A 219,814-nucleotide genomic window follows, 5' to 3' on the forward strand; every position below is an offset into this window, starting at 1 on the left:
GTAGGGGTGAGGAATGAGGCCACTTGTTTCTCTCTCTTTTTCTGCCACCTCTTTTTCTCTTGGTATTCCCCCACCCCAATAAAGCCTGAGGCCACAGCCTTGCTAAAGCTTCTCTGGTCATTGCCTAGAAGAGTGACTGCCTGGGAACTACAGGTATGGTGCTTTGGGTTTCACAATGCAAGAAGTGTGGGTTGTAAATGCCTAAGGGCTCCCCAGAATCTAGAGCTGGCCCTGGTAACCTGTAGTTTAGCCCAGTGTTTTTCAACCACTGTTCCGCGGCACACTAGTGTGCCGCGAGATGTTGCCTGGTGTGCCGTGGAAAAAATTAAAAAGATTTTTTTTTTTTTGTAAAAGTCAAATTAGGTCCTAATCTATCCCTCGAGCGCCCCTTGTCCGTTATTGTGACGCATGAAGCGTGTTCCCGCCCACTCCCCTCCCTCCCTTGCTTCTCTCTCTCTCTCTCTGTGGCGCTCTCCGCCACTTCCTGCTGGGCATGCGCAGCTCACCTCGCGCTTCCGTTCCGGCCCCTCCTTCCCCCGACTACCCGGCCGCTCCGTTCCTTTCTCTTTCTCGCGTGTCAGAGAGCGGCGGCGTGAGCGCGGCGGTTCCCTCAGGGCTGACGGAGGGCTCAAGGAGGAGGAGGCAGGACGTGGAGGCGGAGAAAGCGGCGGCGGCCACCCCCCACCTCCGGCTCCAGGCCCGTGTAGAAAGCTGAGGGGGAGAGATAGATAGAGGTGGGCGGCGGCGGCAGCGACGACCACGACCAACCGCCACAGTAGTTGTAGCAGTGGCGGCGGCAAGCAGGGACTCCCGCTCTCTCTCCGTCGTGTCTCTCTCTCTCTCTCCCGGGCCCGTCCGTTGAGTCTCCCGCGTGCCTCGGCTACAAGATGAGCATCGAGATCCCGCCGGGTCTGACGGAGCTGCTGCAGGGCTACACGGTGGAGGTGCTGCGGCACCGGCCGCCGGACCTGCTGGCCTTCGCCGCCGAGTACTTCGCCAAGCCGCGCTCTCCTTCCTGCCTCGCTTTGCTGCCTCCTCCCCCCCCCCACCCCCAAAGCTTGGAGGTTCCCCAGCGCCGACCCGCAGGTTTGACCCCCTTCTCACACCTGTTTGCGCTCCTTGCACGGAATGGGGCGGATGGGGAGGAACGGGGCTCGCCGCTGCCTCCGCTCGCCCTCCCCCCCTCCGCCGGCGGTCCCGTGATTCTTGGCTTTTTGGCGGTTGGCACAGAAGGAAGGCAAGGGAGAGGGGGAAAATTGAAACTTACACTTTCGTGCGTCCCTTCCGGCATGGCGCTGCGCGCTGACGTCACGGGGCTGTAATGGTGGTGTGCCTCGAGATTTTTTTCATGAAACAAGTGTGCCTTTGCCCAAAAAAGGTTGGGAAACACTGGTTTAGCCAATGGCTGTTGCAGAGAGGATTTTCTCAGTGGTTGTTCTTCCATTGGCTGCCTAGTTCCCCTCCTCCACTGAATTGCTATCTTGCTAATTGCTTCATAGATTTAATCTGTTTAGTATCAAATGTAAGACACACTTTGTGCCTTTTGCTGCTGCCGATTGTTCATTTAGGCTGTTTCCTTATCTTACAGGTGGCTTATTCTAGCAATTTTTTATATATTGATTTGTTTAAGTTGTTCCACATTGATTGTAAGCTGCCTCGGGCACATTTTATGGAAAGGAAGAATATTAAAAAGAAAACCTTAAATAAATGAAATTATAGTTAATGGAAGGAATTTCACAAGCAGTCTCCTTATTTGTATTCCATGTGGTCACACATGCATTTGCAATTTGTTCATAATTTTATTTAGAAAGGGCATGGGTTTGCCAGAGCTTCTGTGAAAGCAGCTCTTAGTTAAATCTAGGAAAGTGTGAAAATCAGTCAGATCAGATGTACATGTCTACAGTCAATCTCTCACTTGCCTTTAAGTTCTTTTTTCCAGTTCGTGTGGGCGCTGGCAGCTAATGCAGGTTTCAATCAAACGTCAACAAGCAAAATTCCTCCTGCCCTACAGACAGCCACAAAAATGAATCAGCGATATATTCACACTACAAATTCATTTAGACCCCTGTCCAGACTCGGTGAGGCACAGCAAGTTGAGGGCATCACATTTCATGTTCGTGAGATTCTTTTGTTTTTGCCAAAAGGTATCTTCAAATGTGAAACAGCATGCTCTTAAAATTGGAAAACAACATCTAATGGGGGGGGGGGATTGAATTTCTGCCCAAAGATGGAAAAAGTGTCTAATTTAGACATTACTTCCCAATTTGGTAATGAATTGCATCTAATTGCCTCTTAGGGAGAGAAAGACATTATGGCAGTAGACCTGCGCCATGTCTGCTCTAAGATTTGCTATAAAGGGAGTGGTGTGATTTAGAGTATATCCAGTAGGAGGGGTGCATATCCTTCCCCCCCCCCCCCGCTTTTTCTACCTGAATTGTTTAAGGCAGCTATGTCAGCCCTTTTTGCAGCAGAATCAATGCTCTGGGGGTACCTTGTAGTCCAACCATGTTCTTGTTGCAGAATTTTGTTTTCATGGACTAGTGCTCTCTTTGTCAGATGTGTGAGAAGTGTTCTGCCCCCAGCCAGTAGAAAAATGGGGCATGGCCACAGATGGGAAAGGGTGTTACTTAATGGGTATGTTTAAGAAGCACAGAATAACAGTACCAATAGTAAGAAGGCATTATTTTCCTTTCTGCTCCGTATCCGTCGTATACAGCACTGTTTCTGTTCCACGGCAGTTTACCTCCTGCCAAAAATTAATCTATTCATCCCACCGCATGCTATGGCAAAATTATTTCGCTTACACAGTTAATTAAATAAATTACATTGTGTGCTACCGACCAACAATAACAGACAAGACAGTGTATTGGGATCAAATAAGGCCACAACTTTTTTGATTGACAGGTGTCAGAGGTTTGGCATAGGCATTGGGTCACACCATGAACTTCCAGGCCCACTGGCTGGAAGTAAAACCTAGGTCAACCCGACAGCAGGAGGGGGGACCTATGACCTCAAAATGGCGATCCCACAGTGGGTGCTTCTAGTTGATGTAACTAGAAGCACCCACTGTGGGATCGCCATTTTGAGGTGTGCTGTGGCTCCATCCGCTGCCTGGGCACCTGGACAGAAGCAACTTCCAGATTCCTTTAACTGGATACCCATGATTTGTAGGGGCAGGTAGAGGCTACAACCTCCCCTCCAACCAATACTAAGGCTTTCCCAATGTCAAAGTTGTGACGATTCCTATGAAGTAGGCGAACCCACAAGGCGTAAGCCAGTTTGCCTGTCCCTGATTGGATGAATTTGAGTAGGTCTGAATACAAGGCCTGACTGGCAAGACAAGGCTAGGCTGCCTTGCTGGCCAGGGAGCCACGCAAGAAACAGGGCTTCGTCTGGACTGCGATGCAGCACATTGGGACCCAGCCACAATTTTGCTGCACCAAAAGGTTTAGCGGACTTGTCATTATGTTATTTCCTCTCAGTTCAATGGAAGGAAATTCAATGTGAATGGGTGGGGGGGAGGCATTATCAATTACATGTCACTGCAGACTGAAAGCAGTAACAACAACAAATACCAGTTTTATTCACAGGTATTTGATTGATTTCTTTTCTGAACATGGAATGAAATAGCAAACGTCAGTAATTTCTACTTCCACTTGCATTTTTGTCGGGATTCTCTGACATCCCTCTACACCAGTACATACAACCTCCTTTTCCAGCTTAAGGAAACGGTCTAGTTTGCAGTTGGCAATTTGCATCTTTGTATGTCAAAAAAAAAAAAAAAGACACTGCAGCAATGGGTTGATAGCAGCATTGTTGTTTGCACTAGAAATGTATTGCTGGCGATGAATGCTTTAGTTAGGGCTTTCAGTACAAAAGAGGTGGAGGAGTAGCAAGGACAGCCCCAAATGCAGATTCAGCATGAGGCAGAAAACGCAGGGACCAAATAGGCTTTCAAAAGCAATTAATGAGGTCCATGGAACAGTCAGATCCTTTCTGCAGCCTCTGCTGACCCTTCCACGTCTTAGCATCATCTGCCCATTCAGAATGCTGCTCTGAGATTGCAGAGAGTGGTTCAAAAGAGTGTTTTGATCCATATTGCTCATTGTAAGTAAAAGACAACTTCACACAACCAGGAAAGGCTGGGGGGAATTTCCTGAGGTTTAATAAGCAGTAATAGTTTGCTGGCAACAGGCTCAGCCTGCCTCAGTGCTTGCCAACTCTCCATGGGGTTTCAAGTGGATTCTTTGCTTTCTCTATGGCATATCATATTGATGGAGCCTGGGAAAGGCCATCAAAGCCTGCCTTGTCTTTTGACTTCAAATAGGGATGACAACTAAATTCAATTCCGTTTGTATTTAAAAGGGAACTCAACCTAATCTGCACTGCCCAAAACAATGTTGTTGTTGTTATGTGCTGAAGTTCTCACCCTGGGCCAGCAGGGGGATACTGTAGATAGTTATGTAAATAAGGGATCGAAAGTGACGTTCAGTGATTGGATAGCTTTAGAAAATTGTTACAGTTATGTTGTACTGGAGCTCTATATAAGCAGGCTGACTGAACCCTTCAGTTCAGTTCTGTTCTGGCCTATGAATAAACAAGAGCTGTTTGAAGAATCGCTGTGTCGTCTGATATGTTCACCCACAACTTAACAGTTGTTGTTGTTGTTTAGCCGTTTAGTCGTGTCCAACTCTTTGTGAACCCATGGACCAGAGCACGCCAGGCACTCCTGTCTTCCACTGCCTCCCGCAGTTTGGTCAAACTCATGCTGGTAGCTTCTAGAACACTGTCCAACTATCTTGTCCTCTGTCGTCCCCTTCTCCTTGTGCCCTCCATCTTTCCCAACATCAGGAACTTTTCTAGGGAGTCTTCTCTTCTCATGATGTGGCCAAAATATTGAAGCCTTAGCTTCAGGATCTGTCCTTCCAGTGAGCACTCAGGGCTGATTTCCTTAAGAATGGATAGGTTTGAATCAAAACACAGCCATCCTTCAAAATTTTCTAAATTTTGCAACACAGTTCACCAGCCAAGTAATGTGTACAAAATGCATATACTAGGAGAAAGCAAGCACACACATCCATAAAACAAAACAAAAGTGCATTATATTAGGGGAAATTTATTTGCAAAGAAAATCTGTATGTTAGGCAAAATTGTATACACAAATGTGTTATAGTGGGAGGGGGGAATCACACCAAAATGCTGATAAATATTCACTAGCACTTTCTGGAGTGGGGCGGGATCACAAACTGATAGGGAATGTGGAGAACTGAATTTAAGATTAGATTAATGAGAAATGGAGAGAACCTGACTCATGGTGACAAGCAACCACAAACCTTTGTAAGATTTTATTTGCCCGCATTTAATTATTTATATAAAAATAAAGGACAACTTTTCAATTCTTTCAATGATAATGGAATAATAAACAAAAGCATTACAAGAAAAACAGATCAAAAAATAAATCAAACAAAACCATTACAAAGCAAAACGGCATTAAAACCCAAGGAGAAAGCGTAAGCACAGTAGAAATCTGTCTTAAAATACCTGGTTTGTGACTGGGTGAGGTTTTTGTAGTATCTGTCTAAGAACAAGAAGAGAAAGTACTTAAGTGGACCTAGCTAAGGAGGGAATTCCACAACTGCGGTGTCAACCACCTTGGACAACAAAGGTGTCTCTGTTCCTTGTACACATTACTTGGACTTGGACCTTAACTAATGAGAGACCAGAGCACTTAGCCTGTGATGCTTCTCTTAAAGCCACACAGGCTCATATGAGAACATGTCTAGTGTTAACCCTGCATTCCCTTCGCCTCTGGCTTCAAGATACCTCATACACTGAAGATGAGGATTCTGACTCCAGGATCATGACAGCTACCTGCTAGAAATAACAGAAATGAAGGGTGTTAAGCACCCAAATAGATGAAAGTTGATGTACAGAGCTTTGACCTTCATGCTTATGATAATTGTTTGTGTCTGTGCACAGCTGCAGTATCAAATGATGATGTTTACAGTTGGGATGGGGCAGGACTTGTAAGCTATCTTCTCCAATCCCTGGGTCCATGCAAGAAAGCCAGAGTTGAACCTCCCCAGCAGAAATCTGGAATCTCCAGATCTGCCTCAAATGCTGTAGGCAAATGTTTGGTTGTAACCAAAATTGCTTTGAATACTTCCGGCATTGGGGGACGGGGGGAGACAGCCTGCCTTTTCCAAACTCCACCAGAACTTAGCCAAGTCACTCATCAGAAAAAATTATTATATATTCAGTCAGCGTAATATTTTCCCTCTGATCCAGTTCCCACGATCGGTTCCACATCAATCATAATAACAGTTCAGATGGCTGAAAACCCACACAGCCTTCTGTGCTGTGGTTCCTGTTTCATTTTGAACAGAGGGGTTTTTTCTCCCCTACTTATCAGCCGAAACACTGGCATCTGTTGAATATCACATTTCGTTGCAGCAGGAGAGCTCTCTGTGTAAAGCGTTGCAAAAAGAAAAAGGTGCCCCTAACGAAGATCTTCAGTTCTTTCAGTGTCACTGCCACCACCATTTATCATATCAAAAACCAAGCTGTGAACTGGTGTTGGCTCAATGAATTGTTCCTCTAGCTTCCCACTCTTGCCCAATTCAATTGCAGGGTGATCAGCTTACAGTGCAATGCTCTGCATAGATACTCAGAAAGAAGTCCCATTGGGTTTAATGGGACCAACTTCCAAGCATGTACAGGATTTCAGCCTTATACTCTGATCCTAGCTTTATTATTGCTTCAATTGCTGAGCTACAAGTGTAGAAATCTGCTACTGTATATTTAAGGTGCATCCTATGCTAAGAAAATTACTTTCCCTGGAATAATTACAAGGTAGTTTACAAAAACATGAGCAACACATGAACAATCAGGGCCGTCTTACCCATAGGCACCAGGGGTGTAGGGCACCTGGGTGCCGGGCTCTCAGGGGCACCAGGCTGAGAGTCCGGTGCCCGAGAGTTGAGTTTGGGGAAGAGCCTGTCCATCGGTTAGAGTGCCACAGCAGGCTCTTCTGCTGCGGGCAGCTCTGCGCCGCAAGCTCGGGGTTGACCGAGCCAGCAAGACGCTGAGGCCTCCGCCCTCCTGCACTCCTGGGACTGGGCAACTGGGGGGGGGGGCACCAGGTGGATCTTTGCACCCTGGCACCACATATGCTTAAGGCAGCCCTGGGAGCAATACAGACATACAATAATGCAACAATATGTCCAGCTGCTATAAATTCAGATAAACAAAAAGCTGTCCAGAGGTTCGTTAAGAGCTGGAACTAAGAATTAATGAGCTGGAACAGCATGAGTAAATAGATGTATTTTGAACAAGCAGCAAAAGACCAATCCTATATTGTTGTCATACCTCACCCTTTAGTCAAAAAAAGGCAGTCAGTGGTAAGATGGCCCTTGCCCTCAGGCTCACAGTCTAAAAGGACATGGCACATGAGGAAAAAAGAGTGGGAGGGAAGAGAGAAAAGCAAGCTCCAGCACAAGGTCTTAAAGTTACAACCAATGTCATTGGTGGTTCTGCTACACCTCCAAAGGGAGATGATTCCATCAATAGCTCTACTCTGCTCACTATTTATACAGTGATCACATTTTTGCTTTCATCAGTTGCTAAGAGTAGAGCAGGCCGGCTTACTTTTGGCAGATGGAGCTAAGGAAAGGGATAGTGTTCAGGAGGAGAGTGGGTAGGGCTTGTAGCACCGCTGATCTTTTTAAAAAGAAAAATCAGTGAACCGTATTAAAAAAACCTGTTATGATTCATGCTCTGATACCATATTAAGGCCTTGTGTGCACTATACATTTAAAGCAGTGTCATACCACTTTAAACTGCCATGGGTTCTTCTTCCAAAGAATCCTGGGAACTGTAGCTAGTTAAGGATGCTGAGAATTCTTAGGCGACCCTTTCCCCCCCTCATAGAGTTACAATTCACAGACATTCTTGAGGAGAGGGATTGATTGTTAAAACCATTCTGGGAACTATAACTCTGAGAGGGGGAACAGGGGTCTTCTGACAGTTCACAGCACCCTTAACTACAATTCCCAGGATTCTTCAAGCTAAGCCATGGCTGTTTAATGTGAGATAGTTTATTCTGATATTGCTTTAGATGCATAGTGCAGATATGGACTAAGATGGCGGGTAGCAACCTTTACACATGTGCTTCTCTAAGTAGGTATGTCATGATTTGCTCCTGATAGACATTCTGTTGATATTCGTCATCTGGTATCAGACATTCCGTGAACAAAATATCCAAAGAAAACTACAATTCCTCAAAAATGCAATTGGTCTTGAGACTGCCAAAAGCATCTGAAAGGATTTTCTCAGACAGGGTTTAAAGATTCATTATTTGCTTTGTATTTATTTAGTTGTAAGTTTCGCACACAGAGGAGAAATTGGGAAAAACCCAAAGCTTTGCAGTGCCTAGAGCGAAGTCAAGATGTTTTTACTTTTTCCCATTGCACACTGAGTATTGCAATACTCTTCTGCAAATTAATTCATTGAATGCCAATAAGAATCCCTACCGGCAGCCTGGACGCCAGAGGAAATTCCTGTAAATACTGGTTTAGAGTCAAGATCTAGGATTGTGAAACTGACTATTTAAAAGCAAAGGCAAGCACTAAATATGTTCAGGTAACAGAAGCAATCAGGAAATTCATCTGTAGATCAGGCAGGAACCTGGACAATAGTCAAAGAAGAAAGAGTGAGGCAATTGGAGAGAGAGAGCCAAGGGAAGTCTGACGTAGCAGCAGTCAGAATTTCCAGGACTGTGCGCTAATTTTGCACGCACCAGGATTTTATATATAGCTTTCCCTATGGAGCCCTCTAGCCCATCAGAGGAGTAGGCTGAAAGTCAGCCAAGAGCTGAAAAATGTAAACATCCATCAATTATGCCACTTACATAGAATGAGAGAGTGTGCTGTGAACTTCATGGGTTGACTATAGATGGAAAACGTCCAAACACAATCCTGGAAAACTCAGGGCATAACCTGGCTCTTTCCACCCAAATAACAGGAGGGTGGGGATGCACTCTCTACATTAACTTACCATAACTGGGAATGAGAGACCATTTTGATTCAGTTGACATTTAAAGGAGAAGCTACCTAATGACCGCATTCTGAAACAAAACACAGCCATCTTTTGGAATTAGCACTTCTCTGAATTTTGCAATGCAGTTCTCCAGTCAAGTAGGGTAAAATGTAAAAAGTAGAGTAAATGCATACATTAGTGAAAATAACATCCAAAATATTTGAGGGACTGCCCCTCCCCCCAAAGTCGATGGGCATTGCCATTCACATGGTGTGTGCACCGCAGCATGTGTTCTGTTATGCAGAGAGGAGCTTACCTGCCCCCCTCCAATATTTTATTCAAGTTGGCACCCCTGATCTGTGGCCAGGTAAACTGCAATGCTCCTGGAACAGGACATAAACACCAAGCATGTGGCTGACATCATAGTGGTGGATCAGAGGATTTACCATTAACGCCTAGCAGAAATCCGCTACACTCTGTGTGCAGCTTATTCCCTCCTATCTGAGGTCTTGGCTAGGATGCAGATGGGCTGTGGGCAGCCAGCTATGCCACAATCTAGGGTTGGGAAAGCATCTGGATCATGAAGTGCTACCGGCAGAAGGACCCGCTCCGTCGACCAGGCATAGGGCCAGGCTCCTGAACCAATATAGTCAGCAGTTGCAAGAATGAGTTTTTCTATATGTATCAGAATCTGGAGGCCTCCCAAAGGAGTTGGTGCTTTTGTATGCACAGTCCATGACTTCTGCAATCCATCCATTCTGTTCTTGCAGCACTCTTGGTCTGAATAGCTTTAGCTGTTCTACAGGGGAGATGATTAAGAAGGAGGGTCTGGGAGGGGGGGATTCAGAAACTGGAAGGTAAATTCCAGCAATGCCAGGGAGTTTCAATAGTGTGTGTACTAGGACTCAATCTGAGGGCTCCCTTTACACACACTTTACTCGAAGCTTGCAAAGCAAATCCAAATGCAGCCCTTATTAGGAAGAATTGATTGCATTTTCATGAATGGAACAGTGCATATTATATGAAGAGATGTGTGTCTATCCAAGGGATGGAAAACCTGTGGCAACTCCAGATATTGCTAGACTACAACTCCCATCATCCCTGATCACTGGCCAAGCTGAATGGGACTGATGGGAGTTGGAGTCCGACAGCATCTGTTTCCACATACCTGGCCTACCCTCACCACAAATCACTGCTCTGCAAATCATCTAGAGTAACTTTAAATTGATTTGAGTATGGCTAGGGTCCCTAAATGCAGGTGCACAAAAATTATATTGTTACATCACAATGTGGGGCATGAGCCTGAAAATGCAAGCCTATGCACACTTAACCTGGAACCAAACCCCACTGAACACAGTGCAACCTTGTAAGTAAACATCCTTGGGATTTTGCATTCAGTGAAGTTTTCATGCTCAGATGGAACCCTCCCTGGGTCAGCTCCCAGTTTGAGGGGGCTTTGGTAAAAGTGTCCCGTGGGGGGTTCTTTCCTCTGTTGTGGGGTCCTGGTGGGCATTGCCTGATAGTTGTGGCAAGTAGCAGCACTGCTGTGAGCATTGGGCAATTGTGGGAACATAGGAAGCTCCCTTACACTGAATCAGACCGTTGGTCTGTCTTGTTCAGTATTACTGACACTGACTGGCAGCAGCTCTCTAGGTTTTGAGGCAGAAGTCTCTCCCAACCCTACCTTGAGATGTGTTGGATCAAAATTTGGACCTTCTGCATACAAAGCAGATCCTCTGCCACTGACCTACAGCCCTTCCCCTTGGAAGCAGGTGTGCTCTGAAAGGCAATTTTAAAATCTACTGTGTATCTTGGGAGACCGGGATCCATGGGAACCTCACCTCCCATGGTCCCTTCTGCACTGTGCAGCAGGCAGAATCTATTATTTTGATACCATAAATGGACTTTCCCAGTTGCCTCTGACCCACACGCTTATTCATCATTAATGAATAGATTGCTTTTGAACAGTCTGTAGTCCATTCCAAATGGATCCATATTGGGCAGATTTGCAAAATCTGGGTTAAAAATCCAGGTCTGGGGGTCTCTGATAATAAAGAGTATAATGTCACTATAATAGTCTTTTCTTTCTTTCTTTTTAAAGTGCTATAGCAGCTAAGGTAAAGGTAAAGGACCCCTCACAGTTAAGTCCAGTCATGAACGACTCTGGGGTTGTGGCACTCATCTCGCTTTACTGGCTGAGGGAGCCGACATTTGTCTGCAGACAGTTTTTCCGGGTCATGTGGCCAGCATGACTAAGCCACTTCTGGTGAAACCAAAGCAGCGCATGGAAATGCTGTTTACCTTCCCGCCAGTATTTATCTACTTGCACTTTGACGTGCTTTTGAACTGCTAGGTGGGCAGGAGCTGGGACCAAGCAACCGGAGCTCACCCTGTTGTGGGGATTCAAACCACCGACCTTCCGATCGGCAAGCCCTAGACTCAGTGGTTCAGACCACAGCACCACCCGCGTTTAACTAGTAGTAAATGAACCAGTTATACAAGGCCAGGAAATTAGCTGTTGCTAAAGCCATATTCCCCCCATTTCTTTTTTAAAAGAAAAGCCATCTTTTATTACATTTACTGTTGAGTTCCTTCAACGCTGAAAGGAATTTAACCAACAATACTGCAATTGCTCTTTGATTATGTGAGGTCAGGTTCCATCCACAGGCAATTAACATACAAATGTGAAAGAATGAGGTGGCTGACATTTTTGTAAAAAAAAAAAAAAGACATAACATTTAGAGTCAATGCGAGTATTTATTGTTTTTATGAATTATCTCACAGGCAATAAAAAAATATACTGAATGGCATTTCAGTTTTCATAAATCTCCCACACTCTTTTAAATGTGAGGCTTGCTATGGAGTTAGCCACAAATGCCACACTAAACTAATTCCCAGGTTCTGCTGTCAGAAAACTGGATTCTGCAAGAATTGACAACAACAATTTTAAACTCAAAAAATTAAAACCAACAACAAACTAATAAAACTCTTAGCAGCTGGCCACAGATGAAGCTAGTGGCTACTTTTCCAAGTTTTGCATCCAATGACTTTAACATTCAAAGTGGAGGCTTGACAGATGGCAACTGGTTTCCTCTGTTAATGCTGGGCTCTCCAGTGGTTCCAGTTGAGCTCCACTGGGCTCATGCCTGTTCTAGTGACTGCTTCCATTCCTTCTCAGCCTAAATAGGTTCTAAATTATCCTATTTCTCAAAGACTTCCACTCTTCCCAAAGGCAATCCTAGACATCAGAGTTGGAACAACACAACAGGAATTCTTTTTATATGCCAGCTCACACGTTCAAGTTTTCATCCACCCGGCATCGACTTCATATTACGCTTGCCATATATTTTTGCAATACTGGTTTGTGTTTGACTCTGACACAGAAGCTACATATTTTTCTTTTGCAGCAGAAGAGGTGAAGTACTTGGAGGCTGCGGTTGAGAGAGGTTACATTCCAGAATTCAGTAGCCAGTTTTCCAAATCAAGCCATATGTCATGGAAGGGAGGGGATGTCAGAAAACACACTCGGGCAGGTTTGTGTTTATAGAAGGCCTTCCAATCTCTGCAGGCATCATAATGGGTTCTTTGACTCTTATGGTCGTAATGAATATAGGAAACCAGGTTCTGCCCTCTCACTTACACTGATGGGGTCAACAGCTGCTGCCAAGAACTAATGGAAGGCTGGAAATCGATTCTGGAATGAGACATGACTTGTATTAAATGCTGGCTCAGGATGAATGTGATCTCTTAATCAGGGTTGCATATTTAGGGCTTGTCCACATGCTACGTAGTACAAGTGTACACGCTGGGTTGTGTCCTCCTCAGGAAAATTCATCAGCATTTTACCGAGAATTTAACCTAACACAAACATTTCTAGCAAAGCAATTTGTCAAACATAATGCATTTTTAATATGTCATTTTCACCAATAGATGTGTTTTTGTCCATACTTCACACTAGTTTTCCTGAGAGAATGCCTTACCCCATTTGCCCAGTCAACTGTTTTGCTCTGCGGAACTGACCCTGTTACAGGTGCTACATAACACTCATTTCCCATTTGTACAAAATGACAATTTTATGTGGCAGCATCCAAACGTCAGAACTCCCTACCTATGGACACCTGGCAGGGGCCTTCAATGTACTTCAGTGTGGTATAGTGGTTAAGAGCAGTGGACTCGTAATCTGGTGAACCGGGTTCACTTCCCCGCTCCTCCACATGCAGCTGCTGGGTGACCTTGGGCCAGTCACACTTATCTCAGCCTCACCTCACAGAGTGTTTGTGGGGGGGAGGAAGGGAAAGGAGATTGTTAGCTGCTTTGAGACTCCTTAGAGTAATGATAAAGTGGGATATCAAATCCAAACTCTTCTTCTTCTTCTTCTTCTTCTTCTTCTTCTTCTTCTTCTTCTTCTACTACTACTATCCTTTTCAGTGCCTGCTAAAAGCATTTCTGTATAGGAAAGTCTATCCAAACATGCAGGATGTCAACACATGTTTTAATCTGTTTTTCAGCTTACCAGTGGTGTTAATTATTAGTATTTGAATATTTTAAATAGTTGATTTTAACTGGTGTTGTGGTTTTTTTTTTTACAGATAATTTTATAAACTTGTGTTTTTTGTAAACCACTTTGAGGTTTCATTACGACCAAGCAATATATAAAGCTTGTGAAATAAATATATAATCCCCCCACAAGGGGCGGGGGTGGGGCAGGGAGGAGAGCCTTGGCACAGAATGGGAGTGAGATCAAACCCCTTAATGTTCCATTATCAAATTCACTGCCATTTGCAGATGCTCTTTCATAAGGAAACATACTTCCTCACCACACAGCCAGGAAATGAGAGCAGCGTCTGTCTGAGTGGAAGTTCATTTTGGTTTAAAAGCACAGTTGGCACAGAGAAACATGGGCTGAGCAATTGAATCAGCGACGTTAAAGGGACGAGCCTACACAAAGACCACTTACCGTCATTTGACAAAGGTTTTGGGGAGGTTTTTTTATTTTTATTATTGCTATTAAGGGAAAAGCTATGAGATGTCATCAAAGGCCAAAGGATTTGTTCCATCTCATTATCTCTTTGCACTCTGTCTATGGAACAAACAAGAATGGCTTAAATTAACAGAGACTTAGCCCTGTCCTGTTGCACGTTGCTTGGAGCTGTTGTGCTTCGTGGTGGGTGGGCTGTGGTGAGTCTGTACGAGGGATGGGCAAATGTGTCCAGCTAGGTTTCTCTCAGCTTCTCTTTTTTGCCAATCTTAAATTCAGTTCTCCACATTTTTGCAGCCATTCTCTATGGAACACATAGGAAAGCATTTGTGTTTCTGTATTAAAGGCAGCAGATACCGTGTACCAAGGGTTCAGAGCTAAACTGTACCTGATGCAAGAGATCTGAGATAGTTCAGTATAAATCTAACCTTTGCATCCAGACATTGTTAGGGTTCAGGGACACATCCCAGCCAAGCAAAAACATTTGGGGTGTGAAGCAGCGCCACTGAGGGGAGTGGTTTAGGGAGAGGGGTGTGGCCTAGGGAGAGGGGTGTGGCCTAGGGAGAGGGGTGTGGCCTAGGGAGAGGGGTGTGGCCTAGGAAGAATTCCGTGGGCCACCTAGAGAAGCCATGGGGGCAGAATTTGGTCCTGAGCTTTAGGTTCCCCACCTCACACCTATATACGATTCGACGAACAAGAAGTGAACTTGTTGCTGGGTTTTTCTTTTTAAATCAAAATTCAAAACTCACGTGAATTAGCAGTGGAAGGGGAGATTTTAAATGTTTCCTGGACACAGAGCCCTTGTAAGCGAGGGCACAAATGTCTGGTTGCTTAGATTCACACTGCAGGTCATCCAGGCAATCTAAATCAGCCACTAGCATCCTGGAGCAAATAGACAAATTGCATCAAAAGAAGCTTCTTATAGTTATTATTTATAGTTCTCCTTCACCCTCCCTGCTGAGTTCTACAAGGGCAACACAGAGTAAGGAGGGGAAGCTGACAAACGGTGCCACCAGTTGAAAGGGTTGCATGTAAGAAGACAGGCAGCTGAGAGTGACAGTTGTCTGAAGTTGGTCGGGCAGTACCCCATTTGCCCTAATGGACTAAGCTTCATGTGGGGTGAGGCAAACACAGCCCAAGGAGAAGTGAGCATGCTCCATGGGGACCCAGTGTTAGTTGGAACCTTGAACAGCAACATTCCACACTGCAGCACTTTGTAATAAATCTAAAACCTAAATTTACAGTGAGCAAATGCTTAAATGTAAGGCAGCTTCCTTGACTCCATCTGCACTATACATTTAAAGCAGTATCATACTACTTTAAACAGTCATGGCTTCCCCAGAGAATTCTGGGAAGTGTTGTTAAGGGTGTTCCGAGTTGCTAAACGACCCCCTACTCCCCTCGCAGAGCGACAATTCTACAATCCTTCCCAGGGAACTCTGGGAATGGAAGCTCTGTGAGGGGAATTAGGTCCACCTTAACAAACTACAGTTCCCAGGATTCTTTGCAGGAAGCCATGGTATGATGATGCTTTAAATGTATGGTGTGGGTGGAGCCCTGGTTCTCTTCCCATCTGTGGTACACTAATTTGCAGGTTGTTTGGATTATTAAACCACGGAGAAAAAAGATGCCTGACCATTATCATACTTTGAAAATCCCCTTAAGACAGATCGCTTCCCCTCATATCTCAGGGTCTCTGACCCAGCCTTTGTCTTGGAAAGTTGCCATCTGGCATTTCAGGGACTGGTGAGCAATAAATATGGATGTATGCAAATAGCTAATCAGGGTGATTTTCCTTTTAAAGGAACCTACACTAACCTTGGGCGATGATAGATTGCTCATGAAATAAGTACCAAATTGTGAGACTGTCTAAGGAGTAACTTTGCTAGTGACTTTTACTCCTCTCTAAATTCCAGCATTAATTCTTTCAATTTGTTGAATTTATTTGAGTGTATTTATTCTATCATCATCATACACAAATCATACATTATACCATAAAACAACCCAATCAGCAATAATTAGCAAGCCACATTTTAAAAAAACTTAAAATGTCATTTGCAATATTATCCTAAATCCTTATACATTGGTACCTTGGTTCCTGAACGGCTTGGCTCCCGAACGGCTTGGCTCCAGAATGCCGCAAAACCGGAAGTAAGTGTTCCAGTTTGCGAACTTTTTTTGGAAGCTGAACGTCCGTTTCGGCTGTTGGCATTGTTTCCGGGGCCAATCAGCCAATCAAAAGCCGCACCTTGTTTTGCGAACGTTTTGGAAGTCGAATGGACTTCCAGAATGGATTGAGTTTGAGAACCAAGGTACCGCTGTATTCCAGTATGGAAATCTGAGTTCCAACTAGACACAATTGGTTGCATCTACTACACTAACCATTGAATTAATCCATATAACTACCCTAGGTCTAAACCACTAAGATTTTACTATATTTTTATATGTTCCGGAAGCTGCCCAGAGTGGCTGGGAAAACTCAGCCAGATGGGTGAGGTATAAATAATAAAGTTGTTGTTGTTGTTGTTGTTGTTGTTGTTGTCATATAGCAGCAAATAAATAAATAAATAAATATATTTCAGTGGGTCTGCTGTGTAAATAGATATACAAAGATTCTCTCCTTTTTTTGGAATCATTCTTAATGTGTAAGTTTTGCTATGTACATCGGGAATAGGGAATATTTTTTGGCTTGAGTACCACATTCCTTCATGGGTAGTCATCCAAGGGCCATAGATCATGCTGAGCAGGGCCAGATGCAAAAGTGGGGTGAGCAATGGATGTGGATCTTAAGAGTACATTCCAGCCTTGCAAACATGAGAGGTTTCAATGCACATCCACCTTCCAGGCAAGCAAGAGGAATGATCACAATTCACAGACACATCCCACTCGGGCAAAAGCACTCAAGGAGGATCTTGGCTGGGAAGAGGTGTGTAGCCTGGGGAGAATATCAAGTGTTAAATCTTGGGGGCCCTAAGGTTCTCCAACTCTGATGTGCAATGAGCCCCAAACTTTGTTCAACCACTCTTTTGCCAGTGGGCCTTCTGCACAGGCAAGAGCCTTAACTGAATGATAGGACATCTCCTGCAGAATGCTCCAGCTTCAATCCCTGGCATCTTCAGGTAGAACCAGAAGAGACTCCTGCCTCAAACCCTAGAAGGCTGCTGATGGTCAGTGTGAACAATAGCAAATTAGGTGGACCCACAGTCCAATTCAGTATAAGGCGGCTTCCTATGTTCTCTTTCCATTAATAATTATCATTTCCATGATTATTTACTCCTATTTTTGTTTCCTCTTATAAAACAAGTCTTCATTACATCCAAATTATAGCCTTAATGATGTTAATGCTGGTTTGATGAACCTTTCAACCTCAATATATTGTTGGATTCCAACTCCCATCAGCCCCAGCCAGCATGTTCAGTGGCCAGGGATGATGGGAGTCTATCAACATTAGAAAGGCTACAGATTCCCTGTCCCTGTATTAACGGGTAACTCGCACACAGTAATTCTCTTGATAGCTTCAGTGGTTTCCTTGCAATACCTTCCCGTATTCATTTTTGACCCTTTGCTTCCAGGCAGCCTGTTTAAGCATGGCCCCTTTTACAGTGGTACATCGGGTTAAGAACTTAATTCGTTCCGGAGGTCCGTTCTTGACCTGAAACTGTTCTTATCCTGGGGTACCACTTTAGCTAATGGGGCCTCCCGCTGCTGTGGCACTGCCACGGTGCAATTTCTGTTCTCATCCTGAAGTAAAGTTCTTAACCCGAGGTACTATTTCTGGATTAGCGGAGTCTGTAACCTGAAGCGTCTGTAACCCGAGGTACCACTGCATTATTAACATGGGGACCACAATTCAAGAAGGACACTGACAAACTGGAACGTGTCCAGAAGAGGGCAACCAAAATGGTCAAAGGCCTGGAAACGATGCCTTATGAGGAACGGCTAAGGGAGCTGGGCATGTTTAGCCTGGAGAAGAGGAGGTTAAGGGGTGATATGATAGCCATGTTCAAATATATAAAAGGATGTCACATAGAGGAGGGAGAAAGGTTGTTTTCTACTGCTCCAGAGAAGCGGACACGGAGCAATGGATCCAAACTACAAGAAAGAAGATTCCACCTAAACATTAGGAAGAACTTCCTGACAGTAAGAGCTGTTCGACAGTGGAATTTGCTGCCAAGGAGTGTGGTGGAGTCTCCTACTTTGGAGGTCTTTAAGCAGAGGCTTGACAACCATATGTCAGGAGTGCTCTGATGGTGTTTCCTGCTTGGCAGGGGGTTGGACTCGATGGCCCTTGTGGTCTCTTCCAACTCTATGATTCTATGATTCTATGATTCTATGATTCTAACATGGATGTAACAATACTCTAATAGCTGCTTTTGTTACAGAAAAACTGCATTGGGAGAAAGCAGTTTTTATGTTTCCGTTCTGTTCTGAAGAAATTTCTGCAAGTTTTGATTAACACTAATGAGCCTGGACAATGTTTTATTCCAAAAGGAGTCAGGTTTTATGCATCCAGTTGCTTCAGGCGGCATAATATTAATATCTGCAATAATGAGTGCATTGGCTGCCACCTGCAATAATGACTTACTATTACTTTAGCAAAACACATCCATCTGTTCCAGCCAAGTTCTACAGTGGACCAACTTACTTTATACTTGGAGCCACCTGGTATGTTTAAATGCTTCCATAATGCTCCTGGTGTTATGAAACCACCCTGTGTGTGGGTGTGCATCTTTCCTGCATGTGGGAATATCATACACAGCAGGTACAGTTCATGGCACACTGGTTAGCAAAGTGATAAATTACAACTGTCAGTTGACAAAGAGTAACTTGTTGCCTGGGTTTTAAGGGGATGCTATTTTTACAGCAGTAATGATGTGGTGTTGATTGTTTGTTTCTCTTCACATTTGTTTTCGAGGTAAAGCTGGACAAAGGGTCCTTCCAGAGTTACTCACTTTTTCTGTCATACTTCTTCTGTTTGTTTGTTTTTTCCATTTGTTTTGAAATACACACTTACTCCGCTTTCGAGCCCATCGCTGTCACACTCCCTGTGTCATATGGGAATGTGACAGTGATGGGCTCATAAGTGTGCTCTTGAAATGAAAGAAAAAACCCGTTCAGCACACCAGGCTCTCAGCATGAGGGAACAAAAAGGAAAGGTGAGGTTAGGGGGCGAAAATTTACAGCGATGTTTCAGTCGCTTTGCCAATACCTGGAAAATAATTCAGTTGCTTTCAGCACTGAGCTGAACAAAAGATGAAGATTAAATTTTTGTATTAAAAAAAAAAAAACCCACAACGCGATTAGTTGCCTCAGGGATTTTAGATCAGGGACAGACAGAACACAGTGTAAACATTGTGAAGAACAGGAATTGCTATTAATGATGGGAAAGAGGGAGGGGAATCAGACAAATTTCTTGGTGATGGGAGAAAGCTTTGTGCTGCATTTATTTTACTTTACTTTACTTTTACTTCTTTATATATCCCACCTTTCGTCCAAGGAGCTCAAGGTGGTGTAAATAACTCTCTCCCTCTCCATATCCTCCTCATGACAACCCTGTTGAGGCAGGTTAAGCTGAGAGATGGTCACCCAGTGAGCTTCATTGGCTCAGTGCAGATTTTAACCCTGGTTTCTCAGATCCTAGTCTGGCACCCTAACCGCTATCATTATTATGCATGGTGGTGGTAAAAAGCTTTTCTCTGTTTCTCATGTCACTAGAACTTGTGGCAATCAAATGAAGCTGAATGTTGGCACATGACAAAAAGTACTTCTACACACACGACATAGTTAAACTGCAGAATTTGATCCCATAAGCAGTGGCGTAGCGTGGGTTCTCAGCACCCGGGGCAAGGCAAGTAATTTGCACCCCCTAACCCGTGGATTTTAGCACTCAAGTCTCTTCCGTGCCCCCCCCAGATGTTGCGCCAGGTGCACCCCCCACGCTACACCACTGCTCCCATCACAAGTCTTCAGGACAGCCATCCGAAGGCTGGCGTGGGGAGAAGGTCTCTCCGCCCCACCGCCAGGCTTCGGAAGAGCCTATCAAAGGCTGGCGGCGGGAGGAGGTCTCTCCTCCCCACCGCCAGGCTTCGGAGCAGCCTTCCAAAGGCTGGCGGCGGGAGGAGGTCTCTCCGCCCCACCGCCAGCCTTCGGAGGAGGTCCGAGGACAGTGGGGAAGACGCGCTGCGCTTCCCCGCTGTCCCGGAGATTTCCCTATGGACTTTCGTCTTGCGAAGGGCCAGCCAAACGCTGCCCCCCCCAATGTTGCGCCCGGTGCGGCCGGCACCCCTGGCACCCCCCACGCTACGCCACTGCCCATAAGTAGTTGTGATGGCCACCAACTTGGATGGCTTTTTTTTAAAAAAAGAGGATAAGGGTATCAGTGTCAGGAGTTCAGCCTACACTCGAGTAGAACCTTGACAGAGACACATGCCCGACTGGCATGTTCTCTCCCTCCTGGTTGATCGTTCGGGAGCTTCATAAGCTTTCTTCAGCCCGAACGAAACAGCGACTGATGCCACCGACATCGGCACACTTAGGGACCCACAGTTTGCACAACAGACCTCAGCAACTCATCATTTGGGCTAATCTACTTTATTTACATATAAACACACAGAGAGCACTGCAACATGGCTCCCTCTCTCTCTCTCTCTAGCATCAGACAGCAAAGAGAAAAAGAAGAAAGGACAGTAGTCCTACTTCACGGAACACAGTAACACGAACATCCTGTCTCCATCGCTTCCCACTCTGTGGAGTCAAAACATATACCGTCATGTGATAGACAACAATCCCATGACTGCAGTCATGGAGCAGGAATTCTAACAATCAGTGGCTACTAGCCACAATGGTTATGTTCTCCCTCCACACTTGGAGGCAATATGCCTCTGAATGCCTATTGCTAGGAATCACAAGTGGGGAGAATGCTGTTGTGCTTGGGACCTGATTTTTTGGCTTCCCACGGGTACCTAGTTGGCCACTCTGAGAAGAGGATGCTGGACTAAATGGGCCAAATGCATCTTCTTAAAGAGACAGTTACAGATAGGTAGCCGTGTTGGTCTGCCATAGTCAAAATAAAAAAATTCCTTCCAGTAGCACCTTAAAGACCAACTAAGTTAGTTCTTGGTATGAGCTTTCGTGTGCATGCACACGAAAGCTCATACCAAGAACTAACTTAGTTGGTCTTTAAGGTGCTACTGGAAGGAATTTTTTTCTTAAAGAGATTCATTTAAAACAGTTTGGCCCCTAGTTGCTCAGTTCTTCGGATTCCACCCACTGGCAGCAATCCCAATCAAACCATCTGCAAGCATCTCAAAACACATCCAAAATTGGACCCAGGCACTTCCACTCCCCATAGCATCACAATGACAACCTAAGGCTAACTATTCTGGGTAGACTGAAGAAGTAACTCCCCCTGTGATGAAGTATTCCTTTTAAAATCTTCTTGATTATGTTAAATCAGTATGGCTTGCAGGTGCCATACAATAATAGCACTGACTGTTCTTTGCTGCCACAATGGATAACTATATAATGTATTCCAATGCAAATGATGAAGACAGATTTTAAAGCAGCATTGAGTTCCTTTTAAATAAATTATTTTTCAGGACTGAGAATGCTGAAGAACTTTTCATCACAGGGCATTGCAAAGCGCTGTTCCTGGTTCTGTGACCTTGGGCCACATTTATAACTGATGTGCCTTTCTTTGAAATTTATGGCTGTCATTACGACGGCAGGTAGCGGAGGATATTCAAATGGCAGTGTGTAGAAATGCAGCTGTTATGAATTATTTTGAGGAAGGAAATCAATGCAGGATGCAATGGGGCTTATTCCCAGATGAGCATGTTTAGGGTTGCAGTTATGTCTGCTGGCCAAATACTAGAGATGGAGACATCCATTTCTCATTTTTCCAATTTTAAGCTCAGTTCTCCACTTTTTCACATCAGTTTGTGAATGGGGGTGGGGTGGGGGGTTAAGTCCTCATGAAAGTTCATCAGCATTTGCATGTGAATTTCTCTGAATGTAAAATTTTGGTATGTGCTTTTGCCTAATAAATGCATTTTTGCAAAGCGATTTTCCCTAACAGAATGCATTTTTGTATGTTGTTTGCAGCAACGCACCCATTTTTTGTCATATTTTACCCCACCATGTGCATTCTTGTGCACATGACTTGACTGGAGATTGGCCGCATTGCAAAATTCTAAGAATTGCAAATGGTCAGCAGTCATGGCACCCACCTCTCTCTAAATCCTGCTTCACAGTGGAAGGCAGTTCAGTATAAGAGGCTTGTAAGTATGTTGCAACTGTCTGGGTTTTTAAAAAATGATATGTTATCTTTCTTCTTTTAACCGTTTTTTTTTTTTTTTACTTTGTCTTTTATTCCTTTTTTGCATTTTGTTGAATTATTGCACGTTATTGCCATTAACTGCCTTGAGCATGATTTTGTGGGAAGGTAGGATATAAATTTAAACAGCAGCAGCAGCTCTTTTCAAGTTGGTAGTCATGACATCTTGTGGCACTGAATTCCATAAGTTAATTAGGCACTGTGAGAAGATGTGACATATAGTATCATAAGTCCATTCCAAACCTGTGATCCTGTATCTGTGATGTTAGAATCAAATCAGCCAAACTAATTCCTTTAGTAAAGGCCTAAACCAGCCACTTAAGTTCTCCCATTTACATGTTCAAATAGGTTGCTTTGTTGCCATAGAGACAAGTGGGTGGGCCTTTCCCCACCTTAGCTAGATGATTGCAAAGGGGGAGCTGTGCATGTGAGAGTTTGGCTGATACCAGAAACTGGAGACAGAGAGGCTTATCATGCTGTGCTGGACCCAAAGCTATGGCTTCGGGGCCTACCTGGAAACATCATGGGGAGACAAGATATGTTGGAATGTTAATGCTGTGAGACCCTCCATCCTATGCTCAGGTTGTATACATGTGTAAATAAAACTATATATCCTAAAGACCACGGCAGCACTGCCTGTCTTACCGCCTGAGGTGAAACAGGAATTGTCACCTCCTGGCCTGCTGTGCTGCACCCCACTTCTGCTGCCACCGCTGTGCCCTATTTCTGTGCCCAAATTTGGTGGGAGCCAGGGAGCTATTCAGATTGTTGTCACTCAGCTTCTCTGCCTGGGGTGGGGAAGACAAGTGGGGACACCACATGCTTGAATGCCTCCCAGCATTCCAGCAGTGGGCCAGGCACTTCTTCCACCTGAGGCCAGTGCTTTGCCCCGTGTGATGGATGGCTGACTCTGCTGAAGACATTGCAACCCCCATTGACCTCCATTCCAATGACACTGAACCCTGGATAACTATAGGAAGCTGCCTTATACAGGGTTAAACCTCTGGTCCATCTAGCTACAATCTGCGGCAGCAGGTGGAAGGTTAAATGTAACCCTCCATGCCTTCCTATCTCGCCCTTGGGGCTCTCTCAAGGTCATACCCTCTCCCCGTCCACATTGCTCACCGGCCGTGCTCCACGTCCATCACCAGCACTTTTGCTTGGCTGACTGTTCTGATACAGCTGTCCTAAGGTGATCACCACTAACTTGTCAGGCGCAATCTATCACTTGGGGTCATAACGATACTCCCAAGCAGTAAACATAGCAACCGTCTAGACAAGTGTGTCGTGTCATAGGCTAAATATTTTAAAAATATTTTCTCAGGGTCTCTAATCTCTGACGCAAACCAGTCATTCCCTGTTTTCTTGTTCAAAATGGTTAATGTTTAACACTGCCCTGTGTCTTTTGAGTTATACACATTTTAAAATGAATTGATAAGGTTTGATTGCTAAGTAGACAGGCAGCTTATTGAGAAAAGTGTCTTGGGTTGCCTCTGTGCCAGTTCTTTTCCTTCAAATTGCCACACTTTACTCCAGGTGTTGCTGAACTAAAACTCCCATAATCTCTTGTTATCTGGCTATCTAGCACTTTCCCTAGCTATCTAGCTCTTTCTCTAGCCCTCTGCAGAATTTGGGGGAGTACAAATTCCAAAGGATGACTATGTTTCGGTTCACAATCTGTTTCAGAAACTCTGGATTTTGTAGGCTTGTCTTTGAAGGTGAAATTAATTCTCTGCCATCTCTAGATGCAGCTTATAAAAGCTTGTTTTATAACAGATTCTGAGACGTTTGTGAATCTGCATCAGTGTACTACTAATGTAGAGCAGTTTGTTTTTGAACTAGAATGATAGGATGGTGGCTTTTGGAAGCCCTACTCCATCTTGTAGTCAATTGATGATTCTGATGAATCAAAATAGAATCTGACCAAAGGAAATACTAACCACAGTGGGGCAAACAAAGTGGGGGGGGGGAGTAATAACAACAGAGCCCCATCTACTTAAAATGCCAATGTTAATTTCATGAATAGATATTAAATTATAGATTTTTATTATCCTGCTCAAATTTATGCTCCCATAACCTCACACCCACACATGTGGTAGCATAGTAGCAACATAATTTTCTCTCTGCAGGGGATTTCATAACACTGCATTAAAAGAGTGATCATTCCACTCACACATTTTATAGAATTGTTTTCTCAACAGCCAAAAGCACGTTCCCTCCATTTCAATAAGACAGATATTTTGCGGCTGGGAGTGACAGTGAAAACCTAATGCATTTGCACCTCATTTTCAGTGCAACTGTTTGAATGGCTTAAGACACAGTCTGCTAGGAACTGCTGTTGCAAGGCTCCCACGATTTTCAATGGAGACTAAGTAGGCCAAGGGAACTTGTGCGGCGCAGGGTTGTCCCCTTTGATCAGAGCTCTCCAGAGCTGCTGGACTCCAGTTCTCCTCATTCCCTACCAACACGGCTAATTCACAGAGTGGTTTGACTATCAATCTCTCTTCCCAGAGAACTCTGGGAATTTTAGTTCTGCAAGGGGGAATAGGCATCTCCTAACATTTTGCAGCACCCCTGACCGGCACCCCAGGATTCTTTGGGGGAAGCCATGGCTGTTGAAAGTGGAATCTTAGCTCTGGTTGGAATGGAGCTGCTACGCTAGCTTCATGGAAGGTGTATTGCTGTTGCTTTCTGAAAGTGAGAGGGTTGAAGTGGCAGAGAGGTTGGCATGGTACAAATGCCCTGGCATAGCCAACCTGGCATTCCTGCAGGTATGTTTGCAATGCATTGACTTCCCTGCCAGTGGCTCACCTGCCAGGAAGCCAATGTAATGGCTCTACCCCACCCAGTGAACTACTTTTGGATCGGAACAGTGTCTTAGCTCTCAAATATCCCCACAAACATGGAGCTACAGAGGTGTCATGGCCCCTGTATCCTGCAGTGATCTGGACACAGAGTTGGAGACTGCAGGGGCGCCAGATGGGGAGCTGGGTCTGGGTCGGAGCTGGAAGATAGGGAGACCACTGCACCTGAAACATTTGGAGAAGACCTCCCAGAAGTTCCTCCCAGGTTTCCAGAGCCAAAAGGGCCAGAGCCCGGACCTTCACAGACACTTTCCCCTGAACCTGAAAAAACAGGCGACTCCTGCTGCATATCATCAGTCCAGCAGCATTGGGAGCATACTGGGAGGAAGGCTATGGAACAAAGGAGAAGTTCCTGTCTTCAGGCCAGAGAGCTGGCCCTTTAAGGGCCTGAAGTCCTTTCAAGTGGTTAGAGCAGGCACCCCCAAACCTGGACCTCCAGATGTTTTGGGACTACAATTCCCATCATCCTTGACCACTAGTCCTGTTAGCTAGGGATGATGGGAGTTGTAGTCCCAAAACATCTGGAGGTCCAAGTTTGGGGTTGCCTGGGGTAGAGCCTGGAGGAGGTAGTCTGGAGACAAGCATAAAATACCCCTCAGTCTGCTCCCAAGCCTTGTTGGAGTGAGTTGCTTGCTTGGAGCTCTCTGTGGCCCAGTAATCTTGGTCCAGCCCTGCCTCCAGTCTTGTTGCATTCCCCATGGGTTCAGACGGTGGTCCAGAAAAAGGCCAATTTGTCCCCCTTTTGGCTGAAGCAATCAAATGTCAATTGTTCCATTTCTTGAATAAGTATCTTTTCTACTACTGCGTTTCCAAGTTTCTGGGCAATATAAGCAGGACAGGACTATTTTGCTCACACCCTGCTTGCGAGCTTCTGAGAGGCATCTGGCTAGCCACTCTGGGAGCAGAGTACAGGATTTGATAGGCAAGGCTGGCACAAAATATTTGCTGCTGGAAGCCAAAATTGTGCGACCACTGCATACAGAAACTGACAGAGTGGTAGCAGAATGTTACTTCAACCCTCTCAATGAGTCAGGGCAGCAAGGAAACCTACAGGTTACAGAGCAGGCTGGAGGGCACACAATAGCTTTGTCCTCAACACTTCACTGCTGACTTTCATCCAACAACATCTGCCACCTGAGGCAACTGCTTCACTCTGCCTAAATGGTAGGGCCGGCCCAGTCTTTTGGTCCAGCAGGACGCTTCTTCTGAATCACAAAATGACTTTCTTCTTAGTTTCCTTCCGGACAAAACAATACCTTAGCTCTCAGCCAACTTGGAAGGGAACAATAAGGAATAAGAACAACTTTGCTGCTTATAACGTTCTGCATGTAGTGTCAAGAGTCTTCCATAAACACCAACTAATTATTCATGAAGGGCTTAATGAAGAGCATTATTCTTTAGCCTTTGACTCACACTGGTGTCTCGCATTGTGATAATTAAAAGGGCTTTTATTTGTACAAGATAAGCAGCCATCTGGATAGCAAGACCAACATAAACGTTGACTTACAAACACTGATCTCTAAGCCCATCTCAATGCACTTCCTTGCCGGACAGCTTAACAGGATGAATGAAACCAAAACGGGCTAAGTTCCAATGAGAGTATCGTAGTAAATAGTTTTAATTGTATTTGGTGAACTGTTGACGAAAAGCTTGTTTACTACATATTAGCAGCTGTTTGCAGAGACCATTGACCACATTGGTGGAAGGTTTTGACTTCAGCTGGAATAAACAGTGCCATCCTAGGCATGTTTATTCAGGAGTGAGCTCCATTAAGTTCAGTGAGGCTAACTCCAAGGTAAATGTGGGGAGGATTTCAGTCTAAGCTAGCCTGTTAATAGTGGTGGTTGACCCTTTAAGGCAGATGGGGCACTGCCCCTCTAACCCCAATCTGCCCTCAGCTTCCTGTCATTGATTTCAGAAGTTTCTAACTTTTTAGAAATTTTAATTGCATTGTTTTAGTAATGACATGCTTGCCACCCTGGACTCATTTGAAGGAAGGGTGGAATATAAATTTAATTAATGAAAATTTAAAAAAACCTGTCTCTCTCTGGTGATCTGATGTGAGGGTTGCACTTTCTCTGGAACTTCATGTTACTTGGGCAAGGGGAGAGAACATTTTGGAATTGATCTTTCAGGACAGAAGGCAAGGCAGCTTTCAGTGCACCCATAAGCACCTAAGGCTGTCTACAGATTAACAAATTTGTAATTGAAGAATGGCCTCCCTTTAATTGATTACAGTGCTTTTTTTCTTTAAAAAATGTTTAGGGGTACTCTCATTTTCCTACTCATATTGAAACACTGCCCCTCAATGAGGTCAAACTTAGATTCACAAAATGTTTAGGGGTATGCTTACCCCTGCGTCCCCTCAGGGAAGAAACACTGAATGATTACCTTTAAAGAAACGTCTGCATTGTCCCCAAACTCAGCTTAATTTCCTTTTTGCTGATATTTATCACGTGTGAGAACCTGAACACTTTTCCAAAGGAACAATAGCATTTGATTATAGAAGGAAAGGGTTTCCTAATACATTTTCTATTTTCACTTTTGTACAGTAAAAACATGAGGTAAAACAGTAAAAATTCCCTTCGAAAATAAAACAGGAGACCCTTAAATTGAAGCCCCACCCATTTGCGTGCACACACACAAATTAATTAACTAAAGCTTTAGTGGGTTAATCTGCTAATTAACCCAATTAAAGCTTACAGCTTTAACAAAAACAGGGACTTTCCACTGAAACAAACGCCCATAAAACCTGCTGGTAAGGTTCCAGAAGCCCAGGCAGATTTAGCCATTTCCAAATACCTTTAGGCTGAATGCATATTCTGGAGAAGAGGAGGCTGTCAAACACTGCTTAACAGAAAGCGATTGCTGGAAGCCGAAATCGCCGCCCGTCCTAACATTAATATTTTAATCCAGCATTAGTGAATCCATTTCCTTATTCACACCCACACTGCATTACTTTTAGACTTATTGTAATGCAGTATTCATTTGACTTTTGAGAATAATCTCCCTCCTGGACTGGCCTCCTGTTTCAGCCAAGGGAAGGGGCTCAGAAATATTTAATCTGATTTGTTAGACCAGTGGGAAGATGTTTACATAATACAGTATAAAGAACATGCTGTGGTATTATTTAAATCAGATACTGGAATTTAAATTAATTCTAACCAGATTTTCCCACTCCCTTCCTCTCCCATCTACCCCACCTCTCAATTTTATGAACACTCAGTTGTGGGTTTTTTGTATGAGGGGGGCAGGACTGGGAAATAGACTCTGCCTACACTATGCATTGCCCTGGGTACACAGTTTCAGCAGCAATAGATTCTGATTATATCAACTATGAGCAGTGGCAAAGGTTTTTCCCTACGAGTCAGTCACTTTCTAAACTGCTAAATAGCTCAGTCAGTAGAGCACAAGGCTCTTAATATCAGGGTTGTGGAGTCGAGTCCCACGTTGGGCAAAAGGTTCCTGCATTGCAGGGGGTTGGACTAGATGACTGTGGGTGTCCCTTCCAACTCTGCAATTCTATGATTCTATTATTCCATTGTCAGGGTATACTAGTGTGTCCCAAAGAAGTGGGGGGGGGGAATACTTGTGGAGGATACTTGTGGTTAGAGAGATTTCCACCTTCCTTTCTCATAATAGAAGAGCTGTCTCACTGAAATGAGCAGACATATCCTCCAAAATTTCTCTGATGGATCCTATTCCAGAATAATAAGTTTATTATTTACACCCTGTCCATCTCACTGAGTTGACCCAGTCACTCTGGGTGGCTTCCAACATATATAAAACATTAAACATTACAAACAAACAAACACCCTTCCCTACACAGCCTTCAGATGGCTCAGGGGTCAGATAACTCTATACCCTCGCAACATTTCTCCAGTGAAAATAGGAACATCCTACCATACCTTCCAACATTTCTCCAGCGAAAATAGGGATGTCCTAAGGAAAAGCGGGACATTCCAGGATGAAATCAGAAACCAGGACAGCTTCTATAAATCCAGGACTGTCCCTGGAAAATAGGGACACTCGGAGGGTCTGGGCAGACAGTAGGTTCGTGACAGGAAATGGTTGTGGCTCGTGGATAGAGTAGATGTTTTGCACGCAGGAGGTCCTGAGTTCAGTTCCTGCCATCTCTGGGCAGGGTTAGGGAATCTGAGACCCTGGAGAGCCACGGTTGGGCACTGCAGATCTGAGGTGGGGAGCCCTTTCTCAGCTCAAGGGCCACACTCCCATGCGACCACCCTTGGGAGGCGGGCACATGTCTGTGGTGGGTGGAGCCAAAGGCAAAAGTGGGCGGGGCAACGGATGTGACTCTTTCAGTAGACCACATTCCAGCAACACAAATACCAGAGGTTTCTTTCTGCACAGACACCTCTACCCTCCCAAGCAAGAGGCACTATTACAGCTCAAAGACCTCAGAGAGGATATTGTGGAGTTGAAAAGGGTTCAGAAAAGGCAATCAAGAGGTGATCATTGAGAAAGTGATTAGAGGAAAGTGGTTTTCTCCCTCTCTCAGAACACTAGGACTCATGGACATCCAAGGAGGCTGAATGTTGTAGTGATGGCCACCAACTTGGATGGCTTTAAAAGAGGATTAGACAAATTCATGGGAGATAAAGCTATCAATGGCTACTGTTGTTGTTGTTGTTTAGTTGTTTAGTCGTGTCCGACTCTTCATGACTCCATGGACCAGAGAATACCAGGCACTCCTGTCTTCCGCTGCCTCCCGCAGTTTGGTCAAACTCAAGTTCGTACCTTCGGGAACACTATCCAACCATCTCGTCCTCTGTCATCCCCTTCTCCTTGTGCCCTCAATCTTTCCCAACATCAGGGTCTTTTCCAGGGAGTCTTCTCTTCTCATGAGGTGGCCAAAGTATTGGAGTCTCAGCTTCAGGATCTGTCCTTCCAGGGAGCACTCAGGGCTGATTTCCTTAAGAATGGATAGGTTTGATCTTCTTGCAGTCCATGGGACTCTCAAGAGTCTCCTCCAGCACCATAACTCAAAAGCATCAATTCTTCAGTGATAAGCCTTCTTTATGGTCCAGCTCTCACTTCCATACATCACTACTGGGGAAACCATAGCTTTAACATCAATGGCTACTAGCCATAATGGTTATGCTCTACTTCCACGGTTAGAGGCAGTCACGCTGCAAACCATGAGCAGGAACAGCACTCTTGTGCTCAGATCCTGCTTCCGGGCTTACTGTAAGCATCTGGTTGGTCAATATGAGAACATGATGTTGGGCAAGATAGGCCATGGGCCTGATCCAGCAGCACTCTTCTTAAGTTCCCACCACTTCCAACATTTTTCCACTGCAAATTGCACACTCTCCCTTAAGCTGCTTTTATCCATCACTGCAGAGGCGGGGGATATAGCAACACAAGATCTAAAAATTATAAACCCTTTCCCCATATGGGGGGGAGCAGGTGGGGGGGACTTTGGGTGGAAAAACAGCACGTGGTTGAAAGGATTAAGAGGCCCCTCCCCAGCATTAACCGTCATCTTTTCAAAGCTGCAGCCTTGGCATCCACATTGTGTAAAAACACAAAAGTACTTAAGAAGTAAGAAGTACAGAACTATAAATACTCCGCTGTTCTGCCCTCAAGGTAATCCATTGTAACCCAGAAAAACAGGGTTTGTAAACTATATTTTAAAGAGCTGTCTGTAAGTGAATACAAATATTCTTCCTAACAACCCATGGGTGAGAGCCAGTGCTACTCAGAGCAGGGCAAATGAAATTAATGGGCACAAGGAACTTAGGTCCATTAATTCCAATGGGTGGGTTTACTCTGGGTAGGAGTTAGTTGGCTACAACTGTCTTCCTGTCAAGGACTGGCAGGACGCTGACAATTGTGCCCTGGTGGGAAGGGGGCTGAATTCTGACTTGGAATGGTGGGGTCAATGCTTTGTGGGGAACTGTACCAGCCAGGAGGCAAGTGGTAGAGGCAGAGGAAGCTTCAGAGCTTGAGGGTGGAGCACAGGATGGGTCAGAAGAAGAGGAGGAAGAGGCAGGCCAGGCAAGTGAAGGTCCTGGTGCTTCCCCACCCTCTCCTGCATCACTATCTCACAGAACCAGGAGGGGACTGAAAAGGGATGAGCACAGGGAATTGCCACGCAGGCACAGTCTCCGTCTGTGTGCACACAGCCCATCGGAGAAGCTACATAAACTGGTGGAGGGAGAGTTGGGCCCCTGTTGCTGCAACTGCTCCTTAGAGCATAGACCTAACAATAGCTGCCTAGAGGCTAGATTGGTGTGCATAGGTATCCAGAGCTGTAGAAGCGACTGTAAATGTTATCTTTGACAAAAAAGAGTTAGCTACCTGCCATGTGCATTCCTTTGGGCTGGGCAGCATCCTTGACACTTCCCCAATTGTGCCTATACCACGTAAAGCAGGGGTGCAGGCAAGGGGTGCAGAACCCTTCCATCTGCCTTTGTTCTCTTCTTCTGCTGGGTGTTTTTTAAGCAGAAACCAATATAAGGCAGGCTCACTTTCCATTATCAGAGTTGCAGTGACAAAGGCTTCTGGAGGCACACTACAGAGCTGTGACCCTTCATGTCGTGTTAGGGGACTTCAGCTTCCAGCCAGCACAGTCTTTGGGCACGAGTTCTTATTCTTATTCTTACATTTATTTATATCCCACATATCTCCCTGACAGGGACTCATGATGGGAGCTGCAATGTCTGGAGGGCCGCCGGTTCCCTCTCCTTGCTATAGGGGATCAGCAAAGCCAGGGCAGTCAAAGTGGTTGGCAATTACGCCTTGTTCCATTTTGGCAGGTTTGGGCTAAGTAGTGAGAAAGGAGCTTAATGAACTGAAAAGCCAAGCAGTCTTTTTTTAAAAAAATGCACCAAGGAAAATATACTCAGTCCTCCTTCATCACCACCACTGCAAAGGTTTGCATATAAAGCAGTGTTTATTGAAATTAGTTGGGTGTTTTCTTTCAAGGCAAAATTTAGCATTCATATTATGTAGGTTTGTTTGTACTGATTGGAACAAGCCGCAATTAAGAATATGCCTCCACTCGCCAATTTTTCACATGAGCTCTCTGTTGCCTGCTACTAATAGTTTTATTGGGGGGTCAGCTCTAGGGGGGAGGGGAAGATAGTGGGAGCCCCCTCCCCACAAAATAAAAAAAACACACCAAGGAGTTCAGGGGGAAATGGAAGAAATGCTCCTCAGGATGAAAACTCTTTCTAGCCAACAGGAGGCACTTGAAGTTTGCCTTACAGCAGATTCAGACAGCAGTTCAGATGACCACCACCACCCAAAATTGACATTATGTCTAAGGATGTCAGAGAAGTCCAATGAAGGCAGAAACGGGAGCAGAAATTGCCAATCTTCACTTTTTCTCCTTATGTCCCCAGGCTACAGGCTGGCCACTAAGGGAACAAGATGGTGGACTAGATGAGCCATTGGCTTGATAGGGCTCTTCCTATCATCATCTGTTCCTACAAGGAAAGGCCATAGCTCAGTGGGTGAACATCTGCTTTGCATGCAGACAATCCCAGGTTCAGTTCCCAACAATTCCCACGTAGGGCTGTGGGAGACCCCAGTGCTGACAATCCAGGTATAAGGAACCTTTGGCTCTGCCCAGGTGGGGGAACCACAACTCTCCATCATCCCTGGCCATTGTCCATGCTTGCCAGTGTGGTGTAGTGGTTAAGAGCAGTGGACTCGTAATCTGGGGAACCGGGTTCGCGTCTCCGCTCCTCCACATGCAGCTGCTGGGTGACCTTGGGCCAGTCATACTTCTTTGAAGTCTCTCAGCCCCACTCACCTCACAGAGTGTTTGTTGTGGGGGAGGAAGGGAAAGGAGAATGTTAGCCGCTTTGAGACTCCTTAAAGGGAGTGAAAGGCAGGATGTCAAATCCAAACTCTTCTTCTTCTTCTGCTGCTGCTAGGGCTGAGGAGAGTTCCCCATCAATACGGAGCTTGGTGGACCCATGGTCTGACTCAGCAATAGATGGCTTCCTATGTTCTTAAGTAAATCAGTTATAGTTCTAAGTCTGAAACCAGTCATAGTTCTGTGTCTGGAACTTTTCCCAAAAGGCAAAGGGAGTGCCATAGAAATGGGTTAACCTGCCTGTCCTGGAATAAACAATGAATGCTGTCATCAGAAGGAAATTCTTATTTGCAAATTTACTTGAAATAAAGCCAGCGCAGTTGCAAATGTATCAGGGACCTTCTGCATGCAAAGTGTGTGCCCTAGCATTATGCTATGGCCCTTCACCCAAGTAAAATGGTGTGTAAAAAAAGGGTAAAGGTAAAGGACCCCTGACAGTTAAGTGCAGCCACAAATGACTCTGGGGTTGCTGCACTCATCTTGCTTTACAGACCTAGGGAGCTGGCGTTTGTCTGCAGACAGTTTTTCCAGGTCATGTGGCCAACATGACTAAGCCGCTTTTGGCGAAACCAGAACAGCGCAAGAAGACACCGTTTACCTTCCCGCTGGAGCGCTACCTATTTATCTACTTGCACTTGACATGCTTTCGAACTGCTAGGTGGGCAGGAGCTGGGACTGAGCAAAGGGAGCTCACTCCATTGTGGGGATTTGAACCACCAACCTTCTTGATCAGCAAGCCCAAGGCTCAGTGGTTTAGACCACAGCACCACCCGCGTCCCTAAAATGGGGCGTAGTGCACACACGAAAAAGTCTGAGGAAAGAAAGCCATTAGGCAAAAGTCAGGCTGTATACACAACAACATTTTCTTCTATAATCAGTGGAGACTAAGCCCTTACTCCCCCCCCCCCCCGCATAGCCCACACAATCTAGATCTAATGCATTAAAAAGAAAAAGGCCCTGAAAAGTGCTTCTCGGGAAACTGGTTTCATTCCAGAAATAATAGCTCATTGCAGATTGATTCTGCATTAGTCTGTAGTGTGTCCATTTGAAAACCTGTGTAAAGAGATGTAGGTAGTCCTGGAATTGTAGGGGGAGTGAATGCATCCCCACTGGCCCAATGACATGGTGGGTAGGCATACACCAAGATCACAGTCATCACTTCCTTCTTCATTCACCTAGGGAATGTGCAGGGGCGAAAGGGCATGGATAGCCTACTTAAGGAGAGGATTTTCAAATGTGTATCCAATAACCACCCCTGCCCTTGTGGGTGCAAGATCAAAAGCAGCATGTTGAGGATGAGCATGGATGATTTTGGATTGGGAAAAGCAACATTTTTGTGCTACGAAAGGGACAGTGTGTACACAACCTCAGTATTTAAGGACCTGCAGATGTTGCAAGTTAACTGGGTCCCACTGTGGATATTGTTGTGAGTTTGGGGCGTTAGTCTGGATGATATCCTGGTACCCTCTAGGCCTGCTTAGAATCAAGGAAAAGAGGCTGTGTTACCAGTGGAACCAGTTCCTTTGTTACGATAATTGTTTTGGCTGGGTTATTAAGTAACATATCCAAAGAGGTTGCTCTGTTGCCATAGAGACAAATGGGTGGGCCTTTTCCCACCTCACCTGGCTGGATGCCACATCAGCCTATGAACAAGAACAGTAGGTCAAGGGGGGCTGTGCACAGAAAGTGTGTGTGAGAGAGTTTTGGCAGATGCTGGAAGCTGGATACACAGAGGCAGACCTTGCTCTGTGCTGAACCTAAGCTGTGACTTGGGGGCGGGGGGCAAGATCTGTTGAAGTATTGATTCTGAGAGCCACTCCATGCTATGCTCAGATTGCATAAATGTGTAAATAAAACCATATATCCTAAAGACATCACAGTCTCTGCTGAACTTCATTCTGAGGAAACTGAACCGTGGGTAAACACAGGCACCCCTGGAGCCACAAAGGCGAACAAATGGCAGTCAATGCAGATGGGTAAGGAAGAGAATGGGCTGATAGCTGAGGAGGGAGACATGATTGGTGCAACCCAAGATTCAGTGCCGAAAGGAAGCTTGCTGGCATTCCAGTTTGGTTTAGTGCATCCTGCAGCTAGCACATGATTAGAAAGCTTCTGCTTGTATCTGAAGGTTTAAAATGTAAATGCAACCTTTTTGTTATCTCTCTTCCAAGGCCAGTTGTCTCTCTATCTCTCTTCCAAGGACACTCATTTCTTGAGTCAACAGAAGCAGTGAGTTCTCAAAAGTCAGGGCAGGAGGGGAGGGAATATCCTGACAATGGCTGTTCCATTAATTCACCAAAGAGCAGAAACTCCATCTGCAGAGGGTGGGGCGGGGGGATACACTGAAGAGTTGTAGCTGTAATAAAAATGTTTTTGAAGCATATATACTTCAAATGCTTAGAATCTGAATCAGAGCCCTAGCCGGGAGAGTGCTTCCTTTTACCTTATCATTGATCAGGTTTGTAAGGATCTTCCCAGAATATAAAATATGCACACCACAAATACACACACACACACACACACACATCCCACACATGCCCCTCCCCAATACACACAAACAGTATTAACTCCAAATTTAGGAACATTGGATGCTGCTTTATACTGAGTCGGACCATCAGTCAATCTAGCTCAGTATTGTCTACACTGACTGGCAGCATCTCTCCAGGGTTACAGGCAGGGAGTCTCTCCCAGCCCTACCTGGAGATGCTGGGGATTGAACCTGGGACCTTCTGCATGCAAGGCAGGAACTCTGCTACTAAGCTGCAGCCATTCTCTAAAGAATGGCTTGCCCCAGACGCTCTGGGTGGTTTCCAACAGAATAAAAACACAGCAAAACATCACACGTTAAAAAATTCCCCAAAAAGGGCTGCCTTCAGATGTCATTGGGAAATTGTGTAGTTGTTTATCCGTTTGACATCTGACGGGAGGGCAGGCGCCACTACTGAGAAGGCCCTCTGCCTGGTTCCCTGCAGCTTCACAGTTCTCAACAAGGGAACTGCCAGAAGGCCCTTGGAGCTGGACCTCAGTGTCCAGGCTGAACGATGAGGGTGGAGACGCTCTTTCAGGTATACAGAGCTGAGACTGTTTAGAGCTTTAAAGGTCACCACCAACACTTTGAATTGTGCTTGGAAATGGGAGTTGGTGTATATACTTTAGGACCAGTGTTATATTTTCCTGGTGGCTGCTCCCAGCCACCCACCTGGCATCCGCATTCTGGATTAGTTATAGTTTCTGAGTCACGTTCAAAGGTAGTCCCACATAGAGCGCATTGCAGTAATCCAAGCAGGAGATAAACAGTGCATATACCATTCTGGCAAGACACTTGCTTGCATGTCAGGCAGAGCCAATGAGCAAGCAGCCAGAGGTTTCTCCTGTTCCTCCTCCTCACTGGGTGGGTCACGATTGTGGTCTGGACCAGAACAAGAGGCAAGTGAACAAGCAAGAAGGTGACCTATACCCTCCTGTACTGCTCCCTCTGTGACTTGAATAAAACCTTTACTGAACCCTTCTAATTAAATCTGCCAGGATGCTCAGATGTATTTTATATCCATCAACTCCTTTTGGATCAACCTACATCTGTCACTCTCAGTGTGGCCAAGCAGAGCCAGCATGATGTACAGTGGTACCTTGGTTTGCAACCGTTTTGGATTACAACCATGTCAAACCCAGAAGTGCATGTCCCTTTTTTGGATTTCAACCCATTTTTTTGGATTACAACCAATTTTTTTTGGGGGGGGGAGGCCCCATTGGCGAAAGTGCGCCTTGGGTTACAACCTGTTTTGGTTTACAACTGGAACTCCGGAACGGATTATGGTTGTAAACCAAGGTACCACTGTAGTGGTTAAAATGTTGGACTAAGAACTTGGAGTCTAGAGTTCAAATCCCCTCTTGGCTATGAAGTTCACTGGGTGACCTTGAGCCAGCCTTGAGCCAGTCCCTCCCTCCCTCTCTCTCTTTTCTCTTTCTCTCTCTCCCCTACCTCGCAAGGTTGTTGTGAAATATAAAATATGAGAACCACATCTGCCACCTTGAGCTCTGCAGAAGAAAGGAGTGATACAAATGAAATAAATAAATAAAAACATGCCCCCAGTAATGTGTCGATACACTCATATAATATTCAACTGACATTCTCACTGTTACCATCAGCGTGGGCCTATCTGACAATCAACTGAGTATAATGCTCCATGCATCTGATTGCTTTGGGGGATTTATGCCCCAGCACTGCCCTTGAAAATTCATTCCCAGGGTAGCTTATGCAACATGATAAAAAGCAGCAATACGCTAATAAATGCAGTGTAAAAACAGAATCTGAAACCTATGCAGTAATTAAATAACAGCTAAGGCAGCCAAAAAGTATCAGAAATAAAATACACATGATGTTTGTATTAGGCATGCTAACAGAACAAAACACAGGTTCAACTCTCCCTCCACACATGGAATATTATGGAAGGATGATTTAGACTAAACAGCATAATTTCAACAATGACGTCATGATCGACTTGGATTTAATGCTATGTTTTGGGTCTTTGCTTCTCATGGTGTTCTTGATTCAGGAAGGGGTTCACATCAGATTCCTTTCTAAAACATCGGGGAAAACCTTCATGTTAACAGTGCCTTGCAAGGCACTTTGAAGCCCTGACTTTGGGACTTCAAAGCACATTGCACCTAATGTCATTGTGATGTCAGGCAATGGGCAGTTGGGTGGCCCATTACCCATCAAATTTGGCCCACAAGGTCCATCCAGAAAAGGATCTGACCTGTGGAACCAAAGAGCCCACCCCTGCAATAAGCTATTGTTTGCCATACTTTAAGGTGTAAACTGGCCCAGTGTGTTGTATTTGTGGGTTCCCCCCCCCCAAAAAAAGGTAAAAATTAGAAGGTATCAGTCAGTGTCTTTTAGTTTTGCATTTTGTTTCAGGGCAGTAGGGAGACAGAATCTGCCAGAACGTCTTTTGAAAGTTGTCTGAAGCCATTTTATCCCCTTAAATTAAAACAGGTTGCCTTCCCCCCCCCCCTTTAAGTGAGTGTTAACGCTTTCTGCATCTCAAACCTCCTACATTCATCTGTTTCTCTTGATCGTTACATTTATGACAGAAGTTGTTTCACTCTCTAATTTGTGGGCTGCTGTTTATTAAGGCTGGTGAGTTCGTCAGATCCGTTTTTACTGTAAATCTCTCCCCATAAGGTGCTGCTCCTCTCTGTCATTTTATTGCCGCAGCTATTTCTAGCTGTGAACCCTGGGCTAGAACAATAATCTCATTTAATTGTTAAAATAAATCAATTAAAATCTATTAAAGCCGCAAATCTTCTGCAGACTTAACCCTGGACCTGAAAGACTGCCAAGAGAAACAGACTTCACGCTGCTTCCAAAAGATGCTCAAGGTTGGACTTGAACGTGTTTCCAAAGCGCTGCCCCATTGAATTACAGTCATAGGACACCCACCCCATAAGTAATTTTAAAATCAATTCTTCCCAGGAAACTCTGGGCGTTGTAGCTCTGTGTGGGGAATAGGAAGTCTCCTCTAACAACTCACAGCAGCCTTAACAAACTGCAGATCCCAAGAATCTTTGGGGGAAGCCACGACTGTTTAAAGTGGTATGATACTGCTTTAAGTGGAGAATGCAGACAGGGCCTTAAACACACTTGAATAGGAAGCAAGAATAATACAGCGGAAATATGTACAGGTTTGCATTTTTTCCATTCTATAATGGATATGTGCCAAATATATTTTGCCCCATACCAAAAAGTCTGCATTCCTATATGCTGTTATCAAAGAAAGATAAAAGAGTGTGGTGGAGTCTCCTTCTTTGGAGGTCTTTAAGCAGAGGTGATTCTATGATTCTATGAGTAATCTCTTCTTCAGTTTCATTCTACAGTGATCATCATATCTGTCAGACTTTGCAGTCTGGACGGAGGCAGTCATGGGCCAATCTGGGGAAACCACTTTTGCCACTCCGGCACGAGGTTGGATTAAAATTAAATCCATTCACTTATTCCTACCTGTTGCTAAATTTTCTGTTCTGGATGGTATTACAAAGCTCATGCATATCTTCCTCAACCAGTTTTTCAGCTTTCTGACTTTGTGCCTCATTCAAAAGACTCCACCCACGTCCCCCCTCCCTTTTTTTTTTGCACAGTCAGGGAATTTATAATCCTTTCCTGGAGCAATTGTTAGAGGGTGCGGAGATGCACTGAATGTGACCTACCACTTGCTACTGGTTCCACCCAAGCAACGAGTCAAAATGATGTTGAACGTGATGGTTATGTCGATTACAAGGCAGCATTTCTCAAAACTTTTTGAGAACAGATTTATTTGTTTCCCCTCCGTACATCAAATAACTGTTTGTGGGACAGAGGTACTGGGAATAGTGCAAAGGAAAGGTTGCTTTTACTGTCTACCACAGTACAGTGGTACCTCGGGTTAAGTACTTAATTTGTTCTGGAGGTCCGTTCTTAACCTGAAACTGTTCTTAACCTGAAGCACCACTGTAGCTAATGGGGCTTCCTGCTGCCGCTGCGCTGCTGCTGCACGATTTCTGTTCTCATCCTGAAGCAAAGCTCTTAACCCGAGGTAATATTTCTGTGTTAGCAGAGTCTGTAACCTGAAGCGTATGTAACCCGAGGTACCACTGTACAGTAGTTCAACCATATTTGCGTAATCTCCCTTTCTCTCTCTCTCTCTCACACACACATACACACCAAACAGAAAACTGCAACTGAACTTTTTAAAAGGACATGAATGGTGCCCTAAGAGCTAGGCCTTGGCAAGAAAGCTTCTTGTCTTCACATACATAGCAATCCCTATGAGTCTTATAGATCAGTGTTTCCCAACCGGTGTTCCGCGGCACACTAGTGTGCCGTGAGACACCGGCTGGTGTGCCGTGGGAGGGAGGCGGGCGAGTCGGGCGGCGAGAGGCGGCGGCGGCGAGGATCCGCGTCGAGCCGGGGGCGGCTCCGCGGTGGTGGTGCCAAGCGGCGGGGCAGCGCGCGCAAAAGGGAGGAGCGCGAGACAGCGGAGGAGGAGGAGGCCGTCATGTCCGGGCAGCAGCAGCAACAGCAGCAGCAGCAACTCCCGGCGACGGCTCCTCCTCCGCCCGCTATCGCCGCCACCACCACAACAGCCGCCGCCGCCTCAGCTGCCGCCGTCCCTCAGTCCCTCGCTCTGCTGCCTCCTCCCACCCCGGCAAGGGGAAGGGAAAAAACATTCACTTTTGTGCGTCCCTCCCGGCGTGACGCTGCGCGCTGACGTCACGGGGCGGGGCTTTAATGGTGGTGTGCCGCGAGATTTTTTTCCGGTAAACAGGTGTGCCGTTGCCCAAAAACGTTTGGGAAACACTGTTATAGATATCTCACACAACTAGGCTGCAATCCTGGACCTACTTACCAATAAGTGAGCCACATTGAACTCAGTGGGAGAGTTGTAGTCCAGCAGCATTGCACTGGGGTGGGGGCGGTATCACAGGTTCCCTAATCATGCTCTACTGGGACTGGAAGTTGGTTAGGGTGTGAAGTAGAGATGTTAAGAAGTCAGCAATTTCTGTTCTGATCAGCATTCACCACGATCAGTACTGTTTCCGTTCCTCTGCAGCTCAGTCTCCACCAAACAGAAGATTGTTCATCTCACTGTCTGCTATTTAAGTTACACAACTATTTATGCAACTTACTTTCATTTCATAACATTTGAAGACTTTATTTAAAAGAAAACACCAATGTGAATGGTGATCACATTCAATTCACTGATTTCCATTCCTTATCACAAACATGTAAAGGGTAAAGGAGACCCCTGACCACTAGGTCCAGTTGCAGACGACTCTGGGGTTGTGGCGCTCATCTCGCTTTATTGGCCAAGGGAGCCGGCAATCATGTAAGGTAAAGGTAAAGGGACCCCTGACCATTAGGTCCAGTCATGACGGACTCTGGGGTTGTGGCACTCATCTCGCTTTACTGGCCAAAGGAAGCCGGCGTACAGCTTCAGGGTCGTGTGGCCAGCATGACTAAGCCGCTTCTGGCAAATCAGAGCAGCGCCGTTTACCTTCCCATTTAGCTTCCTGCCTGAGTGGTACCTATTTATCTACTTGCATTTTTACGTACTTTAGAACTGCTAGGTTGGTAAGAGGAGGGACCGAGCAACAGGAGCTCACCCCGTCGCGGGGATTTGAACCACAGACCTTCCGATCAGCAAGTCCTAGGCTCTGTGGTTTAACCCACAGCGCCACCCATGTCATGTAAACTGCAGCAATTCCCTTTCCCTTTTTTTCATTTTCGTCAGAACTTTCTGACATCCCTAGGGGTAAGGATTCTTGGATTCTTGGCAAGCAGTTAGGAAGGAAGAGAAATTAGACTACCGGTGGTGGATCCTTGGTTTAGAGGAAGGTTTTCATCCACCTTTCCTCAGAACCAATCCCTCAAATGCTTTAGGTTCCAACTCCCATCAGTTCCAGCCAACATGACATGTGGTTAGACTTGATGGAAGTCTTGGTCCCAATCATCTGGAGGACATTTGGAGGATGAAGAAGGGCTGTTCTGAGTGTAATATCTGACTCCCCACAGAAATCTCATTTGCACGAGCTATTGCATAAGTTAAGGCCAGAATGTACCTCAGCCATTTAACTTTTTATTCATTTGCTCCAATACCTGCTGTTTTGCACTACCACTCTCTACAGCAAATCCCCCCTCCCTTCACTTTCCCCTTTTGGTACTCTACTGTCACACTTTAATTTGTCTTGGTCCTGCTGTCACTTTCCCTTGTCTTTCCCCTGCAGACCCATGTCATCCGCCGATAAATCAGGTCAGCAAGACAGGAAATGAATTTGCCATAGGCAACGATGGCGTGAATCTAAGTGCAGATGCCATCTTCCTACTCTGCTTATAAGCGGAAAATGTGTTTCTCCAGTGGCATTTGCGGGGGAACTGCTTGACAATAAGGCATCAGTGTTTGGACACTGGGCCCATTTCACTACTTCAAAAGCATAGGAAGGTAGAACAAAATGAACCCAAGGTGGCCAGAAACCAAATTGGGTAGCAAGAAACCAAGTTAGAGGCTATGACGTGAAGCCAGATGGAAGAAGATTTTCCTGCGCACTTTGTTGGTGATTTAAGAATGCATTTAACATAATGGATCTCTTGCTGTTCTCTGGCCCATTGACTCTATTTTTTCTGATTTTGTTACATTTGTGAAGCTATAGCTCTGCTGCAGTTACTTGCTCTCCACTACCCCGTGGTAGCTGGCAGTGGTGTAGTGTGTGGGGCTGGGGGGCCATTACCAGGCGCCCCAACTACAGTTCCCTCGTCGGGGGAAGTCACGGCTTTTGGGCTTGGGGGTTGGTGACAGTGGCTCCTTCTCCTTAAGACAGCCCCTGGGCTGACCAAGAGGGAGGGGGAGGGCACAACCGCCAGCCGGGCGCAGGCAGCCCAGTGTGTGGCAACATTTTAAGTCAACATGCAAGCTGCATGCATACAGACATGTATTTCACAGCATCGTAGAACTGTAGAGTTGGAAGGGGTCACAAGGGTCATCTAGTCCAACCCCCTGCAATCTAGGAATCTTTTGCCCAGCATGGGGCTCAAACCCATGGTGCTGAGATTAAGAGTCTCATGCTCTACCAACTGAGCTATCCCAACTATTTCATGCAGATGTTGCTAACAACAGTTGTTGCCATCCACATAAGCTAAGCTTGGCCACCCAAATATAAGGGAGGAGAATCTCAGGCATGGGGGGGTGAATGTGGCCCTCCAGACCTTTCTATCTGCCCCTTGACATTCTCCCCAGGCTACTCCCCATCTTTCCATGCCTCACTCTTCCCTGGCCCTGCTTCACGCCACAAGTGTTTTTGCCTGGCTGGAATGGCTCCTTGCTTGCTAGAGAGGGTGTGCATCAGGGACGCAGACTTATAAAAAATATTGGGGGGGCCCGGGAAAGCTCGTGAAATGTAAATAAGCTCATGATATGCAAATAAGCTCATGAATATGCAAATAAGCTCATGAATATGCAAATAAAGTGGCGCCGCCCCCTCGTGAGCGAATAGGGGAGAGCGTGCTGCGCCTATTAATCAGCTCCGGAACAGCTGATATGCGGGAAACGTGGGGCTAGCTGGAGAAGAGAGGGCGAGCCCCCTCCGCTCCGGCCCTAAACCGCTGAAACCGCCAGGAGGAAGGAAATTCCCCCCGGCAGTGCCTTGGCAGTGGCGGTGGTGCTGCGAAGCAGCGAGGCAGGAGCCCCTGCCCCCGGGGATTCCCTAATCTCGCGGGGGACGGCCGGGGCTCTCCGACTAGGGCGCGCGGCTGGCTGGCTGGCTGGCGAGGGAGCAGGTGGGAAGGAGGCGGGGGACGGCGGCGGCGCTCTGCTGGAAGGGCGCCCGAGATTATTGGGGGGGCTGAGCCCCCCAAAAAAATTTTTTGAGGGGGCTCGAGCCCCCTCAGGCCCCATGGAGTCGGCGCCTATGGTGTGCATAGAAACTAGCCTCCCATACAAAGGAAAATTTACATTCATTGCTCCTCCCACTTTTGCCTCTGGCCCCGCCCATCACTGGCATGCAGCCCTCAGAAGGTGACCCAGAAGAGACAGCGGCCCTCAGGCTTGGCAAGGTCCCCCTCCCCTGAAATAGCAAAAACTAGTGTTTTTAAAGAGACTCGGGGAAACGAAATGAATGAAATAACATGATAATGCCGACAGTGAGTTAGTGTAATCATGGCAGAGCTAAAAAGAAAACAAAAGCATTACTCCCTTCTAATGCACGCTGCCTCGCATGTGACAGTTATATAAACTCAATCTTGTAATGGCTGTGGTAGGCAATTCATCCTGACGGTATTTATATTTCAAATTAGGTGCATTTTATGGAATGTAAAAGTAGAGGCAAGGAGCAAGCTTTGAGCATTTACATTTCCCATCAACAGCCGTCAAGTGAATAAATGGCTGGCAAGGAACAACCTAGAGAAACCCAGGGCCCCTTCTCGCAACAGCAAACGAGAAATCAAAGGGAATGTGTGAGCAACTGCTTGCTATTTTTATTTATTTATTTTAATGAGCTGGCCCGGCTTCATTATTCATGCTTGCCCATGGTAGATGTTCAGGTTTATCAGCTCCTGCATGGGCAAATAAAATATTGAAGGGGAAGCGAGATAGAAAGAATGCTTACAGAGCTGCACAAACATAGAGCGATCCAGGAGCTCCTTATGCTATGATGCACAAACTGCTGCCAGGATCCCCACGAAGGACTGTGTGTGGTCAGCTCTCTGTTCCTTCTCTGGGCACAGAAGTGGGAAAGGGGTGTGCTACTGAGCCTAGGGCTTGCCAATCAGAAGGTCAGCGGTTCGAATCCCTGCGACGGGGTGAGCTCCCGTTGCTCGGTCCCTGCTCCTGCCAACCTAGCAGTTCGAAAGCACATCAAAGTGCAAGTAGATAAATAGGTACTGCTCCAGTGGGAAGGTAAACGGCATTTCCGTGTACTGCTCTGGTTTTGCCAGAAGCGGCTTGCTGGCCACATGACCCAGAAGCTGTCTGTGGACGAACGCCGGCTCCCTCGGCCTATAGAGCGAGATGAGCACGCAACCCCAGATTCGTCTGCAACTGGACCTAATGGTCAGGGGTACCTTTACCGTTATATCAACCCCAGCTGTGATTGACAGGCAGTGTGATGTTGCAAGTTGCCAGAAAAGGGCAACCAAAATGATCAAGGGGGTGGAGCAAATTCCCCTATGAGGAAAGGTTGCAGAGTTTGGGACTTTTTAGTTTAGCAGGGGAAAGGCAAGCAGCCTATTAATAAACAGAGAGCTGCTCAGCATGCAGGTAGGTGCATTGCTTTTTAAAAGATGCCTATTTTCACAGGCAAAACAACATCGGTTGGGTACAGAACCGAGTGTGTAATTTGCAGCGCTACTGTAGTAAATAAGCAGAAAGGGAGTTGTTATAATCTTCAAGAACATGATTACAATACAGTTCCCCTGTATAATAATTCAATCTAACAACCAATTCGGTTTCTGTGAGTACAACTGAATTACTTGTATGTCGCCATCGATTTATTTATTTTTTAAATGGAATTTGTTTGACACTGTCGGGGACTGGGTAGATGAGGAAGAATGGTGGAGACCGCCGCCCCAAGCATCACCTAGAGAGGAGGAAGGGGCAGATAGCATAGACCTCCAGAAGCGGTTTGGCACAGGGTATACCTCAGAGGGAGATGAGGGCAAAAGTTGGCAAATAATGGGAGAGGAGGGGGAGGAGGAGCAGGAGGGGAGGAGCAGAGAGAACCAGGCAGAGGGCCTTCTCAGTAGTGGTGCCTGCCCTATGGAACGCCCTCCCATCAGGCATCAAGGAAATAAAGAACTATCTGACTTTCAGAAGACATCTGAAGGCAGCCCTGTTTAGGAAAGCTTTTAATGTTTGATGTTTTATCGTGGATTTTAATATTCTGTTGGGAGCCACCCAAAGCGGCTGGGGAAACTCAGCCAAATGGGCGGGGTAGTAGTAGTAGTAGTAGTAGTAGTAGTAGTAGTATAGCAGTCAGCAGACAGAGCCTCAGCAGCGGCTGAATGAGATGTCGCCACTGGAGAGTAACCCAGAACCCATATCCTCCCCCCAAACCAGGTGTTCGCTCAGAATAGCAGAACAGAGAGCTCAGAGGCAACTGTCATGTACCAGCAACTGTTGGAGGCAGGAGGAAGAGTCAAGTGAATAGGAAAGTAATGGAGAAGGGGGGTGGAGCTTCACTCAAGGCAACGTTAGGCATTACGGTGCATCTTGAATTCATCTCTGTAAATTGTATTAATAAGCAGAACTGGAAAAGCTGGCTGTTTCTCTATCTCACTGCCTTCCTGGGAAGGTGCCGACAGCATCCTGACAGACACCTTTGGTGCCTTCCGTCTTCTGGGATGCTTTCCGGTATCCCAGCTGTCACATGGCGCTTGAATAGTTTCTGCGTCTGTGTGCCTTTATTACAGCAATACGTTAAGTGCCAGCTCCCACATTTATTTGGGCTAATTTAGAACATGCCAAAATGAAGCTGGCTTTGCTTGTGGCAAACTCAGTTGTGCAACTGTTTCCAAGTTGTGAGTCAGTACATCCGCCTGCATCTTCCAAAAGCCTTCTGTGTGATGGCCCACAAGCTTGCAAGTTAGCTGTGCTGAACAAATCCTATCACTAGTAAAGGGCTGTTTAGAACGACCATCTTCAAGGATTGACTGTGCCTGCTAGCCCTAGCCCAGATGTTTGTGCAGTCACTAGCCATGCTCCACTGGTGTCAGGTGGGTGTCAGGAGCAGGTAGCAATAAATCACACTGCATCAGTGAAGTTAACTCATTATTCAAGGAAAGCAGGTCGACACAGCAGGCTATGGCTAGTGAGCACAGCAACTCACCCTGGTAGATCTTGTCCCTATGGGGCACTTGTGGGGACTGAAGGTGCCCACCTTCCCACAGTTGCCTGAGTCTCCTTCTCCTCCAGCTCCTTCCCAAGCAATCTGAGACTCTGCCGCCATGCCTGTATTTGCTTCTCTTTCTTCATATCTCTTCTGGTTCTGGGAGACCTGGGAAGGGGAACTGGTCACAGCAGGAGGGGGAGGCACCCTGGCTTCTTCACCAGCCTGACTCATATCTGCTTCTTTGCCTCCCTCCTCTCCTGCTTCTGCTTCTGGACTTCTCTCTGCCACAGCCTCTCCCAGCTCACTAAACCCTGTTACCTCTTCAGCTTCAGGTACTTCCTCCTCCCAATCTTCTCCATCTTCTCCCTCTGACTGCTCATCATTGTCCCACCGCCCATCCCCAGGCTCTGTGCCTTCTTCCCTTGGGGGTTCCCCAGCTAGTTCCTCCCACTTCTTCCAGCCACTTATGACATCTGACAGCTGTGCATTTGGGATTCATCTGGAAGTGTGAGCCAGTGTGGAGCAGGGGTTAGGTCAGGAGTAGGGCAACTTTTTCAGCCCGAAGGCCACATTTCATGCTGGGTGACTTTCCAGGGGCCACATGCCGGTTGGGCCAGAGGCAAAAGTGCCCAGAGCGATGAATTTGGCTTTCTACTGTAGGCTGGTTCCTACACAAACTCACACAGCTCTTTCTAAGCTCCATCCATGGGAGCAAGAGGCATTATCAGAGTCCAAAAATGCACTCAAGCAAAAACACTACTGGGGTGGAGAATCTCCAGCCAAGGGGCCAAATGTAGCAATCCAAGCATCTGTATCTGGCCTTCAGGACTTTTCCCAGGTCACAGCCTCTCTCTCCAGGTTACATCCCTGCCTGTCCTTGTCTCACACTCAGCCATGAAGGGTCACTGGTTGAACCTGGGCCAGTCACTGTCTCACAGGGTTATTGTGCGGGTGAAATAAGAGAAGAACCATGTACACCATCTTGACCTTTCCCTGGAGGAAAGGTAGGCTACTCATATAGTAATTAACTAACTAATTAATTAATGGTGAATATGGTGTCGCCAGTCAGTCCATTGGCATTTAGGGGCACAGCCAGCAGGCAGCCATGATTCTGCTTATCCACACCCCGTGTGTGGGGAAACATCTGAACAGCTCCTATGTGCTAATGTCAACTTGAGTAAGTTTGGCATTTAAAAAAAAAAAATGTGCTAAAGCTAGCAACAGGAAACACCCACAGTCTGTAAGTCTCCATATCAGGATAATTGCTTGGGGCAACGAGTTCTGCTGACACAACAACCAATCTAGTAGATGATTCATGTGCAGCGCTGTGGATTTGCGGAGTTCCTGCTTCTGTCACTAGCAACATCCCCGGATTGCTGAAGATATTGCAAGCATCGAGATTTTTCACACATCCTCAGGCTGTGGTCTAAATCGGACCACCTGTTCACTTGCTTTTCCATTTCAAAGTGCTGGTGCTAACCTTTAAAGCCCTAAACGGCCTCGGTCCTGTATACCTGAAGGAGCGTCTCCACCCCCATTGTTCAGCCTGTACACTAAGGTCCAGCTCCAAGGGCCTTCTGGGGGTTCCCTCATTGCAAAAATTGAGGTGACATGGAACCAGGCAGAGGGCCTTCTCAGTAGTGGCACCCACCCTGTGGAACGCCTTCCCATCATATTTCAAGGAGATAAATAATTATATGACTTTCTGTAGACATCTGAAGGCAGCCCTGTACCAGGAAGCTTTTAATGTGCGATGTTCTGTGGGGTTTTTGTATATTCTGCTGGAAGCCGCCCAGAGCAGCTGCGGCAGTCCAGTCAGATGGGTGAGGTACAAAAATAAATTATTATTATTATTTTCAGGAATATGTTATGTGGTGGAACAAAGCACAGTCATAAGTTTCACTTCTATTCCTCATGCAGAATATCAGCAGTGACATAGTGGCATTTTCTTCCTCCAAATGATCATGAGGCTTAGACACAGGCAGGTTGTGGGCTGCCAATTTCACTTTCAATAAATTTAATCAGGACCAGCTGGCTGCGGAGCTGACATTTTATGGGCTCCCCTGCATAGCTCAGGCTATAATGAAACCCCTACTGGATCCCAAGTGGCCGAGGGAGCCCTTTGTGGGAGAAACTTTATGAGGGGGGGTGGATAAAAATGTGTCATCCAATCCTCTTTTCTTTCTCATCCAATTAAACTTCAAAAACAAATCTGAAGGTTGAAAGGGCATGAGTTTATTCTACCCTCGTTCCTTTTATTATCCTTATAGGAGCCTTCAGAGGCACCCTTAATGAGTTCCTCAAATCCTTTCTAAAGTGTATAGAAGTAAGAATTGTGAGGCTTCAGCTTTGAACATGGCTGTGACTATTATCCTTTTCCAACAATGACTATAAAGTTGCCTCCCCCCCCCCTTCAGTCTTCTCCCATTATTAACATTGCCAAATGGCAAACGCCGTGATTGCCAGCCCCGGGGGCTCTGCTCATATTTCTATAGACCATCTCACTCCAGCCCAACCCAGGCAAATGCCATATGATTATGTGGATTAGTGCCAGTTGAAATCAACATCTTAAGCACGCCAGCAGCTCTGTTTGATTCAGGCCTTAAATCTTTTGTGAATTGTGGATTTCTCACTCTTCCTCCCTCACTTACGGAATGAACCATATGCCTCTTCTCCAGATATTCGTTCTTTAATCTTCAGCCCAACCCTCCTAATATCTTTTCAGCACTTTACTGAGCGGGATCTAGATGCCATGTTCTTATAATCCCATGGGGGTGGGTGGTGAGATACACACAAACACACTTTCTCCCTCCTGAATAAATCTTCAAGCCCTGCTATTTAACATAATTTTTTGATAGGTTCACCTTGAGTAGACCTTTGACTTTTGCAAGTTCAACAACAAAGAGGGTTTTTTTGGCCTTATATAACTGCTGCCTTAAGCTTGGTACTTTAACCTGAACCTGAACATAGCTGTTCTTTGAGCAGGAGTGGGGAGCCATTTTTCCCATTGAGGGGTGCATTGGGAGGGGGGAAACTGTCAAGGGGTGTGTGCAAGCAGAGATCATGTCAAGAGCCAAAAGCTTCCTTTTCTCTGTGTGTTTCCTCTCCCTTTCTTTCTCCTCCTTCCACCTGTTCTCTCTCTCTCTCTCTCTCTCTCTCTCTCTCTCTCTCTCCTGCCACCTCTTTCCCCCCACCTCCCTCTCTTTGCCACCTGTTTTCTCTGTGTGCCTGACACCCCTTTCCCCCTGCTTTTTTTACCTCTTTTCCACCTGCCTGAAATTAGACCAAGATCTGCATGAAATTACCTATGAATCTGTCTCTTCCACCACTAAGGATGGGTGTTAATCTCAGTTTCCTTCAATTTCTCATTTTTCTAATCTCAAATTCAGTTTTCCAAATTTTCCACAACACTCCATATTTATCTATATATATATATAGAGAGAGAGAGTCCTCATGAAAATTCATCAGTGTATACACATTTTTGCAAGCAATTTCCCTAATGCCATGTGTACTGTCACTATATGTTTGCATATAGTTCTGGGAAGTGCAAATTAAGTTGGATCACCTTAAAATTTGAACCAAGCCAAATTTCTCTTCCCAGCATCAGTATCAGCCATCGCGCAGTTCACTGCTTGCAGGCCTGACCCTGAGCTTATTCTTATTAATAGTAACTCAGAGCAGGGCTTTTGGTGTGGTTGCCCCCATTCTGTGGAATGGTATTCCTGTTGAGATATGAGAGGCACCCACTAGCTGCACTTTCCAGAAACAACTTACACTTTCCCAGATGGAGAAATGGGACTTTGCCATTCAGGTCTGTTCTGTATGTTTTAATTTTGTTTTAAATGTATCTTCTGGGGGTTTGGGTTTTTTTAAACAAACAAACCTGTTTGTAGGTGTTTTGATTGTACATCATTTTGATATGGTGCTATCGAAGGGTATTTTTTTAGTGCTGGCAATGATGGAGGTGATGATGATGATGATAAATGTGCTGGTCCCGGGGGGTAAGGTACCGTGAGTGTAGCAGAGTCCACACGAAGAGGGGCGAGGAACGATGCAGAGAGCCGGGCGGGGAACAGGAACGCTGGAACAGAAGGCTGAGTAGGTAGCAGGAACACCGGATGGACGGGAACAGGAGGCCGAGCAGGGAACAGGAGTACTGGATCGTCAGGAACAGGAGGCCGAGCAGGGAACAGGAGTACTGGATCGTCAGGAACAGGAAGCTGAGCAGGGAACAGGAGTACTGGATAGTCAGGAACAGGAGGCCGAGCAGAGATCAAGAACACAGGAAGGTCCGTAGCCAACAACGACATTGCTCCCGCAACCTGGGGCCGGCCTGACTGGGCTTTTATCCTCTTCCAAGGTCAGAGGCGGTCCCGACCCCCAGGAGCCCCGCCTCCTCTGGCCTTAAGGCGAGCACTCCTCCTGGGGGCAACCAGTTCCCTTCGCCTCTCTGCCCTAAGCCTCTGCAGATCAGGAGAGGCCGAAGAGTTACTGGGCCCTGGAGGAGGCTCACCTGTGGCCACGGAGTCATCCAGCACCTCTGGGGCCAGAATGGTTTCACCTGGTGCCTGCTCTTGAGTTTCCTCAGCATCCAGGCCTTGCCCCAGTTCAGCCGGCCCTGGAGGCGGGGACTCCTGGGCCGGCTGGGATTCCTCCGGATCGCTCTCAGACTCGGAATCCCAGGCCATCACAATAAACCTGATTTAGACCAGGGATAAATCTTACCCCAAAGCTTACTGTGCAGTACATTAGGCAGATTTCAGCCTACTCTACCCTGCAGGTAGGATAAAGTTTTCTCCCCATGTTGATCATGTGATATCCCCCATCCCACGCTGCCCATTACAGTCTGAAGTGAGGATCGGGAACAAGTTTGCTGTGAGCTCTCAGTCTAAAACAGCCTCCTCCCAACTTGGGGCCTTCCAAATACAGTGGTGCCTCGCAAGACGAAAAGAATCCGTTCTGTGATTCTCTTCGTCTAGCGGTTTGTTCGTCTTGCGAAGCAAGCCCATTGACAGATTAGCGGATTAGCGCTATTAGCGGCTTTTAGCAGCTTTTAGCGGCTTATCTGCTGATCGGATCAGCTGATAAGCGGCTTAGCGGCTTAGAGAAAGGGGGGAGGGGGGAAAAAACCAGCAGGAACTCGCAAGACATTGTCGTCTTGCGAAGCAAGCCCATAAGAAATTCGTTTTGCGAAGCACCTCCAAAACGGAAAACTCTTTCGTCTAGCGAGTTTTCCATCTTGCGAGGCATTCGTCTTGCGGGGCACCTCTGTACTGTTCAGCTCCAACTGCCATCAGTGGAAAACATGGCGGGAGTCCAAAATATCTGTAGGACCTCAGCTTGGGGGAGGCTGGTCTAAAGAACCTACTTGCCTTGGGGGGATGCCACAGCCTCTGGGACCATCTTTACTCTTAGCTAGCAAGGTATGAAATTAGCCATCATTTCCTTCGGCACTTCCAAATATTCTACCTCTAGATAACAAGCTGTGCTGTCTTTATGAAAGCACATTAATGAGCCTTCTCATCAGCACTGCAGTTGCAAAGATTATTGGTAAACACTTCAGGTTGGAGGAGCCCCAAGGAGTGCTGCCGCCAGCGAAAATCAGCTATTCATTTGCAGAGCCGTTGAGACCATAAACAAATTACATCCAAGAGGTTGGATACAGTATCTCATCTAAAGGCTCTCGACGTTGGCAGAACTCAAGTATTGGCAAATCAGAGGAGAGTTCTGAGTCACATTGTGTGTGTGTGTGTGTGTGTGTGTGTGTGTGTGTGTGCGTGCGTGCAAGGCCGGCACAAACCATGTTGAAGGTGAGGTAACCGCCTCAGGCAGCAGGATCTGCAGGGGCAGCAGACCAGGCCTCCAAAGAATGCATTGCCCAATGCTGCCATGGTGGCAGCAACAGCTGCGGCATGCTCTGTGGGGGCTGGATCTGCTGCTTCCTCAGCAGCAGCGCCCCCACCCCATGCTGCCTCTACAGCAGCATCTCAGTGAATAGTCTCCTCCTACCCTGATTGGTTCAAAATTGGGAAAGCAGTACGACAAGGCTGTATATTGTCTCCCTGCTTATTTAACTTATATGCAGAATTCATCGTGCAAAAGGCTGGATTGGATGAATATAGCCCGAATTAAGATTGCCGGAATAAATATCAACAACCTCAGATATGCAGATGACACAACTTTGATGGCAGAAAGTGAGGAGGAATTAAAGCACCTTTTAATGAGGGTGAAAGAGGAGAGCGCAAAATATGGTCTGAAGCTCAACATCAAAAAAACGAAGATCATGGCCACTGGTCCCATCACCTCCTGGCAAACAGAAGGGGAAGAAATGGAGCCAGTGAGAGATTTTACTTTCTTGGGCTCCATGATCACTGCAGATGGTGACAGCAGTCACGAAATTAAAAGATGCCTGCTTCTTGGGAGAAAAGCAATGACAAACCTAGATAGCATCTTAAAAAGCTATTATTTTCCCACTAGTGATGTATGGAAGTGAGAGCTGGACCATAAAGAAGGCTGATCGCTGAAGAATTGATGCTTTTGAATTATGGTGTTGGAGGAGACTCCTGAGAGTCCCATGGACTGCAAGAAGATCAAACCTACCCATTCTGAAGGAAATCAGCCCTGAGTGCTCACTGGAAGGACAGATCGTGAAGCTGAGGCTCCAATACTTTGGCCACCTCATGAGAAGAGACGACTCCCTGGAAAAGACCCTGATGTTGGGAAAGATTGAGGGCACAAGGAGAAGGGGACAACAGAGGACAAGATGGTTGGACAGTGTTCTCGAAGCTACCAACATGAGTTTGACCCAACTGCGGGAGGCAGAGGAAGACAGGAGTACCTGGCGTGCTCTGGTCCATGGGGTCACGAAGAGTCGGACACAACTAAATCACTAAACAACAACACCCCTAGCAGTGGTCTCCCATCCCTAGAGAGGAAATGGTGAGGGCTGTCAACTAGGGTCGCCTGGGCTCTGCACCTTCCCAGCCTGATTCAGAGCAGGCCCCTCTGTAACAGCCTTTGATTCCCACTTCAGCTGTCAAGTATGGTTGATTAGATTTCCTCCACCCTGTTCGCAATGTAGATCTTCACTTTCTCCTTGTTCCTGATACAGGTCTTTATTCCTCCCTTGTTCCAGATGTAGATCTTCACTCACCCCTCCTTTCCAGCAGGTGGAGGCGCTGAGTGCCATTTTGTGGTTTTCCTCAGGTTCCCAAATGTATTTGGCCGACCATGTGTGTGTGTGTTTGGCTTGTTTCGGTGGCAAACAATTGACAACTTGGGGGGGGGGTGGAATGGAAAGCTGGAGCTCAAGATAACACAGAAATTAATCCACAGATGAAGGCATTAGTAATCACAGTACATCCTCTTTAACTATGAATTAAAATACTGAGCAATTCTGTTGCTAAGGAAGATTTTACATTCTATATGAACATGATAGCAAATTCTCTTGGGCTTAGCCTATAAGGCTGGTTCTTAGGATGTAAGTTTGGAATTGTATGCACATGGTATCTGACTCCAGAATAAGGTTGCCGTGTAGTGTGTGAGAGAGAAGGTGGGCAGATACTGGGGTTAGTCACATTTAAGATGGCTTATGTGTGAGATACTGTGGTTAGTCATGTTTAAAATGGCTTATGTGTGACTGGGATCTAGTCACCATTCAATCTTTTTGGAGGCCTTTCTCCAGGTCCCCCCTCTCCAGGAAGTTCAGAGGGTGGTGACAAGGGTGAAGGCCTCTTCAGTTGTGGCTCCCTGTCTGTGGGGTGTTCTCCCCAGTGGGGTCTGTCTGGCACCTTGACGGCCATCTTTTCAGTGTCATATCAATACTTGCCTTTCCCCCAAGGGCTTTGGATAGACTGAGATGATGCTGTTTTGTTACTAGTGTTCTGCCAAAGCTTCCTCTGGCTGTTGGGGAGCTGTTTTATTATTCTGTTATTATTTATTATTTTGGTCACAGACCAGTTCCAGCTCACATACAATATCAGGGAAGTCGTAAAACATGATAGGGATACATTTGAATTTGCAATTGGGTATAACAGGGACAATACAGATATAGCAGCAGTTAAAAATATATGTTAAATCTTAATCACTAAAATATAACCTAAAATTGAGCTGTTTTGTTTTTAATGGTATAATGTATTTATATTGTTTTTAAATTTGTTGTAAGTCACTTAGAGACCATCAGGTGAGAAGCAACTAATAAGTCTAATGAATAATATTATTACTAATAGTAATGATGATCTCAGGCCTTAGTTAGCAGCCATTCCTGCAAGATCAGCCTAAAGGATGATGGGCAGCCCTTTGAAGCACCAAATATGTCCTGTGTTAAAAGCTAACCACACACTCCCCTTGCCTCTGGGTTGGGCATTGAGGGGCAGAGGGTGTCTCCCAGGAAGTTGGATTTGAGCTGATTCATCATCTAAGGACTTGCCAGAACAGACTTCATTAAAATCAAAGAAATAAGGGGTAAAGAATGACTTTATTTTTTTAAGAAAGGGAAAGGTACAATCAGTGCAGTCAGTTCAATTATCTTCCAGTATTTCTGGTCTCACTACCACAAGGCTTTGCAATGGGATATAAATTTACTCTTATCAATTAGCAATTTACTCTTTGTCCTAAGCACAGGGATGGCCAATGTGGTGCTCGGTGTTGTTGGACTACATATCTCATCATCCTTGGCCATTAGAAATGCTTGCTGGGGCTGATGGGAACTGGAGTCCCACAATATCTGGAGGACAACACAGTGTCTATCCCTGTCTCTGCAAGTTAATATGACAGAAATCTCTAAACGAACCTAATTTGGGGGGGGGGGGTTCCTCCTAACCTGCGCCAAGTGCCCGCCATGTCTCCCAAAATTGGCTCTGGGGCAATCAGGAGATCCCCCAGAACAGCACATGGGGGGGGCATGAGGCTAACCTGGGATGCTTGTGCAGACAGAAGAATTGGAAGAGTTTGGTGTTCAATTCCACCCAAAGATCTGGGACACTTCCGGTTGCCATCTTGAAGATCTGTCTTTGATATCACTTCCGAATACCGTAACACCATTTAAGTTGCCTTTTGAATGTGTCAGAAAGGGTCGTGCGTTGTAGCTTTCCATACCACCAAAGGATTTCCCTTGTCTATAGAAAAGTGTATCCTTTTAATAGGCCTTTGCTATCTTATTTTAAAACCTTGCCGTGCTCGTTTGCTTCAATGGGATGGTTACATTCGCACCTCTCTCCGTTTTCAGAAATGCTAATTAACATCAGATTTCTCTAACCCAGAACCCACCGACTGTGTCAAGGTGAGAAATTTGGGGAACGGGGAATGGACAGAATGACGCAGGAGAGGCTTTAAAGATGAACAAAGCTTATTAGTTTCTCACACTTTGTCCTGATCTGCTAAATTGATTCTAGCTGTGAAACTGAAGGAGGGGAGGATCTGTTCAAAATCTCTATTAAACGGAGACGTGCTGCAGAGGGAAGTGTGAATCAACAGTCTGCTGAGACTTAAATCTATTTATCATTTCCTTTTGTGAACTAAGGCGTAAAAATCCAGCTTGTCTGAATGAACATACATAATATTTTATCTCTGTCACATTTGGGGGGGAGGGTCTGCTACAACCTAACCAGTGGTGGCGCATCCCATTTCGTCACTTCAGGCAAAACGGGACGGTGCTCCTGCCACCCACACCAAAGCCTTGCTTACTGGGGTCATGAAGTGGCAGCTTCCAGTAAGCTCTCATGAGATCTCATGAAGCTTTTGCAGGATCTCTCAAGAGTTCTGCGAGGTCTCTCAAGATCTTGCCAGAAGCTGCTGCTGCAGCAGCAGCTGCTCAACTCCAGCTGCAGGGGCAGACAGGACGCCAGTGGCCGGTCCTGTCCCATGGGATTCTGCTGCCTTAAGTGGCTGCTTCAGTCCGCCTCATGGGCGGATTGGCCCTGAGCCTATCACACAGTTCCCTATACTTAAGGGCCACCTCCCAGCCCGCCTATCACACCAAGTTCTGATCTGGTGCCAAACATTGACTTTGTGCTTGACTTTGGCTTGCTGAGACAGGCTGCACCTGGAACCCTGTTCTCTTGGGTAAGTGTTTCAGTAAAAAGCCTGTATTCTCCTTTGGCAGAGACCAAAGATGGGGGAATAATAATATTAATTTATATTAGTCAAATGTACCTAGAAACTCATCTATTAAGAGAAATTCACATATGAATTTTCATGAGGACTTAAAAAAAAGTCTAGCATAGAGAACTAAATTTAAAATTGGGGGGTGGGAAAGAAGCTGAGAGAAACTGGACTGGACAAGTCTGTCTATTTCTCCCCCAGAGATTCAGATCTATATCCTGTAACACCATTTTCAGCTCAAGGATGTGACTAAGCCAATTCTGCAGGACTGGGAGTTTTGGTCCCCAAAGCACTGAACTCACCAGGATGCTTCAGCCCAGTTTTGAATAGCTTTGCTAGGAGCAAACAGAAAGTAGATTGGGAAGCTACTGGCAATCTCTGCAAATCTGTCAACTTCAGTTTCTCATATTTCTAATCTTAAATTTTATTCTCCCCATTTTTGCAACAGTTTGCAAATTATTTAAGTCCTCCTGAAAATTCATCAGCATTTACAATGCAAATATACAGGTTTGTATGTAGTTGTGTCTAATCTAGGGTTACCAGACGTCCCCGGTTCCCGGGGACAGTCCCCGGATTTGCAAATCTGTTCCCGGACAAATTCCATCCCCGGAATGTCCCCAGATTTTCAAATCTGTCCCTGGGAAACGTGGCAGCGGCAGCCTCAGCATCCCGGAGCCAGACTTGTGTTGCGCACAAGACACATCATATGGGGACTTTCAGGAGGCAAAGTGGCAGGTGCCACGGCAGCGAGCAGCAAACAGCTCCTGAAGCCAGCCAGAGCCAACTGCCCTACCAGGCTGGCTCTGGGCTGCTGACTGCCGCTGCTGCTGCTGCTGCCGCTGCTGAAGGGGAACCGGGAACGTTTGGCGGTACAGATCTCCTGCCCCCTCCCCCCTTCGTTTTGACTAATCGGGGGAGGCTCAGGAGTTGTGGGCGGGCAACTGTTGCCCAGTTTTTTAAAAATTCTGCGTATTTATGTTTCACAGGGTGAAAAAGAAGGGCTTTGCACTTTTATACAATATGCATGTGTGCTTGGGCCCAGAATCTTTTGCCTCACCATCCCCACTACTGATTCCCTTTTGCTACTCAGCTTAAAAAAAAAAGTGTCTCTGAATTCATTGAAAAAAATCTGGTAACCATAGACTAATCTACACATTTTCAGAAAACAATTTCCCCTAATGCATTTTTGTATGTTGGGTTTACTAATATGTGTGTTTTTATGCACACATTACTGTGTGAGCACTTTTGTATGCGTTACTTGGCCAGGCAACTCAACTGCAAAATTCAGAGAAGTGCAAAATTTGAAAGATGGCTGTTTTGGTTCTCATATTGCTTTGGAAAGTGTGCATTTGGGTAGATTAGCCTTTAAATGTGAACTAAATTGGATTTCTCCTCCGTACCAATGTATGATAGATTGGCAAGAGTTTTTGTCTGCTGACCAAAGTTCTTCTACATTGGACTTTGGAAATAAAGAAAACTGGGAGAGGTAGGCCAGGAGTTGATTTTTTTTGGGGGGGAAGGACTATGAACTCAGTTCTTGTCCTGAAAACTAAATCCTAGGCTACGCATGTGCTTAGAGCAGGTCTGGAGAAACTTTGGCCTTGCAGATGTTGCTGAACAACTCCCTTCCCTGGCTATTGGCTGTGTTTGCTTAGGCTGCTGGGAGTTGTCGTTCAGCAATATCTGGAAGGCCAAAGTTTCCCTGCACTAGAGGAACCCCTTCCTCAAGTTTATGTTTTGCCCCCATAAATCACCATTTTGCACCTGGCTCTAGTCGGTAGCCCTTGGCCTATTGTTTAAAACAAGGCAGACCTGGTAAAAAGCACTCTGAAGTCTGCCCAGCCCCAATTACAATTTACGCTGCATGGCTAAACTCGCTTTCCCCCAATCTGAACCTAAATCACATAATGTGCTTTACAGGGAAAATATTCAAATACAGGACCAGATGGCTAGGCAGTATATTGTTGCTCTTTATATATTGCAATTGGTTGTAACTGTACTTTTAATAATTGCTGTTTTTATGATGTAATTCGTTATTTTTATTGTCTATGCCATCCAATTGGGTCATATTTATAGGAAAGGCTGCCTTTAAACAATGCAAGCTAGCAAGATGGAACTGGCTCCTTCGTCACTTGAACATCTCTTAGTCATTCTGATTATCTCGCGTTACCTAGTCTGGTTCCATTTTCCTTCAGGAATAGGCCATTTGCCCAAACTATAAATGGCAGGGATAACATCAACACTGTATCTAAATCATGGGCGGGGGCCCTAAATCTAAGGCTCAGTTTCATGCAGCCATTGATGTAATTGCATGTGCATGGCAAGAAGGAGGTAGCAGAAAGGGAGAGGGGGAAAGGGTGGCAGAAAGAGAAAAGGGGTGGCTTCCTCCACTTTTGTTTCTGAGACCTGCCAACTGTGACTCCTGCCCTGCCCATCATCAGTATGAAGGCCCTGGCAGATTAGCCCTCAGGGAATCAGACCCTTGATGGGAAGAAAGGTTGCCCATCCCTGCTCTAAACATTTTTGACAGTGGTGGAGAACTTCCAGTACTCTTTCCCCAAGTGGTGCCCACCTACCTGATGTCATATGAGATATCAGGTGCAGGACAGGTAAATACATTGCTGCAAAGAAACCATTAGGAACTCTGCAGTGCAGCTGATCACAGCCCAAAGTAGGCCCTGGTAAGCACTTAACAAGAAACTCCACTGTGATAATAATAATAATAATAATAATAATAATAATAATAATAATAATAATAATAATAGATTTATTATTTATACCCTACCCATCTGGCTGGGTTTCCCCAGCCACTTTGGGTGGCTCCCAACAGATTAAAGGTAAAGGGACCCCTGACCATTAGGTCCAGTCGTGACCGACTCTGGGGTTGCGGCGCTCATCTCACTTTATTGGCCGAGGGAGCCGGCATACAGCTTCTGGGTCATGTGGCCAGCATGACTAAGCCACTTCTGGCAAACCAGAACAGTGCATGGAAACGCCATTTACCTTCCTGCCGGAGCAGTACCTATTTATCTACTTGCACTTTTGACGTGCTTTCGAACTGCTAGGTTGGCAGGAGCAGGGACCGAGCAATGGGAGCTCACCCCATCACGGGGATTTGAACCGCCGACCTTCTGATCGGCAAGTCCTAGGCTCTGTGGTTTAACCCACAGCACCACCCGCGTCCCCCTCCCAAAAGATTAAAAACAGAATAAAGCATCAAACATTAAAAACTTCCCTAAACAGGGCTGCCTTCAGATGTCTTCTAAAAGTCAGATAGTTGTTTATTTTCTTGACATTTGATGGGAGGGCGTTCCACAGGGCAGGCGCCACTGCCAAGAAGGCCTTTTGCCTGATTCCCTGTAACCTCACATCTCGCAGTGAGGGAACCACCAGAAGGCCATTGGGAGCTGGACCTCAGTGTCCGGGCTGAACGATGGGGGTGGAGACGTTCCTTCAGGTCTCCACTTTGGAATGGGCCAGTGCAATCCCCACCATCTCTAGTAAGGGCTGGGAGAGACCTCTGTCTGGAATCCTGGTGAGCCATGCCAAAGTAGACAATCCTGGACTGGATGGAGCCAATGGTCTGACAATGTAAGGCAGCTTCTAAGTCCCTAACACTTGATTTCAAACCCCTCAGGCAAAGGAAGTGTAAAGGGGGAAAGCTCCATGGGTTATCAAAGATAATACAGGGTTGCTGGAGGGCTGGATGTGGCTGACCAGAGCCAGTTCCCCACCTTTGGTTTATAAAGTGAGGCTTCCTTTTCTTTCCTTTTGCAGTCATTCCTCAGGAAAGTATCCCAGAGCCATCCAGCTGTGAGCTCTAGAAGACCAGACTCTACTACAGTAACTGCACAGCTTTTTTAATATTTGATTTTTTATTATGTTTTCATATTTGTTGGAAGCTGCCCAGAGTGGCTAGGGCAACACAGCCAGATGGGCAGGGTATAAATATAAATATAAATATAAATAATATAAATAATTCACATGGCACTTTATTCCATTTTCATTGTGTTTTCCTTACTTTTATTTTTATTTTACTCAATGTAAAAACCACTTCCAGAATGATAAAATTATTGTTATTGTTACTGCTACTGTTAAATATAGTTCATGTTCAGCTCTCCTTTCCATATTATCTGGAAACCACTTTTTTCCCCTGGAAGCAAATAACATGGAAATGAGTACTAAATTTACACTGTATTTTGTTACAGTTCCAGACTTTTACATCATGGGAGAGCTCAGCTATAATGCAGAACTTAACCGTTGGGGGGAAAGCTGTGAATATAGAATAAACTGCCATGTGAATGCAGCCAGTGTTACTACATAGACAAGTGCTGCATCTCATCGCATGATATTAGTAACTTAAGGGAACCTACAGCTTCTCAAATCAAAGCATTAATATTAAACAGAGCCTCTTTGTGAGTTGGAATTCATGCTAATAATGAAATATCCTCAATCTGCATTGCATTGTTGGCTTCCTCTTCTTCTCCCTCTCTGTCACTCACATAGAATCATAGAATCACATGCTGATCTCAATTCCATTGCATCAAGTGGGACTTCTAAATCATTTTAAGACAAACATTCTTGCAGCTCATTTGATTATTTTCTCCAGAGAACAAGCAAGGCTAAGCCTCACACCTCTGCATGCAGAATTGTAAGAGCGAATGGCTGCCCTCGAAGGAGATGGCTCCGAAAGCAGTGCTCCAGATTTAATTATTGGTAGCAAAAGTAAGTTGGCGGGAAGAGCCTTTGGTGCCCCCCTCTCCTCCATTGTGTTTACCGTGGCCACAGATGACTCTGTGCCTCTTATGTTGTTAGCAGGACAAGTTGCAACTCGATTTTCACATGCCTCAAAGAAAAAGACTAGATAATGACAAGCTCTCATTTTAAAGTGGAATGAGTCTATTCTCACATTGCTGTTATTGTCCTCAACTGAGCCTGGACTTCCTGAGGCCCCATTACATTTCTACAAGATCGACGCAGTCCAAGTGGAAAGGTGAGGATGAATCACTCACCCAGGTGGCAATGGCACCTGCTAAAAACTTCACTGAGAATCTTTTTGGTGTAACCATATGAATGTGTCACTGCTTCTGCCCTCAGAACAATGTCCAGCCCCCTCAACCTTAGTATGACTATGGCCCCTATACATTTCAAGGAGTAGCATTCCATTTTAAATAGCTGTGGCTTTCCCCCAGGCCTGTGCAGAGCTTTGTCTGAGGTCTAGGGCAGGAGTCCCTGGTCAGCTGGGAGGCACAAGGCATTATTGACATGACAGTGTAAGTCTGGCAAGTCCCTGGCCAGCTTGAGCCCCAGGGCAAGTGCATGCCCACAAGTGTTCCGGAAGAAGAAGAGTTTGGATTTGATATCCTGTTTTATCACTACCCTAAGGAGTCTCAAAGCAGCTAACAATCTCCTTTCCCTTCCTCCCCCACAACAAACACTCTGTGAGGTGAGTGGGGCTGAGAGACTTCAGAGAAGTGTGATTGGTCACCCAGCAGCTGCATGTGGAGGAGCAGGGATGCGAACCCGGTTCATCAGCTTACGAGTCCACCGCTCTTAACCGCTACACCACGCTGGCTCATCTGGGACATCCCTTTTTTTCTCCTCTGAGAGCACAGCGGCCATTTGGGGTGTGTGAACTAACGCGATTTCACGCTGATATCTTGCCCCACACAACAGTGCTTTTTTCAGGGGCTGCAATCTCACGCAGTGCCCCAAAACACATGCATTTGGACACTGTGCTGTCGTGCGAGGGCACAGCCCTAAAAATCGCACATCTTTTGGGCTCTGCGATCTCACATGGTCCCGGTTTTGGGACTCTACAAGTTGGAAGGTATGCAATTGTGACCGGCTGCCTTCCCCTCTGCATGTTCCTGCTTCCCGCAAAGAATCCTGCAAATTTTTAAATTTGTTAAGAGTGCTGAGAGTTGTTTGGAGACACCAATTCCCCTCACAGGGCTACAGATCACAGAGTTTCCCGGGAAGAAGAGGGATTGACTGTTATACAGTGGTGCCTCGCAAGACAAAAAGAATCCGTTCCGCGAGTCTCTTCGTCTTGCCGTTTTTTCATCTTGCGAAGCAAGCCCATTAGCGGCTTAGCAGATTATTAGCGGCCCATCAGTTCCACCAGCCACCACTCACAGACAGTGGCATAACGTTTGGATAAAGTGGACCTGTTATAGGTCTGTACCTCTTCAAAATGCACATTGGGTATGATGATATCACTCCCTTGAAGAAGCATTCACAGAAAACTTCATCCAACACCTAACACATGACATTCGCTTCGCCAGTTTCCTTGCTGGAAACAAGATGGAAGGGGGTTCTAATTTCAGTAGTCTTGTTTTAGGGTGGGAGCCTATATATATATATATATATATATATATATATATATATGTGTGTGTGTGTGTGTGTGTGTGCGCGCGCGCGCGCGCGCGCGCACGTGCGTTGCAAGTTTACTACCACCCAGTCCTATACTAAACATGCTTCCCAGGAAAAAAACAAGGGTCTCAAGTTCTTCGTATCAGAGCTGCTTTGCAAATGGTAGCTTTCCAGATGGAGCGTTCCTCTAATCTATGGCCAGCTGCCCATCACCTTCATGGTTCATCTGCCGCATCTGGAATTGGCCAGAAAGCAAAGACTGCAGCTGAGCTGAGGCTCCGCCAAGGAACAGCCTGTATGTTAGAAGCTGTGGAACATGAAACTTGGGTTTGCATGAAGCTGGCAGTCGATCACAAGAAGGCCCTTAAAAAAGATTAATTCAGAATCAGGCACAGCAAGCTGATCTCCCAGTTGTTGTTGTTTTCATGTACTGCTGGAATAAGGGGTCAGAATTTGCCCCAAGGTAGGAAACTGAGCAAGCAAACAGAGTAATAGGCTGCTCAGAGCCTCTCTGCTGGCAAAGTCTAGTTAGCTAAAAGTTTTAGGGGGGAGTTAAGATGTTGGATTATTGCCAAAATATGAGAGAGTGTATTGGGAGGAGGATATTTCCTAAAGGCAAGGCCAGTAGTGGCCAATTTCAATTCTTGGCAAGCCATTCCTCAGTCGTTGCTCTCTTGGCAATAGCCAGGAGCCATTGATCTTGAGATAGAAAAAGGAAATGCTCTTGCTGTGCTCTCTCTTAACCTGCATTTATTGTTCTCTCTCTTCTCTTCATCTGCTACTCTTTGTACTTGAATTCCACATGACTGTAACTGTTGGGAACCCAAGGTGACATACTCACGTAGTGGAAATTGCCCACAGTTCCAGTCACCACACAGAGACCAAAACAGTGTCCAAAACAGTTTGCTGCTGCTGCTGCTGCAGAAGATAGGACTTCAGTAATAAAGTTCCAGGTGTTGATATATATGTACAGCTTGTAGGCTTTTCAGATACAGATATATACACATAGAAAGTATTTCTGTTGCTTCGGCAATTCAAGACATCATAAAGACTCCGACTTACTTTCCAAGACTGACCCTAACAGCACAAGATACTGAACTGATGAGCTGGCATGCCTTAATCACTTGTATAGTCAGCACTGGGCTGTTGCCATAGCAACTGGCTTGGCTGAACTTGCACCTGTTGCCTTATCCCAAACTATGGGGTAATTTGCATTTATGAAGGAAATTAACCCCTTCCTCCATGTCCAGTTCCACCAACAATAGCTGCTCCTTGTTCAACTGCCCACTTTCCTTTCTCCCTCCCACCTTTCATTGTCTCACTTATAAATCTAGGCTGCCTCCACACCATAAAGCACATGGCTTCCCCCAAAGAATCCTGGGAACTGTAGTTTACCCCCTCGTGGTGCTACAGTTCCCAGCAGCCTTAAATTACACTGGGCAGCAATTTTTTACTTTTTGAATGTTGTCTAGATTTCTACAACTGATTTAGGGTATTTTTGCACTGCTGAATCAGGAAATGGCATCCGTTTCTCTCCATCAGGTCAGGTTTTCTGTAAACTGAATGGTGGGCATTGATAAAGAGAAGTACACATAAATTGCATGTTGCTTCACCATTTTTTCAAACTTCAGGGCTTGAACTTCTGTTTCTTGGAACTCCTGGAATGCTCAGCGGCAGGGAGGTCTCTCTTCAGAGTCCAACAGTAGTCAGCCATCATGACTGCGTCCCAGCGACCCTGATACCTGGTCTCCATCTCTTTCATGTCCTGATGGAATCTCTCCCCCTGCTCGTCACTCATTGAACCCAGGTTCTCAGGAAACCGGTCCATATGTGAAAATAGGTAGTGCATCTTGACGCTCATGTTGCAGCCCAGGTTTCTGAAAGCAGTCAGCATGTTGTTGACAAGTTCTGTGTAGTTTCTGACCTTATTGTTGCCAAGAAAGTTCTTCACTACCAGAACAAATTCCTTCCACGCTTCCAGTTCCACTTCGTTCATTGAGTTTCCGAACTCTGGATCTCTGATGAGCTGACAGATCTGAAGACCGTCAAAGATGCCAGCTTTCAACTTCTCCATGGTCAATCCTGGAAAAGCCTGGCACAAGTAAATGAAGCAGTCACCATCCTTGTCCAGAGCCTTGGTGAACTGCTTGATTAAGCCGAGCTTGATGTGCAGCGGTGGGAAGAGTATTCTGTCTCTGTCCACCAGAGGGTCGTTGATGACGTTCCTTTCTTTGCAAGGCACCAATTCCTCCCGCACAGGCCAGTCCTTCTTCGTGTAATGCTGAGCATGGTCCCTACTATCCCACATGCACTGCAAACATGGGTACGTGGTGAAGCCAGAATGTTGTCCCAACAAAAAGTTCACCATCTTCAGGTCAACACAAATAAACCACTTATGTTGATCATAACCAATTTTCTCCAGCACATACTTCACCGCTTCATAGTTCTCCTTCAGTGTACTCAAGTGAGCCAGGGGTATAGAGGCAAACTGGTTGCGGTTGTGTAGCAGAACACATTTCAGTGATCGCTTGCTGCTGTCAATGAAGAGTCTCCAATCTTTGGGTTCATACTGTGGCACTCCAAGCTTGAGCAGAAGCTGCGCAATATCTGCACAGTACACCAAGTCCTTCTCTTCCGAGAAAAAACAGAGGTACTCTTGATGCCTGTTACGCAAGAAGCTGATGCGAGCACTGTCAGAGAGGAGGTTTTTTCCCTTCAATCTGGATGCCAACACTTCGGCAGAGTCCTTTGACAAGCTGAGGTCGTGAACTAGATCATTCAACTCCTTTTGGGAAAATGGATGTGGAGCATCATCTTCAAGAACCACTTCTTCATGTCCTTCAACACTGGAGGCATCTTCATCACTAATGTCAGGAAGTTCTCCAAAGATAGGCACTGGAATTTCATCACAACGAGCTACAGGACGACGTGCTGATTGAAGATCAGGATACTTCGTGGGGCAGCTGCCCCATTAACTTAGTTTTGATCCCCCAACTTTATGCTTTGCTGGACCAATTTATGGAAGATTTCGAGGTTTTATGACTTCAAACTGATCCCTTTTCGACATAATCACCCAGAACTATCGGACCTGAATACTTCTTGTCATTAAAATAATCATTTCCAATCAAAACAATTATTTGACAAGGCATTTTACCCCCACCAACTTCTTCTAAAATGCTCCACACAAGCGTACATGTGAACAAAAACGTAAAAAAAGACATGTGGCCATAGCTCAAAAACTTGACCTGATTGAGCAAAACCAATGTGATTTTGGGATTCAGCACATCAGATTCATCCTAAATCATCTGAAAAAACGCAGACAACAAATTTGTTGTTGACCAGTGTTATCAACCCCAGATTTATTTGGGGGAAGTCACATGCTTTAAATGTATGATGTGTTTACAGCTCGAATAGGAGACGAAACACATTTTGAGAATTAAGGAACATTAAATAGATTAAATGCACTCCCAAATTACGTTGTGCCCATCTGCTGCCATTACTGTAAAGTTTTCCAGGTGGTAAAGGGCCATATGTAAGGGGTGGAAGTCCTTAAACTGGAGATATGTGTGTCCTAAGCCAGTTCTCAGAGTTATGAGCTGCTGTATCGTGCCTAGCCCTGACCTTGTACCAGGCACAGAGTCCTCAGAGGACAAACCTGATACCCCACAGGTCAAGGACCTTAAGGAGCAGACAGAGTCTCTTGAAACCGGTGTTGAGAATCCTCTTCCAGATTGAGACCTACTGAAGAACCTCTGGAACTGTAAGGAGGAGGAGATGCCATCACCACCACCCAGTCACCAAGAACACTAGCACCAAAAGGTTCAGGCTACAGGGTGAGGACCAAAGATGGACAAGCTACCCCAGAAGGAGTACAACGTGTCCCCCATCAGAGGTACTACCCCTCCCCTAACACCCCACACACCCCTTTGAAAGACTTCTCCATGAATTCATTGTATCCCCCATTTAAATCAGTGGCCCTCTCAAGGACTGTGAGTTCCCTAAGTTAACTGTGGTGGACGTGCACATCTGTACCCGTCTCAATTTCTATGAAATAGGGTGATGAGAAATCAAACAATATTTTATTTATGTGCATGCATGTATGAGGCTGCCTATCCCAAATGCGCTTTTTTAAATTGTGTTTGCAAGTTATTTTATTGTGTTTGCAAGTATTCCTTTATAACATGAATCCTGCGCAGACACTCTCGAGTATTGTTATTTATTCCCTTTGTAAGAGCACATGAAAGTGGACCAAAATAAATATTGGATTCCAAGAGCCCTGAACTCTCTTTAAAAAAACAAAACAAAAACAACAAAAAAGTTCAGGTCCGGGTTGAAATTTACATTTCAGGGCCATCCATCTTTGTTTTGTGGAAATTAAAAATAAAACCCTTTTAGTTGCTAGGAAACATTATAACAGCAATGATGCAGGCAGAGAACAATTCCTGTTCCTCTACATGATCTAAGCTGGGTGGGGGGAAATATGTACCATGTTTTACACTAATGGGAAATGACTTTTTGAAGGCATTCCATCTAAAAAGGAATAATCAAGCTATTGCTGTTCAATAGCTGATGGAAGCACAGAGTGCCTGCCCACTACCTGCCTGTTGACATTTCAGAGAAGGAGGGGTGGGTGGGAAATACACAATTAATGTCCCCTGTACAGTTTTTCCATTAGTGTACCAGAGAGCTTTTTTTGAAGATGTTTCCTGTTAATGTAGCTGCCAAGGCAACTTTAAGGCAGGAGCACACTACAATAATCCGAAGGGCTCGTCCCCTAGTTCCATGCCTAGAAAACATGGGTTCAGATCAACCCATAAACCTTATTTAGAGGGGAATCAATAGGCATAGGTAGATTCACATAATTTTTAGTGGATGTAACAAGATGTAACAACCCATTTTTACTTACAATCTAATTTTTATCCCATCCTTCCTCCAAGGATTTCAGCGGAGTGTACATGATTCTTCCCTCCCCGTATTCACAACAGAAGCCTGGCATGTCCATACCACACATTTAAAGCACTGCAATGCCACGTAAAACAGCCATGGTTTGCTCCACAGAATCAAGGAAACACTGGTTTGTTAAGCATGCTGAGAGTTGTTAGGAAGCCCCTTGGGCCAGAGCTCCAGTTCCTAGAGTGGTTTGACAATCTATCCCTCTCCACAGGTACCGTAACTCTGCGAATTGGAGATCTGTGAGGAGGTTAGAGGTCTCCTAACAACTCTAAGCACCCTTAACAAACTACAGAACTCTTTGGGGAAGACATCTGTTTAAAGGAGTATCATGGTACTTTAAATGTATGGTGTGGATGTCGCTAATGTTACACTAAGAGACAATGCAAGCATACCCCGAAACAGTCCTGTTTAAGTGGGACATCACAGACGCCAATCCTGTTTTCTGCTTGGATCCTGAAAAGTTCCTTTCTTTGGTCCTCGGACCAGAGTGCCGGACCAAAAGACGCCCATTCTGGCTTGAGTCAGCTGACTTGCGCCAGAGCACCAGAATGATAGCCGCTCATTTTTTGGTCTTGCTATAACAAAAAATAGGATGTATTTTGGTATCCTCGGGACCCAAAATGGAGGTGTTGAAAATGTTGGAGGGTATGTGAAAGGCCCATGGTCATCCAATGAGCATTGTAGCTTAGTGAGGCTTTGAACCAGATCTCCCGTGCCCTAGTCAAATGCTCTTAAGCACTACGCTCATATACAAGGGTTCCGAATACAGTGGTATTCTGTGAGTCTCTTCGTCTAGCGGTTTTTTCGTCTTGCGAAGCAAGCCCATTGACGGATTAGCGGATTAGCGCTATTAGCGCTATTAGCGGCTTATCGGATAAGTGGCTTAGAAAAAGGGGGGAAAGGGGAAAAAACCCACAGGAACTCGCAAGACATTTTCGTCTTGCGAAGCAAGCCCATAGGAGATTCGTTTTGCGAAGCACCTCCAAAACAGAAAACTCTTTCGTCTAGCGAGTTTTCCGTCTTGCGAGGCATTTGTCTTGCGGGGCACCACTGTATGAAGAGAGAGCCTTCTATACATGAGTACATGGGAGCTTTTTCAGACCTTACAATGAATGTCCATGAGATGGAGCCTGCCCCACCCAGCATACTTTGCACATCTTCATGCACACATTGTGTGTGCTATCATGTCTAAGAAGGGATGTGGGATGAAGATGGAAGAGAGGCTTTTGTGAATTAGCCTTCTCACTAATATAGATCTTACATCTGCAATACAAACCTATTGATGCAAGAAATGATTGAAGCTCTTGAGTGTAACAATCCCCACCCCACCCCGCTTTCTGTAAACGATTCCCCTGATTATCGTTTTTTAAAAGGCAAGTGTCAAAATTTCACTTCCAGTGAACAGAGTTCTTACATGGGGATGCTAGTTTCCCACTTTTTACATACAAAAAGAGAAAAGATGTCTGTTTGTTAATACATTCGCTGATTAGCATAATGGCTGTTTTTAATTTTAAAAAAATAAATAAAACAAAATTCTTCCTTACTATAGCAAGACATTCTGTTCAGCCACTTCCGAAGGAGCCATCTGCTATTTAAAAGAGTTTGGTTTATACTGAAATATAGGTCTAAATCACATGCACGCACATATTCCATGGTGTGGGAGCTTTTTGTGGGGGAGGGCGTTCCCACATTGCCAATGAGTGTGTATGAATTAAATAACCTTATGGGCAGGACAACTGCAAAGATCTTTCTCACTGTGTTCCGTGTTTGTTCCACACACATTCCCACCAACATTCCCAGGTCAGCATTCTGAACTGTATGCAGGGCCAAACTAGACATGCTACCAGAGATGGGCAAATTGGTCCATTTTGGTTTCTCCTATTTCCCGATCAGATTCAGTTCTCCACATTTCCACCTCAGTTTGTGCTTTTGTTATCTTAAACTCATGAAAATTCATCAGCATTTTAGTGCAAATTTATCCCAGTATACACATATTTGTATGCTGTTGTATGTCTAACATACACAACTTTTCCACAGCCATTTTCCCTAACGCAATGCATTGGAAAGGGCAAGTTGCATTTACATGCAAATGGAAACGGAATTCTCCCCCAGGTGATAAGCTTTTGTTTTATTTACACCCATTCTCCAGCGGTGCTAACATTCCCAAGTTCCCTTTTAAAATTACAGTGGCACCTCCGGTTAAGTACTTAATTCGTTCTGGAGGTCCATTCTTAACCTGAAACTGTTCTTAACCTGAAGCACCACTTTAGCTAATGGGACCTCCTGCTGCTGCCGCGCCGCCGGAGCACAATTTCTGTTCTCATCCTGAAGCAAAGTTCTTAACCCGAGGTACTATTTCTGGGTTAGCGGGGTCTGTTACCTGAAGCGTCTGTAACCCGAGGTACCACTGTATAACTAAGACAGTGCTGAGGAATCCTCATAATCCTTTTACTTCCTGAAAAATCTCATATTTGGATGTAGTGGCAGAACTGGATCTCCTCATTATGTTTGACCCCAATTCCTAACAACTCCCCACCCCCTTAACAAACTACAGTTCCCAAGATTTGTTGGTGGTGACTCCCCACCCCCTTAACAAACTACAGTTCCAAAGATTTGTTGGTGGTGATGGGGAAACCATGACTGCTTAAAGTGGTAAAACAGGGCTCTGAATTATGATGTGGATATGAGATCATAGACTCATAGAAAGCATGCAGGTCTATTTCAGGATATTTATTGCAACACTTTCCATTCAGATGTGTAGAAAATGTAATGAGTTTTTTCTGCAGAAAAGTATTTATAATATAAAGGATTTATCAGGCCTTTGTCAACTCTGCCCACAGAAAATGTTAGAATGCCATCTAAGCTATAAATAATCCATACAGTTTTTAAAGCAATTAAAGATCAGCCAAGCTAGAATATAGGGTGATGAGTCCCTCTGGAGAAGAGCACTTTTTCATTATGTATGTGGACACAGCGCCTACCACAGTAGGGGATCTTCATAGCTGACGGGCACCTCTAAGTACTATCATGATACAAATAATTTATCATCATTATCCCTTGTAATGGGAGCAGCAGCATTTTTTATTCTAACCTCAATGAAGAAAGAATCGTTAAAGCAATGAAGTGTATGCTTTTTACACTGACCGTGCAAACCTTACATTCACCCTCAGTAACAGCCAGCAAGAGTTTCAGCTTCTGAAAATGAACATATTTAGACAGGTAAGCAAATAACTACGAGTTTAAAACTGCAATGTTTTATTAATTCTCACCTGCTTGATTAACAGATTTAAAACCTGCTATTTATTTGTACTCGTGTTATGCATTTATTGCAGGTATATCCCACCTTTCCTCCAAGGAGCTGGTGGGCAAGTTCCTTCTCCTCAATCAATCCCCAGAACAATCCTGCGAGGTGAGCTAGGTTGAGAGGCAGAGACTGGCCCGAGGTCACCCAGTGAGTTTCATGGCTGAGTGGGGATTGGGATCCTGATCTGTCAGGTCCTAGTCTAACACTCTAATCACTGCACCATACTGGCTTTCAAAGTTTAGCTAGCTTATCAAGAAGGAGAATCTATGTAAAAAGGTGTCCCTGCTTAATTGGGCTTTGATTTTGAGTAGAGATGGCAGAGAATTATGACCAAAACAGAAAAGCAAGCAGAAATTGCTGGTGTTCACTTTTTGTTCCATGCCCGGGAGGAATATCAGTCCAGCGAATATGATTGGTATCCCCTCTTGCAGTGATGTTCACTGCACAAATGAGAGGTAGCTGATTAGGCCCACCCATTTTCACTGTGTTTCCTTTGCACTGAAATGATTGGGGTGAAATAACATAATGGCAGTATAACTTATGTATGTAAGTTATGTAATTAATTACTGAAGTTACAGAATGTAGTTTGGGGTGGAAAATGAACTGCAGCAGAATGGAAACAGCGCTGTATGTGACGAATACAGGGTGGAACTTACATTCCTTATTTTTGAGCATACATGCGTAGGATGGTGCTGTTAGGTATTTCCCTTAACAGCTTTCTGAGAACATAGTTAAAACCTTTACAAACGCTTCTCTAAAAATTAATAAATTATGCCACAACTCCGTATCTGGATACCCTTTATTGGATGAAAAAGCAATCATGGATGCTGTTGCAGCAACATCCTTGAGCAGGTTGCCATGGGATGCAAATGTCCCTGCTCCCTTTGTTCCCGTTGCATCTTCCATGCATCCTCTTCTCCTACATGCCTACTTCACACTGTTCACATGACTAACAGCAGTCATGTGTTTTTTTATATTGTAATTTTATGTTGCGAATCACCCTGAGATCTACGAACGATGGGTGGTATACAAATTAAATTTAATAATAATAATATTTATACCCCACCCATCTGGCTGGGTTTCCCCAGCCACTCTGGGCGGCTTCCAACAAAATATTAAAATACAATAGTCCATCAAACATTAATAGCTTCCCTAAACATATAAAATGGAAGCTGTAATGTGCAAAATCAGGACCAATCCTCAGTGCTAACCTCTAACTACCCCCAATGCCACCCTTTAACGATACCCGGTGCATCTTGCTGCAAGCCAAAGGTATGCCATAAGTGACGTAGCATTAAGTTAATGGCCACTGCTTCTATGCTTGTACTATGTAAGCACTGCAAACAGATTTGAATAAGCCACCCTTTGCATCAAGGGTGTTCAAACCAATACCGATTGCTTCTCTTCTGCATAGCTTGCTTGCCATCTAGTGGTCCTTGCAGAGAACAGCGTTCTAGTCCAACGCTGTCTGCCAAAGCTCCTCTTAACAATCAAAGGGTTAGGCATGAGAAGAAATGACAAATGACAATTTCTGGTCTATATCAATTTCGCATTTGTTCATCCATAAGTCGGTTCTGTCCTGTTTCAGCATTTATCTGCAAAAAAAATATGCACAGAAAGTATATAAATGCATATTTTATTTTAAAGGCATACTTATTATTTAAATTACATATATATATATATATATATATATATATATATATATATATATATATGGTAGAGTGGTGGCAGTGGTAGTTGCTTCTTTTTACTTCTCCAGCGGCAGTGGCAGGGGTGGGCAGAGCACCTTCCCCTGGGATTCTGCCACCAGAGGTGGCTGCCTAGGCCATCCTAGTCTCAGAATGTTCTTCTGACTCAGCCATTTCACCAGAGGGTTTTTTTTTCTGAAGAGGAAGAGAATCCTAACCTGTTTCCCCACATACTCATTATTTTGGGTAGTAACCTCAGAAGAGCCAAGTCACTCTGCTTTTGCCAGTATATCATTAATCCACCTTCCACCCACCCAATGTAAACAGAGTCAAGCACTAGATTATCCAGGTCCTTTTAACCCTCTTCAACTCAGATTGACCCCTTGGGCCTGTTGAAAGCTAAAAGTTACTGCATGAGGATAATTGCATGCACGGGTTTTCGGAGTTGATAGTCTATTTTGCTGCAACTGCTGCCGGTTTGATGTGATCTGGAATAGTACATTTACATGAAAAGTTTGACATGTGTGTGTGCACGCGTGTGCATGTGCGCAATCTAATGATCACAATGCAGCTATTCATACTTTAAAGAGTTCAAGTGGAAGCTCAAGGACATTCACAAATGCTTACATTGATTTGTGAGTTTATGAGTTGTCTCAGGTGACGTACTGTATTTTTTGCACCATTACACTCACTTTTTTCCTCCTAGAAAGTAAGGGGAAATGTCTGTGCGTGTTATGGAGGAAATGCCTACGGGTGGCATGCCTACGGATTTTCCTCCTCTAAAAACTATGTGTGTGTTATGGTCGGGTGCGTGTTATAGAGCGAAAAATACGGTAATTTCGGGTTGTGAACGCGGCATGTACAAAAGTGCTCTATTGCGCCGTGCGCATGCGCAGAAGCAGCACCTCTGGATACGGACTTTTCGGGGTAAGTACGGACCCCCAGGATGAATTAAGTTCGTATCTGGTCCACTGTATTCAAATAAGCTGGAATGGGGGTGGGGAGGCTATAATACCAATTATACCACTCTATTCCCATGAACTCTCACAGCCTATGTAAAGGTAAAAGGTAAAGGACCCCTGGACGGTTAGGTCCAGTCAAAGGCGACTATGGAGTTGCAGCGCTCATCTCACTTTCAAGCCAAGGGAGCTGGTGTTTGTCCACAGACAGCTTTCCGGGTCATGTGGCCAGCATGACTAAACCGCTTCTGGAGCAACGGGACACCATGACTGAAACCAGAGTGCATGGAGACGCTTTTTACCTTCCCGCCACAGCGGTACCTATTTATCTACTTGAACTGGCATGCTTTCGAACTGCTACAGGAGCTCACCCCATTGCAGGGATTTGAACTGCCGACCTTCTGATTGGCAAGCCCAAGAGGCTCAGTGGTTTAGACCACAGCTCCACCTGCATGTACAACCTATGTACACAGACCCAGTTCATGTCCTACCCTGGTCCACATCCAGCATTCATATGCTTGGGCTGCAATTCTATACTCACTGGTTTGGGAGTAAGCCCCACTGAACTCACTCATAATTTTAGTGTCAGGGAAGATGATAATTATTTTGCCGACTATCGACAATGTGTTTTTGCTGCGGTTTTGCTGGGTTTGCTTTACAGGTTACAATGCAAAATAACCCTGCATTGTTATTTTTCTTTAAAATCTGCTCCTTTTCCCTTATTGGGTATCCAAGAGCCCGTATAGAGTCCTTAAGTGGGTTCCCTATCGGTAGGAGAAAATAACAGAGGCCAACCAGAGAATATTGAGAAGCAAAGCAGCTAGTAAGCCTGATCTTTATTAAATTGTTGCAACAGGGTCCTCACTCACCACAAGCAGGAGGGAGGAGGAACCCAGAACAATGGTACACAAGCCCTTATACAAACTTTTGAAATTGCCTGCCCTGCAGCTCAAGGTAAAGGTAAAGGTACCCCTGCCCAAACGGGCCAGTCTTGACAGACTCTAGGGTTGTGCGCCCATCTCACTCAAGAGGCCGGGGGCCAGCGCTGTCCGGAGACACTTCCGGGTCACGTGGCCAGCGTGACATCGCTGCTCTGGCGAGCCAGAGCCGCACACGGAAACGCCGTTTACCTTCCCGCTAGTAAGCGGTACCTATTTATCTACTTGCACCCGCGGGTGCTTTCGAACTGCTAGGTTGGCAGGCGCTGGGACCGAGCAGCGGGAGCGCACCCCGCCGCGGGGATTCGAACCGCCGACCTTTCGATCGGCAAGCCCTAGGCGCTGAGGCTTTTACCCACAGCGCCACCCGCGTCCCTTTGCAGCTCAAGACCCACCCCCAAAAACATCATACATACATCACTGAAGGACGTGGTCTACAGAAGAAATCCTGTCTGCCAGGATACCTGACAATGGCCAGTGATAGCTTACTTGGGCAGCCCAACCATTCTTTTGTGATGGTAAATACTTTAATTCCTGAAACCAGCTCACAAGCTCACCCTATTCATACACAAAAATGCCCTAAAGACAGGTAAGCAAAGACAATGAAGAGGCTTTCCCATGTCCTTCCTCCTTACAGAGAAACATTTGAAGTCAATGGTTTCAGGATTGTTCTCCTGTACTATTTCAGACACATGGTTTACATACTTATGTATGTGTTTGCCTTGTAAATTTATGAACATTTTACAGTGGTACCTCGGGTTACATACGCTTCAGGTTACACACTCCGCTAATCCAGAAATAGTGCTTCAGCTTAAGAACTTTGCTTCAGGATGAGAACAGAAATAGGGCTCCGGCGGCGCGGCAGCAGCAGGAGGCCCCATTAGCTAAAGTGGTGCTTCAGGTTAAGAACAGTTTCAGGTTAAGAACAGACCTCCAGAACGAATTAAGTACTTAACCCGAAGTACCACTATATATTCTTTTAAGAATTTAAGGCCATATATTATATATATATATATATGTATGGCCTTAAACTCTTATAACACCACCCTTTATGCTTTCGAACTATGTGAGATGCTTGGAGGCATGTTATGTGTCAAGCAACTAATAGAACAAGAACTACTACTGCTGTTATTTATTAGTATTATTGACATGTATAGGATTAAACCGTCAATCTAACAATTTGCTAGAGGCCTGCTTCAACCTCCTCTGTAACACTTTCCACCAGCTGCTCCATCCAGTTCCTTGGCTTTGTGTGCAATATTTTTTTATTTAAAAAATAGTAATTCTGATCAGTTGGAATGTTCATAAATTTCCATACCACTTCAACAGCTGAGACCATGACTCAGGAATATCACTATATATCACTATATCACTAATATCACTATATCACTATATCACTATATCACTATATCACTATATCACTATCACTATATATATCACTATATCACTATATATCACTATATCACTTATATCACTATAGATTTAAGTGAAATCATTTGTAGTCAATAGCAACAAAGGCTGAAGCTTTCATTTACTTCCATATTGTTTTCCTTTCTCAAGTTTATCTGATTTTGGTAGCAATTAAACAAACACACTGTTTTCCCACAAGCCTATGATTTTGTACTTTACTTTTAACTGTCATCTCTCTGTGATCATAGCAGGGGAGGGCCCTGCAGATTACCCAGCACTGCCTTTGACTTCACAGATAGATGGATACATAACCAAACACTTGTGTTCTGCTTCTTGCATCTTTTGTGTGAATTTGGGTTGTTCTCATGTTCAACAAAGCGTTGGACATTTTAAAACAAAATTAAAAGCCAAACTTTATTACTGCAGAAGCCATTAAACATAATCTGAGCAATACTATAAATGATGAGGAAAAAGAGCCCTCGAATAATACAAGTATGGTTATAAATTGTTTCCATACTGCTCTACATAAAAGTATTCCTAGATTTAACTTTAATAGTCAACACTGCACAACCACACACGAAGCCACAAAATAAACATATTTTTTCCCTCTCGTGTCCAGACTGTATTTCAGCATATGAACACAAGCAATAAAACTCTTTTAACAGAACAACAGATTGTTTCGGTAAATTACTTCTGTGCCTTTAGCAAAGATTCCAAGACATGGGAGTAAACATTCCTTGGTGTTTCCATTTCTGAACTAAAGCCACTTGAAAGAAAACTCATTCTTAGTATTTTGTCAGTGTCTTGAGGGGAGTTTAACTTGGTACAATGGATTTATATTAATGTTGTTTACTCCCTTGCGACATGGATTTTCCACTGCCAGCTACCCTTCTTGCAATGTTCTCACCGAGTTAAATTTATGTTAATGAAGAACCGGTCTGGTCATTTCTCAGATATGAGTATTTACACTCTGCCTACCAAACATAGACATTTCATTTTTTTCCTGATGAAAACTAACGGCCCTGTCTGTTCAGCAACTATGAGACCTGACTTCTCCCTATTCATCATGGCCACTTCATTCTTGCTTGCTGCTTTGCTTTTTGTGAGGATGGGCCAGCCCAGCCTTTCTCAACCTGTGGGTCCCCAGATGTTGTAGGACTACAACTCCATCATCCGTGAGCTCTGGCCTTGCTAGCTAGGGGTGATGGGAGTTGTAGCTCAACAACATCTGAGGACCCACAGGTTGAGAAAGGCTGGGCCAGGCCAAGGCAGAGTGAAGCAGAAAACAGCAACATTGGAAAGGAAGCAAAATTGTCCAGTGTACTGGTCCCTATGGGTTGTATGCAACTAAGCCCTACTCAGAGTAGACCCTTTGAAATAAGTGATCCTAAGTTACCCTTCCAAGTTGGCACAATGGGTCCGTGTGTCTGGCTGTTAACCAGGAGGTAAGTGGTTCGATCCCACCCAGAGACAGCTGCGGGCAGGATTTCTGCATTGCAGGAAGTTGAACCAGATGACTCTGGAAGTCCTTTCCAACTCTACAATTCTATGATCCTATGCATTTTACCTGGGAGAAAGCACCAGTGAATTCAATGCTTTCTTTGGCGATCACTTGTAACCGAGTAAGATTGTCTTCCATAAACACGGTTTTAACAATGAGTCCGTAAGTGACTGTGGAGGCCAATTCTGGATCCACACGTCCTTCCACAGTGGGGACATTGGTTTCCAGGTGGGAGATGATCGCAGTGTGGATTTGCCAAGCATGCCTTCCTCTTAGAATGTTTCTCCCTTGTGTCCTTAATCTGAGTGTCTTCAAAGCCCATGACACCTTTGGTAAAGGCTGTTCTCAAACTGGAGCGCCCGCAGGCCAGTGTTTCCCAGTTGTCAGTGTGGGTGTAGGTTCCCAGTTGTCCAAGTGGATATGAATATGATCACAGCCTCGGTTTTTAAAACTAGACACGAAAAATCAAATCTGCGGGAAATTGCATACCTAACAACCCACCACCACTTTTCTATTTAGCCATGGGACTCATTTGTGTGAAGTAAAAGATGCAACTGTTCCAATTGGAGTGGCATTCATCCAGAACCAAGACCAGATTAATTGCATTCACAGAACATGTCTTACTGTCAACCCCCACTGTTTATTGGGGAAAACGTGCTCTCTGTCCTAGCAGTCCCAACCACTAATCCCAGAGGGTGATAAAGGGTTAGTCGCAGTTACTTAGTAATCTGCTATTAAGGACCTGCTTGCTTAGGGCATGTGAGACATGCATGTGATGTCCTGTCCTGCCATCCCTCCTCATTTCCTTCAACTGCCTCCTTTCCCACCTCTTCCCTGAAAGTGATGGCTACCAACCTACCCTGCTGTTGTCTGAACAAGGCCCTTGAGCTACTTTGTCCAGAAAAGGCAATGAGTAGTTTGTAATACGGCATAGCAATCTGCTTGCCAAAGTGAAAACATCAAAAATTCCCCAGAGCGTGTCTAAATACCTGAGCATGCTGAATGTAGCTCTTTGGAGCCTGGCCAGTTCATTAACTAATTTACTGTTTTGCTTGCATTGTCTCACTTGCCTTGTTGTTTTCTATTGCATTGCCTTATTTGCTAAAGGTTGTTCCATCTATTTGGACATTTTATTAATGGGGAAACTAGTTAATAAATACACCCGTTTTTTAAGTGTTACTTTTTCTAAAAAGTACCATTAATCTCCACCAAGAAAAGCTGCATTTTGAAGTAGTACAGTGATACCTAGGGTTAAGAACTTAATTTGTTCTGGAGGTCCGTTCTTAACCTGAAACTGTTCTTAACCTGAAGCACCAATTTAGCTAATGGGGCCTTCTGCTGCTGCTGTGCCACCGGAGCACAATTTCTGTTCTCATCCTGAAGCAAAGTTCTTAACCCGAGGTACTATTTCTGGGTTAGTGGAGTCTGTAACCTGAAGCGTCTGTAACCCGAGGTACCACTGTATTGGAAAAGTAGCAAGAGCCTCATTGGTGGAAGAGAAGAATATATAAAAAGGCCCCAAAGATGAGGAAAAGGGTTATTTGCATTTGTTTCATTACCTGTGCCTCCTGGACCACCCATAGTGGATCAGCTGGCAATAATCAAACAGCCGTTTGCCTAAAGTGTTTTGCTTTTACCATAGTAATCTGTTCAGTTCTATGAAGTTATACTTGTGGGGCTTTCAGCGGTAGAGATTTCTTTCAAGTGTTGATTATTTTGCTTCATTCTGAATACAAATTGTGCTCCGATCGACCAGAGAACTTTGTAAGGGGGTCCAGTTTTCAAGCAAACAATGAAAAAGCAGATGGTTGTCACTTGTCCCAAAAGGAGGAACATGATACAGATCTAGTGCGGATGCCGGGCAAGTCTGGTTTTAAAAAGCATCCACATAGAAAACTACCTGAGAACCATACTTAAACTGCTCTTAGCCCTTCAAAGGAAATACTGAATACAAATTCAATTTTTAAAAGTTTGTAGAGTCCATGTGGTCTTACCTATACCAGATGCTGTGCTCTATTTATCAATTGTGGTGGCCTTGAGCTACAAGCTATAAAATGCATACACTCACACCATATCATGTTGTGTACGATCAGGAGAATGCTCACATAGCAAGATATAAACACCTTCAAATCTACTGAAACAATCAAGTTTTACAGTTCCTGAAACCTGATATCAACCTGAGCCTCCTCCCTGGTGTGAAAGTCTTAAGTCCACTTCTTGTTTGTGCCTTATGACTCACTGCAGGAACCAGGGAAACAAAAAAGCATTTTAGACTGTGAAGACGGAAGTTATTTTATTAATGTCTCGAAGCCAAACCATGCATAAATGGGTGCTGGTCACTTCCGCCCGTGAATATTCCTGTTCTTCCACGTGTGGGACAGTGAGCAAAAGGCCAATGTGCTGCTACCACACTCCCCTAATGCTTCTCATGCTCTCAAGCGCATTGGTAAACAACATGGTTTTATATATTATGTTGTTAGCTGCCCTGAGAGTTCCTCGGACTCATCTTTGGTGGCTTTTAAATGTTAAATTAAAATGAATAATAGTAACCTTGCATATAGTGCACAGGTCATAGTCACCTGCAGCCACATGAGTATGGGCATTATGGCAGTAACCACACAAGAACATATATTACAACAAGGCATCTAGCTACTCCTGCACACAGGTCATTGAGCACCAGCGTGCTACTTTTTCTTACAACTCAGTGAGCCAGAAAGCGAAAGGAATGAGCTCCAGGACAGGAGCTGTAGTGTGTGCACCTTTCGGGCTTGTTCCAGCCTAGTAAAACATTCATCAATTATCTCCAGCGTGAAGATAGGCAGAATCAGCAGAATTCCTCCATCCATAACAAGGACTTAGTGGAACATTTCCCCTTGCATAGAAAGGAGGAGGGTTGAGGGAAAGAGTGGCAGAACTTGAAAGCCACAGCTCCTGGAAGACCCATGGCCATGTTGTTGTACAAGGATCAGATGGCTGCAGTGCTGCAACCCCAGCATTAAGGTCTCATACATTTGATCAATCAATCAATCAATCAATCAATCAATGTGTATTATGGCAAAGAGCCAACATACTGCTTAATCAGAATGCTGGAGAAATGGAGTGATTGGGTCAGTCCCTTTACTGGTGTAATGCAGCAACACTATTTATTTTTTACGTCAGCTGCACACATTGACCACAGAGTGTACCGTAAGTTATAAGGAAGTACTATTATTCTACACATTCACCCTCTGCCTGTGTTAGATCACTAGCACAGCTAGGTCATTTTAGACTCTGGACTGAATAGCCTGATGGAAAGATTCTTCAGATAGTCACTTACATTATTTTGTTTGCTTCAGAAATTTGATAAGCCAGTCTCTCCTACCATTGTAGCCCATTCTGCTGAGTGGGGCCCTGAATGTCTGACCCTGAGGGCACCACTATGTTAGACTACAAACATATAAAACTTTCGACCAGCTTTGGAGCCGAACTAAGGAACATGCATTCATTCCCATGCCCACCTTTACAGAAGAAACAGGAATATAAAGGCACTTACAGTGGATGAATAATTGGAGAGTTTGGTACTTCACTGCTCCCTCACTCAGAGGTTCTCCCTTGCTCACTTTCTGAATTCTAGCTGGAGGGGGAAATCAATTAAAATAGCCTGGGGGATTTGAAGGGGAGAATCTTGTCCTTGCAAAAGCATTCCTATCACCACTTTAGCAGTGTTGGGAATTCCATGTCCCATGTAATGCCAAGTTTTGTCCACAGCACACACACAGACACAGACATTACACACACACACACACACACACAGAGGAATAATGCTGATATGTTAATGAAAACTATCACAGTTCTGTCCTTTACTGTTTAATATCATGCCCATCTAATTTCTCTAGAGGCTTGTTATTGAGTGCTTTAAAAAATTAAGATAAAAGTATATAGAGAAAATAAAATACTTGCACATCATGGGTGGGTGTTTCCCGCTACCCCACCCTTTGCCACTGGAAGCCTTATACACTGCTGCAGGAGACGGGCTGTGAGCAACATCATGGGAGGATGTTTCTACTAAGATGAAACTGTGATGGCCTCTTGTTATTCTTGCTCTTGGATACTGCACAATGTTTAAGTAATCTTGTTATATTTATAGTATTGGGACGTGGGTCTTTTTTGGTATATTATATTCACTATTGTTTTGCTATAAATTTGCTATTGTTACCGTTTTGCTATGTTATTGTGAAATTGTTTTTTGTAGTGCTTGTTTGAAATGCATCCCCATTTCTTTGTTGTAAACCGCTTTGAGCACGATTTCGTGTGTGTGGAAAAGCAGCATGCTGATAAAATGAATGAATCGCTGAAACTCTGTTAGAAAGAAAAACACCAGAATGCCATAACTTGCTCTCTCTCCAGATCTATACATTTTACCTTGTTAGTAGAGTTTCAATGTCCAACGTAAGCAAGCTGACAGCTGAGACTTAAAATTGATCTGGATTCCTCTACGCTCCACGTTTCTGGCCCTCCTGCTGCTGGTATGTTGGTGACAGAGCACAGGCGAAGATAGAGTCACAACTATGGTAAACCATAGCTTAATATAACACAAATGAGTTTGGGTAAGCCTTGGGCTGACTTGTTCCCTTTCCTACACAGCCAGGAGAAGTTTTGTTTCCACTTTTGCTTAGCTGCAGCTTGTAATGACTTAACTCAAAGACATGGGTTTTGGAACTGGTTTGTATAAACAAACCGTAAGTCAACATTCATCATAGTTTAGGGTTCAGGCAAAATGCTGAACTGTAGTTAAGTAAAAGCAGAAGTATCACAGTCCGGGTTCAACAGTGACTAGGACATCAAGTCAGAGGTTACAAGGGCATTGAAAGGCTCGATGAGCTTGGCCTGGAACCTGATACTGGTGATCAAGGGCTCACTGAGCTTGAGGCTAATAGAAAGCAAAGCCACTTCCGGGCCTGCCCCAGGAGGTGGGGTTGCGGGCATCACGCCCCTCCCCACGTGAGCGGGGGCTGGTCTCAGCCCCCGCGAGAGCAGGGGAATCCCGTCCGGCCACGCCTCCCGGCCAGCCAATCGGCTAGCTGGAGGGGGCGTGGCTTGCCCTATTTAGGACCGGAGCGGAGGGGGCTCGCCCTCTCATGAGATACAGGTGAGCAGGGATCAGGACCAGTTAGTAGTGCAGCTTGAGGAGGGGGAGGGGTTTGGACAGAGTCCTGAGGGCCAGATAGAGAGGGCTACATTCAGCCCCCAGGCCTGAAATTCTCACTCAGGCTGTAATGGGTCATCCACACCTATGACCCACCCATTGACTGGTGATATTCCTAAACAAGGAGCATATACAAGCAAAGCAACCACCCATTTTCCCATTTGCAACCTAGAGGCAAATTCAAGTTGCCATGTAGAGTACAATATGAATCTGCCTTCAGCAGCAGTAATAGTTGCTTTCCCCCTCACTTTTGGCAGCACACCATAAAGCAAGTCTGAGCAGGACCCAAGATTCTGCAAGCACCTTTTCTGAGGGATGCTTTCAGTTCATTAAGATTACCTCAAACAAACACGAGAAGTGTATTATGGCATTTTGAAGACTTTCAGCAGAACCCTATGCACACTGACTATGAAGTAGGTTACACAGCATATTCAAGGGGGCTTACTCCCAAGGAAAGTGTGCATTACTGCAGTGCTGAATATGTTTACCCAGAAATAAGCTCCACTGAACTTAGTGGGATTAACTTCTCAGCAAATGAGTACAGAATTGCACTGCAACTGATTTGTCGTGGCATAAATTCCCAGGGAACTTTTAAAGCAAGCTCTGACCCCTAAAAACTTCTGCAGCCACAAAATTGTTGTCCTTTAATGTGCTTTTTGTGTTTGCTGTTATAAACCTTTGCAGTGGTCATCACTCTGGAATCTGTAAACATTTGAGCTTTGTATAGAAATGTCAACAGACTTGATGCCTTTTGCACCATGATCGACCATGCTATAAATTAAGTGCTAATAGTACTTTATGTACCTGCATAACTGAGCTCTAACCGATGAAAGCACCTGCCAAAATAAATCTGTTACAGCTAATCTGATGCTTGTTGACTCACCCATCATACATTTAAAGAACTCGAATGGTTGTGGCTCCTCCCACCCCAAGAATCCTGGAAACTGTAGTTTGTTAAGGGTGCTGAATTTCACAAAAGCTACAATTTCCCAGGATTGCGTGTGACTGTTCAGGTGGCATAAGAGTGCTTTAAATGCAACTTGTGTATACTGCAGCCTTAACAGAGGAAGCCATACGTGTTTACTCATAAGTAAGTCCTACTGAGTTCAATAGGGCTTACTCCCAGGTAAGTGTACACAGGATTGCAGAATGCAGATGGCAAACAGGGCAGGGGGAGGAAAAGGCTGGCTAATGGTGAATCATGCAGTCTGTATCTGGTTCATCTTCAGCCAACTTATTCCCTCCCTCCCCTTTCCCACCCAACTTGATAAAGAGTTCAGCAAAAACCAGTCAACTGTTTTGCGATATTTTTCTTTGGTCTAATAAAGGTATTCGGATGTATTTGTTTTCGCAGGCCAACACGGCTACCTTTATTTTCCTGTACCTTGGGAAATAAGTTGCCATGCCACTTTTATAATTTTAAAAGCAAAAGTTGTACAAAGTGATTTATATGGGGGGTAGTGGAGAGTAGGATTTCAACCAAATCATAACATAATGAAATCCAAACAATTACATGTATACCCCCCATAAGAAGTGTAATGAGACAAGAAAAATATTAAAAGAGAATATAAAAGGGGAGGGGAGCCATAAAAAGTGGTGGTGGGGAGACTGGAGAAGAAAACAATAAACAAACAAACAAGTTTGAAATCCTATATAATCAGTGGTAAAAAATAAATAAATCCACAAACCACCACTTTTTTCCCTGCAACAGACTAACAGAATCGCGCTGTAGGGGTTGCTACTACAACCCCGTCAGGGACTTTTACCTGAGAGTAAGCGCAACGGAACGCAGTGGGGTTTAATTCTAAGTAGACCTTACTAAGCCCTCCTTTATCTCTCTTCTTTCTTTTTGGCGGTGCGCGTGTCGCGGCAGAATAAAACGGCCGCCCTTCTCCCTCTTCACCTCAAAACTTTTAATATTGATAATAACGAAGATTTTCTCGGTGAGAGGAAGGAGGCGGAGGCGGCGGCCTGAAGCAGCTTATAGGCCTCCTGCTCCCCCCCGCAGCTCAGGTAAAGAGGCGGCGGAGCTAGAAGCGGCCGGGCAACCTCGGCGACCTTCCTCCGCCTCGCCGCTCGGCCGGGCCCGCCTTGCGGCTGCCGCGTCAGGCCGAGAGGGCCCCACCTCGCCCGACTCCGCCCCGCCGCCGCCGCCGGGGCCGCCTCCCGAAAGGGCTGAGCCGCTGAGCTGGCCGGTTCCACGAGTTTGACAGTTTGAGAAAGAGGAGGAGGAGGAGAAGGAGGACGACGAGGGCGCCACGGCAGCCAGCGCCGCCGTCCCCGCCGGTTCACCTCAGCTGCGTGGAAGGGGAAGGCGGCTCCGGGGGAAGTTTTGTTTCTCTCTTTCTATCTCCGAGGGAGTTCTTGTCCTTTCCCGGCTGGAAAAAAAAAGGCGCCTCAGGGGAAGGGGGAAAAAGCGCGCCAGTCGCCGCCGTCGTCGTCCTGAGGGAAAGTTGTCTCGGCCGCCTCAGTTGCGCCTTCTTGCCTCTCCTCCCTTCCCGCTCCAAGCAGCAGCAGCACCTCCACCATGTCTCGGGACCCAGAAGAGGTGAATAAGTTGACGGAAAGCACCTATAAAGTAAGTTGAGGCGAGGGGAAGTCGAGCGGCTTCTTTTCTCCGCGCTGGGAGAGGGAGGGCGGCAGACCAGTGGCGTAGCGTGGGTTGTCAGCACCCGGGGCAAGGCAAGTAATTTGCGCCCCCTAGCCCGTGGATTTGCGCCCCCTAACCCTAACCCCCAGATGTTGCGCCCGGTGCGGCCGGCACCCCCCCCTGCACCCCCCACGCTACGCCACTGCGGCAGACCCAGACACACATGGGAAGAAAAAGGGGGAGAGAAATACTCATTATCATGAGGGGAAATAAATACTCGTGATCATTAGTCGAACTTCTTCGTCGTATTTGCTTATGGCATGTTTCTGCCCCATCCAAGGAGCTCAAGGTGGGGCGCAATGGTTCCCCTCCTCCCCGTGTTATCCTCACAACAACCCTGCAGGTAGGTAAGGCTGACAGGCTGTGACTGCCACCCTCCCCTGTGAGCTCCATGGCTGAGCCTTGGGGGATTTGAACCCAAGTCTCCCAGGTCTTGGTCTGTCACCCTTAACCACGAATGCCACACTGTCTCTTCTTGAATTATTATTTCCTTCAGTGTTCAGGGCTTATTCCTCCTCACAAGAACCCTGCGAGGTAGACCAAGCCTGACAACGAGTGTGTGTGTGTGTGTGTGACCGGCCCAGGGTTACTCAGGTAGCTTTCGCAGTGGGAATTTGGAGACCGATTCGGTCCTGTGCAAACTTAACCAGGGAGTAAAGCCCAGCGAACACGGTGGGGCCCGTCTTCTGAATGTCATTGCACAGCTATGTGCTGTTGTAATGGGGCGGCTGTGGGGGGTGGGGGTTTGATGTTTCAGGGTGGGAGCGGATGTGAGGTTTGCCTTGGCTGCTACGCAGTTGAGGAGTTAAGGTTTGCCTTGGCAGCCACGCAGGTGAGGTTCGCCACTCCTTTATGAGTGTGCCACACCTGCCCTATTGCCTATAAACACACAAGAGAGCACACAGAGCCTTTCATGGTGCCTTTCTGGTTCTCCAAGGTCAGGTACATACTCCTGAGTGCTTAATAGAGGGAGGGGGTGCTCCCTAGCAACACCCTTGGAGGGCTAGAATACATGTAATTTCCATACCCATCTGAGCTTTCCATGTGTACAAATGTAGGTACAAGGTGGACGTTTGGTGTCTTAGTCTGACTGGCAGCAGCTCTTCCAGGGTTTCAGTCAGGCATCTTCCCATCCTTGCTGGGAGATGCCAGGGATTGAACCAGGGGCAAAGCAGATGTGATGCCACTGAGCTAAGGCCCTCCTTCCCCATGCTTTTTCCTAACACCTATCAGATTCATTTAAATGGAGATTCCACTGACTGGACCCTGGACCATTCCCTTGCAAAACACTACAACCTGAAAAAAGAGACAAGGCGTGTGCTTTTGTAAACCAATAAAATCTTTAATAAATAATAATAGTAATAGTAATATAAACACTACGGTTCCACTCCCAAAGGCATTGCCCTTCTTTTTCCATGATAGCAGCTTGCTTGAGAATTGAAACCACTCATTCAGAGTGAAGAGCAAGCCTTATATGAACTATTCCTTTCTGTCTAGTCTGACTGACCTTGGCTGTCTGAGGTCTCAGACAGTGACTCTAGCCCTAGGATCTTTTCAGGTAGTTACACCAAGGATTGAACTTCAGCCCCTCCTGTGCTATGCAAGTTGATTCCTTTCAAATACATTGCTTAACATGTTTTCATGTAGAAAGGGCTGGCAAGGGATGGCAGGTGTGCTTATATGTAACAGGGCTTGTGTGGGCTGTGGAAGTGCTTTCCCTGTGGCTACTGAAACAAAAATCTGTTATGATCTCAAAACCCTGTAACAAGCTTGTAAAAAGGTGGATTTGATGTATGTTTGTAGATAGGGGTGGGGGTTTTTCTAATCCATGGTAGTGATTATATGTAGACCTTCGAGAGTGGAAATTATTGGAGATTCAGGCTGAGTAGAAAGGCATATACTCAAGATCACATAATGCAAGTTAGGTACTCATTAATGTAATCCAGGAGTAGCCCAGTGGCCCCTAGATATTGTTGGACAGCACAGCAGCTCCCATCAACCCCAGCTAGTAGCATAGCCATTTGTTACTGGTGATAATAGTTGTAGTCCAACAACATCTGGCACCATATTGGCTAGCCCTTGTGTATAGTAAGGATTAAATGCTTGGTGTTAATGCTGCCTTTGGGGTGAAGGTAGCTTCCAATCCATTTTTTGATTGCTGGGTGCCCAATAAGGTTTGGCAGTTTTACTGGATTGTTTAAAGAAGGATACAAAGAATTTCCCTTGTGGGTTTCAAAGCATCCATATTCCCAATCTGTTCAGAATAGGTAACAAAGTTGAGGTACTTTCTGGAGTAATGTATTTGAGAGGGCAAATATATTGAGGCTAATGTGTCCTCACTGACAAGTTCACCTCAATATAGCAGAGATAAAGGGGGGAATTCCGACAGATGTTCCTGTTAGATGTATCAGTATGGGCCTGCAGCTCTTAGAATGCGGTTGACCATCTGTAGGTAACTTTCCACATTAGAGTACCTTCCAATAAAATGGGTGCTATTCTGTCAGGTACCTGTTTGGTGTAAGGCATTGCTGGTGCTTACAATTCAAGGCCCGGTGAGAGTATTGCCCAAAAAATAAGCTGGGCTTTTGGGGGTTTTACAGAGAGGATTCCAGGGTCGATAATGGTAAGAGTGCTTGGGCCAATCTAAGGAGGATCCTAGTACAAGGTTGTGTGGATATTGTACCTTCAAGTTCAAATTGCAGTGTTGTAGGTAGATTCTTGATGCAATTCTGTGGAGGACCCTGGCTCAGATATATTTGTTTGGGAATCCAAGCTGTCCAGCAGACTGAATAACCCTTAAATGAGGAAAACATGAATGCAGGTACAGTGGTACCAGTTTAAGAACGATTTGGTTTACAAACTCCACAAAACCAGAAATAGTGTCTTGGTTTGAGAACTTTACCTTGGTCTAAGAACGGAATCCGAATGGTGGAAGGGCATCGGCGGCGGGAGGCTTCATTAGGGAAAGTGTGCCTTGGTTTAAGAATGGTTTTGGTTTAAGAACGGACTTCTGGAACGGATTAAGTTTGTAAACTGAGGTACCACTGTATATTAGAGTAATAACCCTGCCATTTAGTATGGACCCCTTTGTGGACTTGGAAGGTTAATCCAGTTTTTAAATGAAAGGTGCTGACGCTTCACATGCAGAACTGCCTCTTGAATTAATAATAATAATAATAATGATGATAATAATGATGATGATGATGATTCCAACATTGTGTGAAACAGACATCCTGATTGGATAGTATATGCAGGATAATAAATACAGCCTTTTCTATTGAACTTTTCAGAACATTTCTTTTCTTTTCTCAGAAATACATTAGGTAGGGATCACCCACCTTTGCATTCCCTCAATATAAAGAACATTGAAACAGCCCTGAAAAATGCTGTTTGAAAGCTCTTGAAATGAGTAATCTATTTATTATACAAATTTTCTGTATGATTTTAAAGTGTCTGATCAATTTGGAAAGTTAGTTGCATGCATTAGTTGTATACCTCATACATTTGTAAAATACTTTAACCACCCAATGATTTCTAATTCTGTCCTGGTTTAGAAAAAATCCAAAATATTTTGGTATGTGCTATTTTAAACCTATAGTTGGGGTTTTTGCATATCTGCCATTGTAAAGTCATTTCTTTTTCCATGATAAAAGCTTTTAATAATGCTGAGGTATGTCTGAATTGTTAACCTACTATGGAATGCATGCTTATGTGAGCATATGGCCACATCAAAAAATTGTAGGGTAATCCACAAGTAGGTAATGTAAAAAGAAATCTTTTAATTTTATTTCAGCAGATGCAATTGTTTTATATAACCAGATTTCATGCACCTTGTTCCAACACTGGATTATTTCATCGCTGGTTTTAATAAACTTCAGCATTCTTTTAAAGTCTATGCTGCACCTTCTAGCTTGTTCCCAAAATAAACTTGAATGACTGATTCTGCTAAATATTATTTTTAAGGTTTTGAGTTACAGCATACATTTCAGTGTGAATCTTGTGGCTACTCTAGTCCCAGCAACTTCCTTTCCTTGTGTTTTGTGCACCCCAGTTATTCCTTCTTACTGTTCTAATTAAAACTTCATCACCTCCTCATTGTCATAATCACAGTTAGAAACCTCCTAACTCCTCCATCCATCCTGCCTGCCTGCTTCTCCTCACCAAGTGGATGGGCTGGCTCTGTATATAAGAATTTTTTTATAGATGCCTTCTTAGGCTCCATGATCACTGCAGATGTTGACAGCAGTCACGAAATTAAAAGACGCCTGCTTCTTGGGAGAAAAGCAATGACAAACCTAGATAGCATCTTAAAAAGCAGAGACATCACCTTGCTGACAAAGGTCCGTATAGTTAAAGCTATGGTTTTCCCGGTAGTGATGTATGGAAGTGAGAGCTGGACCATAAAGAAGGCTGATCGCCAAAGAATTGATGCTTTTGAATTATGTGCTGGAGGAGACTCTTGAGAGTCCCATGGACTGCAAGAAGATCAGACCTATCCATTCTGAAGGAAATCAGCCCTGAGTGCTCACTGGAAGGACAGATCCTGAAGCTGAGGCTCCAATACTTTGGCCACCTCATGAGAAGAGAAGACTCCCTGGAAAAGACCCTGATGTTGGGAAAGATGGGGGGCATAAGGAGAAGGGGACGACAGAGGATGAGATGGTTGGACAATGTTCTCGAAGCTACTAACATGAGTTTGACCAAACTGCGGGAGGGAGCGGAAGACAGGAGTGCCAGATGTGCTCTGGTCCATGGGGTCACGAAGAGTCGACTAAACGACAACAAAAATCAGCTACCATACCTAATCCTTTTTGCAAAGTTTTCATATCTTGCATCTGCCATTTGAGAAGAAGATTCTTTAATATCCACCCACACTTATTGTATAGTAGTATTTGCAGAAAATAACTTCTAGGAAGCACAGCTCTGATTTCATTCATTGACTAAAAACACTGATAGGTAGGAGAAGCTAGACCTATTCACTTAACAGAAATCGCTTAGGAGGGGACCCACACATTTTGCTTCATACATTTCTTTCTAGGAGGGCCTTCCATGGCGCCTACAGGCATCAGACTGGCAATCCCCATTTTGGCTGTTTCTTAGTGTAGATCCAGGTTAACAAGCCTGACCATGAGCTAGAGAATGCTGTTGCAAGACTTCACTTGTGCATTTGGTTATCCACTGTGAGACCATATACTGGACTAAATAAGCCATTGGTCTGATCCAGCAAATGGTCCTTATGTAAATTTAGCCTAAGCTATTAAGCAACCCCCAAGTTGCTTAATAAGACTCACATTTCTTGAGTCCTAGATATTGCAGTAGTCAGAAATTGTGTTGTTTCTGAGGCAAGCACATCTTGGACTATGCATTTTACTTAACTAATCCAGGCTTCAGACCTCCTGTGATATATTTACATAAGATTACAACTTCCCTTGGACAACATGCTAAAATTCTGAGAAGATAAATAGTTTTAGATGGATTTTGAGGCTCATAGAACACCACAAATATCTGACACAGACTATACTTTGCCCAAAATATCTGAGTGGCAATATATCCAATGTATTAAGCCCTTTGCAAATGTGCTGAGAAGTAAAACTTATCATCAAGGCCATCTATTTGTGCTGAAGTCAAAATTCCACACCCAGACCATTTCCGCCCCCCCCCCCAATATCTTCCACTATAGGTTATGCAAATTCCCATTTTTCCACAAAGTTAGATCCGAATGCAAATACGAGCTGAGTGGAAAGATGAGATGCAGTAACCCAGGCCTTTCTAGTTGTTATTATAATAGGACTGTACAAATCTAGAAAAGTCAAGTAGCATGAAACTAAAGCTGCCTACTGAAAGAATGGGGAAATTACTGTACAGTGGTACCTCAGTTTACATACGCTTCAGGTTGCAGACTCCGCTAACCCAGAAATAGTGCTTCAGGTTAAGAACTTTGCTTCAGGATGAGAACAGAAATCGTGCTCCGGTGGCATGACAGCAGCAGGAGGCCCCATTAGCTAAAGTGGTACTTCAGGTTAAGAACAGTTTCAGGTTAAGTACGGACCTCCGGAACGGATTAAGTACTTAACCCGAGGTACCACTGTAGTTCCAAGTCTATCCACTGAGGAGAATAAGAATAGCGCAACAGCCCACACTGTACGTTGTGTGCATTCATTGGCCACAAGTCAGTGAGGTTTTCAAACTGGGATAAAATATCCTGGGATAAAAGAGTGGAATAATAAATGCCTTCTGTAATATTAAATAAAATGTAGCTTTTCAGTTTCTTTGCACGTAGAGCTTCTCACCATATATCCATGGATCTTTTAGTTTTGTCATGGGGGCAGGGCACCCAAAACCCCTACAGAAAAAGCTCCTACAGAAAAGAAGTTTTAGAGGACAGAATTATTTGGCACAGTGTTGCTTTCATGGCAATAAAGCATGCAAGATGATACCGTATATTGGACCAACTTCTGTTGATTCAGTGTTTGTTACATTAGCTACTATGCACGTCTGCTTCTCTAGCATCAGCATAAAACCAGCTCTCTAAAAGCTAAATATAGTGTGGCTAAATGGGAAGGCAAAGAGTTGTAAGGGGCAACTAAGAAGTTAAAGTTAACAGTGGGTTAATAGAGCAATTGATTTGGCAAAAATGTATATGCCATGTGACATGTAAAGTAAATTATGTATCTCAAATACATATACATGTAGTCTACCTACTGTGTATGCCATTATCAAACATTTGAATCACTTTTCCAAGGAGGAAATGTTCTTTAAAAAAAAAAGGTTCATAAGGGAGGACATGACAGAACATGATAACATAGGTTTCCCCCCCTCAAATTACTATTACCCAACTATTTCTTGAAATGTCTGTTTTGGTATCATCATACCAAGATGCCATTTTGGTATTGACATTTCCAGTGGAATTGGCATTTAATATTCTCATTACTAGAAAGACATAGCCCTTGTCTCCACTTTAGCTCCCAGATTGTATAAGGAAATTAGCATACTGGTGAAACTTGCCAAGGTTCATGAGCCTTGTCAACAGCACCTGGTAGAACTGATGCCTTTCCTGTGCCCGCAGTGCCAGCCTTACACTTGCAGGCAGGCATCCCTGGAGACTGTGCTGTAATGGGTACAGTGTCCTGGTGCTGTGTATGCTGGCAGTGCTACCAGTGGGGTGATGGCAGTGTGCACTGAGGGGCAGTTGGGGTTAAGAGGGGCCCACTAAGGGCAATCTGCACTCCAGTCCTTGAGCTGGACCTGATAATAAGTCATGGACAAACAGCATTGAATGATTTTCTGCAGAAGACTTACTATCTTACCTTGGACAAGTTATTTTCCATTAGCATGGGGGGTGCCAGATGGAAGCAGCTGTTGTGGGTGAGGCATAGGTCAGAGCAAAGATGGAGCTATACACTCTTGCATTTGTTCGGGGCGCTAATCATGTGGCTTGCAAAATCAATAAATAAGCCCCTTAAATCCCAGGTATAAAATGGATTTGGAATAACTCTAAAAGAAAGTAAGCTATGTTTGTTCTAGACCTCATGATTCCTTTTCCACATACAGCACACGGCCTGTTTGGCTAACGTGGTATCCATTTATTGGATTCCCATCAAAATATATTTATACAAATTGCATAACACCCTTAAATATACTTTACACAAAGCTCAGAACACCCGATGGAAGAGTTTAAATCCTACCAGCAGAGTTTCTTGAGGTGTCATGGGCACGTTTTAAAAATATTATGAAATGAACACCCCAGGTATTTTCAAGTGATTCCATTATTATAAGAATAAGACACAAATTTATGCAGGAAAAACAACAACTTGAAAATGATATTTAAAGCTAGTTTTCAAAGCTAGCTTTATAAGTTAGTTATTAACATAATTTTGTATATGGGCTTATATTAATGTACCAGGTAAACCACATACAATTAACATACATGGTATTACAGCTTGCATGTGTTGTAGAATGTATATTTTTCCCATGGATGATGTACCACACACAACTAGTGTCTCTTCTGGAACAGTTATGGGCCATTGTCATTCCACACCCCCATTTAGGGCTATAGTAATGCAAGTGATCCATGAATGCTGCTTTCTGGTAATCATATGGTTAGCCATGTCAGCAAATAAGTGTTTAAATGGTGTATATTGAAGTACATCAGCATAAAGGAATGATAAAGCATAATTGTATGCAGCTTCTTCAGGCAGATACTCCACCACATATGTTTATGGTTTGACTGCTAGTTGGATATTACGATATTTAATGATATTACCAAGATGGAGATTTCATATGATTAAATACCTTTTATATAAAAAAATACCTAATGACATTGCTGTGAATTTCTTTGCAGACCAATGATTGGCAAGTTTGTTTAAGGTGTCATTGTTAGCTTGAGGATCTGACTATATCGGCAGGATATAAGCCTCAACTTTGTAAACTGCTGGGTCTTTATGCATTGTTGATCTGTGTCAATACATGCTGAGCTATTGTGTTCTTGGAAGGTGTGTCCTGCATAAGAGCAAAGCTGAACATGTATAGGAAATTACAAAAGCTTTCATTTGATTGGAAAGTGAAAATGTTTTTGTAGTACTTATAGAGGATAGCGTATCTAGCATATAACTACACTTTGACATTCTTTTCACATGTATGTATATAAAATCCACAGCAGGAGTGAAAGCACAAAGTCGGTTTCTATCAGCCTGGTTTTTGCACAGTACTTGCTACTTGTGCTTCTGATTAGGAATACAAGGTGCTTGATAAGATAAATCTTTTCAAGTGTTTCTCTTGTGTCTGCCATGAGTCTTACTCTTAGTCTTAAAAAGACTAGTGGAGAATGTCCAGTGCTGCCCATGAATTTTTAGAAACTAAAAAATACTGTGATTTTTAAAATGCATAATGTAATTTGTGAGTTTGGACCCATCACTCCCAAAATCAGGTGAAGTCACACCAAAGTTTCATTTTGGTCTGCCAACAAAATGGCACCCAGCAAACAAACAATGACCAAGTCTGTCATTCTCACCTCGAGAGGCCTCATGCTGAGTTTTGAAGCAATATCTTTAGAGGTGGCCAAACCTATGCCCAAAAAGTGTGAAGTCATGCTAGCTTCACATTTCCAAATGTCAACCAAGACTGCCAGTCACACATCAGGAAGCCTCCTAGCAAGGTTGGTGACCATATCTCAAGCGGTGGCCAAACCTATGCCAAATAATAGATGCAGTCATTTCAAAGTCATGTTTTGGCCTGTCTTCTTGGTTCAAAGTGGCAGCTGACACCCAAATATTAAGATCTTCGCCTCAGGAAACCTTGTACCAAGTTTGACTATGTTGCTTTGTGCAGTGCAGGGGTTGGACTAGATGACCCTCATCTTTCCTTTCAATTCTACAATTCTATAATCTCAAGAGGCAGCCAAACCTATACAGAACAGACTGACAGGCAGGCAAAGCACTTTCCAAAATATATAGTAGATGAGGGTCTATTTATTACTGTACATTTTTATTTCACTCTTTACGAATGCAGCATCCACTGTCATTTCTTCACCCCAGTGTACCCTGACAACAGCCCTGTGAAATATATTTGGCTGAGAGGGGATAACTATCCCAAGCACCATTTAAGCATTATGCTTAAGTGGGGATTTGAATCTACATCTTCCCATAGCCCAACATTCTAATACTGTAATTACACCGCATCAAACTCCATCTTTCAATCGTGGCTTATAAGGCAAGAAAAAATTGTAGTTTGCTTGTTTGAGTCAAACAGTGCTGTGGTTTGCTGCAAATTAGGGAGAGAGGCGCTCATGGTGCATGAGGGAGGACATAGGTGGAACAGAATGCGCACAACCCCAGGACTATTCTCACAATGTCAAAAACCATGGCTTGGCCCAACATACAGTATGGCTTGAGCCATTAAATCTATATGACCATGTCTCTACTTATTTATGTCTCTAGTTTCTTAAAAACATCTACTGTATTTAGCTTCCTTATTGATTGTGTTGCTATTGTGTAAGATATCAGTTACCTTTTTAAACAGATCAGTGAGCGATCACAAATGTTTGTTTGCTGTTGTTTCAGTTCTTTCAATTTAAGGAAGGAAATCTGAAATGATGTGATTGTTTTAAAAAGGAATGCACTGAGTGTTTTTCTTTTGGTGCTGTCTGGGAGTATTTATTCTGCAGAAGGCTATAAAAAGCAGTTATTAATCTGAAATCTTGGCAATGCAACTTCCAACTGATGGAAAATATTCTAATAATATTCGTATTGGGCTGGTGCAGGCATAATGTTGACTTCCTGCTAACTGTGGTTAGCAAATTGGGAGCAAGCCTGGGGAACGCTCGCTCACCAGCTCACTCCTCCCTCCCTCTTTGTGGTCTTTCTTTTGCCTAATGTAAATACAGTATTCCCAATTGCTGTTAACCAGTTTGTCAGCACCAGTGTTAACTGTGGTGTACACTTGCTAGGGTAAGCCTCAGCTAAAGTTAATACAGACAAATTGCTTAACATGAAATTATATATATGGGTAGGGGATCTGTTTCAGGAAGAAGGGTTGCGGAAAAGCAGCATAATGTTATATAAGATAAATCATTCATTCTTATGATTATTTTGTATTGCTTTATGGTATCTTATGTTTTACTGTCAAAATAAAAAAATTCCTTCCTGTAGCACCTTAAAGACCAACTAAGTAGTTCTTGGTATAAGCTTTCGTGTGCATGCACACTTCTTCAGATACCACTTCTTCAGATATGTTTTACTGTGTTTGGCTATATTGTTGTTAGGGGTGTTAAGGGAGAGGTAGTACTTCTGGTGAGGGACACTTCCTTCTCTTTCCATCCTTCACTCAACTCTCCCCTGTGTCAGCATGTGACAGTGGCCACAGCCCGGGAAATGGCTTCAACTGGCTGGTTAAACCAGGTGAGGTGTAGCTGATGGGTCTCAAACTCTTGGTGAGTTAGGGACCTCCCCTGCATATGAAGACAAGCTCTGGTGGGTTGAGCAGATGAGACCAATAGTGGGTCTGAAGGTAATGAAGGGGGTTACTACATGTGCTGTAGAGGCAAGTGAGGGGTAGATGGGGCTCGTCAACCTGGGAAGGTAGCCCATCTAGGAGAAAGAAAATAATCTTAAACCTTTGCTGCCTTGTGGCTATGCTCATTTGTGAGAAAGGCTTTGGGAGTAAACCCTGAGGAAAAATCCATATCTACAGCCTTGCAGGACATCTTCAGGAGAAGAAAAGACTAAGTAGTAAGCTGTACACAAATCTGGAGTCCCTAATGTGGTTGGATGGTATCTTGTACATCTCCTTCTGGCAATGCCTGCAGCCAATCTGATGCCAAAGGTATTGCTCTGCTTTCCTTTGGACCACATCAGTGAGGCCGAGAGGGGAGTCTTGTCATCTGGGCAGCCCAGGACCTCCATACACACTGCCCAGGCTTGCACTAGTGAGGCCACTTTGGTGTAGCTAACACAGCAAAAACAGTGCAGGAGGCAGCAGTTGCATGTTACCAGTCTCTGTGCATGCTGTAATTCCTCAGCAATTTGGCTTCACCCCAGAAGGTGCACTCCATTGTCTCTTGAGACAGACAGATGCCAACAAAAAAAGATGTACACCACCTTGATATTTTATATGAGTGGGTGCTATATAAATAAATGATGGTGAATATCTGCATTGGATTGTTGTTCAAACTTCATGGTGTGAGTCACATAAGAATTATTTTTAAAGAAAACAATCTAAAAATAATATTTCTTACATGCCATGCATTCTAACACTGTAACAAACAGTGGCCTAGTGAGTTCTTAGAACTATCTGGGATGAAGCACTGATCTGGTAATAAAAGAAATTGCACAAAGTGATTTGACACCTTTGATTCACCTTAGTCACAGAGATAAAACTTATATCTAAACATTCCTCCAGAAGAGGAGGATTGGATTATACTTCTGTTGCTTTTCAAACTGAGCACCATAGCATTTCACCATCCTAACTTGTCTGCACTTGTTATAAATGACTGAGATGCTATTAAAGCACTGTAATCACGGAAAACCAATGCTGGCTAAAGAATCAACATGAAAGGCGGAAGGACAGAAGTATGTGACCATTCAAAATCACTACATAGTGAAGATAAGTAAATGTGGAACATTCTAGAGACAAATATTGTCTCTACTTATTTTGCCTTTCCCCACAGGAAATCTTTAAATAACACAGCAGAACAAATTGCAGCAAATTAGATTAGTTGAAGATGCCCATGGGTGTATATCTGAAAGATGTTTGGGATCTGTTGAAGAAGTGGGGCAGGACAAGAAACTTAGAACAGTAGTTGACAGCAGTACGGTAAATTTATTTAAATTATCAGAAAATCAATTGTTGTAGGTAAGAGTTCAGCATACTGATAACGTATAAAAAAAGGTATCAGAAGATATATCCCAGTCAAGGGTAATACAACCAGAGTCTTCCAACCGCATACATTCTAAAAACCCAGTGAGTCATAAGGGGGAAACTCTTTTCTAATGTGAGCTATGATAAACAATCAGTTGGAAAGCGTGTGTGATGAGCTTTATGTATTGTATTTCTATCACGTGCATCTAGCCAACCAAAACAATTTAAAAGAGATGCAACTCATTTCAATTTATGCAACAATATAACCTAAATTTATAGAAATTGTCCAAGCAAAAGAAAACACAAAATTATTCAAGCAAAGGAAAAGCACATCTTCATAAGTAGAAAGTAGTGTAAAACAATTTCAAGCTATTTTCAGTGAAAAGGTTACTTTGTTTTTGGCAGTGTAAGCCTTCCTAGACAGGCACTGAAACCCAACAGGGAAGATCATTCACCACCTAGAACTGCTACTGCTACCACCACTGCATAGTTACTCAGATAAGATCAGTGTCATGATGCATCAGACTTGGCATAAATTGACTGATTATTATTATGCTGGCCTCAGAACTTGATGCATTCAAAAGTAGGTACCTGCAAAAGATAAAACCTATTGAGGTAGGCAATTTTCACAGCATCCTATTAATCAATCCGAGTTTAATGTTAGTCCCAGTCAAATTTAGTCCTCACCATCACATAGTCAGGTCTCCCAGGTACAAATGAGGTTGGCTGTGTTATATGGAATTAAATTACAGATTGTGGGTATTTTTATTAGAAGTTCTACTGCAACATTTAATACATGGAGTCAGCCGAATTTACTCAGAGTAGGCCCACTGAAATGAACACGATTAAGTTAAGTCTATTAATTTCAATAGATGTAAAACTTAGTAGAATATCGCACATGGATTTTAGCATTCAGAGTTCTTGGATGAATTCCTGTGCCATTTGTGTTAGTTGGTCAGTTGATGTTCCAGCCAATCATTTAAGAACATAAGAAGGACCTGCTAGATCAGTCCAAATGCTCATCTAGACAAATATCCTGTTCTCACAGTGGTCAGCCAGATGCCTGTGGGAAATCTGCCAGCAGCACCCATGCACAAGAGCTCTCTTCTCCTCCCATGGTTTCCGGCAACTGGTATTCCGAAGTATTAATGCCTACAACCATTGGAAGCTATCCAGGTTGGTGGTCATCACTGCCTCCTGTGGGAGTGAGATGCATTTGATCTCAGTTCACGTCTGTATAACGATCATTTAAATAGTTATTGCCCTGCTCTTTAGTAAGAAAGAGGCTCCCAGAGCACCTTACAAATATAAATAATAACAATATGCTATAACACAAACACTATTCCATCTCGTAGAGTTATGTGGGAGGGACCATAAGAAAGGAATAAAAAAAATATTATTCCAGTTCAAGTACATACAGTAATACCTCAGGTTGAAGTAGCTTCAGGTTGAGCGTTTTCAGGTTGCGCTCTGCTGCGACCTGGAAGTAACAGAACGTGTTACTTCCAGGTTTCGGCGCTCGCGCATTCACAGACGCTCAAAATGACGTCATGTGCGGAAGCGGCGAATCATGATACACGCAGATGCGGGTTGCGTTCACTTCAGGATGTGAACAGGGCTCTGGAACGGATCCCGTTTGCATCCAGAGGTACCACTGTATTCATTATTTTCCAGATATTGCTCACCTTACATAAAGATCTGAGCCCATATGACAGTAAATGTACAGTATGTACTGATTCTGAGGTTCTTACTGTATTCTATGGAGAAGGTATATAGAAGAAAGCAGTTTTGAGTCATTTTGTTTTTAATGTGATGATCAAAGTCCTGATTCCTAAAATAATACATCCAAATGTTTGTGTGACCATGAAGAAAAGTTGAAGGGAAAGATCAAGCGCACTGCAAGATAGCTGTGAGATACTGGAAAACCTCAGCTGTTCTTTCCCTCTGACAGACTTAAGGTTGTAAACTATTATGTAGTGAGGGAGAGCTATGACAGGGCAAAGGCATTGTCTGGACATTATTATCTTGTATCAACAAGGTGTGTGTGGTATGAAGCAGTATTCCCAGAATAGTTAACTACCGGTATTTCAAATGTAGACAAAAGGTCAGTTTACAACCTGCACTTACTGTAAATAGGTTTTACCTATTGTGATGTGAACTGCTCAGGTAATCTAACTAAATACATTTATTTTATATCATTCTATGTGTATTGTCATTGGGTATTTTTAAACATGCATACATAATTTTATTTTTCTCATAGTTAAAACCATGCTCAAGGCGGCTTACTACAGGGAAAAAATACATATTTATAAACAACAAAAGCAGTCATAAACAATAAATAAAATATCAAATAGTACATGACCAAATTGAAACAATTTCCACACAAATCATGATAAGATCTAAAATAAAGATACAGAAAAATAATATCAATAACAACAACAACTCTGTCCCACCGCCCCAAGCAGCGGCATAGCTAGCCACTCAGGCACCCGGAGTGGCACACATGCCGTGCACCCAGGGGTGAGGTGAGCCGCCCATGGAGGCAGGCGAGGCAGCGATCCACACCCAGGGGAGCGATCAGCGCAGCGATCCCCGCCCAGGGGGATTTTGTCACCCCCCTCAGAGATGACACCCGGGGTGGACTGCACCCACCACCACCCCTTTCTACGCCCCTGACGCCAAGACCCCCTAAACAATACCCCAGCTCCAAAGTCTGTCCAGCAGCTTCAGCTGAAGTCATCATGGTCCTGTCCTCCCAGGCTAGATGGAAAAGGAGCAGGTCTTCCAGGACTCACAGCCTTGATGGTCTCATTTTTAATGTTTTTATCAATTGTTCAGATAATAGGAACAACCTATAGTATATTGCCATTGTTAATGTTTCTCCTGCCTAATTTGACCAAACTGCGGGAGGCAGTGGAAGACAGGAGTGCCTGGCGTGCTCTGGTCCGTGGGGTCACGAAGAGTTGGATACAACTAAACGACTAAACAACAACAACAACAATAGTATATTGCCGTTGTTAATGTTTCTCCTGCCTAATTAGTTTCGGATTTTTGGCCTTTGACATAGGTGAAGAAAAGCTATGTTTAGAACATAGAATAACAGCCTTTTCCATAACTTGGGCAAGTTTAATATTTGAATTTAAAAGTTGGATTCAAGTAAGTTGGGTCCAGTTAATGTTATTAATATTTCATTAGGGCCATAAAATCACACACACACAAAAATAGTATTTGAAATCTACTGCTGCCTTCATTCATTCATTCTAAAGTGAGTGCTTTAGACTTTATCCCAGTGTTCCAGTCTGATACAATGGTTAGTTTTTCAGAACACAAATATTTCATATTTGGAAGAAGTGAATTATTTCGGTCAAAGAGTGAGTAGATAAAAAGAATACTTCAAAATTCTGGTCAGGATCCAAAGAACTGTGAAACTATTTCTGTAAGCTGTACTTTTCTCAGAGCAGTCCTGCCCCCATGCTGCAAGGCAAACTGCTTTTCAGTCTGAGGAAAGATATTGCATAGGGAGGTTGGCTGTTAGAGGGGGAAAGCCAAGTTACATTCTATCACTGCATACCCCTTGCATAAGATTGAGCTGGCTTTCAGATGCTGTTTTTTAAACCTTATTTTGGTGTTATTAAGGGTTTCAATTTCTCTGTGTAAGCTTTTGAGTTCAGGAAGAGAAATCTTTTCCATGCATAGTGTATTAGGAAATTGTATGGTCAAAATAGGATAGATTTTCCTTCTTAGGAACAGAATGCTTTTTGCACCAATGAAACATGTACAGTGGTACCTCGGGTTACATATGCTTCAGGTTACATACGCTTCAGGTTACAGACTCCGCTAACCCAGAAATAGTACCTCAGGTTAAGAACTTTGCTTCAGGATGAGAACAGAAATCGTGCCGCGGCAGTGCAGCGGCAGCAGGAGGCCCCATTAGCTAAAGTGGTGCTTCAGGTTAAGAACAGTTTCAGGTTGAGAACAGAACTCCAGAATGAATTAAGTTCTTAACCTGAGGTACCACTGTACTTACTATCTTATTAAAATACAGTGGTGCCTCGCAAGACGAAAATAATCTGTTCCACGAGTCTCTTCGTCTAGCGGTTTTTTCGTCTTGCGAAGCAACCCGATTAGCGCTATTAGCGGTTTAGCGGATTAGCGGCTTTTAAAGGTTTAGCGGCTTAGCAGCTAAAAGGCTATTAGCGGCTTAGCGGCTTAGAAAAAAGGGGGGAGCGGAAAAAAATCGGAACACTCGCAAGATGTTTTCGTCTTGCGAAGCAAGCCCATAGGGAAATTCGTCCTGCGAAGCAGCTCAAAAACGGAAAACCCTTTCGTCTAGCGGGTTTTCCATCTTGCGAGGCATTCGTCTTGCGGGGCACCACTGTAAAATAAATGACGTTGGGTGACACTTAACAGCTTCAGTGTATTTTCACTACATAAGCCAAAACTCAGCATTGAAAATCAATTTGGCTTTTACTCAGGTGATCAAGGTTAAGGTCAACATCTCAGAGCTCCAGAGAGGGTGGGAAGTATGAAATACCTGGTGTTATATAGTTTTCATGAGAAAATTCATCATTAAGATGATGGTGCTATTGAGTTACAGTACACTGCACAGACCTGGCCAATATCCCCTTCCCTGGCAGCCCCCATCAGTACCTACCTGAGCCACAACACCCTACAACATGCTTGAGACAAGGTCTGTTGTTTAGATCTTTGTTTCAGATAAGAAACAGCACTGGCTTCCTTTATTTTCTGAAAAGTGTGGTTTACAGAAACTGGCTTTGGTTTCATTTGCTGATGCCTGGAAGGTGGGGTTTTTGGGATCAAACATATCGTGGTAGACCACAATTTAATTCCGCTTGTGATCAGTCCCATTTTCTGTCTTGCAACATTGGTTTCAAAAACCATAAAAACTTGAAATAGGTTTTTACTCTAGGTACTGGCACCAGAGTTCTAGCATCAAACACAAATAATCGGGAATGTGGGTATAAGATATATGTCCCTTACTTGTTTATGGGTGTTTGTTACTTCTGTCATTGTTTTTCTTGTAAGAAGATATTTGAGTAAATGATGGTTTCATTTTGGCTTATAAATATGTGAAGCCTTACAGAATCAGTGAACATTGCACTGCTCTGATCTTAGGTCAGACCTTCTCTCAGACATACTGAAACACATGTTCAAGGTGTGAAGCAGTCCCCCCCCCCCAATCTGAAGTCATTATTGTAAATTGCTTAGAAGTTTTATTGTAACCAAGCAGGATATACATTTTGTTAAATAAATAAAAATGTCAGGCCACTTCAAAGGCCTGTAGATGGAAAAGCAGTGTATATTTTAAAATGATTTCCATGCAGTTGAGCTAGAAATGTGACTCAATTTAAGTGACATGCATTGCTTAAAAATGTTCTAGACACTTTAAACTACATTTTTATGCCAGTTTAATGATATCTCTGATTTTGTTGTTGTTCACCAGAATGTTATGGAACAGTTCAATCCAGGGCTGCGGAATTTAATAAACCTGGGGAAAAACTATGAAAAAGCTGTTAATGGTAAGCCTCCTGACTTTTAAATCAATGCACTAATTTAACATAATATCCGGTGTTTTAATTCTACAGTATTAAAGTCTAATGAATGTCTCACAACAAAGTCCTCTCCAAAAGTTATTAGCCCTTACACAGATTACTTGCAAGAAAGCAAGATCAAGGCTATAATCCTGTGTAGTCTTAAAAGAGCTCAAACCCACTAATTTCAAAGGGGCTAAGCACACCATTTACTGTTTTTGGGTTGTTGCAAATCAAAACTTCCTGCCTAGTTTATCCCAATTATTTAGGTAAGAGAAAAATATTCTGATTTTGTTTTTCACTGTCTGTCCTGACCCTTCATCTCATTTCCCTAAGTATCTGTCATGAACCTGGGATTGGATCAAGCAGATGGAAGCCTGAAGGGGACTTGCACACATGACCAGAAGCACATCCACAAGATGAGCACATGGTGCTAGTGGCCCTTCAGCCTCAGGATGCCATATTGCTATCCTCTGACTCAGAGGACCTCGTCACAGAAGCCCTGATACAATCAGCATTTTCCTCCACTTTGTCAGAGTAGAAGACTTGCTGGAACAGGCTGAGTGAAGGCATCTTTCAGGAAAGGTGGAACTTGCAATTGGGACAGAATGGTGCTCATATAGGAGGTTCAGTCTAAGGCTGACTTTTACTGAAACAACTTCAGAGAACTGTTTTATTATAGCATTTATTCTGAGCCATCCACAAGGCCTTCCCTCTGCTAAGATCAGCACTTTCATCATAACAGTATCTCAGGTCATAGCTTAAGTTGGAACAGTTCCCTGGCTGATGAATTTCTAACCCAGGAATTTCTAACCCATGGGTCTGACAGAAAATCAGACTGAAGTGAGCCTTTGACTGATGGTGATTGGGAATTAACATTATTTCACCCAAGGATTTCTCCTTCCCAGTTTTCCTCCCAAAGGATGTAATGGTGGTGATAACACATTTAAAGTGAAGATCAGATTAGGCAAGAACAATCAAGGAAAGAAAGTCTAAATCTTCCACAATTTTCCATTTTGTTTTATGGTATGAATAATATTATAGCATTGATCCTAATAACCTTGCGTTCCATAGGAGTTTAGGTCAGAAGGACCTTGTTTCTGTGACTCTTATTTAGAATGGCGATCTTGTACATGTTTTAAAGAGCTCTTAAAGATAATAATCTTCTGAGTACATTTTCTGACTAAGTATTGCACAATATTTGTCTGCATGTGAATTGTTTTTGTTTTAAACTGAGTCCGGTTGAGATTTGGGGATTAAGCTTTGCAGTCCTTGCAGGTACTTCTTCATCTGCACTACCTTTTTTTTACCATAACCTTTGCCCTGACATATTAGCCTATAGTGCCACAATAGCATCCTGCCATGCTGATAAACAACTTTAGGATGCTGTAGAAGCTAAATCAGGTTTGTAAGTAAACGCTCAATGACTCACCTGTGATAACTTTCTCTAGGTGACCAGGCCTGAAAGCTTTGCAAAACCTGGTTCCTTAGTAATTTTTTATTTAAAATAAATAATATAAGTATGTGCAGGCAGCTACTTAAATACTTGATGGATTATTAAAGTATGCCCTTATTTACAAGCCTGGATAAACCCATTCTCAAGAGTGGTTTGCTGGTGCAGCAAGTGTTGGGATGTATCAGTGCTGATTTTAGTGAAACTAAATATGAAATATTTTTGGAAGATGAAATGGTGCATTGGAGATTTTATCAGAAGGTCTTACACTCATACCACAACTACCACAAACTGCACTTCAGTAGGACTGGTGCTAGAGTGATAACTTTGATTAAGCCATTCACTTCCCTTTGACTTGCCTCAGTACCATATTTCCACTTCATTTATGCAAATCAATTTGGCACCATCTCAAGGGGATGTTCCTCCTTAAAGATGATTTCCTTGTTTGGTGTATCTGTGACCTTGGATCACATTTCTTTTCCCATGGTTACAATCCAGAGTGTTGAGAAGACTTGTCAGAAGTAATACATGTGGCTTTCTTCCAGTAAGCCTGTGGAACATATTTTTCTGCTAAAACTGCTTTTTGGAAACTAATAAATTAAAACATGATGGAAACAGAGGAGAGAACCCTGTTTGTCTGAGAAATGTCCATTTATATTCCATTAGCTTCAAATTGTTGTGTTTGTTTTTTAAATGAAAGCTATGCTCTTTAAAGATGACAAAACTATGCTGAGAGACATCTTTAAAATCTTTTCAGTAAACATGGTATGGACCATTTTTGTGCTGTCCTTTAATGGGTTGCTTAGTATGAGATGCCCTCTGTAAGTTTAGCATAGTCATCCGTACTTTTACTGGTTTGTGTGTAGCACTAAGTCTGCATAGCTCTAAGCCAAATAATGGCTTCATGTGCATTAGCAAACGTGGGTTCATGGAGTGAGGGGACATGGGTGGTGCTGTGGTCTAAACCTCAGGATTGTATCTAACTAAACTTTACTCAGAATAGATCCAATGCATTGCATCCAGCTAAGTTTTACTCAGAGATGACCCATTGAAATTAATGAAAGTTAGATAGTCATGCCCATTCATTTCAATGGGTTTACTTGTGAGTAGGTCTAGCACTGGATACAGCCCACTGTGTACAATTTTCTCAGTACACATTACAGCTGACTAAGTGAAACCACTGTTTGCTCTGCTACCCACCCACTGTTCATCATTTGAGATGAGTAATATTTTTCCATGTGCCACCTTTCCTTGTGCTTTCTTTCAGCATAAAGGAAAACCCAACATTTCACCATGAGACCCGTGGCAGCATACCTTGGATTTCCATGACATTACTACAATCTGAGGGCCGATATTTGGTCACATGAACCAGACACTAGCTTCTTCCTTACTTGTTCAGACTTTGAAGGTGTATCCCCTCAAAGCACTGCAAAATCTACATGCCCCCAAGCGAGCTAATTAGAAGGCATCTAAGATATGCAGTACGTTCCTAGATATGGTGACTCAGAAGTAAGTTCCACTGTGATCAGTGGAACTTATAGGTAATCATACATACAGCCTTAAGCTTTTTAGAACATACTGATTTTTTTTCCATTTTGCCTGGGTCATAGGCTATTTTCTATACTGGTTTCCTTAAAGCAAAATTGAATCTAGGTTTTCTGTCTCAATAGTAGTGGCAAGCATTTGATCCTCTCACTGAGGCTGGTTTGCTGAACCTGTAAACAGAGTTCAAAGCTATTGTGTTGGTATAGGCTGGATCTCATCTGGATTGTTTCAGTGCATATCAGTGACTTCATGATGACAAACATTGTTCAGAAACATATTACCATGAAATAAGAAACATGAAAATGACAGTGGTGGCTTTTCTTGACTTGGTACAAAGCTACTTATATTCTAAGGTGGTTGTTAATAAAACAAGGAGTGACATTACCAATGGCACTTAAGAGCTGTAGTAATTACAGGTTTGTAGGCTTAATCTTGTTGCCTTTTATAATATTCTTCCTTCTAAAGCTTGCTACATTGCTTGTCTCTGATTTGTTCTTTTTCTCCTCCCCCAATGCCACTTTGCTTGAACTTATACTGTGCAGCACCTTAAAGTGATTCCCTCTTAAAATTGTCTGAAATAACTTATCCAAGCTCATTAACAAAATATATATAATCATCTTAATGAACCAGTTAACATTTGTAACATTTCCTTCATTGCATTCCCTTCATTACAAAGATCACTGGTGTAGAACAAGCACCAGTTTATATAATAGTATTTGTTATGCAACCAGTACTTTCATGATTTAAAAGGAGAAACTCTCCTAGTTCAGAAACTTCCTGTTCTCATAGAACCAGGCAGGGAGAGAAAGGCAACTTCATTTTTTACTTCCATAACAATGTGGTCCACCAAATTAGTTCATCTTTCCTAAATGAAACAATAACATACAACAGGTATCATGGGCTTGATTATTCTCTGCTAATGATTTTCATGTTATTTATATATCTATAATTTGAATAACAAGGCCTGTTCTGCCGGATGGGTCACAGAAGCAACATTCATGCTAGAGAGCAGCCAGCAGTCAGAAGGCGATTACACATGTTAAAGTAGCTTTTTACAGTATATATGAAAATCTGGTTTCCCAGATCTTCAGGGCACTTGGAACAGATACATGTATCATGAGCATGAAGAGCAACTGCAAGATGTAGCAAGTTACTTTGCAAGGAACAAAATAGGTAGTTGCCTCACGTTACTTTTTCAAGATAAGGGTGATCCAAGGCACATGCATTTGAAGATGTATGAACTCTGTCTTTGGAAAAGTAATACATACTTGTGTTTTTTATTGTTTTTATGTATTTAGCTGCTTCATATATGTTTTTGTAAATCACTTTGGGATGGGAGGTGATTCATAAGTGAAATTATTTATTTAGTTATTTTCTTACATTTATGTCCCACTTTCCTTCTGCCATTGAACTCTAGACAGTGTAGCCTCTGGCCACGCTGCACCCTCCATTTGATGTGGGCCTTGCCTGTCAGGCCAGTCAGGGGCAGTGGCAGGGGGGCTCTGCCCTGCCTGCCCCTGACATATTTAAGGTGGCACCCAGGTGCAGGCCACCCTCTTTGCTCACCCTTCTTCAGTTCTTACACATAACTGAAGATATTTTACTATTCAAAGACTTCCTCTGACTCCTGAAGCAGCTATGTGAGTTAATTGACAACAAGCTTCCTATTATATAAAAAGTGAAAGACTCTTTAGCCTCATAATTGATTTATTTGTAATTATTATAGCATAGCTGCAACTTGAAACACAGATTCCCCATGCTTGGGGAAAGAGTTTTTAAGTTTTTTGCCTTGCGTGCCAGCCACCCAGAATATAAAGCTGTAATTGTGCAAGTTAAATGTGTGCAAGTTGTGAGTTGACTGTATACACTTTGTACCGCTGTTATTAACACTCTCTTTCCCCTCCTTGGGGCGGCAGAGAATGAGACCGTAAGACACAGAATCATAGAATTAGAGAGTTGGAAGGCATCCTGAGGGTCATCTGGTCCAACATATATAGCTGATCAATAAATCTGCTCATTTAGATTATTTAGATCATAATATATTTGCTTTACTCCTTTTGTCTTTTTAGGTATGATTCTTGCTGGAAGAGCCTACTATGATGGTGTTGCTAAGATAGGAGACATTGCAGTTGCATCACCTGTTTCTAAAGAATTGGGTAAGTATACTAGATTATTCAGATGCACATTCTTCTTGATACATAGAACTAATGTGGGAGCTTATAAGTTTTTTGGGGGGCAAACCTAGGTTCTCAGTTGATTATTGAGCCTATGAGAGTATTTGTGAATGCCTTTACATTCCATATATAGTTCTCCTTCTACATTCTGTGAGGGCTGGATTGAATGGTGCTCCCTTCCCACCATCCTGGGCCATCCAGCCCCATTAGGTAGAGGGGAATGGGAGCACACCTATCTGCCCTGGCTGCCTAGTGCATCTGCCCTGCCTAAGAGTCCCACATTTTTTTCTTGGCAACCAGCCCCACTCTTTTGGCATATGTGCGTTGATTTTTGCACACATTTTTAAGTGTCCCACTTAGACGTGCAGGGGTGTCTAAGAGTTGGGGAAAACGTGTTGAGTGGGTGAGAAGAGCAGTCATCATCTCCATGTGAGATCCATGTCCAGATCTCGGAAATTGTCTAATCCCTCCCTCAGCTAAGTAATTCAAACAATGAATTCTCTAATGTACTTTAAGACTGAAATGTGTGCTTCTTGTCAGTCAGACCAAATAGTGCTGCAGTATTGGGTACATCCTGTATTTTCTTTCTTGTGAAGTTTGAAATGAATCATGCAGCTTGTTGGCAGGAAAAATAGCAGAAAAACAACATTTGCTTTTCATCATGCCTTTCCTGCCATCTTTTCTATTGATTGTTCTTTAAATGGGATAATTCAAGATCATGTTCTTCATATTCTTTCTTCCCCTGGTCAACCAACTAATCTGTTCAAAATTCCTTGCACAGAATAAATTTGAGGAGGAGAGATTTGCCTAATGTAAAAGAGAAAAACAACAGCTCATGTAGAATACAGAGAGCTGTTGAAAAGGGGATTGCAGCTGTATAGTCTATGGATTTTTTCTAATTTACAAAAGAAACCAGGGCTTAGGGACTCCTCATATTCTCTTCCCATCCTTTGATTATCAAAGGTGAGCTCAAGAATATATTGATATCATCTTCAACTGGCTAGATTAAAGTTTGCTCCTGAATAATGCTGGCTCCTTTGCAATTGCTTATCTTTTTTTGTTTCCTTCTGAAAGCCATCATTGTGTGATTTGACATTCTGAATTCAGTCAAAGGGAGTGGCAGAACAGCAAACAGTAAAGGGCAAATAATTCATAATGTAGTCACCTTATTTGCTTTACAAGTTAATTTAGCAAGACCTGGATAAATATGACTATAGAAAAAAAACCCAGGTACTTGAATACACTTATGTGTCTGAGATGTATCAAGCCTTCTAAGTTACAAGAATAACAATGCAATGAATGAAAACTATTTATTATCAATATACATGGGGTTTTGCATAACCACATAAGCAGGAAAAGGAACCTGCAGTCTAAATTTGACAACTGGCAAAGCAGCAAAAGTAGATGAAGGGTTGACAAGGGAAGGAGGAGAATAACTAAAGTTATTTCTCTTCTGTTCTTTCCACAAAGACTTTGTTTGTGGGCATAGAAATCTTGCTTCCATGGCATACTGTGGGACCAGAAGATTCAGACAAATGATTACGTGAGATGTGTAATGTCTAGCTAGCTACCTATATTTTTGTTGGTGATTGTACTTCTTTTGTAGGTAATAAGTACAAAACAAAGGTCTTCAGTATGAATATTGAACAGCTTTTAACTGAATCTCATGAGGCCCATCACTGGGCGTGTGTACTGTGAAACAAATGGCACTGTGTTCAGTGGGATATGCTCCTAAGTAAGTGTGCACAAGACTGTAACCTTACATTAAATTTGCACATGCCTTCAACATGCTAAGGTCCTGCCACTTTAAAAATGCATACTGTCCCCAATACAGATGAATGTGAACAGAAGAAATTTCCGTATTTTTGAGTAACATAGTTGTGGGGGTGGGTGGGATAATGGTGTGGAATATTTGTCCATGTTGCGAAAAGGTTATTTTGCTTATGCACTTGTATTTTGAAAAAGGAGGGGAACCATGCATATGAAATCCTGTAAACTATAGCACGTTAAGCACGAGTGATTTACAATTTTAATGTGCCACTTGAAGAGCAGTGAATAATACTAGCATGGCTAAGTATTGTTCATGCCTTCTGCCCTTGCATGGCTGATAATTTATTTACTTCTATAAGTGGTTGGGGGAGCAAGGTGGAATGAGACCTTGGCAGGAGGGAAGGACTGTAATTCTTCATCCCCTCTGTTTTCTACCTGAGTTGCAGGGTATTGGGGGAGAGACACGCATCAGCAATGGAAGGAAAGCTCTCATTGATGTCAACGGGAATTTTTCTCCCATTAAAAATAGCAGATATGTGACTCTCTATTTAGAATAGGACCGTCACAGGACTAAAGAATTAAAGCCCACCCCCACTCATACCATATTCCTGATCCAGTTTCCACTCCAACTATTTATAAAGGAAGAGGGTTGAATCGGCTACACAAGGGCTATATACAGTGGTGCCCCGCAAGACGAATGCCTCGCAAGACGAAAAACCCGCTAGACGAAAGGGTTTTCCGTTTTTGCGTTGCTTCGCTAGACGAATTTCCCTATGGGCTTGCTTCGCAAGACGAAAAAGTCTTGCAAGTCTTGCCATTTTTTTCCGCTCCCCCCCCTTTTCTAAGCCGCTAATAGCCTTTTAGCCGCTAAGCCTCTAAGCCGCTAAGCCTTTAATAGCCGCTAAACTGCTAATAGCGCTAAGCCGCTAAGCCGCTAATAGGGCTGCTTCGCAAGACGAAAAAACCGCTAGACGAAGAGACTCGCGGAACGGATTATTTTCGTCTTGCGAGGCACCACTGTATATTTTTGCACGCCACCCCAGTCTCCCAAGTGGTGCAATATTCCAAGGGTTTCAGGTGCTTACCCAGAGTTTGATTTCCTTGGAATGAGGAACAGTGGAGATGACTGGTGTCTTTAGGATATATTGTTTATTTGCACATATATACCACCTGAGACTACGATGGGGCCGGGGCTCACAGCATTAGCACTCAAGAAGATCTTGATTCTCTCACAGCCACAGCCTTGGGTTCAAACAAAAATCTAGCATGTCTCTCCCTTTCAGGCTTCTGCCGGTTCCTAGGCCAGCTCTCTCTCTCACCCAACTCTGGCTTTTTCCTTCTCACTACCAGCCAGGTGAAGGAGGAGGGTCCACATCATTGCCCTCTGGCATACAGAGAAGGTTCTTTTCTTATTCTCAGGGCTGTTACCAAGAAGCTGTTGGCTATTCCAACAACTGAATCCTACATTAGATTTTAACCCTTGCTGGATTGAGGAATTAGAAGGGACTCAGGCATACAGCCTAACACCCCGCCCCCCCCCCCCAACAAGCTCACAACACTATATATTATGCTGCATCTAAGTTTGGCTCTCATCCACACCAGTCTCCACTACTTTCCTAAAAATGTACAACTTATATTTTGGATGCTCATGTATGATTTTCTAACTGAGAACTTAAACTATCCCATAGGAGATCCTGTGCACCATTTTTATGTTTGTTGAAAATATGGTTTTGGACTACCTCCAGTTTCATCTCAAATAAAGTGCTTACTGTAGAAATACAAAAGGTCAGAGAACTCTGGACAAAGCACTGTAATATTTTTAGGCATGTGTAAGTAAGCCCTTGAAACACCAGTGATGCAGTAATCAAAATTCAGCACTTCCAAAGCAAGGAATAGATTCAATATTTAAAGTAGAGATGCTTGAAGAATTTGCCCTCTGCAAATTCCTGTAGAAAATGACCTGATCCAAACCTCTCAAATGACCATAGCTATCCAACAGATTTTCCACTTTTATGAGTGTTGTGCTGCAATTTAAAAGTGTAAAAATACATATTGTGATATATGTTTTGAGGTTGTTGTTTTTTAATCACTGCTTAATGTGGAAACAATGGAATTATGGGTAAAACATATGACAGCGACACAAACCAGAAATAGAAAGGTTCTTCCATCTCTATTTTAAAACAGTCTTGAAAGGGATGGAGTGCTCTATTCCTCTGCACACAGCATAGAAATTTGGTTCTCAGTCGTTGCTCTGCCAGCACCCAGCATATAATTTCTTTTCTTTTCTTTTGCAGGCTACTAATTTTGGGGGCTGTATTAGCCTTATTTTTTATCTCTAAACTAAGTCACTGCCAGATATGCTGCAATAAGGGAGACTTTTCTATGTAAATGACAGATATGATAATTTCTCAGAAATGAATATTTGCACTTCCGCCTACCCAAAATAAACTGTCCTAGTCAACCCAGTAGCAATCAACCCTGCTTTGCCCTAACAGTCATGAGCCCCTCATTTTTGTTTTCCCCTCTCTTTTTTGTAAAGGTTAATCAAGGGAAGCAAAAAAAAGCAGCACAGGATTGGAAGACAAAATTGTGCAGTGCATAGTTTTCTGTATTCTCCTACTTAGGCAGCAATCTTATACCCACTTCCTTGGTAGAACGCCACATTAAATCCAAAAGGGTTTACTTCTGAGTTGATAAGGTTGTTCTGTTCACCTTGCAAGCTGCTATGGGTTCTGGTCTAATTAAAGGCCCTATGTGGGAATATTTTAAAGATATTCCCTATATATTTAAAAAGGGAAAAGATGTGAAATGTGTACAGTGCAACTAAGAAATGCAAGGCTTAATTGTAAGAATGAAGCAAAGTTTAGTTGTAAACGAACATAAGAGGTTTGGTTTAAATCAGTGATTGAAACCTGCCTTTTTTCTTGCTGAATTAAAGGACTTATTTAAACCAGGTATGAGGAACCTCAGGCCAGGGGGCTGAATGTGGCCCTGCAGGTATCTCTTACTGGTCCTGCTCCTGAGTGCTGTTGTCTGGATAGGGAGGGGTATCGGTGGGTAGAATCTTCTGACTTTTGCATGGATGGAATGTAGCCTACTCTGCGAAGTTGAGTCACACCTGATGCTGTACTTGCTTTCACCTCTTGCCCGTACCACTTCTGGCATGCGGCCCCTGGAAGATTTTCTATGAGGCATAGCGGCCCTTGGACTGAAAAAGTTCCACACCCCTGATTTAAACCCTGACTTGAAGAGTCAGGATAAATTTCTACTTGATTCATAGTAGATGTTTTCTTTCTGACCAGGCTGAACCTCCTCCCTTGAGATCCCTAGAAATGGAAAAAAACATTCTCTGCTAATTATATGGAAGCTGTGTCATGTGCACACTGTCCGCTTAGGAATCTCAGAATTTGTTACAAATGGGATCAAAGGTCAATTGTCGTGTACTGAAAACCTTAAAAACGAAGGAAAAACTTGGACCTGACCGTATGGGAAACTAAATTGATTGTTTGTCATTTAAACGCTGATCCAAATGGAAACTTCTTTTATGTGATTAGCTCAGTAGATGGTGGTAGCTTGAAATGAAAGGTCAAAAGATTGAAGTGAATGTTACATTTGCTATGGAGTGCTGCTTGGTACTGGATGATTCAGAGCTGAAACTGCACTGCAATTTACTTGCAGTCATATAGCAAATCTCTAGTCTGCCATTTGGGTCCTATGACTTGTCTCTACATCTGACCATAGCCAATGCTTAGTCTACCAGTGGTGCATTAAAGGCTGAATCAACTAATGGCTCAGCTTAGACTTGGAGTCCTGGGGACTTGTGCCAGGAGGGACATGCCGCAGTTAAATAGGAATTGTATACTGTACCACCAAACAGCTGTGGCAGCATTTTCCACACTCAAATGAGTATGGGACATGAGTGAGGAGGCAAACTCAGTTTTTGATGATGTTTTTGGTAATAAGCCTATGAATAGACAAGGCCTAGGTTTTTCTGAGAAGAATGGAATTAAAGTCTCTGACTGCTGCATCCCGAGTTTATCTCAGTAAAGCTGCAAAGGTGGAAGAAAAGGTGAGGTATGGGAAGTTGGATGTAGGAGTTGCTTTGTGGAGGCAGGGGATATAAAAAAAATGGAGAAGACATAAGATGCCAGGTTGGTATACCCAGTGGGCAAGTGAAGTACCTAATTTTTTTAGAAGTGGAGAGGAATTTAGTAAAGGTTGAGAATTACTGAATTATAAGATGACAGCACATAATTACTTACCTTCAAACAAAAAGCATACTACTAGTTTGTACTGGATTTAGTCAAGCATTCATAGAATGTTGATGTGTAGGATAGGCCTGAAAAGAAAATGGGTATCCCAGAAAGGGAAGCATTAAATAAACTCAGTTACAAAATAGGAAGCTAAACTTAAGACAGAGTATTAGTGAAAAGGGAGAATGAAATGTATTTTATATGGAACTAGGGTTTCTGAACTGAATATTAGCATTTTTTCAAATAGAGAAAATAACTGAGGGTGTGACCAGTTTATTTGAGCAAGCAACACCCTGCTTTAGTCCATTGCATGCATACAATGAAGCTTACCTCAGGGGTGGACTTTGGTTATCTTCCTTATCTTACTATATTCACCACTTAATATTTATTTATTTAAAAGCATTTATAAACCACTTAATATTTCAAAAACCATTAAGCAGTGGTGAATATGGTAGCCAACAATAGCACAAGATGTATTTTAATGTAACACAACAGATTAGTATTTCAAGCTTCCTCTTCCTAAAGCAGTGTTTCCCAACCGGTGTTCCGCGGCACACTAGTGTGCCGTGAGACACCGGCTGGTGTGCCGTGGGAGGAAGGCGGGCGAGTCGGGCGGCGAGAGGCGGCGGCGGCGAGGATCCGCGTCGAGCCGGGGGCGGCTCCGCGGTGGTGGTGCCGAGCGGCGGGGCAGCGCGCGCAAAAGGGAGGAGCGCGAGACAGCGGAGGAGGAGGAGGCCGGCATGTCCGGGCAGCAGCAGCAACAGCAGCAGCAGCAACTCCCGGCGACGGCTCCTCCTCCGCCCGCTATCGCCGCCACCACCACAACAGCCGCCGCCGCCTCAGCTGCTGCCGTCCCTCAGTCCCTCGCTCTGCTGCCTCCTCCCACCCCGGCAAGGGGAAGGGAAAAAACGTTCACTTTTGTGCGTCCCTCCCGGCGTGACGCTGCGCGCTGACGTCACGGGGCGGGGCTTCAATGGTGGTGTGCCGCGAGATTTTTTCCCGGTAAACAGGTGTGCCGTTGCCCAAAAACGTTTGGGAAACACTGTCCTAAAGTAACGATCCAGTCTCCAGTCTCCCAGTGGCTTATATAGTATTTCTTGTTTAACCAGTTGACAGACTTAAGATTTCAGTTCCAATCCTGTAGCATTTTGAAAAATAATATGTATAGCCCTGAGCATATGTACTTGGTGTGTGTGATACTGCTCTTGAAAAACTAAAATTGTGTGTAAGTGGTTGGCAACATCCAGTAAGAATGCAGTACCTTAAACTTGCTGTCCCAGTACATTTGCACTGAATGCCTACTCTGAATAAATATTTTCTAAACAACATGAGCTGTTTCCCTTCCAGGTATGAAATATGATAAAAACTTCCTGGTTGCTTGTCCTCTGAGTACTGTGAGAAAGCTAACACTTCTAGTACATTAATACCAAGTTGCATAATTGTTTGCATTTGCATTTTAAATAAAGTTCCTCATAGTCTTTTGGGATGGTAGATTATGCTTTTGGCCACAACATTATGCTGGTTATACTAGTCAGTAAAAATATGAGGTCTATAAAACATGATTGCCAAGACATGGAGCTTTTCTGCTCAGGACTTGTCTACAGAGTTGTTTTGCTTTGTTTTCCTTTGTTTGTATACTTTTGATGGAACTTATGCAGGCCATCCATATTACTCTGCCCATAGATTTTGCATGATCGGAACAGCTGCTATTCTTCATATGAATTAATTTTGCAGCAAGGATTTATTTACACATACAAACAATCTGTATCTTTATCAAGGGGCAGCACTACAGGAAAGAGAAATATTTGAAATTATATTGGAGAACATGGCCATTTGTTTTTCAAAATAACTTTGGAAAAGGCTTTCTCCATATTTCTCTATTAATTCCCCCATATATAGTGTGAAATGTAAACTCCCCGTGACACACAATAACCCTGAGCTAAAAATCTTACTATGTGTGTTGGTCAAGTACATATGTATACAAGGCATATTGGCATGCATGTGTGATCAAAATCCAAAATCATGGAGTTAAATAACCATGGGGCAAATATTGCAGAACTATTTAAATTATTCAGACATCTTCATTTCCTCTGTAACAAGGATGGGGAACCTGTGTTATCTTCAAACTAGGGCCATCCTCCCATGAGACACAGTGTGGCACTGAGGAAGTCACTCCAGGCAGCAAATTTGGGCCTAAGGAGCATGCCTCCACCACCTCTTCCACAGCCAGCACCATGCTAGGGCTTCCCTGGGCTACTGCCAAACAGCTGGAGGAGGGAGGGGCAGGGTGGCAGGGGTTTGCCTCAAACAGCAAAATGTATTACGACTACCCTGCCTGAAGCCCTTCTAAGTGTACAGTGGTACCTCGGGTTAAGTACTTAATTCGTTCTGGAGGTCTGTTCTTAACCTGAAACTGTTCTTAATCTGATGCACCACTTTAGCTAATGGGGCCTCCTGCTGCCGCCGCGCCGCCAGACCACAATTTCTGTTCTCATCCTGAAGCAAGGTTCTTAAGCTGAAGCACTATTTCTGGGTTAGCGGAGTCTGTAACCTGAAGCGTATATAACCTGAAGTGTATGTAACCCGAGGTACCACTGTACAGGCAAGCTTTGAGAAACAGTTGAGAGAGACGGTGTCCTACATAGCACTTTGGTGTACTGTCCTCTTGACTTTCCAAGCACAGGAAGAACAGTCTCGCCATAGAATTCACATTCTGAGGCCTGGAACAATTTCAAGGACCTGACACCTGTGAGCCTCTGGTCCAATTGAGCATTATATCTGATTTCTTCCATCACCCTTCTAAAACAGATTAGGACTTTAAATCTAAAATAGTTTCCCCCAGGGCTGTTTATGAGCTTTCAGAATAATCTGCAGCTGAAAGAAGACATTTAACTTCTGTCAAAAAGAATAAGCAGTGTGAGTTTATCAGTTTTCCATTAAGCCAGAATTAAGGTTAATTTTAAAAAATACTACTTTTTATCACTTTTTAATCAATCCACAGTATTGATGTTTTTGGATAATACACAACAGCATTACAAGGGAATCCTATTTGCAGATCATACAATATTTTGCAATGGCCACTTTACATAGGACTACCATGAAGGCAGTTTGGAAGCTGCAGCTGGTACAAAATGTGACCACTCAGTTATTTGGTGGGGGGCAATAAAGAAAATGTCCTCATTTTGTATTGGTTGTACTGACTATAGGTGTATTTCTGGGTCCAATGCAAAGTGCTGGTTAATACTTTTAAACCCTGAACAGCTTGGGGCCAAGTTGGACAGCCTACGCCCAATATCTTAAGAACTGGCTCAGCCCTGCTTCACTACTTAGATTGACAAATGTGTGCAATAGGGCCTTATCAAAGGTAGCTCTGCAATTATGGAATACAATTCCTGCAGGGATTAAGAAGGCCAAATTTCTTGAGCTCTTCAAGATGCCTCGAAAAACCTTTTTCCCCTTCAAAAGTTTTTGATGCTGGAGATGTGAGTGAATGTAGCTAACTGCGATGTGACTAAGTTATAATTGTGCTATGCTTGTGATTGCAATATTATTTTGTTGCTGACTGTGTTTTCAGACTTCATGAAATTTGTATTTTAAAATATAGTAAGCCATTTTATGGAGGATTTCCTCAAAGCAGAATATAAATCTCTTAAAGCGAGCAACTGTGCTCAGCACTGAATGTTCAAAAAATGATGACTCTCATGAGGGAGATGCCTACCCATTGCAACCCATCCTTAGAACTGCAGTTGCGATGGGCTCTGCGGAGTTCATCCCCTGACATTGTGTTGGATGCCTTGGTGGCAGAGGATGAGAATGCTGTTCTGTTTCTTTTATACTTGGAAAGGATGCACCTCTGATTTATTACCTATGCTCCTATTCTGATCATTACCTTCTCTTGACAAGTCCATTGTGTGTGACAGGAACAAAATAATATTTTTAGACCCTGCATTTTAGAGCTTTGTCATTGGGGGCCCTAGTGAAAGAAGGAATGTGGCAGAACAACCTACTGGAGACCCAGGAGACATGTTCCTCCCTTCTCACCACTGCCTGTGGGAATTATTCTATAGGGCTCACTTTCATGGGGCTCAATTTCACCACCAAGATTCAGAGCTTATCTTAAGTTTCTTATCATGATGTTCACGAACAAGGAATTCCAAGTTTCCAACCACATCCTGTTGCTGATTATCTTTGATCATTGAAACGTCACTGTCTTTTTAGGATTTAGAATTCTACTAACAACCATCCTTGTATCTTCTATCTTGTTTCTTAAGAAACAACCAACACTTCTGGAAAAGTGGTGCACTGGTTCTTTCAACTCACTCCAAAATCATATTCACTTCTTAAACATATATATAAACTGGAACGATGTCTTCGAGAATAAAGAGGAAGTTTTCCTGTATTAATAGATCTTTTAGATAATATAGTAAATAATGCACATTAATACTGTATATCTTTGCTTGGGGATCTGTATTCCAGTCCAACCTCGAATTAGCGCTTAATCTAGGGTCAAAGTGGGTGCACATGACATTAAACTCTCCTTTGTATCCTGCACTTGAAACTAACCTCATTTTTGGAAGAAAAAAAATAGCAGACATTGTGAACAGTGTCCCTGCACTAGCTTTTCTCCATCCACCCACCCCTGTCTTGTAATATGTAGACGTCAAAGGCACCACATTAATATGGGGTGGAGTCCTTGCTGAATGCAAGCCTAAATATGATATCCATGAAGCTATATTAGGAAGACAACAGAGCTGAAATGTCTCAAGCAACATGAGAAATGGTTATAGCATAGCTGTGTATTGACATTAAAAATTGCACATGTTTGGCAGAAGGGCGGAGGCATTGTGCAAAGTAATGTTGGCAATACGCAAATTCAAGCATTACTGGCAAATACACTCTGACCGTTCTGGTTTGCTTTCTGCAGCCACACCCACACACCCGGCACTGGCAGCTGCTTATAAACACAAAACACACACACCACTGTAGAATGCATTTGCAGTCATATATGCAATGATGCACCCTCTGGGGACAAAGAGTTGACATTATCTGCCATAGGTGTGTTCTAACTTAATATTTACATGCCATGTATCTCTTCACCTCGTAGGTGTTTCCTCTCGTTGACATTTCTGTTGAGTGCTAGTGTGGCCCTGTTGAGTAAAATACGTAGTTTGACAACTATTTCAGCTCTTTATTTTTACCTGACATTTCTTACTTTTTCTTCTTCCTCAGGGGAGGGTTTATATATTCTTAAAGGTTTATGAAAACATTGTCTTTCTATGAGTTTTTATATTTGAATGTGCCGAACCACCATCTGAATAGTGGTTGAATTTAATGTAAAGGGATCAGGTGTGTTTTGCCTGTACTGACTATTATTGCACAAACAGAGACCTGTCTACTCTGGAGATCCTCTCTTACCTACTTGCTTAAACAATGTCAGACTCTTGGGCATGTTCAGACCTGTGATTGAGCAGTATTAGATTTTCTTTTGTACTTACAGTCCTTGCAGTTTTGAAGTCCACACAAGAAGTCTATTCATTCAGGCTTTGAAAAGATAAGACTGCCCTCTGTAGTTGGGTAGTAGATGCTATTCTATATAGTGGTTTGGTGAAATGTCACAAGAGTGAGCAAAAGACACTTTCTCATTAAGATGGGAGTTATCATCAATTTCTCCCCCCTTCGCCCCTTACCCCCCCCCCAGCTGCAGTCCCCTGTGTAACATGCCATGTTGTTCCATAGGATGATCTCAGGATTTGCTGTGGGAAGGCTCAAAGAGTTGCAGTGTATATGCAGTTCTTGGGATCATAGCTTATATATCACAGTTCTTTAATTAGAAATATGCATCAATTAGTATAAAACCATGCCTTGAACAAAAACGGCCCAGAGAACAGATATTGTAACTACCTTGCTAAGTAGAAAAACAAATGCTGTGTTTTATTCATACATTATTAACAATGCACCTGCTTGGTTTTTATTGTTTTTTAATACCAAAATTACTCACAGTAATGTGCCTATCAATTTTAAATGAGGCAAGAGGGATATGTTATTTATATTTACTTGTATTTTGCACCAATCATAAGCTTTTACTATCCATGGATTAAAATATATATAAATATGTTAAATCCTGGGGGAAATATTAAGTGAATAGGTTTATATGAAATTATCTGAATTTTTTTTGCTGATAGATGTGCAAATGATAATGGGCTTTATAAGCTGCATATCTGGCATGCACATATGACTGATATTAAAGTCCGATTTTCAGAGAGGACTTGGTTGTTGTTGTTTAAAAAAGTATATTCTGACATACATAAAGAAAGGGGGTATGTTTTCTGTTGTCTATTGTGGTGTGGATTTTTTTTAAAAAAAAACATTAATTCTCCTTACCCTAGTATGAAGGGCAGTCTGAATCTGGAATGAATTTTCGGCCATGCTAATGAAATGTGGAAAGGATATTAAGAAAGAAAGCTTTCCACCAGATGCACTACATTCAGAAGACACAACCTAACTTAACCAGTACTTTTATATTTTCCCGTCTGCCATACTTGAGGCAGATTTCCTGCCTGCAGTTCTGCACACCTGTTATAAACAGACTTAACATGCTTCACAATGCTTTGTTGTGTCACATTATAAAGCACAGCTGAGGTTTAATAATATGACTTTAAAATTCTCTGAAGCTGCTAACTGTGGGCATTTACATAAAGGAGCACAACTTGTCCTACCATTTGCGCTTTACTAAGCTCTCTGACATTACTATGGTTTCACTGTAAAAATATTGACTTATGACACAAGAGGAAATAGGTTAGCCAGTGCATACGTCTGCATGGTGACAATGAGGCTCTTAGAAGGATGTTGTAGATTAGAAGAAAAAATGAGGCAGGTGTCTAAAATGACAGTCTTAAACACTTGCTTTAATTTCCCAATTATATTAGTCTTTCAAATTGTTTTGAAGTGTAAAAAAAAAAGTTTTCAGGAATAGCACCGTAACACACTGTTTCTCTGAGATGTTCAGTCAGGCTGAGTGCTACTGAGACTAGAATAACAACATCTGAAAGTCAGGTTTTCCAGTCTTGACCTGCCAGGTAAATGAGTTGTTTTATTGAACATTTACACGGTGGTGGCAGGAAAAGCCAAAGGAAGGGAGTGTACAGGGGTGGGGAGGGTTGAGCCAGCACACAACCTTGTTGGATTACTGTCAGTACTTTGAGTTCCAGGTTCTACTGCATTAATCTTTGCAAAAGTGCCAGCCTTTGGTCAGCTGTGTTGCTGTGGCAGCAAATTCTCAAAAGCATGTACTGTATGAGCGAAGCTGAAAAAAGCAGGCCCTGAACTTTATTCATTAAATGTAGTTGAAATTGACCAGTCTGTTTTACATTGTAAATTAGATTCCTTTATTATTTCATTATGTCTACAAATATGCATTCTTAAGGCCAAGTAGTCTAATGTCCTCCTCTGCAGTCCTGCCTATAGTACTTAAGTCCCATTTAAGTAGGTGGGACGTGCCCATGCATAGCTAAGGACAGGATTATGCTCAGCCTTATCCCTAACGTCATTTGCAAAACAGGTTATAAGTATTCTTGTTTTTTCAGGTGGAGGAGCTAAGGCAGAGACAGAGTGCTACTAATATGGCAGAAGAGGAAGGGCATGTATAAATTAGCCCTCCCAACCGTTTGAGGTTGTAATAGTTAATGTGGAAGGAGGACACATAAGGATGAGGGTTCAATAACCTGCTGAACCCTTATTCCTGTTGTCATAAGCAGAAGGAAGTGGTTTTGACAGACTGTGTTGCTCTTTAGCCATAGTTGCACTGCCAACCAGCTGTGGTCCATTTAGAATCTCTGTGGCACGATGCAAGAAAACGACAAAGATCGCAAGTAGAGGTTGGGCAGCAGAATGCTAGCAGGGGGACAGGTTAATAGTAATCTATCAAGAGCCACGTAATCCAAGAGCAATTCATCAAGAGCCATGTACCAGTGGTTGATGGGATCAGAGTCAAAGGTGGGTGGGCCACCTCTTTTCTCTGCCACCGCATTTTCTCTTTCCACCTCTGCAATTCCTTTCTTTCTCTTTTTCTGTTATTCCCTTATCTCCGTTGCCCCCCTTCCTGCCACTTGCATGATATTAGGCTGAGGGCCACATGAGACCCACTCCTGACCAACTCCCACAGAAGTGTAGACTATGTTTGTTCTAAGCCAAACGGTGCACTGAAGTTGTGGACAGGGACAGCAGGCATGGTCCCACTTGCCTCTGAGTATGTTCAGATAGAGCATATAAAATCATAGAACTGTAGAGTTGGAATGGATCCCAAGGGCTATCTAGTCCAACCCCCTGCTACGCAGGAATCTCAACTAAAGATGGCCATCCAGCCTCCACTTAAAAACCTCCAAGGAAGGAGAGTCCACCACCTTCCAAGGGAGTCTGTTCCACTCTCAAACAGCTCTTACCATCAGAAAGTTCTTTCTGTTGTTTAGTCAAAATCTCCTTTCTTGGAACTTGAAGCCATTGGTTTAGGTCCTAGCCTCCTGAGCAGGAGAAAACAACCTTGGTCCATCCCTCAAACGTTCCTCTTAAGGCTTGATTTCCAGACCCCTGATCATCTTGGTTGCCCTCCTCCACACATTTCATCTTGTCAATATCCTTCATAAATTGTGGCACCCAGAACTGGATAAAGTACTCCAAGTGTGGTCTGACCAAGGCAGACTAGTGCAGTACTATTACATCCCTTGATCTGTGCACTATACTTCTGTACAGATTTTCTTCTTCTTCTTTGCTGCTGTGTCACACTGTTGACTCATTTTAAGCTTGTGGTCTACTAAGACTCCTAGATCTTTTTCACATGTACTACTGGCAAACCAGATGCAACCCATTTTATACTTGCGCAGCTGGTTATTCCTGCCTAAGTGTAGAAGCTTACATTTGTCCCTGTTGAAATTTATTTTGTTAGTTTTGGCCCAATTCACCAATCTATTAAGGTAATATTGAATCCCGATTCTGTCTTCTGCAGCATTAGCTAGCCCTCCCAGTTTCATGTCATCCTCAAATTTGATGAGCACCCCCCTCAATTCCTTCATCCATGAACAAGATGAACAACAATGAGCCCAGGACAGAACCCTTCAGCACCCCACTTGTCCTTTTTTCCAGGATGATGAGCAACCATTAGTGAGCACTCTTTGGGTTCGGTCAGAAAACCAGCTTCAAATCCACCCAAGTTACCTTGTTCATCCCACATTTTACCAGCTTCTCTGTAAGAATATCATAGGGGACTTTGTCAAAAGCCTTACTGAAATCAAGATACACTACGTCCATAACATTACCCTGATCCACCAAGCTTATAGCTCTATAAAAGAAAGAAATGCAATGTAATGTTTATAAGGTAGTATTGTAAAATATATTGATGCCAATTAGCAATTGTGAGTAGCTGTGGCCATGTATAATTTTACTCTAAAATTTGTTTTGCTTTTTGTGACAAGGGCTCGAAAAAGAATATCCAGATATACTATGTACTGTTGAATGCTTCTATTTACTGTCTTTCATCATAAAAGCTACCAGAACGGGGGGGGGGGGGGAGTTAACTGCACTCCCCTTGAAGGAGTAGTATGTAGTCTGGGCTAGTTCTTGATCCAGCTAAGTGGATGCTCAGAAGGTACCTTTTTCCAGCTATGGCTGCTGCTCCAACTTTCACCATATCTAGATCAAGATAGCCTTGCCAAAGTAACCCATGCACTAGCAACCTCCTGATTAGATTATTATAATGCATTCTACATGGGCCTGATTTTGAAGATGTAGCAGAAGCTGCAACAACTACAGAACACAGCCACCAATGTTGAGCAGAGCAGTTAATTGAAATATTGTAATACTGACTTTACAAGCACTGGTTGCCAATACTCCACTGAGTCCACTTCAGCTGAACACCTATCTCTTCACCTGGTATTTTGGGGGTGGCTGGTTTGTTTTGGCCAACTGTAATTGAGGAATCACCGTCTGTTGTATGTTTTGATGTGATTTGATTCAGTTTTATCTCGTTTAATTTGTCATACCATGCTTTAATCTATAAGTAGCCACGTTGGTAACATAGGGATCACAAATGATGAAGAACAGTATAAAAATTAATTAATTGTGTTTGTCAACAGGGCATGTTCTCATAGAAATTTCTATTGCACAGAAGAAACTGAATGACAGCTTAGAAGAAAGTGTAAGTAAAGACCCATGCAATATTTTAACTTCTTTTTTAATTAAAAAAAAAACTATTTAGGAAAAAAAACCTTTGTGTGTAAACTAACCCTTTGACTACACGGTTATCCATTTACTCTTGCAGTTCAAGAAATTCCATAAAGAGATTATATCTGAGCTGGAGAAGAAGACTGAACTAGATGTAAAATACATGAATGTAAGTATATTGTTTTTCAGTGCCAGAGAAGATTAATAATTTATATGATTATCTTATCGTATGTGCTACATAGTGTTGGCAAATAGCACAAGAAATGACTTTCCCGAAGCAGGTTGGGAAGGTTTTACACGTGGAGCAGAGCCCCTGTGCTTACAGCAATTTTTATGATTTAGGGCACTAAGTTCAGTCCTTAATATCTCTGTTGATGTTTGTAGTATATCAACTTTGCCAATCTACATGTGTTGTCTTCAAGGCTGAAACGTTAAGAATTCCAAAAATACTAAATTACATTAATCCTGATTTGTACATGTAGCAATAACTAAGGTGTTTTGGGTTCCTAGATGTTATATATTCAGATTTTACCTATTTTTATACCTGATGGAGATATTAATCATTGGCAAAAATGTCTTTAAAATTAAAGAAAGGATTAAAGCTAAGATATTAACTAGTCAAAGGAAGGCTGATAATGGCATATTTATTGTTATATTATGCAATGGCTCAGTTATTAAATTTTTGTAACAGATAGGTAGCCGTGTTGGTCTGCCATAGTCAAAATAAAAAAATTCCTTCCAGTAGCACCTTAAAGACCGACTAAGTTAGTTCTTGGTATGAGCTTTCGTGTGCATGCACACTTCTTCAGATACACTGAAACAGAAGTTGCCAGATCCTTCTATATAGTGAGAAAAAATTATATATAAATTTTTGTAGTGGAGAATAACTGACAGTCAGACACTATGAGTTAAAGTCAAAAAGTCAAGGGTCTGATCATGCATCTCAAGCAGCAGATTTGTGGACCTATATGAAAGTGATGCAATATTTAGAATCCTGACGTTAAGCTTTCATCTTATGAATACTTTCACATTGGTAATTGTCTTACCAAAACTATCTTGATCAAAATAAAATGAATCCCACCTTCACAGAAATAGTCTTGGATATCCTGCGGACCTATGGAAGGCATTTCAAATGTCTCCTTAGATACATTTAAGATGCAAAAATACATGAGAACCAATCCTTGATCGGCCAATTTTATTTATTTTATTAATCTGATCTGTCCTTCACTTAAAGGTCCCAGGATGGAATTACATACAGTGGTGCCTCGCAAGACGAAATTAATTCATTCTGTGAGTTTTTTTTGTCTTGCGAATTTTTCGTCTTGCGAAGCACGGTCAAGTCGCAACTGCACCTCTTCAAGCGGTTTCAAGAAAAAGGAAACAAACTTGCAAGACGTTTTCATCTTGCGAAGCAAGCCCATAGGGAAATTTGTCTTGCGAAGCAACTCAAAAAACGAAAAACTCTTTCGTCTTGCGAGTTTTTCGTCTTCCGAGGCATTCGTCTTGCGAGGTACCACTGTACACTTAAAACCAAAAGATTAAACAAAAGCATTAAAGCACATAAAACCAAATGCAAATATCCAGTTACAAGTTAAAACAGCAACAAAAATTCAATTAGCGCATATATCCCTATCCCAAATCTTGGCAAAGAGGTGCTTCTTCATCTGACAGTGAAAAGGCAGCAATGTCATAGTGAGACACACCACAAAGGGGAGGTTGTTCCAAAGGCATGGAGCCACTGCAGGGGGGAAAACCGACCCATGGGTCTCCACCCTGCAAATCTCATTAGGCATGAGGAACACAAGCAAGGTTCCCCCTGCAGATCTCAAAGTCCAGGCTTCTCAGTATGGGAATATAATCTCTCAATTATTTGAATACATACACCAGCCAGTTCCTATGTGTTTTTTTAAAATAACTAATTAAAATAGTAGCACCTGGACATCTGCTGGGATAAAAACAGTGGTGTTGGCCTATGTTAGAAAGGGTTTCATAAATCAGGAACTTCACTACATTTGTCTTGTCTGAAAGTTCAGCAGGTGTGGGCACAGATACTGGGTAGAACAAAACTAAATCACTGGCTATCAACTTAATTTGCATCTTCTTAATAGTTTTGCTTGTACTTATCAAACAAAGATAGAATTACAAGTATGAAACATTCTCATAGCTGGATTACCTTAGCATATTGCTAGAAAAATATAAATCTGCCACAAACTGAAGACTGAATGTATAAACTGTGTGATATCTTGATGAATTTTCACAAGAAACCCATACTGAGTACAGCAGATAAGGTATTTTTGTGGCAAATGGTAGCCGGTTACAGAACTCTTGTGAATTGGCTTAAGGGCTGGATATGAGTCTCTGACTTAAACAGAATATTCTAGGATAATATTCAACTTTTATGACATAGCTGAATGACACAGGAAATTAGGTAGAGAGAAGTTTCTATTAGGAAAACCTGTTGGGGAGGATTTCATGTATTTGTATTTGGAATATAAACATTTTTTAATGAACCATGTCAACAGGCATGTATCATGTGTAACATGTGAAATTATTAGATACCTGCTTTAAATGTCATTTTGGGGAAGACGTTCCATGCCAGTCAGTCAGATATTCCATTGCGTCAACCCAAGGTCACCAGGGTTCCTGAGAGCACAGGGAGATATTTGCATATATAAGCAAGAGGCATTTTTAAAAGACCCAGGATTATATACATTTTACTCCAAAGCAAGAAACATCAATCTCCCTATTTTTATTTCTAAGATCCTTGGCAGGTTTAGCAACGGTTCCATGTGTTGTCAACAAGAAGATGACAGCAATACATACGGAATCTTGAACAAATACAACTCAAATTGTTTTCATTCTCAAGTTTCTTTTGAAAAACTATTTATTTATGTTTGGCTGCTCTAATGTTTTCCACGTGAAAGTTGCTGATACTAGATTGAGGAAACAAACTGCAGCACATTCTTATTCTTATTCTTATTTATTTAATTTGCATACCACCCTTCATCCGTAGATCTCAGGGCAGTTCACAGCATAAAATACAATATAAAAACACAAAATCCATGATAAGAACAAAAAGCAAACGAACCAATAAACCTCCCTTCCCCCTCCCACAAACACACTTAAAAGGGGTATAAGATACTAAATCAGCCAAAGGTCTGGCTGAAGAGGAACGTTTTTGCCTGGTACCCAAAGGTATATAATGAAGGCACCAGCTGAACCTCCCTGGGAAGAACATTTCACAAACAGGGAGCCACTGCAGAAATGGCCCATTCTCATGTTGCCACCCGCCAGACCAGTGGCGTAGCGTGGGTTGTCAGCACCCGGGGCAAGGCAAGTAATTTGCGCCCCCTAACCCGTGGATTTGCGCCCCCTAACCCTAACCCCCAGATGTTGTGCCCGGTGCGGCCGGCCCCCCCTGCACCCCCCACGCTACGCCACTGCTCCAGACCTCTTGTGAGAGAGGCACACAGTCATTGTACTGCTAATTTTTCTTCTGCTACTATAGCAGAACGATACTTGTTTTATATTATTATGCTGGCATTGGTTGCATATGTATATCCTACAGAATTTGCTTGCTGTAACAGGAGCTGAGCTTCCAACGTCATCAGCTAATTATTATATTCTAATATAAGATTTCTGAATGCTTTGATTGCAGGCTACTTTGAAGAGATACCAGAATGAACACAGAAGCAAATTGGATTCTTTGGAAAAATCTCAGGCTGAGCTGAAGAAAATCCGAAGGAAAAGTCAAGGAGGAAGGAATGCAACAAAATATGAGCATAAAGAAACCGAGGTTAGTGCCCTCCCCTGGTGCCTTCCCATTTCAACCCCTTGTACCACATCTGACTGTGATGAGAAGGAGGAGAATGGGAAAACCCGCCGAGTGAATGGCTTCAGCTCATGAAATTCTAGATCCAAGCCGTTCCATCTCCAATTCAAAAACAGTCATACCTCAGAAGTCGAACGGAATCCATTCCAGAAGTCTGTTTCACTTCCAAAACATTCAGAAACCAAAGTGCAGCTTTGGATTGGCTGCAGGAAGCTCCTGCAGCCAATCGGAAGCTGTGGAAGCACTGCCAAATGTTAGGCTTCCAAAAATAGATCGCAAATTTGGAACACTCACTTCCGGGTTTGCGGCGTTCGGGAGCCAAAACATTCGAGAACTAAGCTGTTAGAAAACCAAGGTACAACTGTATCTTAGACTTGATTAAGTTCAAAGGGTGTGATGTTCCATGTATATCTTGGAAGTGTTGTGTTGATTTGCAGATGTAGCATTTAGATAAATGCATTTATAGGTGATAAATTTATTGCGAGATCAGAGAACGGCAACCACATTGTTTATTTCTGTTTGAGATTGGATTAAGACATTAAGGTTGCTTTTGGATCCGAGTTGTGTAAGAAGAATGTGTCAAGTTTTCTCTGTTGTGATCTATTATTTATTATTTTATGTAGTATTTGGAAACAGTGACTTCTCGACAGAGTGATATTCAAAGATTTATTGCTGAAGGTTGCAGAGAAGCTCTACTTGAAGAGAAAAAAAGATTCTGTTTTCTGGTTGACAAGCACTGCAGTTTTGCTCAACACATGCAGTATTACCATGTAGAGGTTAGTATGAGAGGAGATGCTAAGTTGTCAGAAAAACTTGGTTTTGTGGGGATGCTGAGGTTTCCAACAACACAGAGTACACTCTAAAGGCATTTGTTTCTTTGATTGTGACACAAGACATTTAAATTATTGGAAAAACTAGACCCGTAAATGAAAATTCAAGCCACAACACAGAGCCCGTGGTGGTTTATTGTTTGTGACTGCATCCCTATGAAGTAAGCATGTTTCCTACAGAATTTTATTTTTATTTTCTATAGGAGATCATACATAAAGCGCTGCATTTCTGTGATGGGGAAGTATATTTTTCCAAACAAGCTATATGCAGGTGCTACAGTATGTTACAGTTCACATTGCCAATAGAATTTGGCAAGAACCTTGAACTAAAGATATCTGTACACACAGATAAGATTTTAATCTGAAAAGCATATAATCTTATTTTTAACTCACTCATATTTTTTGTAGTGCTCAGAGTTACTTAACGCCAAGTTGCCTAATTGGTTAGAAACTTGCAGTGATGCTACCAAAGTGCCGGAGAAAATCATGACCATGATAGAAGAGATAAAGACCCCTGGCTCCACTCCAATATCAGGAACTCCTTTGCCTTCGCCAATGATAGAAAGAAGCAGTATGGTGAGGAATTCTCTGTTGATTACAAGCTCCTTCCTGAAAGCAACAGCTGGGTAGGGAAAAGGAGAAATGTGCTTAAATGATTTCAGGTTCCAGACATGGGGCAGTATTCAACTAAATAGTTGCGAGAACCACAGAACAGACTTAGGACTCAGCTATACAGCAAACGTTTTAAGTGTGTTTTAAGTGCAATATACAGTGTGACACTAGATGGTGTTGGTGAGCCTTATGGAAAAATCAGTGTATTTTTTAAAACGCTTAAAAACAAAGCATTTTCAGAACGGTTTTTATATGTGTGTAGATTCCACCCTACTGGATGCAAAGGGAGAACCAAGAGAGATTTCTCCTTGCACAACAAAACAATCAGTTAGTTGAATGCTGTGTTGAATACAACCTATGACTTATAAAACAGCAACTAAGTCACATTCTCAGAGCTTTATGTTCATGCTGATGGGGGCAAATGGCATTAGAGCTCTGGTCTTCAACTGATGGGCCATATGGAAGGGTAGAGATCTAGATCTCCCCCTCCACAGGCTTTTTATCATGCCTTATACTGGATGCTATAAAGTTTTTAAACCCAGCTGCTGAAATATTCAAAGAAAAATGACAGGTTGTCTCCAACAGAGTTCTGTTCAGAATAGACCCATAGATCTATATTAGTTGTGCCAATTAATTTCAGTGGATCTGCACTGAGTTGATACCCAGTGTTTTTCAACCTTCTACTCCTGTTTGCATGTGTGGACAAAATTGTTGATATATGACATTATATCATTGTACTGATGCTTAGTGTTAATTTTGTGTCACTAGCTTGGAAACAATTATGATTCGCTTCATAGAAGTTCCCCCAGAGTACCCCCTGCACCCACAGGGAGAGCCTATACTAGTCCTTTAGTTGACATGTTTAACAACCCGTCAATGGCCCCAAAGGCACCTTCAGAGAGATTAAATAATTCAACAGGTAAGCATTGTGTGTGTGTGTGTGTGTGTGTGTGTGTGTGTGTAGGTGTGTTGAAAAGGCATATTCTTGTGAAAATGACTATTTTAGTTAATGTATTTGTTTCATAAAATGTATACACCACTTGATTGCAAAAACCCCCCGCAAAGCAGTTTATGAAAGGTAAAACAATAAAATAATTAAAATAAATACAACCATACTTAAAAACATACAAAAGTTAAAATACAAAAACTTAACTTAATTATTACACTTAACCCCATAGTTAATTGGAAGTGAGGATAGGAAAAGTGTTCATTGTTGTTATTCAATTCCATTTTAACTTGTTTTTGTTTGATCCAGTTCTATGTTGCTGTTTTTTGTTAATCAGATCACGCAGATGATTCCAGTTTATCACGATCAACCTCTGTTGCCACAGGACTAAATATAATGAAACGGCCAAAAGTTAAAACAATATTTCCTCACACCGCTGAGAGTAACAAGACTCTACTTAGTTTTGCACAGGGAGATATCATCACACTACTTATATCTGAAGAAAGGGATGGCTGGCTGTACGGAGAACATGATGTGACTAAAGCGTAAGTTAATCCACATGTCTCCTGATTCCAAGATGAGAAGAGAGTTTTAAAGCAGTGGAGCTCCCCATCCCCCACCCTCGTTATATTGTTAATGATGCTTAAATGTTCTGGATGCTGTCAGCTGTAGGAATGCCAGATGGACCTACAGAGAAATTTTGATGCAGGAGCAGTTTTATAATTTTTAAATCAGAATTAAGAACCCCAAGCATATTTGAAGGATCACCTGTCTCTATACATACCTGCCCTGATTTTAATATCTTCAATAGAAGGTGTACTGTAGGTCTTCAGAGTATCTGAGATGAAGACAGTAAGAGATACCAGAGAGAGGCCTAATTGGTGGTGGGAGCCCAGTTACGTATTTCTGTCCCCATGCAGGTTTGCCTGCCACTTACAGTATTGCCCTTTTGGCACCAGGCAAGGTGCATTTTTATTTTCCAGAGCTTTTTAGCTACAGCTTCAATCCCATTGACTGCATTATGCTGCTTTTTATGCCCTTTTCATTTAAGTTTTTGCATTTACGTTTTAATGTCATTGCCTTTTTGAAATAAACCATCCTGGGAATATGATGGAAGCATCCTGCGTCTCACAGTGGCACAGTAGATGCTTCCAGAAAGCCCACAATCAGGACATGAGCTCCCTTCCCCTGCTGTTCTCCAGCAACTGGAACTCAACTGTATCCTGCCTCTGATCCTAGAGGGAGCATGGAGCAATCCTGGCGCATCTACTGCTATTGCATACAGTGCAGTTGCTTTAAAGGATACAAATTGGAGCTTCCATAAGGTGGTAATTTATTATTATGTTCCATTCTAGAAAAGGATGGTTCCCATCATCATACACAAAGCCTCTGGAAGAACCAGTGGAGGAGGCGATTCGTGTGCCAGTGCCAAGGTAATACTATTTCCCCTAGGATTTATATAACACATTTTAACACTTTCAAGGGATGTGCTTTTAAAACAAAAGATAAGAGCAGTCTCCCTAAATATAACTATAGACTCAGCTGTACAGCTGCAAATAAAACGTTTTAAATGTATTGTAAGGTACAATATACAAATGTGACACTAGGTGGTGACAGTGAGCTATGCCAAATGCAATGTATTTTTCAAAACGTTTTTTAAAAAAAGCATTTTCACAGTGTTTTTTATATGTGAGTAGATTCAATCTATGATCTTGCTTAAACGTTATTGCTTACTTTTATACCTTTATTTATGTCCCATCTTGTCATATTTAGACCACTCTAACCAACCCTAAATAAGTAGCCCCATTGAAATTAATGGAACTACCCCATGCTACATTAGTTATTATATCTTTATCCATTGCAATTTTCTGAGCATAAACAAAGTTTTAAGGAGCACAGATGCGCAGTAGTTTTAACCCTTCAACACATTCTTCTGCCTATCATTCTTCTTGAGTTGGCTATATGTGTTGCTAGATTAGCTATACTTCACATTCCTAATTCCAAACAGAAAGACAGGGTTTCTGCCCCTCAGAAAAATATAATATCCGAAGGCTCTATCTATAAAAATCAACTGCTCTAACCACAAGGAGCAAAAAGGAAATTCACAGTGAGCTGGAACTGCCCTGCTCATTGTTTCTATTAATTTTAATGGTTGGTTTTCTTCCCTTTAGCCCTGCACATATCCGAAGCATCAGCTCAGTAAACTTAGCAGAGAGAGGTACGGTTATCCTTCCCCCACCAGATTACTTGGTACCTGGACAAACAAGAGCAACTTCAGAAGCAAGGCTGGAATCGTCTAAAAGTTCTACTCTGAAAGCGCCAGTAGCCAAACCAGAAAGTACCTCTCTTGTGAGTATACCTGTGAATTTGCATGCTGCCTTCTGAAGCATTGTTTAGTTTTGTGCAAATCTCAATGAACATGGAAATATCCTCATGAAATATGAGATTATATCCACCTCTCTTTCATATATTTGACTTCATAATAGCAACCAGTTAGTAGCATTTCTCTGGAACATAGTCTTCAAAAATATTTGGGGGAAATGCATATTGCATATTTATTTTTAATCTTCCTTGAAAGGTTTCATGTGCTTTCCTATAACAGGTTTGTTTAGAGCTAAAGCACACACAATGGGACAGATTACTTACAAGCCCTAAATGTATGTAATTCCATAGCAAATTTTCTCTTGATTCCAGATGTACATCTTTCCATCAAATTAATTGCTAGACAGGTTTCTCAGCTAGTTACTGTACCTGAATTAAATGGAGAACCAGTAGGACAGAATTAAATATTTAATAGCTACAGTAACTTTAATTAGCATTTCAGGTGTCAGGTGTTTGAACTGGATAAGAGATCAAGTGGAATGCATCCTACCTTCTTGTTGATCAAATCGCATGCCACTAAAATCCTGGTATAAAATTGGAATCTGCAACATAGTCTGAGTACTCTTGTCAATATGTAGCTTTTTAAAATTAGTGACAAAAGTGTGCAATCAAAAATGTGGAAGGTATTTAAAGGCAAATGCATAGATAGGCATTTTCAAGTCACTTTTCAAAATAGATTAATCATCTATAAAACATTATTAGATTATATTCCATATTAGTCCTACGCTGAGAAGACCCACTAAAATTAATTTAAATTGCTGACTTAGATCTGTTAATTTAAATGGGTTTACTCTGAGTAAAGCTTTGTTAGATGCAACCTATTATTACAGTGGTGCCCCGCAAGACGAAATTAATTCGTTCCGCGAGTTTTTTCGTCTAGCGAATTTTTCATCTTGCGAAGCACGAAATCCCATAGGAATGCACTGAAATTCAATTAATGCATTCCTATGGTCAAAAAAAGTCCAAACAAAGCCAAATTTGGTACAACAAGAGTTTATTAAGTGCTCTTTAAAGTCACACATACTGTAATGAGCATTTCAAAAATTGAAGGAACAATAAATTAAGTTTCTAAACATGACAGAAAAACATTTAAAAATCAGCAAAGTGTACAGTACATTTTCTAAGACTCTGGGGAACAACTCGAAGAAGGTTCCTCTTCCACTCTTTGCTTCTTGCTGAAGAACCCCCTCCTCAACTGTTCCCCCAGCCACCCACCACACAGAAATTCAAATCCAGGATTTTTTTAAAAAAACAGCAGAGTTGCCCAATGGTCACAGAAAATCATAAAAATGCAGAAAAAAACCACACAAGCTTCCAGATTCTTGCAAACCCCACCCCAACACCAAGTCCTTGAATTCCAAACACCCCAACCCAAAATCCAACCCCCCCCAAAAAAAAAGTTTTAAACGTTTAACTTACCAAATGGCTGCAAAAGAAGTTTTGGAAAAGCTTCAAAAATCACCAAAGTCTTCAAAAACCTCAAAAAAGGCTACCACACCGCGTTCTATGAGTTGCTCCTCGAAGTCAAGTCGCAACTGTATTAACGGTGTTAAGAAAAAGGAAACAAACTTGCAAGACGTTTTCATTTTTCATCTTGCGAAGCAAGCCCATAGGGAAATTCGTCTTGCGAAGCAGCTCAAAAAACGCAAAACCCTTTTGTCTAGCGAGTTTTTTGTCTTGCGAGGCATTCGTCTTGCGGGGCACCACTGTAATTTCATTTTTGTATCCCTCCTTTTCTCCTGAAGGAGCCCAAGAAAGCTAAGAATAACCATACAGAGTAAATCAATACAAACAATGATTAAAACCAAAATCAGCAACTAAAGCAAAATGTAGCAGGCAGCATTTTTTTTAAACTGCGCTCCAGCTATGCACCAAAGGCATGAGGGAACCAATATGTTTTCAGTTGTCATCTGAAAGATGGCAATGTGAGGGAGTACTGAATCTCCGCCAAGAAGAGTTCCACAAATGGGGTACTGCCACTGAGCAGGTCCTTCTTCACCATTCCTTCTGGCTTACAGCATCCAAAAACCTGATAATTATATAATGCTTTTATCTCCGTCTTATATGCTGCTTTCCCTGCACACACCCCCACCCCAAAGTGCTAGGTTGCTACCAAATCATAAATACACAGAAAATGCAGAAGACATCAAATGTACCGGTATCTGCATTCCAGTTACAAGCATAATGACTTGTGACTAGAAACAGTTCAAATAAGTACCCCAAAAACATCAGCAAATCTCTAAAGGCTTTCTTAAAAGAGGGAGACCTTGCAGGCTGAAGAAAGTTATTCTGGACCATCAAATTCCAGACTTTCGTAGTTCTCAAAACTGGGTGATCACTTTTTGTATACAGAGAGTCACACTTGCGGGGAGAAATACAAACAGCTTGAGTTGTTTCATTCCAGTTGTTGGGCATTATGTGAAAGCACATTCTCCAGAGCACATCCCATTGGGAGCAATGAGAGCCATGCAGATCCGGAGCAGTGCTCTTACTGATACCCCATTTACTCCAGAAAGCTTGTTCAAGAGAACATCCTTGTGGATTGTGCCTACTGTTTTGTTTAACCCAGGAGGAAAAAGAGGCTGACTTTTTTCATCCTAATCAGTGCGGCTAAAGTACTTAACATTGGCTTAGTCTCTGATACAGTATAAAATAGTGGTCGTTCACCTTTTTTTGGATCACATTCTCCCGTGGCCAACCCTCCAGGGGGCAAACTGTAAATGTGGGTGTTACTAATTAAAAAAAAAGATTGTTTTATTTTATTTGGGGGGTTCTTGGAAGGGTCATATTAACCCTTTCACATTACAGAATCACAGCAGGGAACCCACAGGAATGGTCAGTAATAAGAATATATTTTTTAATGACATATGGGTGAGTGAGGGGCTTGGGTGGCCACAAAAAGACCTTTTGGCAACACAGTATCTAACTGGGGTGCCTATAGGAGTATCAATAAACTTTTTTTAAAATTTTAAAAAGATAAATTTGAATTATAAGGTGTTTGAAGGGTCACAAAAAAACCTTTGGCAGCAGTGAGACAATGACGTGATTCCTACTCTTACCCAGTCAGCAAGAGTTTTCACATGGCAGAAGAACAGTTAAATGTCCACTTATACTATGCTTTAGTATTACAAGAATAAGCCTCACAGTGTCTAAGGCATGTATGTTCCATACACAGTCTTTCCTCTCTGGTGCAGCAGCAAAATCAAAGCTTCTGTCTTAGTTAAACCGCAGTTTGGCATGAACCCTAAACCATCACCATTCTTAATTCTGCCTAGTTGAAACAATACATTTTTGAACCAAAGTTCATGAAGCTTGTTTATTTTAATTAGCCACCATTAAGATTAATCACACTTTTTTCCAGACTTGGATGATACAGCAAGCTTCAGTTAATGTAAAACAGAAGCAAACACTTCCAAACTCCTCCTTGTGGCCATGTTGGAAGGGGTGGGGACTGTCTGAGGCTCACTGCAGCTCATTCTCCTAACACTAAACTATGGGATACTGTTAAATCTAAGCTGGCCCATATTTTGTCATGCTTTCCAGTCTTAGCTTCTTTTGGATAAAAGAAAAAGTCTTAACCATCGTGCAGTGTCAGAATTCTATATTGACTCACTTAGGTCTGCGGTCAGCTAGTGAGACTAATTTGATCAACAAATAATCCTTTAACAGCAATTATGAGAGCAAGAGTTTTACAGATTTATTAGACTGGAGAAAGTTGCTAAGCAAGCAGTACAGGGAGTTCTTTGTGATTTGTTTGACAAGCAAAGAGGTGACTAGAGCCCAGCTAAATTACTGTATGAATTGAGCATCACTGGACTGTATTTCTTGCCATTAATTTACCCCAGTATATTCTGGAGGGACTCATCTTTGGAAAGGCATTTTATGAGGACATAGAAAAATTAACAGGCCATTCTAAGCTGTGTAACTTGAATATGGAACCAAATGCTATTGTGCAAATTAGAATACTGGTGGCAGGAGAGGTGGTCAGGCAGTCCCCTTCATTTTTAAAATTATATCCGCTGATTAATAATACAACATCCATTAAATTAAAGGAACACTGAAGTAAAACAATAGAACAGCATTCATTAAAACTACAGTCAAGCAACACAAGAGTTCAATTAAAATGAGCCTGTAGGAGCTGGCCCTACTACTGTCATGTGACATCAGTGGGCCTAGTTTGGGCCTGATCCGCTTGCCACACCTTCAGTTTGTAAGCTGCCTTTTATGAAAGGGCTGCAAGTGGGATCATGCCTTGCCACTCTGTTCAGCTGCTTCCCTGCCTTTCCCCCCTCTGGGGACTCAAGGTGAGTTACAGATAAGCTATGTCGATGTATATCAACATAGTCGAGTGAGTGCTGGCAGTAATTCATGTTTCATTAAATATGTCGCTTTTAGACTGCTCATTTCTCTCAGGTATTTTAACACTCAGAAATAATGGGATTGCTTGCAGGGAAACATATTGACATCTTCTCTTTTTTTGCATTGATTTATAGAGTTAATTTATTCTCTCTCTTTGTGTACCATAGGTTATAATAAAATGAAACCTATATTAGCATATGTTTGTGTGAGAGGATGATACATTCTGTTGAAATGGCAGGATTACTCTTCCATTGTCCTTTTTGTGACTACATTTGTAGCCTTGTGAGAGAACTGCAGTGCCACCTTCTGGGTACAGAGGGTTGTTGCACCTTAAAAGGTAAAGGAACCCCTGACCATTAAGTCCAGTTGTGGATGACTCTGGGGTTGCAGCGCTCATCTCGCTTTACTGGCCGAGGGAGCCGGCGTTTGTCCGCAGACAGCATGACTAAGCCACTTCTGGCAAACCAGAGCAGCGCACGGAAACGCCATTTACCTTCCTGCCGGAGCGGAACCTATTTATTTACTTCCACTTTGACGTGCTTTCGAACTACTCGGTTGGCAGGAGCAGGGACCGGGTATCAACGGGAGCTCACTCCGTCGCAGGGATTCGAACCGCCAGCCTTCCGATCAGCAAGCCCTAGGCTCAGTGTTTAGACCACAGTGCCTCCCGCATCCCTTATGCACATACAAAAATGGAAGTATGAAATTGGCAAGTTGAAGTCAAAAAATGTTCATGTTTTCTTAATATAGGGAGTTCATAATTGGGTAGAATGGTATGGTAGCTGATTCATATTCAACTATTTATTGGTCTTTATGTAAATTATAACTAGCCTGTTTATAAATAAAGGCCTTTAAACTCCCCTCTCCAATTTAAACAATTTATTTAATGGATTTCTTCTAACCCACCCTTTTAAGGTGTGTGCCCTAAGTTTGGGAGCCTCTCCAGAGCAGCACTCCATACATAGAAGGGGCTACTTTTGGAAGGAATCTTCTTCCCAGGGGCAAAAAGGAACACACTTTCTGCTTGTACAAGGGAATGGTTGTCACTTGTGATTACTCAATAAGCTCACAATGATCCCTTCCCTCTCTGTGTCCAGTACTGTTATGCTGCATCTTTTGTCCTTGAGAAAAAGTGGCAAAAGGCATCCAGCCTAAACTCTGAAGAGAAGTAAAGCATAAAAAGATCTTAACAAATACACGAGTCTGAAATCTTGCTTGCTTAAGTGGTTGCTTATGCAATGCCCTGGGCAGATCAAAGCACCATAGGTCTTACACATGCCTTCATGGGAAAAGAAGGGCTGATGCAATTTGGCACCTAAAACAATGTCAAAAATATTGACACACAAGCTCCCCCTCAACACATTTCATGTATAGTCATACCTCCGTGAACGTCCACCCCCTCGATCGTCCACTTTGGCAGACATCTGCAACAAACCCAGAAGTACCAGAACGGGTTACTTCTGGGTTTGCCGCTATGCGCAGAAGCACAAAACCGCTCCACATGCACGCATAGAGCGACACTCTGTTCAGCATCTCTTTCGTCGAGCATCTGAGGCTCCGGAACGGATCCTGGACGCTCGACAAGGTACCACTGTATTTCATGGAATCGTAGAGTTGGAAGGGACCACGTGGGTCATCTAGTCCAACCCCCTGCAATGCAGGAATCTTTCGCCCAACGTGGGGCTCAAACCCACGATCCTAAGATTAAGAGGCTCATGCTCCACCAACTGTTAAGAAGCTTTTGTGCAAATATTTATTTATTAAATTTATACCCTGCCCTTCCTCCCAAGGGAGCCTGGGGCCGCAAACATATCAGTGTTAAAAACAATACCATTAAAAATAAAGTATCAACGTATTTAAAACACCTGAAAACTATCACCTGCTTTCACAGCAATAATTCCAAGGTTGCCAGGAACAACAGCTGTCAGCCGCCTAACGCCTTGGTAAACAGGAGTGTTTTAAAACTCTTCCTGAAAGGTAACAAAGAGGAAAACAAGCACACCTCACCCAATATGTCATTCCAGGCACCCTAAGGCAGGCCTGCACAACAGTGTGTGGCCACACATCCTCCCAGAGGACTTGGTAAACTTGATAAATTCTTTTGCAAAGATCCGCCCAGCACCCCCAAATTAAGTTTAGTCACCCCCAAATTAACTTTTATTTGGGAGGGGGGAGGCCAAAGTTGTTGACCTTTTTTAAGGGGGGGGACGAACTCAAAGTTGGGGAATCACTCACCTATAACAACGACACAGCGGGAAAAAATTCTTTTGTTTCCTGACTTGTCGGGAATATTTGATGCTAGGGAGTAACAGAGCAACAAGGGTGGGGACGGGGACTTTCGCTCCATTGCTTTTCACTGCCGCCGATCGAGAGGGACCGGTATACCGTAGGTATACATTTGGCACGCCCCCAGAATTTGGCGTCTGGGTGCCCTGCACCCCCGGGGAAAGATGGCCCCTGCTTGTGGGCTGCTTCCAACTGGGGAAGTTGCAGGTCATACAGCTCTGCCCCAGGGAATCCACAGAACACTTGGCTTCTGACAACTGTGTTGCTTGTTAAGGTGCTGGTCCTATTTTATGTTGTTTGGCTTCAGCAGCTAATAAGCAAATCTTCCCCAGTGAAACTGTGGTTTTAACCACAATGGCTATGGTTGAAAGATCCAGATGAAAGCCTGGTGAAATTTTTACTGTGAATGTGTTTCTGCCATCCGCTTTGGCACCAATGTCAATGCAGCTTTCTTGAAAGCCTTGATCTACCGCTAACAGTCACATTGAAATGGCAGCAACAGGAGGAAGTGGTAAATAATACCCACAAACCTATCTTCTTACCTGAATAGCATATAATTCCTGGTATTAAGTGCTTCATATTATGACTTTCTTTCCATTTTCAGAAACCTGACATGAATGGCATTATAAAACCACCTTTCCTAAGGTAGGAGTTTTATTTATTTTTTTAACATAATTAAGAGCATGAACCAATGTATAAGTCTTGAAAGGGGGGAATTGGATGGCTTGGGGATGGCTCTCCCCCCCCCCCCCCGCCATAGACTCTTGCGAATGATTCAGATTACCCTATTGGCTTTTCAGGAAATGAGTTGAAATTATCTAAGTTGCCGTATTGCTTCTGGAAAAGCAAAAAATGACAGGTGAATTGATTCAGCAGCAAACCTCAGTCCTATAGTGCAGGCAAATGCAGTGCTAGATCTGACTCTCATCCTGGGTAGTATTTTATGCTGAAAGTAGAGTGGGGGCTGAAAACAAGGTAAGATTAAATAAGCAGCAGTGAGAGCTGTTATGCAGAACAATATGGGGAACTTGCTTTCTTGTTCTATGTAAATGAGCCCTCCCTGTTGACCTGTTATCAGTTCCATTTTAAGCTAAAACAAATTATAATTGAGATTCTACGATCTCAATTTATACTTCAGACAAGCAGTTACGAAAGAGAAGTGTGTGGCCAGTAATGATTTTTAAAAGTTTAACTGGGTCATCCTATTTTATTTTTACTTTATGTATTTAAGAAACTCTGTAAAGCCAGCTAGAAAGTTGCTTTGAGAACAAAGCACCAGGCTGTGGCTCAAGGTCAGCAGTGCCAGTGTGGCCAACCAGATTCCTGAACCATACATGCAATGATGCTGGTACCATGGAGCCAGTGTGGTAGTGTAGTTAGCATGTTAAACTGTGGTCAAGGGGCCCCATGTTCTAATCCCTGTTGTCTCATGAAGCTTCCTGCATTATCTTGGGAGTCATTCCCTCTCAACACACTGGAGAGCCAGTGTGGTGTAGTGGTTAAGAGCGGTAGACTCATAATCTGGTGAACCGGGTTCGCGTCTCCGCTCCTCCACATGCAGCTGCTGGGTGACCTTGGGCCAGTCACACTTCTTTGAAGTCTCTCAGCCCCACTCACCTCACAGAGTGTTTTGTTGTGGGGGAGGAAGGGAAAGGAGATTGTTAGCCGCTTTGAGACTCCTTGGGGTAGTGATAAAGCGAGATATCAAATCCAAACTCCTCCTCCTCCTCCTCCTCCTCCTCCTCCTCCTCCTCAACCTAACCTACCCCTCAGAGCTTACTTGTTGTAAGCGGGAGAGAAGGAAAGAACCAAGCCCATTGCCTTATGCTCCCCTAGCTCCTTGGAGGAGGAGGCATTTGGTATAATAAACACAAATACTCAAGTGGTTTTATCACCTCCTGTGAGGCTAGACTGGAGTATACATTTATGGGAGGAGAATGAAAGTTGGCCCTTAGATCATTCCTCCTCGATAAGTACCTTGTTGAGTTCCACAATAAAGTGTTACAATATACTTTCAGCATGTTTATACTGCCTTTCAGGCAAGCCTCATAAAGTGGTTTACATAAAATTATTAAGGCATCAGTGAACTGTGTTGTTCGCTTCCTTCCCAGGCTTCTCTAAATAAAAAGATCACGTCGCCTCTGGCATTCTACTCCACTACCCTCAATAACTACCACCACCTTGCAATGGTCACCTGGAGAACCTTAGAATCATATCATTGCAGAGCTGGAAGGGGCCACAAGGGTCATTTAGTCCAAACGCCTGCAAAGCAGGAACCTTTTGTCCAGCGTGGGGCTGGAACCCACAATCCTGAGATTAAGTGTCTCATGCTACACTGGCTGAGCTATCCTTTCTCCCTGATGAAAAGTGGAGAGAGACAGGGCTTCTCCTTTTCTGGGTCGCAAATGAATGTGTGGTCCCCAGCTGCAATCTCTTCTTCCCAGCAGCAGGTCCAAGTGGAAAGGGCAGGGGGATTGGGCATTAGTCGGCTATAATCCTCAGTCAAACCCAGGAGTTTTGACTTCTGCTGTTAAGTTTTTTAAAGCTGTAACAGGTCTTTTCTAAATGCCTGCCCCCTCACCCCCCAATTTTGTCAAAATTATAAGCTTCCTAACTACATATTTTGTATGGTTCCAAATACTGTAGTTAAAATTCTTGTGGGGTTTTTTTATTACAGTGGAGAAAATCCGTTTGCTACCGTGAAACTCCGACCAACAGTAACAAATGACCGATCCGCGCCAATACTTCGATGAACAACAGTAACCCTTTTTTACCCTTCCTTGTTAAACACTGTCTTCAGCAATATGATTTTCAAATGCTATCTGAAGTTGTTGTTTTTAAACATTATTTAAATGTAATTAATGTGTACAGTAGCACTGGAATGCTGACTTTTAAAAAATATTTTTGCTTCCTGTATCAGCTAATTATTGATGGGTTAAGATGCTTGAAAAATCTCTCCATATTACAGTGTGCCTTGTTTAGGAAGACAAAATAGGGAAGAGGTTTGAGTAAAATGTAATTACCAGCATAATTGATCATTTATTGCTCTGTGCAAGTTGTAGTGATAGTCCTATGGGTAAGTTCCAATTATTATTTAAGTTTGCTTGTACTGTTTACTTAGATACATGAATACACTTAGCCGATTTTTAAATAGACAAGCCATTTTAAGGATTGCCTTAACATACGATAGAATACTATGTAAAGCAATAGTCTTTGTTTCTGCTGGGTAAGATAAATGTCTTAGATTAAAGTAAGAATAAATATTGATCTTCTGAATGTTCAGAGAAGTGTAATATCCTTAACATGGTTTGCAATATGCCAAAGCACAATATTATACTGTCTTCTTTTAGCAAGATTCTATTGAATAGGACTGATTGATACAAATTCTTTCAGTGATAAATAACTACAATTAGAAATCCTGGCTATTCCTTTGCTGTCTTGTCCCTTTTTCAGGAGCTGTATAAAGAATAATACTTCCAACACTACATACAAAAAGCACATGGATATATTTACATTTTACCTTTTTGATTATTACAGACTAACCAGGTAGCTTCAAGCCAATGTCTTAAAAAGTGGCTAAGGGAATTTTACAGAAAACGACATTCCTCCACCATTTTCAGATGAACATAGAGACATTCTTGTGTGTACATACAAGTATTTAAGTGAGGTTGGGAGCATGGCCTGAGAGGCTGTTGTGGGTCAGGGAGTTGAACACACAGGGCCCAAGAGATTCAGTCAACAATTTTGGCAAGTGTTTGGCATGGTAAAAAAATGAGGGTTATCAAGCCACAAGGTGATCTTAAGTACTTAGCAGATACGTCTACCCTCTCTCTGCTTCTAGGTCATCTTGTATTTACATTTCATCCCAGATTGTTGATAATGCAGGGCAAACCACTATTTTCAAAAGTGCAAGGTAGAAAATGCATTTGTATATAATTGGATCCGTTCTTGCACATTCAGCATTATAGGTGCTTCTGAGCTTTACACAGAACTCTTCATGCCATGATTCTGATGAACAGTTCTGAAGACTGCATGTTGTTTTGCCTATAAAAGTTGCTCAGTTAAATACCTTGCCTGTTACATATACAAACTATGGAACAAATGCAGTTTTTAAGAAGGGGGCTCTTTTTTTTTAGCTCAAACTTATGTTTAATTTTTAATCAAAACTTAAATCAAAATCTTTGACCATTTGTTTACAAGCTGGGAGGGGGGACACACTAGAAGTCATTGTTTTTTATTAAGTTTCATCTTTGAAATTAGCACACCTATAAGAAGTGGAATGCGGTGCTGAACACCTCTAAGTGTATGCACATAATGTGTGGGACTTTAGATGCAACATGCTTAACTTTCCATCAATCTGCAAAGTCTGCTACTCTAAGATACCATTTCTTTGCTTCTCTATTTGTGGAGGTATTTGGTTACTTACTGGCCTCTTCTACAAGCTTTTAGCAACCACAACAGACAGGGAATGTGCCAAAACAACTGACCTGAACAATAAAGGGAAAGAGAGTTAATGGCTATAACAAAACATGACTTGAGATTTCAAACTGGTCTATTCCACTCTTCAGCTCTGCAAGATTCAGTTTATGCCTGTTTTGGGGTGACTGGTAAAAGGAGGGTGGAAAACAATCTCTCTTATCTCAACATAAATGTTACATGCCAGCTATTTTGCTTCCTAAAGTCAGAAGTTATGTGATAAATTAATTTTTGGCGTTGCCATTTGTATCACATACACAGAGTTTTATAGGCAACTTTGGTTGTCAGCTGTTCTCAGGGTTTCAGCTTTAACTATTTTGGACAGGGCAGGGCTCTAAAAGTGTGGCTGACAATTTAAATCAGACCAGCTGGAGGCTAAGTGGGGATGGGTGAGTGATGTAAAACATCTGAGCGGCACTAGGGTTGGGAAAACAGTTAAAATAGGACCCTGATGTAGAATCAACTCTCCCTATAGCCATAAAGCTCACCGTGTGACTCTGAAACAGTAACTATCTCTTGGTGTAACCTACCTCACAGAACTGTTGTAAAGAGAAATGGGAGTGGGGTAGAATCATATGCTGCTGTGAACTTTGGAAGACAGGATGTAAATGTAAATACCAATGACAACTACGTAGAAAAAGTACTATGAAAATATACTCTGTCACATCAAAGATTGGGGAACTTGTGGCCTCCAGATTTTTATCCACAAAATATAGTGAGTTTGGTTTTTGGGTACCCGAAGGGGGGGTTAATAACTATTTCTTAAAACAGCAGCAACACACAAATAGCTTTTGTATCTTTCAGAAGGAATTTTAGATGGGGCAGGTGAACTCTGATTTCAGTGTTCAATAAGACTAGGTATGTTCAGCCCCTTTGTGTATAAGCAAGTAGTTGTCTGGACTCGTGTCTTGTGAAAACATTTAAAAATTACTTTGGTGCACAAGTAGTTACCTAAGCGAATGGTCTTTTTTGCTAAACCAAATGCAGATGATTAAGGTTGCTTGGGAGCAATCATGTATTTGATCTTAAATACTAGCAGAAGCATCCCATCAGGTACTGGAAGCCTTCTGTTCATAGTTGTGGCATAACTTCCAGCTGTAGTTCATGTCCAGTTTTGCTCCTGGTACGGGGGTAGCCATTCAGAGCAGGGCTAGCCAACAAGGTGCTTTCCAGAAGTTGTTAGCCAACCATCAGGGTTTGTAAGAGTTGTAGTTTATGCTGGCTGAGGCCAATAGGCTCTGGAAAGCATCACATTGGCTGCTTGATTGAGGGCAAGCAGCTTTTATATCTGCAAGGACTAACTAGATCTCTCAGTTTTAGATCAGAACCAGCAGTCCACAAGCATTAATGTGCGTGCATGTATTTTTCACTGCCCTGAGCTTCCATGCTTAAGTCTACAACCTTCATTGGCACAGACATTAGGGTTTTCATTAAATATTAAGAGTGCAAAGCACACACTCCCGGTCCCCTTTCCAGAAGCCAAGCTCTGAGCTGGCAGATCTTAACCTAGATTTAGAAAGGGGATGTGTGTCCTCTGGAATATGTTTAGCACTGATAACATCACAAGCAATGGGGTACATATAAGGCTGGACATCTAAGAAGCAGTGTTTGGAGCAATGCAGTTGCTTAAGATAATGTGCTGGTCAAATAAATGTAACTAGTGGTACCTTGTGACATGTTCTGTCAAGTATATCCAAAGATGTGGCACATGTCAAGCATTGTGTTAGAACTTGTAATACAGTGGTACCTCGGGATGCGAACGGAACGCGTTTCGCCACTTCCGAGCGTGCGCGTGACGTCATTTTGAGCGTCTGCGCATGTGCGAGCAGCAAAACCTGGAAGTAACGCGCTCTGTTACTCTAACGCATTCAACCCGAAGCACATTCAACTCAAGGTATGACTGTACTATCCATGAGATGCGTGCATTTCACATGTGAATTAAGGGCAAACCAGCTGACTCCTAGTTCACAGCATTCCTGACACACTTCACGTTAAACCAGTTTGCGGGATTTGGAGGCTGTTGGTTCAAAGAGGGGCAGAGCCTAATCAATAAGCAGGCAGAGTACTTGCACCCCTGTATTCCCAGAAGTAGCTTTTTAGGTATGATGATGCTGAGACACAAATGTATGTGTGTAATGCATAAACTGTGTGCTGTATTCATGCTATATTTTTCATAAAAAAAACAAGTTGCAGGAAACAAATTTGTGTTTTAATTGTAACCTGCTTTGGGAACAACTGAAGAGCCAACTATAAATTTCAAATTAAATAAAGGTGGAGATGAAATTGGTGGCTTGGTGGTGAGTTCAGACTGCGTTTATTAGGCAAAGATGCCTAATAGAACAAGCCTACCTTAGCTTGTGGTGGTTTGCACTGGCGTTACTAAATTTTAATTCTCTTTAGAAGAAAGAGCTGGGCCCCAGTGAAGTTGCAAAAACCCACTTTTATTTAAATTTCCAAAAGGTGCATTTTAAACAGAAATCCGGGGGTGGGGTGGATTTGTGTCTTACACACATATGCTCATAGATCAGTTTCGCATGCAAGAGAAGAGAAAGAGACAGACTAATTTCATCACACTTTTACAAAATCATCTCTGAAGCATAAACTTGATTGTACATGACATTTACATTAGAAAAAAGGTACTACAATAGTTACAGCTTCCAAAAAGCCTATTTGTGTTGATCCCTTAACCAAACGTTGCACCGCAGTTAGGACATCTTCGTTGCCTCAATGCAAGACAGAAGAGAATTCCAATAGGAAAGAACATGATGGCACAAAAGACACCGAGACAGGTGAATGTGTCTTCCAATACACCAACTCTGCAAGAGAGGAAAAAGTAAGTTGCTATAATTGCGCTTTAAAAAGAAAATGTATAAAATGAGCACCAAGCTTGACAGAATGACAAACTTTCTGAAGATTGGTCTCTTGCAGCAATACAGTCTATAAAGCTTCCATGCACTTTTTTAATGTCTCTTAGATTATGGAAATATGTTTTCGAATAAACTATCCCTAACAAGTTGCTTTCCACACACTCATCTTCAAAGCTAGCTCACAACTTATTTTTGAATTTTTAGCTACACAAAGACCTTTGCTTAACAAATACATTCGAGAGCCAAGGTACGATGGTAATCCATTCCGGAGGTCCATTCAACTTTCAAAAACCAAAGTGTGGCTTCCAAGTGGCTGCAGGAGCTTCCTGCACTCAATCAGAAGCAGCTTCGGACATTCAGCTTCCAAAAAATGTTCGCAAACTGGAACACTTCCAGTTTTGCGCTGTTCAGGAGCCAAAATGTACAAGTACCAAGGCGTTTGAGAACCAAGGTACAATTCTAACTTAAAACAGCGCTACTCAAAGTGGTGGTCCACTAGCTGTTAGTCCCTGACAACTCCACCGCAGTCCAGGTTGGCTGGGATGCTTCAGAGACCAAATATGGTACCAGTCCATGGGACATTGGAGGTGGGGGATTTGCCAGTCCACCACATTGGCCAGCTTTGAAAAGCACTGACTTACAGCACATTTTAAAACAGATAAAACCTTCAATACAAATCAAAATAAAACCTAAAGAATCAAGTTTTTAAAAATATGTGTTTAAACCCTTTGGTTTAAAATTTTATTTTTTGAAGTCAGAAACGTTAATGGACTACAGTAATGCAGCACTTTTTTAAAAATTGCTTTTGAATTCCCATTCTCCCTCCCCTTACGAAACAACACTGTATTTTAGCCAAGAGGCCCTGTGATGACTTAGCATTCAATAGCTTTTGAAACTGAGATAAAAGGTCTCCCTTGTTTTGGTCCAGACCAGATGTTTTGAAGAAACGCCCTTCCAGACATGACTAGAAGCAATTCATGGACAGTCAGACATTACCAAGGCTTACTCTGCATGTTTAACGTTAGGATGGGAGACAGAGAAGAAAAGAGATGTGGCAATTGTCCCCAAATAGCCCATTACGTAATATGTGCGACAAACGTGGAGAGAGGCTTCTCATCTGCACCAACAAATGAGCTTATTTCCTTTGGCAACTTCTTCGTTTGCTTCCCAGTCCAATGGAGGTCACCTCTCCTAGAGAGAGTTTTTCCAAAGCCGTTCTTAAGAGCCGTGTGAGATTCCTTCAATCACACAGAAAGCTCATCCTTCACTGATGTCTCAGGAGAAACAGATCCCTCGGGGGGGGGGGGGTTGCTGGATTTTCATAGTGGGGGGCAAGGGAGAGTTCTAGGCACTCAGAATCCACTCAGATGGGGAAAGAGATAGCCTCAGCATTTTTACTCTGGGTAAAAGTCACAAGTTTTCTGCCAAGTTTTCTCAAGAGCAGAAGTGGAGCAGTGTTGATTTCACGAAAACAGTGGGCGTCCTTTGGCAATCACATGTGCAAGAAAAGCCAAAAAGAAAAAGAAAGGGAACTGGAGTGACCTTGAAATGCAGATGCAAATGTGTTTCAGCAGGGGCCAGTTGCCAGCAATGGACTCTTGCCATTTCTCCAGTGATGAAAAGAGCAAGCTACACAGAACAATGGCACACAGTTGACAAAAGAGACACGGGGGGGGGGGAGCGCTGGGAGAACAAGCGGCAGGTGGAAGGTCTATGGTGTCCAAGCCTTTTTCAAAGAGGGCCAGATGTGATGACGCGAAGGGCTGTGAGGGCCGACCAAAGTTGTTATCTTTTTTTAGGATTAAAGTTGTGAGCCTTTTTTTAGGATTTTACCCCAGGTTACGGTTCGGAAAAGGGAAAGTTTATCTGCTCTACCCACTTTTGTCTCAAGCTCTGCCTACCATAGGGACGTGGCCCCCCAGAAGGGAATGCGGCCCTCGGGCTGAAAAAGGATCCCTGCCCTTGTCCTAGACCCTAACAGGCTGCATTGCTCCTTTGCATCACACCAAAAAAAGGGGGACACAGATTCATATAAAATCTGCCCATGCTAATTTTAGGTGTAGCTCACCAACGTGGTACCTGTGGGTCCAGATGTGCCCAGAGAGGCCTTCCCTGGTGCCCATGAGGTCCCCTTCCCCTCACTGACTTAAAGTATGTACTGGAAACCAGGCATTTAGTGTTGCAGCGCCAGCTCTCTGGAATCAACTGCAAGCCAAAAATGAGACAGAAGCCTAGTGTGATTATGTTTCAGTGCCTACTGGATACATTTTTGTTTAGGAAAGCTTTTCTTGCGGTGTAACCCAGTCATTTTGTGGTTTTTCAGAGTTTCAAGTATGGGTATTGTAATAGGTATGAGTTACTCGTGCGTAAGCTGGTGCCTTTCACGGTTAATTTGCCTTGTTAAACCTTTCTGACTGCACAGCCCCTTCTCATCGCGGCTGCCTCAGTCACTGGCAGAATCCGTCAGTGGGCGTTTCTTGAACCTCTTCCAACATAAAAGTTGTTTGACACCCAGTCTCCTCCTCCTCTCACTGCGCGGGAGTCTTCTGCGCAGGGAAGGCGTGGGTAGCGGAGGACCTGGGCTCTCCTCACTGATGTCCAGTGAAGAGTCCTGGAGCCCTCTCCAATTCCCCCGTCTGCCCCCCTTTATCCCTGGTGTTGCGCTGATTGGCTTCCCCCTCTACTGAGCTGTTTCTCCCCCTGCTGCTGGGTCCTTCGCCAGCATCATCTGGGAGCCTCCCCTTCGCCTCTCCCTCCGATGTCAGTTCCCTGACAGGTATTTTAGACCAAGTATGGGTATATTCACTTTGTGAAGCCAATAGAATTATTCTTGCAATTCCCACCAGCCGCAACCCAACAGCTCCAGCATGCCACAACCAGGCTAGCCAGGGCTCGCTGGATTTGCAGACCAAATATCTGGAGCTCATCAGGTTGCCAAGGGCTAGACATGAAGCCTGAGGGTGCTGCCCAATGAACACTGTGTTTGGTAGTTGTTTGCAGCGTTCCCACTGCTTAATTGTAGGCTGAACATTTCCTCCCCACTCCTTGTCCTGCCTGTCTTGAATCTCAAGGTGCCACCAGTAGAGAAGCAGGCTGAGACGGGCAAGGAGAGGATACAGGAGGAAGCATAAAGGAGGGGGCTAAGTCCCAAGAACAGAGGCTGGAGGTGGGTGCCTCCCCCTTCCAGGATGTGACTCTGCCAGCTGGGGAAACAGAACTCCCATCTCCCTGTTGCACAGCAACAGGATCCAGGAAAGGCATCAGCCCATCATTTGAGGTGGAGGGACCACGATCCGAAGAGGAGGACACTGCCAACTCACCCAGGACCCAGAGACGCTTCTGCCGCTGGGAACAGTTGCAATGAGCATCTGCACACTGCAGGAGCAAGCACACTTTTCTCATCTTCAAAAGCTGGGTGTGTGGGTGTGCCAACCCATTGGGACTGCTCTGCTGCTTCCATGCAGTTCTGACCTCCTTGCCCTGATCGTGGACTGTTTCAACTCAAGACCACTGCTTCCAGTCCAGCTAGCTCCCGTTTCCTGCCATCTAGCCTGAACACAGCAGCGGCCGTGACTCATTACCTCTTGCTGAGCGTGCATCTTTTCTCTGCCTCAATGGAGATTTCTGTCTTGCACAAGAAGAGCCCTGCTGGATTCTAGTCCAGCATCCTGTTCTCATTGGCCAACAAGATGTCCCTCAAGCAGGATCTGAGCACAATAACCCTCCCTCCTCTGACTGTGGAGGCAGAGCCTATAGCCAACATGGCTAGTAGCCCTTGATAGCCTTATCCTCCAAGTTAGTGCCTGTCTCCATGGGCAGGGCAGGAGTCAGGATACTGCCTTAGCTCACTGCTACCCATGTAGAGTTTTGGAAACACAAATAACACACTGTTTCCTACATGGGAGTTACCTCTTAAGATCAGATAATGAAGGAAGGGGAAGCCAGGAAGGGGACAGTAACAGGCTTCATTTAAAGACAGGCTAATCTTAGCTATAAAGTAAGAGTTTGCCTGGAGAACTTAAGCAGCTTTCCTGTGGCTTAAAGCCACGCCACTCCCAGAGGCTCTAAAAATAGGCAGCGTTTATTTATACCACAAGCAGGGGCCCTCACTTGAGCTGCCTGGCTGCTGCTGCTGCTTGATGAACTATTAGGATTTATTAAATAGTTGTCCGCAACACCTTTGGTCAAATGTCATTGCCCCTTTGCCAAGCCAGTGACAAAGTTCTCAGAGTTAGCATCTCCCATACCGAAAGAGGGGAATCTTTTCTATCAAGGACTGCATTCCAGGGAGGATGGGGGGGGGAGAGATCCGTCAGGGGCCACATGCTGGCGGCCAGGGAGGATGATGCCCATAGAGGCTGGCAGGACAGAAGGCAAGGAGCCCAAGCAAAGCCAATAGCAGGCAGAGGCAACTAATTCTAGTTCTGTCCCCTCCCTTGCTGAATTCCACAAAAGCAACACTAAGGAGGAGTGCCACTTCTTGGACAGGAAGTAGGCAAGGCAGCAGACAGGTGAGGGTTGGCAGCGCCCCACTTGCCCCAATGGGCCAGCTTCCTCTGGCTGGCACTGGGTGGGGGCCTACTCCCTTTCCCCTCTTTCTTCAATCACTCCATCTGTTTCAGGTTTCCCTCCTCCTGCTGTCCCTGTGGGCTGGGGAGCAGCTGTGGCTCTGAGGCAGAACATCAGCTTTGCATTTAGAAAGTCCTAGGTTCAGTTCTGAGCATCTCCAGGGAGCACCTGGGACAGAACCTTGTCTGAAATCTTGCAGAGCCGCACCACCTGTCCGTGTTGACAGTGATGAGCTAGATGGACCAATGGCCTGACTCTGTATAAAGCAGCTTCCAATGGCCTATCTGGTTAGTCTAGCATCCTGTTCTCAGCCATCATGGCTAGTGATCAACAACAGCCCTCTCCTCTTCACCTCTTTACTCCTTACAGCCACAAGGGAAAAAGAGATGCCTTCTCTACAACAGGGGTGAGAAATCTGTTTCCCAGCCTGTGCTGTTGGAAGCCAACTCCCATCATCAGGCCCAGCCAGCATGTCCAAAAACCCCAGATGATGGGAGTTTGAGTCCAGCAATATCTGAGGGGTAAACAAGTTTCCCACCCTCTGGCTCCACAAAGCTCATCTCATGACACTTGTGAACCCTCTTGATACTTCCTGACACTTGATACTTCCTGATCATTCAACATTTCGTGTTCCTCTCCAAATTCCCTTTTACTTTGATCTGAATAATCATAAAACAATGTCAGCTGCGAGTCTGTCCCCCCAGAATATTTCACGGCCCGTCAGGCATTTTGCACCTGTGGCGCATTCAGACATAGGGATATACTGTGTCTGTTTTCCTGATTATAATGCTAGCACCTCTGTCCTGTTTTCTAATGTTCTTTTCACACCACACTACCTGTTGTGTTATGGGACTGTGGCTTTCTGGCCAAGACACTGGCATTTCATTCACGCCAGCGGGCATGGTGTGAAAGAACAACAAACTTCATTGGGCAACGTTGGGCATCCATTTCCACACATGCCTGCTTCTGCTCCCCCCAAAAAATAACACGGAAAAACTTCAGTCCAGGATGCTGCCTTGAATTTTGTCATGTTACTCCTGCCATTTTCTGGGTTAAGGGGGATGCAAAAGATTTTTTCCAACCTGGAAACTAATAACACATCCTTCAGTGGACAACATAAAGTCAGAAAGTAGGTTTGAAAAAAAGGAATACTACAATAAAAAACAAAGTGGTCAGTTTATCACTAGGCTGGATACTCCAGGCGTGCTTGGCCTTTTGCCTTTAGTCTCGAAAAACACCCTGACCTTGCTTTTCAACGCTGCTAACGAATAAGCCAATTAAAGTCATGATCTTTGCAACGTGGAATCCGCTGGCGAAGGACTTGACTGGTGCAAGCTTCTCCTTACTCAGCAGCTTCGACATCTTGGTCCAGGCAAGGGTGGGGGGGCTTGTGGGTGCTGGGATAAAACTCCCACCAGCCCCAGTCAATTTGGCCAATGGTTGGGGAACCATCAAAGTCTAGTGATGTACTTGCCTGGTCTGAGACATTTCGCTCCCCTGAGAGAAAGGATTATTTGCTGTCTGGAGCAAAACGAACTACTGTTATAATAATACTATTGCACTTAGCACCTGTATTTATTAAAAGAGTTATGATCACAACTGGAGTGGGTCCAAAAAATATACAGCTCAGGTCCCAAAGGCCAGCATAAAGAGGCACATCTTCAGCTGTATAGTGAGAGTGCCAGGCACACCTCGGGGTGAGGAAGAGAAATTCAAGAACTAGGAGCTGCTGCAGAGAATGCCTTCTCTCAGGTCACCACCTACCAAACTTCTGAGGGAGGTAAGAACTACCAAGAGGGTCTGCTTGGCTGATCTTAACTCCCAAAAGGGCCACTGCAGGAGGAGGTTTTTCCGAAACCTGGGGCCTACAACATGTATGGAAGCAGATTGTGTGGGCTGTTGCATCTTATATCAACACTGGTGAAAGGCAAAAATCTTCCACTGCCACCTGAGGGCAGGAGGCTAGTTACTGGAAAACAGGACAAGCCACACAGCATACACAAGTCTGTTGTCCAATAGAAGGATCTGTCCAAGGAACCCTGGGAGCAGCCATTTTGTGTTCTGCCGCACCCGCACAGCAGCCATTTCCTGACAAGAAGAATGCTACTTTTTCATTTTAAAAAAAATGAAGGGGAAGAGACTCTAATCTCTCTTGCTGCAAGCCTCCCCACTCCAGTTTCACATGGATTTTTAAGAGGCCGGACTTAAAAAGAGAGAAGAGGTGTAACAGAAATGAGAACGGTCATTATACCTGCAAGCTGGGCAGCCGCCAACGACAACGACGGACGTGGTGGGAGGTTGCTGGATTATCGTGTACGTGGTGTTGGGGTAGTTATGCGCCGGTGGACCCGAAGGCACAACATATCCTGGTGGGGGAAGAAGCAGAAAAGGAGCATGTTAAGTTGCTTTTAAAACATTTTGGAAATTAAGAGGCGAGGCCATAGTTGTCAATATCCGTCTGCCTTGAGAGGCAATGGAGTGTGTCTCCGGGGGTGAAGTCAAACCGCTGTGTTAGCCGCACCAAAGTGACCTCTCCGGGGTGCAAACTTGGGCAGTATGTATGGAGGTCCTGGGCTGCCCAGATGACAAGACCCACCCACCCCTCTGAGCCTCACTGATGTGGCCTAAAGGGAAGCAGACCAAGACGTTTGGCACCAGGAGTTGCCATGAGGAGGCACACAAGGTACCATCAAACCATCTTAGAGACCTCACTCTGGCTTTGTGTAGGGCTTACACTCCCTAGTGTAATGGAAAGCGTAATGCTGGTGGTCAACAAGAGAGGTTTAAAGACTGTCTCAAGGCAAATCTTAAAAATGTAGTATAAACACCAACAATTGGGAAACACTTGCCTGCAAGCGCTCCAACTGGAGACCAGCCTTTACCAAAGATATATGGCCTTTGAAGACACTCAAACTCAGGACGCAAGGGAGAAACATACTAAGAGGAAGGCATGCTTGGCAAATCCACACCGTGATCAACTCCCACCCAGAAACCAATGTCCCCACTGTGGAAGGACGTGTGGATCCAGAATTGGCCTCCACAGTCACTTACAGACTCATTGTTAAAACCATGTTTATGGAAGACAATCTTACTCGGCTATGGGTGATCGCCAAAGAAGAAGACACTCCCTAGCCTTTTCTTCTCCTGAAGATACTCCACCAAAACAGTGGAGATTTAGGATCAGAGTTTTCCTTCTCCTAGATGGGCTCCTTCCCAGGTAGACAAGTTCCATCTTCCCCTCTACACAGAATGTGTGAAAACTGCCTTCTTGACCATTGGACCCACTATTGGTCTCATCTGCTCAATCCACCAGCGCATGTCTTCGCATGCAGGCGACGTCCCTAACTCACTGAGGGTTTGGGACCCATAAGATGGCTACCCTCACTATAGTGTTGCCAGACACAGGGAACACTAGCGCTGTGGTTGCAAAAGTTAAAGGAGAATCCTCTTTTTTTCTTGGGAACATTACTCTTCCAGTGTCTGGATTCGGGTCAAGTCACATTTTTGTTTGCTCAGGGGAGAAGTCAGCTGATTTTTTTAATGGGGGGGGAGAGCATGCAAAAAGAGACTGTACAGAGACTTTAAGCAAACAGAAACTGTTTGCATGTAGAGACATACCTCTCTTGAATTCTCTTATCTATTGTAGTTACAGAAATTGCTAAGCATTTTCTGAATGCTGCTCTACAGTTCACCCCATGCCTTCTGAACGCTAACACTTTTTAAAAAATATATATTTTATTAAATTTCCAAAAATTTCACATAAAATTCCAATACATACTGACTTCCCGTCCCATTTCTGGTGGTAGTTGGTTTTTTTTTAAAAAAAAAATCATCCCGTTGCTGCACCCAATCTTCACTCTTTTATTTCATAACCATAATTAATCTCCCCGTGTTCTCACTATCCAATAAAATGAAAATGAAATAAAAATATTTATATAAACTGACGCTGTATATTACATAAACTAAATAAGGTAACTTATAACATGTGAGAAGTACTGCACATTGTGTTTAATTACTACTAGTAATATTAAATATTACTGTCAAAAAATAAACTATGGTTCGGTGTGATGTCTGAATGCAGAGTGTTTTTATTACTGAAAAAAGTGAGCTTTCCAAAATGATTAAATGAGCCAAGGGTGGGGAAAGTGAAGGACAGATCTGTGTTAACACAGGCAATAAATAGGACAGTGGGGCTCTCCCCCTGCCTTGTTTCCAAGTGACCACATAGCTGATAAATCTTTATGGATTGGTATTTTTGTGGATTCATTCTTTCTCCCTCTTTCTCTCTCACGTGCTTCCTGGCACTCACTCACGCTCTCATGCACTCATCAAGATGGAACTGGGACAAAGTATTCCATATAAGACTTAATATTCACCATATGCAATAGCAAACTGTTCCTAGGTTTCAGTTCTCCTCCGTTTTCAGGCCTACGGACGTACACTCGGCTAATTATTAACTTCAAAGAGCATACTTTAGCACCACGGAAATGGCAAAAGAAAACCTACAGTTTGAGAACTCCGCCAAGGGTCCCAGTTCCCAGCCAAGAAAATGGATAAGTGCTTTATAATAATTAAAGAAACAGCCCACCTCCTCCTGCTTAAAAAACATCACGCAGCCAGGATCTCACAGGCAAGATGGCTGTGCCACAGGTGTCACTACTCAACTACTCACACACCCAGCCCTGGGGCTTTTCACGTGGCCATCAGACATTGCCATCAACATGTGGGGCTACCTGGAATTAAACTCGTTTACCCACTGTGACTCCCAAATAACCCCCCCCCAATGGAGGTTAATTATCAGCATCGCTCTACATTGGGAGCCGAGATCTGTGGCCCTCCAGATGTTTGCTGGACTACAACTTCCATCTTGTTTGACCACCACCTGGGGTGGATTGGAATTTGGAGCCCAACAACATCCAGAGGGCACCGGGTTGGGGAAGCCTGCTCTGCCCTCCATAGGCATGGCACACGTTCAGTCCTTACTGTGGTGTTAATGGAGTGTTTATTAAATTCATATACCGCCCTTCATGCCCTCTTTGGAATAACTTTTTAAAAGTTAGGTTTTTGAAAGCCTCAGGATTCCCTCACGCCTCTTTGCCAGCTCCCCTCAGTTTTGACTACCACACCACCCAAGTTCACTATTGGAAAGATTTATTTTATTTAAAGGAGGGGTGAGGAACCTTCAATCCACAGGCCTAACTAGGCCCACCAGGGGGATCCATTTGGCCAGTGAGGCTGTTTTGGCCCCGCCTGCCTGTCAAATATGGCAGAGTGGCAATACAGTCGTATCTTGGTGTTCGAACAGCTTAGTTCTCGAACAACTTGGAACCCAAACGCTGCAAACTTGCAAGTGACTGTTCTGGTTTGTGAACTTTTTTTCGGAAGCCGAACATACTCGTTTTTTAGTCCTCCGCTTCTGATTAGAGTGTTCCTCTTCCTGTTTGAGTTTTCCGTTTCTGATTTGAGTACCCTGCTTCCGATTAGATATTTGGAGCTTTTGTTTTTGCCTTTTTTGCGTTTTTGTTTGCGTGGCTTTTTCTGTTAATTTTGTTTTTGTGACTGCTTAGAACGCAGTTCAGCTACTGATTAATTGTGTGACTGCAGAAATGGATAAAAGCTGCAAAGCCAAGAGAACCATTAACAGAACAACCATAGAGGTAGTAAAATTCATGTTAAATTTCTGTTTTAGGGGTTGAAGTCTGGAACGGATTAATCCCTTTTGCATTACTTTCTATGGGAAAGCGCACCTTGGTTTTAGTACGCTTTGGTTTTAGAACGGACTTCTGGAACAGATTAAGTGCTCTGTACTCTGAATGGTTTAACAGTCGCTATCTCTCTCTGCAGAGATCGCTCCAAGCCATTCAGGTCACTTTGCCTGACTGGACCGTGCCCCCTGTACTCTGCTAACGCCTCTTCCTTGCCTGTACAAAGGTAGACATTCGTTGCTCAACCCACTCTTGCCTCTGACCCCACCCACAGTAGCATGCGGCCCCCCAGAAGGGAGTGGGCAGCCCTCAGTTCTCAGGTCACTCGGGTTCCAGAACGTTTTTCGCATCCATCCATCCTCCTTAACCGCAAGCTGAACTCCCCATAGGGTTACTAAAGAAGCATGAGCTCATCACCCTTTGAACTCGAATTGGAATTTTTGTCCCAAAGCACCCTTTCCTGGGCTATTTTTTACTGTGGCTATGACTTGTTGCAAGGGAACAAGATAACCTTTCCTTGAAGCTGATATTTCCATCAAGGAAAAAATGCTTCTTACAGGCACGCAAGCCTGATATGTTGTGCTTTGTGGAGAGAGGTTGGGGCTGAATACATTCCCCACTCCCCCAGCGAGTACAGTAGAATCTCGGCTTACGCTCGGGTAACATAAACTTCGGGTTGCGAAACCGGCAAACCCAGAAGTATTCTTCTGGGTTTTGCCGCATGCACAGAAGCGCTCTACGCACCACGCGCATGCGCAGAAGCGGCACCTCCAGTTGCGGAAACCTCGGGATCCAGCCGGAGCTCTGGAATGGATCCTGTCTGCAATCGCAAGTTTCACAAGAACCTACTAGGCGATGCCTGTGACATCACCTTTCTGGGGTCACGTCCCCAACTCCAAGAAACACTTCAGCATCAAAGTGGTTCCTCATTTTACCGCTTTGAAGAATGTTGTAGTTCGCAAGAAATGCAAGCCAGCTCAAGGGGAAAAGCCAAGAATAAAATATAAAATATTGATAGATGCAAAAGAGAGAGGAGCTTTTCCCCTCCTGGATATGAGATTATATTATGAAGCATCTTGTCTGTGCTGGTTGAAGGAATGGTTGACATTGAAAAATACGCATATTTTAGACTTAGAAGGTCATAATATTTTTGGTTGGCATGCTTATTTGTGGTATGAAAAGATGAATGTACATAAAGGATTTACAAACTATATAATTAGGGAAAATTCATGTAGACTATGGGATAAATATAAAAATTTATTGGAGACAAAAACACCACTTTGGCTCTCACCATTAGAAGCCATAGCAGTAAAGAAAAAGATTATGATTAAGAAAGACAGGAAACGAGGGTTTGGTGAACAAATGTCACAATTGGAGAGAGACCTGTTAGAATGTAATGGGAGACAAAGGATGAGCAAATAAAATCTTCAATGGTACACTGGGCAATAAATATTGGTTATAATATAAATATGGAAGCATGGGATCAATTGTGGAATATGGATATAAAATTTACAGCATGTTATGGTATAAGAGAAAATTACATGAAAGTGTTATATAGATGGTATCTAACACCTAGTAGATTGGCAAAAATGTAAAAATAGAAGTCGAATAAGTGTTGGAAATGCAAAGAGAAAGGTACTATTTATCATATGTGGTTGTCTTGTTAAAGCTTACTGGGAAATGATATATAATGAATTGAAAAAGATGTTTAAGATAGCATTTGTTTTAAAAAAACCCAGAAGCTTTTCTCTTGGGAATTATAGATGTAAAGGTAAAAGGCAGGTAAAGGACCCCTGGACGATTAAGTCCAGTCAAAGGCAACTATGGGGTTGTGGCGCACATCTTGCTTTCAGGCCAAGGGAGCCGGCATTTGTCCGCAGACAGCTTTCTGGGTCATGTGGCCAGCATGACTAAATTTATTTATGTATGCAACTACAGCTGCAAGAATGCTACATGCCCCAAAATGGAAAGAAGTCCTAATGAGAGAAGAAGGGATACAAAAACTTATGGACTATGCAGAAATGGCAAAACTTACCGGAAGAATAAAAAATCAAGAAAATAAACTTTATGTAAAAGAATGGAAATGGTTTATTGAATAGTTACAAACAAGTTGTAAACAGATAAAGACATTGGCAGGGTTACTGTAATAACCTGCAGTTTCAAAATAATATATAATTAAAATAGATGAATAAAACAGTACGTTAATTTAGAATGTGCAGGAAATGATAAAAATAAATTTAAGGAATCGCAGAAAGAGGAGGAAGCCGAGGTTTGAAATGTTACAACTATTGTTAAACTATTGAAATGTATATAAACGGAAACTATAAATAAAAGTATAAAAAGAAAAAGAAATGCAAGCCAGCTAAATAGCCCGCTCCACACCAAACTGTATTATCTCTGCCATTTTAGGGACTTTTAAAAACCAGTGGCCCTCCGGACATTGTAGACTACAACTCCCATCAACCCTATCATCTCCCTCTTCTCCCTCTGACCACTCATTGCTGTCCCACCACCACACCCCGGGCTCTGGGCCTTCTTGTTCCCTAGTTGGTTCCTCCCACCATTCCTCTGCGTCCAACCCAGTCCGCGACAGGCTGGGAAGGCCGCATTTGGCCCCTGGACCTGAGGTTCCTCATCCCTGCTAAAAATAATAAATATGCTGCTTCTGAACCCAGAGTTTCAGTGCAGCCATCATGACCAGGAACCAATGGTAAGGGGGATCAGAGGTAGTGGGAACCCGTGAGCCTGTTAAGACTCCCACTCCCATCAACCTCAACCAGTATGGCCAATGGACAGGGCTGGTGGGAGTTCTAGTCCAGCGGAATCTGGACCCCCAGAGGATTCTATAATTCGAAGAGTTCTCTAGAATTGTTGGACGACTAAACCATAACAAGGCCTTACTGAGAGAGGGTGAGTGGAATTCTACCACCATAGAAAAGGCAATCGTAATTCGGAATCTGCCCTAAACAACGCAGTTTCTTAGGAAGACTCAAGACTCAATTCTGGGAGACTCAAGTTCAATTCACAACCTTCCAACTCTGGTTCCTTTTGTTTAACAAGTCTCAGCAACTCACAAGGCTCTGGCATATGTGCAACGTAAAGAGCTAAAAACAAAACATTTCTAATGTAGGGGGGTGGGAGGTATCTAAATTACATAGATTTTGTATCTACTATTCCCCCAGACAGTATTAAACTTTTTATTCAAAAAAAATCATATTAAATGTTTAAACTGTTTTGGAAGCCTTTTCAATCAGCGTAGCCGGGCTGGCTGGATTTTTGCATTGTCCAATTTTTAAGAGGGAAAACAGAAAGGGAAAGCAGACAAGCCTTTCTGAGCTGCCTTTTAAAGGCAGGAAATACAGCTTGGTTGTTGTTTTTTTAATATAAAAACAACCCTTGGAATGTTTAGCTTGGGAGCTCTAACAGTAACTGGAAGAAATCCTACTTCTCGTGTAACAGTTTCTGGACTGTTTAAAATCTTAAATTTGAAGCCTTAAAATTATTATCTAGAAAAGTATGTTGTGAAATAACTGGCACTTTTTACTGTATTGTTTTAAGGCTGATGTGTTTGCCACACTGGGCTCCTTTGGGAGGGAGGGTGGAATATTACTTTAATACATAAATCTTTCTACAGAAAACTACCATTCCTGGGAACCAGTATACGAGTCCCCACTCTTGCATATAGTGGTACCTCGGGTTACATATGCTTCAGGTTACATACGCTTCAGGTTACAGACTCTGCTAACCCAGAAATAGTACCTCGGGTTAAGAACTTTGCTTCAGGATGAGAACAGAAATCGTGCTCCGGTGGCGTGGCGGCAGCGGGAGGCCCCATTAGCTAAAGTGGTGCTTCAGGTTAAGAACAGTTTCAGGTTAAGAACGGACCTCCGGAACGAATTAAGTACTTAACCTGAGGTACCACTGTACTTTTATTTTTAAATAAGGTGCAACTGATTCAAGAATAAGAAAAATGTTTCCTAACCCAAACTTTTTATTTATTTGTTTTTTAAGGCAGGAAACTTCCTCAAGTGTAGGGCAAAGAGGGTGATTTGCATAACCCTGAAATCCCTTTTCCCCTTCTTGACATTGCAAAAGTTCTCCTGCTTGACAGCTGACACACGCAACAAGAGCAGCGTTTCCTATCGCAAGAACTACCCACTTAGCCTGACTTGGGCGCCCAGTATCTGGGACTCACTCCTTTCCCAACATCCAGGGGCCGGGAGGGTCAAGCCAGTCTCCTGCCCTGACCACGTGACCCGCCTTCCCCCACACCCCTCCCACCCCAAACCTCTGTCTGCTGCGGCCGCCAGCGCGCAGTGTGGATGGAGACAGGCGAGCCCCCCGGTGCCTTTTGTGGGGCTGCAGCCCCCCATCTCCCAGTGCTCTGAAACCTGCCTCACTCCTACAGGTTCAGGAGAGGGGGTGATCCTCTCCATTCAACGCCCCTCCCGCAGAATCCACACCCAGATCCTCCTTGCCCGCCCCCTCCCTTTCTCCCGGCTTACCAGCTCCAGGACCGGTGGGGTACGTGTAGGGCGGCGGCGGCTGGAAGCCGGGCTGGGGCGCCGGGATGGCCCCGTAGCTGTTCGGCCCGTACTCGTAGCCGGCGCCCGCTTGGCTAGCAGGGCTGTAAGCCGGGGGTCTATCCTGGAGGAGGGGCTTGCTGTCCATGATCCTCGAAGGGGAGGGCGGCGGAGGAGGAGGCTGCTCCTGGCCGCCCCCGCCGGGGGATCAGCCGCGAGGAGAAGCCCGCAAGGCAGGCGGGAGAGCGCGGAGGGGCGCGCAACTCTCCGAGTAGAGGCGGAGAGCGCACGGCAGGCTCGGTGCCCGGAGGGTGGAGAGGGAGGGCGGGAAGGGAAGGCAGCCTCGCCCCGCTAAGCCGGCAGCTCCAGCAGCAGCAGCAAGCCCCCTTGGCCCCCTGGGCATGGACGGATCCTGCCCACCCGCGCCAGGAACGCACCCGCGCAACTCCGGAGCTGCACGGCGCGCCCGCCGCGGCAATGTGCTTCGCTCCTCGCAGGCCAGTCACAAGACTCGGGCTCACGTGACGCCGAGGAAGAAGAGGAGGAGGAGGAGGAGGAGGGAAGAGGAGGCTCCCCCGGCGGAGACACGGCGGAGACTCCGGCAGGCGCAGGGAAACCCCCTCTTAAAGGAGACGCCCCGGCGCGCATGCATGTGTGTGCGCGCGCGCACTCTCTCTCTCTCTTTACGCAGCTGGCCGAGGGGGTTCCAGGGCCGGGTGAGAGCCTGGCGGGGGCCGCCCCGCTCAGGGGCAGGAGGAGGGCGGAGGTGGGGCAAGGGCTGGCAGGCCGCCACGTTTTGAAATAAGCGAAAGGAGGCGTATTCTCCCTCGCCAGTCTAACGAGCTCAGAGGTTAAAAGGCCTATTGGATGCAGTGGGACTCATGGGCGTAGTAGTAGTAGTAATAATAATAATAATAATAATAATAATTTATTATTTATATCCCGCCCATCTGGCTGGGCTTCCCCAGCCACTCTGGGCAGCTTCCAAAAAAATATTAAAATACTGTAATACGTCAAACATTAAAAGCTTCCCTAAACAGGGCTGCCTGGTGCTCGGAAACGTACTGGGACCCAATGTAGGTCTTTCAAGACCAGTGTTATATGGTCTCGGCAGCCACTCCCAGTCACCGGTCTAGCTGCCGCGTTCTGGATTAGTTGCAGTTTCCAGGTCACCTTCAAAGGTAGCCCCACGTAGAGTGCATTGCAGTAGTCCAAGCAGGAGATAACTAGAGCGTGCACCACTCTGGCGAGACAGTCTGCGGGCTAATAGGGTCTCAGCCTGAGTAGCCTGCCCCCACCCCGTAATGTCCTCTTTATGGGGTGGTTTCATTAAAAAAAAAAACCTCAACAACTATGATTCCCTTAAAAAAAAAAGCAAAAGCTGGCCCCCCCCCACAAAATTCCTGGCTACGCCCATGGTGGGACTGCTTACTCCTAGCATAGGCTGGATTTATTGGGGGGGGGGCGGAGGACACCCACCCGTCCAGGCGTGCCAACTTGACTAAAATATGAGGGGAGCTCAGGTAAGCCCCGCCCTGCGTAATCAATCACATGACATGATGCATGCACACCATTCGAATGGCAATACCCATGTACTTTGTGGGGAGGGGGCGTTTCTCAAATATTTCATTAAGGGGGGGGAGTATCTATGCAGCTATCATCATCCAGTGAAATGAATAATTCGGAATGAAATGTCTCAAGAACAGTTTTAAATTACAGTGGTACCTCGGTTTAAGAACACTCCTGTTTATGAACAATTCGGTTTACGAACTCCGCAAAACCGGAAAGAGTAGTGTCCCGGTTTGAGAACTTTACCTTGGTCTAAGAGCATGAAATATACTCAAAGTCCTGTAGTGATTTCATGCTCTTTATTGCAGCTTGTAAACAGTGATTGAATTGCCCTCCCCCCAACCTCAGGCTTTTATATACATTATTTATACAAAGAGTCACGTCTGATTGGCTGATTCTGCTTCCCTCCTGGAGCCTGATTGGTCTTTTCCTGCAGGCCAATCAGTTGTTGCATTCTAGGATCCTACTTGCCTATTGGTCACATGAAGGGAAAGAGCTGTACCCCCTCCCCTTATCCCCTTGCAGTCCAACTATTCACACATATTTTGGGGAGCTGCTCACAAGCAGGCCCAAACACAAGGCTCCCCATTATACGTCCCTAGAATACGTTGTTCAGATATACAGCCTCTGAGTGTGGAGGCTCCATTTAGCTCTCGTGACTAATAGTCCTTGCTGGACCTGTTCTCTGTAAGTTTGTTCTTAAAGGCCTAATAATAAACCTCCTCTGCCTAGTAACAAACGTAGGTGGCTGGCAGAAACTGAGCCCGAATCAGAGCACCGAGAAACCAGAAACGGCATGCTTGGCAGAACCCTAAGTTCTGCAGAAGTACAATAAATATTTGGGACCGCGAGGGCCATCTAGTACCAACTCCCTGCAATGCAGGGAGCCCCATATTGTCTGTTCTGACTGGCAGCTTTCCAGAGCAACAGGAAAATGAATTTTTGCTCCCACCTACTGCTTGATCTGTTTTAACTGGATGTATCGCTGGATTCAACCTTCGGCATACAAAGCATATGCTCTCCTGTTGAGTTATGGGTCTCTCCCTAAGCCCATCACACACACATACCCTTTTCAGACAGGCTCGTCCTTTGTCATCTTTCATCAGCAGGAAATGTTCTCATTTCAAGGAAAGCAGCCTTGTCTGCTTAGAAAGGAAAGGGCGGGGAGACAGTATCAATTCTGCTTTCAGAGGCGGCTGCCATCTGGTCACATGCCGATGGATTATCAAATGGAATCCTTTTCTCCCTCCTTATTAAACCTCGCGTGAAGTTAAATTACTTGGCAGTCACACAGAACGGCATATGGCAGTGTGTGGAGGTGGAAAACTGTGACTGGGATGTCATGAACAGGGCGAACGGGGTGCTATGAGCAGGAACCAAAGTGCATTTAATTTCCCCCAGACTTTGAGGTGCTTCTCTCAACAAAGCTTGTGAGATGCTACCTCTCTGACTTCTTCCAAATCCTGCCCAAGAACCCACCTTTTCCACGAAGACTTTGGCACACCTCCCTAGTTCAAAGGCCCTAAGTGAGAGGTGGGGAAACGGTAACCCACCAGTTGTTGCCAGACTACAACTTCCATCGTCCTTGACTGGGGTAGGGTAACTTGGTTCAGCCCAGGGACCTCCTTCTCTTCTAGGCAACCTTGCAAGGTACACGCCAGGGCCAATAACTTTGCCTTTGTACACTAGACTTGTTCCTACGTGCCTTCTCTATCTCACTCCCTGCAAGCCAACAAAAGGGCGTTATCAGAAAGCAAGGACGCATTCTCACCAGGCAGAATCAAAGCAAAACCTTAGAGAGAGTGCCAAAGAAAGCCAATGAGGGGTATGGCCAGTGGCGTAGCGTGGGGGGGCAGGGGGGGCCAGCCGCACCGGGCACAACATCTGGGGGTTAGGGTTAGGGGGCGCAAATCCACGGGTTAGGGGGCGCAAATTACTTGCCTTGCTGACAACCCACGCTACGCCACTGGGTATGGCCAGGATAAAGGGTGTGGCTGAGGAGGTGTGTGGCCTGGAGAGAGCCAAGAGGGTGACATTTGGGCCTGAGGTTCCTGCTCAATATGATTTACCATCACGGGCCATGCTAGCTGGGGCTGATGGGAGATGTAGTCCAATCTTCTGGAGTGCCAGCGTGGTGTAACAGAGTGTTGGGCTAAGACCTGGGAGAGCTATTTCATAGAATCATAGAATTGTAGAGTTGGGTGGTCATCAAATCCAACCCCTTGCAATGCAGGAATTGTTTTTCCCATTATGGAACTCGAGCCCTCGACCCTGGGTCCCATGCTCTACCATCTAAGGGAGATCAGGGTTCGAATCCCCACTCAGGCAGGAAGCTCATTGGGTGACCATGGGGTCCAGTACACTGCCTCCCACAGCCTAACCTACCATGCGGGGTGGATGGGTGTGAGGATAACTGCAATAAGCAATGAGAGGGCTCGGTCATTTATTCATTTATTCATTTTCTATACCGCCTTTCATCCCAGGATCGCGGGACGGTTTACAGCATAAGAGCACAGAACAAAGCACGTAACATATTCGCAGGCAAAAGCAATAAGCCCTTCCAGCCAACTCCTTCCTACTTCTCTTTTCATTCCAGCTGCAGAAACTGGAAAGAGAAAGTGAGGGGGGGGAACCGAGAGCCAGATGGCCTACCACAAACCGTTCTTGCGCACACCCCTTGGCGTCATACGGGAGCAGCCGGTCGTGGGAGGGCGGACGGCTCGCCTTACGACGCAGGGGGGAGATAGAACCCCGTGCAGGAAAATAGAACGCCATGTATCCATCTGATTCCGCCCGCAGCCAATAGCAGCGGAGGGCTTCGCGCTCTCGGCCAATGAGCGGCCGGCTCCTGTGGGCCCGGATTTCCTCGTCCTCCATCCAGCTTGCGGTTGCTGGTGGAGGCAGCGGCCGGAGCTGCGCGCGTCTCCTGCTGCCGCTGCCGCTGCCGGTGCGCAAGACGTGGAGGAAAAGCCCAAGGCGGCCGTGCTGGACGTTCAGGTAAGGAGATTAGACCCTGAGCGAGTCTAATAGGCGAGCTTCTCGGGTTTGGCTGGGATGTCTGTCGTAGGTCGCAGTTCGCATCGGGCCCCTTCGCGGCCATAACTTTCGGTTTTCTTATGGTGGTCGCTGAGCTTTGCGTTTCCAGAGATGCAATGGCACATGACCGCTCCGACGCCTCGTTTGCTGTGGCAGCTGACAGCGCCGCCCGGTGCGTGCCTTCTCAGCAGCAGGGTCTGGCCTGAAGGCTCCAGGGTTGCCTCGCCACCTCCAGGCGGCAGGTGGAGGGGCTTAAATCTCCAGGTGGGCGGGGACGCGGTTGAGGATGATGATGATAATAATAATAATAAATGAATAAAAATCAAGAAGGCCGTGCACGAAGCTTGCAAGCTTCAGACTGGCAGGAGCCGGTTGCAAATTGCAGCATGGACATTGGGGAGGATTGGAGTCTTTTTTGCTACCCTCTTTCCCAATTAACCCCCATCTCCAGGTCCCACCTCCCCATGACATCACCCGGGGCTGCCCCTAGGTCTCAGGTTTGGTCCCTGCAATCTCAGGGTCTGGGATGCTCCTGACCTGGCTACCTGTTCAGTGGAGTGCGGCTTATCTCCAAGCAGGTGTGTGTGTACAGAATTACAGAGTAGGCTCACTCCTTCTGCATCCGGCTTCAAAACCGAGCTGTGCCGATCTTCTTCCCTGTGCCAACGCAGCGCCCCTCTCCTCCCTACACCCTCTGGGCATTCTTTCTCCAAAGGTTATTGAGGTGTGTACAACGCAGAGGGCCAGTTCAGCCATAAGAAGGACCCTTCTGGATCAGGCCAAAGGCCCGTCTAGTCCAGCATTCTGTTCTCACAGTGGCCAAGCAGATGCCCATGGGGAGCCCAAAGCAGGAGCCCACAGATAGAGTTGATTCCATTTCATAGAGTCATCAAATTGTAGAGTTGGAAGGGACCCCAGTGATCATCTGATCCAACACCCTGCAATGCAGGAATCTCTTTTTTTAAAAATGATATTTATTAAAGTTTCCAATTTTTAACAAACAAAAAGAAAAAACCAACATAAAAATGTTAAAAACACATAAATTTCACAACTTATTTTCTTGTAACTTGTTTCCCCGATCTCCTCGTATCTCCCCTTCTTGTATACCCAGTTTGAATTGTTTATACAGCAAATCCTTATCTCAACCTCTTAAATTATTGTAGCTTTAAATTCTTACTTACAAAAAGAAAATCATTTTATCATAATTAGAGCTTGAAACCCCTTAAGTTCAATCCAACATCATTCAACATTCCTTAATTTTACAATATTTTTGTAGATAGTCCTTAAATTTTTTCCAATCTTCTTCTGCCGACTCTTCTCCCTGGTCTCGGATTCTGCCAGTCATTTCTGCCAGTCCCATACAGTCCATCACCTTCATCTGCCATTCTTCCAAAGTGGGTAGGTCTTGTGTCTTCCAATACTTTGCAATAAGTATTCTTGCTGCTGTTGTAGCGTACATAGCAATGCAGGAATCTCAGCTAGATCAGTAATGACAGGTGGCCATCCAATTTCTGCTTAAAAACATTCAAGGAAGGAGAGTCCACCTTCCACTGTCTAACAGCTCTTACAGTCAGAACGTTCCTCCTGATGTTGAGTCAGAAACTGATTTCTCGTTACTTGAATCCATTGGTTCCCCTCTCCCCATTTTATCCTCTCCACAACCCTGTGAGGTAGCCTACAGGCCATGGAAAGTAGTGGATTGCTCAAGGGGACCCAGTGAATTTGTGACTAAGTGGGCACTTGAACCTTCTCCAACCCAATTCCAATATTATTTTCAGGTCAGTTGAAGGCCTGAATCAAATGGGTATTAAATACAGTGTCAAAGTTTCCTGGTTAGAAAGGTGGAGCTCTCTGTCACTGGAGGTATTTAAACAAAGGTTTGATAACCAATCTGTCAAGGATCCTGGAATTGTAACCTGCATTATAGATTCTACACAGAGTAGACGGCTGAACAAAATGGTAGCCTGCAACATTTTCAGACCTCTTGCATTTGGGGATCCATTTATTAATGTTTATCATATGCAGTGGTACTTTGGTTTAAGAACAGCTTAGTTTATGAACAACTTGGATTGAAAATTCTGCAAACCCGGAAGTAGGTGTTTTGGTTTGTGAACTTTGCCTTGGAAGCAGAACATGTTCCGCTTCCTGTTGAGTGTGTTCCATTTGTACATTGAGTCCCTCGCTGCTATGGGAAAGCACACCTTGGTTTAAGAACGCTTTGGTTTAAGAACGGACTTCCGGAACGGATTAAGTTCGTAAACCAAGGTACCACTGTATTTGTATTGTGCTAGTGCTACTGTTGTGACCTACTTTTTATTATTTATTAAATTAATTGAATTTATTTAATTCCCCTACTGCCATTCATCCAAAGATCACAGGATGGTTTACAATATAAGAACACAAAAATACATGGTTGTTGGCATCTGCCTGTCTCGAGAGACAATGGGATGCACCTCCCGGGGTAAAGCCAAATCTCTGTGTTGGCAGCTCTGAAGTGACCTCCCTGGGGCGCAGGCCTGAGCAGTGTGTATGGGAGTCCTGGGCTGCCCAGATGACAAGACTCCCTCTTGGTCTGGCCAATGCGGTCCACAGGAAAACAGAGCAAGACGTTTGGCAACAGCTTGGCTGCAGGAGTTGCTGGAAGGAGGCATATAAGGCACCGTCCAACTTTCACAGCAACAAACAGAAACAGTACCTCCACACACACACACACAGTTTAAAAGGCCATAGATTGCTTAATTAGCCAGAGGCCTGGGAGAATAGGAACATTTTTGCTTGACACCTAAAGAAATATAACGAAGGTCTCTCTGGGGAGAGCATTCCACAAGAGGGGGATCCTTGGGTCAGGCCATGGGGCAGTAGTGGGTCACTACCTGCCAACTGAAGACCAGTGAACTAGATGAACTCCACTTATTGTTTCAGCTCTAGAATTATATGGTTGCCCTGTATGACCAAAAATAAGGCTGCAAATCTTAAATGCCCATGGATTTCTGTATGAATGTCTATGTGTCAGCACGCTTAGGACTGTGTTGTAAAGGCGGTAGCACACATTTACAGTGGTGCCCCGCAAGACGAATACCTCGCAAGACGGAAAACTCGCTAGATGAAGGAGTTTTCCGTTTTGGAGGTGCTTCGCAAAACGAATTTCCTTTGGGCTTGCTTCACAAGACGACAATGTATTGCGAGTTCCTGCTGGTTTTTTTCCCTTCCCCCCCCCCCTTTTTCTAAGCCGCTAAGCCGCTTATCAGCTGATCCGATCAGCAGATAAGCCGCTAAAAGCTGCTAATAGCGCTAATCCGCTAATCCTTCAATGGGCTTGCTTTGCAAGACGAAAAAACCGCTAGACAAAGAGAATCACAGAACGGATTCTTTTCGTCTTGCGGGGCACCACTGTATTAATTTATTGCATTTTGTTCTTCGATTTTCTTGGGCTGCAATCCGATATGCAGTGCTATTTTTCTAGAAAAAGAGGTTCTGGAACTCCTCATGAACGCCTCCCTCCTTGTCTTAGAATGGCAATGGCGCCCACCTGAGAGGTGCCAGAACTGAGTTCCAGTGAGTTCCTGCTGAAATAAAAAAGCCCTGCCTATATATATTGAAATTAGACTTGGTCTAATTTTAAAAAGTCGCCGTAAGTAGTCAGGCCAGACCTTGGGCAAGAGCAGTCTGATGACCTCCCCTGATAGTCTGTTGGGTGTGGAAAGAGAGGAAGGGGGGCCCTGAGAGAAGGGGGGGGCAACCAGCGTCAGCATGCAGCGCTGTACAGCCTTGCCGTGCAAGGAGAGAGTCTCTTCCTTTAAATTCCTAGGAGTTTATCTCAGTGAAGACCTTACTTGGAAAATCAGTACAACCCAAGTGGTTAAGGAAGCCCAACAGAGACTCCATCTCCTCAGAGTATTGCAGAAGAACGATGTCAATCAACATCTGATGATCTCCTTCTACCCGTCCACAATAGAAAGTGTCCTTTCATACTGCATCACGGTGTGGTGCGCTGGTTTGACATCATCGGACAGGAAGTGCCTACAGAGGGTGGTGAATACAGCACAAGATATTATTGGCTGTCCCGTGAATCCTCTGGATGAAATAGCGGAAGAACGTTGCCTCAGGAGCGTGAGGAAAATTCTCAGGGATGATTCACACCCTGGCCGGCACTTTCTGGATCTCCTGCCCTTGGTCAGAAGATATAGAAGCATGATTAGTCGCGCCAACAGGGTAAAGAACAGCTTCTATCCGTGGGCTGTTAGGCTGCTGAATGAAAGGATAACAACAGGGCAACTGACTTTTGGGTTTGGTGGGTGTGCGTCAGTAAACACGGGGAATTAAGACTAAGAGAGCTGAGGGGGAGGTGCTTGTGTAATTTCACTGTATACAAGTTGTACAAGTGACAATAAAGTACCGTATTTTTTGCTCTATAAGACTCACTTTTTCCCTCCTAAAAAGTAAGGGGAAATGTGTGTGCATCTTATGGGGTGAATGCAGGCTGCACAGCTATCCCAGAAGCCAGAACAGCAAGAGGGATCGCTGCTTTCTCTGGGCAGTGATCTCTCTTGCTGTTCTGGCTTCTGGAATTCAGAATTTTTTCTTTCTTGTTTTCCTCCTCCAAAAACTAGGTGCGTCTTGTGGTCTGGTGCATCTTATAGAGCGAAAAATATGGTATTTCAATTTCAGTACCTGCCTACTCAAAAAGTAAGTCTCACTGGGTTCAGTGAGTCTTACTCCCAGGTTACGTATGTATGGGATTTTACCCTTAAGCCTTTTGCATTACAAGCCACAGCCTTCAGTGGTCGGCCTGAAGCAAGGGGCAGACTTCAAATAAACTGGATCCGGCCTCCATGCTTGTGCTTCCTTCCCTCTCCCTTTGCCTTCCCAGCCATGAGCACGTCCGGTTCTCTCCTGTGGGCGGTCGATATCTTCGGCCGCGTCTACACGCTCTCCACCACCGGCCAGTACTGGGAACTCTGTAGAGATGGGGAGCTGGAGTTCAAGAGGGTTTCTGCCGTCAAGCAGTGCTGCTGGGGAATTGCGTGCGACCACCAGGTCTACGTTTACATCCACTCCAACGACGTCCCCATCCGGTACCAGGAAGAAACCTACGAGAATCAGGTATGCAAAAGAAAGGGCTGAGCCCACAATAGAAGCCGGCAGTTAAAGTTAAGAAGCGCCCTGCTGGATCAGACCCAAACCCTGTCTATTCCAGCATCCTGTGACCAGTCAGATGCCTCTGGGAAGCCCACAAGATTGAGGGCCATAAGCCTGTTGCTTCCCAGCAGAATTAGGTGGAGCCACCGTGTAAATATTACTATCTTCAGTGAAGTAGGCTAGTTTCCACACACCCACTGTTACTCACGCTATTCTTCTCTGTCCTCTGTCCAAACAATGCATTATCAGAGTTCAAGGACACATTCCAGCCAGGCAGAAACATTCACGTGGGGTCAGTGGGTCTGGAGATGCCTGCCCTATATCTAACAGAGCTTCTCATTCACGCTTTGTTCCGTACAGTAACATCTGAGTGCAGAATGTGCTGGGTTTTAATTTGGCATTCCTTCAATGTTTTCCTGTTGTTGTTGTTGTTTGTTGCAGTTTGTCTTTAAGTGCTATTTGAAAGTTTATCAGAAACCACAGGCCGCCTCGCGTAAATATGGTATCTATAGTGGGTTTCCTCCCCGGGTGTAGATCCACCCTTACATAATTTTGGAGTCTTCACCCAAGCTTTTACTTTTAAAGGCCTATTCAGTTTGTGCGCATATGTCCTGGTAATCTGTGGGCTGACTAATGGGGTACTTTTTAATTTTTTATTGTTATTTCTTAAATTTATATATTGATCTCGGGGTGGTTCACAAGATAAAAATTCAGGATAAAAACACAAATACATAGTTAAAACAGAAACAAAGCAAAACAATACACACACACCCCATTTAACAGGCTATAGAATATTAATCAGCCAATGGCCTGGTTGAAGAGGAATGTTTTCCCCTAGTGCCTAAAGATGTATAATGAAGGTGGCAGGCTAGCCTTCCTGGAGTATATCTTTGCATTCCACAAATGGGGAGCCAGTGCAAAAAAGGCCCAGTCTCGTGATGCCATCCTCCAGACCTCACATGATGATTGCAGAATCCGGGTCGGTTTATATGGGGAGAGGCAGTCCTTGAAGTATTGCAGTCCTGAGCCGTTCAACTTGTTCAGCTGAACAAATTATTTCTTAATTGATTTAATCTGTTGAATATTGGAGCCCCAAAATGTACTCTCCAGGCAGAGGCAATCTAAGGTTACCAATGTGGGTCCTAAGTCAAACATCTGTGGCCCTCCAGATGTCGTTGGACTACAACTCCCATCGTCCATTAGCCGTTAGCCACACCAGCAGAGGACAGTGGGATTTGTAGTCCAGCAATGCCTGGGGACCCAAGGTTAAGAGAGGACAATAAGTGATCGTTTTCTTGTTCCCTCCCTGGCAGCGCTGGAATCCCGTGATTGGCTTCTGTGAGAAGTTATTGCCCAGTGACCGCTGGCAGTGGAGCGATGTGAGTGGGCTGAAGCATCAGATGCTCGAAAGCTTTGAGTTGCCGTCGCCTCACTGGGAATGGGAAGCTGACTGGTATGTGGATGAAAATTTTGGAGGGGACCCCACAGAGAAAGGGGTAGGTGCAAAATATTGAAAAGGGATCCACGTCCTCTTGCGAGGAGGGAGGGAGCAATGTTGATGGGGAGGGGTTGCTATCTTGCTTCCAGAATACATTGCTGCATTCATATTTGCTACCCGGGGTGTGTGTGTTGAGCTGGGGTTGCTATTTGTAGTAGAAAGCAGGGATCGCTAGGTCAAAAGCAGGGGCCTTCAGGGCGTCTCCAAAGACTAGGTTTGCCCGGGAACTGTGAGTGTACAAGCAAGCAGCCTTATGTTGACTCAGCAGTTGCACTGCTATACAGGCGCCTATTGGATAGTGTCTGTGACGTCACGGCAAGGTTGTGTCTCCTAGTACTACTTATTCCATTTTGGGAATATTATTGCTACCATTCCAGTTCTTTTCTTGTAACCCTTCTGCACTCTCTTTATGCTGATGCTGGAGCGCACATCAAATTAACAACTGATTAACCCTCCAGTCACTGGAATGGTTGGGTGTTGGAATCCAACAGCGCCGGGAGCTCTTTAGATTTGGGTAGCAACAGATGGCTCGTTAGCTTTAGTAGACAAATTTAATAAATAATAACAAAAGATTCTTGTACCTGCAAATCAGTATTGACGTCAAGCAACCTTCATTATGGTGTTATTCTTCTTGCAATAGTTCTATGCATTGTGGTTATTAATAGATAAAATGTGCAGAGTTTGTTAACTGTGGTTGTTTGGAAGTTGCACTGATTTCAGAGGGACTTGCTCCCTGTGAAGTATAGTGAGTAGTCTGTCTCCACTGATTTGAGTGGGGTTTACAGCCAAGTGAGCATGTCTGGAATTGTAGCCTTAGATGACAGGCCACAAAAATTGTGTCCGTGGGCATCATTGTGGCCACCGACATCACCTGAGAGGCCAACGAAAGGTCTCCGTAAATACCCTCTTCGAAATCTGCAATGCACAAGAGACTATTTGGTCTCAGCTGCTGCCCAGTTCACCTTTGCCCTGGCTGGGCCTATCCTGTGTTGAAGCTGTCATGCTACCTCAGCTGTTTTGTGACTGGCACCCACAGCAAAGAGCTTTGACCCACTAGACCAAAGCTATTGTCGCCCCTTGCCTAAGGCAGCGGTTCTCAATCTGTGGGTCCCCAGATGTTGTTGGACTACAACTCCCATCATCCCTGAGCTCTGGCCTTGCTAGCTAGGGGTGATGGGAATTGTAGTTCAACAACATCTAGGGACCCACAGGTTGAGAAAGCTGCCTTAGAGGGATAGTATTGCTATTGCAGAGGTTAATCTTAGAAGCCCAGCTTCAACATCTTCAACAACACCCAGCCTCTCCCTAGCCCAGTTTATGTGCAAACCAGCACTTGTGGTTTGCTTGGGAGGCTCCTAGCAAACCATGGTTTGTTCTTACCAACATGATTTGCCAGGAGACAGACAAACCATAAACAGTGGTTCACATGTAACGGCAAGTCAACCTCTAGTTTATTTCCTCTCTGGGCAGCACTGAAGTTAAGAGCAGGGGAGGAGCAAAGTGCAAGCTCACTTTAAACCCTAGTTTACTTTAACCTATCATTTAAAACGGGGGCAGGGAACCTTTTTCAGAACAAAAGACATGTGTTCCATTTTGGTCAGTCTTCCCGGGACTGCGTGCCACTGCTGTGCAGGGTGAGGTGCAAAAGTTGGGCAATGGGTATAATTTTTTCCTTTGTACAGTACGCATTGACGTGCACACCCCTCTCTGTCCTCCGGCCAGGCAAGGAAGAGGAATGATCAGAGTTGAAGGGCAAATTCCAGCCAGGCAAAAAATACTCAAGGACAGTACAAAGTCAAGCTAGTGAAGGCCTGGGGAGAAAGTGTAGGCTGGAGAGAGGGCCAGATAGCGAGACTTGGAGGGCCACATGTGCAGCCCAAGCCTGAAGTTCCTAGCACCTGATTAAATGTGTCAAGAGAACCGGGCTAGGTTGATTAGTGGTTCTTATTAGGCTGGGCAGGCAATCGGATGGCAACATGCTTTAGCTGAGATTCCTACATTGCAGGGGGTTGGACTAGATGACCCACGGGGTCCCTTCCAACTCTACAATTCTGTGATTATGTATTGGCGGATTAAAAGCTGCTTTGTAAGAGCAGCATTGCTAATTTTGCCAGAGGTTGGTGCTTAGTTCGTGCCTAGAGTATATTGAGCTTTTTCTCTGGTAAACACAATACTTGACAAAAATATTTTTCTGACTGCTCTCTCCCCCTTCCTTCTTTTTCCTTTTTCAGGGCTGGACATACGCCATAGATTTCCCAGCCACCTATACCAAAGACAAGAGGTGGAATTCCTGTGTGCGACGGAGGCGGTGGATTCGGTACCGGAGATACAAGTCGCGAGATACATGGGCAAAGGTGTCTCTCCCCCCCCCCATCCATTTTTAAAGTTTGCAATGTGTCTGGAGGTGGTCAGGGTTGGCTCAAGGCCTTTCGCAGTGGCTGTGCTGCACAACCTAAGATCTAACCCCAGATTCCTTGCAGCAGGGCCTTTTTAGTGGTGTCCACCTGATTGTGTTGATGCCGGGCAAAGGTGATTTTATTCTTTTAGGCTCTTGGGGGATGCTGTTTCCGGGTTTTTCCGTTGCCTTCCATCTGGGTTGAGGCATTTAGTGTTTTTGAAATGCCCTGCGAGTTTTGGCAGAAAGAATATATTTTTAAAATTTAACGTCGCAACCAGTGGGACTTGCAACAAGATATTTCGGTGTGGAGGGTTCCAGCAACTTCACCTCCAATCCAACCTTTCATTCCATTCACATCTATTACGTTTACCCCTGCATCCCATTGGCCGATTTTGTAGTGACATTCCCCCCCCCCCCGGGAAGGATAGTTGTAATATTATTTACCGTATTTTTCGCTCTATAAAACGCACCAGACCATAAGACGCACCTAGTTTTTGGAGGAGGAAAACAGGAAAAACAATATTCTGAATTTCAGAAGCCAGAACAACAAGAGGGATCGCTGCCCAGCGAAAGCAGCGATCCCTCTTGCTGTTCTGGCTTCTGGGATAGCTGCGCAGCCTACATTCGCTCCATAAGACGCACACACATTTCCCCTTACTTTTTAGGAGGGAAAAGTGAGTCTTATAGGGCAAAAAATACGGTATATTATTTTTCAACCTTGGGACCCCATATGTTGTTGGGGGGCATATCGTAACACCATCTGCAAGCAATTTCTAAATGAGCTGCTCTTAATAAGAAACAATAAGTTCAGCTGGGAAGAATGTTGACTCTGGACCAACAGGAAAGTAATTCAAAGCGTGTTTTCTGCCCTTGCTGCTGTAGATTCCATCCCAACAGGATCCCAAACAGTTGCCGGATCCTTTCAATGATCTTTCCGTCGGAGGATGGGAGATTACAGACGAGCCAGTGGGAAGGTTGTCCGTCTGGGCCGTGTCTTTGCAAGGAAAGGTAACACCTATTTGCCTCCGGGATTCTTTCATATGGCAAAAGAGTGTTGGTCCATCCATCCATCAGCCGGTCTGCACCAGGAATGCAGAGGGCTCAGGCCAGTGGTGGTCCTTCTCAGTGTAGACCCATTGAAACTAATGAGCACGACTCATTTTAGGTTCATTAATTTCAGTGTGTCTTCTCTTGAGTTGGAGTAGTATTCGATACAATCTAGAACAGTTGCTTCCCAACCTTTGGGTCTCCCATTTGTTTTCGGACTACAATTCCCATCATCTCTGACCACTGCTCTTGCTAGCTAGGGATGATGGGAGTTGTAGTCCAAAAACAGCTGGAGAAACACTGTTCTAGAACCTTTTTCAACCCCAGGAGGTACATTCCCATGAGGGCAACTTTGCAGAGGTAGCCTCTGGCAGGCAGGGGCAGGCAGAATACTTTAAATACGTTTTTGTTTTATTTTGTTTTTAAATTACAGGTGTTATTTGCCACTCTGGGCTCCTATTTGGGAGGAAGGGCACGGTGGAAATTTATATAAAATATAAAATTAAATAGACAAACATATAAAATCAACAGTTGCTGTTCCTGAAGGCTACACGTTTCCCCCTCACTTCAGGTCTGGTACAGGGAAGACGTCTGCCATCACAATCCGGAAGGTTCTTCGTGGTCTTTAATTGCTACCCCTGGCGAAGCCGTCCAGATCAGTTGCGGGCCGTACGACCTTCTCTGGGGAACTCTTTGGGAAGGGCAGGCGATCGTGAGGGAAGGGATTGACAGGAATAACCCTCAAGGTAAGCCCCATTTTGTAGGAATGTTCAGGGTGGCAGGAGAGGATATATTGTTTATTAATATCCTTCCTAACTTGCTCCAGCAAGTTCCTTTACTTAGCAGAGTTTACATTCTCCTTCTCACGCACAGCAGAAAACTAGTTGCAAACTCGTGTGAGTTTCTTAAGACAATACGCAATTCAAGCTGGCTTGTCCAGATTGAAATGTGTTCTCATATTTTCCTGGTAAGACCCCTTGAATCCCTCCTAAAAGAATAAAGACAGCACAGTCTTAAGGTAAAGGTAAAGGGACCCCTGACCATTAGGTCCAGTCATGACTGACTCTGGGTGTGCGGCGCTCATCTCACTTTATTGGCCGAGGGAGCCGGCGTACAGCTTCCAGGTCATGTGGCCAGCATGACTAAGCCACTTCTGGCGAACCAGTGCAGCGCACAGAAACGCCGTTTACCTTCTCGCCGGAGCGGTACCTATTTATCTACTTGCACTTTGACGTGCTTTCGAAGTGCTAGGTGGGCAGGAGCAGGGACCGAGCAATGGGAGCTCACCCCATCGCGGGGATTTGAACCGCCGACCTTCTGATCAGCAAGTCCTAAGCTCTGTGGTTGAACCCACAGAGCCACCCGCGTCCCAGCACAGTCTTATTCATAAGCAATAAAAAGAAAGTTTATTCACAATCAGGCAGAGCACACTGTGATCCCTGAAGGCAGGCTTAAGGCTTAAAGTTAAAAGCATATACAAACAGGTTTACCCCATATGTGGGTTGACTTAGTGACTGCAGTTAGCAGTCCAGGAAGTTCGCAGGACGAAAGGAAGATGGAAAATAGAGAGAGAGGCAGCATGCCTTGTCCTTTTACCGAGTCTGGAGAGGTCACGCCCACCCACTAGTCACATGCGAGGAAGGATGCTCCAGGCCAGGAGGAACAGGAAGTTTCAACTGGCTGAACCAAACATCCCTTTGCATGTGCACTCTAGCAAAACAAGGAATGTTGTATTTGACTGCTCCCAGTTGTTATAAAAATTTTAAGGTCTTAGATATATAATATATGCTCATAAATGTACCAAACAAACACGTACATAAATATATAAATCACATGTCTGAAGCAGCACAGGAAGACAGTCCTGAAACCATTTTGACTCCCAAACTGACCAAATGTTTCTCTGCAGGGAGGGAGGAGGTGGAAAAAAACCTTCCTTGTTACAGGAATTTAGTAATCACCATTTCAAAGGAATGGGCAGACTACCAGGAAAGGCAATCAGATAAGGCATTATCAGATAACCTGGCAGACAGGAAAAACAACAGCATTCAAATTTCTGTTGTAGACCATCTTCTCCGTGATGTAGGTATGATGTTTGTGGGGGATGGTCTTGGGTTACACCCCTTCTGTGATTTATGTATGATGTATGGAGGGATGGTCTTGAGCTCCAGGGCAGGGAATTTAAAACATCTATATAAGGGCAGGCACACCAAGGTTCTGGGTCCTCCTCCTTTCCTGTGTGTGAGGGGAGCACCCAGTTGCAACAGCTTTAATAAAGATCAGGCTTATGAGCTGCTTTGCTTCTCAATAGTCTCTGTTGGCCTTTGTTATTTTCTCCTACCAGTAGGGAACCCACGTAAGGACTCTGTATGAGCTCTTGGATACCCCATAAGGGGAAAAGGGCAGATTTTGTATACAACACAGTGGATTACATCCCACACATTTGCGGTCTTGGGAGACTTTTGACGATGACCTTCAAGCGCTGAACTGTTTAGGATCAGGTGACTTAAAGGCTGTAGCAGCATTCGTTGCTCACCTGGCTTCCCAGCGCCACGCATCTATTGGTTACCGGGAGGGTGAGGAGCCAATCAGGTGCTCCGTTGCTGCGCCTAAACCTTGCCAAGCTCCCTGCCGCCTCACCCTCTCGGTAACCGACAGCATCGTGCGGCATTGGGACCCCAGGTGTGCAGAGCTGCTCCACCCATTGCTACTGTTTAAAGTTCCGCCTGCTTTTAAGTCCATAACTTAAGATCTGCTTCAGAGACCCTGATTAGGTGCTCTCCTGCAAAGACAGTCTGCCTGGGGAACAGGGCCTTTTTCCTGGTGGCTCCACAGTTGTGGTATTTAATCCCATGTCAAGCGAGGCAGGCACCGTCCATCGCTGGCTCCAAAGAGGCCTTTAAAACCCACGGACTGAGGTGTAGAAACAATAGTTTGCTCTGGCTTTTGTGTGCTTAACTTATGATGGGTTATTGTTTCCTTTGTGCCAGCTTATTACTATGATTATGAAGGAGATATCTTTAAGTGGTTTTAATTTGCAGGTGTTTATTTTATTCTGTTAAGTTTATACAGTGGTACCTCGGGTTAAGTACTTAATTCGTTCCGGAGGTCCGTTCTTAACTTGAAACTGTTCTTAACCTGAAGCATCACTTTAGCTAATGGGGCCTCCTCCTGCCGCCACACCACCGGATCACGATTTCTGTTCTCATCCTGAAGCAAAGTTCTTAACCCGAGGTAATATTTCTGGGTTAGCGGAGTCTGTAACCTGAAGTGTATGTAACCTGAAGCGTATGTAACCCGAGGTACCACTGTATCCCGCCCTTCTTCCCAAAGGAGCACAAGGTTCACATTTTGTTGATGGTTTGATATGTATTCCGTATCCCTTGCTTTCCGAAGCGTGTTTTCCTTGAGGTCATAAATTTACAAAAAGTCAATAAAAGCATCATATTTTCCTTCTTGTTTGGAACTGAACTAGGGTTTCAAATTGTTCTCTTGCTTTTTCCTCTGACAGGAATTTCTTGGACGATTGTGGAGCCTCCGGTCGCAGAGAATGGAATCTTACACGTGTCAGTGGGTGTGAATGTTGTTTGGGCAGTTACCAAAGACCGAAAAGTAAGAAGCTTTGAGAGACAATTGTGGTTTAAGGTTTCCTTTCATTTAGTGCTGGCTATGTTTCAAGTCCTCGTGACAGAAGAGAGGAATTGAAAACAACAGTTTAGGATAACAGTCAGCCACTCCCCATCACCCAGGGCAGTATCTTTGTACCTTAAAAAATTGTCCTGTCCCCTATTCTGGGGAAGACTGGGGAATCTTCATTATATGTTGCTGTGATTTATTAATCCAGTTCCCTTGGTTTCCTGGGAAGAGGAAATAATTGTTAGAACACTCTGGCAATTCTGGCCCTTTGTGAGGAACAGGGGTCTCCTAACAACTCTCAGCACCCTTAACAAACGACAGTTCCCAGGATTTTGCGGGAAAGCCATGACTTTTTAAAGGGGTATGATACTCCCTTAAATGCGTAATGCAAATGGAGCCCGTTGCCATTTTCTGTGTAACCTATAAAGTAATTCAGGAATGTGAGTATTGCTACTCTGCATAATTTATTCCAGTTTCAGAATCTATTAGGGAGGGGAACAGAGTTGGGAGAGAAATCCGGAGCCACCAAGCAGTAATTTTGGATATTCTCCCCTCAGGTCTGGTTCAGAAGAGGTGTGAACTCTCACAATCCTTGCGGCACCAGCTGGATCGAGATGGTTGGCGAGATGGTGATGGTGAACGTCGGCTTGAATGACCAGGTGAGGCTCCCTTTAGGACAGGCATAGGCAAACTCCGTCCCTCCAGATGTTTGTGATTACAATTCCCATCACCCCTGACCACTGGTCCTGTTAGCTAGGGATGATGGGAATTGTAGTCCAAAACATCTGGAGGACCAGGGTTTGCCTATGCCTGCTTTAGAAGCAGCAGAGCAGGTATCCAAGCAGGTCTGGACCATTAGCCCCACTGGAAGTTGAACAAGGGCTGCAAAAAGAAAAAAGAAAAAAACTTTGAACCCGTTCATAGGATTGGCTCTTCTGCAGCTGAACCATAGCTCACTGGCAGAACACAAGCCTTGCATCTCAGGTTAAAAGGGTGAGGTCATAGGGGGTTGGATGTGTAGACGAAAACACGCCTCCAACTTAGTTTAGGTTTAAAATCTGTCAAGATTTTATTCAAAGCATTTGCTAAGGAGAGGTGCAGAGGTTTCGCTAGTCTGGTTTATTTTTTTATTATTTTTAATTATCTTTGCATTTTCTATTTTACATAAAACAAATGAATTAAAAACATAGACGTATAATCCCCACGTACTTGTTACGTGAAATACATGTGCATATCATCTTTTTGGGTACCTTTCAACTCAAACATTTTTCTCGGCCTGAGTCTCCTGTTTTAATTACTGCGTGGTTTTAATAGGATTGTTTCACTGTGTATTTTAATTGTGGTTGTTTATATTTCAATGTTCAAATGGGGCTGTTTTATTCCGTGTTTTGGTTTTGTATTCTAATTATGGCTGCTTTGTTTTCATGCTCGCATTTTCATACCTGCAAACTGCTTTGAAGCTTATTTTGGCATTAGGCAGTATATAAATATATCAGATAAAGAAATATTATTGTGTCAAATAATAAAGTTGCTCTTACTTGCTACAGCGCAATGACTGGGAGCCACTTCTTTTGTGATGTCAGCCGCAAGGAAGTTGAACATCTATTTTTCTTACTCTCACACACATTTCTGCTTTATCTTCTCTCTCTCTCCCTGTCTAGGTCTGGGGGATCAGCTGTGAGGACAGAGCCGTTTATTTCCGTCAAGGCGTCACCCCAAGTGAGCTGAGTGGGAAAACGTGGAAAGCGATTGTTTGCAGCCGAGATAGTGACCGATCGCAGACTGGCAGCTCAACAAGTCTCCTCAGGTAACTTAGAAATCCTGAGAATGTGCTTTTAACAACAAAAACCATAATCTTCTACTACAGTGGTACCTCGGGTTACAGACGCTTCAGGTTACAGACTCTGCTAACCCATAAATCGTACCTCGGGTTAAGAACTTTGCTTCAGGATGAGAACAGAAATCACGCGGCGGCAGCGGGAGGCCCCATTAGCTAAAGTGGTGCCTCAGGTTAAGAACAGTTTCAGGTTAAGAACGGACCTCCAGAACGAATTAAGCTCATAACCCAAGGTACCACTGTATATATAATTTGCTTGGCAAGCTTGCTACTGAATGATAACAGTCTTGGATCTGATGACTGGCAGAATCCGAGACCAGGGAAAAGAGACGGCGGAAGAAGATTGGAAGAAATTTAAGAACTATCTTAAGAAACATTGTAAAATTAATGAATGTTAGAATGATGTGGCTTTAGAAATTAAGTGGATTACAGCTGTAAGGATTAAGTTAAAGAAAAGAAAGGTTAAAAATTAGATAAAATTAAGGGTGAGGATTTGCTGAATTAAAATTTGAAATTGGAATGCAGAAAGGGGAGGTATGAGGAGGTCGGAGGAGCAAGTTATAAGAAAATAAGGGTTTGAAATTATACTTGTTTTTTTTTGTTTGTGTTTGTTTGTATTGTTGTGTTTGTCTATATAATTGGTGAAACTTTAATAAATATCTTATAAAATAATAATAATAATAATAATAATAATAATAATATAATAATAATAATAATAATAATAATAATAATAATAATAATAATAATAATAAAAACAGTCTTGGATCCGCTGCAATCTCTTTCTCTTCACCCTTTCCCCAAGTGCTGGCTGTTTCTTCACGGACGACATCAAGGAACAAACCAACTCCATATTCCGAAGTGATGGAGACCTCCCATCCGATATCGAGGCACCTCTGGTTCTGGAAAACGTTTGCCTGCCTGGGTGTGCGGCAGGTGACAACAAGCCCCAACAGGCCCCGGAATCGGACGCAGGCCCGGCTGTGAATCTTGTCCCATCCCCTCTTGACGAAGCCAACCCTGCAGCAGATAAAGGGCTGGCGGATGTCCCAGAAGCGCCTGCCTTGGGTCCAGAGTCTCAACCCGCCGAATTGCAGTGGACAAACATTGACCTAAAGGAGGCCAAGAAGCCAGCTGCGGCCTCTGCAAGCGCCTCGGCTGAGGCATCCAGCCTGTCCTCTTTTGGCACGTTGTCCGTTGGCATAGAGGATCATCTGGAGGCCGATGAACATCCGTTGTGGGCCTGGGTCTGTGGCGGAGGCTGCTTTGTGGATTCACACAGCTCCCTCAAGTGGTTCACGGTGCAGTCAGGTGGGGGAGATTTCCAGTGTTTGAACCATCTCCATGTCCCCTTCTGAATGTGTACACTTCCCCTGTGGTCCTTCCTTCCCATTGATCCAGCCCTGTAAGGTCCCACATTTAAATATCTATCCTTTGGTCACGGACTTAACGTTGAGACACACCTAAGTTTCATGTGCAGCGGTGTCTGGTAAACCTGTGTCTGGCCTGTACTACTTAAGACGGCAGGTGGGAATTCACATGACTGTTCTGTACAAAATAGTTCAGTATACAAGGAAAACTATCCAGATGTTGCTGGAGATGAATTCTAGGCAACCTTTTCCTGACCAGCTGGTGGTGTGTTCTTTTCTTTCTGTGAAGGAATATTGAACCCTCACAAGTGGCCTGAAATTGTATACCGTATTTTTCGCTCTATAGGGCGCACCAGACCATAGGGTGCACCTAATTGTTTTTTTTGGGGGGAATAAAGAAAAAATCCCCCCCCCCGAGCCCCAAAGAGCAAAGAAGCCATGACAGCGAGCGGGGTGGATCCCGCTAGCTGTCTTGGCTTCATTTTTAGCCTCGGGCTGCAGCGGGGGAAGCCCAAGCTTCCCCCGACCCCAGCCCCCAGAACGGGTCCGGGAGCGAGGGCAAGGTTCTGCTCAACCTCGCCATCGCTCCCGGAGCTTGCTGCTATCTGCAAGCCTTCTGAGCCCGGCGGGAACTGCCGCTGGGCTCCGCAGGCTTGCGGATAGCTGCCCTAAGCCCGGGGCGCGCAGTGCCGTGCTCCCCAGGCTGCAGGCAGCTATCCGCAAGCCTTTGGAGCCCGGCGGGAGTTCCCTCCGGGCTCCGCAGGCTTGCGGATAGCTTCCTGAAGCCTGCATTCGCTCCATAGGACACACATTTCCCCTTCATTTTTAGAGGGGGAAAAGTGCGTCCTGTAGAGCGAAAAATACGGTAATCCAGACGTGGGCCTGCTGTCTCATTCATTTATAAGAACTAGGCCTGAAGCCTGGACAAGTCTCTATGAGTAAGGCTGACCCCTTTCCCTCAGATTTGCAAGACTCCTGGCATTTGTGCGACTATCTCTTCGCTTTAAGTTAGCCTTCTCCAGAGCTGAGTCCCTTGATGGTGTTGGACTACAGCTCCCATCATCCCTGATATTTGAGCATGTTGGTAGGGGCTGATGGGAGTTGTAGTCCAGCAACATCTGGAGCTGGGGTCAGCAAACCTTTTCAGCAGGGGGCCGGTCCTGTGTCCCTCAGACCTTGTGGGGGGCCGGACTATATTTTTTTTTGGGGGGGATGAACAAATTCCTGTGCCCCACAAGTAACCCAGAGATGCATTTTAAATAAAACCACACATTCTACTCATGTGAAAACATGCTGATTCCCAGACCGTCTGCAGGATTTAAAAGGTGATTGAGCCGGATCTGGCCCCTGGGCCTTAGTTTGCCTACCCATGATCTGGAGAGACAACACAGTGGCTTCTGATAAAACATAGTGCTATGTTTTTTCTCTTCTTGCTAGTAGCCTGTCTTGGAACCCTACCTCAAACTTTGGTACCTATCTTGGGCAATGAAGTCTGTGCGTGGCGGTGGGATGTACAAAGTTGCCTCACATCCATGCCAAACATATAAAGCACTTGGCTTCCCCTAGAGAATCCTGGGAACTGTAGTTTACCTCTCAGGTAGCTACAGTTCCTGGCACCTTTCACAAACTACAGTTCCCAGAAACCCATTTGCTTTAAATATGTGGTGTGGGACATAGGAAGCTGCCTTATACTGAGTCAGGCTCGGTGGTCCATCTAGCTCCATACTGCCTACACTGACAGGCAGCAGCTCTCCTGGGTTTTTGATAGGGAACATTGCCAGCTGTGCCTGGGCATTGAACCTGGGACCTCCTGCATTCAAGGCAGTTGCTCTAACATTGAGGTGCGCTCCTTCCCCAGGTAGAAGCAATTGCTTACCTGTTTAAGCCAGTGTTGTCTCTCCTGACTTCTGGTGGCTCTCTCAGGTCTCAGGCAGAAGTTTTCACATCACCAACTTCCTGGTCCTTTTTGAACCAAAAGTGACAGGGATTGAGGGACGCAGGTGGCGCTGTGGGTTAAACCACAGAGCCTAGGACCTGCCGATCAGAAGGTCGGCGGTTCGAATCCCCGCGACGGGATGAGCTCCTGTTGCTCGGTTCCTGCTCCTGCCAACCTAGTAGTTCGAAAGCACACCAGTTCAAGTAGATAAATAGGTACTGCTCCGGCGGGAAGGTAAACAGCGTTTCCATGTGCTGCTCTGTTTTGCCAGAAGCGGCTTAGTCATGCTGGCCACATGACCCGGAAGTTGTACGCTGGCTCCCTCGGCCAATAAAGCGAGATGAGCGCCACAACCCCAGAGTCGGTCACGACTGGACCTAATGGTCAGGGGTCCCTTTACCTTTACCTGACAGGGCTTGAACTTTAGGCCTTCTGGTTGTTCTGTTGCCTAGTCCTTAATTATGTGCTCCTCCTTTTCTGCCATAGCCTTATCCTCTTCCGGGCAGTCCCTCTCTCTCTCCATCACCCCGGCACAGACTGCCGTGTGGCGGAAGCAGATCTTTCAGCAGCTCACGGAAAGGACTCGGCGGGAGGTGGAGAACTTCCGACACTACGAACAGGCTGTCGAGCAGGTAAGCGTGGAGAGAGGCTGCCATCTTTTCCTGCATTTTGACTTTCAAAATGAGCAAGCTGAGGGACTCTGAAGGACCTCGGAGATGAGCTGAAAACTCTCCAAACTACATTTTTCATGCAGTTTTGACATTACAGTGGTACCTCTGGATACGAACGGGATCCGTTCCAGAGCCCCGTTCGCATCCTGAAGTAAACATAACATGCGACTGCACGTGTGCGGGTCGGATTTCGCCGCTTCTGCGCATGCGTGTGATGTCATTTTGAGCGTCTGTGCATGCGTGAGCAGCAAAACCCAGCAGTAACGAGTTCCGTTACTTCCGGGTCGCCGCAGAGCGCAACCCGAAAACGCTTAACCGGAAGAGTATTCATCCTGAGGTATGACTGTAATAGTACAGTGGTACCTCAGGTTACAGATGCTTCAGGTTACAGACTCTGCTAACCCAGAAACAGTACCTCGGGTTAAGAACTTTGCTTCAGGATTAGAACAGAAATCGTGCGGTGGCAGCGGGAGGCCCCATTAACTAAAGTGGTACCTCGGGTTAAGAACAGTTTCAGGTTAAGAATGGACCTCCAAAATTAATTAAGTTCTTAACCTGAAGTACCACTGTAGTAAACATGACTATACCACTATACCTCTGTTATGGGGGCATGTCTTGGAGGAGGGGAGAAGCAGGCTAAAGTCTCTTTAGAGCCAGAAAAAATTTGATTGGAGGCCGCATGATGTTCTAGGACCTATGTGTTTGCCACCCCTACCATACAGAGTGAGGCCGGGGAGGGGGGGGTCAGGTTCCATGCCTCAAGATGCTTACAACCTACAATTCTGACAATGGGTGCGCCAAAAGGAATTTGACCTGTCTAACCTACTTTTAAAGTTGTGTAAGTCTATCTCTATCACCACATCCTGTGGCAAGAAATTCCATCGTTCAAGAACATAAATAAGTACTTTTGTCTGGAACCTTCCACCCAGCAACTTCGCTGGATGGCCCCAGCAGGAGGGGGAAAAACCTCTGTCTGCTTTCTCTGCACAACCACCTTCTGCCCACTACTGAGTGACATTTTAATGTATTTTTAATCTTTGTTGGAAGCCGCCCAGAGTGGCTGGGTACAAATAAATAATAATAATAATAATAATAATAATAATAATAATAATAATAAATAATAATAATAATTACTGTCTGTAGTAGAGAGGAGGAGCCATGGAGGGAAGGGGGGCGGAGGTGTTTGGCCCCCTTGTGGCTTCTGCACCTAAATGCTGCCGTTGGGTTTTATTGCATTGCCTTTTATTGTTTTCATTTCATTTCATTTTTGCCTCTCTAGTCTGTCTGGGTCAAAACTGGAACCTTGCAGTGGTGGAGAAGCTGGAAGCCTTACAGGTGGGTTGATGTGCGAGTGGCCCTCGAGCAGTTCACCGGGAACGACGGCGCACGGGACAGCATCCTCTTCATCTATTACATGCACTACGAGGAGAAAAAGGTACTGGCGCGCGGCTATATTCTCTCTAGAGAAGCCACACCGAGCTCTGCGCTGTGTCCGTATTTTATGCACTGATTTGCTTTGTAAACTTATAACGTGATGTGAGATGGATTTCCCACCCACCCCAGAAAACTTTTCAGTACTCTACGTTTCTGTGAAAATGTCCAAAAAATGCGTTGTTTGCTTCATATAATTAATGAGCAGCATAATAAGCAGATGCAATACCATTCAAATGGGTCGATTCCCAAATTCTTAATTTCTCCTCCAGGAAGCATTCACGCCTATATAACATATATATGACTATCTCTTCCATTGTGCTAAAATTAGCATTTAGCATTTTTAAGTACAGTTGTACCTTGGAAGCTGAACGGAATCCGTTCCGGAAGTCCGTTCGACTTCCAAAACATTCGGAAACCAAAGCGTGGCTTCTGATTGCTGCTGCAGCCAATCGGAAGTCCCATCAGACATTCGGCTTCCGAAAAAAGTTCAGAAACCGGAACACTCGCTTCCAGTTTGCGGTCTTTTGGGAGCCGAAACGTTTGGCAACTAAGCTATTCGAAATCCAAGGTACGACTGTATATGACAAAACTGTTTGGAGAGAGGAGGATACTTTTATTTCTAATTATCCAAATACATGTTGGAGTACAAGGCACCATCTTAGATGATGGCCTCGTATGTGAGGAACGTGGGAATGTGCCTTATACTGGCAGATTCCTGACCATAGGCCCATCTAGTTCAGTATTGTCTACACTGGCAGGCAGTGGCTCCCCAAGATTCCAGACTGCAGACTTTTCCAACCCTACCTAGAGATGCCGGGGACTGAACCTGGGACCTTCTGCATGCACTACCACTGAGCCAGGACCCTTCACCCAATGCTTTCCACCAGATTCTTTAAAAATGCCCAGAATCAGTTGTTATTACCGTATTTTTCGCTCTATAGGAAGCACTTTTTCCCTTCCAAAAATTAAGGGGAAATGTGTGTGCGTCCTATGGAGCGACTCCTTGGCTTCAGCGATAGCAACACGAAGCCTCCAAAGCACAGAGGGAGCGCTCCCTCCGTGCTCCAGAGGCTACGCGTTGCTTTCGCTGAAGCCTGGAGAGCGAGAGGGGTCGGTGTGCACTGACCCCTCTCTCTCTCCAGGCTTCAGGGATAGCCGCCTGAAGCCTTTGGAGCGCAACGGGAACTCACACTGCGCTCCAAAGGCTTCAGGTTCCTTTTGCTGAAGCCGGGAGAGCAAAACTCTCCTGGCTTCAGCAGAGAGGGAGAGCTGCGCAGCGCCCCTTCAGCCAAGCGGGAGGAGAAATGGAAGGGGCTCCATTTCTCCTGCCGCTTCGCTGAAGGGGCGCTGAGCAGAGAGGGGGAGATTTTTTTTTTTCTTGTTCTCCCCCTCTAAAACAAGGTGCGTCCTATGGATGCGCTCCTCAGTTAAAAAAAAGCTTGTATTTTGTGTGTGTGTGTTTTCCCAGTACATCCATGTGTTCCTCAATGAAGTCACCATCCTGGTTGAGATCCTGAACGAGGCCAAACATTCCTTCGCTCTGTATACGCCGGAAAAAACGAAGCAGCGCTGGCCCATCCGACTAGCGGCTGCCACCGAACAGGAGATGCACGACTGGGTGAGCTCAAAGACCAGATGCATATTGAAATCAACAGAGCATGTTTTGAAATTCATCCCTTGTGTATCAGATTCGAATATTGCCTTAAAAAAAAAAAAAAGCTCCCATCTGCACTATACATTTAAAGCAGTATGATACCACTTTATCACTCATGGCTTTCACTCAGAGAATCCCAAGAAATGTCGTTCAGTGGGGCTGTTGAGAGGTGTTTAGACCTTTCGTTCCCACAATTCCCAGAGTTCTCTGGGGAAAGGGATAGACCAGCGGTTCTCAACCTGTGGGTCCCCAAATGTCGTTGGACTACAACTCCCATCACCCCTGAACTCTGGCCTTGCTAGCTAGGGGTGATGGGAGTTGTAGTTCAACAACATCTGGGGGCCCACAGGTTGAGAGAGGCTGGGATAGACAGTTAAATCATTCTGAGAATTTTACAGTTCCCAGTAGTTTAGCTTTCCATCCCTCTTCCCCAGGAAACTCTGGGAATTGTGGCTCTGTGAGGGGGAATAGGGGGTCTCCTAACAACTCACAGCACCCTTAGCAAACTACAATTCCCATGATCCTTTAGGCAAAGCCATGACTGATAACATAGTAGGATGCTTTAAATCAGGGGTGTCCTAACTTCCAAGAGACTGCGATCGACTCCCTCTAGAAATAAACTGGCAGTGATCTACCCATTTTATTGACCAGAGTTGTTGAGCTTCTTCCGGTTGCACAGGCCTGCTTCAAATGCATAGTGTCATCTCTTGATTCGTATTTTAAAGGAGCTGCAATGCTCAAACTGCTCGTGTTCCCCGTGACTAAATGTTTCCTCCTGTCGTGCCTTCCAGCTGGCTCTCCTGAGCATGTCCTGCTGCGAAAGCCGGCAGATCCAGGGGCCCCCCTCCCATCAGGCCATCTGGTCCGTGACCTGCAAAGGGGACATCTTCGCTAGTGAGCCAAGTCCTGACATGGAGGCAGCGACACACCCAACACCGTGTGACCAAATGTAAGAAGGCTTTAATAAGTCTCCCTTGCTAATGGATTATATGTGTGGCTGCAAATTTGCCCTTTTTTGCCGGGTTTGGGGGTGGGTGGGAATCAAACACATAGCAAATTTCGATTGACCAGCAAAGGGCAGGCCTGAACCTGTTCCAGCAAACTCAGAGGTCTCTACTGGGGTTGTTTCCTAGCCACTTTAAGGGCTCTCTCACTCTCCTTAGCTTATCTTACAGGGTTGTTTTACAGCTATTGAGGGAGCCAGGTGCGCGTCCCCGAACTTGTTGGAGGAGGGATGGGCTAAAATTTCAAAAATAAAATAAAATAAAAGTTCATTTATAGAATAGGTGGATTGGTTTCAGTGGTTCTCAACCTTTGGGTCCCCAGATGTTGTTGCACTACAACTCCCATCATCCCTCAGCTCAGGCCTTGCTAGCTAGGGGTGATGGGAGTTGTAGTCCAACAGTATCTGGGGACCCACAGGTTGAGAAAGGCTGGTTTAGATGGTTCTGTATCCTGGGGGAATGCTGAGCAGTTGTTGTTGTTTTTTTGTCCTGCAGGTTCTGGCGCCAGATAGGTGGACATCTCCGAATGATTGAATGCAACAGCCGCGGCATAGTCTGGGGCGTGGGGTACGACCACACCGCCTGGGTTTACACCGGTGGCTATGGAGGAAGTTTCTTCTCAGGTAAGAAATATATTTTCATTTTCATCTCTGTACTTGCAGGGGGCCCTAGATGGCGCCCCTGGGTGGGACATCCCACCTGCCAATGACCTGGCATTATAATTGACAGGTGGGATATCTTGCTATATAATAATATCTCTATGACTGCCATCACGCTGGCGACCAAGTGCACATGCGCAGCAACCCAATGTTGCCTCCTGTTGTGCCTCCCAATTCAGGAATCTCTACTAGATCATATATGACAGAGGGCCATCCAATTTCTGCTGATAAACCTCCAAGGGAGGTGCAACTCTTAGTGTTGGAAAGTTCTTCTGACGTTTAGTCAGAATCTCCTTTCTTGGAGCTTGGAGCCATTGTTTTGGGTCCTACCCTCCTGAAAACAGTCTTGCTCCATCCTACATGGGACAGCCCTTGAGATATTTGAAGATAGCTATCATAGCTCCTCTCGATCTGCACTTTTCAAGGCTAAACATACCCAATTCCCACAACCGTTCCTCATAAGGCTTGGTTTCCAGACCCTTTATGAATCGCTTCCCATAAGATCTCACAGTAAAGGTAAAGGTAAAGGACCCCTGACAGTTAAGTCCAGTCGCGGACGACTCTGGGGTTGCGGAACTCATCTTACTTTACAGGCCGAGGGAGCTGGCGTTTGTCCACAGACAGTTTTTCTGGGTCATGTGGCCAGCATGACTAAGCCACTTCTGGTGAAACCAGAGCAGCGCACAGAAACGCTGTTTGCCTTCCCACCGGAGCGGTACCTATTTATCTACTTGCACTTTGACAGCAATAAAAACAATTCCATATGTAGAAACAATTTCAAATCTAATACAGATACAGACTGGTATTATACACAGTATTATATTTTTTGTGTGTGTATTTATAGACACATACATGCATATACATTCATACACATTCCTGTATATATTAATTTAGGGAAGGATATCAATATTTAAAATGGGAAATGGACGTACAATATTAGGGTGTGATTAATGGTCTGGGTCTTGTAGGTCTAGCAAGCAGCGCAGATAACATTTACTCGCAGTCGGATGTGAAGTGTGTCTACATTTACGAGAATCAGCGGTGGAATCCTGTCACTGGATACAGCAGCAGGTACAGTGTGCCAAGGGGCAAACTTCAGAGTGGCTCTCTTGGGGCACGTCCATTGGAGTCTACTGGTCTTACTTGGCTGACTCTATTCGTTTTTTTAGTTGTCGTTTTTAACAGCAAGCAAGCAACCATTTCCATTTGCTCTGCCAACTAGCATCAAAACCTGGTTTTGATTCTGGATTGCAGTCCTTGCAAGATGACTTGCCCATATCTGTGTGCCTTGAACATTTCAAATAATAATAATAATTTTTATTTTATTTTATTTATACATACATACCCCTGGTCCTGAATGGGGTAACTGTGCCCCTGAAGGACCAGGTGCGCAGCCTGGGAGTCATTTTGGACTCACAGCTGTCCATGGAGGCACAGGTCAAATCTGTGTCCAGGGCAGCTGTTTACCAGCTCCATCTGGTACGTAGGCTGAGACCCTATCTGCCTGCGGACTGTCTCGCCAGAGTGGTGCATGCTCTGGTTATCTCCCGCTTGGACTACTGCAATGCGCTCTACGTGGGGCTACCTTTGAAGGTGACTCAGAAACTACAACTAATCCAGAATGCGGCAGCTAGACTGGTGACTGGGAGCGGCCGCCGAGACCATATAACACCGGTCTTGAAAGACCTGCATTGGCTCCCAGTACGTTTCCGAGCACAATTCAAAGTGTTGGTGCTGACCTTTAAAGCCCTAAACGGCCTCGGTCCAGTATACCTGAAGGAGCGTCTCCACCCCCATCATTCTGCCCGGACGCTGAGGTCCAGCGCCGAGGGCCTTCTGGCAGTTCCCTCACTGCGAGAAGCAAAGCTACAGGGAACCAGGCAGAGGGCCTTCTCGGTAGTGGCGCCCGCCCTGTGGAACACCCTTCCAGCAGATGTCAAAGCGATAAACAACTACCTGACATTCAGGAGACATCTTAAGGCAGCCCTGTTCAGGGAAGTTTTTAACGTGTGATATTTTATTGTATTTTTGGTTTTTATGGAAGCCGCCCAGAGTGGCTGGGGAGGCCCAGCCAGATGGGCGGGGTATAAATAATAAATTATTATTATTATTATTATTATTATTATTATACATACATCGCCCATCTGGCTGGGTTTCCCCAGCCACTCTGGGTGGTTCCCAACAGTATATTAAAAACACGATAAAACATCAAACATTAAATGCTTCCCTAAACAGGGCTGCCTTCAGATGTCTTCTAAAAGTCAGATAGTTGTTTATTTCCTTGACATGTGTTGGGAGGGCGTTCCACAGGGTGGGTGTCACTCCTGAGAAGGCCCTCGGAGCTGGACCTCAATGTCTGGTCTGAATGATGGGGGTGGAGATGCTCCTTCAGGTATACTGGGCCAAAGCCATTTAGGGCTTTAAAGGTCAACACCAACACTTTGAATTGTGCTTGTAAATGTACTGGGAGCCAATGTAGGTCTTTCAGGACCTTTCGAACTCTTAGGTCTGATAGTTCACCAAGCTTGGGAGGCCTAGGAAGTTCTCTGCATTGGGTAAATACTAGATTTCACCACTTGAGGGTGTATTTGCCCAAAACTTTTAGCATGGGTGCCAGGACCAGGTGGTTGGGTGGAAGAAAGCATGCCTAGGACTCGCTTTGTGGAAACTGCACGGCTCGATTTTGTTGTCAAAACAAACAAATCTTCTGCTTATATATTTGTCAAGAAATGTAACTTCTGAATGAGATAAATCTGCCTATTGATTTGATGTATATATATCTTGCCTTTCTCCCAAGTTGGGATTCAAGGTGGCTTAGCAACACTTTTAAAGACATCATTATAAAATACACAGTAATAGAAACTGGTTAAAAACGGTATCTAAAATACAATAAAACACATTTAGAAGAGGCATTAACACCAACAAAGTTGATGGACTATGCCGAAATGGCAAAATTAACTGGGAAGCTCAGGAATCAAGAAGACAAGAAATTTAAAAAGAATGGGAAATGTTTATAATGTATATACAAAATCATTGTAAACAGGCCAAAACATTAGCAGGATTTTAAATACACTTGTAACAACGTATAGATAACTTAGGAAGATGAAAATTTAGAGAAGTACTGATATGCAGTTGAAAATAGAATTAAAAGGACCCATGGAAGGGATTTGGGGGGAGTCAGGAGATTCAGAGTAATCTCAATATTTGGATTTCGTACTGCTTTATGTTGTATGTTTATACCCTTGAAAATCAATAAAAAAGATTATTTGTTTTTTAAAAAACCACCAACATAATCTGTGCCTAGTTTTCAAAGGATAGGAAGGTCTTAGACTGCTGGCAGAAGGATGATAATAATCATAATAATTTATTACTTATTCCCCGCCCATCTGGCTGGGCCTCCCAGACACTCTGGGCGGCTTCCAGCAGAATATTAAAAACACAATAAAACATCAAAGATAGCGAGGGAGCCAGTCCAACCTCTTTTGGGAGGGAATTCCACAATCTTGGGGCAGCCACCGAAAAGGCTCTGTCTCATGTCACCACCAACTGTGCCTCTGATGTTGATGAGAACGAGAGAAGGTGGGCTCGGAACTATGTTTCGTGCAAGAACTCTCATCGGTGACCTTGAAATTGACCACAGCTTCCTCCATTTTCCTGCCACGTAAGGGAGGGCCTGGATTCCAGCTCTGAAAATCACACTGGGAAATAGCAGAGGAGCAGAAGGGAGCCCAGAAGATCAAGCACCGCTAAACCATGGTTGGATGTTACACATGGACCCAACTCAGCAGAATCTCAAAGGCTGCTCCCTAATACAGTCATACCTCATGTTGCATCCGCTTCATGTTGTGTCTTTTCACGTTACATCCCGCAGCAACCCGGAATTACCGGAGCGGGTTACTTCCGGGTTTTGCCGCATGCACAGAAGCGCTAAATTGCGCCGTGCGCCTGCGCAGATACGGCACTTTGAGTTGCGGGCATTTCATGTTACGGACGGGCCCCCAGAACGGATCCCGGCCGTAACACGAGGTACCACTGTACTCTGTTATGAAAGGAGGGCATTTCTGGTGTGAAGTGGTTTCTTTTAGGCTGCAACACACAGGACTGAACTTCACTGAACAGAGTGGGACTTAACTAACTGAGTCAGCACACAGAAGATCAGGCACTGAGTGTCCTGTGTGTGTTTTGTCTTACAGGGGCCTCCCGACGGATCGGTATATGTGGAGCGATGCCTCCGGCTTGCAGGAGTGTACAAAGACCAACACCAAGCCCCCGTCGCCACAATGGTCTTGGGTAAGCGGACTGGACCTTTCCGGACATTGCCCTGTTGCAAGGATGAACTGACTTGCAGCAATAGATTTCCTAGAGTTGGATCCCTCCCTGTCCCAGCTAGGTGCCTTTAGACAAGTCACAAGCCTGTACACCATGTACAGAGACAGATGATTGATCCACCTATCTCAGTATTGTCTACACTGACTGGTAGCAGCTCTCCAGGGCTTTGGGCAGCGTAGTCTCTCCCTTCCATATTGGGCGATGCTGGGGATTGAACCCGGGACTTCCTGAGTGCGAGGCAGATTCTGTACCACTGAGCTACAGCCATTCCCTGGAAGAAAGGTTCATAGAACCATAGAATTTTAGAGCTGGAAGGGACCCCGAGTCATCTAGTCCAAACCTCTGTGATGCAGGAATCTCAGCTATAGCATCCATGAGAGGTGGTCATCCAACCTCTGCTTAAAAATCTCCAAGGGAGGAGATTTCCCCCACCTCTTTGTGAGAGTCTGTTCCACTGTCGAACAGCTCTTACTGATATTTCGTTGGACTCTCCTTTCTTGTAACTTGAATCCATTCGTTCGAGTCCCACCGCTCTATTTGCTGCCTACTCCAGTTTCGAAAAGGATATCGGAAAATCCTGTGTGATAACTAGTTTTTCCCTAAACTAGTTTTTTTTCTGTTTTGCACCGGGAGTTTTTCGTTTGGGGGTGTATGGATAGGATGAGAACCCTTGACTGCTAGTGTAGAACTGCCTTGGCCCACCCACTCGCCTGTTCCCACCTCCCATTTTTTAATTTCCCACAATTCCCCCAAAGGGCCCAATCATAGCTTTGCTCCAGGTCATTGTGGTGACTTTAACCTGGATGAGTGGCTTCCCAGACCCAACTGCTGCTACTGGAGGAAGCCACCAGGGGGCACCCTGCTAGAGCTAGAGCTTTCTCAAAATTTATGTTGCTGGTCCTGGACAGGGATCAGATTTCTCCTCCTCCTCCTTCTGAAGTCTTGACTCTCTCTCCACTCAATCCAGGTTTCTGACTGGTACATCGATTTTAGCGTTTCGGGTGGCACTGATCGGGAAGGGTGGCAATACGCAGCTGACTTTCCAGCGTAAGGCTTATTGTTTTCTTTGCTACTGCTAAAGGGTTTGGCTTGCATAAGTTACCTCCCCTGTATCTGTTTATGAGTCTTAAGAATGGCAACAGGAACAGAAGCTTTTGAGAAAAAACACAGGGAAAAAATATTAGATTGTAGTCCATCCAAGGTTACTTCCACACCATACATCTAAGGAGCTCTTGTTAGACCTCTGTTGTCCTCACAGAGCAATAGTTCTCAGAGTGGTTTAACAATCTAATCCCTCTTCAGAGGGAACTCGTGAAATTAAAGGCCTGTGAAGGGGAATAAGGGTCTCCTAAGAGCTCTCAGCACTCTTAACAAACTACAGCTCCCATAATTCTTCAGGGGAAGCCATGACTGCTTAAAGCAGTATCATAGTGCTTCAAATGTACAGTATGAATGTGGCCCAAGATTCTCGTTTCTGCATTTATTGGGTTAAAATTTATTTTTACCTAACGTTCAGGTGGGGCCTGCTGCTGTTCTGGGCACTGCCATTTTCATTTCCCATGATGCCCTCCACACAGTGTTGCTCCAGGGGATTGCGGGAAATTAAAATGGCGTCTCCAAGAATGGCTGTCCACAGAAAGCATTCCAGTGGTGGGAGAATTAAAAAGCTAAATGGAGAAGATTGGTGCTTGTACATTTTGCCTCATAGCTCAGGTTCTACAAATGCTAAAATCTTGCTTTTTAAAAAATTAAAGATGGGAATTAGTGGATTATGGATAATCTTTGGGGGGAGGTGAACAGCCCCCTCACTCTCTAGACACCCGTATGTCCAAGTAGCCCAGCACTGATTACAGCACATCCGCTGCTGCTGCCACCAGATTAATCCCACCAAGGCCTCCTTCGAATCTGGAGCTGGACCTCACTGCAGGGTTGTTGTGAAGAGGAAAGGGACCACACTTGAGTACCTTGGAAGGAAATGGGGAGGATCAAAGTAAATTCAAAATCTGGTGCTCTTTGTCCCTGTATCAGTTTATGGAACCAACAGCAATAAGATCTGAATTTGTTTCATTACTCATGTCCCATTAGACTGTACAGAACTCCATAAGCTCCATTTATACAAAAAATAAATCTGGCACCGGGGTGTTGCTTTGATCTTTAGCAAAAGTTCACTCGTGACAAGTGGCTAACCCCCAACATGGGAGCCTGGTTGGCCGGACAAACCACCCTCTGTCTGAGAGGAGCGAAGGGCCAGGACCTCTTTATCTTTTTGCCGGTGGGCAGCATTAAAAAACAGTGCGTCTCTCCTTCCTGCAGGTCTTATCACGGGCACAAGACAATGAAGGACTTTGTGCGGAGAAGGCGCTGGGCCAGGTAAAGCACATCACACTCAAAAATAGTTTAGTACCTCTCAGGTATATTGCAGGAGGGGGAAAGAATTTTCCCTTCCTTTGCACGTACATTGGCCTGCTTCCCTTGCCACACACTTTTTTGATTTTTAAAATCTGATTCTATTCTATACTGCTTTTAGTTAACGGCCTTACTACGAAGTCATTGGCAGCTGTTAAAGGATGGTTCATAAGAATCTACGAATAGCCCTGCCATCCTGTTCTCACAGTGACCGACCAGATCAGGGGTCGGCAAGGCTTACCGGGCATGGGCTGGATCACTCCCGCAGAGATCCTCCGTGGGCCGGACTGACGCAGCGCGATGCCAGAAGTCGCGTCTGCGCATGTCCACGGTGCAGGAATCGCTTCTGTGCATGCCCAGATGCCGAAATTGCGCCTGCGCAGAAGCAATTTCCAGCGTCTGGGCATGTGCAGAAGCGATTTCCAGAGCCGCAGAAGAGAATACCCGCGCCGCGCTGTGCCGGTTTAGCACAGCGCATGGGGACTTACCAAGTGGGCAGTTCGTGGGCCAGTTAAACAGCTTCCGTGGGCCGCTTAAGTTGCCGACCCCTGGACCAGATGCTTATGGGAAGCTTGCGAACTGGATGCAATGAGTGCTCAACAGCACTCCTGCCCCACTTGCAATTCCCAACAACTCCTATTCAGAGTTATAATGGTGAATACACAGTCTCCCTGATCTCTCTGGTCTTGGTGAGTTTCAGTATGAACGGACCCCCAGCCCCCTGGACTAGTGCAAGGATTGGGGCCATCGCTCGCCACTGACCTGGCGAAATGCAGCTGGCCATAGAGGGCTTTTAAAGTCAACACCAACACGTTGAATTGTGCTCGGATACATACTAGGAGCCAGTGTACAGTGGTGCCCCGCAAGACGAATGCCTCGCAAGACGGAAAACTCGCTAGATGAAAGAGTTTTCCGTTTCGGAGGTGCTTCGCTAGACGAATTTCCTATGGGCTTGCTTCGCAAGACGACAGTGTCTTGCGAGTTCCTGCTGGTTCCCCCCCTTTTTCTAAGCCGCTAAGCTGCTTATTAGCTGATCCGATCAGCAGATAAGGCGCTAATAGCGCTAATCTGCTAATCCGTCAATGGGCTTGCTTCGCAAGACAAAAAAACCGCTAAACGAAGAGAATCACAGAACGGATTCTTTTCGTCTTGCGAGGCACCACTGTAGATCCTTTTGGACCGGCCGTCCAATCTCCACTCACCCCCCCCCCAATAAAGCAAAGCAAATGTAGGAGGAACGAGTTGGGTAGTTTTTTTTTATTTCCATGCCAAGCTGGAAGGTATCAGTGCCCTGACCATTCTCTTTGCCCTTTGACCTCCCGACCACCACACAACAGTGCCCTTATTAGCTTGGCTTTCTAAGTATCGGACTTCCGGGGTTGGCGCGATCTGGGAATGGCGGATTCCCTCCGAGCTCCGGAGGGAATCGGCTCAGCGGGGGACGGGTCTTTGCCGTGCCGGCGACACGGGGACCCTTAAAACCGCAGGCACGGAAGCCTGCGGACTGAAGACTCGGTGGGTGCCTTAAGCGCCCCCCCTGATTCGCAAAGAGCCTTTTTAAAGGCTGCGGAGGGGATACGGGGGGTGGCGTGGCACCGAGAGTCCATCGCTACCTCTGCTGAGCGAAGCCGCGAGCCATGACCGGAGAGCGCTGACTTCCTTCCTTGAAATTCGGCTGAGAAAAAGAACCCGTGAGTTAATTGAATTTGGATTCTAAGAATTTCACCTATTGAATTTGAGACGATCGGGGGATGTGTTAAAAGGAAGTCCGCACCCCCCCCCCTTGCAGACGATCCAGAGCAACGATAAAAGAACTAAGCTGGAGTGCCTACCCTGTAAAGGGTGAGTTTAAAAAGACAGTAACTTCCAAGATTTGGAAAAGGAATTTTTTTTTTTTTTTTTGAGCAGGAGAGAGGAGTGTTGGAAGGGGTATATTTCTGTTGTAAGCAACCCCCCCTCCCGGGCCCGGGAGTGTCCTACTTTGGAGCTTGTATAAGAAGAGCAGAGTTTGACAGCTGTCAAAGCTGTCAAACGGACTGTTAATAGTAGAAAAATTGCTACTTAAGACCCCTCTGGATTAAAAGGAGTTACAATTGAACTAAAATTGTTGGAAACAAAGAATCAATAATAAGACAGAGGACTGTTGGAGAAAAGAACACTAAGTAACCAGATTCCCTCTAGGGGGAAATCTGTGGAATTACAATGGCTGTGGATGGAAAGATACTGGGAGAAATCGAAAGGATGTTTTATTTGGTTGGAATCTTACAGGAACAGACTACGGCTATGAGTGAACAATTGATGACCTTGAATCCTGAAACAAGTAGTTCTGTTCAATGTAATGAGAACCTGGCTGAGAAAGAATCCACAGCTGAGCCGGAAATGATAACCAAAGAAGAGGAGAAGACAAAACAAGAAAGAGAAGAACTGAAATGGGAAAATATTGTCCAGAAGCTGACATCTGTGGAATATAAACAAGGAGACTATTGGACTGAACCTACTACAAATCTACGAAAGATCCAGAAGATGAAAGTGGAGGCCCTGGGAATTTATGAAATCAAGGAATTTAAAATAAAGAAATATAATTGGGGCCTCCACATAGACTCTGATTTTGATTATGTTCAAAATTCATGCCTTGTGGAAATTCCTCAGCAGTTACTTGCAAATATGGGAAGAGATTTTGGACTGACTGTGAAAGAACTCTTTCGAGACGTGAAGACCGACATAAAGGATTGCCAACTAGGCCGGCGGAGAGGGACTGAAAGAGATTTGAGAGCCTCGGACGTAAGGAATCCGGGCTAATAACTGCTATTTTGGACATGTTTTCGGAAGGGACACAAACCGGGGAAGGAAGGGAGGGAAGAATCTAGTTTCAACAACACTTAAGACTATGGGATTTAGCTAACAAGATTATTATTTAAGACAAAATGGGAAATCGTTGGAAGGGAACTGAGGTCCAACTTAGAATAAATTTAATTTTGCTTTTATATATATATATATATATATATATATATATATATATATATATATATAAAGGACTAATATTAAGATGGATAAGGAAATGCCAATTTGCTGATACAAATTTGGGAATAGGGATGCAAGGGAGGGGGTGGGGGGAAGTCAATGACCAGGGTTAGAAAATAAGTTTTTTTTTGGAAACTATATATGTTTGTTGTTTTATTTTTCTGTTTGTTTGTTTTTATGTTTTTCGTGTTTTTGTCTTTGTCTATATAAAATGTGAAAACCCAATAAAAATTTTATTAAAAAAAAAAATCTAAGTATCTTCTTGTGCTGAACTGCTGTTCACCCAGGCCCAACGTTGCATCATGCTCATTTGGCTAATCGGTAAAACACACACGCCTTCGTTAGCTTCTGTAAACCTACAACTTGAATTGCTGCCCACTGCAGTTTTTGGCCTCCCGTTGGCTGCAAGTTCAGGTTTTTCTGGGCCCTGAAGCGCCAGTTCCTGGTGCTTTGCAAGGCCCCCTCGGGTCTCAAACCGTTGTATATCCTGCAGCTGCAGATGGGGAAAAGAAGGGGTTGTTTGGCCCTCAAAATTCAGCCACGTTCCCCACCGCAATTCCCTGCATCAGGTTTTGAAAGTGTTTGCACCCTGCCACCCACGACCCTTCTCACACTGCTTCATAGCATCATAAATGTTCATGCATTTGTAAGAAATTGATCTTCAGTATTGTCTGCTCTGGCTGGCAGCAGTCCCAATAATTTCAGGCAGAGGGTCTCTCCCAGAGCTACCTGGGGATTGAACCTTGGACTTCCTGTGTGCAAGGCAGGTCCTCTGCCATTGCCCTTTTACTCACCTCCTTTCTCTCTCCCTTGCCTTTCCAGGAAATGCAGATACGTCACCAGTGGTCCTTGGCTGGAAGTCCCCCCAATAGCCCTGTGGGACGTTTCCATCATTCCTGAATCTCTGGCTGCTGAGGACGAGTTTGTGGCTCTCTGGGCTATCAGCGACAAGGGAGATGTGCTTTGTCGACTATGCATCACGCCCCAAAACCCAGCTGTGAGCCTTTTACTTTCTCGTGTGTTTGTGCAAACTGAGCACCTGAAATGAATAAATAACATCACTTGTGCACTTTGTTAGTTTGTATGCTCTTGGGTGAGCTCCCGTTGCTCGGTCCCTGCTCCTGCCCACCTAGCAGTTCGAAAGCACGTCAAAGTGCAAGTAGATAAATAGGTACCACTCCGGCGGGAAGGTAAATGGCATTTCCGTGTGCTGCTCTGGTTAGCCAGAAGTGGCTTAGTCATGCTGGCCACATGACCCAGAAGCTGTACGCCGGCTCCCTCGGCGAATAAAGCGAGATGAGTGCTGCAGCCTCAGAGTTGTCCATGACTGGACCTAATGGTCGGGTCCCTTTACATTTACCTTTATGCTCTTCGGTAATCAGTTATAAATGTTGTTTTTTTAATGGGGCATGTTAGGGTCAATCTTCATGTGCAAGTGTTACTTCAAACATACCTAGGGGGACCCATGGAGTTTTATCTTCTTGCTAGCTATCTTTCTATTCAGGTATCATTTCTATACTCAGAATGCCACCTCTTTTTTGCCATTGTGTTCCATTTAAATCTAATAGACACGACACAAAAGGAAAGGGGGAAGAGGAGGGCCGATGAAAATAAGCGAATCCAGGAGCCAGTGCTTAACGTTACATAATTGTAGCAATGGCAAGGTGGAACGATCACTGAAGGGAGGCAGTGATGGGATGGGAGGAGCCAAGTGGCAAGTGACCCCCCACTGAACTTACTAAACAAGGCCTTCCTGTCTTGCCTCTGATGGAGACAGTTCTGGAAAGTGGCGAGGGGTTTGGGGAAAGGAAGGACCTAGGCAGGAGATGGAAGCAGAGCCAACGATGGCCATATCCTTTGTCCCCATTTGCCCACATAGTTTTACAAGGGCAGCACTGAGGCTGAGGAGGAAGCAGAACAGACAGAGCCACCTTCTGGACCCGTTAGAAAGTAGGAAGGCTGAGGTTGGTGAGGCAGTGCCCCATTGCCCTAACTGAGCCCAACCAGGTCAACATAGGGGGTCTGACTGGGTCCCCTCATCTCCCAGTAGCAGCCTGAGACCACATCTAGCGTTGGAGTTTTGAACTTCAGTGCTTGTAGTCAGCCTACCTTGCATCTAGAACCAAATGCATCTTTGAAGAAGTCCTGTGCATTTTTAGTAGGCCGTTCCAGTCTCAGGACACAGTCATGCAACTTTGCTTGCCCTGGGAATTGCTTTGCAGAAGGATGAAATCCTCTGTTATTGGTACCTGTCTTAGAAGTTCAGGAACCACTGAAATTGGGTAGCTAGTGCATTCTCTCTCTTCCCCTCCCCTGCCCCCCAATTAGGGAACATCCTGGCTCCACGTGGGAACAGATCAGCCCTTCGTTTCGGTTTCCATCGGAGCATTTCACCAGGTTTGGGCCGTGGCCCGCGATGGCTCCATCTTCTATCGCGGTTCAGTATCGCCAAAGAAACCTGAAGGTAAGCCTGTGACCACTGGCCACATGTTTATTTTTTTTAGTTAACAAAACTTAACACCCTGCTTTGATTGAAGTAAAACCTCTTAAGTGGTTTGCAGGAAACATTTAAACCACAGTGGTACCTCGTGTTACATACCGCCCCCCTTACGAATGCTGTGGGTTACGTGCTCCGCTAACCCAGAAATAGATGCCCCTTGTTGCGACCTTTGCCCCGGGATGCGAGCAGAAGTCATGCTCCAGGGGCACGGCAGCAGCGGGAGGTGCCATTAGAGAAAGCACGCCTCATGTTATGAGCGGTTTCCTGTTACAAACAGACCTCCGGAATGGATTAAGTCCGTAACACGAGGTACCACTGTATTGGCAATACTAAAACTATTAGAAATATTTTTAAAATATATATATATTATTTTATCAATCAAAACAGTTAAGAGCCATTAAAAACATTTGAAGATAATTAAAATTAACAGTAAAAAGAAGAAAGATTGAAGCACATCAACACCTGCATCCCTGCACCTACAAAATTAGCATGTCCAGGAGCAGAGTTTTAGGCTTGTTTTCCTGTGTGCATGGACCCAGATCACTTTGCCCTTTCTGGAGTGATGTGGATTAGGTCTTGTAGAAGAAGGCGAGCAGATGGACAATGGCAAGAAGGTGAATCCACTCTGGGAGGGGGTTCCACCGGGGGAATCCTGTGCAAGTCCAGATCTAGAGTCACCACTGAGTATGCTGAAGATAACGTGATAAGCCACAGTATAGCTGCCCCACTGGAAAAGGGCCAGAACAGGCCCTCTGCTGTGTTGATTCCTGCATGCGGGTGTTTCTGAAGGTTCTGGGTTTTGCATCACTGACTATAAATCATGCTATAATTATTAGTGTTGTTTCATGGCTGTCTGGCTGTCTCTGTCATTGTACAGGTGACTGCTGGTACCATATTCCTTCTCCCCCGAAGCAGAAGATAAAGCAAGTCTCTGTTGGGCGAACCTCTGTCTTTGTTGTGGATAAAAATGGTGAGCTGCTAGCTTTCTGTTTCCAGAGGGGTGTAGTCCGCAGTTGTCTTAAATCTGTTGCACCAAAACACAACCAGGAATCTTATGGCACCTTAAAAGATAAGGGGTGTCTGCAACCAGTATTGAATGATTATTTGTCAGGAACTGAGATTGTGCAGTAGCACCAAGTGTGTTTTGATTATGAAGGTGGAAGGGAGCAAGAGGAAGTACATGCAAGTCCCATTGTCGGAACTCTCATTATCTGAAATCTCGGTTATCCAAACACAATGAACCCGAATCTTGCTACACGAACAGCTGATTCAGATATCCAGACATTTGGAGTTTGTCACTTCCTCACTTGTTTGTGTTTTGATGGTCATCCTCAACCATTTCGGAGGGAAACCTGGGAGGGAGGGAGAGAAATCAGACAAATCATGGATTAGAAATGTTCCCATCGGAAATAATGGAAATCATCAGCTCATTATGTGAACATTTGCCTAATGATCAATTTCATGGGAGTGCATGGTGTTCAGAAAGCGGGATCTGTGTGTAATTTTGTTCCCAGCCCAGGGAGTGAGAGCCAGGGGTTTCTGCACGCATTGGCTGCCAGTGGGAATTTTCTTGCATGCAGCCAATGTTCGCAAAATGCAGGCTTCTTCTCCCCCTTCCCATCAGTTGATGGGAAGGGGAAAAATAAGACTTTGCCAGCTCAGTGATCAGCACTTCGGGAACCAAAAAAAGTTCACCTCTTCTGCATTACAGGATTGTCTTCCGACTTTTGAAGTATGATGTTCACAAATGCAATAATGGGGCAGATCATCTCATGTCCATGCCAAACTTTTCCTTTTGTAGGTAATCTGTGGTATCGCCAGGGAATCACACCAAGCTACCCTCAAGGCTCCAGCTGGGACCACATTTCAAACAACGTCCGCAAAGTGTCCGTTGGGCCTTTGGACCAGGTCTGAGTGCGCCGTCAATGTATCTCTTTGGAACGATGATTGAAGGGGACACCATAAACTTGTTTTGTAAAGGATTGTTCACTAAGGTTGTTTATTTACCTTAAGGAAAGGGCACAGACCACCCTGGCCTGTGGTGACTAGTCCCTATAGTAAGACAGGGAGGTCCAACAGTAGGTGGCGCCAGAGCCAATGACAGGCAGAGCCAACTCATTCTGGTTTTGCCCCCATCCTCTTCCTTGCTGAGTTCTACAAGGGCAGCACTAAGGAGGATGAAGGTGACAGCCAGGGCCCACCCCCTGGGCTGATAAGTAGCCAGGTGGGGGCCAACTGAGAGCAGCCTGAGGTTGGTGGGGCAGTGGCACACTTAATAATAATAAATTTATTATTTATATGCTGACCATCTGACTGGGTTGCCCCAGGTACTCTGGGCGGCTTCCAGCAAAACATAACATCATCAAACATTAAAAGATTGCCTATACAGGGCTGCCTTCAGATGTCCTCCAAAAGTCAGATAGCTGTTTCTTTCCTTGGCATCTGACAGGAGGGTGTTCCACAGGGCAGGTGCCACCACCGAGAAGGCCCTCTGCCTGGTTCCCTGTAACCTCACTTCTTGCAGGGAGGGAACCACCAGACTTAACCCTCATGGACCAGCTTCCACCGATCCTGGCCCAGCCTTTGAGAGAGAGAGAGAGAGAGAGAGAGAGAGAGAGAGAGAGAGAGAGAGAAAGAAAAGGGGTTTGTGGAAAGTTGTAGTGTGGCTCCTTCCACTTCTTTCTGTCGGTTTTCGCAAGTAATAAAGCAAGATTTAATTGCTTGGTGCTTCTCATTCATTCTTCTCTGTTGTGACATTGGAATGATCCCCATGATCTGATACATCTACATCAGAGTGCATCTGTTTGGTGCCCGCCAGATCTTTTGGACTGCAATTCCCATCAGCTCCAACCAGCTTGGAGAGTGGTCAGAAATGAGGGGAACAGAGGTGGTTTTAGGGTAGGGCAAATGGTCCATTCGGACTGGGCGCCGCACTGAAAAATGCTGTAGAATGGAATGAGAGAGGCGAACCTTTGTGTTGCACAGGGCGCTGCTGAAATTTGGGGTGGGAGTTGTAGTCCAACAACATCTGGAAGGCCAGAGTTTCCCCATCCCCAGTTTAAAGCCACTTCACATTTTCAACCCAGCCTGAACGAAGATCCATTGCGTTTGCAACATGCGAGTTTCTCTCTTCTCTTTCTGTTTGCATGTTTTGGAAGCTGGCTGCAGCTTGCCAACTCCCAAGCTGCACCCAGAATGAAAAACCTGTCCACATGCATAGCTGACTGCACCTGGGAAGCATGTAAATTGCTACATGGACGTGTCCTCCTTTTGCACAGGGATTTTGGTAATGGGAAAAGCACCCCCCTTGGTTGGTTGATTTTAGTATTGGTAATCAATAGTGTAGGAAGAAATAACATGGTGTGCGTGGCATCATCAGCCCTATTCCTGTTTTCTAGGTCTGGGTGATAGCTGACAAAGTACAAGGGAGCCATAGCTTGAGCTGTGGAACGGTCTGTCATCGGACGGGAGTCCAGCCAATGGAGCCAAAAGGCCATTCCTGGGACTACGGCATTGGGGTGAGTACCTTCAACGGCACAGGACCACAGTTCCTCAAGGATCGCCTCTCTCCATATGAAGCTACCCAGACCCTGGGATCAATTTCTGAGGCGCTTCTGAGAGCCAGTGTGGTGTAGTGGTTAAGAGCGGTAGATCCGTAATCTGGGGAACCGGGTTCGTGTCTCCGCTCCTCCACATGCAGCTGCTGGGTGACCTTGGGCCAGTCACACTTCTGTGAAGTCTCTCAGCCCCACTCACCTCACAGAGTGTTTGTTGTGGGGGAGGAAGGGAAAGGAGATTGTTAGCCGCTTTGAGACTCCTTAGGGTAGTGATAAAGCGGGATATCAAATCCAAACGCTTCTTCTTCATCATCATGGCATCCATTTGTCTCGGGAGACAATGAAGGAGTTCACCTTTGGGGTTACAGCGCCTGCTGTAGAGAACGACAAGGGAGAGACTTGTTTTGTTGCAGCTGGGGCAGATGTAGGTGTTCAGCTCCAGAATGCCTCAGATTTATATATATTTTTTGTTGCTGTTGCATGTTGGTTTTGCTTGCCTCTTGGCCTGGATGCTTCATGTTGCCTTACAGCCTGCTCAGTTAATAACCTCTGCTTAGAATTTGTGTGGCAGCATCCAGTGGCGTAGCGTGGGGGGGTGCCAGGGGTGCCGGCCGCACCGGGCGCAACATCTGGGGGGGCGCGAGTCCAGAGGGAAGGGACAAGTTCCTTCCTCCGCCGGGCTCCCCGCCGCCACCGCCAGCCTTGCGCCCTAGCGCGCGCGCCCCCCGCCGTCGCTGTGGCTGCGCTCCGCTCACTGCTCGCAGGAGGAGCAGCCGCTGCAGCAGCGCCGACGCCGCCACCGACGCCTGGCCGGGCACGGGCAGCCTCCGCACCCCGGCGCCGCCACCATCCCCTCGGCCCAGTCACAGGCGGCGGCTGCTTCTGCCTCCATCCTCCTCCGGGCAAGCAGCGTTGTTTGCGCGGCAGCGCCAGCGGCAACTCGCAGGTTAGGGGTTGGGGGGCGCAAATTACTTGCCTTGCCCCGGGTTAGGGGGCGCAAATTACTTGCGTTGCCCCGGGTGCTGACAACTCACGCTACGCAGCTGGCAGCATCCAAACGTCAGAACTCCCTACCTATGGACACCTGGCAGGGGCCTTCAATGTACTTCAGTGTGGTGTAGTGGTTAAGAGCGGTAGTCTCGTAATCTGGTGAACCGGGTTCGCGTCTCCGCTCCTCCACATGCAGCTGCTGGGTGACCTTGGGCCAGTCACACTTCTCTGAAGTCTCTCAGCCCCACTCACCTCACAGAGTGTTTGTTGTGGGGGAGGAAGGGAAAGGAGATTGCTAGCCGCTTTGAGACTCCTTAGGGTAGTGATAAAGGGGGATATCAAATCCAAACTCTCTTCTTCTTCTTCTTTGTGTTGCTCCTCCACAAGAGGTCTGGAGGGTGGCAACCCACGAACCTTTTCTGCAGTGGTTCCCGGTTGGAGAAAGCTCTCCCCAGTGAGGCTCGCCTGGCGCCTTCATTATACACCTTTAGGCACCAGGCTAAAATGGTCCTGTTCAGCCAGGTCTTTGGTTGATGGACATCCAATGGCCTTTTAAATGTGTTGTGGAAGTGGGGGCGATTGGTTTGTTTCTGTTCTCATTTCTGTTACGGATTTTGCGAGTTTTTTTACATTGTAATTTTATGTTGTGATCGGCCCTAAGATCTACAGCAGCGGTCAGCAAACTTTTTCAGACCTTGTGGTGGGGCCGGACTATATTTTGAAAAAATAATAAAAATGAACGAATTCCTATGCCCCACAAATAACCCAGAGATGCATTTTAAATAAAAGGACACATCTACTCATGTAAAAATGCGCTGATTCCCGGACCATCCGCAGGCTGGATTTAGAAGGCGATTGCCCCCAAGCCTTAGTTTGCCTACCCATGATCTACAGGGGCTGTATACTACTACAAATACATACTAATAATAATAATAATAATAAAAGACACAAACAGCTGGAATTTGTTAGGGCCTGCTGATTTTCCGGGCACCATTTGGAGAAAATTTGTAAGCAGAGCCGGGTAGAACAGCCACATGTATGGTTGGCAGGTGCCTAGACTGTATACACACACACACACACACACACACCCTACACCAAGGGTTGCCAGTATGGTGACTACAGGTACACACATGCCCACAAAAACATTCCCCTGGTGTCCGCAGGGTCTTCTCTACGTGCTGAAATTAGGACTGAAAGAAGCATTCCATTATAGCAAAAGAGCAGGTTGCTTGACTACAAGTGTGTATATATATATATATATATATGCTTTCGTAGATTTTCACGGGTACAGGAATGCAGGTTTTGGTGTCTTCGGGTGTCTTCCCGTGTAAGAGTCGGGGTGTCTGTGCGACGTTTCGACGAGGTCTCACTCGTCATCTTCAGGCTGGTGCTTTCGGCTTCTTGTTACTGGAACAGAGCAGAGTCTGGTGTCTCACACCAGACTCTGCTCTGTTCCAGTAACAAGAAGCCGAAAGCACCAGCCTGAAGATGACGAGTGAGACCTCGTCGAAACGTCGCACAGACACCCCGACTCTTACACGGGAAGACACCCGAAGACACCAAAACCTGCATATATATATATATATATATATATATATATATATATATATATATATATATATATTAATGAACTTTCTGTTTTACAATTTAGAATATTCATTTAGACAACCTTAAAATATCAGTGACTTCCCTCCTTCTCTTTCCATGCTTCATTTTGCATAGCATAAATCCCTGCCTATTTTATATATTTTTTTTTATAATCATATTTATTAAATTTCCAATAATAACAGAATAGAAAAGATAAAAAAGATAAAGAAGAAAAAGAAAAAGAGAGACTAGTTTAGACCCTTCTTTTCATAGCCTTCTTTCTGGGACTTCCTCCTTCCCCTCCCGACTGTATTCCCCTTTCCCTAAGTTGGTTCCACAAGTTCTCATCCCCAAATTTAAGCCTAATATATTTTACTCATAAACCAATTTAAATTTACACAATCTTAACATCACTCCTCATCTTATAATAAAACAAAATTTCCCCCCCAAAATCAGCTCTCATTCCTTCCACGAGTTCCCCCTTTCTAAAAAAAGAAAAAACGAAAACATATAGGATCAAAGTTATAAAGGATATAAGATAGAATATATAGAAAAGTTCAAAAAAAATTGGTTACAAAGCCTTTGGATTCTAGGATTCCCCCTCCCTTCCCCGGTTTTGATTCCCCATGTCCATTTGTCTATATGTTGTCGGCCTGGAGATCTTAAGTCCACAGCCAAATTTTTCTCAGTCCATCTTGCCGGTTTCTTCAGATTTGGTTGTTTTAATAATATTTAACTTCATAAATCCAGTCTAATAGAGGCCTTTAATTTTCCTTAATCTTTTGTTGCTCCTCCCGTTGTTCTTTCCGTGTCGTATTTAGTCATTCACTCTTTTATTTCTTGTTTTCTCAGGTTTCTGTCTTGTTCAGCTGTCAAAACATTCTTGTTTCAAAACTTAGTGTCTCTACAGAGGTTTGTTATTCAGGGACAAAGACTTACGTCCAGTTCCTTTCTTGCTTCAATAGAAGATTCTATTGTATTATGGTCACCTCTGTAGACAAAATAATATTTTAGTTCTGCAGCTTTCCCAGGAGATAAGACCTATGCACATCCCAGAGTAGTTTTCCACATACGACACTTGTAATGTCCCGAAACCCCTCTAGGGGGGTTGCAATAACTTTGTATCCTCTAGTCCAAAAGTCAAATTGTTGTTTCTTTTTCCCGACAGTTTATATCCATATTTATATCAAATTGTAACAAAATTAACCAGCAAAAAACTTGTAGCAAAGTCCTCTTTATATTTTCCAGCTTTGACAGCTCCTTTGACAGCTGTCAAATTCTCCATCTCTCTTCGCCAGGTTCTCCGAATCGCCCCGGTTCCCAGGGGGGGGTTGCCTTTTTCCTCTCACCCTCGACTCTTCTCCTCCAGCACAGTTCTTATAATTCACATCGTGGAGTTAGTAATTTTTGTCATCAATTAACTTCTAAATCGATCTTGGTTTCTCAGTCCTTGTTTTAGCATGTTTACAATCAGGGAGGGGACTGACTTCCTTTTTGGATCCCCTCCCGCTCGTGCCAGATCCGGAAAAAATTTTCTTTTTTCCTCCTTTTATACCCGGTTGCCCAATTACTCACGGGTTGTTGTTAATTGTCCGAATTTCCTTTGGAAGAAGCCAGCGCTCTCCGCCGGATGGCATGCGGCTGCGCCCGGCAGGGGAAGCGGAGGACTCAAAGCACCACGCCACTCCCCGGCGCCCGATCCGTAGCCTTTAAAAAGGCTCCTTCACGAGCCGGGAGGGCGATAAAGGTGCCAGCCGAGTCACCATGTCCACGGGATCCGTTCCCGTGGTTTTTAAGGGTCCCCGCGTCGCCGGCGCGGTAGGACCCGACCCCTGCCGAGCCGACTCCCTCCGGAGCCCGGAGGGAGTCCGCCATTCGGCGATGGCGCTAACCCGGAAGTCCAATCCCTGCCTATTTTATATAAACTAAACCATTCAGTATTCCCATTATTACTTCCATCAAAACTAATTTACACTGTTGAATTTATCTTAATGCTGCCGGCGTTTTCAAGTGTATACAATTCCCCCCCCCCATATATTCAGTAAACATTTTCCAATCTTCTTTAAACAAATGTTCTTCTTCGTTCTCTTATTCTATAAGTTAGACCCGCGAGCTGAGCATATTCCATCACTTTTAAGTTGCCATTCTTCTTTGGTTGGGACCTCGCTCATTTTCCGGATATTTTCCCTGGCTTGTAAATCTTCCCACGGGTCCATTTACAAGAGAAAAGGGTGCTGGACTTAAGTGGGCCATTGGCCTTTATCCAGGAAGGCTCTTCTTGTATTCTTAAAGAGGCTTTACTTGTCCATGTCGGATAGCTGTTGCACAGCAGACTCTTCTCCAAACATGTGGCTGATTTTTCCCTTTTCTTCTTTGGCAGGGAGGATGGGAGCACATCACAGTAAGAGCGAACGCCATGGAGAGCACCAAGGCCGTAGCCCAGGAAGCCTCTGCAGGGCGTCCCACTGAGCCCAACGAAACTGAAACTGGAGAGAGCGAAGGAAGAGGAGACCCTCCCCAAAACACCGTCTTGGTGGACACGGCTCAGGGCTTGGACCGGCATGCTGTGCAATGTTAATGCGCTCCATTCTCTAGAGACGTGGGTGTAGGATTTTGCTTCCTCTCCACTCACTTCACGCACTCCCAATCGGTGTAAAGTTTCAGTGGATCTGTGCCTGTTTCTGAACACTTTAGTCTTGCCCGGACGGAAGAGGGAGTTGTGTGTTCGTGAAGGCTTAAGGAGTCCAAATCTGCCTAGTTCTGTGGTTGGTTGTAGACCTTTTGTTTATTTCAGTGGGTTTTGGGAGACTATAATAGAAGACACCCCCCCATGCAAGCCCCCCCCCCCCTTGAAACACTGAGGAGTTCGCACAGCCACAAGCCTCTGCAGATCAGAACCATGGATCCAGGGAATCAAACCTGGTCCTCTCTGATTGCTGCGGGACTCCAGCTCCCATCAGTCAACATAGCCAATGGTTGGTGGTGATGGGAGCTGTAGTCTAACAACAACAAGAGCAGGACAGTCCGAACTTTCCGTCCTTTAGATGCGTTGTTCATTAGAACTGGATTTTTCTAAGTGAACCTTTTTTATGTTTGTTTTTGTGGGAGGGCGCTGTTGTTGGGTCTTTTTTGTAATTAATTTATTCTCTTCGTAATATTTATTATGCACAGCACTGCCGAATAGGCTACGATGATGCCAGATCTTCCCAATTAAGCTGAGCCCTTTTTTTAGGCAGCTGCTATGAAAACTGAGACGAATGTAAATAAGAGTCGTGATGTCCTGGTCCCCCCCCCCCTTTTCATCAAACCTGTGAAATGATGATCCCACTAATTTCATTGGATCTGCTGTGTGAGGTCAAGTTCTTGACCGGTGAGAATCCCTCTCCCTTTTCGGAGGTGATTTGCTGAAACTGAAACTCTTAGGGTTAATCCTGTGTAATGTCCTACTGCTTTCTTCTTTTCTTTTGCAGTACCAGTTAGATCTGCTCTAAAATAATATCAAAACAAAGTAAGTCAGCAGCACTGGTCGGCAACTGGCTGCCCCGTGTCAGTTGGCGCCCATGAAAAATCACCAGCACATCTTCTAACAACTGCAAGTGCGGCAAGCCAATAGAAAGCACATTGGATGCTCCTGCACCTTACAGCTCCTTGCCACCACTCACCCACTTTAGATAGTGCCAGGTTGGCACCCTCCAGATATAGTCCAATAACATATGGAGGTCACCATATTGTTGAAGGGTTGGATGGTGTAACCTGGCTTGTAATTGAGGCAGAGAGCCAAAGCAGCCTGACTCCTTGCCTCTTTTGAATTGCCCTACCAGCCAATCTAGTTGCTGATCACAATCACTCACCTGTCTTTCGATTTTGGAGGTCAGGCTGGTATGTAATTGCGGGGGGAAGAGGAAGGTATATTGCAGGAGTGAGGAACCTGTGGCTCTCCAGCTGTTGCTGAACTACAGCTCACCTTAGCCCCAGCAAGCTTGGCCCAGGGATGATGGGAGTTGTAGTTCAGCAACACCTGGTTGGGCCAAAGGTTGCCAACACTTGGTTTACTGCCTTCTTTTTTAAAAGAAAATAAGGACATTTCCTCGTGTATGCAGTTTAATAAAAGAAAAATGTAGATCAGCTGATAACAACAAATATCGACACAACTTCACTTCTTAAAGCATTAGTCACTTGCTTTAACTTGGAGCGTTCTTGTTCTTTGCTGCTTATTTTATCTCTAGCTCTTCTCAAGATGCACTTTAAAATTAGACCTTCCTTTTGGGAGAGATAAAAGATGCACACTTTGTTCCTTGTTTGCTGCTGCAAGCAAAGCAGTTCACAGGAGCCGTTTGGGCATGAACCATTGCGCTGCCACACCATTTAGTGCTCCTAGTCCAGGTTTGATATTTCGCAGAGCTTGGGAGATTTGTATTGCCACGAGTGAGGGATCTTGCCAGCCGCATAGGGCACCCCACAGAATCATCTACAGTTGTCCCTAGAGCAGAACGTGCTTTACTAATTTCTGCTTGATCTGGACAATCAGTTCCATGTTCTGCTGCACCCTAAATCAGTGCTGGTAGAAGCATTCCTAGACGATACTACTTCAAAATCAGGAGTGGGGTGTATGTGACCAGGATATGTTTTTTTAAAAAATGGCACATTTAGAGAGACAGACCTATATCCTCACTTCCCACGATGGCATTTCTGACGTTGGAACCTTTCAAAGCAAACCTATGATTGCCTCCATGCATATGCCAAAGTGGTGCAAAGTGGCGCAGCTGCGCCATGCAATATTTTTGATGTATGGTTCAACATGGACAGCCCAATCTTGTGTTTGCTGAAAGGGTCTCAAAGGGGCTTCTTCATTAAGGCTTCCTCCAACGTGTGGCTGCCCTAGGCTACATGCTGGATGCAAGTCAGAATCGAAAGCAGGAAAATGATCAAAAGTTCACTACCTGTACTTGCAGGTTGCAACTCTTGTACTTTTTCTTTTTTAGAAAAAACAAACAAGAACTGTGTTGCTAAGAATGTGGAAGGCACAGATTTTTCCCATCACAGAAGCCTCATCAGAGCAACTATTAAAGGCACAGCAGCCTTGATCAGAAAAGGAGCTGTTTGCTGGACATCTGAGCCAGGCGGAGTCTAGACCAGGCTTTCTCAACCTCGGCCCTCCAGATGTTTTTGGTCTACAACTCCCATGATCCCTAGCTAGCAGGACCAGTGGCCAGGGATGATGGGAATTGTACAGTGGTGCCCCGCAAAACGAATGCCTCGCAAAACGAAAAAGGCGCAAGACGAAAGGGTTTTTCGGTTTTTGCGTCACTTTGCAAGACGATTTTCCCTATGGGCTTGCTTCGCAAGACGAAACTTCTTGCGAGTTTTTTTTTTCCTTTTTCTCAAAGTGACCGCAAAGGCGAGCTCCGGTCGCACGGCCGAGGGAAGCCCCACTGTGGGTCGTCCAAAGTCAGCCCGAGCACACCACTCACCTGAAAGGCATGGAGAGACGGAGGGAGAGCGCGAGGATCCCGGTGCAGAGGAGGCTCCTGCAGCAAAATAAAGGCAGTCGGCAGCCGGAGGGCTCCAGGACCCGGAGCTGCGGCGGGGCCGTCGATGGCGTTGCCGGAGACTCCTCCCTCTGGGCCTCGCTCTCTCCGCCTTCGCCGCCGCTTGTCCTGCCTGCGATCGGCTGGGCTCATCGCTCCGCTCTGCAGAGCGCTGTGCAAAGGCGTGGCAGGACAGGTGTCCGGGGACGCTTTGGCTGAGCGCGCCCCGGGATCGGAGGTGCGGGGTGCTTGCTGCAGATCTTATCTTCCGGGGTCGCTGGGATGGCGGCGGTCGGGGCTTGTGTTATGTAAGCGCATCAGGAGGGACTGCTTAAGAGGCTGGACGAGGCTTATGCAATGGCCAGATGCTCCCTAGTGGTCGAGGCTTGCAGTTGCGGGAATGAGTTTATACCTGTAGCCGCTAAGCCGCTAATAGCCGTGCTTCGCAAGACGAAAAAACCGCAAGACGAAGAGACTCACGGAACGGATTAATTTCGTCTTGCGAGGCACCACTGTAGTCTCAAAACATCTGGAGGGCCGAGGTTGAGGAAGCCTGGTCTAGAAGAATGTAATAGCTGTGAGAGGTTGATGGGTGGGCATCCGAGTTGAAAACTATGCCTTCCAATTATCTCACCAGTGGGAAAGCTTTTGACCCTGCAGATGTTGCCGAATTGCGACTCCCATCACCCCCTTTGACATGGGCCATGCTCGTTGGAGCTGATGGGAGTTGTAGTTCAGCAACACAGGGAGCGACAAAGGTTCCCTGCGCCTGAATTAGCAGGCCAGTGGATTTAAGCTGGTCCGAGAAAAGACCTTGGTTTAAGAGAGAGGTGCGTTGCTGAAGGGCCTATTCTGCACCGCAGGAATCCTGGGATTAATTTCATTGACTCCATCGGTCTGAGCCAGGAGAACACTTCGTGAGGGTGAGGCTTACGTTCTGCGTCTTTCTCGGTCCCGTGTGATGGCATGCGGAGAGGAAGGAAAATTGCACTGTGGCATGGTTTTAGAGCAATTCTATATTTGAAGTAAAATCAGTTAATGTCGCATGTCCTTCCATTTTAGAGAGCTTCTATATGTAAACGTATTTGATGCCAAGTAAAAAAAAAAAAGCGACGTTTCACAATCAAAGGTGAAGACTGCAGCCTGCCTCTTTCTTTCTCTTGTGCTCCCCTGTCAACCTTTTCCACTTTGGAGCAGTGTTATTTTTGATAGCCCCCCACTCCAGTTTGGGGTGGGATCCAAATGGTTGTTTTATGGTGTTGCTTTAGCTCTATGGTTGTTGTTTTTTAGCTCTGCAGTTATAAAGAAATATCTACAGCAATTGCACGAATCTCCGGTTAACATGATGCGTTCTTTAATTGCATAAATACTTTCCCTCCAAAGTTGGCGTTCTTAAAAGTAACCCAATCTCAGAGTGCCAACTTCCCCTCCAGCATTTTTCTCCCTCCAGTGCCATTAAGAAGCAGAGCCTAACAAAGGCAAAGCTGATATTTACTCAAGGTAGGTATACACTTTAAGCAGAACGCTCTGTGCCACTTGCTAAACTGTTAGTCTAGTGATCACTTTGCCAAAAGCATTAATAACTTTGTCTTCCCCCTGCACAAGGACACTGTTATAAAGTAGGTAAGGTGATATCTTTTCCCCCCCTTCCTTTTTGGTTCTCTCGGGTTAAATTCCTGCCTGTGAGAATGAGTCAATTGCTCAAGTTTCACAGAGCTGTATTTTTTAAAATTATTTTTAAAGGAGAGAATGTCTAGATTTTGTGAAAGGTAAGCTATGGAAACCAACCTTCAAGCTAGACTTGTGGGTACTGAGTTCGAGTGCCATGTCAGCTCTCGTATGAAAGGAGGACTCCATATTGACTACGCTTGCCTTAGTGTATGCCCAAAGATCTGTTGCACGTAGCAGAATTTGCTCACCATTCTTTTTGAAAATGAAGCGCTTTGGTTTTCAGTGTTCCTAATTCTTAGCTTTCATAAAATCATAGATTTGTAGAGTTGGAAGGCAAGACAAGGGCCACCTAATAATAATAATTTATTATTTATACCCTGCCCATCTGGCAGCGTCTCCCCAGCCACCCTGGGTGGCTTCCAACAAAGCATTAAAATACAGTGTATTAAATACAAAGTATTAAAATACAAGCCCCAATGTGGGGCTTGAACCCACAACCCTGAGATTAAGAATTTCATGCTCTACCGACTGAGCTATCCCAGCCTGTCAAGCATACAGAAACAGCTCTGTATTTTCCCCATGTGCCTTCTCCAGAGTAACCCTAGGAGCCAATCCTTAGCAGCTGACACGCCTCATTTCACTCTCATTGGCTCCAATCTGTTACTTTAAAAAACCTGATTGGTTGGCTCTAAGACACTGGAGTCTGAGGATGGATCTACACACATGGGGGGAAACGCTATAATTAAGTCAGAAATTAAATCATAGCAAAAGAAAAAAACGCTATGGAAAATCACATAGATTTTTTTTTTACTCTCCATTGCCCTCTGGTGTTGCATGTTTATAACGCATTCAAAATGCTGTGTTTTGACTAATGTAGCTGAGTCCCGAGACACTGCTGCAGGAATAAAAAGGTAAAGGGACCCCTGACCATTAGGTTCAGTCATGGCCAACTCTGGGGTTGCAGCGCTCATCTCGCTTTATCAGCCGAGGGAGCTGGCGTACAGCTTCCAGGTCATGTGGCCAGCAGGACTAAGCCGCTTCTGGCGAACCAGAGCAGCGCACGGAAACGCCGTTTACCTTCCCGCCGGAGTGGTACCTATTTATCTACTTGCACTTTGACGTGCTTTCGAACTGCTAGGTTGGCAGGAGCAGGGACCGAGCAACGGGAGCTCACCCCGTTGCGGGGATTTGAACCGCCGACCTTCTGATCGGGAAGTCCTAGGCTCTGTGGTTTACCCACAGCGCCAGCCCTTCCCTGTGACCCTGGCCACTACACCTCTGTTGACCACGCATTAGCCTGCCACAGAGCTACTTCCGCCCTGTGGATTACAGTGGATGGCAACCACACCTTTGCATAAGCTTACAAGGGCTGTGCATGTACAGAGGATATAAGCGAGATACAAACATAGCCACATGCTTCCAGGGAAAGACTTTTAAAATGACCCAGACCATCAATCGAGCAAAAGCGAGACAAACGTTGCAAATCTGTGGGCACGACTTCTCAGATACAGACTTCCATTGATTTCAGTGGGGCTGGTCGAGTCCCGAGAAAGTCCTATTGAAAGCAACAGAAAGGAATTCCTTAGCTGCTGCTCAGCGATTTAATGTTCTGTCACATCCAGTTAGACATTAGCTCTGGCTTTCTCTCTCTCTCTCTCTCTCTCTCTCTCTCTCTCTCTCTCTCTCCTTGGCTTGCGTCCAGAGTTATGTTAGCCAATCAGATGTGACATTTGAACTTAAAATGCCACTCGAATACAATCCAGGGTTCTGTATGTGCGTGAATATAGACGAGAGATTGTCTATAGGAAAGGATCAAACACTTGGTGGCAGATCAAGTTCCCTGCAGATCCTATTAAAACCATTTTGCCCGCAGTGAGGGCTGCATTGTTCATGCTCATTTTGCAGCCTAATAGCCCTTTTCCTGTTCTTCCTAAATGATGCAGATGATTTGACTTTTAGCAAAGGTGCCTTTGCCATAATCTCTTGGGAGCAAACAATGGTGACCTTTCTCAACAATTCTTCCTGCTGTTCTTTCTCTCTTGCCTGGTGTGTGTGTGTGTGTGTGTGTGTGTGTGTGTGTGTGTGTGGTCTACTGCAGCAGCAGAAGTAATTTTCGAGCCACAGTTACCAATGTAGTGCCCCTAGAAGTTGCTCTACTACTACAACCCACATCCAGTAGTGTAGTGGCAAATTCAGGGTCCCTTTGTGGAAGTTACAGCCCTGCCCCTTCTAAGGGTATGCAAGAATTCTATAATTATACAAAAGTGATAATTAGGGGTGCATTGCAACAACAAATGCAGATCTCCATGTGTTGCCTGTCCACTAGGTCTACTATGTTCCCTGCACGTACTTGTCCAACTGATTTGGAGTGCTCCGACATCTTCTTTCTGAATGACTTGCGTTGTGTTTTGCATGAAGGTCCATTGTTCATAACAGAACCTGCACACCATTCTCTTGGAATGGAAATGCCCTGTGTTTTCAGTATTCCTAAATGTTTAGCATTCAAGCATATATAGTGGTACCTCGGGTTACATACGCTTCAGGTTACAGACTCCGTTAACCCAGAAATAGTACCTCGGGTTAAGAACTTTGCTTCAGGATGAGAACAGAAATCGTGCTCTGGCGGCGCGGCAGCAGCAGGAGGCCCCATTAGCTAAAGTTGTGCTTCAGGTTAAGAACAGTTTCAGGTTAAGAACGGACCTCCGGAACGAATTAAGTACTTAACCCAAGGTACCACTGTAGAAACAACAATTCTTTGGTGTTTTTGTTAGAATTCCTGCTCCGTGATTGCAGTCATGGGATTTTTGTCTATCACATGACGGTGTATGTTTTGACTCCACAGAGTGGGAAGTGACAGAGACAGGATGTTTGTGTTCCTGTGTTCCGTGAAGTGGGACTATTGTCCTTTGTTCTTTCTCTTTGCTGTCTGATGCTAGAGAGAGAGGGAGCCATGTTGCAGTGCTCCGTGTGTATTTATATGTAAATAAAGTAGAGAAGAGAAGACACCCTGGAAAAGACCCTGATCCTGGGAAAGATTGAGGGCACAAGGAGAAGGGGACAACAGAGGACGGGATGGTTGGATGTTCTCGAAGCTACCAACATGAGTTTGACCAAACTGCGGGGGCAGTGGAAGACAGGAGTGCCTGGCATGCTCTGGTCCA

General features: G+C 44.5%; 3 protein-coding genes and 2 long non-coding RNA genes across 6 annotated transcripts; 4 read left to right on the plus strand and 1 right to left on the minus strand.

Moving 5' to 3' along the window:
- Window positions 1-34,667: 34,667 nt before the first annotated feature.
- On the plus strand, window positions 34,668-38,197 carry LOC309518168. The gene is made up of 3 exons (XR_014213382.1): window positions 34,668-34,724; window positions 35,239-35,291; window positions 38,157-38,197. It is a non-coding gene; the product is annotated as an uncharacterized lncRNA (long non-coding RNA).
- Window positions 38,198-84,977: 46,780 nt separating this feature from the next.
- BAIAP2L1 (BAR/IMD domain containing adaptor protein 2 like 1) lies at window positions 84,978-146,801 on the plus strand. 2 transcript variants are annotated; one of them, XM_082199786.1, is made up of 14 exons: window positions 84,978-85,410; window positions 103,301-103,376; window positions 108,456-108,542; window positions 124,708-124,769; window positions 124,893-124,964; window positions 128,454-128,591; window positions 129,251-129,403; window positions 129,866-130,033; window positions 130,838-130,988; window positions 131,353-131,560; window positions 132,371-132,448; window positions 133,187-133,364; window positions 140,647-140,687; window positions 142,720-146,801. In XM_082199786.1, exons 1-14 carry the CDS (start codon window positions 85,360-85,362, stop codon window positions 142,793-142,795), a joined length of 1,539 nt encoding a protein of 512 aa, XP_082055912.1. In that variant the 5' UTR covers window positions 84,978-85,359; the 3' UTR covers window positions 142,796-146,801. The 2 variants fall into 2 exon arrangements, with proteins under 2 accessions (XP_082055912.1, XP_082055913.1); XM_082199787.1 differs by lacking the exon at window positions 103,301-103,376 and having other exon boundaries at window positions 84,980-85,410.
- A 137-nt stretch (window positions 146,802-146,938) lies between these two features.
- BRI3 (brain protein I3) lies at window positions 146,939-162,800 on the minus strand. Its single transcript, XM_082199965.1, has 3 exons — window positions 162,165-162,800; window positions 154,206-154,320; window positions 146,939-147,334 (listed from the first exon to the last, which is right to left on the minus strand). Exons 1-3 carry the CDS (start codon window positions 162,328-162,330, stop codon window positions 147,202-147,204), a joined length of 414 nt encoding a protein of 137 aa, XP_082056091.1. The 5' UTR covers window positions 162,331-162,800; the 3' UTR covers window positions 146,939-147,201.
- LOC309519175 lies at window positions 149,388-153,880 on the plus strand. Its single transcript, XR_014213722.1, has 2 exons — window positions 149,388-149,722; window positions 150,162-153,880. It is a non-coding gene; the product is annotated as an uncharacterized lncRNA (long non-coding RNA).
- A 3,459-nt stretch (window positions 162,801-166,259) lies between the features above and the next one.
- TECPR1 (tectonin beta-propeller repeat containing 1) lies at window positions 166,260-212,219 on the plus strand. The gene is made up of 25 exons (XM_082199627.1): window positions 166,260-166,748; window positions 171,658-171,890; window positions 173,240-173,422; window positions 175,656-175,778; window positions 176,705-176,830; window positions 177,441-177,615; window positions 180,378-180,478; window positions 181,060-181,161; window positions 182,164-182,309; window positions 183,142-183,647; window positions 186,129-186,274; window positions 187,593-187,748; window positions 189,216-189,365; window positions 190,193-190,350; window positions 190,901-191,028; window positions 192,033-192,135; window positions 195,258-195,354; window positions 196,361-196,440; window positions 197,707-197,763; window positions 201,643-201,817; window positions 203,149-203,284; window positions 204,198-204,290; window positions 205,122-205,228; window positions 206,719-206,838; window positions 211,835-212,219. The coding sequence occupies exons 2-25, from the start codon at window positions 171,660-171,662 to the stop codon at window positions 212,030-212,032; spliced, it is 3,597 nt and encodes a 1,198-aa protein (XP_082055753.1). The 5' UTR covers window positions 166,260-166,748; window positions 171,658-171,659; the 3' UTR covers window positions 212,033-212,219.
- Window positions 212,220-219,814: the final 7,595 nt, after the last annotated feature.

This window comes from Podarcis vaucheri (assembly GCF_965113315.1).
Source record: "Podarcis vaucheri genome assembly, chromosome: 14".
Taxonomy (NCBI): Eukaryota; Metazoa; Chordata; class Lepidosauria; order Squamata; family Lacertidae; genus Podarcis; species Podarcis vaucheri.

Coding starts and splice junctions, on each gene's coding strand:
- BRI3 (XM_082199965.1), bottom strand. CDS start 162,330: ATGGACAGCAAGCCCCTCCTCCAGGATAGACCCCCGGCTTACAGCCCT. Junction 154,321..162,164: donor CCCCACCGGTCCTGGAGCTG/GTAAGCCGGGAG, acceptor TTCCCCCACCAG/GATATGTTGTGCCTTCGGGT. Junction 147,335..154,205: donor GGCGGCTGCCCAGCTTGCAG/GTATAATGACCG, acceptor CCTCTCTTGCAG/AGTTGGTGTATTGGAAGACA.
- BAIAP2L1 (XM_082199786.1), top strand. CDS start 85,360: ATGTCTCGGGACCCAGAAGAGGTGAATAAGTTGACGGAAAGCACCTAT. Junction 108,543..124,707: donor ACCTGTTTCTAAAGAATTGG/GTAAGTATACTA, acceptor GTTTGTCAACAG/GGCATGTTCTCATAGAAATT. Junction 128,592..129,250: donor ATGAGCATAAAGAAACCGAG/GTTAGTGCCCTC, acceptor TATTTTATGTAG/TATTTGGAAACAGTGACTTC.
- TECPR1 (XM_082199627.1), top strand. CDS start 171,660: ATGAGCACGTCCGGTTCTCTCCTGTGGGCGGTCGATATCTTCGGCCGC. Junction 173,423..175,655: donor GGGACCCCACAGAGAAAGGG/GTAGGTGCAAAA, acceptor TTCCTTTTTCAG/GGCTGGACATACGCCATAGA. Junction 190,351..190,900: donor CCAACACCGTGTGACCAAAT/GTAAGAAGGCTT, acceptor TTTGTCCTGCAG/GTTCTGGCGCCAGATAGGTG.